Genomic DNA, 288,358 nt, shown 5'->3' with positions numbered 1-288,358 from the left:
GTGAAGATGTGGTAGCCAGTACTCATGTTGTAAAAGGATACAACTCCAGCCTCAGAGTCCAGAAACACTCCCACAACCAAGGGCTGCTCACACATATGAAGGGAAGTTAAGGGAGATGTAAGGGCTACATAGCCTTTCTTTTGGCATAGTCCGAGGTTCCAGAATCCAGACTGAGGCTCTTGCTTCATGTCAGTGCACCTCTGCATATTGCCATACAAACTCCTAAATCCCACCTGGTTCGTTTTCCAGCATCCATTTTGAAGGAGCATCTTCCTGAGAGGTGAAGCCCTCACAACCCAGGACACAGGGGAAGGCACTAAATCTCCTGGAAGAAGTGCTGTGATGGTCCTGGGGATATCCACAAGTCACTTTTCTCCAATCCTCATACAGAATTAGTTCACTATGAGCTGTATCTGGATCCAGAGTCATGTTGACTGTAATCCCGGTACTGTAGGAGGCTAAGGCAGGTGGATCACTTGAGTGCGAGAGTTTGAAACCAGCCTGGGCAACATGACAAAACCCCATCTCTTGATGGCTCCTTAACATTTTCTTCACATTACAGGAAATAAAGCTCAAAAATGTTGCACATAGTATGAAGCTCTAAGGAGAAGGCCTCTGATGTTTCCAGCTTCACAGTCCAACTCCTGCCCACAGTATCATTCACATTCTGCAGCAATTTTTGGGCTGAGCCCCGACATTTTTCCTCCAGTTCCAGCATGTGGCTCTTGAATTCAGCCCCAGACTGGTCCCATGGTCCCTCAGTCTATTCAGAGTCTATCGTTCTTCCTTCTCCTGTCTCCAGGGATAAGACTTCTTCTCCTCATGTAGGAAACTCTGGAGATTCTTAAAGTCAAACGATTTTTTTGTCTCTGAATTTGTGTCTTCTCATGAGGAGATATAAAATTGCAATTTCCATTATTGCTGTCTAAATTCATGCAGTGAGAGTGTATAATCTGGGCAACTTAAATCTTTGCTTTTGAGTTGCAGTCCTCAAACTTGGCCGAAATAAACTCTGTACTTATTGTCCATTTAGTTATGTGCATTGCTGTGAACACCTTCTGCTCTGTGCACTCCTCTTCAAGTTGCCTCAATTTTGTCACAGCTTTCTGGAGCTTTTCCTTGTAGCCCTGGCATACGTCTTCAACAAGAGCTGTGGTGTGCCCTTTGTGCTGCGGTGCCCGCTCACAGTGCCAGCAGATGAGCTGCCCCTTGTCTTCACAGAACAGGTGGAGCTGTGCCTGGTATCCCAAGGTATCACTGAAGCAAGCTGCTGTGTTTAGTTCATTACTGAGTTGAATCAGATTTTGTCCTTGGGTTAGACTAGAATCATCCACTCCACTTGGTCTTCCAACTGCACTATTACTGCAACACATTCATACAATGGCATACTATGCTGCAATAGAAATGCACAAAACAAAACAACATGATATGGCACATGTGATAAATCCAACAAAAAATGTTAAACAAAATGGCAAGTTGTAAAATACATTCAGTATATTACATATATGTAGTTTAAAATATGCAGAATAAAGTCTTATGTTTTATATAGAAATACACATGTAGAGTAAAAGTAAAAATATATAAATAGGAATGATCAAGAGCGAATTCAGCAAGGTTACATCTCTGGAAAGGGAGACAGATAAATGACATTAGGGAAGAGACACAGAAGGTTTTAACCAAATCTAAAATAGTTTATTTCTTTAACATGAACAACTGATATGATTATGACAGAATGCTAAGAATTGTTCAAGCTATGTGTGGATGATCATAGACATATATTGTTTTAATTGTTATACTTTATGTTTGAATATTTCATAATTTTAATGCCAAAAAAAAAAAACAAATAGATGTGTGCCTGATAGGTGGAAAAAAGACAAAGAAGAGACCATGCAATATAAGGCTTTTCTCTTGGAAACTGTTCATGTACTACACACCACTCTGATCTTTTGGCAATCTCTCTAGCAGCAAAACAATGCCAAAATTATCTGAAGACTAAAAAAAAATTGTATAACACTGAACACTCAATATGACTCACAGTCTATGCTCTAATGCTCTCTTTTAATCATTTCTAAAATATTGTGTAAAATTACTGCTATTTTGCAGGTAAGGAAATCCAGATGCAAAGTAATCTGCACATGATCATGCAGCTGTGACAGAGCTGAGACTTAAATCCATACAGGTGTGGACCCAAAGCCCATTCTCTTTTGTCAATACTGTATTGGGAAACCATAAAAACCAGACAGAAGAGGAAGGAAGCCACGCGAAGTTCTGTCAGAGAAGCAGTTAGGGACATAGCTGAGGTAGAGTCTGCTAGAAGCCATTATAGGTAGAGAAATTCTTTTAAAATATGAGATCTGAGCCACGCTTCAAATAATATCTTATTACTGACTTAAAAGCAGAAAGTGGAACATGGGTGAGGAAAGTTTAAAAAGGAGTGCGAAATCATGGCAGAAAAGGTCCATTTTCTTGGAGCATGAATGGAGAGTGAGAATTATAAAAAAGAGAAAACAGACAAAAGAGAGAATAGTCCTCATGGAAAATTAAAGGAAAGAGATCCAAATCAGAAATTAAGTGATAGAAAACAGATGAAGACTATTACAATATAAAAATAAGGAGAGCAGAAGAATCAAGCATTAGCTTCTGAAATTCGAATTATTCCAAACTGTTAAGGCAGAAAGAGGAGCTGAATCATCTGATTTCAAAGGTAGGAAAACTGGAACAAATGATTAAATTGAGGGAGAAATGGGGAGCAGAATTGTGGTTTGTTTATTTTTGGAGGTTAAATGGAAGCCTCTTTTGAAATGTTTTAAAAGCATCTGATTCCACATAATGAACTTTGAAAAGTGGAACAGGGAAAAGAATTCTGCTTCTGTTTTCCCTGAGCCTTCTGCAAGTACTTAGGTGGGTGTGTTTGGGTGGAAACATGAGCTTTTTGTTGAACACCCTCTGATTCTCCCCCTCCCACCTGAAATCCTAAAGCTGTGTTTATGACAACACAATCATTTCTACAGTAACTAAAAAGCTGTCAGCAAAAGAGGATTATTGCTTAAGTTGAGAAATAAGCAACTAAAAAACTCTCAAACCACAAAGCACAGGCTCCCATGCCAATATTCAAGTGACAAAGCCAAAGTAATGCAAATACGGAAAATGTTATGTGCTGGACAACCCCAACTGACCTTCTGGAAACTGGTCTTTAAACTTCATGGAACGATTTCAACAGAGTAACCCAATAGTGTCAGACTTTGATATATTTTGCTGACTCCTCGAACACTAATTTTTCAGTGGGTATCTAAACTCAATATATGGCCTCTGGTTTGTAAACCATTCCCACCCCTGTGCCATATTCAGAATTCAAACTGAGCCATTTGGATTCTGTGATAAGAATTATGAATAACTGGTTGGGCGTGGTGGCTCACGCCTGTAATCCCAGCACTTTGGGAGGCCGAGGTGGGTGGATCACCTGATGTCGGGGGTTCAAGACCAGCCTGGCCAATGTGATGAAACCCTGTGTCTACTAAAAATATAAAAATTAGCTGGGTGTGGTGGCACGTGAGTGTAATCCTAGCTATTTGGGAGGCTAAGGCACCTTCCGGGTTCATTCGCTTGAACCCGGGAGGTGGAGGGTGCAGTGATCTGAGATCATGCCACTGCACTCCAGCCTGGGCACAACAGAGTGAGACTCCATCTCAAAAAAAAAGAAAAGAAAACAAAAAAATTACAAATTCCTTGTGAAGGTTTGAAATGGCCCAAACTCCATCAAAAAATACATCTTTATTTTTTGAAAATTGAACTATCCGTTCAATGAATGTTGCCTAAGAGCTCCAGGAAAAAACCATCATGTATTGCCATTGTAGGAAAGATATGAGACCATCTACCAGTGCAGCAGTAGAAAGGCTACCACATGGTCTTCTGCAGTGAGCTCACTTTCCTTCTCTTTGCTAATTTGATTTCAGAGTGCTTCACCCTTCTCTTTTTCCCATGTGTTGCTACCAACAGAGAAGAGTTTTAATATTGTTGACAACAAATTATTTATATGCTTAACAGGTTATAGTATAAGAAAAATATCTTTTCAGTAAGTATGCTAGTACATGTTAAGGAAAAATGTAATTGGAAAAGAAATGTTATCTACCTTAAGCAAATATTCATTCTAAATAAAAGGAAACTATACATTTCCTCCTTTACATTTTTTGCTGCTAAAGCATGTCTTAGACCCTGTATTTCAATCAGCCAGAGAGCAAGTCATAAGTTGATATGGAACAGGACTGGTATCATGAAAGGAACTTACTTTCAACAACTATGTTTCTGGAGAATTAAAATTATCAAGGAACTTTTAAAAGAATTCTTGTGTCATTATTTACATAATTATAAAATAAATATGAAATTTAGGATTTTTCTAATGCTGAATAGATGCAATCATAGTAAAACCTGCAAAATGTTGGCATTTCCCGTTCTTCAAGTTTTGGTAACTTAGAGAACTTTAAGTCTGTTGAGACACTAGTGTGCATTTCATGATGGAGAAGGCTCCTTACTCGTATTAATGAGTTAAGGGGCTTCTTTTGATGCTTCCTTTGAAAGTAGCTACAGAAAGAGGTAGTGTGATTGTTTTAAGAAAAGCTAGAATCTGTTCTAACCCTAGCTATTTTTACAAGCCAGGTGACCTTGGCTAAATGAATCAGTCCTCAGAGTCTTCATCAGCAAAGCAGGAACAACTGTGGAAATCCAATGAAATCCTCAGGCATACCTATCTGCATATGTGTGTATACCTCGCCTCCAAAGCATTGGTGTGTATATGTGTGTGTGGAAAATAAATCTAGAAATTGTGACAATGTGACAGTGCCAAGACAGAAAAAGTCAGAAGGTCGGCACGTGGAAATTTATGCTAAAATGTATGCAAAGCAATGGCTAGAAGGGACAAACAGTAAGATGGTAAGATTCCAAGAAACCAAAGCCAAGACAGAAACAGGAAAAATTGTAGGATTTGTGGTATCTGTAAAAACAAATCACTTACTAAATGGAGACCCAATATTTTCTGATTCTGAAATTTCAGAGAAATTTCTCTAATGGGAGCTCAAAAAAGTGTACTCTGTATAAGTAAAAATTACAATGTCCTTCCAACTATTTCTTTACATCCGTAACACAATGAATTACACATGGCTGTTTATTGTCATGAATCTGACTATCATCTTACATAAGGATTACAAGTCATAGGTTGACAGAAGCAACTTTTTGGTGTATCAGAAAAAAAGTGGCTGGGCACGGTGGCTCACGCCTGTAATCCCAGCACTTTGGGAGGCTGAGGTGGGTGGATCACAAGGTCAGGAGTTTGAGACCAGCCTGGCCAATATGGTGAAACCTGGTCTGTACTAAAAATACAAAAATTATCTGGGCTTGGTGGTGCATGCCTGTAATCCAGCTGCTCAGGAGGCTGAGGCAGAAGAATCGCTTGAATCCAGGAGGCAAGGTTGCAGTGAACCGAGATCATGCCACTGCACTCCAGCCTGGGCAACAGAGTGAGACTCAAAAAAAAGAAAAAGAAAAAAAAGAAAGAAAAAGACACAAGACACTGGCGCGGTGGCTTACGCCTGTAATCCCAGCACTTTGGGAGGCTGAGGCGGGTGTATCACAAGGTCAAGAGATGGAGACCAGCCTGGTGAACTTGGTGAAACCCCGTCTCTACTAAAAATACAAAAATTAGCTGGGCGTGGTGGCAGGCGCCTGTAGTCCCAGCTACTCGGGAGGCTGCGGCAGGAGAATCACTTGAACCTGGGAGGCAGAAGTTGCAGTGCGCCGAGATCGCACCACTGCACTCCAGCCTGGCGACAGAGTGACACTCTGTCTCAAAAAAAAAATAAATAAATAAGGATCAGATATACAGCTCGCTACTGGCTGCAGTGGGCTTATTATAAAGGTGTTTATCTAGAGCAGCAATTCCCACATGTTTTAGTCTCTGGATCCCTTCGCAATCTTAAGACTTATTGTAGACCCAACGGGCCTTTCTCTAGCTGGAATCTGGGTCCCCTTGACCACACTGTCCCAATTTATGCTACTGGGACCAGTCAGCTGTACCAGTGTACCAGTGTACCAGTTAGCTGTACCAGTGTACCAGTATGCAACTGTACACCAGGCAGCTTTAAGGTTCAATGCAAGTCTTCTGTTTTTTTTTTTTGTTTGTTTGTTTGTTTGTTTTTTGAGACAAAGTGTCGTTCTGTCACCCAGGCTGGAGGGCAGTAGTGCGATTTTGGCTCACTACAACCTCTGCTTCCCAGGTTCAAGTGATTATCCTGTCTCAGCCTCCTGAGTAGCTGGGATTTCAGGTGTGTGCCACCACGCCTGGCTAATTTTTTGTATTTTTAGTAGAGACGGGGTTTCACCATGTTGGCCAGGCTGGTCTTGAACTCCTGATCTCAAGTGATCCACCCCCCTCAGCCTCCCAAAGTGCTAGGATTACAGGCATGTGCCAGCACGCCAGCCCAGGTCTTCTTATTCAAAGTTATTATTCATAATTTTTCCAGGGTAATAAGAATTTTGTAATAAGTCTGAATTTGATTGAAACCTGAGTGGCTGCTTTCAAATTTGTATTTCCTAAGACAAAACCAGCAGCCGTCATGTTATCAATCGTTAGGAAAATGAGCTCTACACTTGCCAAATCCAAAGTTGATAATACTATATTGGTTTAAATCTGAGAGCAAGTCTTTGATAAAAAGTCAAGAGAGACTGTTTTTGCCAAACATTGGAGAGAGAGTTCTGAGCTATCCTCACATAGCAATAGATTGCCATTGGGATTCAACTCACCTTTCTTAAGATTCATTCTTTTCAACCCGTCGTATTAGCAAATGTACAGAAGTTATTATAGTTAAGTTATAAATAATTTTTTAACAAAATAAATGTTCATTAGTTATATTAATAGATAATAAAAAACTTAGAAAGAGTATACAAAAATAAAAATTCTGCTGTTTACCTTCAACATTTGGTGTACAGTTGAACCTTGAACAACACAGGTTAGAACTGCTTGGGTCCACTTATACATGGAGTGGTTTAAATAAAAGTTACACTGAGTGTGCCTGCCTCTCCTGCCTCCCCTTCCACCTCCTCCACCTCTTCCTCCTCTGCCACCCCTGAGACAGCAAGAGCAGCACCTCCTCTCCCTCGTCTTAATCTGCTCAACTTGAAGACCACAAGGATGAAGACCTTTATGATGATCCACTTCCACTTAATGAATAGTAAATATATTTTCTTTTCCTTATAATCTTCTTAAGCTTTTCTCTAGCTTAAGTTATTGAAAGAATACAGTATCTAGTATATACCACATACAGAATATATGTTAATTGACTGTTTAAGTCATTGCTAAGGCTTCTGGTCAACAGGAGGCTATTAGTAGTTAAGTTTCTGGGAAGTCAAAAGTTATGTGTGGATTTTTTATCGTACTGGGGCCAGTGATCCTGACCCCTGTGTTATACAAGGGTCAACTGTATAACTTTCTAGACTATATAGATGTATTTGATGTATTTATAGGTAGAGAAATAGATATATATATAAAAACTAAAACAAGATAGTAATAGATATATATACATATATATAATTAGCATCATGCTGCATTTAGAGTTCTGTACTTGTTTTTAATCATAATTTTATGAAAAGCATTTTTTGATCAATTAACATTATTTGAAAATATTTAACCTCATGCATCATAATTTTAAAACTTTTCCCTTGTTGTTAGCTATTTGTGTTATTTGATAATGCTTTGAAAACCATATATTAGGTACAAGCATAGAAATAGAAATTATCACAATAACCACTGTAACAGTAACAGGCAGATTATAATGCAACTTGGGTATCATCCTTTGCTCTAAAAAGATGGCCATATTTTACATTGACATATGAGTAAGTTTCACTGAGTGGAGAGAATAATTTATTTAAAAATAAATGCTTTGACACTTAACAAGTCAGTTGTTTTCTTAAAAGCCTGCTATAGAATAACAGAACGATTGTAGAATAATTACTCGTTTCTTTTCTTACTCAGTGTTATTTCCTAATGAATTTTTCTAAGTGATTTGTCCTGTCTAATTTTATCAGTCTAATAAGAATCCATGCTTCAACTTTCTTACTGCTCTAGGCAGAAATTCCTGTGAACATGTCAAATCCATGGGTGAATGGACAAATTGGCATAGTGGGAGAGCACACACACAAAAGTGAGATGATGGCTGACCGATTTCCCTAATTACTGGAGTTTTAATAAGACAATAAAGCCCTTGCTGAGGATTTCCTAAGTTTTATTGGAAGTCAAGACTCTCCATTTGCAAAATAAGAGGAGCCCAAAGTGATTCACAAAAGGGCAGTGTTACATTCCGTTTACAGTTGAGGGTCACTGTTAGTGCCAAATGAAGCTATAATGCCCAGCATTGCTGAACATGCAAACAAAGCAAAGCTAAACAAACAAAAAAAAATTTTTAAAGAGGAAGTGATCTCAGATGGTAAGCATGGCAAAATAGTGAGGCCCAAATGATTGAATCTCACCCGTCCTTTAAAACTGTAGCCCCAAGTCTCCACTCCTCTGGGCATCTGAACCCATAAAAACAATTGAATCATGTCAATTCTCTTCTTACTCTGCACAGCCCATCTTTCCAACGGTGCATCAGATGCACAGCCCATCTTAAGCAAAGATCTTAAGACTATGTTCTTTTCTCACCTAAACTACTAGGGCTTTACTTAAATTAATCCTGCAGCATGCACTGTTCATCATGCCCATCCTCCACCCTTCTTATTAGTTACTTGAATGTCTACATGTTATCTCTAAACCCTAATTCCTATTATTTCTTTTTTGAAGGTTGCTCTTAGAGAGTTTCACAACCGTGAATAGGTTTCAACTTTTTCTGACATTCTCTATTTTTTTTTTCCAGATCAATGAAACAAGAACAAAGAGGAGAATCAGGAAGTCAGCAGTATGTCTCCTTTATTCCCCCATGCTTTAGAGTAAGTCTTTCTTTGGTAACCCAGGGTATTTACTAGCTTCTTATTAGGTTCAAAAGCCATACAGCAAGGGATTGCAGTCTGCCCTGCACACAAAGTGTAGACAAATGTACCAGCTTAAGAAAAGTCCATAGCTCCAGCCTTGTGTGACTAGAATTTATGATCCTTAGTTTCTGTTGCTTTTATCTACATTTGACAATCAGACCCTAGAAGGAAGGGTCATTTGACATGAAGATGTAGTAAGTGGTTTATATAGTCATTATGCCCAAGGAAAGGAAGCATTATCTTTATCTTCCTAATAAAAAAAAATACACAAAGATTGATTATTCATTTTATTGGATAAATTATTTTTTTAACTTTTACAAGGACATGGTAATTTCCTGTACTTTATAAAAGGTTTAAAGCTTGCCAATACAGATAATATGGTATTTACTGTATCTAATTTTAAAAAGGTATGAAATGCATATTTTACTTTCTAGAACTAACTACCAAAGTATATTGATGTCCATATGCTGACTTGTAGGGTAGGCTCACTCAATGAGTGTTCTTTCTTTCAGAAAAAAAAATCTTTGGAAGTGTCATTGGTGGTCATGTTTGTTCAGATAGCACTAATTAGTCCCCAGAGCTGTAGAAAATTAAGACAGGTGTAAATACCTGACCTCGGTTTGATCACTTAGATTCTTTTCCATAGGAGTTTGGAATTGAAATTAAGGGAAAATAATTTCCTTAGCTTATACTGCAACTGAATCTTTAAACTTGGATGATATGGGACAACCATGTTTTCAGAGAAAATCATGCTACAGGGAGAGAGAGAGTTTGAAGCACATATATAGATGAAAACAGAGACGCAAAGCCCTGTGGTCAGAGTTAGAGGGGCTGAGAGAATAGCTACCTTAACTTCTGTTTTCTTGCTCTTGATTCCAAGGACTTAGTGTTATGAATAACCTCTAAATTTTCATATTTACTTTTCACTTCTATGCTTACTTAGAAGGGATTATGTAATTGTTTATTTATAACCAAAGGGACACCAAGGTTTACAGCTGCAGAAGTGATAGTATTTTTCATTTTGTATTTTGTATTTTTCAATTCAAGGATTTCCGTTTGGTTCTTTTATATGGTTTCCTTTTCTCTGCTGAGATTACCTTTTTGTTCCCTTATTATATTCGTGTTGCCTTTAATTCTTTGAACATATTTACAATAGCTATTCTCTAGTCCTTGTGTGCTAAATCCATCATTTCCATAATGCTGAATCTCTGTTTTTTTACTACTTTTTCTCCTGGCTATGGACCACTTTTTTTTTTCTTTTTCTTCCTCCTCTTCTTTACATATCTAGTAATTTCTATTGTGTGCTGGACATTATGAGTACTGCCTTTTTGCATGTCTGAATTTTGTTGTCTTCCTTAAAACTTTTGTTTTGTTCTGGTAGGCAGTTCATTCATGTGTAGCTCTGCTCAATCCTTTCAAGGCTTGTTTTCAAACATTGTTAGCATGGTCTAGAGTTGCCTTTACTCTAGGGATACGTTAGCCCTATTCCTAAGTGATGGCTGCCTGAAACTTCTACTGAAATCCCAAGTGTCTCCTGATATTCCTCCATCCAGTTAGTTGAAATTAAAGCTTGCAATAGCTTCCAGCCCTTTGCAAGCTATTGAAGTTGCTGTGTTCTTAGCTCTCTGGTAGGTTTTCTATTTATTTATTTATTTATTTATTGCCTATTCCTGTGGAGTCTTGCCCTGAGAATGTGTAATTTAGATTTCAGGAATTCCTTCTTTTTGCAGTGTTCTCCTCTCTGGTAACTTTCTTCATACATCCCAGCTGTTTCACTAGCCCAAACTCTGATCTCTGCACTTCAACTCAGCAAACACTCTGCGCTTTATTTGAGTTCTGCATGCTTGCACAGTAGATTAGAAAGGATCTCCAAACAGAAAGTCAGGGACACCATACAGCTTGCCTCGTATACTGCCCACCACTGGGAATCACTCTCTTACACCTTTAATCACAAGGCTGAAAGCAATAATTTTATATATTTTGTCCTATTTTATAGTCATTTAAGCTGGGTGGCTAGTTTAGGACCAGCTGGCCTATTGCAGAGAGCATCTAAATATACATATTATAAACTTGCTTCTTAAAATTAATTTTATCTACAATGAGTTTATGTGCTTACTACATAATTTGTTTACTATCTTGCTTATTAGTTAAGTTTCTTCATGAATTTTAGAATTCTGTTTATGGGCTTAGTTTGGATCAGAGAATTTCTATAACTTTGATCTTATATGTGTTTCATCTATGCTTCTTCCACCCAACCCAAGGGATGTCTCTCTAGTAGCAGGTCTTGTAGTGGTATTTTGGGTCACCTATCCTACAGCCATTTGTGAGATCTGGACACAGAGCATGTGGGCATCTTTGTTTATTCATGATCACAGGGTCTCTGTGGGTCCTCTAAGTCTATGGCTTACTAAAATCTGTAGCCATAGAAGCTATGAGAAACCGTGATCATTTTCAAAGGCTTCTTTCATACAAGTAGAGCCCTCCTATTTGCAGAATTCTAGCATATAAAGTCCTCATCCCTGTTCACTTTACCCTGTGGGAACAGAGTTCAAAACTACTCCTACAGGTTTGTGTATCCAAAGCCCAATAGGTCAGCCCTCCTATCATTGGTCAATAATAAGATTTATCTGTTTAGTTTTGGGTTAACTCTTTTTAAATTTATCTATCATTGCTATGTGTTTAGAGCAATGCATGAAATTACTGAGCTGTCTTGACCAGAATACATCTCTAACTACAAATCAGATTTCTTTCCCTGAAGTTTCCACAATTTGAATATAAGACAGACCAAATAGTTCTGATTTTATGGAGTAAAAGCATTATATAAGTATGTCAGAAAAAATAATAAAGTGTCAGATGGCATACCCTCATCAGAAAGTAATACCCCGTATTATAGAAGGAACAGAATCATCATATGAATTATAACTAAAATGTTTTTAAAACTCCAACTTGTCTCCTTTTATTGTGTACAGATAATGAACTAATATCAGTTTTAAAATAAAGTGTTAGAACTACTGTTATATTACATATGCTTCAGACATGATTAGCCACAAATTTTTAAATCCCTCCTTGTTTATATATTCCTATGGTATAAAATACTAGAATTTAAGTAGGTACTCTGTAATGTTCCTTCCATCTCTCTTTTATTCTCTATGTAAACTTATTGTCTCAATAGAAAATTGACACAATATTATAGCCTCTTAGTTTATTACTATTAGACAAACTATTCGAGAAAGATTCACTGAACAAGTTAAGACACTCAAATCACAAAGCTTATTGAATCAACTTAAAGCACTTAGGACATCATGCAAGTGGAATATAATGGCCACACTACCTGAGTCCTTGGTCAGGCAATGTTTATGTATCCTGTCTTCTCTCTTTTTCTCTCTCTCTCTTCCTGATCTCTTGCCTCCCTGCAACCTCAGCACACAGCCAGTGTGATTATAAAGGCCATAATTGAGATTGAACAAGTTGGCTTAGCAGATAAGAGGTGCCTGGAGTAAACACTCTTTTTCTATTCAAAAGACACAAGAGCAAGTATACTTGCCATAGCTCAAACTCACCAATAACTAGCTGAGCAGCCATAACTTTGATCCATTTGTTTTGGGAAAGTATATATGGGGCCAGAATGGATGCCACCAACAGGTGCACAAAGTGATAAAACCTGAAAATCATAAATATTCAGTGACTTTATTGGTTCTTCCCTTCTTTGTACCTATCTTCAACACGTATGCTCTCTTTACTAATTCCATTCATTTAATCTATGTCTAGCATGCCTCAGAGTCTATTTTTACTTACAATCAATCCTGAGTATTTTAGTCCATTTGAGCTGCTATAACAGAATACCATAGATTAGGTGGCCTATGAAAAACAGAAATTTATTTTCCACAGTTCTGTATGATGGGAAGTCTAAGATCAAGTCACCAGCAGATTTGGCTCCTGGTGAGGGACTTCTTCCTAGTACATAGAAGGCCATGTCCTCACTATAACCTCACATGGCACACGGGGTGATTGAGCTCCCGCATGCCTCCTTTATAAGGTCCCTGTTCCCATTCATGAGGACTCTGTCCTAATCATCCATGACCTAATCGCCTCCAAAGACCTGACCTTCTAATAGCATCACTTTACTGTCAGGACTTCAACACATGAATTTGGAGGAGGATGAAAATATTCAAATCAAATCACTAAATTTTATTTATCTGTTTATCTTATTGTTTACAGCAAATTTGAATTTTTTTAAATATTCATTAAACATATGTTTTCTAAAGTTGTAACGATATCTAGTAATTTTCTCATACTGATTATGTCAGGCACTTGACTACTTTATCACATACCAATAGAAACCCTTTGTTGCCTGTCTGAGAAGCCAACTTCTTCCATAGAAACAGAAGGTGTTTGAGTATTGGCCCACCATGTACCTTCTGGTGCTGGACTCTGCTCCAGTTATGGGGACAGTATCATGACTAGTTCCAGCTCATTGAGATAATCTCATTCCCCTTGCCAGGGATTGGCATTTGAAACAGTCCTGGACAATGAGACCAGTGGGGACATCTGTTGTGGGGATTCTGGGGAAGGTTTTCCTCACTGATAATAGGAGCTTAGTAAGAAACACTTCTTTTTCAGGACATTTTTCACCTTCATATGCATCTCAGATCTGCAGTAACCTCTTGGTGACAGTCAGTTTTTGAAGAAAAAAAAAAGCCAAAACAATGAGAATGGCAGAGGAGAAAGAGGGAAAGAAGCAGAGGATTTGGTGACGCAGCGAAGCCGCTGAATTAACTCTGGAATGACCCTATGTCCAATATTCTTGTTATGTAAGAGTTTCCTTGATGTTTCAGGCACTCATGGCTGAATTTTCATAATATATTGGTTAAAAAAACTTGACTGATACAGAAAAAGACTGAATTTTAATCAGCTCAATACCCCTAGCATATGAAATTGTAAGTTGTAGAGCTGTGATTCAAATATAGCTTTGTCTGACTCCAACGCCCATTAAAATATCATACGAAATGAGTGGTTAATGATACATTCATACATACAGTTAAAATGTTTTCATCTTCCTTGATTTCTATAAACGGGTTCCTTGACAAGCCCTGGGAGGCCATGCTCTCACCTTTATTTGTATTTCCCAACATCCCAACGTCTTGACCCGGCTCAGGATCTTGTCACCCTTTTTTCCTTTATCTGCCTTTTGTGCCTTCAAATTTTTTTATATTAATGACAGTAGGTAAAATCAGTTGAACTGATAAGTTATACAATATGCAACCATTCTCTATTTTTCCTTATTCACTAATATTTTTCATTTCTTTTTGTCTTAGACAAACCACATCACTGATCCTTAATGACCTCATTAACTAGTAGTTACTGGAACAGCTGCAGCTTTTTATTCAACTAGAACTTTCTTATATGCTAAACATAGCCCAGAAAAAAAAATGTCTCCATAGGAAGGCACTCCCTTAGGAGAAACCGTCTGTGACATTCTTTGCATTGGCACTAGAATCTTTTCTAAGTGACCTTGAGTTTCACTATTTTCTTTTTCTGGGTAAAGCTATCTCATGATAGCTATTATTTTTTTTTTTTTTTGAGACTTACATAAAATTTCTTCAACTTTAAATGTGAGACTCATGATTTTTATCCAGAAGATGAACAATGTTTTTTGTAAACAGTTAGTTGAGCCATGTTGAGACGTCATGTGAACTTCTGGAAGCCCCAGCATGTTTCATGGGGCTCAGAACCCTTGCTCCCTGAGAAACACTAATCTTCAAGATTTCACCAAGACTGTCAGAATGAATTAGCATTAAATGCTATATTCATTATCTCTTCAACTTTAGAGAGGTGAGAGGGAAGGTTCAGTTTCTACGCCAAAGATTCCTCTTTTTATGCGGTGAAATCAACAGAGTAGTCATGTATAGGCCTAAGAGGATATATTTGGAAAATATTACAGCAACACTACATTTATCTGGATATCCCAATCACCTAAGACATAACAAACAATAGGTAAATAACCAAAAAGTTCCCTGAACAAAAGCACCAAGTATCACAATATCAATTTGCTAAAAGTGACATACACCCTTTTTAGAGCAGGCCTTCAAGTTCTTCTCAGAATTATTTTAGGCATTATTGTAATAAATTTGACTACCTTGTTCCTAGAAAAGTCTGTTCAGAAATGTCTGTGAATAATATATTATTCATATTGACTGAACATGAACAAGTTTATTATTCATCTGGCTGCATAACAGAAAGACATTCTTAGGTTTCACAAAGCTTTGAAAAATGTATCAAACAAGTAACTTGTACAAAAATTTTGAATATGCACTCAAGAGAATTAACAATTGAATTTAAGAAAAAAAACACATGTGAAGATAGTACTATTGAAAAGATGTATAATGATCGTTGAATTGATATCAAGTCTTTGCAGAGATGAGAAAACAGACATCAAGAGGAAAATATCATTGTTAATAAATACAATTATCGAAGTTTTTTGCTAAAATGAAGTCATAAAAGAACAGCTGCAGAATATTAAATTACATTTATATATAAAAGAAGAAAAGTCAGGGATAAAATAAATAAATAAAAGAGGAAAAGCCAAATAAAGTACATAATTTCTTATTTTCTATACAGGGTGGGTATTCCTTATCCAAAATGCTTAGGATCAGAAGTGTTTCAGATTTTTAAATTTTTTCAGATTTTGAAATATTTACATATAGATAATGAGATATCTTGGGGAAGAGGCCCAAGTCTAAACACTAAATTCATTTGTTTCATACATACCTTATACATATAGCCTGAAAATAATTTTATACAATACTTTAAAATAATTGTATGCATGAAACATAGTTTATGTACATCAAACGATCAGAAAGCAAAAATGTCTCTATCAGCCACCCGTGTGGACAATCTGTGGTTGTTTGGCATCATCATCATTCCTGAGTCTGAATTTTTATATGCTATTTTTATGTATGTAAAAAAAGAAAGCATTTTTTTACACATATTCACACTTAAGCACTTAACAGTAAAAGAAATTGACATACTATTAATTCAGAGAAAAAATTATGTGTTCAGGTTAACTAAACAGCACAGTATTATCACCAGAATGCCTGTCAGCTATTAATCATAAGAATAATAAAATATATGATGCAAAAACAAACAAGGGCAGGCTTCCAGTCTCTATCTACAATGCTGTATTTTGATTAAAAAGTTACCGTACACTGTATTTTATTTTTTTTTTAGGTGAGAAGAAATACCAGAATCTGGAACCAGGAAGTGAGTCCTCTAGGGATGAGGAGGTATTCAGCTGGATGGCCTTTTAAAACATTTCCTCCAGAGTCTTCTGCCTGATTAAAAACAGTTTTCGTCCTAGAAGCCTCTCTTTGATTTTATAAACTGACATGATCTCTGTTATACATGCATGCTGCTCTAGTCCTTCAATAAGCCCATCTCACATTTTCACCATGTCATATGTAGGTACTTTTTCTGCCATGTTAACAACATCTTCTTTTTCTTCATTAATATGATTACCTTGATTCAGAGCCATTTTGGCTACTTTACTATCCATCAATGAATGAGTAACTAGAACCTCATTTCTTCCAGTTTACTGACAGACTCTCAAGGGATATTTTTTGCACTTGTAAGGAGGTCAAACATCTTTTTTCTCACTTGACTTAAGGAATTCTTCAAAGTCATTACCTTGTGCCTCCTCATCTCTGAACACAGTTACAATCACTCTGTGCCAAGCATTGGCAAAAGCATGTGTGGCATCCTTCATGCTAAACTTCTCTTGAAAACCTTACACACCCAGGCCTCTGTTCACTGCTGCTACCATGCTGGTCAAGAAAGTGTTTTATATTTACCCTTTCTTATTCTAAGAATATTCTGGTCACATGGCTGAGTTAATGAAGTCACATTTGGGGGAAAGTACATGGCACAAACATTATCTTTTATGATGTTTCAGCTGGAAGATGAGCAGAATATTTGTCAAGGATTAACAGAATCTTGCAGTTGGCATCCGGTCCAGCTTCCCTGCAGTGAGCATGTACCACTGGTACAAAATGTTTATGAAACCAATCAGAAAAGAGATCTCTGGTGATCTATACCTTTTTGTTAGCATAATAATGAACTGGTAAAAAAAATTCACTCCCTGAAAAGAGCAAAGACGCAAACTTTTGCCTATCACAGCAAGTTCACACTTACGCATGCCTGCTGCATTAGCACATCCCAGCATAGTTATTCTGTCCTTGGAATCCTTCATTCCTGTAGGAGCTGTCTCATCAGCTGTAGTTAGTGTCTTTCTGGAGTGATAACACCAAAATAGTAATGTTTTATCAGCATTATAGACTTGTTCTGGTGCCAGATTTTCATCAGTGATGATCTTAGTGAACTCATCAATGAATTTCTCCGTTGCTTCATGATCAACAGATGCTTTATCACCACAAATTTTTAAAAATTTAATGCTGTGTTTTTTCTCAAATTTTTGTAACCAGCCTGTTAACATATTCACAGTTCCTTTCAATTTTCAGTTTATCATGATAGATCTTCATTTGTTTCATGATCAACACACCATTAAGTGATGTATGTTCACTGAGACACTATCAGATGCACTCTGCCCCAGCCTACAGCATATAGAATCTGTATATATTTTGATAAATTTATACCTAAGTATTTTTGGTGTTATTGTAAGTTTTAATTACTCATTGTCATTATATTGAAACATAATTTATTTTTGTATAGTGACCATGCAATCCTGCAACCTTCCTAAACTCACTTATTACTTACAGGAGGTTTTTTTTTTATTTTTGTAGATTTCTTAGAATTACATAGATAATTACATAGTATATGTACATAGAGATAATGCTACTTCTCTCTTTTCAATTTGTATGCTGCCTATTTCTTTTTCTTATATTGTTTCACTGCCTAGGACTTTCACTACAATACTAAATAGGAATAGTGAGAGTCTTTACCTTGTTCCCAATCTTAGTAAGAAAGAAATCCATCTCTCACCTTTAAGTATACTATTAGTTTTAGGTTTTTTGTAAATGCCCTTTATCAGATAAAGTAAGTTTCTATTTCTAGTTTGCTGAGAGGTTTCTCATGAATAGTTGTTAAATTTTGTCAAATATTTTCCTGCATTTAAGAAATGATCTTATAATTTTTTCTTTTTTCTTTTCTTGATATACATTTTATTGATGGATTTTTTGAATGTTTAAACAATCCTGTATCTCAACATAAACCTATTGGCCATACTGTATTATCATTATTTTATACTGTTAAATTTGATTTGCTAATATTTTGCTGAAGATTTTTGTTTCTGTGATTATGAAAGATACTGGTCTGTAGTTGTATTTTTCTTATAATGTCTTTGTAAGGTTTTATAACCAGGATAATACTGGCCTCATAAAATGAGTTCGTTCTCTTATGTTTTCTAGAAATGGTTATGTATATGATTGATATTATTTCTTTTTAAATTGTTTGGTAAATTTGCTGTTGAAGCTATCTAGGTCTGAAGCTTTCTTTGTTGGAGATGGTTAACTATGAATTCAATTTCTTCGGTAGATATATAATTCTTCTGATATAACAATGTTTTTTAACTATCATTTTCTACAGAGAGAAGAGAAAGATTATTCAGTTTTTCCTCCAGCATGGTTCACACAAAAAAATTGTTATTTTATTAGAGATAGTTGTGATGCATAAAACATGAACCGAACCTTCACATACTGACATATTCACTGTTTGTAGTATATCTACAGGATTTTATCCTACAACCCAGGAATTCTGATACACTTTGCACAATTTTTGAATAATTCCATCAAAGAAGAAAATGTGTGGTTTTTCAATGAATACTACTTTTTTATGCTTTATTAAAAGTATACCATACATACTTATAAAATATACCTTATTACAACTTACATTTAATTTTTCTTAGACATCAGTGAGACCCTATTTTTCCATTGGCAATTCATGTCATGTTCAGAAGACTCCACAGGCTAGCTTCTGCCTCATAAATTGCACTTTTTCTTTCATACACTTGGAGCTCACCTATTGCAAAATGTCACACATTAGGGAACACATAATGGTTATAACTATAAATTTATAAATTCTAACACTAAAAGTCCCAGGATTTCACGGAGGCTAAAAAACCAAATCCAACAATATTCTGATAAGGCAAAAGCTACAAACAAGAGTTGATGTGAAGCCAAATTGGTCTTGAATAAGAGGAAAGCAGAACTGGCAACAACAATAATAATAGGACCAAAAGTCTTATGGAAGATAGAATCAGGGTATAATTGTAGAAGTATGATAAATAGAAGGCAAATACATGAAAATAATTTATGAAAATAGTGCAGAAAATATATTAATTAAAATCTTTTAGCAATACAAGGGGAAATATACAGAAATGTAATTATAGTTTCGCCCATAACTGACAACCTTACAAATGAAAAAAAGAAAAATTAAAACTATAATTAATAAAATAAAAAATTGCCGTGTATTACATGTCAACTCCAAACAAGAAATATATGTAATTTTCAGTGGTAATATTAATGAAATGACCATTTACTAAGACACACAAAATATCATATATGGACATATTAATTTCTACTTTTAATGTTCTGATAACAATATATTCATTTATACTTATTTATAAATTAAAAGTAAAACACTTGTAAATGTTTTGAAATATTTCCTAATATCATTTTGTGTGATCATAAAAAGGCTGTGATTCTAGGTTATCTTTGGTTAACCTTAAGAAAAATTGACAGTACAGCTAATGTGATAACTTTTGCAAAAAATACACTGCTAATTTGCAGACTATTGTCTAAAGAAGGGATAACCGAAGTACATAAATTTTATAGTACCAGTTGCTATTAAATGAATTATAAAATTTTTGTATTTTTATTTTTTAGAAAAAAGAAACATTTCCTAATAAAGTAACTGAATTGAAAAACTATTTAGAAAAATATTTCTAAAAAATATTTAGAAAAAGTTGAAAATACTGAATATAATTATAATAGGGTACAGCTAAAGCATTTTTACTAAAAATTTTTAAAATGTACATTCTTTTATTATTTAATCGACCAACACAAATAAAATTGGCTACAGTCATAAGAAAATTTTCTGATTTAAAATTTAAACAATACCACACATAAATTTAATAAATTTGAAAATCAAAATAAATATAATGCTTCTGATAAATTTTAATATGAAATGACAAAAGTAAACTAGAAAACCAGAGAACTATCTACATGACAACATGAAAGTCATCCAACAACTGCTGTCAAACACAGTTGGGGAGAAGAGGTCAATTAAACATGACAAGCCCTTTAAAGAAATCTTTCAAGCATTCAAATTGATGATTTCCTGGTAATACATATTTCTAAGACTAGCAAAAAATTATGAAATTATTTCATGAGCCAAATGTGCTTTTTTCCACCCAAATCTGGTTATGTCATGCAAAAACACTCCATCTCACTTATGAATATATGAATATAGGTGTGAAAAATCTTTTTTTTAAAATATAGAATATAGTTATACTTGACAAAATAACCACTGCAACTAAGTTTGGGTCATCTAAGAAATGCAAAAATTTTCCAATATAAAGAGGTCATTTTAAATAACATTTTAGTTAAGTAACGAAAAATGTAATAATCATAGCAGATGCTGAAAAGATTTAGGAACAGATTGTGAGACTTGACTATGCCCCATCCAGAAGCCCTGGAGACCAATAAACTGACGGGAGGGTTCCTAGGGCCATTATAAAGAGGATGCTGAGCTCTGTTTAGTTCTGAACGCATGGAACCAAAGAGAGGCACTTGCCAGAGTCATCAAAAAAGGCAGCTGGTCAGAGCGGGGAGGATGGCCAACCATAGATTGTGCTAAAGGCACTGGGTACCAAAAGGAACCAGAAAATAGGGATTGCTATTTATGAGATGGACAAAACAGAAGCAAGGGAGGGCAAATTGAAAGTTATGAACTTGATCTGTAAACACAGGGCTGGGTCTATAACATGTTCCTTCCTTCTGGTCATGGTAAGGAGTGGATTCCTAAAATGACTGAATTAGGCCGGAAGAGTTACCTAATAAACCCCGATACATTCTTTGCAATATTATTTAATGTGATAAGATAAAGAATACCTATTCTAAATACAGAATCAACATTTTAAAGATATTTCCTTTAAATAAATGCATAAACTCAAAAGTATTCATTTGTTTTGAAAATTCTGCATCTACAATAAATGACAAAAGTATTGGGTTTTTTTTATATACTTTAAGTTCTAGGGTACATTGCACGACATGCAGGTTTGTTACATATGTATACATGTGCCATGTTGGTGTGCTGCACCCATTAACTCGTCATTTAGCATTAGGTGTATCTCCTAATGCTATCCTTCCCCCCTCCCCCTACCCCACAACAGGCCCCAGTATGTGATGTTCCCCTTCCTGTGTCTACATGTTCTCATTGTTCAATTCCCACCTATGTGTGAGAATATGCGGTGTTTGGTTTTTGTCCTTGTGATAGTTTGCTGAGAATGATGGTTTCCAGCTTCATCCATGTCCCTACAAAGGACATGAACTCATCCTTTTTATGGCTGCATAGTATTCCATGGTGTATATGTGCCACATTTTCTTAATCCAGTCTATCATTGTTGGACATTTGGGTTGGTTCCAAGTCTTTGCTATTGTAAATAGTGCCACAATAAACATACGTGTGCATGTGTCTTTATAGCAGCATGATTTATAATCCTTTGGGTATATATCCAGTAATGGGATGACTGGGTCAAATGGTATTTCTAGTTCTAGATCCCTGAGGAATTGCCACACTGACTTCTACAATGGTTGAACTAGTTTACAGTCCCACTAACAGTGTAAATAAAAGTGTTCCTATTTCTCCACATCCTCTCCAGCACCTGTTGTTTCCTGACTTTTTAATGATCGCCATTCTAACTGGTGTGAGATGATATCTTATTGCGGTTTTGATTTGCATTTCTCTGATGGCCAGTGATGATGAGCATTTTTTCATGCGTCTTTTGGCTCCACACATGTCTTCTTTTCAGAAGTGTCTGTTCATATCCTTCACCCACTTGTTGATGGGGCTGTTTGTTTTTTTTTTGTTTTGTTTTTTTTTTATTATACTCTAAGTTTTAGGGCACAAAATTTGTTTGTGTTCATTGTAGATTCTGGATATTAGCCCTTTGTCAGATTTTAGTAGCGACGGGGTTTCACGGTGTTAATCCAGGATGGTCTCGATCTCCTGTCCTTGTGATCCGCCTGCCTCAGCCTCCCAAAGTGTTAGGATTACAGACGTGAGCCACCGCGCCCGGCCTGTTAGTTTTAATAAAAGAAAACAAATATTTTTAATAGATCAAATAATAGGAAAGTTTTTATAAAGGAGGTGGTATGAAGATCAGTCTTCAGGGACTAATGAGTGTGAAAATGGAAAATGCAGAGAATTCCAGGTACACCCGGTTTCTCAGAGAAGCCCGGCATTTATCAGGGTGTTAGTAGAGGAAAAGTGGCCTTGAGTTTCTTAATCAAGTTTATGCACAAGCATTTAAGTTAGCAAATGTTTTCAAAGAGAATAATAACTTGATCTGATGTTAATCTGACGTAAGTCAGAGAAAGATGTCTTTAATTTTGCCTATATAGAGTGTACCTGGGAATTAGAAGTAGAGAGAGAATCACTTTTGAGAAAAACTAAGTTATTGTGAAAATATAGTGAGTGCAACCTCTGTGAGTGAGAAAAAAAATTCAGTCTTGAGGAAAAAATCAGCATTTAAGGAAAAGTTAAAAAAATGATTTGGAGAAGGAAACACAAAAGCATCTCTTGTAAGTGCAAGGAATATATTGCATTCCAGAAAATAAAGGAAAATTTAATATGTTGCTGAGAGGTCAAGGCAGATGAATAGTGAGAAAAAGTATATTGGATTTGGTGTTTAGGATTTATCCACCATTTTAGTAAGTTGGTAGCAAAAGCCGGTTGTAAACTGTTAATACTGTGTAGATGTGAATCAAGGTTAAGAGAGGACTACCTTTTAAGACATTTCATCATCAAGAAGTGTCATTTTTAAGGTAAAGGAACCAAGAGCATTAGGTATAAGGAAATAAATCAGTATCAAGGAACATATTGAAGTTGTAAAGAAGAGAAAGGGAAAAAGCTGGGAAAAAAAAAATCCCAAAGGGGTGTTAGTAGAGAATGCGATTAAAAATGAGTGGAGTGGATTAATTTTGGCAAAGAAAAAAGTCTTTTCCCCCTCAGCATAGAAAAGTATCCAGTAAAACTTTATAGACATAGTAAGGGATAGCAAAGTTGAGGGAGTTTACTACATATGATCCAAATTTGCTTGGTCAGATGGGAAATGGGACATCTGCTTAGAATAAAGATATTGAGTGGGATTGGGTACGTAAGGAAAGTGAAAAGGATTTGTAACAACCATTGTGGAAAAATGATGTAGAGCATTCACAATGATGGATGAAATTGTTTCCAAGTAGCAGTGTTGCCCATCTGATCTTGCAGAACATGGTTTTGCAGTTCCGGATTGGCAGTTTCTCCAGTGGCACTTGGGATTCTGGGACCATGATCAAGAAATAAAATGAATAGGTAGCATGTATGTGGTAATCTATAGTTTATAATATACAGTTACATATTGGAATAAACTGGCAGTTGGAATTAACTAGAATTAGAAATGAACAGGGTGGTAATTATGCTGTACCTTTAGTGGACACCATCTTAAAATTATTGCCTCCAAATGCACAGAGAGGCCAATGAAACCATGCCAAGGGTGTGGGATGAGGAGCTTCAGGGTCAAAATGAAGTTCAAGGGCACATTCTGTAGCAAGTGTGAAGCGTGTGGGAAGTTAGGATTTTGTGGTCAAAGAGAAAAATTGCATTTTGTTTTACAACATATGCTGTGGAAAACAAAAATCCCCAAAACTTTTATCGGGTTATCTCAATTCTTGAAAAAAATTAGCTTTGTTTTCACCATTTATTTCTGCAAATATTTTATCATATATTAAATTATTATATTTAGTTAGGTCTATTGTTAGTCTTTGAAATGTTAAATACTTTACATTAATCATCTGATATTTTTGGCTTCTCTTTGATCAAATAATTATATCTATAGCTATATCTTTGTCCATGTCCATAGTTATCCTGGCAACTATATCTATCTATATATCTATTTTTGATTGGTCTTGCACTAAATCTGTACCATTAGCTTGTGATAATTGATATTTTATTACATATAAAATTTATATTGGAAATATAGTATGCATTCTTTGTTTCTCTAAATAAAAATGCAAAATCCCTTAACATTTTAGGCCATATTAATCATGCTTGATACGTGTATGTTTATTTTATCTTGGACTTTATTAAATTAAAAAATAATTCTAATGGTTTGTCTTAATTGATTTTTTTATTTTATAGATAGAAGTTATAATAAAAATGATTGTTTTTCTCCCATTTCCAATATTATTTATTTTACTTCTTTTACAACCAATACTTTTATCATTTTTTATTGCGTCTATTTGATTCTTCTCTCTTTTCTTCTTTATTAGTCTTGCTAGCCGTCTATCAATTTTGTTGATCATTTCAAAAAACCAGCTCCTGGATTCATTGATTTTTTTGAAGGGTTTTTTATGTCTCTATCTCCTTCAGTTCTGCTCTGATCTTAGTTATTTCTTGCCTTCTGCTAGCTTTTGAATGTGTTTGCTCTTGCTTCTCCAGTTCTTTTAATTGTGATGTTAGGGTGTCAATTTTAGATCTTTCCTGCTTTACTCTTGTGGGCATTTAGTGCTATAAATTTCCCTCTACACGCTGCTTTAAATGTGTCCCAGAGATTCTGGTATATTGCCGATCCCACAGAAATACAAACTACCATTAGAGAATACTATAAACACCTCTATGCAAATAAACTAGAAAATCTAGAAGAAATGGATAAATTCCTCGACACATACACTCTCCCAAGACTAAACCAGGAAGAAGTTGAATCTCTGAATAGACCAATAACAGGCTCTGAAATTGAGGCAATAATTAATAGCTTACCAACCAAAAAAAGTCCAGGACCAGACAGATTCACAACCGAATTCTACATGTGGCTTGCGAATTATCCCAGAACCATTTGCGGAATAGGGTGTCCTTTACCTACTTTGTGTTTTTGTTTGCTTTGTCAAAAATCAGTTGGCTGTAAGTATTTGGCTTTATTTCTGGGATCTCTATTCTGTTTCATTGGGCTATGTGCCTATTTCTATACCAGTATCATGCTGTTTTGGTGACTACAGCCTTACAGTATATATAGTTTGAAGTTGGGTAATGTGATGCCTCCAGAATTTTTTTTTTTACTTAGTCTTGCTTTTGCTATGCAGGCTATTTTCTCGTTCCATATGAATTTTAGGATTGTTTTTTCTAGCTCTGTGAAGAATGATGGTATTTTGATGGGAACTGCATTGAATTTATAGATTGCTTTTGGCAGTATGGTCATTTTCGCAATACTGATTCTACCCATCCATAGGATGTGTTTCCATTTGTTTGTGTCATCTATGATTTCTTTCAACAGTGTTTTGTGGAGGACTTTTACTCCTTGGTTATATATATTCTTAAATTTTTTTTTTCTGTTGCAGCTATTGTAAAAGGGGTTGTGTTTTGATTTGATTCTCAGCTTAGTCGCTGTTGGTGTATAGCAGAGCTACTGATTTGTGAACATTGATTTTGTATCCTGAAACTTCACTGAATTCATTTATTAATTCTAGGAGTTTTCTGAATGAGTCTTTACGAATTTCTAGGTATACAATCACATCATTGGTGAACAGCAACTATTTGGCTTCCTATTTACTGATTTGGATGCTCTTTCTTTCTCTTGTCTGATTGCTCTGGCTAGGACTTCCAGTACTTTGTTGAATAGAAGTGGTGAAAGTGAGCATCCTTGTCTTGTTCCAGTCCTCAGAGGGAATGCTTTCAGCTTTTCTCTGTTCAGTATTATGTTGGCTGTGGGTTTGTCATAGATGGCTTTTATTATCTTTAGGTATGTCCCTTCTATGTCGATTTTGCTGAGGGCTTTAATCGTAAAGTGATGCTGGATTTTGTCAAATGCTTTTTCTGTGTGTATTAAGATGATAATGTGATTTTTTGTTTTTAATTCTGTTTATGTGGTGTGTCACATTTATTGACTTGCATATGTTAAACCGTCCCTGCATCCCTGGTATGAAACCCACTTGATCATGGTACATTATCTTTTTGATATTCTGTTGGATCGGGTTATCTAGTATTTTCTGGAGGACTTTTGCATCTATGTTCATAAGAGATATTGGTCTGTAGTTTTCTTTTTTGACTATATCCTTTCTGGTTTTGGTATTTCCTGGGTTCATAGAATGACTTAGGGAGGATTCCCTCTTTCTATATCTTGTGGAATAGTGTCAGTAGGATTGGTGTCAATTCTTCTTTGAATGTCTGATAGAATTCAGCTGTGAATCTTTCTGGTCCTGGACTTTTTTTGGGGGGGCATTTTTTTTATTACCACTTCAATCTCACTGCTTGTTATTGGTCTGTTGAGAGTGTCTATTTCTTCCTGGTTTAATCTAGGAGGGTAATATATTTCCAGGAATTTGTCCATCACCTCTAGGTTTTCTAGTTTGTGCATGTAAAGGTGTTCATAGTAGCCTTGAATACTCTTTTGCATTTCTGTGGTGTCAGTTGTAATATCTCCCATTTCATTTCTAATTGAACTTATTTGGATCCTCCCTCTTCTTTTCTTGGTTAATCTCACTAATAGTCTGACAATATTGTTTATCTTTTCAAAGAACCAGCTTTTTGTTTCATTTATATTCTGTATCTTTTTGCCATTGTTTCAATTTCATTTAGTTTTGTTCTGATCTTGGTTATTTCTTTTCTTCTGCTGGGTTTGGGTTTGGTTTATTTTTGTTTCTCTAGTTCCTTGAGGTGTGACCTTAGATGTCTATTTGTGCTCTTTCAGATTGTTTGATGTAGGCATTTGATGCTATGAACCTTCTTCTTAGCACTGCTTTTGCTGTATCCCAGAGGTTTTGATAGGTTGTATCACTATTATCATTCAGTTCAAAGAATTTTTTAGTTTTTATCTTGATTTCATTGTTGATGCAACAATCATTCAGAAGCAGGTTATTTAGACCAGGCACAGTGGCTCTTGCCTGTAATCCCAGCTCTTTGGGAGGCTGGGTGGGCAGATCACCTGAGGTCAGGAGTTTGGGACAAGCCTGGCCAACATGGCGAAACCCTGTCTCTACTAAAGGAAATACAAAAATTAGCCAGGCATTCTGCTGCACACCTGTAACCTCAGCTATTCGGAGTACTGAGACAGGAGAATCACTTGAACCCAGGAGGCGGAACTTCCAGTGAGCTGAGATCACACCACTGCACTCTAGCCTGGGAGAGAGAGCGAGACTCCATCTCAAAAAAAAAAAAAAAAAAAAAAAGCAGATTATTTAATTTTCATGTATTGCATGGTTTTGAGGATTCCTTTTGGAATTGATTCCTAATTTTACTCTACTGTGGTTTGAGAGAGTACTTGTTATAATTTCGATTTTCATAAATTTATTGAGACTTGTTTCATGGCCTATGACATGGTCTTCTTGGGGAATGTTCCATGTGCTAATGAATAGAATGTATATTCTGCAGTTGTTGGATAGGATGTTCTGTAAATATCTGTTAAGTCCATTTGTTCAAGGGTATTGTTTAAAGCTCATTTTTTCTTTGTTGACTTTCTGTCTTGATAACCTCTTTAGTGCTGCTAGTGGAATATTTAAGTCCCCCACTATTATTTTGTTGCTATCTATCTCATTTCTTAGGTTTGGTAGCAATTGTTTTATAAATTTGAAAGTTCCAGTGTTAGGTGCATATATATTTAGAATTGTGATATTTTCCTGTTGAACTAGTCCTTTTATCATTATGTAATATCCCTGTTTGTCTTTTTTAACTTCGATGCTCTAAAGTCTGTTTTGTCTAAGAATAGCTATTCCTGCTTGCTTTTGGTGTCCCTTTGCATAGAATAATTTTTTCTACCCCTTTACCTTAAGTTTATATGAGTCCTCATGTGTCAGGTGAGTCTCCTGAAGACAGCAGATATGTGGTTGGTAAATTCGTATTCATTCTGCAGTTCTGTATCTTTTAAGTGGATCATTTAGGCCATTTACATTCAAAGTTAGTATTGAGATGTGAGGTACTACTCTACTCATCACGCTGTTTGTTGCCTGAATACTTTGTGGGGGTTTTTTAAATTATGTTATTGTTTTATAGGTCCTGTGAGATTTACGCTTTAAGGAGGTTCTATTTTGGTGTATTTTGAGGATTTGTTTCAAGATTTAGAGCTACCTTTCACAGTTCTTGCAGTGTTGGCTTGGTAGTGGCAAATTCTGTCAGCATTTGTTTGTCTGAAAAAAACTGTATCTTTCCTTCATTTATGAAGGTTAGTTTGGCTTGATACAAAACTATTGGCTGATAATTGTTTGGTTTAAGGAGGCTAAAGATAGGACCCCAATCCCTTCTAGCTTGTAGGGTTTCTGCTGAGAAATCTACTATTAGTCTGATAAGCTTTCCTTTATAGGTTACCTGATGCCTTTCCCTCATAGCTCTTAACAGTCTTTCCTTCATCTGGACTTTAGATAACCTGATGACTATGGGCCTATGTGGTGGCTTTTTGTGATGAATTTCCCAGATGTTCTTTGAGCTTCTTGTATTTGGATGTCTAGATCTCTAGCGAAGCCAGGGAAGTTTTCTTCAAATATGTTTTCCAAACTTTTAGATTTCTCTTCTTCCTTGGGAACACCAGTTATTCTTAGGTTTGGTCGTTTAACATATTCCCAAACATCTTAGAGGCTTTGTTCATTTTTTAATTCTTTTTTCTTTGTCTTTGTTGGACTGAGTTATTTAGAAAGCCTTGCCTTTGAGCTCTGAAGTTCTTTCTTCTACGTGTTTGATTCTTTTGCTGAGACTTTCCAGTGTATTTTGCATTTCTCTAATTGTGTCCTTCACTTCCAGAAGTTGTGATTATTTTTATTTATGCTATCTATTTTTCTGGAGATTTTCCCAATCATATTCTGTATCTTTTTTTTATTTCTTTAAGTTGGTATTCACCTTTCTCTGGTGCCTCCTTGAGTAGCTTAATAATTGACTTTCTGAATTCTTTTTCTGGCAGTTCAGAGATTTTGTCTTGGTTTGGATCCATCAGTGGTGAGCTAGTGTGATCTTTCGGGGGACATTAAAGAACCTTGTTTTGTCATATTACCAGAATTGTTTTTTTGGTTCCTTCTCTTTTGGGTAGACTATGTCAGAGGGAAGATCCTGGACTCAAGGACTGCTGCTCAGATTCTTTTGTTCCACATGATGCTCCTTTGATGTGGTGTTCTCCCCCTTCCCCTAGCGATGGGGCCTCCTGAGAGCCGAGCTGCAGTGATTGTTATCACTCTTCTGGATCTAGCCATACAGAAGAGCTATGGGGCTCCAGGCTGGTACTGGGGAATGTCTGCAAAGAGTCCTGTGATATCATCAGGTCTCTCAGCCACATATACCAGCACCTGCTCCATTGGAGGTAGCAGGGGAGTGAAGTGGACTCTGTGAGAGTCCTTGGTTGTAGCTTTATTTAGTGTGCTTGTTTTTTGTTGGTTGGCCTCCAGCCAGGAGGTGGGGCTTTCAAGACAGCATCAGCTGCCATAGTGTAGGGTGGATATAAGCTTGCCCTAGGGTTGCCTGGATAAGTGTTAGGGTTTCTCAGATGGTGGGCAGTGCCATGGAACTCTCAACAGATTATGTCCTTTGTCTTTGGCTGCCAGGGTGGGTAGAAAAAAACATAAGGTGGGGGCAGGGTTAGGCATGTCTGAGCTCAGACTCTCCTTGTGCAGGGCTTGCTGCAGCTGCTGTGGGGGATGAGGGTGTGGCTCTCAGGCCAATGGAGTTATGTTCCCAGGGGGATTATGGCTGCCTTTGTTATGTTGTACATGGCTCCAGGGAAGTTGGGGAAAGCCAGCAGTGACAGGCCTCACCCAGCTTCCACACAGCCAGAAAGGCCAGTCTCAATCCCGCCATGCCTCCACAACAGCACCAAGTTTATTTCCAGGCAGCCAGTGAACAGGGCTGAGAACATGCCCCAGGCTATGAGCCTCCCCACTGAGAAAGCAAGCAGGGCTTTCAGGTTTCATACCTCCCCATCTGCCACAGCTTCTGTGCTTGTATCTGCACTCTCTGTTCGCTGCCTCTCCTGGATTGTGTCAAGGAAAGTTCATGTTTGGTAAAAACTGTTACAAAGTTCAGCTGGAAGTTTCCATCTACCAGTGGTATTTCCAACAAATTGACCCATTTTAAGATAGAACAAGATAATATTGAAAATGAAGCCTGAAACACCAGACCATCCACATTAAATTTGGGAGGAAAAAATTAGTCTTATTTGTCCCCTAATTGAAGAAGACCAACAATTAACAGCACAAACAATACCCAACACTATAGGCATCTCAATTGTTCAGCTTACCCAATTCTGACCAAAAAATTAAATTTGAGCAAACTTTCCAATCAGCAGTTGCCAAAACCATTGCACCCAGAATCAGCTGCCAACAATAGCTGCCATTTCAATGGAAATTTTAAATAAGTGGGATCAACATACTAAAGCATTTCCTCAAATAATTGTAACAGGAGATGACTAATTGCCACATGACTTTACCAGTATGATCCTGAAGACAAAGCACAATCAAAGCAATGGCTACCAAGAGGTGAAAATGGTCCTGTCCAGCCAAAAACAGATCAATCAGGAGCAAAGATAATGGCAACAGCTTTTCAGATACTCAAGGTATTTTGCTTATTGACTTTCCAGAGAGCCAAAAGACAATAACATTTGCTTATTATGAAAGTGTTTTGAGAAAGTTAGTCAAAGCTTTAGCAAAAAAATACCCAGGAAACTTCACCAGGAGTCTTTCTCCACCATGACACTGTTCCTGCTCATTCCCTCATCACACCAAGACAATGTGATGAGAGTTCTGATGACAAATCTTTAAGCATCCACCTTACAATCCTAATTTGGCTTGGCTCCTTCTACCTTTGTTTTCTTAAAACATCTGTAAAAGGTGCCCATTTTTTTTAGTTAATAATATGTGTGTGTGTATATATACACACATATATAAAATATACGTACATGTATATATATGATATACGTGTGTGTGTGTGTATATATATATATATATAAAAAATTTGGTTTATTTAGAAAGCCTTGTCTTTGAGCTCTGAAGTTCTTTCTTCTATCTGTTTATTCTTTTGCTAAGACTTCCCAGTGTATTTTGCATTTCTCTAAGTGTGTCCTTCATTTCCAGAAGTTGTGATTATTTTTCATTTATGCTATCTATTTCTATGAGAGTTCTGACAAGAAATCATTAAGCATCCACCTTACAATCCTGATTTGGTTCTTTCTACCTTTGTTTTCTTTCTTAATTTTAAAATATCTGTAAAAGGTGCCCATTTTTTTCAGTTAATAATAATAATATATTGGGTTATTTAGAAAGCCTGGTCTTTGAGTTCTGAATCTAAATATTGGGTTATTTAGAAAACCTTGTCTTTGAGCTCTGAAATCAGAGCTGTAGACTTTTATATATACATACAAACAAAGGTAGAAGTCATTCATATATGTATATGTATATATATATATATATGACTACATTGACATGGTTAAATTCCCAGGACTCAGTTATTTAGGGATGGAGAAAATGGCTCTTTAACTTGATGAAGCTTATGTTGAGAAACAAAGTTCATATTTTAATTTAATTTAATTTTATTTTATTTTTTAATTCAATTTTCCTTGAATATTTTGAAGCCTCCTCATATAAAATTCAATTTCCTATCATCTCAAGGTTATAGACAAAGGAATTCAAGGTAAAATAATCAAAAGTGTTATGAAAAACTTTCTTAGGTGGGCAGATAAAGGAAAACCTTACTGAGCAGAATATTACAATTTTACAGGAGTTGGCAGATCATATGCTATTTTATAGTTGTTCTTCCTACTTGTCAATATATTCTAATCAGTTTCTTTGGATTTGACCAATAAGTTTAGCCACTTTTTTTCTTTTAAGAGAGAAGAACTAAGAAGGAGTTATAAAGAGATATAACACTGACATAGGCAGAATTATTGCTTCTTCCTGATACATTTATTTTAATTCAAATTCTTTCAACTGTTATTGAAGTTAAATATGTTTCCATATATTTATTGGCCATTATTATTTATGTGTGTGTGTGTTTATATGTGTGTGTGTGAGTGTGTGTGAATTGTCTATCATGAAGTCTTTTTTGATCCCCCACCAAAAGTGATTTAATTTACTTGGAAGTTAAATAGAATTTTTTTTTGTACCTCTTTTGACACTTACTACACTTGACTTACTATTTAAAATATTTTCGTGTTTGTCTTATCTTCAGTGTGTGAATTCTTTGTGGTGTGAAATTATTTCTTTAATCTGCATTCCCTTTTTACCTAAGATAACATAATGTAGCATAAAGTGGAAGCTCATTAAGTATTTCTTGAATTATGCTGAATCATGAGTGGGTAGGGACCTGGTCTCAGATAGCCTCATCTAGTCTTTTCTAAGTCTTTAGGTATTTTTTATTTACTCTGTTTTATGAGTTTAGCAATAGTCCTTGTCCTAAGACAGTATATCGATTAAAGAAAAAATTGTCATATCATTTTTAATTTTTTGATGTTAAGCACAAGTTTATTTCAATATAATACATTATTTTCATTTCTGTCTCTTCATAAATATCTGTGCCCTTGCTATCATCATTTCTCTCTCTCTCTAGATTTGTATTTGTCCTTTATCTACATGTTGATGCTGTCTCTTGTGGCAATGACGGTTGTGTTCACCAACCTGCTTCAAGGGAGGGTCACTGCCAAGCCTTGTCTTCAGCAATTCCAACTTCCTCCAACTGCATACAAAGCCCAAAGGAACCATTAACGAACACAACTAGTTAAATAAAATTATTATATTAGTTTTAATAACATAACAGATAACAGTATTAACCTCAAGCACACAAACTTAAAGTGGAATCAGGTTGCTGACCCTGCCATTATTCTAAGTATATATGAATAAATGTTGTAATCAAGGGAACATGTGACTAAATAAAGCTAAAAATACTATGCTATTAGAAATGGTGAGGTTAGAATCTGTTTGTTTCTCCATGGCTTAACATCATGATGTCTAGAGAATTCAGTTTTGTCATTGCTACTTATAATCCTTTAATACACTGATAATAAAACAGAATGAAATACTGTGCTCGAATGGATATAAACTAGTCCCGTACATCCATGGGTCTGCAACAGCTGAACTTCAGCAGGTAGCAAGCAGACGATATTAACCGGGTTGTGTGAAGTCCTACAAACCCACACAGAGCTGGTTGCCATGGTGGTGGCTAGAACAAAACTAGCAGCCAAAAGCTCCATAGACAGAGAAGGTCAAAGGATGCCAAGTGGTGCAAAAAAAGGCAGCTGAAACAGATCCTTTTCAAGTGGTGAATTGTCTCTGATGATTAGGATCTGGAGTCTGCTATCAGAGATCAGGCAAGCAAATCTCTTGCCAAGAGAATGTAATTTGAACAAGGCCTGTTTCTATTTTTATTACACAAGAGAGCCTGTCATTAAGAAATAATTAGCATTTCTTGCCAGGTGGGCAAATCCATCTCTTTTGATGCAACATAGGTGCTTTAATATTCTAAATGTAGAATATCAGACATGCAGAACCCATCTCTTAAGCCTAGAAGAAACCCAGGGCAGAAATACTTGACTTTCAGAGCAGAAACCTGAAACCCAGAATGTTTATGCATAACTTGTCAGAAATCACAGCTACTAAATAGAAGGATCAGGGCAGTAGCTGCCATAGGTCTTCTAATTGCCTGCCCAGGGCTTTTAGGAGTGTACCTTACCTTGTAAATATACCTTCCTAGAGCCTCTCTGGTAATGGCTATGGGACAAGTTGCCTGGCCCCTGGCTCCCATCATGCCACACCCACACTCACACCTCTACCTCCAAACAATACCCTGACAAGCAAAGCCCCAACCTTTAAAAGACAAAGATTTTGCCATTTGCAAGAAACATAGCTAGCATCTAAGAGTCATCGTGACTCCCCAGTATGTGTAAAAAGTTCTGGCTGCAGCCAGGGAACAACATGATCTGCTACCCTCTAGAAATACCAAGGACTGTGTGTCATGTTCGAGTTTTTGGTGAGTACAAGAGGGCTGTCCTGACAAGCCTCAGTAGCACGAGTGAGCTGCATGTCCCTCAAGTGATCTTTCCCCCAAGAGAGAATGTCAAGAGAAAGTTCATCTGTGGCCAGAAATCACCCAACCCAGATTTTTAGGTGCTCTTTTTGAAAGTCCAAAATATTGTCCTCAAGCTAGACCTAGATTCTAATAACCATACCCCTAAAACAGGGCTCTGAGCAGGCAATTGGCTTTTTCCTTGCTGCTTCAATTTAGGAAACTGACTGAGAGGCTTCCTTTCTCAGAGATTTGAAAATTGTCACTACCCTTTGATGCCTGAGATATATTAGAGGCAGCTGATACACATCCCCTTCAAGTGGTGGATGTTCCCTGATGATAGGAATCTGGATGCTGCTATCAGAGATCTTGAACTGTCTGTCTAAAATACTGTGTCTAATCAGTAGTCCTGAAATTATTCATTCATCAAGTACTAAAAGAAGGCACACTTGGCATAACTTTCTGCTGATGCTAAGCACTGTGCAGACACCAGAATCCAGGCAGGACAGAGAGCTTACCATCTCCTTCTAGTCATAGATATAAGGATAGTTAGCAAAGCACTTTGAAGGTTTTATACAAATTTGTTTTAGGTAGAGGCCTGAGGAAGTCAACATTTAGGAATAATTAATATATTGTATTCTGATCTAAGAGAAATATTCTGACAATCTAAGAAACACAATATAATGATCCATCCTTATGTACATTCTTGCCAAACACAAAAAAACTGTCAATATTCATCAAAATAGAATTTTTAATTTTTTTTGCTTTTTTTTAAATTGAGCAATTATCAATTTTTTAAAGACCATACGGGTCAGTACTAGTTCAATGGAAACAAGCGTGAGCAACAGGTAAGTGAAGAGATAAAAATTATAAATGAATGAAAAAGCAAACCCTCAGATCAGGCATCCTTTACCTAATAAAGGTTCAAATGGCAGGGACAGACTGGCACTGACAAATGACAATGCTGAAATTACCAACAGTCCTCTTTGAAAACCAAACCTATGGCTTTGAACACTGTACATTACATTAGCAATAAAGATTTCTAAATATTTTTTCAAATATCAACATAAGAAAATGTTGACATGATATCAAACTGTAGTAATGAATAAAACATAGTATACATGAACTGTACAAATAGTCTTGTCTACTTTGATAATTGTGTTGAAAACATTCAGGTAGTCCAACATAGATATAAGAAGCAGCTAAAATTCCCACTGGGTAACTCTTTTTATTGTATTTATTTTAATACAGGAAAAGGCTACAAATGCCTGCTTCTAATTCTCCCTAAAATTAAAAATTTATGTGAAGATTCAGCAAAAAAATAGATAGAAAGGAAAATATGTGTACGTGATTTCTTTAGAAACAAATTCTGATCTAATTTTAGAGATCTGGGGTGTGTATTACTTTAGGAAATGTTTGTTTTTAATATTTACACTTTGTAATTTTTTTCCCCAATCACTAGGATCCTTTAAGTATGTTAGGATAAATGTTTATTTAGCAGATACCTAGAGTACTAAAAGTCTAGAGCACTCCAAAAGATTCTCAGTTATCTTTTGATTGATTTAATTTGTAATTACTGTAGTGGGTTGAATAATGTCTCCCCAAAACTTCTGTCTATTGAGAACTTCAGAAAGTAAGCTTATTTGGAAATAGGGTCTTTGCAGATGTAATTAGTTAAGGATTAACATGAGATAATACTAAATTAGAGTGGGCCCCAAGTCCGATGAAGTGTCTTTATAAGAAACAGAAAAAGGACACACAGACAGATCAAGAAGGCCATATGAGGAGGGAGGAAGAGATTGGAGTTATGCTGCCACAAGCCAAAGAACACTAGTAGCCACCAAGAGCTGCAAGAAACAAAGAAGGACTCTTCCCTACAGCTTTCAAAGGGAAAGTGGCTTTCTGGCTTCCAGAACTGAGAGAGAATAAGTTCCTATTGTTTTAAGCCATGGTTATTGCAATTTCTTATGGCAGCCATAGGAAATAAATGCAATGGGCATAATCCATTCCAGTGTCAAAGTCTTTCTTTGATGTAAGTTTAGCCTGTAAGCCGACAAATCTGTTCCCTTTACTATTAGATCTCAATTTAACACATTACTGAATTGGTTGTAAATAATGTGTAACAGTGGTGCTCAAGAATTAATTCTTTTTCCAAAGGTCCTTAAGTTGAGGAAAAGTTAGTTCACTAATAAGATGTATCCTAGATCTTGTTACTTACTGCTATTCTTCATGTTTCCTCCTCTTTAAATACTTTTAAAGTTAATTTTAAAGTTATTTTAAAACTAAAGCTCAAAATTAATTTGCCCAAAATGGCAGGCTTAATGAATTAATATTTTTCAAAATACTATGTTTGTTAATCTCAACTTAGCCTTTACATTTTACAAGATGCAATAATCAAATTTTTTTATGTAAATGATATTTCATCTCTTGAAAACTATCAAAGAATAAAGAGCAAGCTCTACACTTGCCATAGGCAAGGTGATCTCAACTGTCACTTTACAGGTTGTACTTGAGGGGGACTTTATTTAATCCCTCCTAATATTTCCTGTGGTGTGTAAAATGACTCATTCAGGCTTTGCCATTCCAGCGTTCTTTTCTTGCCCAAGAACCCGTAAAGGCTGGCTTTCCAACTGGGCTTCCTCCAGGCCTCTTGCCCCGTCAGAGTGTCAAGGCCAGCAGGAGTTCAGTATCACTTACCCTATATTGGATCTTGTTCCTACCAACTGTATTATTCTTTTATTATTATTTTAGGTTGTCACCTAAAGGGCATGTCACTCTTATAGGTAATTCAATGGTTCTAAGCCGCAGTTGCAGGAGCCTTTACGAGAATATCTCTTTAAAAATCACAGGGCTGGTTGGCCGGGCGCAGTGGCTCACGCCTGTAATCCCAGCACTTTAGGAGGCCAAGGCGGGCAGATCACGAGGTCAGGAGTTCGAGACCAGCCTGACCACCATGGTGAAACCCCGTCTCTACTAAAAATACAAAAATTAGCCGGGCGTGGTGGTGTGTGCCTGTAATCCCAGCTACTCAGGAGGCTGAGGCAGGAGAATCGCTTGAAGCTGGGAGACGGAGGTTGCAGTGAGCCGAAATTGTGCCACTGCACTCCAGCCTAGGTGACAGAGTGAGGCTCCATCTCAAAAAAAAAAAAAAAAAAACATAGGGCTGGTTATAATTTCCTGCCTACAAAAGTCACCAGGCCAGATTACAGGTCCTATGAAAATAAAATCAAAGCAATACTCCTTACCAATCATGTATTAGAATACTTGAAGTCAGACAAATGCTTTGTTCTTTAAAACGGAGATATGTCTAAGTTTTGAGAAGGCACTCATATCATTAGTCTCACATGATGATCTAAAACAGGGAGCTTCTCAGTCATGATTTCTTCAATCTTCTGAGGACATAAAGTGTGATACTCCTTCCAGAGGGGTAGGGTTTCTTCTCAGTTAGCCTCTAAATTCAGGTGGATGAGATCAAATGAATGTGTTGACATGGGCAAGGCCAAGGAAATCCTTAAAAAAAAATAGCAGCCCCTGCCTTGGGCTCCTGAAACATGCAGTGCAGAACAAAAACGAAAGCACAGGACGCCATGCAGAACGAGTGCTCTCTTCCGTACTACAATCATATCTCCCAGAATCTAAGGATCCATTTTATAAGTAAGAACAACAGTTGGTTCCTGTCCCATAATATGTCAAAGTATGTGGCTGGAAAGATGAAATATCAGCAGAATTAAATGGTACCCCGTGGGTTCCTGATAACTAGCATAAAATATATTTGAATCACTTGATTTTCCTTCTTCTGTGACTGGTTAGCAATGTAAATTATAACTACATTTTAGGATGTTTATGAGCTCTACTTTATACTGAGTAGAAGTTTGAACTATAACCAAACTCCTTAACGTGGTGTTTAAGATCTTTCATAATTTGACGACTTCTTACAGCTTTAATTCTTTCCCAGCTCCTCCCCTTGACTCTTGGCTCCAGCAAATCTGAAGCTCTTTCATATTAGGAAGAGCTGTGCTAAGTGTAAGGTTACAGCAGCTGGCCAAACACCATTCTTGCCTTCAAGAAATTAACAAGACTTATAAGTACAGTAACAGTCCCTATACAGGAGCACAGGACACCTAATCTAGTCTTGGAGTAGTAGAAGGCTTTCTAGGGAAAATATCTGTAGCAACATCTGAACAATAACCAAGGGTTAGGCGATTGAGGTTGTGTGGACAAGTATTCTTTACAGAGAAAACAGCCTGTACAAATTCTTGGCCGTCAGAAGTTCCTTATAAACATCACAAACATTCTTTAGTTTATCCACAGTTTAATTTGTCCATGGTTTCTAAGTGCCAGTTATCGTGGGTGAATTTAAAGTGAGCTGTCAATATGAGTGTTCTCCCCTGTATGTTCTCTTAAGTTTGATCAGTTTCCTATGCTCAAACCAGTTCTACAAAAATGAGAAACACACCTACAGATGTAAGACCGGAATGTTGTAGGTACTATTTTGTGAATTGCTATGCCCCAAGTACAGTATTCTTCCCTAAACAATAATGCCTGGCCCCATGTGGCTCTGTTAATTGTTTTATTTCACTCACTTTTCAAATTGTTCTCACTCTTCATTAGATTGAAAGCCTGCGATCTCCATAAATGACAAGTCCTGAAAGCAAACTTAGCTTTGAGCAGCTGTTTCTCTTCTGTAACTTTTTATATTTCATACAGTTCAGCTTCATTGGTCTCCCTGACAATATCCCCATTCAAAATACAGAAGTAAAGCAGAAACAATGTTATCAACCACACGTGCTAAAACCATGATGTTTCTCCACCTCCATATTGGCCTGACCCTTCTCATTTGTCATACCTTGGCCTCGTCTCAACTTCCTCTAGACATCCCCTATGCTATTGGAAAAATATGTTGGAGGAGAACATGGCAAAATACGGCCCTTCTTTGGCTAAATATACATGTGTAATACACATATATGTTCAGAAACTAAGTAGGCAGAACTAATTTCACATATACCACAGTGGCACCATATCTGGTCTCCATAAATGTCAGTTATGCAGAAGAATGAGCTTGGAGTTGGTCCAGAGACTAGAAACTCTTGTATGTTCAATTCTTGGCATTTTCTTTTGACTTGCAACATTATGTTTCACAAACATTTTATCCTTTGTGGCATTCAATTGTCCTCCTCTCTTAAGTGGCAATAATGGCTTCCTGGTGTCCATTCTCACGTTGTGTCTACTTCCCAATTTCTGTGTACAGTTTACACTGATTTTGATACGTGTTCAATTTAGAGAGAGGAAGGAAATATACGTACATGAGGAAAAAGCACAGCTCTTTCTGGTTTGTAAAACTACTTGATTAAAATCAGGATATGAGGTACATATTATATTGTCCATGTAAGCCCATTTTGATTGCCAAAATCTGATGCTGAAATATGCCCACATATTTACCCATCACTCGTGGCATTTACCATATACTCCAAAAGATAAAATACCGTGTTATAATGCTAGAAGTTTTGCTAGGAAGTATCTACATTCTTCAGTTTAAATTTTAAAATAAATTTCCTCTGCTAAGAATAAAGATACAAAAACATAAATCAGTAGACTTTTTTTAGTTCCAACAGTAAATAAATTCTGATTTTAATTACCTTCATTTGATGCCTGTTTTTTTAAAAAGAAAAAAACAATAAAATTAAAACAAAAATCTGTGGCAATGCTTTTCTTCAGAAGAGCTCAAAGAAATCTATAAATACTCCTTCAACCATTTCTGGTATTCTAATTTAAAATGTTCCATCATGCAAGACTTACAAACAATTGTTTCTTACAAAATTACTTCCCGTACAAAGTTTAGTATCAGCTCTTATAAGTCATTTCCTATGATTTCTGAATCATTTGGTGAATAGTTATGCATCTGTGCATAACTGAATGACCTAAATCACTTTAACTTCTGATTCAACATGCCCCTATTTCATTTTTATATTTAGTTCTATTTTCTTCCCAAGTTTCAATGTCAACATAGAGCAAGGATATTCATAAAAAGTCTTTAAACTACGGCTTTATTGTTTACTTCCTCAAATAAATTTTGCATCTTTTCTTCTGCTAAATTTCTGGTTTTTTGTCTTCTAAGCCATCTTAAACCTGCAGAGGAATCTCAAGATAGGTTGACTAGTTTGACCTCCTAACAAATGTAGGGATACCTTTTAAAATTCCTTGGCAGGTAATCCAGACTATGAACAGTTCCAGAACAGAGAACTCACTAAATCACAATCAAGCCAATTTCTTATATTCCAAAATCAAGACATATGTGCAATTCCCTATGCCTAATGAGAACAACCTACTCCAGGTCTCTGCATGGCTTGGTCTCTAGATACATTCAATTATTGGCTTACATGTCACATTGTCAGAGAGACTTGCCAATTATTCTCTATTCTCTTACCCGTCTTTATTTTTCTTTATAATACTATTACCTGACATTATACTCTAGGTCCACTAATCATTATCATATTAATTATATCATGTCATAGTGTATCATATTATTGGCCAATTACTAAAGGCCACAGAGAATATAAGCTGAAGCTCTAAGAGAGCAGGAACTGAGTTCTGTCATCATTGTATCCCCAGCCCCCAGAAATGCCTGGTATATAGGGAATACCAGGAATATTTGCTGACTGATGGAATGTTGAGCTGAAAGGGGCAACCCTATAACTTTCATCCACTGATCCAAGTTCTGCTTTTTTAGAATCACATAAGAGTGAACATTCTTCCACATAACAGCCAACACCCAAATATTTGTAAACAGTTTTCAAACCCTTTTCTTTCAGAACTATCAATCATACATCAGGCAGTAGAGAGCATTTTCAAGAGTATGATATTAAAATACGTTTTTTTCACATCAAAGCAAACAACCAGAGAAGTGAATTTAGGGATTATGAGTAGGGGTTTACGGATATTAGAGAAAGTACTGTGATTTGGGGTTAGAAGATGGAACTGGGCAACAGGGAAGGAATCCAGACTGTTGCTGTTTCTCTTATTTAAAGAATGTTATAAAGTGAAAATGAATTGCTAACCCGATACTACAGTTCTTTGACAGAGTAATATAAATTTCAACATGTTGAAAGAAGAGCCTCAATGTTAATTTTTTCTTGACAAAAGTTTTCCATTTTACATAGGGAATTAACATCTAACCCTAGTTTCTTTATCTGTAAATTGAGGAGATAGACAAGATTATCTTCAAATTTTCTGACAGCTTTGAAATTATCTTTATAACTAAATTCCACCTAGTGAATAAGTAATCCCATAGGGGACACAGTATTCTGCTGAGATTGGAGATGAGGAGCTGGCTGATGATCTGAGGGACATAAAAGCTCTGGAACTGAATGAGGAACTTGAAAGATAATAATAATAATAAAGAAGATATTAAGCATCCGTGGAGAACCTATTTAGAAGTACAGAATTAGAGTAGACCAACATTTCACAGGTTGGGGTGTTTGCTGATGCTATCTGGACCAGGAGGAGAGGGCACAGAGCGTGTCATGCAAGTGACTCGAGCCTGAGGCTGGGCAAAGCAGAGGCCATGAGATTCTAAGGTAACCATGAGAGTGGTATTCTGGTCATGGGTACATCTTGAGAGAGAAAGTACAGCCAGAAAGAGATAAATGAATTGGTCAGATTGAGAGAAATGAGACAGGGAGAGTAAATGAACATTTTCTTTCAACAAGAACATACATGGCAGGAAGCTAGAATATGCCCTCTAACTATTTACTCTGACAGATGACTATGATGTATGTCTGTTCTTTACTCCTTAACTCTTTATAATCAGTGCTGACTCTCAAAGTATCTTAAATACTTGTGTATTATAATTATTTCTAAAATCTCGTTCTTCTTTGAGGCATCTTAACTCTTATTCTGCTTTAAAATAATTCTGTATTTGGAAAATTTTCTCTATTTGTATTCAGGTTTCAATGAATGTCATGAAAATGACTAAAATTGGGTAGTTGCATATTATCCTGTATGCTTAGCATGTATAACTCAGCTTTTTAAACATTTTCATATAGCTTTTTTACTGAAGGAAGTATAGCATATTCTCCATAATCAATGATAATGGAAGAGGAGACTAGTATGGATAAATTAGATACACAAACCTCATTATAGTCAATAGTTTGAAGGTTCTCTTTGACAGATATTTACCAGACTTCCTAGCAGGAGCAAAATTATTTGGTTTTCAGTCTCTTTTGATTCCCAGAAAAGCAGGCAATCAGGGCTAGGTAAGGGCTAAGTGTGGATATTCTGCCACAGAGTCTATCGTATGTTCAGTGACGACATCCACCGGGCTCACCTGTGTGCTGCTCTCTTCCCTCCTGAAAAATCTTAATCCACTTTCTTTTCCTTCGGAATGTTAGCTGGCACTATTAATCAAGCAGCCTTCAGCACACTCATCAAGTTATTTTTATTTACATTCTTAATTTTCTCTTTAAATTATCTCCATCTTCTCTGGTTTTTGTTTAGTTTTGTTTGTTTGTTTTTTGAGATGGGGTTTTGCTCTTTTTGCCCAGGCTGGAGTGTAGTGGCGTGATCTTGGCTCACAGCAACCTCCACCTCCCCTGTTCAAGCGACTCTCCTGCCTCAGCCTCCCGAGTAGCTGGGATTACAGGCATGCGCCACCACGCCAGGCTAATTTTGCATTTTTAGTAGAGACGGGGTTTCACCATGTTGGCCAGGCTGGTCTTGAAATTTTGACCGCAGGTAATCCACCTGCTTCAGCCCCCATAAGTGTTAGGATTACAGGCATGAGCCACCTCGCCCAGCCTCCATCTTCTCTTTGGAAAACTGGTCCAGCACTGGGGTCTCAAATTTAACATAGCACCTTTTTTTTTCCCTCTCGCCTGTTTCTAAACCTCAAATCCTCTTTGCAGATCTCTACTTTTCATTACTATTTTTCTTTTTTCTAAAACAGTGAGCGTTTCTCTAATGACGAGGCTGTGGCCCAGGCTTTGTTACCGTTCCTTACTCACAAACACCCGCATGAGAGCCCTGTCATCCAAATATTTACTGATGGCAGCCACAATTCCTTCCTCTTCAAGTTCCCAGTGAGACTTCTTTTCCCCTGCCAACACTATCTTCCACCAGATAAAGTCATTGTTACCTGGAGGAAACTGGTTTCCTGTCTGCAGTTTGCTGAGTCACATCTAGCCATTACTCTGCTATGATCATCCAACTCTTTTTTTTCCTTTTTGCACCACGTACTACATACAGTGCGTCTCCTCATCCAGTTCTGTAAGGCTTCCTTAGCCAAAAATGAATCTCACCTTTTACATCATGGGTCCTTCTTTCAAATTCCCACTGGCCATTTATCTCATCCACATTCTTTCTCCACCTACTCACTCACTCCTTTCCTATTTTCTCCAATTATCTGGGAGCCACATAAGGAAGCATGACTGTCCCAAACTTGCCAGTTTAAAAAATAGATGCCCTGGGCCTGGCGCGGTGGCTCACTCCTGTAATCCCAGCACTTTGGGAGGCCGAGGCAGGAGGATTACCTGAGGTCAGGAGTTCAAGGCCAGCCTGTCCAACCTGGTGAAACCCTATCTCTACTAAAAATACAAAAATTAGCTGGGCGTGGTGGTGGGTGCCTGTAATCCCAGCTTCTTGGGAGGCTGAGGCAGGAGAGTTGCTCGAACCTGGGAGGCAGAGGTTGCGGAGAGCCAAGATCATGCCACTGCACTCCAGCACTCCATCTTCTGCAACAGAGGGAGACTCCACCAAAAAAAAAAAAAAAAGCCCTGACAAGGTAGTTAAATTATCTAAAATTATAGACCAGTCAAGTGTTCATATACTCTAGGTAGTGGTGACTCCCTGCAGTCATGAAAGTAACATTGATGTTTTGGAAACAAAAACTGTTGGACAACCTCTTGTGAACATGTTTCATTAAGACTTTAGGTGAACAGTGAACACTTGGCTGATTATTTACTATGCCTGCCCCACCTGAGTCCGAAAGTGTAGACAGCATTAGCCCCATTCCAAAGGGTGCAGACCAGAACATAATAAAACTCAATGGCACAATTGCTTGGCTCCTTCAGGCCTTCTCCCCTAGAGCTCAAATATCCAGCCCGCCCCAAGGTCTTGGTGAGTGAGAAGAATCATATTTCTTAGAGCTGCGTGACAGATGCATCTTCCTCATTATTTCATCCTCAACAGGTTTCCTCAGCTTAATGTCCAATTCTCTCTTTTCCAATAAAACATTTTGCAGCAAAGTCAGGAATGAAGCCCAGTATTTCATTTAGAGATATCTCAAATTCTGGCATACCTCAGAGACACTGTGTGTTTGGTTCCAGACCTCTGCAATAAAGTATCACAATAAAAAGAGTCATACAAATATTTTTGTTTCCCAGTGCGTATTAAAGCTATAATTACACTATATTGTATGTATTAAGTGTGCAACAGCATTAGGTCTAAAAAAAGCAATGTATATGCCTTAATTAAAAATTACATCATTGCTAAAAAAAATGCTAAGGATCATGTGAGCCTTCAGAGGTCATAATCTTTTAGTTAGTGGAGGGTCTTGCCTGCCACTGCTGACTGATCAGGGTGGTGGTTGCTGAGGGTTGAGGTGGCTGTGGCAATTTCTTAAAATAAGGCAATAATAAAGTTTGCCACATTGACGGACTTTCCCTTTCTTGAAAGACTTATCTTGTAGCATGTAATGCTGTTTGATAGCATTTTACCCACAGTAGAAGTTTTTTCATTTTTTAATTTAAAGTTCCAGGATACATGTGTAGGATTTGCAGGTTTGTTACATAGGTAAACATGTGCCATGATGGTTTGCTGCACCTATTAACCCATCACCTAGGTTTTAAGCCCCACATGCACTAGTTATTTATCCTCATGCTCTCCTCCTTCCCCTTCCCCACAACAGGCCCTAGTGTGCGTTGTTTCCCTCCCTGTGTCCATGTGTTCTCATTGTTCAGCTCCCACTTATAAGTGAGAACATATGGTGTTTAGTTTCCTGTTCCTGCATTAGATTGCTGAGGATAATGACTTCTAGCTCCATCACATTCATGCAAAGGGCATGATCTTGTTCTTTTTTATGGCTGCATAGTATTCCATGGTATATACATACCACATTTTCTTTATCCAGTCTATCATTGATGGACATTTGGGTTGATTCCATGTCTTTGCTATTGTAAATAGTGCTGTAATAACAATACGTGTGCATGTATCTCTATTAATAGAATGGTTTATATTCCTTTGGGTATATACTCTGTAATGGGAATGTTGGGTCAAATAGTATTTCTGTCACTAGGTCTTTGAAGAATCACCACCTTGTCTTCTGCAATGGTTGAACTAATTTACACTCCCACAAAAGTGTAAAAGTGTTCCTTTTTCTCCACAGCCTCACCAGTATCAGCTGTTTCTTGACTTTTTAATAATCGTCATTTTGACTGGTGTGAGATGGCATCTCACTGTTTTGATTCACATTTCTCTAATGATCAGTGATGTTGAGCCTTTTTTCATATGTTTCTTGGCTGCATGAATGTCTTCTTTTGAGAAGTGTTGTTCATGTCCTTTGCCCACTTTTTAATGTTTCTTTTTCTTGTAAATTTGTTTAAGTTCCTTGTAGATTCTGGATATTAGACCTTCATCAAATGGATAGATTGCAAAATTTTTTTCCCATTCTATAGGTTGTCTGTTCACTCTGATGATAGTTGCTTTTGTTGTACAGAAGCTCTTTAGTTTAATTAGATCCCATTTGTCAATTTTTGCTTTTGTTGCAGTTGTTTTTTTTCAAGAAATCTTTGCCTGTACCTATGTCCTGAATGGTATTGCCTAGATTTTCTTCTAGGGTATTTATAGTTTTGGGTTTTACATTTAAGTCTTTAATCCATCTTAATTCTTGTATAAGGTATAAGGAAGGGGTCTGGTTTCAATTTTCTGCATATGGCTAGCCAGTTTTCCCAGCACTATTTATTAAACAGAGAATCCTTTCCTCATTGCTTGTTTTTGTCAGGTTTGTTGAAGATCAGATGGCTGTAGATGTGTAGTCTTATTTCTGAGATCTCGATTCTGTTCCATTGGTCTATGTGTCTGTTTTTGTACCAGTACTGTATTGTTTTGTTATTGTGCCTTGTAGTATAGTTTGAAGTCAGGTAGCATGATGCTTCCAGCTTTGTTCTTTTTGCTTAGGATTGTCTTGGATATATGGTCTCTTTTTTGGTTCAATTTGAATTTTAAAGTAGTTTTTTCTAATTCTGTGAAGAATGTCCATGGTAGTTTAATGGGAATAGCATTGAATAGTGATATTGATTCTTCCTATCCACAAGCATGGAATGTTTTTCCATTTGTTTGTGTCCTCCCTTATTTCCTTAAGAAGTGGTTTGTAGTTCTCCTTGAAGAGGTCCTTCACTGCCCTTGTTAGCTGTATTCCTAGATATTTTATTCTCTTGGTAGCAATTGTGAATGAGAGCACAATAGAACTTCTTTCAAACTTGAAGTCAATCTTCTCATATCCTGTCATTGCTTTATCAACTAGTTTATGTAATATTCTAAACTCTTTGTTGTCATTTCAACAATGTTGGCAGCATCTTCACAGAGAGTAGTTTCCATCTCAAAAAAAAAAACACTTTCTTTGCTCACCCATAAGAAGCAACTCTTCATTCATTCACTCCACTTCTAATTCTAGCTCTTTTGCTATTAAAACCACATCCACAGTTACTTCATCCACTAGTCTTGAACCCCTTAAAGTCATCGATGGATGATGGGATCAATTTCTCCCAAATTCTAACAGGAATGTTCATATTTTGATCTCCTCCCATGAATATCAATTGTTCTTAAGGACATCTGGAATGGTGAGTTTTTTCCAGAAGGTCGTCAATTTACTTTGCCCAGATTCAACAAAGGAATCACTATCTATGGCAGCTATAGACTTACAAAATGTATTTCTTAACTTATAAGACATGAAATTTGAAATTACTCCTTGATCTGTGGGCTGCAGAATAGATGTTGTGTTAACAAATGTGAAAACAACATTAATCTTTCTGTATATATCCATAAGAGCTCTTGGGTGACCAGGTGCATTGTCAATGAGCAGTAATATTTTGAAAAGAATCTTTGTTTCTAAGCAGTAGGTCTCAAGAGTGGGCTTAAAATATTCAGTGACTATGCTATAAACAGACTTGCTTTCATCCAGGCTTCATTATTTCATTTATAGAGCATAAAGTACTTCGGCATAATTCATTCAACTTGAAGTCACCAGCTGCATTAGCACCTAACAATAGAGTCAACCGGTCCTTTGAAGCTCTGAAGCCAGGTGTTGATTTCTTCTCTCTAGCCATGAAAATCCTAGATGATGTCTTCTTCCAATAGAAGGCCATTTTATCTACATTGAAAATCTGTTGTTTAGTGTAGCCACCTTCATCAATGAGCTTCACTAGATCTTCTAGATAGCTTGCTGCAGCTTCTCCATTAGCACTTGCTGCTTCACTTTGTACTTTTATGTTATGGAGACAGCTTGTTTCCTTAAATCACATGAACCAACTTCTGCTAGCTTCCAACTTTACTTCTGCAACTTCCTCACTTCTCTCAGCCTTCATAGACTTGAAGAGTTAGGGACTTGCTCTGGATTAGGCTTTGGCTTAAGAGAATGTTGTGCTGGCTTGATCTCTCATGCAGAGCCCTGAACTTTTTCCATATCAACAAGAAGCCTTTCTTATTATTTGTGTGTTCTCTAGAGGTGCACTCTTAATTTCCTTCAAGAACGTTTTCTATGCAATCACAGCTTGGCTAACTGTTGGCACAAGAGGCCCAGCTTTCAGCCTATTTCAGCTTTTGACCTTCCTTCCCCATTTAATCATTTCTAGCTTTTGATTTAAAGTGGGAGACATGCAACTCTTCCTTTCACTTGAACACATAGAGGCCATTGCAGGATAATTATTTGGTGTAATTTCAATAATGCTGTGTCTCGGGCAATAGGGAGGCCTGAGTACATGGAAAAAGTTGGCAGAAGGGCTACTTGGTGGAGCAGTCAGAACACACACATACATCAGTTAGGTCTGCCATCTTATATGGGTGTGGTTCATGGCATCCCAGAACAATTAAATAGTAACATCAAAGATCACAGATAGCAGATCACTGTAACATAAAAAATAATAATGAAGAAGTTTGAAGTATTGTGATAATTACCAAGACATGATACAGAGACATGAAGTGAGCACTGCCGTTGGAAAAATTGTGCAGATAGACTTGCTCGACACAGGGTTGACACAAACCTTCAATTTGTAAAAAACACAGTATCTGTGAAGCACAATAAAGTGAGATGTCCCTGTAGGTGGAGAGAGTTTCAGTGTCTTGCCTTGCAAAGCACTGAGCCATGCCTTTTATGGCTCTGCTTTAGATATTCAACTTCACACTCCCTCAGATAAAATGATGAGCGGCAGTCAATGGCATGTTTCTTAAACAAGTCTCAGATATTCTATCTGACAATGCCCCACAATGTCCAGACATAACTTGGGCAAGTTTTAGGACCTGTGATAGAACACAAATTCCTAGGTGAGAACACTTTGATTAGTTTTCTATTGCTGCCCAACAAATTATCACAAACCTAGTAGCTTAAAACAAGACAAATGTATTATATTATCACAGATTCTGTGGGTCAGGATTCCAGCACATTTCTGTTGCATCCTGTACTCACAGTCTCATAAAGCTGCAATCAAAATGTCAGCCAGGACTGCACTTTAAGTTTGGCTTAAAGTTCTAAGGCTTAAGTTCTTCTTCCAGGCTCTTTGGTTGTTGGCAGAATTTGGTTCCTTTGGCTAAAGGACCAAGGTACTCTCTTTCTTGCTGGCATCACCTGGAACCTGCTTTTGGTTTCCTGGAGGCCACTCATGGTTTCCTGCATGGCCTCTACAGCATGGCTCGTTGCTTCTTCAAGGCCAGAAGGGCAGCAACTCTCTTGCTGTCTCTCCATCTATCCTGCTATGATGAGGTCTTCTATACCATAATGTAATCACAGGACTGACAAGTTCATCAGGGGCACAGGTGCCACCAATAATCAAGCAGAGGGGCCTGTACAGGACAGGTACACTTGGTGGGAAGACGTAATGCCTCAGAGATCATCTCAGAATTCTACCTACCTCAATGGAACCATTGAGGGAAGTTTCTTCCAGAAGAGACACAAGTCATCCATTTTTCTAAGGTTATCACAGTGGACAATTAATTAGATTAATCAAATCACAAATGCAGCAATTGCTTTTGTCAGTGCACAATTTTTCAACACTGTGAGCCTCGTGGGATGTTCAAGTTGGGTGTGAGAGGCCTATAGGAACTGTTGTTCATAAATTGAATGCTATTTTGAAAGTCTTCAAGAGAAAGAAAATTCAATAATTTATGCATGGGCACTAAGTATTTTCATTTTTGGCCTAAACCTGATAAGAATTGAAAAAGCAATTGCCTTAAAGTTTTTGGGCAAGGGAGATTCGTTGTGCTGGTAGTTCTAGCTAAGCTTTGAGGAGAAAATTCAAAAGATAATCCTCCAAATAGTCTAGCACTTTTAAGGCTCTTTGAGTTTTGAATTATCAACAGCCTATCATAAAATTTACTAAAATTTTAGGCTAAGCCTGAAAAATTGTGGTGTTTGAAAGAGAGCAAAATCCTAATAGTCCTCCTCACTGGTATTTAAAAGTTTAGGCTAGCAAAGCTTACAACTACTCTATGTATGTGTTGCATACATGGAGAAAAAATGATTAAAATATTCCAGAGAGGCTAGGTGCAGCGGCTCACACCTGTAATCCCAGCACTTTGGGAGGCCAAGATGGGTGGATCACCTGAGGTCAGGAGTTCAAGACCAGCCTGGGCAACATGGTGAAACCCTATCTCTACTAAAACTACAAAAATTAGCCAGGCGTGGTGGTATGTGCCTGTAATCCCAGCTACTCAGGAAGCTGAGGCATGAGAATCCCTTGAACCTGGGAGGCGGAGGTTGCAGTGAGCTGAGATCGCACCACTGCACTCCAGCCTGGGCCACAAAGTGAGACTCTGTCTAAAAAATAAATAAATAAATAAAAGCCAGGGAAACATATCCAATTTGCAGTGCTAGGGTCACATTAAGTAAAATGTAGCATTTTTTTGTTTAATTTTTTTTATGTTATTGGATAAAACTTTCCACAAACTGTACTAGATTAAAAGACATTTTCTTCCCACAATATGTGTGTTTTGAGGTTTCAATATGTGTGATTTAAACAGTGCCAGCTTAATCAATTAAAGCAGCAAGCTAATACCTCCCTAGGTTGTGAGATTGTGTACTGTTAAATGGTCATCAGTCTTCCCCAGAGTACTGATGCAAATTCTCTTTCTACCACTGCCAATCCATTCTTACCATTATTTGCTCAGGGAACTCAGTAGGAGTATGATGATTCAACAAAAACCCACCAAGTACTACCAAGAAATGACTCAATGCATCTAATCAATAGATACTGGAGCAGTAGCTTTATCTTTGAAAATAAAGGCATCACCTTCATATTTCAACCTTAAGTAAAATGCTGCAGGTTTTTATTAGTATTTTCTAGTTTGTGCAGTTTGTACCAATTCAGTTACAGCTGAGAATTCTGGCAGTTTTTCTCCTTGTCTGCTTAGGTTTGGGAGGCTTTTTTGTACCATGGAATCTTTCACCATCAAGCATCTCATTCCATGCAAAGTCTGTAGGGACTCGAGAGCCAGAGATGTTGCTGGCCACAGCTCCATGAAGGACTTGGCTTGCTGGCATTGTTGTTGGCTCTTCAGGAACTTCTCAACAGTGTCCAGGCTTCTCCAGCAGTATCCAGCCTTATCCAGACCTCCTGAGGGTGTATGCAGCCAGTTTGACTGCTCTCGCTTTGTTCTCAGCATTCTTTTATATCTGTAGCTCTTTGGATGGTGGCAGATCCCAAAGTTGAGTTTAGATTGCTCCTGTTGTTTGGTTCTGTGCTAATCCTAAGTACATGTCTTTTATTCTATACCTATACAAATCACAGATTCTGAATCTCTGTCTTGGGATGTGTAATCCATATCCAATGTCAGAGGACATAAAAAATAACATAAGCATATTTTTCTATGCATAAAACTATTCTGGGAAAGCATATTAAAAAACTGCAAATAATTGTTGCCTTTCGAGAGGAACGCCAGAGAATTAAAGATGGAAAAATTATTCTTTTTTATATACTCATTCTATTTGAATGTGTTCTATTCATTTATTTAATGAATATTTGTACATTTAATTTTTTCCATTAAAAAGAAAATGAAATTTAAAAATATTGAATAATCCAAAGGAGTCCAGTGTTGTTTGATTTAAGAGGAAACTAGACAGGTTCACTGATGTACATTTATGACAATTAGGGCCAAAGTGACAAACTACCTCTTCTTCAGCAAGGAGCATTTCTTCATTCAAATAAACTCTTATCAAATACTCTTCTGAGTGCTATGAAGATTCTAATGAAACACTATGTTTCCATTTTGGGCCTCCAGGAAGCAGAGATGTGACAGGCACATGAACAAATGAGTAGAACATAAAGCAGTTAATGGTTAAATACCAGAGTCTCACTTTGGCACTCAGCGCAGAATTGTTAGCATCACATTCTTATGGGTTGAATTGTGTCTACTCCCTCAAAAAAAAAGTTACATTGGAGTCATAACCCCCGGGACCTCAGAATGTGACCTTAATTGGAGATTGTGGCTCTTTACAGAGTAATCAAGCTAAAATGAGGTGATTGGAGGGGGTCCTTATCCAAAATAATTCATGTCTTTATAAAAGGGGGAATGTGGACATAAGACAGACACACATAGAGGGAAGATAATATGAAGACACAGGGAGAACATAATTTACAAGCCAAGGATGCCTGAAGCCACCAGAAGCTGGGGGAGAAACCTGGAGCAGATTCTTTCTCTCAGCTTTCAAAGGAACTAATGCTACAAACACCTTGATTTTGGACTTCTTTCCCCTAGAACTGTGAGTCAATAAATTTCTGTTCTTTAAGTCACCCAAATTGTGGTATTAATACTTCATTCCAGCAGCCTTTGGAAACTAATACACATACATTTATTTACTATAGTTAAAATGAAAGTGAACCTTCTCATTCATCCCTAAACTAGACTAGAAAACAGAAAGCTATGTAGGCAAAACTCAGTTATGCTAATTGTAGTTTCCTTTCTCATCAGTGGTTCTCAGCCAGAGGAGATAGGCCACCCAGGGGATATTTGGCAACGTCTGGAGACATTATTGGTTGTCACAGCAGGGGGAGTTGCTACTAGCAACTGGTGGGTCTACAGGCCAGGGTTGCTGTTACACAACCTACAAGGCACAACTCAGCCCCTCACAGCAAAGTACTCATTGATAAACTCAGTTTCTGATGATATCAGACCAATTTTTTCTTTATACATAATGAACTGCTATTTTCATTCAACAAATAGTTGAGTGCCTACTGTATTTCATGTGTGTGCACATAAAAGGACCTTTGTTAAAATATATATTCACTTAAATGTCATGAACAACAAGTGCAATGTGAGACGCCACATGCTACAAAAAGTGATTCCTCTGCCAGTGTCATGCTCGTTTGCTTACCGCACCATGCTTATTTAACTAATGTGACGTTCATTATTCTGTTACAGTTTTGCAATTTAAAGTAACATATCACTCCTTCCATGAAATACCTTCTAAATCCTCTGTAATAAATTAGCATGTGTCTGAAGAAAGTAACTGTTCAGAAGCTGGTTTGGGATTTCCTGTTATTGTAAACCTTGTGGGAGGTGACCCAGGCTCAGAGAAAAGAAATTAACAGACAAGCTGCCCGCTACATTCTAACGGACTGGATTGAGACCACATATTTGGTGGTCTCTCTCCTGGTCTCCTGTGCAGTCTTCCTCGTATAGTGTATCTGTCTTCCTAGTTCACAAAGGGATTAAAGCTTTTGTTCGTCCTTTTGAAATACTCCACATCCATCTGACATATATTTAAATGTTTTTGCTCTACTGTCAGAAAAAGTTAAATACTGAATCTTTCTTTAGATAACGTGCAAAGTGTTAATAGGGTTTTTTTTTCTTTGATGAGTTTAAATTCAAATTTCAAATTGAGATGACTGGTGAAAAGATGTCATGTGGTTTCATATAAATGCCTGATGGTCTTTTATCCACATTAGCCATTGTGTATTTGAATCTGATGGACAGTTTTTCTTAAAAAGAAAAAAGATTGGGTCCTAAATAACCCACAGATCAGAATAAAATGCATTGGCAAGTTTGCTTCATGCTGTTAGCGTTTACTCATTTATTTACCATCCAAGTTTATAATATATTTGACTAAGAGGAATCTGTCAACAGCTCCTGCTACCTATGAAAGGGGACCATTTTCTTCCACATAAATGTTTTAGAGCCATTGACCTAATTAATAATAACTCTAAGTTGAAGAGTTTAAATATTAAACTCTTCAAGTTTACAGGGTAATGATTTATTGCAGACAAAAGAAGTTGGGTACTTTTCAAAATTGAAGAACAAACACCTATATTATATACAACAAAAGTGTTGCATTAACTCAAGATATTATGACCTCATGTCACATTTTCAGTTGAATATTATGTCTTTGGAAGAATGTTATAAGCCATGTGACAAGCGTAAATGGAATGAAGAAATCTTTCAACTCCCAGAGGTAGGAGGTCCAAGTCTTTTTGTTTTATATGTTTTTTATAGTGCTTTCGCTGCAGCTTTGAAATGCTGTAAATAAAAGAATAAATTTTAAATGCCACCTAGAAAAACGTTTGTATGTGTCTGCTGTTTACTTATTTGTTTGCTTGTCTCTTGGGAGCATGAGCTCCTCAGGACTCCTGTCAAATACCAGTCTTATTCCCAAAAAAAACAGTGTTTCCTCAGGGAAAATAAGTAAATCCTTTCACCATCACAGAATGAGAAATAAACTAAAGGATGACAGAGATGCATGGAGTGTGTAAGCTTTCATATAAATGCTGTCAGCATAAATTAGGTGTGGTGAGGAATAGAGAAATAGCAGTAGCACCAGAAAGAGTTATGTGCAGGCTTAAGCTGAAAAGAGAATGAGAGAATAAAAAGACAACAGTACATAGTGTAAAGCTTGGAAAGGGCAGCCTGCAGGGAAAAGAAATGTGAAAGATTTTATTGTCGTGCAGGACACAGAGCATGAACAGGCTGCAAGAAAAGGAGAGCGCCAAAGAAGAAAGTCAACCAGAAATAAAAAGTACAGGACAAAGGGCTCGTGAATGTCTAAGGATTCACAGCAAAAGCAGCAAAGCCTCGTTAGAGGAACTGGAATTGAATAGAGATTGAATGAACCTGAAAAGGGGTCTGAGCACACTCTCTAACACAGAAAAGACAACAACAATAGGTGAAGATACACAGGTCACAAAAGCAGCTTTGAAATGCTGGCATCACCAACAGGGTTATTCCCTTAATAATAGTAGACACAGAACTACTATAAACTCCCTGATGTGAAGAGCTCAATGATGTAAAATGAAACTGAAACCTCTATAATATACATCTAATGTATTCTTCTATTTAAGTGATGTTCTTATCAGTTTCATTATTGCAGTCAATTTGATTATTGTCAAAGTATCCGTTTTCATTAAAGTTGCCATGTAAATCTCTAATTCGTTTAGCATCTAAGGTAGAAGTACTTGAGTGGACTTCTTTGAATAAGTGATAGCAGTGATGACAGATAATGGTGCTACTTTGATTGCTTTTGTTTACACTCTTAACTACTATTAAAAAGGACAGATTAAATATATAGCACCCCAAAATGGCTACATGAAATTGTTTTTAACTTGATAACCTCCCTTCTATGGAAGGTGATAGGTCCTCAAGCAGTCAGAGAAATTGAACTGATTTACTTATCCTCACATTACCCTGCTCCAGATTTTCCTTATCTTGTTGATTAGAGTCAGAAATTGCTTAGCGGTGGCTGACAATGCGTATATTATTTCTGGCACAACACAGAACAACATGGAAAAGTTCCATTGAGTTCTTTATGGCCAGTGAAAGTATTCTTGGGCAAATATTTTATATTCATGCAGGGCTTGTTTTACAACAGGTATTTATTCAGTCACTCATCTCATATTCATTGAGTTAAAACCTATGATCTGGCAGATACTGAGCAATATTTTCTGCCCACCCAGATCTGGGCTCATATTCTAAATGCAGCTCCTCTAAGGTTCCTAAAACTACAGATTAGCATAATCTATATGCTATTGACATTTAGAGGGAGATGTAATCACTTCTAAATGTGAAGTCCAGTAAGGCATCACGGACGAAACAGAGGTGGAATTGGTTGGAAGTGCCTCAAAAGGCATGTGAAGGAAACTAATGTTTGTGTATTACATGCTGAAATAATGTAATAAACAGAAGTGCAGAATTTAGAAAGAAACTGTTTAGGTAGGAGCCATTCAAGGTTGGCTAGAAAGCAGGATACTGTGGGGAAAGCAGAAGAGATAATGCATGGGGATGGGGGGTGGGGAGTGGTTAACAAAAGAGGCCAAGCCCTCCTCAACAGTTTGAATTGTATTTAGCAGGCGACGAAGAGCCAGTGAAAGCTCCTGAGCAAATGAATGACTTTAGTAGGATACTTTTTAAACAGTATTTTGAATGGACTGGCAAGAATATCTGCAGGTACAAAATCCTACAGACTATTCTAGCAATTCAGATATCAAATTTTATTGGAAACGAGAAGCACACAACTAGTTTAAAAGTTGCTGATGGCAAGAGCATTACTTTTTGTATCCATGGTGCCTAGCATGTTCTGTGAAGACACAATGTTTTGCTAAGTGGTAATCAGAGGATTAGGAGATGGATCAGGAGCATCCACGGAAAAAATGAAAGCCAAAGGATAATCAGCGCCAGGTGCTGTGGCATGGCTAAGAAGAACCAAGCTGGTAGATGGCCAGTGGATTTTATAAGAAGATCACTAGAGACAATGAAGAAAAAAGCAAGGAGTTAGCCAGTGGGTTGAAGGAAGAGGAGAGGCAGAGAGTCTTGACTGCTATTTTAAGAAACTTGAAGGAGAAAGGCAAAGAAAAAAGACACTCTTTGGTATAAGGTAAATAATACATTATTATAAAGAGCTTTGTATTTCAAAAGAGACGTGTACCTGAGAAAGATTTAGATGATGGGAGAAAACCTAGTGTTCAGGGACAATGAAGGCTCCAGCAAGAGAGCAATTAACTAGATAAAATTGAAGAGAAAAAATCCAGTAATGAATGTTTGTTAAGCACTATTATAAACTGGGAAGTATGCTAAGCAATGGAAATAAGAAGATGAAAATAAATAGTTTCTGCCCTCACAGAATTTATAATCACAGGGAGAATCAGATAAGATGAACACACAAATATAACACAATACTGGCTTTATTTAAGGCATGTACCAACTGTAGTAAGAGCAAAGGAAAAACCAAAGAGAGTCTGGGGAAGTTATAGAGGTACCAAGAATTACTTTTTTCCTGCTAATTGAATTATTATATTGTTTTTGCAGAATCATCCCCACTCTACCAAATCTGCATGGTTTGGTACAATTGACCATGATCTCCAGCATCATGATAGGCACCTGGCCCTGGGCCAGCCAATCAGAGTAACACATCCTTCAGGGACGTCCAAGGATGGACATGAGACCCAGGCTAGGCCAAATGAAATCCTCCCCAAAACTTTTAACTCTCAACTATCAGGAAAGAGCCACTCTCTCTTTTAAAGATGATATACCAGAGCCAAGCAAGCCTTGGCTGCTGGAGTCCCTTTGCCAACATAAGGACAGAGCCTGCCTGATAATGAAGTCAACCAAGAGGAATAAAGAGTAGACCAAAGAAGAGGAAGAAATATAATAAAAAGGACAGACTTCCAACAACATTTTTAATATTTCTAAGACCTCCTAAGACTTTGTTCAGTATAATCAGAGGCAACAAGCCCATGCCATTATACTCATTAGTTTGATAAAAATGTGCCAAACACGTGGTCCCTCAGAACCTTGCCTCTTATAAGTATTTGATTAGCAGTACCCAATGGTATTATTTATGTGGTACTATTGCCACATTATGCCATGGAAATCAATGCTCTCTTTCCTACTGGAAATAGAGTCATTGGCACCTTTAGATCTAGTAAAATTAAAGAACCAATTCCAGAAACCCCAGAACCAATCAGGAAAACTTATCCTTAAGATTCTGTTCTGAATAGAGAACCCAAAAATAACACTACACACCTGCAGCCATCTGATCTTAGACAATCTGACAAAAACAAGAAATGGAGAAAGTATTCCCTATTTAACAAATGGTGCAAGAGAACTGGCTAGCCATAAGCAGAAAAACTGAAACTGGACCCCTTCCTTATACCATATACAAAAATTAACTCAAGATAGATTAAAGACTTAAATGTAAAAAACAAAACTATAAAACCCTAGAAGAAAATTCAGGCAATACCATTCAGGACACAGGTGTAGGCAACGGTTTCATTACAAAAACACCAAAAGCAATTGCAACAAAAACAAAAATTGACCAATGGAATCTAATTAAACTAAAGAGCTTCTACACAGCAAAAAAACAAACAAACAAAAAAAAAAACTATCATCAGAGTGAACAGACAACCTACAAAATCGGAGAAAATTTTTGCAATCTATCCATCTGACAAAGGTTTAATATACAGAGTCTACAAGGAACTTGAACAACTTTACAAGAGAAAAACAAACAACCCCATTGAAAAGTGGGCAAAGGACTTGAACAGACACTTCTCAAAAGAAGATATTCATGCAGCCAACAAACATATGAGAAAAAGCTCAACATCACTGATCATTAGAGAAATGCAAATCAAAACCACAACGAGATACCATCTCACGCCAATCAAAATGGCTATTATTATAAAGTCAAAAAACAGCAGATGCTAGCAAGGTTGTGGAGAAAAAGGAACACTTTTACTCTGTTGGTGGGAGTGTAAATTAGTCTAATCATTGTGGAAAACAGTGTGGAAATTCCTCAAAGATCTAGAACCAGAAATACCATTTGACCCAGCAATCCCATCACTAGGTATATACCCAAAGGACTATAAATCATTCTATTACAAAGATACATGAACACGTATGTTCATTGCAGCACTGTTCACAATAGAAAAGACATGGAATTAACCCAAATGCCCATCAATGATAGACCAGATAAAGAAACTATGGAATACTATGCAGCCATAAAAAGGAATGAGATCATGTTCTTTGCAAGGACATGGATGGAGTTGGAGCCATTATTCTCAGGAAACTAACACAGGAACGGAAAAACAAACATTGCATGTTCTCACTTACAAGTGGGAGCTGATTGATGAGCACACATGGGCACATGGCAGGAAACAACACACCCTGGGCACCTGTTGTGGGGGGAGGGTGAAGGGAGGGAGAGCATCAGGAAGAATAGCTCATGAATGCTGGGCTTAACAGCTGGATGATGGGATGATCTGTGCAGTAAACCACCATGGCACATGTTTACCTATTTAACAAAACTGCATGTCCTGCATATGTACCCCTGAACTTAAAAGTTAAAAGAAAAAAAAAGATTCCATTCCTCTAGAACCACTCTCAGTGCCAAAATCTGTATCAGTCAAGGCTCTCCAGAGAAACAGAACAAACAGAAAAGGAGAGAGAGATGTATTTTAAGAAATTGTCTACATAACTGTAGAAGCTGGCAGATCTGCAATCTGCATGGCAGTCTGGCAGGCTGGAAATGCAGGCAAGAGTTGACATTGCAGTCTTTAGTCTGAATTGGGGCAATCTGCTTACTCAAAGTCTACTGATTTAAATGGTAATTACATCTAAAAAACACCTTCACAGCAACATTTAGGCTGCTGTTCGAACATAAACTAGCCAAGTTGGAACAGAAAACTTACCATCACCTCCACACAAAGACTTGAACACAAATGTTTATATCAGCCTTATTCATAATAACCTTACACTGGAAATATCTCAAATGTCCATCTGCAGGTAAATGGATAAACAAATTATGATAGATCCTTACAGTGAAACATGTCTCAGTAATAACAAGGGCAAGCTATTGATACAAGCAACATAGATGGATCTCCAAATTGTTATGCTCAGTGAAAAGCCAAACAAAAAATACGTATTTTTCCATTTAAATGAAATTTGAAAATATTCAAACACATCTATGGTGACAGAAGTAAGCAGAGCAGTGCTTACCAGAAAGAGGAGGTGGAAGGAGGAATGAATTCTAAAGGAACATGAGACAATTTGGGAAGATGATGGTAATGTCAGTTACTTTGATTGTGGTGATGGTGTCATGTACACACGTGTCATAATTCATTGTGGTAGGCAGCCTGTAAAATGACCCCCAGTGATCCCCACTTCCTAGTATTCATGCCCTTGTAGAGTCCCTTTTTTTAAGTACTGGCAGCATTTAGTGACTTCCTTATAGTGAAAAGAATGTAGTAGAAGTAATGATGTCACTTCCAGGATTAGGTAACAGAAATGATGTATGCTTTGATCTTGAATTCATTCTTCTTCTCTCTCTCTTTCTGTCTTCTTCTCTCCTTGACTCCCTTCCTCCTTCTCTGTATTCTGTCTCCTTTTCATGACAATCTTGGTCTTGGGGAAGCAAGCTGTCCTGGAGAGGTTCATATGACAAGGAGGGCCCTAATGAGTGAGCTTGGAAGTGGATCTCTGAGGCCTGCCAACAGCCATGTGAGTGAGTTTTAACGTGGATCCACCCTCAGTTGCACACGGAAGTACTGTGACTCTGGCCAGCACTTTGGCTTCAGCCTTGTGAGAGACCATGAGCCAGAGTACTCAGCTAAGCCCAGATTCCCAATTCACAGACATGGTGAGAGAGAAAAATGTTTGTTGCTTTAAGCCACCAAGTTTCAGACTATTTTTTAAATGAAGCAATAGATAATATACTTACAAAATTTTATCTTTCACATCACTTAAGCATCAATAAAGCTGTAAAGAAAGAAAGAAAATAAAGAAAAGAAGGGAGAGGAGAAGGAGGAAAAGAAAGAGGGAAGGAGATCTGAGGAAAGATAGAGAAAGAGATGAATAGAGGGAAGGAGGGAGACAGACAGAAAAGGAGGATGGACGAAAGAAGAAACTTTAAGGCTAGTTGTAAGAACAATTATTTATGATGATGAAGTCCCCAAGACCATGGAAAGAATAAGGATGGAAAGGAAGAATATGATATGCTTGCTAATGTTCTTGATAAATATGTCATTGTCCAGTTTTTGGAAGGGAAGCTAGAAGGTTATCTAGTTGGAATACTTAAGTCTTAAAGAGGAATAGTTTAGAACAAGAGTCAAGTATAATGGCTTAGAAACAACACTAAGAAGATGCCAACTCCCACTCCTGACCCATGAGGTACTTGAAATAGAGCAGGAGCGTCTTCTATGAAAGATGGCTTCATACAGAAGCCAGGGGTAGGCATCAGTTAAGGCACAGACCTAGACAGAGTGTTTGAAAAGCATATGAACAGGTCAAGGAGCATGAATTCCCACAGGCACAGAGGAAATTGTTAGGTGGAAGAATACCAGTGGAAGATGTATTTAGGGAGAGAATTGCATGGCAATGTTTGAGTTCCATTACAGGAAGAACTGTTAACTAGAAAGGCGTACATTTGGAATACATCCAAGGAATGACAGGATAAAATATCCAAATCAAACACAGGCAAAAGCTGTTATGATTAAGGGTAGCATAGAGGATTTAGTGCTAGGAACATGGGAGAGCCATCTTTTCCTTTAAGACAGGAATGGATTGTATATACAACAAGGTTTATACAAAAAGACATTTTGAATCACTGAGAAGAAACTGAAGACAAGTGGGAATTCAAAAGCTGGAACCTGAGTAACTTAATCTGCTACATGATTTTACCCCTTGTATTCCATGGTCTGGTAGACTCTCTTAATTACCCTCTCAACACCTGTTCTCCCCTTCTTCCTTACAACCAGAACACCAATTTTATTCAGGTTTCTAGCCTTCAGGGAAAGAAATCCTATCCACAAACCACAGGTTAATCCTGGTTAGTCTCCACCAATTGTGGTTATCCTATTATCTTGACAATGGGTGGCTTAGTAACAGGCATGTAACCCAGTTTGGGACAACGAGACAGACATAAGCGAAATCTCAGGAGTAGAAGAAAGCCTGAGAGACATTTTCTCATTCTTAAACTAGCATACAAGAATATAGCATTTCCTCTTTCTGTTCAGTCTTGCTGTGTCAGGGTGCAATGCCTAGAACGAGGACATCTTACGACTTTGAGAGAGGCTAGTCTAAGGACCCAGTTAACTGGGGATGGCAGAATGGAAAAGTAGAAATAGCACAGAATTAACCAAACCTGTAAATGCTTACCTCATAATATTTTGTTATTTTGTTTGTCTTTTAATTTGCAGTTAATGACATACTCATTGACTTTTTAAAAATACCAACTACATAGTAGGTTAAAAAGTGTGACAAGAAAAATAGCTCATGGTCAAAAAGTGTGGAATATCATGTGTAATATACATTTAGACCATTTGGAAATTTGTTATTGGCAAGTAACAGAAATTTAAAAAGGACATTTATTTCCTTCATATTAAATCAAAGAGATAGTTCTGGCTTCAGACATGGCTTAATCCAAGGCTAAAATGATACATAGCCTTTATGTCTCAGCTCTTCTCCATGTTAGCCTCCTCCTCAGGCTCCACATGGTGTCAAGATGGCTGCCAGCAGTTCCAAGGCTACATTTTAGGGGTTGTTTTTCTTAGTAGCTCTGACATAAATCCCTGAATTCACTTTAAGGTCACATACTTGTGCTTGCTCATTCCTGAACTGTGGCTAGAGGAATGGAATTATAGTGCAGCTTGCTTATATTAGGGGTCCTCAGCCCCCAGGCCAGGGACCTGTACCAGTCCATGGCCTGTTAGGAACCTGGCCATACAGCAGGAGGTGAGTGGCGGGTGAGTGAGCAACACCACCTGAGTTCCGCCTCCTGTCAGATCAGCTGCTGCATTAGATTCTCATAGGAGCGTGAACCCTATTGTCAACTGTGCTTGTGAGGGATGTAGGTTGCATGCTCCGTATGAGATTCTAATGTCTGATGATCTGAGGTGGAACAGTTTCATGCCAAAACCATCCTCCCACACCCCCACCCCCCTGTGCATGGAAAAATTGTCTTCCACGAAACCAGTCCCTAGTGCCAAAAGGTTGGGGACCACTGTTTTATGTGACCACCCCTGGAGTCAGGAGTGGAACCACAACTGAATGTAAGGACCAAGATGGAACAGATGGAGGGGCTGCAGGAGTAATTACCTAGAAGAAATGCATGGAACTGTTTACTGAAGAAGGAGGAATGGGTGTCGGGCAGGCAAAAACATGAAATTTTCATTTTGGCTACCCAAAAGCCCACATGTGCTTTCCAGAAGAAGACAATCCAAAGGTCATCAAGTAATTACATTACATTACATTCATGCTCACTCCAGGATCTCTGGGTGGCAAGCATCTTTCCCAGTTTAGTCTGGACATGGATGCTTGTGGTCTAGCCACCTATACCACAAACACAACCACACCCTTTGTTGGATAGTAAGTAAGAACAGGAAGTGCCGAGGAGGACCGGCGAGATAAAGCTATGTTGTCTTTTATTGTATTTCCTATGTTCTCACCAATACTTGCACTAATCTTTCATTGAGAAGAGAATTCAACTTTTCCAACCCTATGACTCCATGTTGTTGGGCTTTCAGCTTATTGGATTAGGAAAAGTAGAAAGAAATTTGTCTTTTAGTAAAAATACATTATTTTGCTATTTTTATTTTGGCCACAGATTCAGACTATCTTGTCTTTTATAGGGGCTTACTGAGGTATATGTGAAATATTTATATAGTTATATAATGTATGTTTTACTTTGCATGAGGTATAACAAAGATATGTAATGTCAACCTTGAGTAGAGCAGTCCTCAGGGAGATTTCACTCAACCCTGGAACTCCATCAATCTCACTATTACTCACTTGTCATCCCTATTCTCGTATCAATTTCTAGATCAATTGGGAATCTTTCTGTTGTGTCAGAAAACCCTACCTAAACTGACCTAGCAAAAACAGAACAGATTGACTCAATAACAGAAAAGTCAAAGGATGTATGGATTTAGAGGAGTTGACCCAGGAGTTCAAGCAATGTTACCAGTATTCAGACCCTCCTCTGCTCTGATTCCCTCCATAATAACTTCCTTGCTCAGGTTCCACAAGACTTCAGGATAGCAACTAGATACCTAAGCCTAGATTAAATGTGGAGGAAAAGAGTGGATTCACTCTCCAACCTGGAATTATATGCCCATGCTTGAACAAAATATTGTCCAGGAAAATGAAATTACAGTACCTGGTCACACTTAAATCATGCAACCACCTTGAATCCACCCCTGTGGCTAGGAATATTCACTAAAATTATGTCAAACAGACAAGACGGGGAGAGGTTTACTCAAAGGAAATTTGAGTACCAGTACCAGAGTGAAGAGTCATGAATATGGACAAAAAAATTAAAGATGTCCACTATGATCTCCTTCCTGGATATTCTGAATGTGCATCAGTATACTGATGTCAAAGACATTTGTTTACCTTTGTTTAGCTCAGCATTTCCCAGTCATATTTGACACCATATTCTGTTTACTCTGGGCAACTCATGGGACTAGTATTTAGTAAACACTCTATCAAATTAAGTAGGAGGCAAAGTTATCTCTTGGAAAAAAATAGGAGAAGGAATATGACAGAGACTTTAGGAGTATGTATAAAGTGTTAATTCATTGTTATAGAAAGTGCAGCATGGAGTTCATGAGACTGAAGAGGGTAGTTCGGGAAGAGTGACAGGCCCATTGAAATTAGGTCATCTGACTCCATTATGAGGTTTGTATGACTCAGCTTAAATGTTTCACAGCTAGGAGTGACAGAATTGAAGATTGGCATAAAAAGCTGAGAGAAAATTCAAGGGGTTAAATGATTCGGGAGGCTAGAAAGAGAAACATCAAGATAACTTGTCAGGAAGCCTGGATGAATAAAGAGGCAAGTGAAGAAAACAGGATAAAGTGATCTGGTTGAATGCAGACGGTAAAAGCTCTGGACTGTCAACTTGAGAAAATATGGGAGAATCAAAGCCATAGACACATAAGGCAAACCACAAGCAGAGGAACTGGAGCCGTGATGGTGCAGATGTTCAAAGAGATAATGGACTAAATTGTGGCTATTCCATGCAGTAGATTAAATTTAGAGAAGAAACTCCAAGATTGAGGTATGATATTATTCATCAATGTAGACATGCAACTCATTGGCTCAGTGAAGGAAAAAAATCAATGTGTTAAGAGAATCTCTTGAAGGTCAGAAGAAAAGAGGGGAATGACTCACATGGTATAGACTGTGCAAAAGAGACTTAGTCAAGAAAATATTTGTTGAGTTCTTATTTAGTGTATCCTTTGCTAGGACTGCCATAATGAAATACCACAGAATGGGTGGCTTAAAAAGCAAATTTATTTTCTCGCAGTTCTGGAAGCTGGAAGTTCAACATCAAGGTGTTGGCAAGGTTGGTTTATATTGAGGACTCTCCTTAACTTGCAGATGGCCATCTTCTTCTGGTGTCTGCACAGGGCCTTCCCTCTTTGTGCACACATGTTGTCCTTCTTACAAGGACAATCGCTATGTTGGATTGTGCCCATCTGTATGACGGCATTCTACTCAATTACCTTTTTAAAGCCACTTGTCCAGATAGTCACATTCTGAGGTACTAGAGTTTAGGATTGCAATGCATGGATTTCAGGGGGACACAATTCAGTCCGAAATGCTTAGTACCTAGCGCTGTGTGAGGCACCAGGGATGGAACAGTACATGAGACAGTCATGGTCCCCACTTCCATGGCACTTACATTCTAGCAGGCAAACAGCAATCACACCTGAATACTTACAAGCACAACTTGAAGAATAAAGGGTAGGAAGAGCATTTAAGAGGGGCACTTAACTCAGTCCAGCGGTTCTCAAGACTGGAGGTAATGTTGCTACAGGAGACACATGGCAATATCTGAAGACATTTTTTATTGTCACGAATTAGAAGTACTGCCAGCATCCGCTAAACATCCTGCAATGCACAGGACAGCTCTCCACAACAGACAACTCTCTGGTCCAAAATGCCGTAGTGCCGCTGTTGAGAAACCCTGACCTGTAAAAACGCTGGTCTGTAGGGTCATGGAAAGATCCCTTGAACCAACTTCTGAGGCATTTGTACTAATTTACTGGGCGAGGCAGAGTAGAAATGGAATTCTACGCAGAGATAACAGCCAGTGTGGAAACCTTGAGTTAGTAAGGAACGTGGCTCACGTGAATGGAAAGAAGGCAGAATGTGAAGCACCAAAAGGGAGGGGGAAGCTGAAATACAAGGAGGTACATGAGCCCAGCTCATGCACACCATAGAGGCCATATCTAGGATGCCAGTCTTTATTCAGATGGTAAAACAAGGGGTATGAAGGAATAAAGAGAAGATGAAACCTCCTCCTTTTGTGATTTAGTGATATGTTTATAGTAAATCTCCAGGAACTGGTGAGAAAAGAGATGTTATTTGTGATGTGCCAAGTTAGTTACAGAAAGGAGAAAAAGAACAAGCAGGGAAATTTTTGAAGTATAGAAGATCAAGAAAGTATGAAATACTGTTTTGCATTTGGAGAATCCAACAATTCTATGGGCATAGAGCAGACATTGCAAAGAAGGAGCGGTGAGGGATGAGGAAGTCTCATGAAAGGATACGTGTTTAGAATTCATACTATAGGCCAACGTTGCTCAGACTCTAGTTTGGGTAAAATCAACTAAAGTATAAATTCCTGGGCCTAGTGTGAATGTGAATTCTCTTGTGAGAATTCTAATTCTCAAATCTGAGTTTAGCTCCAGAAATTTTCACTTAAAAAAAAATTCCAGGTGAGTTTAGTGAAAATATCAATGCTATACTTATAGAAACTCTGCAGAAAAGAAACATGATCTAATTTTCACTATAGAAAGTGTCTGGTGGCAATGTAAAGGTTGATCTTAAGGGAGGGATGCTGAAATTGGAAGCAGATAGACCAGATAAGAGACTGCTACTATAGGTCAGGTGACTGAGAAGAAAACCTGAATTCAATAGCAGCAGTGAAAGTAGAGAAGGGGTGGGAGGAGTCAAGAGAAATGTAAGAGGTGTAACTGACAGAGCTGATTACCTGGTGGACTGTGGTCATAGGTGACTTCCAGGTTTCCAACGCAGATTATGGTATAACAGTGGCACCTTCAATTACAATGGAAATTCAAGGCAGGAATCAGGTTGGAGTGTAGGCAAACAGTGATAAGAAACACTGTAAACAAGTTGCTTTTAGAGTTCCTTAGTCCACCGGATATTTTTCTTAGTCCCATTGATAGAAATGGGGACTAGTGCTTAGAGCAGACATCTATACATTAGATGTAGAATTGCAGTCATTTGTGTGCAGATGATTACATAAGCACCAGGAGTGGCAAGATTGCTCAGAAAGAGTATGTAGACTGAGAAAAAGGGAAAGCCAAAATGGAGTACACCAACAGTTAGACACTGAGCACAGGAGACATTGGTTGAGGAGACACAGACCAATGGGAAGGGACAATCAGGCAGAGAACAAATGAAGGAAGATGGGGAAATTGAGGAAGGAAGGATTTTCATGACTGTTGCCATTTCCAATATGCTGATAAATGAGAAGAGGGTAGAAAGAAATCTAGGAAACACTACAATTATAATTGTGTACATTTTCATATTTACACAATTATAAACAATAGTTGTACCTATATAATGCCTACTATACGCCAGGTACAGTTCTAATATATACCTTATTTAAACTTTACTAAACTCTTATGAAATAAATACTACTTATTACTTTTTACCAATAAGTAAACTGAGACACACAGAGGTTAAGTAACTTGTTCAACATCATACACTAGTGCCATACAGCCTGACTCCGAAGCCCATGCTCTTAACCTTTATGCTATAATCCCTTTCTTTCTCTGTTACAGAACTTACCATACTAAGAAGGATTTGCATTTCTGTGTGTTCCCTTCTGTAACAGCACATACACAATACTTAACATATATAGTAAGTGCAAAGCAGTTATTTGTTGAATTGAATTCTCTGTATAGCTAAAACCATGAAATAAAAGGGAACCTCTTGTAAAAGAACAGAGGGGATAACTTCTATTGAATCCGTAAGTAGATGATGTTTCTGGGCAAGTAAGGTTTGGCGCAAAAAAAGGGGGGAGAAGGAAGGGAGGGAGAGAGAAAGGGAGGGGGAGGCAGGAAGAAAAAAGGGAAGGAAGGAAGGGAGGAAGAGAGGGAGAGAGGGAGGGAAGAAGGAAGGAAGGAAGGAAGGAAGGAAGGAAGGAAGGAAGGAAGGAAGGAAGGAAGAATATCTCAAAGCAAATAGCTACAGTAAATGTACATTTTTTTCTATTCCCACTTTTTTAGAAACTATCATTTTTCACTATCTTTAGCTATAATTTGGTGTCCTGCACTGCTTAGTCTCTGTGATTCAGGAGCCCTGAGGTTTTTTTTCTTTGTTGTTCTGCATTTAATTTATTTTGGAATATTGCAAAATCCATCTGTCTTCTCAGTATCTCTCTGTTTTGCACCAAATAGGGCATTAAATACTGACTGATTGCTAAAATACTTAAGAGATCCTTGGGGTAAAAATATTATCTAACCACAAAAGGATATTTGATTGCTATACTTACAGGCTATTGCTAAAGGAAGATTAAAAAAATATTTTAAACTATAAACTTGCTGTGTGGAAAATAAGCAACACATTTAAATAAAAAATTTTTAGGTCAAGAGAAAATTTTAGACAAGCTAAAGTCTTCCTTAATGAAGATATTCTTCAATCATAAATAAAAATTCAAAATTGCTTTCTTATCCTACAGCACTACTTATACATTATTTATATATTATTTACCTCTTTTGATAATCTAACACTTTGACATTTGTCTTCATGGTTTGACATAGTTGCCCTAAATATTAAACATACCAATATGAGAACAAATGTCAACAGACTAATCAAATGTTGGAATATGTTGGGAGCATTCACTGACCGTTCTATTTGTAAAACTATGGGGAAAAAAACAGGTTCCTGAGTGACTTTGATCATGGCTTGAGCTGGCTAAGGAGGGTATTGCATAGAGGGCTCAAGAAGTGTGCGGAAGTAGAAAGGTAGTTTTTTTGTTCCAGCAGCCCCACATCCAGGAAGGCAGATTTGTTTTCTCTTCCTGTGGCAATTAAAGGAGAAATCAGCTGTCTTCTTTGAGAGTCCACTTCAGTGCTCGTTAACTTTGCTTTTTATGTGTTCAAAGGTATTCATTCTTCTTGCTTACTTTCATCCCTATACTCACTAATGAACATGTAGCACGTTTTCCCTCTTTCTAATCTCACTCCTCAAGTGAGCCCATGCAGACCCACTAACTTAAACACCATCCTTTCACTGAGCCTCGGATGACAGCTCTTCCCTTTCTCTTATGCTCTATCCTTGAATACACAGTATTTGGTATTTCCTTCTGGGTATCTAATACGCATCTCAAACTTAGTGTCCTCAAAAGAGGTCTCTTGTTTTTCTCCTAAAGGAAATCACAGTTCCAGTTGTCACCCAGTGGTTTGACCAGAAAAAAAAAATAGCAATAATAGATTCTCCATTTTTGCCTTCCGCCATACCCAATTCTTTAGCCAGTTCTGTCAGCTTTGTTCTAAAATGTACCCCAAATCTCTCCAGTTTTCAGTACCTCCCACTGTTCCTCTTGTTCCCCAACTCCACTGTAACTCATTCTCCACAGGGCAGGTAGAATACATTTTTTAAAAAAATCAGATCTTGCCATTTCCCTCTTTAAACTTTCCAAAAGCCTTGCATCCAATTAAGTATAAAATCTAAACTCCTTATTCTGACCTTCACGGCAGGCATTAAAATCACTTTCACCACTCTATTTCTAACCAAGTTTCTCTACTTTCCAGCTGGCAATTTTTTGACCCACTATGGTCTACAATCCATAGATCCTACCATCTCTCACTGTCCTTCACCTCCATCACCTCCTCATTCACATCCTTGGAGAGTTTGAAATCCATGTCAATAAGTATAATCAGTCCTATGCATGTATCTTTAAATCCCTTGCTCCTCCCTTACTATTTCATACTTGCTTGGCAAACTTCAAATCTTGGTTAAACCCAATTCAGCTGTGTACCATGCCTGCATCCACATACATGAAAATGGCCAGAGAAAAGCACACACTGATACTGAGGGTTCCTCTAGTATGAAGGGTGCCTTAGTGCTATCTGGGAACCCTTCTGTGTTTCTCTGGCCCATTGCCTTTCCCACTATTCTAATCTCTACAAAGAACCAGCCTTCATATTTCTCTGACAGCATAGAAGCAATTAGAAGAGAATCTTCATAAACTTCCATTATATATACCAAGCAACCTACCTCTGTGCCCATATATCCTGCCTACTCTTGAAACTGTGAATAAGCTGTCCATTATCCTAGCAAAACCCAAACCATTGTATGCATTAGTTCCTACTTTCCCTCTTCTACTTGAAAGCATTTCTTCATCATTCTTCTATTTCATCCCTGTATCATTAAATTTTTCTTCTGCACTAGCCCTTTTCCTATTGCACATAAATATATTATCACTTTCTCATTTTAAACGAAAAATTTTACTTGATCTCACTACTCTACTACTGCTCCATTTCTCTCCTTTTTACAACATGTCTAAAAAGCATTTATTGTCTTCAATATTACTTTTTATTTTCTGGAGCCCACTTTATCAACCTTTTTAACTACCCTTAATGCAAAACTACCCTTACCTATGTCACAAATTACCTCCAAATTATTAAAACCAATGCTCCATTCTCAGTTGTCATTTACTTGACATCAAGTAGTAGTTGAGACAATTTCTTACTCTTTCCTTATTAACATTTTATTTACTTTATGTCCAGCAAACTACTCTCTCCTGCTTTTCCTCTTATCTCAGTAGCCACTCACTTTCAGTCTCCATTACTTGGTCTCCTAATCAACTTGCTAATATTAATGTACTCTGGGGCTGAGTCTTCAGACAATTTCTCTTCTCTTTCTACACTTGCTCCCTCAATGACCTCATTCAGCATCACAGTTTTACGCATCATCGATATGCTGATAACTCCCAAATTAATTATCCTAGCCTGGACATCTCCCCTGAACCACAAGTTCATACACCCAAACACCTACTCTATAACTTCACTTGGATATCTAGTAGGCATTTAAAACTTAACGTGTCCAAACCTGAGCTCTTGATTTTCCCTCTCAATCCTTCTTCTCCTAGTCTTCCCTATTTCAGTACATACCAACTGCATCTTTCCAGAGACCTGGACTGAAATCTCTCTTATCATATCACACATCCAGTCTGTCAGCACACCACACTGCTACTACCCTAGTAAAAACTAGGCTTCCTGTTTCTCTACAAATCACCATCACCTCCCATATTGATTATTGTAATAGCCTGCTAACAGGTCTCCTTGTCTTTATATTTGTCCCTTTATAGTCTTTTCTCAATGCAGCGTCAAAGTAACCCTGTTAAAACGTAAATTATCCTGTTAAAACCCTCTAATAGCATCACCTTTTAGTAATAGAAATAAAAAGCAAACTCCTTAGAATGATCTGCAAGGTCTTACATGATCTGGCCTCCTCTACTGACCTCATATTCTACTACATCCAATCTCCACCTTGTCCACTCCATTCCAATACATGGATCTTACTGCTCCTGGAACACGTCAAGCATATGCCCATCGTAGGACTTCTATACTTGCAATTCCCCTTCCTACATCACACTTTCCCTAACTATTCATATGACTCAATCCTTTGTCTCTTTTAGGAATGTTCTTAAGTGCCACTATTAAAAATTATAAACTCCTTCCCCCCACCAATACTTCCTATACCTTTTTCTGCACTGTTTTTCTTCATAGCACTTATCAACTTCAGTCATTTCAAAATTTACTTCTCTTGAGTTTCTTCAGCCCGTGTGTGTGTGTGTGCATGTGTGTGTTTTAAGGGAGCGGACCATATGAGACCTGGGTATCTAAATCCAGACAGACTAGAGTAGATCTTCTATGGTTTCCTAGGCAATTACATAAATTACAATCTTAGATTATAAGCAATGCCTTAGTAATAATAATTGCTATCACAATTTTTGCAGATGAAAATGTCTCACAGATACTTGCCTAAGGTTATGCAACCAGTAAAAGAGCCTGAGCCAGAATTTAAATCCAGGACCTAATAGCCCCAAAGCTCCTACACGTAGTCACTTTTCTAGACGACTCTGCCCTAAAGCCACGTTAAGTATGTGATATGGCAGTCCACAGAAAGGCACTTTCTTTTGTAATATACTAATTGCTCAAAAGTAACTTTACCTAACACTTCTTAAATACACGTTATAATCTCTTTGTCCTTTTCTCATAATGTGTAATTCTTTGTGATCATAACCTGGAAATTTCATCCATTCTAGAGAGAAAAGATGTTTATATATTCAGTACTACAAATATGTATTTGTCTTAACATCCCACATTACTGTTTTTACTCTGTTTATTATACTGAGGACTAAGCTCTGATTTTTTTTTATCTTGCCCAAATTCCTATCTAAGGGGTCTGGGGAGTCATGCCCTACAAAGCATAAATTCTCATCAGATGGGTTTTATTTAACCCTGTATATCATCACTTCCTTTCCAACCTGTCTCTCGCATAACATTACGAGACAAGGAAGAAAATCAAAACATTGTACCCCCAAACGTGTTTATTTGCCATATCTTGAAATGGCCCTGCAAAGCTGTCCTTTGTGGGGGAAAATTTGTGTCTGTAAAGAATCTCTGTTAACATGACTGGATCTTTTTCTTCCAGGCTCTCCCAATCCTAAAGAAATTAACTAAAAGTCTAGCACATTTTAAAGATCTGAATATGAAACATTTGTCATCTATTGTCTCTAAGGGCGCCACTATAAGACTTCAAAAGAATCTTGGTCTCCACAATCTTTTACCTTAACCTGAACATTTCCTTTCTTTCTATCTATCCCAGGTCTTTAGACAAACTCAACCAATTTTCAACCAGAAAAAGTTTAAATTTACCAACAGTCTGGAAGCCCCATCCCGCACCCCACTTTGAGTTGTCTTGCCTTTCTGGACCAAGCCAATGTATTTCTTAAATGTATTTTATTGGTGCCTCATGTCTCCATAAAATATATAAGACCAAGCTGCACCCCAACCACCTTGGACACATGTTCTCAGGACCTCCTGAGGGCTGTGTCATGGGCCATGGCCACTCATATTTGGCTCAGAATAAATCTCTTTGAATATTTTACAGAGTTTGACTCTTTTCATTGAAAATACTCATAATTTCATTATATTAATTTAGGCTCAAATTTATCTTAGACACAGATTTACACACTATGAGAATGAACTGTGATTCATACCCTCATAAATTTCTCCAGACTTTATTTGGGCAATAGCTAAAGACATCTAAAGATGTGTCCCCAAAATATTTCAATCCCCTCACCTCCCTTTACTCACTGCCAGATTGATGACATTGATGTTTGCTTCTCAGCAGGGGGGCAGCAATAGACAATCTTGCTGACATTCCATCTGGGATGCACTGCAAACCACCATGGTGAAGATCAGGGCCAGTTCTGTCCCTTCTGATCAGATCCTTTCCTTCCCTGCTTCACATTTGGCACCTGTTCCTACAGTTGGCTAACACTGATATACTCCCGAATGCAATTGCCTAGACAAATACTTTCCATTTTCTGGAAAGAGAAAACTTTTCAAATAATGGGGATTCCTGTGGTCTGGCATAGATAACAGTAATTTTGTATTCCCCATTCCAGCATATGCGTTATGTGCTGAACTTTGAGAGAAAAACCACTTCCTAAAATCTTTGTTCTATTGACTGGAAAAGGCTGAAAGTCCACTATTGCCTCCCTTTCTTTGATTTTAGCATTGAGAACTTCCTGGGCTTATGCTAAATGTAAATATTTCTGAGGAAAGTAAAATGTTGTGAATAACACATTATTGCTAGTTTATCAGACATTTTCATGGGCAGAAGGTATAGAGGCTGCATTAGAGTGCCTTATGGGAGAGTACTTTATGATTGAAAGGGACAGTAGAAGTGCTGGCCCAGAAAGGGGAAAAAGGAACTGCAAAAAATAAACCCAGTCTTCCTCCAAAGCCCCCACCACTGGTTAATTCAAGGGAGAGAGGGAGGAGAGAAGGAATGGAGGGATGGAGGGAATGAACAAAGAGAAAGAGGGAGGAAAGAAGGGGAAAAGATCCAATATAATTTCAACTAAATTCAACCTAATAATTGTATTAGACCTTTTGGTAGTTTTCACTGTCTCTTGGGAACACACACACACACACACACACACACACACACACACTCTTTCTCTCTCTCTTAAGTAACCAGTGTCCTTCAGTGTCTTTGGACACTAGCATCCTCTGGCTTCGCTGGTCTCCACAGCAATATTCCCTGGCACCAGCTGGCCTTCAGTCACTGCCATCATGAGAGTCACTCTTTTTGATCATGAACTGCTCTGGAAGAGCTCCTGCACTAACATGCATCTTGGCTTTCGCTCATTTAGGAGAGTCTTCCATTCAGACCAGGCAAGTACAGTCTGCTTTGCAGCCCTAATTTGGAACGACTTCACCCAAGTAGAACAACCTCCCCCCGAAAAGCTCTGCGTCCACACCTTCAGCTACTTCTAAGGGCCATGTATGTCACTCAGGAATCACGATGTAGGTGGATGGATATCCCACAGGAAGCAGTCTCTTCTTCAGAGTCCTCATGAAAGATGACCACAGACACTTCTTTTCCTTTGAATTTCTCATAACATGTGTGATATGGTTTGGCTCAGTGTCCCCACCCAAATCTCATCTTGAATTGTACTCCCATAATTCCCATGTGGTGTGGGAGGGACCTGATGGGAGATAATTTGAATCATGGGGCAATTTCCCCCATACTGTTCTCATGGTAGTGAATAAGTCTCACGAGATCTAGTGGTTTTACCAGGGCTTTCCATGTTTGCCTCTTCCTCATTCTCTCTTTGCCTGCTGCCATCCATGTAAGACAGGACTTGCTCCTCCTTGCCTTCCACCATGATTGTGAGACTTCCCAGCCACGTGGAACTGTAAGTCCAATTAAACCTCTTTCTTTGTAAGTTGCCCAGTCTCAAGTATGTCTTTGTCAGCAACGTGAAAACAGACTAACACAATGCTGTAAACCAAAAATAAAATCCTAAGCCCCACAACCAACTGAATGAACCCCTTCTTGGCCAAGAGGATTCCAAAGCAACCTGAAAAACTGAATTCCCAGCCATCATGGGAAGGGAGGTTAGACATACCTCATTATACCCCTGCCTTTTGGAGTTTAGATACAACTGGCCAGCATTGATGTTAAAATAGAGATCCTAAGACTGACAAAACAGGCTCTTTGTGGCAATAAAATACCAGATTATAAACAAGACTTAAAGCTATGCAAGGCAAGGGTTAAGTCATACCCTATGAACCATAAAATCTGATTAAACAAGTTGTTTTAACCCAGTATAATGTGGCTTACTTTCTAACCTGACTGTGGTTTAGCATCACATGATAGATAGCAGACCCTAAAGGAAATCAAAATATTTTCCTTAAAATGTATTTCCTTGACATATTTTGAAATAATTGCTGCAGGCCCATGGATTGAAATGGCTCTACAAAGTCATCTTTTGTGGGGGAAATTTGCATCTGTAGAAAATCTCTATGAAAGTCACCAAAACTTCTCTTTCTAGGCCTTGGATATGGGAGAGGTTAATTGAGAACCTGACATCTTTAAGGTCTGAAAGAGACATTTACCATTTTACCATCGATTCTCTCAAAGGACTGCTACCTATAAGGCTTCATCTTATGTAACAAAAACTTTAGCTTCCACGACTTCCTTATCTTAACTGAAGCATTCCTTTCTGCTGTTTTCTAGTCTTAAGACAGTAGATAGTAGCTTAACTCTCTCAACCAGTTATCCACTAAATAATCCCTAAAACCTACCTATGACCTGTAAGCCCCCACTTAGATATGTCGCACCTTTTTTGGTCCAATCCAATGTATACCTTCCATGTATTGGTTTATGTCTTTGCCTGTAATTCCTGTCTCCCTAAAATGTATAAAACCAAACTATAACCTCACCCCCTGCAGCACCCTTTCTCAGGACCTCTTGAGACTGTTCCCTGAGCCATTGTCACTCATACTGGCTCGGAATAAACCTTTTAAAAATATTTTCCAGAGTTTGACTTTTCTGTTAACATTGCTAAGCATGGGTAGGAAAATCAAGACACACAAACCTTAAAACTATATATTATTCCTTCCCTCCTACCCTCCTATTTTTATCATGCCCATGGCCTGGAAGAGATGAACTTTCTACTTGTTACATTCTCCTCTTCTTGAATCTAACCTCTTAGCCCAAAGAGGTATTTTCTCTACACAGCTGGAGAACTCTATAAAGTAATTCTTCAAGGACTGGATGTTGATTCTTGAAAAGGAGAAGACAAGGAAGTTCAGAAAATTTTCTCAAGAAAATGATCTAATTGGAAAGAAAATTACCTTACTATAGAATGCTATTTTGCATGTCAAAAGCTTAATGATTTCACATTCTTTCTGTTTACATTCGTTCCATAACAAATCCTAATTTCCACTTAGGAAAATAGCTATTTATGGCAAAAATCATGTCCTCAGACCAGAAAAAAGATAAGCACATTAATAATTTTCAAAATTATTTCCCATATAAATAAACTTTCAGAGATAAGGCAAAAAAACTAATAAATATACCTTATAAATATATCCTCTCAACTCATATAAAAGTTTTAGAAACTGGAAGAAAATTATATAACTTTTTTGAGGAAATACAATGAACCCAAAGACTTTTTTTCTTGAGTCTTCCAAGAGTTAAGTTTCAACAACACTCGACATCACTTTTGTGTCCCATGTTCAACATTTCTTATTTTCTAATTATGGTTTGAATTCAAAATTTCATTTTAAACTTTTCCTGGCCCTTTCTTACCCATCATGCCAACTTAAAAATTCTTGTTCCATCTCTAAGAACTACCCCACCCACCCCATTTCGGATACCTATGATCTGTAAAGTATCAGTTGTCAGTTTCATCCCCATCTCAATGTTTCCAGGACTAAGCTCTACAGAACTACTGGCTCCTTGCCCGAAGACCTAGGGGTAGTCTGCATGCTTTGTGTTTCTCCACTGTGCAAAGGGCACAGCAATGCCTTGAATTCTAGAAACTTAATCTGATTCCCTGACATCGAGGGAATTAACTCAAACAGCTTTGTGGAGGTCACACAAGCCTGATCACTCCCCATGGAATATTGGAAAAGACTTCAACCCATTTTAACCTCTGTTTGCCCAGCTCCTATCAACTCTTTTACTCTCCTTGAAATGGTCTAAGAATTCACAAGCAGTTGGCTGTAAAAAGAAAAGATCCTATATAAATACTCACGTTGTTTTTTCTATTTCCTTCTTCCAAGTACATTGAAAAGGACAGGATTTTACACAGGAAACACTTAGTGATAATATTTGGAGGAAACCTGCTGACTTGGTAAGACACAGTTGGCCAAAATTCAGGTCAGAAATACCCAGGGAAGTCGAAGGCTCCTAGAATTACCGAGATGAGGTTTCTGCAAGCAATGAAGCCCTCTTTAAGGACAAGGGATACTATTGCTTACAAAGGGAAAAATGGAAACATTAGCAAGGCTGCAAGCAACCCAAGGGTGCTGTGCACAGGTGTGCCAAGAAGTAACCGAAGTGTGACTCTGCAATGAATGGAGGGAATACGGGCTCTCATATTTAATGATAATAAGAGACAGGAGGGAAAAATAGAGAGGAAAAAGGGAAAGGAGAAAAAGGTGAAGATAATGCCAAGAAGGGACACCTATCTAGGAAGGAATTCAGCAAAATAAGGTCGACACTCCATCGTTATGTGGATAATTCTCTGAGACATCAATTGAGAGATTTCTAGATGAAAATCCTTTACTAAAGGACTTTTGAGAGCTTTCTTGTAGTAGTCATTAGTATCCTTAATAATTGTAAGCTGCTAATCCCACAGAGTAAAACCATCACTTCTTTTGTTTCCTAAGGGCATAAGTACTAGAGAGAATGTTCATTTATGTCTTCCTAAAGGATTATGAAGAGCGGTGTATTTTTTGCCTATTAAACCTACTGTAGAATAGTTCCGTTTGGCTAATAGCACAGCATATGAAAGGATGTATTAGAAGCTTAGACTATTAGGCTTTTAAAGCCAGAAGGTATCTTAAATATTATTGTAGGTTAATAAACAAAGGATAGATGGCAATGCAAGGTCATAGCTAGTTAGGGAGAGAGGTGACATTTTAATATCCAATTATTGTGAGTTGTGACAGTAGGCCATTTCCAAGTGTGTTAGGGAGGGTAAACAGAGGAAAGCCTGTTATCTTCTCAGCCCCATCTGCAAATGGTGCCAAACACTAGGCTAAGGACTGGGGAGCTTGAGCTGGGAGAGAAGACAAACATGAAACAAGTACTTAAAAGTAACCAAAATCTGTGAAGACATATACATGATGCTATGAGAGCACATAGCTGGGGTCTGTATTCTAGGGGTTTTGGAGAAACATTATGAAGGAATGAGATTCTCAAAGGCAAAGAGGGACATGAGGAATAGAAATGCAATATTAAAAGATCAAAATTTGCCTTCAACTAAACAGAAATAGCTTTTGTCTCCTCAGCTCTTCAAGGAAGGCTGAATAGGAGAACAAGGGGGTGGCCTTTGGATCTGGAATGCCCCTGTCTGGGCCCCGCAGATCTGTGATCCAGCATTTTAAACTGGCACAGAGCCCAGGCTTACAGCTGACAGGTGTGTGTTCAGAAGAACAAGGGGAAGACATGTTCTGCTTGAGATTCACACTTCACTCCTGAAATTCCTTTCCTAATGCAGCTTTCAGGTATCAGTCTCCATTAACTCCTCTTGATCACATAGCCAGCATATGATCTCAAAAGTTTCTGAAAATCAAAGAGAGTCTCTAAAGTCTTCCTTGAACCATTAAAGAGTTTAATGTGTAATAATTTTACTAGTGGGCTTTTGGGCTTTGCCAAGTGGTCAGGTCTTGGGCCTATTCTATTTAGTCCCAAAAGGCACTGAAGGAGGTAAGCCTAAATGAAGAATATTCCTTTATCTTTCTGAAGATGTGTCAAGAGTCTTACATAATATGATTGAGATAGAGCAACTAGAACAGAAATTACCAGTAGACATGAGGCTACTGGGCTTCCCTTAGTTTTGCACAGTAGTCCCCACTTATCTTTGGTTTTGCTTACTGTGGCGTCAGTTACCCACAGTTAACCACAGTCAACTGCAGTAGAAAGCTATTGTAGTATTTTGGGAGGGAGAGAGAGCAAGGGACCACATTCACATAACTTTTATTACAATATGTTGTTATAATTATTTTTATTTTATTATTAATTATTGTTGCTAATTTTTAACTCTTCTTAATTTATAGATTAAGCTTTATCATAGGTATGTATGTATAGGAAAAAACATAGTATTAATATATAGTGGGGTTCAGTACTATCTGTGTTTTCAGGCATCCACTGGGGGTCTTGGGATGTATCATCTGCAGATGTATCCCCTTGTCCTACTGTGGACAAGGAAATCTATTCTTCCTGCAGCTCCATAGTTCTATATATATGTATTACCAAGCACTATGCACTGCATGCTTTGTGGGAACTAGAGTAGGGGTCAGAGCTTGGAGAAAGCAGCGATGCAATGATGTGATCCAGGAAGTAAGAGTCAATGTTTTCTATATAGGGGATGGGAAGAAGGAGATATTGTTTTTCACATGGTTCTATCAGCCATACACTGTGAAATATCACCTGATGATTTCATACCTGGTAATTCTTGCTAATACCTAGTCTCTCAATAGGGCTGGGTCATCCATCCTTTAAGAGGAGGACAGAACCCAGAACCAAAAGAGAAATGTTCATCTTTAAAGTTACAAAACAAGCTCTAAAAGCCCAACTCAGAAACAGACTTTCACTTGGGAGATTCCATCTTTGTTCTGTCTGAAATGAAAGAATTGATGTAGCCTAAGGAGCCAAGGTGAAGAACTAGAACATAGAGACTATAAAAGATAATGAGAGCACACGGTAGAGTGCCAGATAGGACAAAATAGAATTTCACCACCCAGCTGGGAGGAGAAAAAGCCCTTCTTGGATAGGGAAAGATGCTGGGGAGGAGCTAGAAAGGATTGAGACATTAGTACAGAGCCTGTTCCCTTCCTCCAATTCAGGATTAAAATTTCAAAGAATAGATAGAGACTCTTAAATGGGTTTGTGAATCTCATATCAGAAGATTTGAGAGGAAATTGCCCTACATCAATTACCAAGATAGGGTTGGGCCCACAAAGGGGAGGATGGAGACACTAAGAAAAAGTCCTGGTTGCTCCTCCATTTGGACAGAGTTACCTACAGAACATATCATCATTATCATCACCATCATCATCATCATCATCATCATCTTGCTCTGTCTTGTCTTCCTCTGCCTTGCTCTGAAATGTTGGTTATTTCAGGGAAATCACTTGTTCTGGTCTCATTTTTCTATGAAAATGTACTTCACCTAGAGCAATTGTTCCAGTTTCTCTCCAGCTCCTCCTTATTCTCCTCCATGGTAAGAAGTGTGGCTTATTTGACTGAAGAGCTTGAGAGATGGACAAAGCTCTGTACTTCTGGCTTTTCTCTCCAGAAACTCTGCCTATGGACCAACTTATGTGATCTGTGGAAGTGGTGGAGGAGAGAGATGTATGTGCATATGAATATTCTCCCAGGCTTAAGAGCCAGAATCAAGCTCATCATTATCATAATGATAATTAGCATTTTGCTTACAGTGAATCATTTAAGATTTGACGTTGCTATCTCTTAGGGTGTCTTCATATTCAGAAACAATGTAGTTTTGTAAATGTACATATGGTCAAACACTATTGCTTGTTCATGAGGACTATTGCATTTTGGATTGTATTGGATTGTATTGTCTAGTGAGTGAATGCTTAATGATACCATACAATTAATGGCAAATCAAATGTATCTAATAAAAGCTGAGTGCTCTGTTGTGTTTACTTGGCAGCACACAGTGGCAGAAACCACATAAAACAAGTGAACAAGCAGTTTGTAACTTTGGTTTTGTTGCCAGATTTTACTACCATCAGCACTTTTTCAAATACATTTTTGAAAACATAGATTGTATACTATTGCTAGTTTTCTATACAGTCAGAAGCACCTACTGTTTCTGAATTAAAATCTGGCAGGTAAGAAATTTCAAAATTTACAGTTATTTGTACCAAAGATCTTCAGAGACATAGGATGCTGTAAATTACAAATGCTTACAAAACCATTTTTGCTTGTTCTGGGAGACAACAGCCTGCTGTGGTATTCTTAATTTGTTTGTCAAGACACAATTAAGGAGATATATACCATCTTGATATTTCCAACTGAGAATAGCCGAGGAAACTGCAGACAGATGGCCCAGGTGCAGCACCCCAAAGAGCTGTATATGGTGCTTTGCAATTAAGGAAAATATTACCTCATGGAGTACCATTTGGAGCTGTGTTTTTCAATAAGTCAAAAGGTTTAAATATGTTTGCTCTAGCACACATTTCAATGTGAAGATTCTCTGTCTTGCACTGAAGTCATGTAATTTAAGCTGCAGGGTTCCTCGAAACAGATATTTCACAAAAGCAATAGGGATGTCTGACTGATTTCCCATTTTTCACAGCAGAAAGATCCAAGAAACCTAGTTTCTGTGATGGTGTTTTTCCTGGCATCTGTAGTTGACAATGATAGTAAAAATGAAACTCAGAGAGCCTCCAATCCAAGTTCAAAGATTCATGATTGATAGTGTTTTCTAACTATCACTGTAGGATACTATGTGTAGAATATATATGTTTTAGCCCCATTTTGGAAGGAGTGGAGTTAGAAAGTTTAATTTAATTCTTTTTTTTTTCTATTATACTTTAAGTTCTACGGTACATGTGCACAACGTGCAGGTTTGTTACATATGTATACATGTGCCATGTTGGTGTGCTGCACCCATTAACTCGTCATTTACATTAGGTATATCTCCTAATGCTATCCCTCCCCCTTCCCCCACCCCACGACAGGCCCCAGTATGTGATGTTCCCCTTCCTGTGTCCAAGTGTTCTCATTGTTCAATTCCCACCTATGAGTGAGAACATGCGGTGTTTGGTTTTTGGTCCTTGCAATAGTTTGCTGAGAATGATGGTTTCCAGCTTCTTTAAGGCAAGGGCAATACCCAAATCCCAAACTCTTGATATCTAAGGCTCAACTCACATTGGTTGTGCAAAGTGCAATGGAAATATTAAGGTTACATAATTAATTTGGTCTTTGTAGGCAACTAATAATTTTGTTTTTTGCTCATTCAGTCTATTTAACACACCTTATGTTAAATTAATTGAGTGTTAAAGGCTATATCTACACAATAAAAAGCCACTGTACTTAAACCTTAATAATAAAAAACTAAAACATAGAGAAATTTGATTGATTCATGATCTTAAGATGTTTACCTTAATTTTCTATGAATTAATTCAATTAATTATTAATTAAAATAATTTCCATTAATTTGGTCTCCGTGTTAAAATGTTGGGGTAAACAACTGCTTTTCTTTTTCCTTTATACTTTGTGACTCATAGTGTCAACAATATATTAAGTCACAGCACGGAGCTAGAGATCTGTAGTTATATCCTTATTTGTGCTTTGTGTTGACCGGGTGACTCCCTCCTTTCTCAGTCTCATGTCACCTTGCTCTTCTTTGTTATTCTTCTCCTGCTTCTCTGAATATTATTTCTCAAGAGACCAGTTTCTGAACCACACCACTTGTATTCAAATCCTGCTTCTGCCACTTCATGTGCTTCCATTTCCCTACCTATAGTTCATGCTTGCTGTGAGGATTAAAGAGGCCCATGACTGTAAAGGACTGGCAAACATACCTGGCACATGGTAAGTGTTCAGTATGTTAGCAACTTTCATCACAGTCTATATCATCATCATCAAGTTGCTGCTCTGCGTTCTTTTCCTTTGCCCTCCTTTCAAATGTAGGCTATTGGAAGACTATTGATTCTGGCCTCATGTTTCCATGTGAAGGCACTTCACTTAGAGCAACGCTTCTAGTTTCTCTCCCCAGGGAGGGAAGAGTGGTTTATTTCATTGGCAAGCTTGGAAGAGAGAACCTCTTTTTTTCTAAATGGCATGTATGCCAACAGCTTATGCTCTGATTCACTCTCCCTCTAAGCCAGGGGCAAATAAATATGTCTAATTACTGGGTAAAAGGCTAATATTATCTTTTAGCCTCAGAAATAGAGCCATTTTCAAGTCATTTTAGAAGTTCAAAAAGGAAAAAAAAAGAAATACAGCCATGTTTTCCATTTAGCTTTACCAGTAGAAAAAGTAATGTTTCCAACTTTGTCTGACTCTTGTGTCTAGTTCCACACTGGTTACAAACTTTGCAGGGAAAGAGGAGTGTTTTACACTGACTTTCTAGGGCCTCAGCATTCACGTGTACCGCAATACTATCCTTGCTTCTGCATACGCAATCTGCCTCCTCAAATTCCCTCTCTCATTCAATGACACACTTGCATATCCACTTCTAGGGCAGACCTGTCCTGGTATCTCAAACACTGTCCAAAACTGAACGGATATCTTTGTTCCAACTATGATCCTCTTTATTTCCAGCCTCAGTGACTTTGCTGTTCATCTTGTCTCCGAAGCCAAAACCCAAGAGTTTTCCTTGATATATTTCTTTTGCTCAACTCACATGTTCAGTTCTAGCTCCCTTTTATGCCCTGTATTCTTCCTGTTCTTCTCCATTTACCTTTCTGTGTCCTTATTTGTGGTCTCTCCTCAGAGCTCAGGCCTAACAACCTCCTGTACTTTTGCCCTACCACCAGCTTTTCCCCGTCTTCTCATTCTCCAACTGCTATTGGGGTTATCTTTCTAAAACAACAACAACAAAAACCAGTGTCACATCCCTTGTGGGTAAAGTCTGATCTCCTCAGAGTAGCAGCTTCCATTATTTGTGCCCTGTCTAACTCTCCATCCTGATCCTCATGACCAGTCTCCTCCACTACTAGCATGCCCTATGTCTTGGCCACACTACACTCTTACGAGAGTGCTGAGATTCATTCAAGGGGCTTATCTGGAGGTTGAAGCAGAAAAAATAATTTATGTGATCAAGAAAAAATTAATTTTACCATGACTAAAAATTCCATCTTACCTAATGTGAATAAAAACCTTTGAGTACTTCAAATACACATTCAAATAATCTGAATAATTTAAAAGTAACCGTGGCTAAATCAAATGAGCCTGTTGAGCAATACTTTCCTTTGTAGCACATCAATATTAACTTCTCTATTGTCTGTGAAAAGAAGTCCAACGGATCACCTCTCCAGTCTCATGTCACACAATCTTCAATGTGGGGCTCGCTTGGCTCAAAACAATGGCTTGGGCCTCGGATGTTGTATGGCTGTTCCTGTCCCATGAAAGCTTCACCCTCATTGTCCTCTTAACCTGCTGGTCTCAAGTCAGACATCACTTCCTTCAAAGAGCCTTTTCTGACTCTTCCATCCCCCAACACGTCTCCCCACACACTCTACTGGGCTCTATGAGGACATTTCCTGAACCTTCTTTCCCTTGCCTCTTTACCTCACCTGGATGCTCCTTCCAGGCTCATTTAGTCAGGCACTATGTTGTGTTGAGCAGTAAATATCTATTACTTATCATCAGGCTGACCTGTAGTAGGTGTTTAGTAACTGCTTATTAAATAATGGATAAAGTGCTTATGTTATACCACACTTCATTATACAAAAGATAGAAGAATAAGATTGGATAAAGTAAAATGGTACTTTTACAAAGTAAATGGCATTGACTTTTAGAAGCTTATGACATACAGCGAGGAACAAAATTAAGTGGGAAAGATCAGTTATTTTAATGGTTTTTTTCTTAGAAAAATAAATGTCCTTTGGGTATATACCCAGCAATGGGATGGCTGGGTCATGTACCCTATCACTTAAAGTATAATAAAAAAAAAAAGGCAACAATCATTTTTCAAAATACATTTTAATGCAGCAAAAAATTGAACAGTTACATGTATTAATTATAGAGAATTCAAAGGAAAGTCAATTCTTGTGTTTTCGACAGTTCTAAAATTGTTTATTGCCTTTAAGACTCCCAAGCAAGAAAAACTGACCATCCCCTTCCACACTTGTATTTCTCATTTCCTTAATTAAATGTGAGCTGCACAAGCTTGTTAAAGCTAGTTTATGTGCAGTGGGTTTGCATTACATTAACTTGGACAATAGCCGTTAATAATTTTTCCTGTGCTCTTAAAATTTCACTGTTACAAATACCCATAAATAATGTCACCCTGTTTTGGAACAAGAGTTTGTGAAACACGTCATCTTGAAGCTAATCATAGCTCAGGCTGCTGTCACTAATTCCAGGCTTCACTTCTTAACAGCTTGATAAAGCCCTGGCTGTGAGTCTACCTCTGGTTCAGCACATGATTAGGGCAATGTCATTGATTTTATCCACACGAAAAAGTCAGCTTTGAGTCATTTCACTTTTTGAACAGAACATCGTGAGCACTTTCCACCAAAACTTAATTAGTCATATTTTTAATCATTGCCTTGTTTCAACATGCACAGCAGACTGTTCTAGGAAAAACAGTAGGTTAGTCAGATGGCTAATAAAACTCCAGGGGTAAATTGCTGCATTTACTTCTTGCTGCTTGGGCATTACAGTCAGACGTTCCTGGGTCTTCAGACATGACTCAGAGGCTGCAAATGTCCAGGCACATTCATAGACAACTCACCAAGGACCATTGAGACACACACACACACACACACACACACACACACACAAACTTATGGGCTCTAAATGAGCTTTAAGAATTGGGGGAAATCAGTTGCAAAGCCGTTATAACTGATGTCAGCATGATTGCCTTGTGCTGGTTGTGAGTCAGGGAAAAGAAGACCTGCCATATCTACCAAATGTGTGGCCCCTTGAGGTTTGTGCCTGGACTCGCAACCATCACTTTACGGTAATTCATCATGTCTATTTAAGAGTACTAAACATAACCAACTCAGAAAGTGGAAGTCCAAACAACACCTAAATGTTGCTGACCAATAATTTTTTCTTTATAAGCATGTCTCCAATTTGTCAGGGTTGACAGTTGATTTTTTGTCTTCTCACAGCTTCAGTAAAGGCAGCATATCTTTTACAAGATATGTGATGAGATAGTAAAGAAAGAAGAAAATGGGAAGATTCTGAATATTTATTAAACTAACACAATCTGTAAGTTGAAAATGCATATATAGAGCTTATGACAATAATCTCCTTCAAGAAAACTATCGTAGAGCCTAGTAGGCAAACTATTGTATGACAAACAGGTCCTTTGTTATTTAGTAATAACAGTGTTTCTCAAATGTCTCCAAATGTCTGACTTAAATGGTACTGACTTAAATGAGTCTGGAGAGAGCACACTAGCAAGGTAAAAAAGAAACTAAAAGAGAGTGTATCAAGTGTCCTAACAGAGGTAAGTAAAAGGTGCTATGGGAGTTATGGTTAAGAGACAGATAAGTTAGTAAAGGCTATTTAAAGGAAATGGTGTCTAACTCGACTACAAGATAAAGAGGACTGTAAGGGTGAAAATGTCAGGAAAAAGGCCCATGCCATGCCTAGAGCCTAAAAGACTGTGTTTTGAGCCTGATATGCCCAAGTTTCTCAAATAGGGTTGAAAAATGTCCACTAATTATAATGGTCAATTATATAGCAGAGGGAACAGTATGTATAACTGTTATAATTTGGATTTAGTCTGAATGTTCATGGCTAAAATTAACTGCCGGCCAGCCACGGTGGCTCACGCCTATAATCCCAGCATTTTGGGAGGCCGAGGCGGACGGATCACTTGAGGTCAAGAGTTTGAGAGCAGCCTAGCCAACATGGTAAAACCCCACTTCTACTAAAAAAATACAAAAAATTAGCCAGAAGTGGTGGTAGGCACCTGTAATCCCAGCCACTCGGGAGGCTGAGGCAGGAGAATCGCTTGAAACCCGGGAGGTGGAGGTTGCAGTGAGCCAAGATCACATCACTCCAGCCTGGGCGACAGAGTGAAACTGTGTCTTAAAAAAATAAATAAAATAAAGTCAACTGCCATCTACACCCACTCTGGAGCCTTGTTTTGGCATTATCCTGATGCACATCCCCCCGGGCTCCATTGGAGAAATGCGTCTTTTTAATTCTTTGGTGTGTTACATCCCACTGGACAGCAAATAAGGAAACCTTGGTTAAACTGAAATTCAGTTTCTAAAGCAATGCATTATTGGCAGGCTCCAGGATATTGCCTTCCTCTGCCCACCCCCAACCCCCACCCACATGCACAAGATTTTCCAATTTTCCAAAATCCAGTCATTCTAAAGTTTTGCAAAATACTAAACATTTTTTAAATCCTCCATCTTAAGATAAGATCTTGTATAAGTGCTTTTTTCTTTGACATAACTATAAATTGGCATTAGAGAACTAGACGTCTATCTCATTTCTGTCTAACTTTTCAACTAACATTGAAGCACAGTCCCTTTACGGCAGATCTATAATTGCTTATAATTTGATGTATTTGTCTCTCTTCTGTTAGACCATCAGCTCAGTCTTTATATTTCTCATGCACAATAAAATTGCTTACAAACAACAAGCAATAAATGAATTATTGTTGATTGAAAAGACATATGAGATAACCATAATAGGTTTTATTCAGAGCCTAAAGTTGGAAACCGGCTTTCTAGCCAGAAAGGACAGAAAAGCACTGAGAAAAACAGATATCTTTACACCTTCGTTTTGAATCTTGGCATAAAAAGAAAATGGTTCTTAAAGCAAAAGGATGCCAGACTATTTCAAATATTTTAACATTAGACCCCAAAGCAAAACTAAGAAGATTTGTAATGGGGCATAAAGAATCCTGCCAGTGATGCAAACACTATTAAAATTACATCGTAAAAGCGAAAAGTTTGGACATCTGTATTACCTAAGCAAAGATTATTTATGCCAAGAAAATTACAGTATGTTTCTAATAAATACATTTCAGAGTTGCGTGTATGTTTGTGTGAGTATGTGTGATTAGCATTGCTACTTTAAATATATACCTATGTTTCATGAAGACAGAAATCACTATTAAGCTTGAATTAAAAAGTAGCCTGCTAATAACAATCAAAACTTGCATTTATGAGAGAGCTTACAACATACCTGGTAGTATTCTAAAGCTTTACATTTATTAACTCAATGTGCTATAAAAACTGTATGAATTAAGTACCTTTCAAATCTTTACCAATGAAGAAACAAAAGTATAGGAGATGAGGTAGCTTGCTCAAGTCGCACAGCGAATGTGTAACTCAGTGAGAATCTCACCTAGCCGATCTGAGTCCAGTGTTCTCACCCAACCTCTATGTTATAATGCCCTAAAAGAAAAAGAAGTGATTTTTGAGAAAAAGAGTGATTTTTGAAATCAATAGTTTTTAAGTTATCTGTATTATTATGTAATAATTTTGCAGCATTTTAATAGATGGTTGGATGGATGGTGTAATGTTTGATTAATAAGGAGATATATGGGAGAAAATATTGTAAATATGTCCATTTATTTCATTTAAAATAGTTTAAATTGAAATTTAATTTTAAAATTAAACTTAGTAAGATATTTTTTAAAAGAAACCAATTTGGAAAGAAATTTTTCTTTTTTTATATTTTGATATTTAGCAAAACAATAAATAACTATAATTTGAATAATGTTGTAAGAAAACAAGACAATTCTGAGCTGCCTTCTCCTTTCCTACCTCTGAGACCACTCAGGTGACCACCTGAAAATCATTTAATTGTTCTGTTTTTGCACTATTTCTATGTTTCTGATGCTATTTTATTATCTTTTCTATTCCTGACATCATCTACTGATTTTCTACCATGTAAAACACATCTCATGATTTGTGAGCTTTCAATATTGCTATTGAGAAGTTCAATAACATTCTGACTTCTGAGGTTTCATATTTTTCTTTTCTGTATCTCTCTCTCTCTCTCTCTCTCTCTCTCAATCTCTCTCTCTCTCTCTCCCTTGTTCTATGAAAGCTTTTTACAACATTCTTTTTTCCCCAGGATTTTAAAACTTTACGAAGATGTCACCCTGTGTGGGTCTTTTTGAAACGGCACTCCACAGACCATTTCAAAATGAAAAACATGTTCTTCAGTTCTAGGAAGTTTTCTTATAGTATTTCTTTGATAATTTCCTCCTTTCCATTGTGTTCATTCTTTCATTTGAAAGTGCTCCCATTTAAACATTCAGCCTTATAGGCTCATTCTCTAATACTCTTATCTTCCTCCTCCTGTTTTTCAACTCCTTGCCTTTATAGTCTACATTATAGAAGATTTTCTCAATTTTTGCTTTCAGACTTTCTATTCATTGCATTGATGAATGCAATATCTTCTTTTATCGCTTTAAAAATCACTTTTTTTTTTGCTTTCACTTTTAGTTTCATTCTGCTACTTGCATTATCTTTCTTTTTCTTAAGGCTCATCTTTCTGATTGTTCTGATTCCCAGCTTTCCAATAAGAGCCTCTCCTCAGATTCCTGGTGTCATTGACTATTCACAATTTACATTTCATAGTGAGATGCTAAAACTCAATTGGAAGCTCTTTGGCTTGTCAATAAGTAGGTTTCACTAAAGTGTTATCAGATTAAAATCTCACTCTTGGTAGGGACTCCGAAATATCAGTATCATCAAGTCCTTTTCCTTACGTTAATCTAACTCTCCAGAGAAATATTACCCCATCTCCTGCCTAAGGGATGGGATTGGAGTGGGTAAAGGGCTGGTAGGTGGCTCTACCTATTGTTTCTCTAATTCTTTTCTTTTTTTTTCCTGCTGGTCCGGTCCACACTCAGAATTGTCCTCAGCTGTGTCTAGCGTCTCCTCATTCTAGACCCTGTCTTACTCATTATTTTTCTGGAAAATAAATCTCCATTCTCCCGCCAGATAAATATATGTGTATGTGGAAAGGTCAGGGGGCAAGTGGAGGTTAGTTGGGAGTGATCATTGCTGGTTGTGCCAGATACTGGGGAAATTTTTCAGGTTTAGATCTCGTGTACCCCATAGATGTATGCACCTACTATGTACCCACAAAAATTAAAAAGTATTTTTAAAAACCCAGATTTACATGTTCTTTATACAGACTCTTAATCTTCTCATTTTCCTTCTTACCGGTCAAACTCATGCTTTCAGAGGAATCTGGTCCCTGAAATTCCAGAGCTTTTTCTGGGGTCCTGATAGGTAAATCATTCTGTTTCTTGTTGGCTTCCCCAAGCCATTTACCACACAACTTTCTTGGAGGAGGCAGGGCGAATACAGCACACACACAGAAAATTATGGATATAGGAACTATTATTTTTTAAAAAAATAAACATGTACCTGCCTCTCAGCCTAATAAACAGAGCATTACTGATGCTTTTTGAAGCTTTCCTTGGAGAGTCCCTTCCCAGTCACTTCCCCTTCTTCTGTTCTGAGTATAATTATCATGTCAATGGCTTGTGCTCATCATGACCTTGCTTCTTCATATAGTGTCTCTGCATACACTATACATGTTACTGCTAAATAACATACTTTTTAATTCTACTTAATTTTTAACAGTATATATTATATATATTAATATATATTACATATAAACATTATATAGAGTTTATATATAATATTATATATATTGTGTTTATATATATATAATATTATATGTATAGTGTTGGCTGGGCACAGTGGCTCATGCCTGTAATCTCTTGGCACATTGGGAGGCCAAGGCAGTCACCTGAGGTCAAGAGTTCGAGACCAGCCTGGCCAACATGGTGAAACTCCGTCTCTACTAAAATTACAAATATTAGCCAGGCATGGTGGCACATGCCTGTAATCCCAGGTACTAGGTGGGGCTGAGGCAGGAGAATCTCTTGAGCCTAGGAGGCAGAGGTTGCAGTGAGCTGAGATGACACCATTGCACTCCAGCCTGGGTGACAAGAGCGAAACTTTGTCTCAAAAAAAAAAAAGAAGTATGTTATTCATATATATATATATGGAATTATGCCATTTATATTTGGGAGTTCATTTATTTGTTCTTTTGACTGTTGATGCAAAATTGAGTTGATCCAGTATTTGCTGGCATGTCTTCTGGCGCACACTTGCAAGAATTTTTCCGAAGAATTAGACATAATATTATAGGACTGTGTGAATTTGTACCTTCAGCTTTATTAGGCAATTCCAAATTGTTGTCCAGGGGTTGTACCAATTTACATTCCCCCAAAATACATTCACTTCCCAGTGTTCTTCATCCTCTCCAATGGTAATGTTGCCACACTTGCTTTGCAACTTCCTAAATTTGGTTGACATCTCTCATATGTTGTGTGTGGTTCTTTTTTGTCTTTGGTGAATTTCTTTTTTTTTTTTTTTTTTTTTTTTTTTTTTTTTTTGAGACGGAGTCTCGCTGTGTCGCCCAGGCTGGAGTGCAGTGGCGCGATCTCAGCTAACTGCAAGCTCCGCCTCCTGGGTTCATGCCATTCTCCTGCCTCAGCCTCCAGAGTAGCTGGGACTACAGGTGCCCGCCACCACACCCGGCTATTTTTTTTTTGTTTGTTTTAGTATTTTTTGTAGAGACGGGGTTTCACCGTGTTAACCAGGACGGTCTCAATCTCCTAACCTCGTGATCCGCCTGCCTCGGCCTCCCAAAGTGATGAGATTACAAGTGTGAGCCACCGTGCCCAGCCTGGCGAATTTCTACTTTACTTATTTTGCTCTGCTGTCATTTTAATGGGCTTTCAGAAGGAAACAGAGGTAAATGAATGCAAACAACCCATCATATTTAACTGGAAGATCCACATAGGAGTCTTTATTCCTTATTTCAGAAAAGTAAAATAACTTACAAGAAAGGGAAAATAACTTTTTATTTACCTTGTTGCTCTCGAACAAAGATAATTTACAACATTAAGCCTTCGTGGGAGCTATTCAAATCAATAGTTTTAAAGTTATAAACTGATAAAGCCTATTAGGAGTGTTGGTTAGGGGTGGTAATTCAAAGAAGGTAAGAATTACAAAGAATTCTCAGCAGCCCCTTTGAATTGCTGCTGTGCCCAAAATATTGGAAGGAAAACATGTGGGGTTTTTTTTTAAGTTAATAGATAAATAACAGTTTGCTTTCCTCATGTTTGTGCCGTATTGCCTTCTCCTGTTCCGAGGAAAATGTCTCCACAGCTTTTTGCATATTCCTTCCAAATGTTTGAATAGCAGTTTTGTGTCTTCTCTTTTATTACTAACCAAGCTTTTCCTCATTAATATCTATCTCTCTTTTACATCTAGGCTACTCATTTTTACTGCCATATAATTTTCTTTGTATAAATATCTCACAATTTTATTTGTTCTTTCTACTGTTGATAAATAATTGAGATGATCCATTTTTTGCTGGCAAACAACAACTTAAATACTAAAATAGACCCTAGATTTAGGGCCATGATATTCAAATAATAAGAAAAATGTATTAGCTCAAGTAACTAAATACTCCAGATGCAGCTTTGTGTTCTAAGGCTATTCATTTTTATATAGCTTTGAGTCCTAATTCAGTAGTTCAAATCATGTCAGTGGGAACCCAAATTTTCTCCTCTCCATTCTTTTTCTGCCATGTTGGTGTCAACCTCAGGTTTTATCAAATGCTTTTTCTTGCACTCACACCTGGACTGGCTCTTGGGGTAGCACAATAGCTTCCAGTTCCAGAGCTCACATCCTGAAATCAGACCATCCAGGAGAATATTGGTCTTTTCAGCAAACATCTCCTAGTATCTCTTTAGATCTGAATGCATTACAGGTTTATCCCTGAACCAATAAAATTCTATGGTCAGGGGCTACGGGAAATGCTGATTGACTAAAGCTGGTAAGAATCCATTTGAGCTGGGAATGAGTGTCACCCAAACCACAGGAATGAGAATGAGAAAGGTAATTTTCCCAAAGGATATTCAAAATTCTATTAGGAAGAGGAATTCTGGACACGCAAAAAGCAACAAATGTCTATTGACTTTAAATCTTCTCATGTGGATACTTGATATATCAAAATGATGAGCCTTTACTGGATCTTTCCTAAATATTATCTTCCATAAATCTGAATATCAGTGGAACCCTAGAAAGCAAGGACAATGGAAAATTTGAACACACATAGCTAATTTTGAATGCCATCTGACCACTTGTTCTTTAAGTATCTAGAGCCAACTTTATAGCCTTATACTCTCTCTCATCTTTCCAAATAGCATTCATAAACTTCCTTCACACATTTCTAAGATATATGCCAGTGGTGACATCTTTATTAAATAGTTACTTCAATTTGGGGTATCTTTTCATATCATTTAAGTCAATTTTCTCTTCTAGGTTAGTTCACTCCATAAAGAGTTTCATTTAAAAAGAGATTATTTATTATTTGTTCTTAAAAAGGGCATTATGCTCAGTGAAATAAGCCAGTCATAAAAGACAAAAACTGTATGATTCCCTTTATATGAAGTATCTAGAGCAGTCAACTCATAGAAACAGAAAGTTGAATGGTGGTTGCCAGGAATTTGGGGGAGGAAAACTGCTGAGGAATTGTTTAATGGATGGAGTTTTACTTTTACAAAATGGAAAAGTTCTGGTGATTTATTTCACAACAATATGAATATACTTAACACTACTCAACTGTACACTCAAGAATGCTTTTGTTGGTAAACTTTGTTATGTTTATTTTGCTATAATTTTTTTAAAAAGAGATTGTTTCACTAAAAAGAATTAAGCATTGAGAAATTGTGTCCAAAATTAGACAATAAATATATTCTTAAGAAAGTAAAACAATGATTATTCCTTTCTTTGAGCTACTAGAGCAGTGCAACAGACCAAAAAAAAATGGACAAGACAGAAGAATCTTTTTCTTTTTTTACATATGCAGAACATGCAGGTTTGTTACATAGGTATACATGTGCCATGGTGATTTGCTGCACCTATTGACACACCCTCTAAGTTCCCTCCCCTCACCCCCACCCACCACCACCCAACAGGCCCTGGTGTGTGTTGTTCCACTCTCCGGGTCCATGTATTCCAATGTTCAACTCCCACTTATGAGTGAGATCCTGTGGTGTTTGGTTTTCTGTTCTGGTGTTAGTTTGCTGAGGATGATGACTTCCAGATTCATTCATGTCCCTGCAAAGGACGTGAATTCATTTCTTTTTACGGCTGCATAGTATTCCATGGTGTATATGTACCACATTTTCTTTATCCAGTCTGTCACTGATGGTCATTTGGGTTGGTTCCAGGTCTTTGCTATTGTAAATAGTGCTGCAATTAACATACACATGCATGTGTCTTTATAGTAGAATGATTTATATTCCTTTGGGTATATACCCCGTAATGGGATTGCTGGGTCAAATGGTATTTCTGGTTCTAGATCCTTGAGGAATCACCATTCTGTCTTCCACAATGGTTGAACTAATTTGCATTCCCACCAACACTGTAAAAGCATTCTTATTTCTTCACAGCCTTGCCAGCATTTATCATTTCCTGACTTTTTCATAATCACCATTCTGACTGGTGTGAGATGGTATCTCATTGTGGTTTTGATTTGAATTTCTCTGATGATCAGTGATGCTGAGCTTTTTTTCATAAGTTTGTTGGCCACATAAATGTCTTCTTTTGAGAAGTGTCTGTTCATATCCTTTGCTCACTTTTTGATGGGGTTTTTTTTTTTTCTTGTAAATATGTTTAAGTTCCTTGTAAATTCTGGATATTAGACCTTTGTCAGATGGTAGATTGCAAACCTTTTCTTCCATTCTTTAGGTTGCCTGTTCACTCTGATGATAGTTTCTTTTGCTGCGAAGAAGCTCTTTAGTTTAATTAGATCCCATTTGTCAATTTTGGCTTTTGTTGCAATTGTTTTGCAGTTTTTTGTCATGAAGTCTTTGCCCATGCCTATATCCTGAATGGTATTGCCTAAGTTTTCTTCCAGAGTTTTTATGGTTTGGGGTTTTACATTTAAGTCTTTAATCCATCTTGAGTTAATTTTTGTAAAAGTTGTAAGGAAGGGATCCAGTTTCAGTTTTCTGAATATGGCTAGCCGGTTTTCCCAACACCATTTACTGAATAAGAGATCCTTTCTCCATTGTTTGTTTTTGTCAGATTTGCTGAAGACAAGATGGTTATAGATGTGTGGTGGTATTTCTGAGGACTCTGTTCTGCTCCATTGGTCTATATATCTGTTTTGGTACCAGTACCATGCTGTTTTGGTTACTGTACACTTGTAGAATAGTTTGAAGTCAGGTAGCATGATGCCTCCAGCTTTGTTCTTTTTGCTTAGGATTGTCTTGGCTATATAGGGTCTTCTTTGATACGAAATTTAAAATAGTTTTTTCTAATTCTTGAAGAATGTCAAAGGTAGTTTGATGGGAATAGAATTGAATATATAAATTATTTTGGGCAATATGGCCATTTTCATGATATTGATTCTTCCTATCCATGAGCCTGGAAGGCTTTTCTATTTATTTGTGCCCTCTGTTATTTCCTTGAGCAGTGGTTTGTAGCTCTCCTTGAAGAGATCCTTCACATCCCTTGTTAGCTGTATTCCTAGGTATTTTATTCTCTTTGTAGCAATTGTGAATGGGAGTTCATTGATGATTTGGCTCTCTGCTTGACTATTGTTGGTGTAATTTTAAGCAACTTCAGCAAAGTCTCAGGATACAAAATCAATATGAGAAGAATCTTGATTTAAAAGATCTTTTAAAATTGCAAATATTGATTTTCAGGCTCTAAATCTTAGGTGACGTTGGATTCAGACCAGAATCATATACAACTTCATTTGTCATTTGTTCATAGCGTAGACATGTTCAGAGAGAATCATGAAGGCCAGTGTGGAGATTTAGCAGCTGATCGCACCCAGCCGAGTGCTGTGCTCCTATTAAGAACAAAGTAACACCATTTGAAGAGGTGGGGGAAAAGGTGAAGCCAGAATCCAACCACTTCTCACTACCTTCACTGGTACCATCATGATCCAAGCCCCCATCGCATCTCATCTGGATTATTGTAACAATGTGATTGGTCTCCCTGCTTCAGCCTTTGATGCCCTAAAGTGTATTCTGTACAAGGAACCCATGAAAATCCTGGTAAATGTGAATCAGCTCATGTCACTCCTCCCCTCAAAATCCTTCATGGCCTCGCATCTTAGAGTAAAAGCCAGTATCTTATCAGGACCTGCAGATTCCTATAGCATTTAACCCTCACTACCTCCTCAACATCACCTCCTCCTACTACTCTCCCCCTTGTTCATCCCATCCAACCACCCTGGCTTTTTCACTATTTCTTGAATATAACATATGAGCTCATTATATAACTTTGTCATATAAATTAGGGTGCCTTGGTTTATAGTTGATTCCAAGACTGCAGTATAATCAGGTAAGGATAACATTAATGTGTGAGATAAGGCATCTATACAGATAACAATTGATTTGTGAAAATGTAACGCTTTATTTTAGAATAATAATAATTTTTAAGGTTTTTACCTTTGTTTTACAAACTAAATAAACAACATAGAATTAGATTTAAAGATATAAAAATATACCCAGATTTTCCTTAGCAGTTTTGTTTAAGTTTTAAACTTCATGTCTTGAAAAGTAGTGGAGGTAGGGATTGGGAAGGAGGCCTTAACATTTTAGATGTACACTTCTGTATTGTATGAATAAGGGAAAATATTAAAGAAAAATTATAACACTATTGCATTGAATTTGATGGGCTGACCTACACACACACCTGCGTATGCATGCACCCACACATAAACTAAAGTCACTTACTGAATAAACACCGCAGATTAGGACAACTAAGGGGAAAGTCCATTTGAAGTTATGAGAAAAAAACAGACATTTTCAAGCGCTTTTCGTGGTTAGAGACTGCACGGAAATTATTTTGATAAAGGTAAAATTTGAGAAATGGTAATTATTTCCATTTTGGAGATTTACCATGACTCACTCTACACCACAGCTATTCTCAATCATTGCTTAATTTTCCTCTGATTAGTTCACCAATCTAAGAAGTATTGTGTCTTTCTTCTCAAGGTCAGAAAGGACTATAATTTCTGGCTCGAGGAAACCGCATTTTAGCTTGCGATGAAAATGTACTGTATCAGCAGGCTTTTCTGCTTCAGCTTGTTAGAGACCCAAGCAGTATCAAAAGCATTTATATTTATTTGATCTAACTAAAAATAGACATTTACTCTTGGCTCTAATTTTTAATTTGCTTTTACCAGGAGGATTAGGGCTCCTGTTCTGTTGCTCCCCACTGCATGGTTTGAATCATCGACATGGAGTCTACCTGCTCTTCTTTCCAGAAAATTCCACCAATCAAAGTCAGTGCTATATTTCTTTTCTATATGATCTCTTGTCCCAAATTATGGGCATTAGTTTCAGGAATTGTGGTTGCCCATCTCTCCTTCCCTTTTACAGGAAATTGATGTTAAGTTATTTTCACAAAGATAGAAATGGTATTTGTGTTAGCCATAGAGATCCTCTGCTCTGATCTCCTTACCTGTTATGATAGAGGCACTTGGGCAGGCAACTTCCAGGTGCCAGCGATCGAGTACTGGGGCACTACTCAATTCAAGACTCCTCTGACAATTTTTGCTCCCCAACAGCCTAGTCAAGACTTTCTCAGAGCCTCACTGCAGTCTGAAACTCAGCCTACCCAAGCTTCTTTCCTTCCTTCTCTTCTGTCACAGGTGTCACAGCAGCATAATGGTCTGAAGGCTTCCTCTCCTCCTCCTCCTACTCCTCTTCCCTTCATCCTATAGCACTGATCAGCTCATAAGCACTTTGTAAATTGGGCAATGAGGTTGGTTACCTTGACATCGCTTATATGCAGTGATTTATACACTATTTTTTCTAGTAGACTGGATAATCTTCAGTTGGATCCCTCAGCTCTGCTAGTACTCAAAGCCTTTTTCAGCTCTACTTTAAGAAAACTAAAAATGAAATAACTATATGCAAAGTTCCTCCCCAAAGAGGCTCACCCTATCTTTGCCCTCCACATTTGAGGCAGATTTATTCTTCCTCCTGGGTCCACCTATACAGCAAATCCCTTGAACTCCACTTCTATCTCTAATATGTTGGCACCCACAGTTCACATTTACACTCCACTGGTTTTTGCACTTTGAATATCCCTAAAGCAGTTTCCAGCCACACTGAATTGACTTGCTCTGTTCAGGTTGTTTGAGATACCATTTTTTTTTGTTCTATGGTTACAAATTGAATAGGTATGCAGGTTTATTAAGCTATTGTCTTTCAGCTCCAAACTGGCCTGCATTTGTCTCCTAATGCTATGTAACAAATGACCACAAATTCTGTGGCATAAAATGTCATCCTTTGATTATTTCATATTTTCCATGGGTCAGGAGTTTGGACAGGGCTTAGGTGAATCCTTTGCTCAGGGTCTTGCAAGGCTGCAATCTTGGTGTAAGAACACTATGTTTCTTATTTGGAGCTCAAGAGTTCATTCGTGTTGTTGGCAGGTTGCAGCTGTAGAACTGAGGTCTCTAATTTTTTGCTAGCTGTAGGAAGGGACGACTCAGCTCCTGCAGGCTGCCTGCAGTTCCCTGCTATGCGGTCCCTTTAGGCAGTTTGCAACATGGATGCTTGCTTTCTTCCAGGCCAACAGGACAGTGCCTCACTGACTTCCAGTCCCTCTCCTGTTGGCTGTGACTGAGTCTTAGAGAATTGTGATATAACCGCTAGAGTGACTATCCCAGCACTATTTGCTGTATCATGTAACCTAATCAAGGAAGTGGCTGTCCCATCATATTCACAGGTTCCGCCCACACTCAAGGGTAGCAGTTGTCTACAAGGCAGGTACCCCAGGAAGTGAAAATCTCTAAGGTTGTAGAATTCTACCTAACACACTGCCCTCTGGACTCTGCTTTATGATGTTGGGGCTGAAACTCGGCTGACCATGTTTCTTCTTGACCAGCTGGCTTCCTTGGAGGTTCTGCCAATGTTGGGCATAAAGGGTGATGGAAAGACTGGAGAAGAGAAGGGTCATTCCTTCCTGGTTATGCTGTTCCTATCAACACTGCTTCAGCAACAGCCCTTCCCTCTGGTAACAGTGGTTGGTTTCAATCTGTAGTTTTTTGGCAATCCCAGAAACAACCTCATTATGTCCCCTCAAAGGTCTAAAACCGTGTTCTATGAGACATCTCCAAGCACTTCATTCGGTCCCTTCCAGTTTCTAATAACCCCATTTTTGTTCCTTTTTCCCCAAAACCTAGGTTGGGAACAATGTTCTTCTGTTACTCCATGTGGATTATCTCAGTGTTTCTTTTTTACTTTTACAGTAAAATGTACAAGTACTCCAATACTTGTTTAATCAATTGCTTATATTAGTTTCCTTCTGAAAAATAACTGATGTAGTTTCCATATTCATGACTTGACTCTGGTCACTGCAACATATTTTAAATAGTCTGCCCTACTGCCATTTTTTTCCTAAGGTCTCTTATTTTAGTGAAAGATACTGTTGAACACAGATTCTTCAGAAATGCACATATTGCGTTATAACAAAAATGTTCATAATCATCTAAATTTTTAATGACTAAAGCTTCTTCTATCATATGTATGCACCATAATTTATTTATTCAGTCTGCCATTTTGGTTATTTTGAACATTTTGCTATTACATATAATCCCATGATAAACACCCATAGATGTAAATGTTTGCCCACACCACAGCTTCTTCCTTAGAATGAATTCTTAGAAGTGAAATTATGAGGCTAAAAGATAAAAGATTTTTTTTAAGTTTTGGATATCAAATTTTCTTTCTGAGAAGTCATAACAATTTAAACTCCACCAGCCATGAATGAGGATGTCTATTCCTCTATCCTCTATGCTCTCATCAACACATTACTATCTTTATCTGTTAAAAAAGTTGACATTTTGATAGATGAAAAGTAGGATCTCATTTTAACTCATTTTTAATGTTCAGAAATCTTTGTATATGTGTGTTTGACATGTTCATTTCTTCTTTTGTGAATTGACTGTCATTGTGTCTTTTCTAATCACTGCTACCGGAAGTGATATTATGTTCCTTTCAGCGTCAATAATACTTTATTTGCACTTGGCATTTACTATGCTCTGCTACTACTCCACCACAGGTATGGGGACACTTTAGTGTTTCTTTTTTTTCTTTCTTTCTTTTTTTCTTTTTTCTTTTTTTCTTTTTTTGAGACAGAGTCTCGCTCTGTTACCCAGGCTGGAGTGCTGGAGTACAGTAGTGTGATCTTGGCTCACTGCAACCTTTGCCTTCGGGGTTAAAGCAATTCTCACGAGTAGCTGGGACTACAAGCCCATGCCACCACGCCTGGCTAAATTTTTGTATTTTTAGTAGAGATGGGGTTTCAACATGTTGGCCACACTGGTCTCGAACTCCTGACCTCAAGTGATCCACCTGCCTCCATTTTTCTGTTTCTTTTAATCATTATCACAATCTATTACTTTTCTCAAAAGCTTACTCTTCATATTGTTTACTCCATTTTACATCCTGCATAGAAATTCAACATCCTAGCAGAATATGTGCTATACCAGCAAACCCTCCCTATGTCAGGACAAACTTAAAAACTTGCAATGGGAATTAGACTGGAAGATCCCTTAGACTTTCTCCAGCTCTTATATTTTGTGTTTCTCTGGTCATATTTCAGGTCCTTCTCTGGCAAGCTGTATTCTTCAACCCATTTGATAGTTTCTGAATATAAACTATGCATAACTTTTAGAGATCTTCCCATTCCAATGAACTTGAGTGAGTACCTGTAAAACGGAAACACTCAGCCTTATAAATTAACCATTATAGAAGTTTATTTCCATGAGATGACAATATGTCAAATATTTAGTAATAACTCTCTGATGTTAAGATATATTCAAATATAGTATTCTACGAGTTTATTGACTTTAGATAAATTATTTAATATCTCCAAACCTCACATTTTCTGTATGAGAGAGGGGTATAACAATAAATAATTAATTTTAATTGAATAAACAAATAAAGCACTTTTAAGAATATTAAGTGATAAAATATATGTCAAGTCTTTAGCACAGTGTCTGACAGAATTCAACAAATATTTAGGGAGTTCCTATTATGTTTCAGGTACTCTTCTAGGTTATGGGAACATAAAAATCAATAAAGCATAGACTTTCTGCTTGATTACTGCCCTCATTGAGCTTAAATTCTAATCAAAGAGATGAGCAATTAACAAATAAATAATAAAATATGGAATGTATTTAATGGGGGTAAATAAAATGGAGAAAAATAAAGAGGAGGAGTGGGAAGTGCAGCCCAATGCAGTAGGGGAGGAGGAGCGATAATTTTACAAAGGGCCATCTGGAAACACCTAATCTAAAGGGCACATATGAATAGAAATCTGCAGATATTAGCTAGAAAAGCAGAGAGAAATTGGCAAGTACAGTGTTCGGGTAGGGGAGGGCAGAGAAGGGCATACTAACCTTCTGATACAAATGACAGAGACCACAACAAATAAGCAAATAAACAAGCAAACAGAAAAAGACAAGACAAATAGAGACTATGCAAGGAGAATAAAATTTCAAAGACAGAAACCTACCATTAATATTCTCTGAATGCTAACAAAAGAGATATGATAAAAGGGGTCATTCAGAGATTAAAAAGAGAGCTCTTAGATAATGTAACATGATAGACATTTTTAAAAATTAGTAGAAGGTTTGGAAGCTAAAACTGAAGCAATCTTCCAGAAACTGGATGAGAATGAGAGGTAGAGGAGATTGCCAGGGTAAAAACTATGCACCACTCCAGAGGTGATCTGTCCTCATTGACTTCAAAAGACAGAAATGTTGAGGGCTGCCATCCACAAGACGGCCTCTTGTTGAACCTTCTTTAAGTGGACAATAATTAGGTGAGCCTGCCCATTTTTTATCTGCCTATGACTTGCCTGGACCATGTCCTGATGGAAGTTTATGCTCCTCTTTATAAGGTGAGATGTTGATTCAGCTGACCACACTTATTTTATCCAATAGAAATATTCTACTTTGAGCTACTTCTGAGAGCTGAAGGTTGACCAATGTGAACTTAAAAGAGAAACTTCAGAGCAGCCCAGTTCTTTAACTATATTCTTGCTGGATGAACAACACCTGACTCATACCACATCCCTACCAAATGCCCCAGTTTTGGTAAGCCCTATTCCCAAAGCCTTGTTCACTAACTTCCCCAGGAGATATTTTTGCAAGCTCTCCAGGAAACTAAAGTCAATAAATAGTGCAGGAATTTTGTTCCACTAAATCTCTTTGGGGAGTTTTCAATTCACACTAACAATATTGCCTTTTTCCATAACTTGGTTTATGCTTGCTACTTAATTTTTTATTAATCATTCTTCATATGTGATTATATTTAGAGAGTTGTTGATAAATTATAAAATATTTTCAACAACTTTTTTGAAAAAAGTAAAATTGAAACAAAAAATACTATCAAGGAAAAAGCAGATTCAAAAAATGAACCAACTAGAATTTCTAGAAATGAAGAAAAGAAGAGAGTAATTAAAATTAAAATTGGCAACTACATTGATTAACCAGCAGGAAAAAAAAAAGGACTTTTGAGAGTTCTACTTCTAGTATAACTGAATAAACTGTTAATAAATGACCTTCTGCAGATAGCACTTATATATCCTGAACAAAATATAATACCCAATGACCTGGCTGGGTGTGGTGGCTCACTTCTGTAATCCCAGCACTTTGGGAGACTGAGGCGGGCAGATCATGTGAGGCCAGCAATTGAGACCAGCCTGGTCAACATGGTGAAACCCCGTCTCTACTAAAAATACAAAAATTAGCTGGGTGTAGTGGCACATACCTGTAGTCCCAGCTACTCAGGAGCCTGAGGCACTAGAATTGCTTGAACCTGACAGGTGGAGGCTTCAGTAAGCTGAGATTGCACCACTGCACTCCAGCTTGGGCCACAGAGCAAGACTCTGCCAAAAAAAAAAAAAAAAATCAAAACCGATGACCTGAAGTATTTGGAGAATAAACAGAAGCAAGAATATTCTGGAGGAGAGAAGGGATCAGAATAGAATGAGATTACTGATGTATTTTTCTTTCAGCCTGTGGAAAGCTGCCGTCACTGGGCAGCTAAAATGATGAAATCCTACATAATATACAACAGGAAGTTCCAGAAAAAAAGAGTGGAGGGAAACAAAGTCACTGAAAAATAAGTAGAAAGACAGAAAAGATGAAAGCCAAGGGTTAGGAATTCCAAATTCTGTGTATAAACTGTTTTGTTCAAGTATCTGGCTACCCCTTGTACCATGTATGTGTAAGGAAGACTGTGAACATTCCAGATAAGAGGGGAAAAATTAAAATTATATTTTAGCTGCTTCCAAAGAACACAGTATGCAATTTTAGTCTGAACAAATTAATTGCCTACCAAAAAAGTATATATCAACTCTCTTCTTTAAAGGAACATGACAAAAAAAATTAACAATCTTCTCAAATTTTCCAGGATATAATCCAAAATTATTCAAAATATTGTTTTAAAAACAGTAAAATGTGACTCAGTATCAAGGGAAAAGGCAATCAATGGAGACCAATTCTGAGACATAAGATCCAAATATAGGATTTAATAAACAAGTGTTTTAAGCAACTACCATAACTACCTCAATGAGGCAAAAGAAAATGTCCTCATAATGACCCAATTAAACTAAAAAGCTTCTGCCAGCAAAAAATAATAATAATAATAATCAGCAAACAGACAACCCAAGGATGGGACAAAATATTCACAAACTATGCAACCAGCAAAGAACTAATATCCAGAATCTATAAGAAACTCAAACAAATCAGCAAGAAAAAAGCAAACAATCCCATCAAAAAGTGGGCTAAGGACATGAACAGACAATTCTCAAAAGAAGATATACAAACAACCAACAAACATACCAAAAAATGCTCAGCATCACTAATGATCAGGGAAATGCAAATCAAAACCACAATGAGATACCACCTTACTCCTGCAAGGATAGCCATAATTAAATTAAAAAACAATAGATGTTGGCATGGGTATGGTGAAAAGGGAGCACTTTTACACTGCTGGTGGGAATGTAAACTGGTACAACCACTATGGAAAGCAGTGCGGAGACTCCTCAAAGAACTAAAAGAAGATCTACCATTCAATCCAGCAATCCTACTACTGGGTATCCACCCAGAAGAAGAGAAGTCATTATATGAAAAAAACACATGCACACACATGTTTATAGCAGCGCAATTCACAATTGCAAAAGTATGGAACCAACCTAAGTGCCCATCAACCAACAAGTGAATAAAGAAAATGTGGTATATATACACTATGGAATACTACTCAGCCATAAAAAGGAATGAAATAAAGTTTTTTGAAGCAGCTTGAATGGAGCTACAGGCCATTATTCTAAGTGAAGTAATTCAGGAATGGAAAACAAAATCCCATATGTTCGCATTTATAAGTGGAAACTAAGCTATGAGGATGCAAAGGCATAAGAGTGATATAAGGGACTTCAGGGACTTGAGGGGAAAGAGAGGTGAGGGATAAAAGACTACATATTTGGGTATAGTGTACACTGCTCAGGTGTTGAGTGCACCAAAATCCCAGAAATCACCACTAAAACACTTTTCCATGTAACCAAAACCAACTTTATCCCAAAAACTATGGAAATAAAAACTAAAAAAAAAGAAAATATACTCACAATGAAATAAAGGAAATCTCAGTAAAAAACTAGAAAATATAAAAAGGAAACAAATGGAAATAACAGACCTAAATTAAATTTAAAATATCTATATTAAAGCATTCACAAGGTGATCCGAACAGAATAATGAAGAGGATAAACAGCCAAAGAGAAACAGAGGCAAAAAACAAAGCAAACAAATAGGAATAAATAACAAAATGATAGAGCTAAATCAATAGATGAGGCTTCTTCAGTACATTTTTTCAATATAGTTCCTCTGGACCTAAAGACGTGCAAAGTAAAGGGACCAGTTATTCACCACTCCCATCAACCCTTCTCCTTCAGAATGTTTCCCTTGGCTCCGTCCTCTGAGCTAAGTGCTGGGTTCTGCTCTCTGAGTCATCCTTTCTTTTCCATAAGAAATGGCCTGAGGTTGCAACTTAGTAGCCTCTCAGTCTGCTTCGTGCACATAGAAAGTTGGGGAACCAAAGGCCTGTTTTTACTTTGCACTAGCTCTGTCTCTTCTAGTCTTCTTTGTCGGTTCCATCAATATAATCTCCATTAAAAACTTTGTGGATTTTCTATGAATTTCATTGGGATTCACCTATTAGATAAAAGAGCACTCATGATCTTTTTGAGACATGCTACTCTCTATCTTGGGTCAATGCTGTCAAGACAATTAAAAATCCTATTGTTTATCCGAGAGGGTCTATGAGATACACCCAAAAAACTTGAGAATATGAACAGTTCATTCTTTGGTTTACCTCCCTCTTCTCCTACTTCATCAGTGGCAAATAAAAACCCAAGTTGGCACTTTTTATATTTTTCATGCAAATCTCCCCAGAAAGATCTAGGAGATCATTGGGAACTCCTTCTACTTCCATCCTGTGGCAGGTAACAATGTTACCCAACTTTCCACCATTACAAAATAAGACCCCTAGCTTCTCATATTTTTCTCACTGTCCTTAAAGTCCTCACAATAATCTCTTTGAGGGCTTTCTGGTTTTACAGTTTCATGGAAGCTTTTTCCTGCTTTTACTTACTACCTAGATGCAAAGGCCATGCTTTAACTTCTTTTTATGGGGATACCCCCTTCCCATTACCAAATTCTCTGCCAGCTTTTTATTGCTGTATAAACTCCCCCAAAAATTAATGGCTTAATAAACAACCACTTTATTACATCTCACATTTTTATATGTCAGGAATTCAGACAAAACTCAGCTGTATGGCTCTTCTACTCCATGTAGTGTTGACTGGAGTCACTCAGTGGTTTTCAGCTGGTGATGCCAGTGAGCAGAGCCAGAGGACACAAGGCAGCTTCACTCACTTGGCAGAAATGACCTGGAGGATGGACTCAGCTGGAGCTCTCTTCTCTCCCATGTGGTCTTTCAAGCAGGATATTTGGATTTCTACATAGAAGGCCAAAACTCCAAGGGACCTGGGGGGGATGTTTCCAGCCTTCTTAAAGGCAAAGCTCAGAACCAGCTTTGGGTCACCTTTGTTGTGCTCTGTTGATCAGTCACAGACCAATCCAGATTCTAGGGTAGGAGAAACCGACCCCATCTCTTTGCAGGAGGACTATCAAAGAACTTTCAGCCCTTTTGAATCTGCTATACCAGGATAGAAGAAGATTTTCCTAATAAAAACAACTACAAAAATCCTAAAATCCATAGTGTAAAGCTGAAAACATTTCCTTTAAGGTCACGTAAAGACAAGGATGCCAGCTCTCACCATTCCTATTCATCATTTTACTGGAGTGTTAACCAGTACAGTAAGGCAAGAAAGAGTTCTTAAAAATCTGAACAAAATACTGCCTTTATTTGGAGACAGTATGGAAGAAGACAAAGTAATATTTAATAGATTATTAGAATTTTTTTTAAGTTTACCAGGATTTTAGGATAGAATAACTGGTTTTAATATACTAGCAAAAATTGGTTAGAAAATATAATTTTAATGATATAATTTACAACCACAAGAAAAAATATTAAGTACCGGAAAACAAACCTAACAAAGCACAGATATGCCCATTATAAAGAAAATTAGAAAATGTTGTTGAAAGATATTAAAGAAAACCTAAATATATAGGGAGCAATACAACATTTTTTAATAAGAAGATTCAATATTCGAATAAAGTAAATTTTACCTAAATTCATCTGTAGATTTCATGTGATTCTGATTAAAACCTCGAGAGAGTTTTCCAGGAAGTTAAGCAAGCTGATTCTAAAATTTATCTCAAATAGTAAAGGAACAGGAAAAGCCAAAACACTTGTTAAATAACAAGAAGGTAGGTGGACTTGCCCTGCTAGATATCAAGTTCTGTTATAAAACTGTAATAATTAAGATAGTTCAAGGATAGGCAAACAGCCCAGATTAAAGGAATATGGAAAGCAGAAACAGTCCCATAAAGAGAAATATACTTAATTTATGGAAGATCATGCACTTCCGATCAGTGTAGAGAGGATGGAACATTCAATAAAGGTTCTAGATTAATTGGTTATTACAGAGAAAAGAATAAAATTTAATCTATACTTCCCAACATGTACAGAAGTTAATTTATGGTAGATTAAAATCTTTTATTTGAAAGGTAAAACTATAAAACTTTTAGAAGGTAGTATAGAAAACTATCAGTAGGACCCTAGAGGAGTAAATGATTTCCTAAAGAAGACCAAACAAAGGCTAACTGTATTAGGATTCTCCAGAGAAACAGAAGCAATAGAATGTATGTATATATGGAAGATGATATAAGGAATTGCCTCACACAATTATGGAAACTGAAATATCCCAATATCTGCAATCTACATGCTGAAGTCTCAGAAGAGCTAATGGTGTAGTTTCAGTCCAAATTCCAGCAGGCTTAGAATTCAGAAAGAGCTCATGTTTCAGTTCAAGTCCAGGGAAGGAAAGAGCCAATGTCCCAGCTCAAGGCAGGCAGGCTGGAGGAGTTCTGTCTTATTCAAGGGAGGATCAGCGTTTTAGTTCAATTCAGGCTCTCAACTGACTGGATGAGGCCCATCCACATTAGGGAGGACAATTGTTTTGCTGAGCCTACCAATTCCAATGCTAACCTCATCCAGAAACACCCTCACAGACACACCCGGAATAATACTTGACCAAATGTCTGGGCACTTCATGACCCTCACGTTGACACATAAAATTAGCCATGAAACTTACCGTAAAGGAAACATTTGATAAGTTCAACCACATTGAAATTAAGAACTTCTGTTCATCCAAAGTTACCACTGACAATTTAAAAACAAGCCACAAAGGAGGAATGAACAACTGCAACATAAGTAACTGTCTTAGTCAGTGTGGGATGCTACAGTAGAATACCATACAGTGAGTGGCCTCACCCACAAACATTGATTTCCCACAGTTCCAGATGCTGAGATGCCCAAGAGCAAGGTGCCAGCAGATCCAGTCTCCAATGAGGGCCCCCATCTTGGTTTTCAGACAGGCACCTTATTCTTACTCTTGTATCTGCACATGATGAAGAGAATGTGTTCTAGCCTCTTTCTCTTCCTATAAAGACACTAATCCATGATGGAGGCTTGACTCTCATGGTCTTACCTACACCTAATCACCTCCCAACGGCCCCACTTCCTAACACCATCCCAGTGGCAGCTAGGGCTTCAGCACATAAATTTTCGGGAGACAAAAACATGCAGTTTGTAACAGTAAATCAGAAAGGATTAATATCTAGACTATGTAAACAGCTCCTATAAATCAACCTGACTTGTAATCAAAGAAATAAGATTAAAATAAAAAAGAGATCACATTTCACACCCAAAATGATATAGAAGTTAAGAAGAAATCACTTGGGCATATAGTAAGGGCATGGGAGTCCTTGGTAAGGCTTTTCTCTTTAATGAAAAGCAGCGTTAAATCATTTTCTAACAAAGAGCAGCCTGTAAAGTCGAGCTGCAGACATTGATAAGCAAGCTGGGAGCTTGCACAGGTAAATGCTGGCAGGAACTAGGGACTAGACATATTCAAGATGGCGGCTCCATCTTCCCTTCTCTTTGTAAGCCACCTGTACAGTAAAGAGCAGACAAAATGGCCTGATCCACTGGAAAGCCCATTTGCATAACAAGATTAGGATGAGGCAACCAGCCTTCCCCACGCTTCATGTAAACGTCATACCTGATGGAACCAATCTACATAAATCAGACACTGCCTTCAGCTTGCATATAAAATCTGCTGTGGTCTGCCACCTCCCCCATTTTTCCGACGTCTGTCTCTCTCTCTCTCTCCCTCTCTCTCTCTTTCTATTGCAAGGAGTTGCTCTCCTCTCTCCTTTCTTCTGTCTATTAAACTTTCCATTCCTTAACCCACCCACATGTGTCCATGTCCTAAATTCTTTCTCGGCACGAGACAGCAAACCCCAGGGTATATACACCAGACAAGGTAGCAGTTTCAAAAAGATTAGTAAGACAACATCAAGTGTTGGTGAGACTGTGAAGCAACTTTTCTACATACCAGTGGGGAGATAAATTGGTATAATTGCTTTAGAAAATTATTTGGCACTACCTAGTAAAGAGGAATGTGCATATGTGCCCTAGTAAAGAGGAATGTGCCCAGCAGGTCTACTCTTGGGCATATAACCTAAAATCTTAGAGTAACTCTCATCCTTGTGCAACAAGACCTGTACAAAAATATTCTTACCAGTAATATTTATAATAGCCAAATTCTGGAAACAGTCCAAATGCCCATCAGCATTAAAATGAATACATCAGTTATGGCATATACATATAGTGAAATACTATATGGCAGTGACAAACTATAGCCACATACATCACCATAATATGAGGCATGAGTCACTGAAGAATGTAATCATAATAGTAATAATAATGATAATAGTGAATATGTAAATTGCTTACTATTACCAAGCTCTTGGCTAAGTGCCATATATATAATTTAATCCCACAAGAATGATATGAGCTGTGTACAGTTACTGTTAGCGTTTTATGGATGAGGAAATTATGACTGAACAGAAGAAATAAATTTCCCAAGTTGATATAGCTTCCTACCAAGGTGATGAACTGGGATCTCAAGCCCAGAAAATTTGAATGCAGAGTCCACTGGGTGAAGTGAGGCATATTCAAAAATTGGCATAACCAAGCGCTGTATCTGGGAATACACAAATACATGTTCATTGTGATATGAAGAAAACTATGGGAATTATTTACAGAAAATTACTCCTCTGAGTGTAATTGAGGGGGAGGACAATTTGATAATTTTCAAATTACCAGAAGTATTTTATTTCTCAGACTGAGTGGTGGGCATATGGTTGTTCATTTTATTATAATTATTTAATCTTTACCTATGCACTGCATATATATATATATATATATGTGTGTGTGTGTGTGTATAGTGTGTGAACATACTTCATGCTGTTGTCGTATATGCTTTTCTCTTTATCACCTACTTTGCTCTCAGATTTAAGCAAGATTTGTCCTTAACATAAACGCGCAGTCTATAATAGTAACTAAGAAAGGATTAATAAAATATCTAGACTATGTAAACAATTCCTAAGAATCAACTTCACTTATAATCAAATAAATAAAATTACAATTAAAAATATCACATTTCACACCCACAAGATTGGTAAAACAACACCAAATGTTGGTAAGGGTATGCAGCAACTCTTCTACTCTTTGAAACTCAAAGCCAGGAGGAGACTTCTTTCTTATCACACCCCTTCCCTGTAGAAGTGATTTGGTGTGATCTTGTCCATAAATTAAGATAGGAAAAAACAAAACAAAATATGGAGGGAAGATTAATGAATACTTCTTTTTATTTTCTTTTATTTTTAATTGACAAATAATAATTGTATATACTTATAGGGTACAATGTGATGTTTTGGTACATGTATACATTGTTAAATGATTACACTCCATATGACCTCACATATTTATCATTTCTTTGTGATGAGAACGTTTAAAATCCTCTCTTTTCAAAACACATTATACAATGACAGAGGAAGGAAATATGAGTGAGGAGAAAAAAATTGATAAGGTAAGAGGAAAAGAGTAGAAGTGAAAGATAGAGCTGGAGATATAGTGACACAGGAGAGAGATCAAGGAAAAAAAGATTAGCCCGTGTTTTTCTGAGTACGCTGCATGGTTTATCTATGAAATGCTGAAAGGAATTCACTTTATGGCTCTGGACTCTTGGGTACGGTCCACCGTCATTGCCTGCTGGGAGAGGTCTAATATACATCCAACTATCCAGTGGGCCCAATAAACATTAAATGATTGATTTCTCCCTTAACTTTAGCCATCTCAGTCACTATTCATCAATAATTAAAGAATATATTCATTTGACATCAAATGCAAAAAGAAAATTCAAAGACATTAAGGGATGGGTTTAAACAGATGCATTTACATTGATATTAACTTAAGCAATATCAATCAATCTCACCCTGGAAGGGAGACAGGAATTAGTGTGCGACTAGAAAGCATTTATTTGAACATTTTACATCCTTAAAACTCTGTGCACTGAAAAAAGCTATTCCTTGGACATCAGCAAGTAAGCTTATAAATTATGACACTTCAGGCCCTGATTTATCACTGTATTGGGTATTTTTCAAGATAAAACAATAGAAACCAAAAATCTGCTAAAAATTCCAAACTTACAATAATCAAAGAAATACGGATATAATCAATGAGAGTTCAATACATCATATTCAAGCAGATTATTATAATATCTAATTTTGCAGAGGGTGAGAGGAAATGTGATTCTCACATCATAATGCTTCATAACTTGTATAAGAAGACTTAATGATGTGCCTATTTTTGACATAATAATTTCATATCCAAGAATTTGACCTAAGGAAATTATCATGAATATCTTGAAAGTTTTCACTACAGGAATGTTCATTTCAATGCTATTACAGAAGTGAATAGTGAAAAGTGATGTCCAACCACAAGGGATTACATGAGGGCACATTTATTGAATGAAATAAAACTATTTAAATGATAGTAAAACAAACAGAAAGTAACATCAAAAAAATTAAAATATGTTAAATGGAAAAGTAATTTTTAAAATTCATACATAAAACTCTACTGTTGGCTTGAAATAAAGGTTTCAAAGGAGCGACTGGGAAGGAAAAATGGACGTGAAACCTGCTGGCAAAGAAGAGTGAAAGCCTCCACAATTGCCTAAGTCCATCCTTGTCTAAATATCTCAAAATTAAAACCTAACTTCTTGTTCTGAATCATTTCTTCTGAAAGGTAAGCCATGTGGCTCTAAAAGGCATACTCTTCAGAGAGAAATGATTAAGAATATTAAAATGACCTTGGGTTATTGATAACAGAAAGAGAACAAATGTAATGAGAATGCATTTTGCATACTGTCCCATTAAGACTTTCTGTGCATGGCTGATGCAGGAAACTAAAATGATCAATGGTGTCAAATCCCACAGGAGAGCAAAATCTTGGGCCAGCCAGAGCTCTGTAATCACAGGTGATCGTTCATGAGAATGCCACTAGCCCATCTCCTCAAGTGATGTATTAGCCCTGGGTGATTGATTTAGAGCTTTGCAAGGGCAATTCTAAACACTTACACATTTTTATTTAAAGGAAAGTTTCTTTCACATACTTCCTAATGGAAGTTTACATATTCTTTTCCATGGAAAACAGGGTTAGGGTAAATCCTAATGGTATTCAGGATTGTCTACCCCCTCACATAAGTTTAAAGAGAAAATGATGATGAAGTAAGAAGGCAAAGATTTTTACATCTGAAAGACAGAATAGTTGAAGAGGTATGTGTTAAAGAAGACATAAAAGTGATGAAGATCATGCTTTTGTTGACCATAAACACAGCCACCAAATCCCAAAATACTAAACATGAGCCAGAAAGGAGGTAGTTCTGGAACAACTTTATTAAACATATGGAACTCATTTTCCCCAATAAATTATGTGAGACAAAATTGGAATAGTCCAAGAAGGGGTTGGTCAGGGCTTTCTTGTCTATGGATTTAAAACAGAAAGAGAATAGTAATGTCCATCCATGAAGACCAACCCAGCAAAAATAGCCAAGCGCCTCCAAATACATGTTCTTGTGTCATTGACAGTCAACAAATAGATTCTGTGAAATGGCCTTTCTTGCATTTTTATCTGCATTGGCACCATGCCTGGTACATGGTGGATACTCAAAGCACATTTCTTCAATGACATTGAATACAATGTGCATATCCCAGCTCCCTTCAGACCATCATTAATCTTCAATCTGCTATGTCACTGCTCTTAGGAGAAGGAAAACTGGAAGTCAAAGACGCTTATGAGAATTATAATCCCCCAAATACTTCTCAAACTCAGTAAAAACATAAAAGTCAGATATTCTCCCTTTATAGAAACATTAAAATGATTAAGATAGAGTCACTAATGTATTCTTGAGTTTCTTAAGGACAGAATTTTCTTAATGTCAAGTTATTATATTAAAAGGAAGCACATAGCAGGGATTCAATTAATAAAATCACCTAATATTTGTATCCATAATTTTAATATAAAAACTCCATTTAGCAAAGAATCTTATAGCACCACACCTTCTCCTCTTTCATTCAACAATTGTTTAATAAAATAGTTCCTTACCGATCAGTTTTTTCAAAAGGTATATAACTACAAAGTTATGATTTGAGTTTTTTCTTATCTTTGGAGAAATAAAATTTAAGAGAAGATGATCCTCCCCACCACTACCCCACCCCCCAATTTTTTTCTCTCTACCATCTTGAGATGGTAGAGATGCCCCATGCAGGTAGTTGAAAATGCATGACTACCATGCCGAGACTGCCAAAATCTGTCTTTGAAAGGAGGCGGACAAAATGCTATAAAATGCACTGACATGATGGCTGTAACAGACGTGCATGTAAAAAGTCTCAAGGTATTTCTTTCCTACTTGTTCCAGGGATCTTTCAGTCCTTCTGCTGAGCCACAAGGAATGTACCATGTATTTACCGCATTTCTTCCCTGGCCTTCTGGAACCCGCTCTTGCAGCTGCAGGGAATAACAAGAACCAAGACCTTCACAAGGTCCCTTGCAGTCACTTCACATATTAATCAAAGAAGAGTCCCAAAAGAAAATATGTCCTAGAAATCTAAACTCACTGTCTCTACAACATCCTGATCACCTGCAAAGTAATAGGGTGAGTCTAAGTCTTCAGAACTAAGCTCCATACATAGGACAAAGCTAACAAATCAAAGCAGGGCTTTCATGTCATGAAATAATTACTAAGTGTAGAGGACAACAGGCATAAAAAGTGAAGGGAAAAATATTTTCCCTTGATTCCCATAGATACTATTTTTCTTATTTTGAAAAATTTCAAATCCACACAAAAATTAAAGAAATGTATAGTGAACATTGGTATACCCTTGCCTATACACACCAACTATTAATAATCTTCTTGCTCCTGCTTCATCTCTCTATATAGGTATTGCCATGGTCAGAATGTTAGTGTCCCCCCAGAATTCATATGTTGTAATCCTAACCCCAAGGATGATGATATTAGTAGTTAGGACTTTGGGGAGGTAGAATTCACATGAATGGAATTATTGCCCTTATAAAAAAAAAGTCTGAAAAAGACCCCTCACCTCTTTTACCACATGGGGACACAGTAAAAAGGCGGCATCTATGAACCAGAAAGTAGGTTCTCACCAGACACCAGATCTGCTGATGCCTTGACCTTGGACTGCCCACACTCTTGAACTGTGAGAAATAGATTTCTGTTGTTTATAAGCACTCCAGTCTATGGTATTTTGTTGTAACATCCCGAAAGAACTAAAACTGGAACCTACACACACTTCTTTCTGTCAAGCCATCCTAAAGTACGTTGGCAACAACATGACAGTTTATCCCTAAATATTTTAGCATATAGCTCTCACAAACAAGGACATTCTCTCACACAACCTAACGCCATTACCAGGCCTTTTGTTTATTGTTGTTGTAGTTGTTGTTGTTGTTGTTGTTTTGAGACGGAGTTTCACTCTTATTGCTCATGCTGGAGTGCAGTGGCACGATATTGGCTCACTGCAACCTCCGCCTCCTAGGTTCAAGCAATTCTCCTGCCTCAGCCTCCTGAGTAGCTGGGATTACAGGTGCCCACCACCACGTCTGGCTAATTTTTGTATTTTTAGTAGAAACGGGGCTTCGCCATGTTGGCCAGGCTGCTCTCGAGCTCCTGACCTCAGGTGATCCACCCGCCTCAGCCTCCAAAAGTGCTGGGATTACAGGCGTGAGCCACCACGCCCGGCCTACCAGGCCTTTTAAAAAGTGAATTCAGGGGCTGCAGCAGTGCTGGCTTTAGGTGATGACATGGTGAGGAGTGGGTTTGGGGCATGAGAATCACAAGGCCGTTTCCAAGCCTCTCTCTTTACTTCTCTGGGTCTTCTCAGAGAAGGAAGGCTGAGAAAATTACTTTTCCCACTAAAACACACCACCAGCTTTCATGAAAGTGAAAGAGAAATGAAGCCCCTTTATGTGGATGGTCTTAGCCAGGAAATTTCTGAAACAGTCCTCCAAAATCAGTTCAGCAGATTTGCAGAAGTTTCAGATGTGGAGATCATCACACGGAAAGATGACCATGGAAACCCACAGAAAGTCTTTGCATATATCAGCATCAGTGTAGCAGAAGCAGACCTGAAAAAATGTATATCCGTTTTAAATAAAACAAAATGGAAAGGTAGAACATTACAAATTCAACTAGCAAAAGAAAGCTTTTTGCACAGATTGGCCCAAGAGAAAGAAGAAGCAAAAGCTAAGAAAGGAAAATCAACAACAGGTAACATCAACTTGTTAGAAAAGATAGGAGGAGTGGAATTCCATATGAAAGCTGCGCCAGGGACAGAAGCGCCAGGGTATAAGAATTGGGTTGTGAGCAAATTTGGAAGAGTGTTACTTGTTCTTCACCTTAAAATTTATCATAAATGTAAAATTATAAAATATGATCCCTCAAAATACTGCCACAACCTAAAGAAGATAGGGGAGGATTTCACAAACACCATTCCTATATCCAGCCTGACTTGGGAACTGGAAGGAGGGAATGACCCTATGAGTAAGAAATGGTGAGGAGACTTCTCTGACTTTCATGGCCCTCCCAAGAAGATGATAAAAGTGCAGAGGGATGAGAGTTCCACTGGGTCTCTGGCCATGAGTCCAAGGCCCAGGTGGGTAATAGAGAGACCACCCTTAACACAGCAACAAGCTGCACAGAAAAAGAACTTCTAATTCCACTACTCCTAAATCATCTCCTGTACCTGTTTCTGATACTCAGAAACTTTAAAATCTACCTTTTAGGACTTCTGGATTGGAAACTGCCAAGAAGAGAAGTGGCATTTCTGATGATTATATTGATTCTAAAGATGAATTAAGAATGATGGTTGCAAAAGAGGAAAACTTACAGAGAACTATACAATCCTCAATAAATGAACCTGAAACTGATCCCTTTGAAGTTGTAAGGGATAACTTCAAATCAGGAGTTCACAAATTGCATTCTTCAACAGGTTTAGGTATCAAAAATAGTGCCTCTTGCCATGACAGTGATGATGATATTACGAGAAATGATTGTGAGTATGACTCAGGAGATACAGAAGAAATCATTGCGATGAAAAAAAATGTTGCTAAGGTCAAAAACAGTACAGAATTTTCACAAATGGAAAAATCTACAGACAAGAAAACTTCCTTCAAAAATAGAGAAAACTGTGAGCTTCTGATCACTGTATTAAAGTACAAGAAAGAAAAAGCAATGTAGAGTCAGCCCTCGGTCATGGATTAAAGGCTCTTAATTGCAAATCTCCCTCTCACTCCAATAGCAATGAAGATGCTGATTCTGCATCAGAATTAGCTGACTCTGAAGGAGACAAGGAGTATAATGCCATGACGAAAAACCGCCTTCGTGTGAATCTCACTTTAGCTGATTTGGAACAATTGGCTGGCAGTGAACAGAAGGTTTCCAATGAAGATACTGAGAGTGACGGGCCAGAAACCACCACACAATGCAAGTTTGACAGAGGCTCCAACAGCCCCAAGACTCCCACTGGCCTCCACAGACGCAGACACTGTATTTGTCCTGACGACACTGTGGCTTTCCTGTTAGAAGGAGAGGAGAGCACCTGTGGCAAACAGAAACCAAAGGAAAACAACTGAAAGCCAGAATTCCAGGTTTTCAAGGGAGTAGGCTGTTTATATGAAAAAGGAGTCAATAAAAAAATCCTTGAAAGACAATGTTGCCTCTAACAATATTAATAAAGATCAGAATTCCATGAAACATGTGGATCCCAGGATCATATCCATGGAAGATGGGTCCCCATATGTTAATGGCTCATCGGGTGAACTGACTCTGTGCCAACATGCAAAGAAGGCGAATGGCCCAACTATATTCAGCCTCAAAAAAGATAGAACACTTCTGAGAGCCAGGATTGCAAGGCAATGTCCACTAGCAGTTCTGAAAAGAGAAGTAAGAATTCTATTTCTAGTTTATTGCCATTAAAAGGTAAGAAGTCCTTAAGTCTTAGTGCAAAGACTCACAACATAGGCTTTGACAAAGACAGCTGCCATAGTACCACAAGACAGAAGCTTCAGAGGAAGAGAGGTCTGACTCAAGCAGCCTCACATCTCTTGAGAAATCACCAAAGTTCTCATCCAAGGACACTCAGGAAATCAAAACTGATTTCTCACTTTCTATTAGTAATTCGTCAGATCTGAGTGCTAAGGATAAGCATGCTGAAGACGATGAGAAGCATTTGGTAGCCTTGGAAGTGAGGCAAAAAGCAAAAGAAGTGCAGAAGAAGCTGGTGGATAATGCTCTGGCAAGTTTGGATGGTCATCCAGAGGATAAACTAACGTACATCATCTTCGGTTCTGACAGTGAATGTGAAACAGAGGAGATATCGACTCAGGAGCAGAGACATCCAGGAGAGGAATGGGTGAAATAGTCTATGGGTAAAACATTGGGGAAGCTGCCTGATAGCAGTGATGATGAGGAATCTGATTCTGAAGATGACAGTAACAGGTTCAAAATTAAACCTCAGTTTGAGGGCAGAGCTGGACAGAAGCTCATGGATTTACAGTCGCACTTTGGCACTGATGACAGATTCTGCATGAATTCTCGATTTCTAGAAAGTGACAGTGAAGACGAACAGGAAGAGGTAAATGAAAAGAAACCCGCTAGGAAGAAGAGCTTGCTGAAGAAAAAAAGAAAGCCTGGATGTTGTACAAAGTGTTTTGAAAATCAACTTAAGCAATTCTACAAAGGATCAGTAGCTGCTAAGAAATTTAAGGGCATCGTACATTATGATCCAACAAAGCAAGACCATGCCACTTATGAAAGAAAAATAGATGATAAACCAAAAGAAAGTAAAGAAAAACGAAAAAAGAAAAGGGAGGAAGCTGAAAAGCTACGTGAGATGTCCAAAGAAACGTATTATAACATTGCTATGGATCTGAAAGAAATATTTCAAACTTCAAAATATGCCGGTGAAAAGGAAGAGGACACACCCTGGAATGAGGAGTGTGGTAAAGATAAACCTGAGGAAATCCAGGACCCTGCAGCTGACCAGTGGGGCTGAGCAGCCCAGCAGGTTCACATTCTCCTTTTTTGATTCAGACACTAAAGACGTAAAGGAAGAGACCCACAGAGTTGAAACAGTGAAACCTGGAAAGATTGTCTTTCCAGGTTTCTGGAGACGAGGAAGACCCTCGTTTCCAAGACAGCAGTTCAGAAGAGGAAGATGTTACTGAAGGAACAGATCACAGAAAGTCCAGTCCTGGAGAAGCATCATTACCTGAGAAAGAGACCACTAGATTTTTCTTTTTCTCTAAGAATGATGAAAGACTTCAAGTAGAAGTAGGCTCTGATTTATTCTGGAGAGGAGTGGGGAGTAATATTAGCAGGAACTCTTGGGATGCCAGAACAAACAACCTGCGTGTGGATTGTCAGAAGAAACATAAAGATGCAAAAAGGAAAATGAAACCAAAATAACAAATATCAGCACTGGGTTTGATATTGAATGTGAACAAGGCTCACCTTAAGGAAACTGACCCAGAAAATAGTTTTAGCTGACAAAAAAGAAATTTCAGAGTGGAGGAATTTTAAAAATCTGGCTGGTGGAATATCGTTCTGGTTGTCATCTTTTTCTATGGAACTCCTCTGCATTTCTTCCTAAGTAATTACTTCAAAAAATTAAATTCAACTTCTTAAAAAGGAAAAAAAAGTGAATTCAATAACATCATTAAACATCTTAGCCATACTGAAATTGCCCCACTTGTCCTCAAAATGTCTTTTATAGCTGTTTAAAATTCAGCATCCAGCCAAGCTCACACATTACATTTGGATGCTGTATTTCTTTTTTTTTTTTTTTTTTTTTTTTTTTTTTTTTTTTTTTTTGAGACGGAGTCTCGCTCTGTCGCCCAGGCTGGAGTGCAGTGGCGCGATCTCGGCTCACTGCAAGCTCCGCCTCCCGGGTTCACGCCATTCTCCTGCCTCAGCCTCCCAAGTAGCTGGGACTACAGGCGCCCGCCAGCACGCCCGGCTAATTTTTTGTATTTTTAGTAGAGACGGGGTTTCACCGTTTTAGCCGGGATGGTCTCGATCTCCTGACCTCGTGATCCGCCCGCCTCGGCCTCCCAAAGTGGAATGCTGTATTTCTTTAGTCTTCCACTGTGACCCTCTGCTCTTCCTGACACCGAATCCTTTGACAAGTCCAAGCCAATTGTTCTACAGAATGTTCCATCTCCTGAATTTGTTTGACAGTTTCCTCATGATTGCATTTAGACAAGACATTTCTGGCAAGAACTCCACTTAGGTTATGCTGTGTACCTCCCACTCCATAACATCCGGAGGCACCTAATAGCCTAACCCATAGTTGCAATGGAGAGTTTGACGATTTGGGACAATGGTAACTGCCAGGTCTCTCCATTGCAAAGGCATACTTCATCACATCGTAATTAATAAATAATACATAGTGTGATTTTTCAAAACTGTGTGAATACCCGATCCCTCAACGATCTTGCACCCAATGGTTTTTAGCATTCAGAGATGTTTCTCACCTAAATCAATTATTATACTGGGAAGTTTGCAAAACAGAGATTTTCTAATTCTATAATTCTTTCTGTACTTATTAGCTGGCATTCTGCTTTAAAGAAAAGATTTTCTTTTCTCCTTTTCTCTATCTTCCTGCCTCTCTTTCTTTATTCCTAGTATCACTTTGGAATCAAGAAATGTTTATATTTGGCCGGGTGCTGTGGCTCACGCCTGTAATCCCAGCACTTTGGGAGGCCGAGATGGGCAGATCACGAGGTCAGGAGATCAAGACCATCCTGGCTAACACGGTGAAACCCCGTCTCTACTAAAAAAATACAAAAAAATTAGCTGGGCGTGGTGGCGGGCGCCTGTAGTCCCAGCTACTCTGGAGGCTGAGGTAGGAGAATGGCCTGAACCCAGGAGGCGGAGCTTGCAGTGAGCCCGGATCGCGCCACTGCACTCCAGCCTGGGCAACAGAGTGAGACTCCGTCTCAAAAAAAAAAAAAGAAAAAAGAAAAAAAAGAAATGTTTATATTTGTTATATTTCAGTATAATTACTATTGTTTTTGAAGTTCAAATTATCCCTAATTAGGTTAATAGGAGTCCTTTTCAGTCAGCTCTTTGGCTTTTTGATAACTCTATCATTATTTGAGCATTTGTATAGTTTCCTAGTCAATAAAATATTTCAGGTTAAACCGAGACTTTTCTTCCTCAACACCTGGAATCAGCCATTTCTCCAAACAAGACTAATTCATCTGGGTGGTAATGGGCACTTGATATGCTCACACTTAGAAGGTGTCTAATTTGAACTTAAAACACAAAAGATAATTCTCTCCACCAGCAGATCAAAAAATGTCGAAATTCAAGTAGGTTCTGATTTTTTCTGATTTTTTCTGATTCATTTAAAAGGTGATGAGTGGTCCAGATTTCTGAAGCAATAAAATTAAAATGAATTCTCCCTTTATTTCCACTACTGATGTGTATAATGTGTCTACAACAATACTCAAGACATATGTGTCCAATAACTGAAAACTGTACATTATTCTTGTTAATAAAAAGAAGCATCAATATCAGTGTAAGTTTTATCAGACAAGGACATAGAGTATGTGCTTATATTTTGACACTAACTTTACACCCAGGTTATATTTTGCTTAAGCCCATTGTAAATTAGGCTCCTTCTTGGGGTTCACAAGTGGCAAAGTGTGCCAGGCCCTTATCACGATGTAAGAAAAACCACCTTAAGAGAATATCTTCTGAAAGTAGCTGACAAACGAGTAATCCACACTTCTCTTGCTTCACCCCCTTCTTTGAATTGCTGCAGCCCTAGCTGAGGCACTCATTACCTCTCACTTGATGTTAGCATAACGTTCTAAACTGTTCTTATGTTTAAGATACACATACTGAAGTATTTGGCAGTGACAAGTCATGAAGCCTGAAATTTACTCTCAACTGGCTCAGGAGGTAAAAAAGTATATAAAACAAATATGGCAAAATGTTAACAATTGAATCTAGGTACTGAGTATACAGGTATTCATTGTATTGTTCTTTCAGCTCTTCTGTGAGTTTGAAATTTTTCACAATAAAACAAGGAAAAAGAATTGCCTAATGGAGTCAACCGATTCATCCTCTAAGTTTTTGCAAAGCCATCAACATTGTCTTTCTCAAGCCTAATGATGATCACATTACTCTTCTGTTCAGAAACAGCATTTAGGGAGCTGTGTGTTATATAGATTAAAAAACAGACCTTGCAGTCAGATGACTTGGGTTCAAACCCCAGAGTTCTCACTTATTAGCTTGTGACCCTGGACTCAGGGAGGTTTCTTAGTCCCCCTGCACCTCAGCTTCCACATATGTGAATGAGGATAATAATGGTACCTACTTCACAAAGTGTGGTAAGGATTAAATGAGCAAATAGGCTAGGCGCCGTGGCTCACGCCTATAATCCCAGCACTTTGGGAGGCTGATGCCGGCAGATCACGAAGTCAGGAGATCGAGACCATCCTGGCTAACGTGGTGAAACCCTGTCTCTACTAAAAATACAAAAAATTAGCCAGGCGTGGTGGCAGGCGCCTGTAGTCCCAGCTACTCAGGAGGCTGAGGCAGGAGAATCCCTTGAACACAGGAGGTGGAGGTTGCAGTGAGCTGCGATCATGACACTGCACTCCAGCCTGGGCGACAGAGCAAGACTCCTTCTCAAAAAATAAATAAATAAATAAATAAATAAATAAATAAGCAAATACACGTAACACACATAAAACAGTGTCTAACACATAGTTATGCTACGTAAGTGTTAGCTCTGTGTAGACTCAAAGTACTTCCTTCCATAGTATTATATTTTAAAGAATTCTGTAGTCAGAAGCCTTTAGGAAACGTTGGGTTAAATAAAGAAAGGCAAGAACCGTTTTGTTTGTTTGTTTGTTTGTTTTTGAGATGGAGTCTTGCTCTTTCGCCAGGCTGGAGTACAGTGGCGCCATCTCAGCTCACTGCAACCCCTGCTTCCTGGGTTCAAATGATTCCCCTCTTTCCTCAGCCTCCCAAGTAGCTGGGACTCCAGGCGCGTGCCACCACACCCAGCTAATTTTTGTATTTTTAGTAGACAGGGTTTCACCATGTTGGCCAGGATGGTCTGGATCTCTTGACCTCGTGATCTCCCCTCCTCGGCCTCCCAAAGTGCTGGGATTACAGGCGTGAGCCAGCGCTCCTGGCCAGCAAAAATCTCTACTGCAGGACTGATCAGAGCTTTTAATATTCTAATGTCTATGATGAATCTTCAAGTATGTAGATCTCACATTCAGTGCCTCTCATGGGGCCAGTACTTTGAAGATCAGTCTTAGAGAAATGCTGAGCTAGGGAATGAAAAATCTAAATCTAGACTCCTTCACTTGGTTTTGAAGGGCTTCTACTGCCCACCCATCAGTCTCACAGTCTCCTGCTTTCATTCACTGAAATTTCTTCAGGCAAACTTCAAACGCCGCTACCTCCCAGTTTAACCCTAATATTTCCATGAGCTCTGTGCGATACCCCTGCAGGGATTTTCCTCCCCTCCCCACCCATCAAAACCAGCTCACATGGCACTGCCTCTACAAAGGCCACCCAGGTAGAATTAATTTTCCCATCCCTGCTCCCCTGAGTGTTTTGTTTAAAATTCTATGAAAACACATGACATTCTGTCTTGTGTTATGAGCTTTTATTTCCAGGTTTCAAAAATAACTTACTTGGATTATTTGTAACTACCTAAGATGAAAAGCACATTCAAGTTACAGAGAGTCTCTTGTCCACCACTGATCTTCGTCTCTTCCCTAAAAGCACTGTTTAATTCCTTGTGACACAGAACGTTTTTAACCTATCTGTTTTTCTACAAGACCCTAAATTCCTAGAAGGCAGAATGAAATCTTGTCCATTTTTACATCTCTCATCATAGCTAACAAAGTTCGATAAACATAGTACATGCTAAATAAATGTGGGGGAAGTAATTAACTATACAAGATCTGTGCCCACAGTAGCTTTGATTCAAAATAGAAGAAAAAAAGGAGAAATTTAAAAATAATAGATGTTTTAAAGCTCCAACTGTTTTCTCTTTATTTAAAGATTCCTCCATTTTGAATGGTTTACATTAAAAGAACTTTTGCTGCTTCTCATTTTGAATTACATAAACTAAATGAAGACAGGAATTCAGTAAACAAATTGAACATTTTTATTTCATTTTCATAATTGGCAATAGGCAAGACGCAAGAATCAGAAGTAACTAAGGAGAAAGTAGATGTCATTTGGACAGAAGCTCAGCCCCTAGTTGGCAATAATCCCAATGGGAAATGGTAATTAGATATGTTCAGATTCTGACCATCTGGAACCATAGGAAGCTTCTAAATTTGATTTGTGTTGGAGGAATTGTGGTCAAGAAAGGAACATGCACACGGTGATTTGGATATATTCCAAAATATGGCCTTTTGGGACCCCCAAAACATGTAATTCTACATGAAAAATGTGAACAGAATAATGCCCTCCTTTGCCTAGAGCTGTTTCTTGGAAACCTGTCTGGAGAACACACAAAGCTAACTAAATATCCACCGAGAATTTCTAATCTCACAGTCAATAAACAGTTTGATACTTTGCCTTTACAGTAGAACACCAACATATTCTACCAAAAACTCGGGCCTCTCTAAGCTTTGTAAGCTTCAAGCATTGGGTGCACATCTAAAGCAAAGAGAAACCGCTAAAGAGTATACAGACCACACTTCGCTTCCACGTGGTGGTGACATCAGCAGAGCCTAGCTTATGGCAGTTTCCAGCAATGCCTGGAAGATGTGGCTTTAGGTGACTTTCAGATGGGAGCTAATGACATTTGTGGAAAATGGTAACATAAAAGTCCAATGGAGCTCTATAGATTGGATCCTAAGCCGATTTTTCTGGAAGATAAGGGCATTAAAGGGGTCTTATTGCCGTTATGCAGTGCCTTGTAGCCTAAGGATGACTGAACTGATCGGATACGTGAAGCAGAATAGCAACAACTTGGCTTAGCTTCTCCAGCAATCAGTGGGATAATCAATGGCTACAGCCAAGTTGTGCGTTGTCAGGTAAGCTCACATGTCTTAGAGGTTTGGCCATGTTGAGAAGCCCAGGTGGATATTGCCCAAGCTTCAAAATTTTTATGGGATCCAATACCTGTATGAAAATACAATTACCTTGTTTTCTGCCATATATATATATAATAATTATATTATAACATATTATATATTATAATTATATTACAACATATTATATATTATAATTATATTACAACATATTATATATTATAATTATATTACAACATATTATATATTATAATTATATTACAACATATTATATATTATAATTATATTACAACATATTATATATTATAATTATATTACAACATATTATATATTATAATTATATTACAACATATTATATATTATAATTATATTACAACATATTATATATTATAATTATATTATAACATATATTATAATTATATTATAACATATTATATATTATAATTATATTATAATATAATTATATTATATATTATAATATAATTATAATATAATTATATATTATAATATAATTATAATATAATTACATTATATTATATTCTATATATTATATAGAATATATATATTCTATATATTCTATATATTATATAATATATATTATATAGAATATATATATTCTATATATTCTATATATTATATAAAATATATTATATTATATATTATATATTATATATATTAATAAAATATATTAATATATTTATAATATATATAATATATATATTAGCATTTGAAATAGCAGGGATATTCTCCTGGTTTTCTTCTCCATACTCCTCAAAAGTACATTGCTATATTAAAGGCTTCCATTATAAGCAGTACATTTCAGACGTGACCTGCTAAAATAAATAGGTTCTGTATTAGGAGAAAGTTGGAACATTGGTTTGCAGAACTTGAAAGAGGACAACTTCTTTCAAATCCTGGATCTGCCACTGACTAGCTTTGTACCCTCAGTGAAGACTCCAAGGCTCAGATTCCTGATCTGTGAAACAGGGGAAATTCTACTGGCCATACAGAGTGGTAAAGATACAGTAAGAGAATACATGTACACTGCTTTGCTAGTACTAAGAGGTCCATAAATATCTGTTATTATTTTTCAGTTTTGCTGTTTGAGAGTCTAGATGAAATGATGATAAATGGAAAATCGGTATTTTATTGTCTAATCTGGTCTTTTTTTCTCAACCAGAAATACATCTGACTTCTTTCGTATTCTCAATCTTAAAAACAAAGTCCATGGTGATTCACAGCAATAAAAAGAGTCATGCCTGCTCTTGACTGAAGCCTTCCTATGTTATAAGCAATTTTAGTAAAATCATATCCTTGTTTGTTCCTCGTGGCAAAACTAGTTTTATGCTTATTTTGCTAAGAAAGAAATGGACACACAGAAAGTTTAAACAACCTGCCCAAAGTTACATAGGTGATAAGTGGCAGCCACGGGGCTCAACGCCCTGCCTGACAGCTCTCAGACTCGATTGCGTCCCTGGTCAGCTACCGTGAGGAGCACACACCAAGTTCCCAAAATGCTTCTGCTTCTGCTGAGGGGCACAAGACAGGTATATGCTGTCACCACTTGGTGACAACTGCCCTAAGGCCTCTACTGCTTCAACATACAGGTATCACAAAGTCATTTTCAAAGATAAAAATGACACCTCATATGTATATGAAATTCCTTAGGAACTATCGGGACATACTCCAGGCTGCCACCTACATTGATACTGTATTTGAAAGTTTGTAGAACTTTCAAACTTTCTTATTCTAGGAAAGCTACTTTGTTACTCCAGGAAACTTTCCCAGTACCTAATAAAGAGTCTCTGTGGTTAGACTGCTCCTCTATGCTTCACTGCGTCAGTGGAAAATGGAGCATCTCTTCCTGGTGCCATTGAGAGGAGAGAGATCTTCTTTCACTCTCCACCCAGTGAACTTACTCATCCTTCAGATCCTGCTGGGAGGTCACTTCTGAGAAGACTTCCTGCTCCCCCTCACATACCCCAAAGTCACTCACTTGTCCAGCTTTGTAGTTTTCAATACCATCTAAATGATGCCAATTCCCAAATGGATACTTTCAACCCAGACGTCTCTCCTGCACTTGAAATGAGATCGTTCTGTTTGGACAGATAACACATAATTTTTTTTTTTTTTTGACAGAGTCTCACTCTATCACCCAGGCTGGAGTGCAGTGGCACGATCTCGGCTCACTGCAACCTCTGCCGCCCAGGTTCAAGCAATTCTCCTGCCTCAGCCTCCCTAGTAGCTGGGACTACAGGCGCCTGCCACCGCACTCGGCTATTTTTTTTTTTCTTTTTTTTCTTTTTTTTTTTTTTTTTTTTTAGTAGAGACGGGGTTTCACCATCTTGGTCAGTTTGGTCTCAAACTCCTGACCTTGTGATCCACCCGCCTCAGCCTCCCAAAGTGCTGGGATTACAGGTATGAGCCTGTGCGCCCGGCCTGATAACACATAATTTAAACTTATCATGCCCAACACTGAACTCCTGATTTTTGTCCCAAAAACCTGCTCTACCCTCAGTCTTCTCCATTTCAATTAATGGTTGTTTCACCGTTCCGTTGGTCAGGACAAATGTCTGGCAGTCACTTATGCCTCCTCTCTCTGTCTCCTAAGCCCCATCCAACCCATCAGGAGATCCTTCAGGATGGCTTCAAAAGACATCCTGAATTCTACCACTTCTCAATGCCTCGATAGCTGCCACAAGGTCCAAGCTACTAATCTCTTTCTCCGGGAATCTTGGTCTCCTGGTTTCCCTCTTTGACCCCTAAAATATTTTAAATCACAAGAGTCAGAGTGATTCTGCCATAAATAAAACGGTGTCACATCTCTGCTCTAAACCTTCCATGACTCTGGCTTAGTCCAAGCAGACGTTTCAATGGCCGTAAGGTCCTACATGATCTGCCTCCCATTACCTTGGGGGACACAGACAACCCACAAAATAAGTGCTACGGAAAAATATGAAGAAGGGACATGAGAGAAGTGGCATTGAGAGGAGCCTGTGACTTTGACTAAAATTCTAGGCTCTAAGGGACTTTGGCCAAGTCCCCTAGACCTGTATTCATTCCCTTCCAGTTATGTTAACCTCCTTGAGGTTCCTTGAACTCACCAGATATGTTCCTGCTCTAGGGTCTTTGCATTTGCTATTCTCTAACCAGAGTAGCTCTTCCTCCGATGTCCACATGGCTCTTTCCCTCCTTTATTTAAAGCTTTAAGCCATATGACATCCTCTCAGTGAGACCCTCTGTGACTACACTAGTCAAAGTCACAGGTTCCTCCTCAGTGCCACTTCTCTCACATCCCGTCTTCATATTTTTTCCATAGCACTTATTTTGCGGGTTTTCTGTGTTCCCCAGCTCAAATATATTTCCACATGGACAGGGATCATTATCTGCTTAGCTCACTGATGAATCCCCAGCACCTAGAATAGTACCAAGCACAGAGTAGACAGTTAATAAGTATTTGTTGAGTGAATCAAATCAGACCACCCATTATAAAATCACTTAACATATCTCTTTGTAGCCTTTCTCGTCATTGTAATTGGTCAATTTTGTTAATTATGAGATTACTTAATGTCTCTCTTCTGCTAGATTATAAGTAACAAAGAACTGAGACTGAGTCTTCATACCACTAATCCCCTAGCAACTTGCATAGTGCCTGTATTAGTCTGTTTTCACACCGCTATAAAGACATACCCAAAGCTGGGTAATTTATAAAGAAAATAGGTTTCATTGACTTACAGTTCCACATGGCTTGGGAGGCCTCAGGAAACTTACAATCATGGCATAAGGGGAAGGGGTACGTCTTACATGGCAGCAGGCTGGAAAGACTGTGCGTAGCAAGAGAAGAGGGAAGAGCCCTTTATAAAACCATCAGATCTTGTGAGAACTCACTCACTCTCACAAGAACAGCGTGGGGGAAACTGCCCCCATAATTCAATCACCTCCCACCAGATCTCTCCCACAATACCTGGGGATCACAATTCAAGATGAGATTTGGGTGGAGACACAAAGCCTAACCATGTCAGTGCCATTACTTAGAAGATGCTTACCAATATGTGTTGAATGAATAAACTGCACCAAGAAGCAGTTAGCATTGGATTCTAGTGCAGGCTCCATATTTGTGACAGCATTACAAAGAGATCATCTTCTGGAAAAAGTGCCCTGATGAAGCAATAAAGGGTTGCTAGATACATTAGAAATAGACAGAAAACCTAAATAAGAACCACATAGGTGACAAAGTACTTAAGGCAAATATATAGATGGTTATGCCTGAGTACAATTGAGAAGGGTTGTTTATGCGTAGGCGCGATTTGTGTGGGTTTTGAGGTGTGTTTTTTCTTATCTTTTTTCTTTCGTGTGACTACAATAGTATCATCTTTCTTCACTCACTTGTTTGCATCTGGGAGGTATCAAAACTTCCTCAAGGAATAAGAAAAAAGAATGTTACAAGATTATTTCAGAATATTCCAGATACATAAACAAAGTTACAAATCTGAATTGTCTGAAGGCTAAAAGGGAAGTCAGACAATTTTTCACTCTTAAGAATAATTTGGTTTGATACTTTTAAAAAATAGGTTTATATATTTTTACTCCTAGCATACTCTGGAGAGTCTTTTTAAAACTGCCTTAGCATAAAAATACATTAAACTTGCTTTGAAGTTGGGAAAAATTGGTTTTCCTAGATTTTTCATTGGTGTTATACTGCCATCTAGTGACCACAAAATGTATGACTTACCTACACAGCTGAAAGACGAACACAGGCTGTCCAAGGCAAAATCCCCAAGTAGCTTATCTAGCCTGTCAAGGTCCCTTTCCATCAGTTGAGAGGGGCACCCTAATAGACGAATGTTTGTTCTTGACATGTCCCAGCATGAAAAACTGAATTTTTATGTTTGTCTATCAAACACGCAACTTTTATAAGTAAGTTTTTGTTGATAAATCACTTTAATCAGACTTATGAAGGAAATGCTTTATTGGGAGTTATAAACCGTTAATCTCTCCACTACTTCTGACTTCATAGTAATCAGGGGATTTCTCATGTCAGATGGACCTCAAAAACTTTCCCATTTACTTCAATCCAGAGGAGCTGTGAGAACACTGTAGTAAAAGGGAGGCATAGAGCAACTTCTTTCCATCTAGATGTATGTGAAGAAAAATACTTCTGCTTATTTCCTGACATTGACTATAATCATAAAATGGCTGCATTTTATAAAATTATTTATGTTCTAATAAATATATATGATTACACTCAACTGACCCTCAAGTCCCTGGAAAAGGCTATTTACCTTTTGTGGAAAATGAAAAAAAAATGTCTTCAGGATTACAGTACACTCTAGCACACTCAACAAGCCAGTAAAATCTGAAATGAACTATACCCTTTCTGCCAAACGTTTGTCTAGCTTATTTGCCTTCATTTCTCATCACACTTCATTTGTGATTTTAAAAAAGTAACTTGTCTGGTTGGTTGGTTTTATCTTTTCCTCAATAATTTCCACATTTATTTCTAAGGATAACATAGAAAGAAAAACACCATATGATACAGAAATTGGAATACATTCCCTTACTTGCCTCTTATATAAACACGGAGGAATTGGTGGTGTGCACTTGTAAGATCACCTTGTCTGGCTAACATCTGAAATGGACAGTTCTGAAATACAAGAAGTTCTCTAACTTCCACAGGAAACCTCTTCAGAATGGATGCACATTTACGAGAGCAAAGAGAGAATGGCAGTGCAGGCCTTATCATCTAGAAATCTGTTCCCATCAAAGAAGCAATAACTTCTCTTCTTCTTTTATTCAAGGGCATAAAATGAGTGCTTCTCATGAGTAGGATAACTAGAATTATGAGTAGCGCATGTTCACAGTATAGATTTCTAAGAAGGAACAGTAGGCAAGGTAGGCATAGAAATTCCAAAATCAGAGACTGAACCTTCTCTACTTAGGTAATTCTTTAGTAAGTAACAAGTAATTAACTAATTTTATTTTACTTTGTCTTTGTTGCAAAATTGTAAAATAAAGTTGATCTTAAATGTTTGTTAAGGAGATTATCATTACATGTGTCATTACATACTAATATGTCTTTTTTTTTACAGTGTTTGAGGAAAAGATTGTTTTAAAATGGTTCCCTTTGTGTTTCACCCTGTTCTATGCATAAAGCAATAAGGAGATTTCTAAATACCTACAGCCTTTGTGTGCATTTCAGAGCATCTTTTCTCCATCCGTTTTGTGTCCTTTAACCATAGATTACCTCCTCCGAAAAGACATCCTAATCAGATGGAAGTAACATGAGAGTTTTTTTTTTCCATTTCTATGTATAACTTTAAATATTTTACAATAAAGGAGTAGAAGTTCAAAAGCACAAAATACCAAAAATATATCCACAAAATAATGAAAAACCAGTGTACTAGAATGGAAGGCTTGTATTAAGAAGGAAGGACTGATGGAGATTGTGGTGGACTTTGCAAACCAGGCTAAACAGCAGGGACTTCATGCTCAAAGTGAGTGAAATTCAATTTAACAGCTTAATTGGAGCAAAATATCGTTGTTTTTATTTCTTTTTCTCATGATATTTATTTTGAAATTTCAATTTATAGTAAAGGAAAAGATGCAATTTTTATATTTGTCAAAGAGTACATGATTTTTTAAGTTGAAAAACAGTGCGTACTCAGAAAGAAGCAGCCACTTAAGGTTGAAAAGGGCAGGTCTTAGGAAAATTACTTTGGCAGCAATAAGAAAGACAAGGCTGAAGTCAGGGAGTCTAATTAGGGGGCCACTGACAAAGTTCAGATACAAAAGGCAAAAGGGCCAGGCCTGAGTGGTAGTGGTTAAATGGAAGAAATAGGAGATGTTTTTTAAGAATTGATTTTTTTTTTTTTTTTTTGAGACCGAGTCTTGCTCTGTCGCCAGGCTGGAGTCCAGTGGCACCATCTTAGCTCACTGCAACCTCTGCCTCCCTGGTTCAAGCAATTCTTCTGCTTCAGACTCCGGAGTAGCTGGGATTACAGGCACGCGCCACCACACCTAGCTAATTTTTATATTTGTAGTAGAGACGGGATTTCACCATGTTGGCCAGGATGGTCTTGATCTTCTGACCTCATGATCCATCCACCTTAGCCTCCCAAAGTGGTGGGATTACAGGCATGAGCCACCACACCAGGCCAGAAATGACGTTTTTTAAAGGTGCATTTTCTTGATGAACACTATGTTATATGAGGCGTTTACAGAAGCCAGCATATAGTATCTGTAGTATTAGGTAGATTCCAAAATGACCTCCAATGACTCCCACCTCCTGGTCATCATGCCTTATGTAATCCCGTGTGTGTGTGTGTGTGTGTGTGTGTGTGTGTGTGTTAGGATTGGACCTAGTAACTTGCTTCTCATGAACAGAATGCAGAAAGAGTGATGGGGTCTCACCAATAGCCTGTGAGGAACTGAGACTCTCAACCCACCTCCTGAGCTGAGAAACTAAATCCTGCTAAGAATTACCTGCTCAAGCTCAGAAGCAGATCCTTCCAACTGTGTATTCAGATAAGACCACAGACCTGCTGACGCCTTGACTGCAGCCTTGTAAGAATTCCTGAAGCAGAAGACTCAGGTAAGCTATGGCCAAATTCCTGACCCATAAAAACTATGAGATAGTAAACGTGTGTTGTTTTAAGCCACTAAGCTCAGGTATAATTTATTATCCCACAGTAGATAACTACTATAGTATCCAATAATATCTGTTGCTGAATTAAATACATAATACGCAAAAATGAACCATACTTAGTGTGGAAAACAGCATAAATACCCCTTAAAAGAAATAACTTTAGGAACTGGTAAATCTTCAGAGATAAATTTTGTAACCCTAAAGTTACCAATAACTTATTAGCTATTTCCAAGAACCTTGAATTGAACTGTTTCTCGAAAAGAAGTTTTCCATTTCGTAGGAAAATGGAGTCTTCAAGTTCATTTATCAAAGTGCATATTTAGCTCCTATCACATATTGGTTCTGGAATCTTTGGTAAACATGCTGTGATAGTTGCAAAGATGGCCACATGTACACGCCACATGCACCTGTGCATACACACAATCAGCAGTGTGAATGAGCACATCTGTCTTGACATGTTTGCACACCTAAGTATATGGCCTCTAGTGGTAAAAGATTGATGCTTGGACCCACATGCACACATCCACTAAAGCAACGAAGCACACACCGAATCATCACTACTCAGTATGTGCACCTGGATACACACAGATAGAGACAAACAAAAGGAAGTGTCCCGATCCCAAACGGAAAAGTCAGTTTATTACTCCAGATCAGCACTCCTCAAATGGTGCTGTGGATGTTAATCAGTTAAGCAAAAAAATAGGTACAAGATCAAGTAAGTTTGGGAAACATTGTCTTAAAGTGTTAAATGTCTGTTTTCAATATGCATCTCCCAAAACACTGCTCTACAACTGTTTCCACAGAAACAAAAGAGGATTGTAAAAAGCAAAGATACATTCAAAGATTAAGCATTTCACTTTGTTTCTTCAGGTCCAAATACAAACAAGGATTAATCCCATTATTGCACTGAGCACAATATAGTATAGAGCTTTTTTCTAACCATATCTTCACAGCAATGTTAAAGTTCCCATGGGTATAAAAAGCTAGGATAGATGAGAAGCAAGCAGATGACTAGCTTCCCTACCCATAGAAACATAATCACTTCACCTCCGACAGTGGAGAACATAATAGCTCTGTCTCCACTTTGAAGAATGCAGTGACTGTCCTGCAGCCTGCGCATAATTACTTCCTTTAAGGCTTCTGCTAGTCCCCAGCCTGCTTAACAACCCACTCCTCTGGGCTCCCATAGCACTTTGCACAAATCTCACTTACAGAAACTACTATCTTGTATTATTTGGGACTAGAATTTGGGGCCCGTGTGCCCCACGATCTCCTAGAGAGTCTGTTGCCTAGCACTGTACCTAGCACTGGGTGAATAGCTAATAATTGTTTCTTGTATAAACTACACAGAAGCAGAAAATCAAATATTCATGTCCTCACTTATAAGTGGGAGCTAAATAAATTGTACACATGGACAAAAAGATGGGGAATATAGACTCTGGGAACTCCACACGGAGGAGGGTGGGAGGGGAGTGAGGGTTGAAAACTTACCTACTGGGTACAATGTCCAATATTTGGAGGATGGATACACTAGAATCCCAACCCCCACCATTACTCATGTAATACCCATGTAAAAAACAAGCCCATGTACCGCCGAATCTAAAATCTGAAACCATAAAAAGAGAGAGATTAAAATCAACTGAAGTGACTTAGTTTTTACCTAAAGAGGATCACTCCAAGAAAGAAGACTGTTAAAACAGATATAATGCCAGCCTAGTGAGACAGTGAGTTTGTGATGCGGGAACCCTGAATCGTATAACTGGAAAAGAAACTGATGAAAGACTCCACAGAATGAACCTGAGCCTTCAAATCAATGAGCTTTCGAAGTAAAATGCGTCCGGTCAGGCGCGATGGTTCACGCCTGTAATCCCAGCACTTTGGGAGGCCAAGGCGCGCAGATCACCTGAGGTCGGGAGTTCGAGACCAGCCTGGCCAAAATGGTGAAACCCCATCTCTACTAAAAATACAAAAATTAGCCAGGTGTGGTGGTGCACACCTGTAATCCTAGCTACTCAGAAGGCTGAGATGGGAGAATCGCTTGAACCCAGGAGGCGGAGGTTGCAGTGAGCAGACATCACACCACTGCACTCTAGCCTGGGTGACAGAGCAAGACTCCATCTCAAAAAAAGAAAGAAAAAGAAAAAAGAAAAGAAAAGAAAAGAAATAGAATGCATCAGAAAGTGTGTATGTAATGTTTCATTTCTTCAGAAGTTCCTTCTCTATGTGTATCAAAAATAATGACATAAAAACACCTGAGATGCTGTTATTGTAAGACCTTAGAAATAAGGCTTATAGAAGCATGATTTAACTTGTAGTTGAAGAATGGGTTACTGTTGGGTCCTTTACTGGCTGCTAAATGGTAAGATGTGGTAAGGATTCAGGATAGTAAGACAGACACTTGAAAATATATATTAAGGATGGAATATTAGATACAATCAGAGCCATCATTTCCACCTACAGCTTAGATCACACCCCTCCCTAGCTCCAAACTCTCCCCTCATCTCCTTCTATATCTTTACTCCGCATTATTTTCTTCATATCACCTACACTACCTGCAAAGGTGTATTATATGTTCATTTTTAAATTTTCATTTTTCCCCCTCCAGTATGTGGCCTCAAGAGCTTAGAACGGTGTCTGACAAACCACAAGCTTGTAATAAATAATAATTGAGCCACTAAATGAGGTTGAGGTACAGCTTTGAGCTGGTAAACATTGAGTTACAGCTAGCAGCTACTGTTGCTGATACAGAATAGACGTATATGTGTGTACAGTATAAAGAACCAGCAGTCATTTCAGCCCACGCTATCACCATTGCTACTACTGCCGCAACTACTACTACCTATACTATTACTACTACTCTTACTAATGAGTGCCCATAATAATAGCAAACCTTTAAGCACTTAATATGTGCCAGGTATTGTACTAAGTACTTGATCTGCATTAAATCAGTCAATCCTCACAAGAATTCCACTAGGTAGTGAGCTGACACAAAAGGTCCTGCTATTGAATCAGAATCATGTGACTCAAAGAACTTACCCAATGTCAAACTTAATTAATAATTTCAAGGATACAAGCAATCAAGGGGCACAAGCAAAGCAATGACAGGTACGAGACATCCCACATGTTCTGGCTCTTTCTTTTTCATAGTCGTCTAGACTTTCAGGCCCAGAGTGATAAGTGAGTTCTCTAATGAAGTTTGCAGGTCACCTCACATAGCGGGGAGAATTTAAGCCATGAAACATCTTCATTTTAACCCAGAGTGTTTTTGCAACTTGTGCAACATTATTGAGATAGCTATGCCTCATACATGTATAGATAATATATAAGATTGTTTACCCTAAGCAACCCTAAACCAGAGACATTCTGCTCAATGTGTATCATAGACAAAAGATCTCCCTCTTAGCAAGTATCACTCGTCTATTTGCCTGCTGGTCTGGAGATAGGGAATAAATGTGTGTTCCCCAGATGTATACATTGAAAATCTAAACTTCAATTTGATAGTATCAGGAAATGGAGTCTTTGGGACAAGGTGTCTGGATGTTTCAGTCAGTCTGGGCTGCTATTAATTGAGAAGTAATTAAGTCCTTAAGGTGGAACCCATATGAATAGGATTAGTGCTCTTGTAAAAGACACCTCAGAGAGCTCTCTAGCCCTCTTTCTGCATATAAAGACACAGCAAAAAGATAGCCATCTATGAGACAGAAAGTGGGCCCTCACAGACACTGAATCTTCCTATGCCTAGATTTTGGACTTCCTAGCTTCCAAAACTGATAGATAAAGTTTGTTGCTTAAGCCACCCAGTCTGTGGTAATCTATGACAGCAGCCCAAACTGACTAAAACATCCAAATACCTTGTTTCTTTTCTATTCCTTTTTTTTGAGACAGAGTCTTGCTCGGTCACCCAGGCTGGAGTGCAGTGGCACGATCTTGGCTCACTGCAACCTCTGCCTCTTGGATTCAACTAATTCTCCTGCCTCAGCCTCCCTAGTAGCTGGGATTACACGTGCCCACCGCCATGCCTGGCTAATTTTTGTATTTTTAGTAGAGACAGGGTTTCACTGTGTTGGCCAGGCTGGTCTTGAACTCCTGACCTAAGGTGATCTGCCCGCCTCAGCCTCCCAAAGTGCAGGGATTACAGGCGTGAGCTACCGTGCCAGGCCTCAAATACCTTGTTTCTGAGGAGATGGGACTGGGTGGCCCGCCTTCTCTTGTTTCTCTGGGTGTGTTTCTCTCATAATCAGTAGTAGAAATGGGTTATATGCCAACTGCTCTAACTCTTTGCTCTGCAGGTAACAAATTAGTATTTATGTATCAGGTTTAGAAAAGTAAACACAGTGAATGAAAGATCTGGAACTGATAATAGAGTATCCAAGAAATCTGTGATTTCTTCACCCCTACACTACTCCCTCCAATAGATAATGCCCTCTATAAGCGCTTAAGTAAATCAAACATTTCTTGAGAAACAGCTATGCTAGGCTTTGTCAGTAAAAAAGAATAGGGCATGGTCTCTGCCATCGAGCTTAGACTGGAAATATAAAAATATAAAGAAAAATGTAATGAAGTGTGGTATGTTCAATGAGACAGTTACAAGGTTGTGAGAATACAAAAATTTGGAGTAATTCAGGAAGTAAAGAGGAGGAGAGCAGGGATGGCTTGGAGGAATGGCCTAGCTGTTGGCTATTCATGTGTGTGTGCCTACCCTTGGAAAATACACATCCTTATAAAGACAAATGATGGAGAGCAAGAAAGAATAACAGAATGCAAGTACACCGTCGGACTCAGTTTGCCTTTCAGAAGGAAATCAAAACCTCTTGACACCAACTGAAAGGCCAAGTTGGACAGCAGTTCCTCTGAAAGCTAGGGGAATTCCACAGTGAAGCTCAAGGCAGTGGAAATCTAATGACCATCACTGCATTTATATTAACTTTGAAAGTTTTCAGAGCATATTCGTCTTACTTTTTTACTAAAAAAGCATGCTGCCTTTCATTTTTATCATTTCTAGGTCATGTTTTATTAAGTGAAGTATGAAAAAGGTAAATGAAAGCAGTTTTAAATATGATAATCATTTTAAAAATTTTTACCATGGATTTACACTGTGTGCAGGACAGTGCATTTCCAAAAACATAGACTTGTGTCTTAGTTTGCTCAGGAAGCAATACCATAGACTAGGTGGCTTATAACCAACAGAAATTTACTTCTCAGAGTTCTGAAGGAGGGGAAGTTCAAGGTCAAGGTGCCAAAAGATTCAGTGTCTGGAGAGGGCCCACTTCCTGGTTCATATATGGCCATCTTTTCGCTGTATTCTTACATGGCAGAAAAGGAAAATGAGTTCTCTGTAGTCTCTTTTCAAGACACTAATCACACATATGGGGGCTCTGCCCCCATGACCTAACCACTTACCCATAACTTCATCTCCAAGGGCCGTCACATTGGCGGTTAGGAATTCAACGTATGAATTTGGTGGGGAGGGAGGACACAAACATTCAGTTTATAGCAGCATGGAACTTACAGAAGCCAGACCATGAGTTATGAAGAGATCTCTATTTTAGAAACAGGTTTAACTGGTAAGGAACTCATCATTTATTATCTCTTCAAATTGATAAATCCTTATTTCTCACAAAAAGAAGAGTGCTATGTTTTTTATTTAAAAACTTATACACACAGGGATGTTATTGAAGAGACACATGACACCATTTCATTAAATCTGAGATTGTGCATCAGCCTTTCATGGCCACAAACCTGGGACCTAGAAGTATGATCCAAGTTGCAGAAGTAGGTACCTAAAAGGAAAGGTAAGAACTATATCTGAAGATCATTAGCAGGAAAAAAAGTAATATCTCACAGGAGATAAAGCACAGACCAGAAGCCAATCTTCCAAGAAATCAGTTAAAAATAGTAGACTGGATAAAGAAAATTTGGTACATATACACCATGGAGTACTACGCAGCCATAAAAAAGAACAAGATTGTGTCCTTTGCAGCAACATGGATGGAGCTGGAGGCCATTATCCTAAGCAAACTCACACAGGAACAGAAAACCAAGTATCACATGTTCTCACTTATAAGTAGGAGCAAAACACTGAGTACATATGGACACAAAGAAGGGAACAACAGACACCAATGCCTACCTGAGAGTGGATAGTGGGAGGAGGGTGAGGATCAAAAAACTACCTATTAGGTACTATGCTTACTACCTGGGTGATGAAATAATCTGTACAACAAACCCCTGTGACATGCAATTTGCCTATATAACAAGCCTGTACATGTAGTCCTGAACCTAAAATAAAAGTTTAAAAAGTAAAAATAAAAAAAGAAATTAGTTAAAATCTTAATCTTAAAAATCTTAACCTTGGTTGCCCCAGAAATATGCAAATGTGAATTTGTCTGCATTACGTGGAGTTGAGCCTGTGGTAAAGCAATTTTTCATTTGTCTTCCTTCATGACAGAACTGCCTTGCCCTTCTAAGAAGCACGGAAGACTTTTTTATCCTCATCTACCTAACTTCCCCAGAACAACCAAGCACTACACTTCGAAAAATCTCCCATGTTCCCTACTTCTTCCTAGTCCACAAATCTAATTTTAAAACTACAAAAACATTAAATCAATTATTTTTTGTATTAACTTAAATGTACCCAATATATAATCCAACTTTCAGATGTCCATAAATGAAGAATAATGCCATCCATTCATATGTCTTTGAGTAATTTTCACCCCTTTTAAGTGAAAAGTTGGTTAAGACTCTGCACCCAGCAGCATAGGGCAAGATTAAGATAAACAGAACCATGAGAACTAGAGATGAAATAAACTATAACTATTCTACAAAGACAATCTAGTTGTTAAGAGCTGTGGGGAAGATCTGGATGAATGGTTTGCTTTTCCAAAAGTTTGAAGTCAGCCCACAAATCTTAGTATTTACTTTGAGGAATTCTTGGGAGAGTATGCACAAATTTATGAAAAAACAACAATAATTTGTCACTACAAATTACCCTTATTATCACAAATAAAATCCATCTGCCAATGAAGGAAGGGCACAAAACCCACCTGTCCTACGTACTTCACTGACAGCTGGCAGAAGCCATCTGCTGCTGTTACGGGAGGAATATAGGCAAGAAATCCACTTATCCAAGACTCTGCACTGATACAAGACAGTGTTTCTTTGCCCCTGAGAAGACACAGGAAGCCCAGTTGTATTCCAGACCCTATACCAAGAAGGAAGCAGAGGATGTTTGCTATTGGAGAGAATCAAGAATTTTGAAAAAAGTCCTATCCCTAAGATTTAGGTACATAGGGCCTCCCTAAGACTGAAACCGGGACAGGAAAACCAAGAAATTTTTTCTCTTCACTATAAGTCTTACCCCAAATACCAAAGAACAGACATCTGCTATTAACAGAAGGGCAAGAAGAGAGATCCCCTCCATAGCAGAGTCATACGGGTGCTACTGAAATCTGAGGTAGGACAAAAATACTGAGAGAAATTCTGTTGCTCCATGTCTCATACTAAGCACAGGGCAGTAGCTGTACCCTACTAAAGGAATTTAAAGACTTCATTGCACTAAAGCAACAACAAAGCCCAAACCCAGCTCACCTGCAGTCTAGACAGAATCAACCTCTTCCTCTTCCCCCCAAACACACACACAAACACACACATACATGCACGCACACACGGCTTTATAGGCGAAAAGGCATACTCATTTCTGGACATAAAAATTATTTACCTCCATCTCTGCTGTTCTGTTATACACATGTCCAGCATTTAATCAGAAATTATACAACCTCCAAAAGAGCGAGAAAAAAAATGGACCCATTGTTAAGATATAAAATAATAATAGATAGTCAAAATGTAAAAGAGCCAACAGAATCACACCCAAAAATGGCCTAAGTTGTTGGCATTATCAGACTGAGACTTTAAAATAACTGTGATTAATATGTTAAATGATCTAGTAGAAAAGTTGTACAATATGTGTAAGCAGATGAAGAATTTCAGTAAAGAGATAGAAACTCTTAAGAACCAAAGGAAAATGCAACAAGTGAAAAACACCATACCAAAGATGAAAAATTCCTTTGATGGGCCAGACATAGCAGAGAAAAAAAGAAATGAACTTGAAGATAGGTCATTAAAATTGCATGTACTAAAACACTAAGAGGAGGGAAAAATTAAAATGAAAAGAGTATCTAAGGTCTGCGAAACAATATTAAATATTTTGAAAAAAAAAAACACAGGTAATTGGAGCCCCTGAATAGGAAGAGAGAAAATCAAGGTAGAAGAATTGTTTGAAAAGATAATGATTAATAATTTTTCAATATTAATAAAAACAAACGGGCCACAGAGGAAGCTCAGAGAACTCCATGCAAGATAATACAAAGAAAATATCCATTAAAAAATATAGAAAAGACTTTCTGTCTCTCTCTCTCTCTGTCTCTGTGTGTGTCTGTGTGTATGTGTGTGTGTGTGTGTGTGTGTGTGGTTTGTATTAAAACATAATAATATTTTTAAACATATTCAAAACCTTTTAAATGGCTGTGCATATCATTGGGATTACAACCAAAGCTGACTTTTCATGTGTGGTTACAGACCATTTCAGAATCACTCTGAACATTAGAGTAAGAAAACTAATAATTCAGGAGCCCTATTGTTTACCAGACATTCTGCCACATTCTTCATATACTCACCTCTTTCAACCACCACAAATCATTTATTCATCCTGTCAATATTTATCAAATGCCTACTTTTTGTGCCAGGCATGGCATCTCTGAGAAAGTAACATAAAACTGAAAGCTAGAGGACAAGGAAAAACCACCATGTGAAGACAAAAGTGGCTAATGGGGAAAAGGACAGCCTAGTTTCCAGTCAAAGGAATGAATCCCAAATGTCTTCCAACGAACAGGAGAAAGAATGGCTTCAGTGCAGTAAGCCAGGAGAAGAATGACTGACTAGGAGGCCTGGCCCTGCAGAGGATCACCAGTGCCTTGTAGAACAAAGCACGTTATTAAGCAGCAACTTGAGGACAGATTCTCCTGACTCCCTAGCTTCTGCCCATGTCTCTGGGGTAACTACTGACACTTTTAGAGCTTTACATTCTTCACAGCACTTCCGTATTCCTTACGCATATGAGAGCTCCTAAAAAGAACGGCTGCTTAGCAGAGCTCTAGGCTCTTTCCTCCACTGTGAAATATCATGCGATGCTGCTGAAATATAAGTTCTGACAACAGGAATATGCTGAGAAGCCTCCAAATCTGAGTGAATAAAATGCCCAACTTATTAAGTCATGGGTGGTGGAGACTTTACAGACGCACTCAGCTCCCTGAGCATGATGTCAAGACCTCTACCCCCAACACACCCCTGACCAAAAGTTATGTAACCAGAGGACTCTGCTTCCAATATTGACCACAAATGATGTAATAAAGGTCATCTTTATCTCTCTTTTTCCTGTATTTATCAGTAAAGTGATAATGAAGCCTACAGGGCAAAGACAAGAAGGAGGCTAATGATTGGAGGCAGAAACACATCTACTGAGGGCGTTTATTACCACAAACTCATACTCTTGAGGGAGGAATGCAAGCTGTCATTTAAACATCCTCTGAAGGGCCTTAACTTTAACTCCCTTAACCTATAACCTACTTAGGTAGAGAAAGGGGCAGAAAATACTGTTAAGTACTTTAAGCATTAATGAATACTCCCAAGTATTTGACGCCAAGTAAATGAGATGTCTTTGCAGCCCTGGGTGTTCTGATATACGCGCCTTCACTCTGATACTTTTCTTACCCTTCCTGCCTCCTTGGGCCTTCACTTTAGCCTCCCAGCTAAATTAACTCAACTGAATGTCTATTTGTACTTTTAGTGGGCTACCCATGCTACAGCCTACATTATGAAATCTCATGAATTGACTTCCCATGAGAACCTAGAAATTTGACTCTAGTTCTGACTTTACTGAATTTTGCACTCTATTCAGGAGATATTCCTGTGTGCGGACAGTAGTAGGCATGTGTTTGAGTGGGGACTGGACCTGACTCTCATTTATCCTGCTGTAGCAGCTTGGCAGGTGGGACCTAGGGCCCTGTCCTAATGTCACCTGTCACAGAGATTCTCTCTTCACATTGGCTCTTTTTAATTTTTTTTTTAAGACAGTGTCTTACTCTGTTGCCCAGGCTGGAGTGCAGTGGCACAATGATCTCGGTGCACTGCAAGCTACACCTCCTGTGTTCAAGCGATCCTCCCGCCTCAGCCTCCCAAGTAGGTGGGATTACAGGTGCCTGTCACCATGTCCTTCTAATTTTTTCATTTTTTTATTTTTTATTTTTTGTATTTTTAGTAGAGATGGGGTTTCTCCATGTTGGCCAGACTGGTCTGGGACTCCTGACCTCAAGTGATCTGCCCACCTCGGCCTCCCAAAGTGCTGGGATTACAGACATGAGCCACCACGCTGGGTGCACAATGGCTCTTGATTTTTATTCTCACTGCTACTACCCCAGTACAAATGGTAATCACATTATACATAACTTCCAGCAGACTCCTAACAAGTCTGCCTATTTGTGATATTTCCCTCTTCTTACTTCTTGCTTCCATAAAACCTTTTATTGACTGGGCACAGGGGCTCACACCTGTAATCCTAGCACTTTAGGAGGCCAAGGCAGGTGGATGGCTTAAGCCTGGGAGTTCAAAACCAGCCTGGGCAACATGGAGAAACTTTGTCTCTACAAAAAATACAAAAATTAGCCAGGCTTGATGGCATATACCTGTAGTTCCAGCTACTCGGGAGGCTGAGGCAGGGGAATCACCCAGCATGGACAGCAGAGTGAGGCTCTGTCTCAAAAAAGAAAGTCCTTTTATAAGTCTTTCTTAAACACTGCTTTTCTCATGCCACCTCTTGTGCAAGAATATTTGATAGCCCCCGAAGTCCTACATTCTGATATTGAAGGCACAAATGAAGACAGGCTGATCTGTGAAATAGTACCATAAGACCTAGCAAGATAACTAGCAAGATGGGAAGTCAATGCGCAAGGCCTCCTCAAGTTTCAAGAAACAGGAAAGAATTGCAAGATTGAGGCCCATGGAGTGACATTTGGAAAGTATTGTATGAGAGAACTCCATCAGCCAGGGGCCAGTCAGAAGGCAGGCAGAAACTACACTGCAAGTTGGAGCAGAGATAATTTAACATAAAAAATAGATAGCTAGATATAAAGTTGTTAAATAGATAACAAAAAGAGTAAAAAGGGACATCGTGGAAGAAGCAACCACAGGAAACTGTTACTCTCCCTAAGACTGAGGGAACAAAGGGAAAAGCTGAAATTATTCAAACTTAAAGGAGGGGGCCTAGGTTGATCGTCACAATTTCCTTCTTCCATTTCTCATTCACGATTTTTTTTGTCTTAACCAAGACCTCAGTTGGTTTGTATCTTCATCCGTTTGGGAAGCTATAACAAAATACCATAGTCAGAGTAGCTTATAAACAACAGAAATTTGTTTCCCACAGTTCTGGAGGCTGGGGAGCCCAAGATCAAGGTCCTGGCAGATTCAGTGTCTGCAGGGGGTCTGTGTATTAGTATGTCCCCAACTACTATAAATACCTGAGACTGGCCAGGCATGGTGGCTCACGCCTGTAATCCCAACACTTTGGGAGGCCAAGGCGGGCACATCACCTGAGGTCAGGAGTTCCAGACCAGCCTGACCAACATGGCGAAACCCCATCTCTACTAAAAATACAAAAAAATTAGCCAGACGTGGTGGTGCATGCCTGTAATTCCAGCTACTTAGGAGGCTGAGACAGGAGAATCGCTTGAACCCTGGAGGTGGATGTTGCAGTGAGCCAAGATCACACCATTGCACTCCAGCCTGGGCAGCAGGGTGAGACTATGTCTCAAAAACCAAAATAAAAAACAAACAAATAAATAAATACATACCCAAGACTGCTGAGACTGGATAATTTATAAAGAAAAGAGGTTGAATTGGCTCACAGTTCCAGTAACTGTACAGGAAGCATAGCCACTTCTGCTTCTGGGAAGGTCTCAGGAAACTTCCAATCATGGTGGAAGGTGAATGGGGAAGTGGAACATCACATGGCCAGAGCAGGAGTAAGACAGAGAAGGGGGAGGTGCTACACACTTTCAAACAACCGGATCACTGGAGAACTCACTCACTATCAGGAGAACAGCACCAAGGGGGAAATCTGCCCCCATGATCCAATCACCAGGCCCCACCTCCAACATTGGGGATTACAATTTGTGATGGTTAATACTGAGTGTCAACTTGATTGGACTGAAGGATACAAAATATTGATCCTGGGTGTGTCTGTGAGGGTGTTGCCAAAGGAGATTAACATGTGAGTCAGTGGGCTGGGAAAGGCAGACCCACCCTTAATCTGGGTGGGCACCATCTAATCAGCTGTCAGCACTGCTGGAATATAACCAGGCAGAAAAACGCAAAAAGAGAGACTGGCCTAGCCTCCCAGCCTACATCTTTCTCTGGTGCTGGATGCTTCCTGCCTTCGAACATCAGACTCCAAGTTCTTCAGTTTTGGAACTCAGACTGGCTCTCCTTGCTCCTCAGCCTGCAGATGGCCTATCGTGGAACTTTAATACTTAATAAACTCCCCTTTATATATATACATATATATATGTATATATATGTGTGTGTATATATGTATATATATATTCCATTAGTTCTGTCCTTCTAGAGAATCCTAATACACAATTCAACATGACATTTGGACGGGGACACAAATCCAAACCATATCAACCTGTTTCCTCATTCACAGATGGCACTGCCTTCTTATTATGTCCTTAGGTGGTGGAAGGAGCAAGGCAGCTCTGTGGGGCCTCTTTATAAAGTCACAGGTCCCATTTATAAGGGTTCCACCCCGGCCAGGCACGGTGGCTCATGCCTGTAATCCCAGCACTTTGGGAGGCCAAGGGAGGCAGATCATGAGTCAGGAGTTTGAGACAAGCCTGGCCAATATGGCAAAACCCTGTCTCTACTAAAAATACAAAAATTAGCTGGGCATGGTGGTAGGCACCTGTAATCCTAGCTACTTGGGAGGCTGAGGCAGGAGAATCATTTTAACCTGGGAGGCAGAGATTGCAGGGAGCCGAGATTGTGCCATTGCACTCCAGCCTGGGTGACAAGAGCAACACTCCATCTCAAAAAAATTTTAAAAAAGGGTTCCACTCTCATGATCTAATCACCTCCTAAAGGTCCCACCTCCTAATACCCTTACCTTAGAAGTTCAAATATCAACATATGAATTTGGGGGTGACATAAACATTCAACCTTAGAAGTTTGAGGTAACCGACAGAGTGACCAAACCACCATGCCTGGAGGATTGCAATCCTCAGTATTCTGCTCTAGGTGCTGTAGTGATCCATTCACTTTTACAAACGGATATGGAAATACTAAGAGGCACCACAGAAAGTCCTTACTGACCCCATCACATAGCATCAACCAATTTCTTCTGCCTTTCCATGTGTAAAATTCAGAACGTCTTTCTTCTCATATATATGTCAGCTATGTGTTTTGAGGGTAATGAAAATTATGATTAAGGATCATAATGATGCAAAATATTACCAAACAGACCAAATAGAAACTATGACAGTAATTGTAAATACAGTGAATCTTAAAAAATGAGTAAAAAGAGTGGAAATGGATTTGGTCTCAGTAAGTAAATTATATCATTTCTAAAAATTGGTAACTAGTAATAATTATTACACAGCTTAATTATAAATCATAAACATAATATTTTAATCATAGGTTTCATTTGATGTTCACATTAAACGATACAACTATGTTCAGACCTCATAGCAGTGGTTGTGTTTATTATTTTCCAATAAAACCATTAATTTATGGTGCTAACAAAAAGTAGAGAAGCATGTTGTCAACCCACATGTTACTCAGTGGAAAAAGCAGTAATGTAAGTTGCAAATCCTAGGCTGCAGTTGAAATTCTGGCTTGTTTCACCCACGGCCATTTGATAACTGCGCCAAATTCTCTTTATGTGAACGCCTGTATGAGTAATTCCTGCCTAAGAAATATAGGATATGTTGCCACGCTTCTTTTTTCAATTTATAATTGTTTAGGCAAGTTGAGACAGAGTGATCCTCTAATTAAAACATTTAGAAATAGATCATATGATTGACTATGATCTGCTAAAAACATCTGAACTCAGTAAAGGAACAATGAGAGAGTTTAATACCACTTCAACAAGAGGAAATATACCTATGCTCACTTAATATGTTCCATCAATTGTGCAAATTTGCCAACAGTAATTTTACAGAGTCTGTTTCACATCTTAATAAGATTAGAGATCAGATACTTACAGAGACAAATTGATAGAAATTTGTTGTTGTCCCAAAGGCTTTAAGTTTTCTTTGAAATCTTATAGCTTTGCAAAGATGTGTATCTGGAATCATAAGATCTGCATGCCAAGCAATCTCTGATTATCCAATTCAGTAAAAAGTTAAAGTAGCAGACATGGTTTTTATGCCAAATGCTGACATAACCAGAAAAGAGTTGTTTTCAAAGGGAACCCTCCCTCTGTTCTAAGCAACAGCATCAGGCCTGTCTGACTTGCTCTTTGATTTGAGAACTGTTGATACCTAACTGGCAATGAGTTTAGAAGATCTTAATGTAAACCACAGGGATATATTTTAAATGTATGTAAATCCCATCAGGTTGTCTCTATTTTAGGCTGACAGTGATATTGAAATCTGTCTTTTGTATTCTCCTCTCTTGCCATGTCAAGTTTCAGGAAAGATAGCCCTACATTTCAGGTTTGTATATCAATAGTAATTGCTGTGTTAAAACTATGCACAGTTGTGTGGAGAGGCAGCGAGAGTTTAGAGAACTGAACACCAGTTTAAGAATTAAATTAGGTTGGATTTGAGTTTCTATTCTCTCACTTGTTGGCTATGAGAACTCGAGCAATTATCTTTATCCCAGTGGTATCCACATGAAACATACACAAATTTTAAAAAGGAAAATGAAAAACATTCTTGAAAATGATCTTTAATTTTAGAATGTACAATATGATCATTTAGCTTTCGATATTCCTTTAAAAACTTTTCCCAGAATTCATTATTTGTAAGTTAAATGAATACATCTCACAAGAGGAGATGTGAGATGGATCCTCAGATCTCACACCTCAATCAGAAGGATATATAAATTAATGTTTGTTTAAAAAAAAAAACAAAGACTCCTTATAAATCAATTACACCATGCCCTGGCATACTGTAACATGATAATCAAATTGCCTCATACCCGGCTAAGATGCTCAAGGGTTGGAATTTTGATAAGGAAGCTTCTTGCTAGAACAGAAACTCTCCAAAGACAGGATTTGGGACTGTTTGTTCACTGTTGTATCTTCAGCACCTGGAGCCATTCCTGGGACATGCAGTAGTTGGGTGGCTGAAGTCTCAATCACTTGAGGGAAGGGCAAAGGATAGTATGAAGGTATTAGGCATTAGGTGCCAATTAGGCAAGAGAAAGGGTTAGGTGAGGTTCAGAAACAGAGATTAAAAGGTAAAATCTAACTTGAGGTCTAAGTAGTAGAATTAATTGGTGCCAAATCTAGCATGCCATTCTAGTTGACTAATACACAACCAAACATCATATAGCAGAGACCATTTCAAAGTAAAATATTGAGCATATTATAATATAATGTGTATATATTTAAGAGATAGTATAACACAATTCTGGGTGTAACTGTATAAGAGATAAAGGAAATATGAGTAAACTAATTGATGACTTTCATTGCATTTTATAAATTGGAATCTTTCCTAGAAAAGGAAAAACATATTGATTACAAAAACATTGGTTACAAAATCAGTCTTTCCAGGCCAGGTTCAGTGGCTAATACCTGTAATACCAGTGCTTTGAGAGGCCAAGGTGAGAGAATGGCTTGAAGCCAGGAGTTTGAGACCAGCCTGGGCACCAAAATGAGACTCCATCTCCACACACACACACAAAATAATAATAATTAGCTGGGCATGGTGCTGTGTGCCTGTAGTTGTAGCTACTCGAGAGGCTGTGGTGAAAGGAGCCCTTAAGCCCAAGGGTGCAGTGAGCTGTGATCAGACCATTGTACTCCATCCTGGGCAACAGGGTAAGACCTTGTCACACACACACACACACACACACACACACAAATCAATCTTTTCCCATGAAAAGGAGAATGGTTAGACAAACTATGTTTCATGAACATTTGTTAAACTTATTTGAGTCCTAGCCATTTCAACAAGATCAGGGAAAAATTAACCAATCCATTAGAAAAAATATACACACGCTCCTCACCATAAATCAGAGCTAAAGTGTAGGTCATACCTCAGAATTTCATACTTAGATTCTTAAGTTAACATTCTCCTAGGATAATGTGGTGGTGTAATATATTTCTGAATTATATTTCTTTTTTTTTTTTTTTGAGACAGACTCTTTCTCTGCCACCCAGGCTGGAGTGCAGTGGAGCTATCTCAGCTCACTGCAATCTCTGTCTCCTGGGTTCAAGCAATTCTCCTACCTCAGCCTCCCACGTAGCTAGGATTGCAGGTGCCCGCCACCATGCCCAGCTAATTTTTGCATTTTTAGTAGAGATGGGGTTTCACCATGTTGGCCAAGCTGGTCTTGAACTCCTGACCTTAGGTGATCCACCCATCTCGGCTTCCCGAAGTGCTGGGATTACAGGCATAATCCACCACATCTGGCCTCTGAATTATATTTCTAACAGGTAGATAATGTGGAATACTGGGGAGATCAAGGCTTGGTAGCAGACAAAGCAAAATAAGATGCCATGAGGCTGTCAGTCTGCCTCCTACTACTCATTCTGGCCTTTTGCTGCTAGGAGGCCAATGCAGTGCTCTGTCCAGCCCTTGCTACTAAAATCACAGGCTTCTTATTCACTCAGGATCCTCTGTTCAAGTTACAACTTGCCAATCTTAATGCACTTCTGGAAGCTATTGCTGCCAAGATGGCAGTGAAGAAACGCACAGACAAGATGTCCCTTGGGAACAGACTCTTAATTTTAAAAATATTGGTGAAAATATTGGTGAAATTTAATCTCTGAGGTGTAAAAACTCTTTTATCCTGGTTTCCACTGTCTTTCAGTGATACCCTGATCCTCACTGCAGAATGCAAAGGTTTCAGCTTCTTGCTTTAATAAATTATTGCCCTGCAAAAATAGATACATAGAGAGAGAGACTTGGTAGCAGAAAGGTCTGGGTTTTACTGCTGTCTCTGCCATTTTTACAACCTTGAGAGAATTACTTAATCTCCCTGAGCCTCAGTTTTGTCATCTATAAAATGGGGATTATGCAGTATGTTGTGCAGATTAAATGAAGTAGAAAAAATACCTGGTATATAGTGGGTGCCTAATTATCTACTTTCCTCCATGCTTTCCCCAAGCCCCCTAACCATATACACAGCCAACTTGACAGTTTCAAGATGCCCTTGACCTGATAATGTACCCAAATAACTAATTTCAATTGCTTTTCATAGAGCCAGTCTGCTGGACTAAATTGACTCTTCAAGTGAGTTGAAACAGTTAAACTGACAGTTATGAAAAAGCCTTAAAGTCAAACAGAACATTATAGCAGATTTTACGGGGGATTAAGATTGCTTCTGTTGTTCTCTTTGAAGAGAACGGATGGCGTGACTGAACACAAATCCTCACGGTGCTCCTGGGCACTTTGCAATATGAAACGTGTTGGATGATTGCTTCACTGTGTTATAATACATCTGCCATCAGCTTCAAGGTGAGCACTCTATTATTTTTACAGCTGTACTCCTTTTCCTGGAATTTTGAAATTTCAAGAGGAAAACAACAATTTCAGATCTGTGGAGCAAAGGTAGGTGTGATCTTGTAATCTCTTAGCTCATCCTACTGGGTTGGCATAGGCCAGAAACCTACGGAAATGGGACTGAATCCAAGCTGAAGTCTTGGACTGCCATACATCAGCCTAAGAGCTCTTGGATGAAATGCTAGAGAGAGCCTCATCACCTGTGCTTTTGATGGATGGAAGCACTACTTCAGTAGAGCTGAGGGCTTCCCTGCAGATGTATAAAGGTTACAGATCTTGCTCCCGCCATGTGCCAACTGATCCAATCCCAAGACCTCCCAATTACTCCCACCTGGTCCTGCTGCTTCATCCCACTGGTGGCTCCCTCCGTATTTCCTCCCACTGCGGACATCCCACTTTCCAGATGCTCTGTTTGCCATTGTTTCCACTGAGAGATGCTCCAGCAGGTTGGAGCACTGGTTGGGACATGGCTAGTGAGAGCATTTTGTGTTATAAATGTACTTACATGTATTTGTGTTACAATCATATGAGTTCTATTCTTGGCTCAGGCTCTGGTGATTGTGAACAGGTGACTTACTTACAGTTAGCCAAACTGCAAAGTTGGAGGACATGGTCCTTCAGACTGCCAAGTCCACTCAAGACTTTCTGACACCAACGGCAAGGAGTTACAGCCCAACTACAAAGCTAAAAGGGAAAGTCAACACAAAATCTCCCACACTTCTGACACCAACCGCAAGGTCAAGAGGTTCCCCAAATCACCCTCACATTTGATAATTCACTAAAAGGATGCTCACTGAAGGCTGTTTGTTATACTCATGGGGTTATGGTTTATTATAAGGAAAGCATACAAAGGGCTACACCTGTGAAGCTTCTACTGTCCCCAGAACATGTTACCTTCTCAGCATTGGTGTATGACAACATACATGGAGTACTGCCAACCAGAGAAGCTGACCCAAGTCTCCATGGGCAGAGCTTTTACTAAGGCTTCATTAGGTAGGCGTGACTGATTGCCTCATGGATTGAGCATAGTTGACACTCAGCCTCCAAGTTAACTGCTCCGAAGGCTCAACCCTAAAATCACATGGTTGGTCCTTCTGGTATGACCAGCTCAGACTGTCAGGCACAGTCAGACCCCTCCACAAATACTCTCCTTCCTATTAGGTATGATGTAGATTACCTTCCAGAAGCTGAGGGCCAAGTCCAGCCCTCTCTTTGGACAATGCCAAATTTATCACTACACATTACTTAATTTGTCTGAGCCTCAGGTTTTTCATTGATAAAATAAGGATAATCATACGTGCCCTATGACTCTCAAGCTCATAAAGAGATGCAACAATTCTCTGGATTCAGAAAATTTCAGCTAACAAGAGAAACTTTGAGATTTCTGCTAAAATAGGGTAGTTTCTGTAGTTTCTGTGTCAGACTCAAATATTGTCCAATGGCTCCTGCCTCCAAACCCCACTTTTCAGAGACAATTCTGATTGCACAATGTCCTTAGAAACAGACACATTCTCCCATTTTCAGGGGAAATAGTACACAATGGGGGGAAGTGCACAGGACCAAACACTGGCAGAGGAGCCGGCTTCTAGCACTTATTAGCTGTATGATTCAGAGCAAGACATTAACTTCTTGAAGCACCAATTTCCTCATGGAGATAACATACTTGCCATATACGTTATCATAAGGTTGTTGTAAATTCAAATGAATTTTACTGAATCTTAAAATCAAACTGAATGTATATATTTATATGTATATGAAAATGCTCATTAATCAAACATTATTGAAGATAATGAAATGGTTAAGCTACCAATGCTGTAACTTCTTTTTTTTTTTTTTGGAGACAGAGTCCCTCTCTGTCATGCAGGCTGGAGTACAGTGGCACCATCTTGGCTCACTGCAACCTCTGCCTCCTGGGTTCAAGCTATTCTCATGCCTCAGCCTCCTGAGTAGCTGGGATTATAGGTGTGTGCTACCACACCCGGCTAATTTTTGTTGCTGTTGTTTGTTTTTTTGTTTTTGTTTTTTTTGTAGAGAACGGGTTTCACCATGTTGGCCAGGCTGGTCTTGAACTCCCGACCTCAAGTGATCCGCCTGCCTCGGCCTCTCAAAGTGCTGGGATTGCAGGCATGAGCCACGGCACCCTGCCAGGTGCTGGAACTTCCGTACCCCAGGAGAGTGGACTTCTGTAAAGTGCTAAAGAAAATGGCTGATGTGCCAATAGAAAGTATCCTATAGGTCACATTTAAGTAAATGAAACAGTTTCTAAATGAATCCTATGGTCTGAATGTTTTTGTCCCCCTAAAATTCAGATTTTGAAATCCTAACGCCCAACGTGATCCCATTAAGACATGGGGCCTTTGGGGTGGTGATTAGATCATAAGGGCAGAGCCCTCATGATTGGGATTAGTGACCTCATAAAAGAGGCCCCAGAGAGGCCCTCACCTTTCCACTGAGTGAGGACATGGCAAAGAGGCACTGTGTTTGGGAACACAGGCACTCACCAGACACTGAGTCTACTGGTGCTTTGATCTTGGACTTCTCAGTGCCTAGAATTGTCAGAAATAAATTTCTGTTGTTTATAAGCCACCCAGTCCATGGCATTTTGTTTTAGCAGCCCAAAAGGACTAAGCCAATGGATTATTAAATTCTCTCCTTCATCTCCCCACATACTTTAAAGTGTTTTCCATTTTTTGGTTAAGTAGCACTTAAGGTATTTTCGTCCTGTAGTCTTTCTTTAGCATTTATTCAGTCATCAATACACCCAGTTGGGAGGTGGGGATATCAAGGATTTTTTTAGAATATGCAATACCTTGCTAAGGTTGAGGTTCTAACCTCCCATGTGCCTTTCGTACTCTCAATAACTCAGACGCTTCTTGTTTATGAAGCCTGATGTGGGCCTCCTCTGTCTTTCCTCACTCCCTGAGAGGAACAGCCCAGCTCCAGCCAGTGGGCAGCGCCCTTGGGTGCAGCTTCCCTCCCTGCACTCAGGATCTGTCTTAGCAGAAAGGAAGAAATGATTTCCCTTGAGCTTCACAGCAGCTTCTGCTTCTTTTCCACCAGGCACTAACCACCACCTCACTACCTCCACACAGCCAAACAGACTTGAGAAGGGGGAGATAGGGGAAGGGTGCACTCAAAGGCACCCAGAACCCAAACACTGCCAAAAAGTCTGCAGCCAAAGTTCCAAAAGCCAAAGGAGCCACAGAGACTCCACAAACCCCACCACTTCACCTCCAGTCTCCCAGATCTATAATGTTTCTCTCTTCCTTTGAGAGTTCCTTTCCCCTAGCCCTGTTCTTTACCTTTCAAATTAGGGAAGATAGAGAGGGAAGGAAGGAAGACGAAAGTGAATATTTATTATGTGCTGCCTTTACCATCAATAGAGTTGGCCTTTTTTCATGCTCCCCAGTAGTTCTCCCTGAGATGCTCCAGTGAGTGAGGCCAGATGTAGCCTGGCCCTGGTACTCAAGGAGTCCTTTACATTCTCAGAGGGACAGAGGGAACCTCAGAGCCCTGGTACAAACCTCCAAGACAGCTGCTTAATGGCAACCTAATTTGCTTCAAACTGCTATGGGCCAATCAAGAAATGTAAATTATTTCCATCTTAATGAATGATTTATACTTTCTGAATGGTTTGGCTCCAAATTACAAAGAGGTCAATTTTCCTCACCTGTGCTCCACTGCAGAGGAAGGCAAATGAGATTTCATAAGCAAAAAAGAGCGGACAGATGCAAACGTGGATTTTTCCTGAACAGGAAGGCTGTTCTTCCCAAAGGCCAGTGCTGCTTTACCACGATCAATCCAGAAGACTAAACAGGAGGCTGCGTGTCTTCATCTGATGTGGCCCAGAGCCAACCTGTCAGAAACTTCATCTGCTCATTTAAGAGGCTGGAAAAATATGGCTTTGGAAGAGAGCTTGGGTCTGTAATTTAAAGAGGCAGGCACAGACATTATTTCTAAACAAACTATTGCTGTGTTTAGTATTGTAATCAGTCAGGGCTTGGCAGAGAGCAGAGGGCACCTTCCATCCGGCTAAAGAGGAGAGGGCCACAAAGGGATGGACAGGCCTGAGGGACACCAACAAAGAAAGTGTGGTGCTGAGGCTGGTAACAACAGAGCCTGAACCCAGGCAATACAATACAGCCCATACGACAAAAATTGATCAATTCCAAAATGTCAGTTGGGTCAAGGTTGAAAAACCCTAATCTAAAAGAATACTCCAGCAATGTGGGTTGGGAAAATAATTTGCAATGGTAGAAATAATTAGCAAATTCATATTAATTCTAAAAAAGGTTATTCGTAGAAGGCTCACACAGGCGCATCTCAGAGACACTAGGTGCCTGCTTCTCACAAGGGACTGCAAACTTAGGCCTCATGGTCTGCCTCTCACTAGTTAATTAACAATGTTTTTAAGCATGCTTTGGTCTCCCCAACTTTGGAACAGGGATTAAAAATAGTACGTAGATTTGTTAGGGAGAGTAAATGAAAAAATATAGGAAATGGGCCAGGTGCAGTGGCTCACACCTGTAATTCCAGCACCTTGGGAGGCTGAGGCGGGCAGATCATTTGAGGTCAGGAGTTCAAGACCAGCCTGGCCAACATGGCAAGGTCCCTGTCTCTACTAAAAATACAAAAATGAGCCGAATGTGGGTGGGTGCCTGTAGTCCCATCTACTCGGGAGGCTAAGGCAGGAGAATCACTTGAACCCGGGTGGCAGAGGATGCAGTGAGCCGAGATCGCGCCACTATGCTCCAGCCTGGGCAACAGAGCAAGACTCTTGTCTCAAGTATACCTATGTAACAAAACTGCAAGTTCTGCACATGTGCCCCAGAACTTAAAGTATAATAAAATAAATAAATAAAAGTATAGTTGTGGCAAAAAAGAAAGATAAAAGAAAATATAGGAAATGTACTTAACACATTCCTTCTTGCACAGTAACTTCTCCAGTAATGTTAACTGTTGTTATCCTCACTATTATCATCATAATTATTACTAGATTACTACCAGCTGAGTCTTGGGAGTGGATCGGGGTGGGGGGCAGGATTCATCCCACCACTACTTTGCCTCGAAATAATCTTCTCATCTTATTTCTGAGTTTCTCTGTTTTGACATTACTTGATTCCATGAAACCTCTGGAAAAATGAATTGCTGGTCTTGGACAACAATTCTAAAACTCCCCAAAATCTACTGCTACAAAAGTGTATCAAACTGGAACTAAATGCAAAATGGAAGTCTTATTTTCCTTGAATTACCAAACATTATTACCAGAATGGACAGGCTTCTGTTCTCCATTTCCTAATTTCGTGATGAAAAAGAAAAAAAAAAATAACCCTACCCTATATTTGGTTTCCTCTGGGTTTGGCCAGGACAGTTCTGAAGTTTTCAGTATCCAGCTATGTATCTGAGAAATGTTTCTATTTTATGTAAATTAAGCTGGTTACATGGCTCTGTAAACATATTTAAGTCTGTTTATCTTATTGTAGGTCTTTTTAAAAGGCAAAAGACTGCTTTCCCTAAATCATGAATTTGTCCAGGAAAACGGCACTGGTTGGTGCCTATCTGTAGAGGTTTTGTGTACCTTATCTCAAAGGATTCTCATAACAACCAGGCAAGGAAGGTGTTTTTATTTTTGGCTCGGGGCTATAAAACTGAGTTTCTGAGACATTAACTTGTCAAACTTCACACAGTGTATAAGTGGATTTGAAGCCAGGTATGTCCCACTCCAAAGCCCATGACCTTCCCATGACTCCTTGTGCCACCAGCCAGCAATCTGCCCTCTGGCACCTCACTCTCAGTGTGGAGGGGGGCATCAAGAAACTACTTTAGCGCTCTCTGAAAGGTAATTGTAGTGAACATTACCCATTGCATTGTGCTGTTCTTGCGGGAGTGACTCTGCCTACCACTTCCGTAGCTAAAATCCAACGAAGAGCAGTTGCTTCTCTCACACAAAATCTCTAAGAGCTTTACAAAGAAATTCTGAAATGCCCTAATCCTTGCCCTGGTACCAAATCTAAAATTCTTTTGCCATTTTCTTTCATATGTCATGTGCTTTAATCCCATTACTCTGTCTTAGGACTCAGAGCGCTTAAATGCTTGCTGGGGCCAATGGAAATTGCAAAGGAAACCAAGCCAAACCAAACCCAAGCAGGATGGGAAGAGTTGGGGAATGTCCTCTTCTTTCCCTTCTGCTCTCAGATGGCAGCAACCTGAGTTCCTTCTGTCCCGTCTTAATTCCTTCTAAGCCTTGGATATACAGCCAAAGTTTATTTTCCTACCATTCTGTAATGCTTTCACAGATACAGTACTTCACTGTTAAAAGGATGCCAATGCCTGTAATAAACAAGAGACAGACTTAACAGGTAGCTTTTGTTAAGCATTTACTATGACCCAGGCCCTGTGCTAAGTTCTTTCTGTCCATCAGTATATATACACAAGGAAAGAAAAAGAAGAGTGAAAGAAATTCCTTTTGGAGTCTGACTTTCAGTAAATGTGAAGAGCCAAAAGCTGCCTAACATCAGCAGAGGCCCGCTGTTGGTCGAGGTTTATGTTGGCATCCTGGAATATTTAGTCACTGGCTAACCAGCATCCCTAGGCTGAGTTCTTGTCCCCTAAATGACGGTCTTTTTAAAAAAGGGGGAGAAAAAATTTGCAAGGCCAGGACAAAATCTGACATTCAAAGATTATCAGAAGTTCACATAAATGGCAATATTTCAAAACTAAAAGTTTACATGATCTAAATTCTACAAAGGGTATTTACAATATGAGAAATATTTGTGGCTACATATTAGGACAAAACAGCCTGAGGCAGAGTGGCTTTTCCCTGCTGGGACACTGTTACATACTTGTTTTTGGCATTGGGCAAAACCACCCACTGCAAGAAAATAAAATTATCCTTTTAAAATTCAGGAAAACTTTTTTCCCAAGAAATTATGCACAAGTTTCCCCCAATAGCCTCTTAACTGTTTTGCTATTACTTGGCACACATAAATATACAGAAGTATGCACCGTCATACTCTCATAGATGTCAATGCTGCAGTAGCATTTGCACATACTCTCATTTGTTCTTTGACACTATTCTGATCAGTAAGCAGAAAAACTATTTCAAAATGCCTCCTAAATGGTGGGGAGAAGTTTTGAAGATAGCTTATTCCAGCTCACTCTAAGAACCAGACACTGTTAACATGAGGTTATTAAAAATGAAAAGCAAGTCTGTTCAACATAGATAATGTTAAAAGCAGAGCAGCACCATCTGCCTACCTATCCTCTTCTCTCACACCTCTGATTCCAGGTCCCCTCAGAGTTCTGGTATCCCCCAGCCCCCAGTCGATGTGGTTGCTAGCGAATAAGGTGCTAACAAGTCCTGGGTATAGCTGCATGGATAGATTAGATAGATAGATGATAGATAGATAGATAGATAGATAGATAGATAGATAGATAGATAGATAGATGATAGGTAGATAGAAGATAGATAGATGATAGATAGATAGATAGATAGATAGATAGATAGATAGATAATAGATAGATATGTAGATATAGATTTCAATTTAGGGCTAGACACAGACACAGATGCAGACAAAGACACAGAGATAGATAGATAGATAGATAGATAGATAGATAGATAGATAGATAGATAGATAGATAATAGATGATAGATAGATAGATAATAGATGTAGATATAGATAGCGATAGATATAGATTTAGGGCTAGACACAGACACAGATGCAGACATAGACATAGATAGATATAGACAGATACAGATATAGACATACCTCCTATATCTAAAGGACTCAGGGCGTCACCCCACAGTTTGGATTTGACACCAAGGGCAGCCTGTCACCTCCCTGCCCCCCACTACCTTGCTCCCACCCTCCAATATCAGTGCCAGTTTTCACTGATTCCTCTGCCCATAGCTGTTGCGTCAAACCCAGCGGCATCTTTGCATTTCTAGGATTCACTCTGCAGGAGTGTGGCGGTGGAGCGGACATGTCCAAGGACTTGATTGCTTGTCTTGCTCAAAGAGTCAACATCACTAATATTTAGGAGTCACAGCTCTTTTATGGCCAGGATTTGCTGAGCAGTACAAAGCTATTTCTGAGTCATGACACATTTTAAACAAAACATACTCAATATCACAACATAAAGATTTTAATTTGCCTCCCCTTTTGACTCTCTCTTACATTCCATAGGAAATTTCCTTTGTAGACTTATGAGGTTATCAGGAAAACAACTTTAATCAATATTTGAATAGAAGCTCAACTGTCTTCTAGTTAAATATGAGGAGACTGAGATTCCTATAGGTGCCAAGCTCCTTTATTAGACAAGCTGCAGATCTTCCGAGCCCAGTCCCAGGCTCTTCCGATCCTACCATACTCCTGATCTTCTGAGTTCGAATTAGTTGGTCGAAGTTTCACATATCTGTCAGTGGTGAGGGAAGCAACCTAACTCTTGACTGACTTTCTGTTTCATCCAGGACACCTGATTTCAGACAAGCCAGGGCAGAGCCCAGAGTTAGGACCTGGAATCTTGGGGTCAGGGCTGGGGTTGGGGAGTTATGAAGGCTAGGGCTGTGGAAAAGTTCAAGGGAATTGTCTGGAGAGCAAGCTGCCCAGCAAGAGGATGGAGCTAAAGAAGATCCTCTCCTCTGAAGCCCCCTTCCAGAGAAAGAACCTGTGAGGAGGAGGAAGAGAAAATCTATGCTGTTTGGCCTCAGATGCTTTCCTCGCTAAATGCCTTCCTGACCCAGAGAGGTCCAGAGAGGAAGAGAGAGAGCATGCAAAGACGTACAGACAGGGGAGACAGAAGAGAAGGAAAGAAGACAGGCAAAGGGAAGGTAAGGATGCTTGGGACAGATAAAATGTACCCAAGAGACAGGTGATTAGGAAAACAGAAAGTAAAAATGCAAGTGAAAGGGGCGCCATGCTTACGTTGCAAAAACTCATGAATAATGATACGGGGTTTGAAAGTGATTCCTGGATGGAAAAAAAAGAGACTTTCTCCTTTTCCATCTTTTTATTTAGGTACAACCCTAAAGAATCTGGGATGTCAATACCGGGCACGCGATCCATTCACTCAAGTAAGCCATATCCAGCTTATGCGGATGCCAGCTCCCTGCTGCCCCAGTTAAGAATTGAGAGCCTTGTGCTGAAATTACCAGGAGCTGTATCTTCACTCTGTGTCTGTGAATAAAAGGAAGGAGATGCATAACCAAGTTTGTGCGGGCATGAGCCTGCAGGGCTGTTCACTGCCAAAGGATTCAACTGGAACTCCAGCATCTAATGCTTCTTTTCACATCTTCCTGGCAGCTCAGTGTATTTGTTGGCCCTCCCAAGGCTTGACAAAGAGCACATGTGGCTGTCTGAAGCTTGAGGTGCACACAGAAAGCTGGCACTTTCTTACTTTAATTACACACATACTTGGCTTTGAAATACCTCTGTGTATTTAATGCAGAAGGAGTTGTATTTTAGGTTTTAAGCAAAGAATGCTGCACCACCCACCGCTTTAATCTTCCCTAACCAGACCCCAAATCCCACAGCAGTGGTTCATGTAGTGAGATAAGCCGTGGCAACACATTTATGAAGCCCTGGTTAGACTCAATGCTATTTTTCTCATCATCTTGCTCTTCAAATTTAAGGTTTAAAATAAACACAGGGGAAGCTGCAGCGAAGTTTCTGGAGCAAAGGGTAACTATAGGTGAATGACCATGGCCGGCTGCTTTTAGATAGCTCCACGACAAGGCAGAGAACAGAAGTCAGCCTGGTAGTGTCAGGACTGATTTTTCAGGAATTTCTAGAATAAATATTAGTGTAAATGTGGGTAAGAAGAAAGAGCAGTTTTAGCCAGAGGGTTCACTGGAAAATTGTAAGTCATGTAGTCAGGACTATGCAAACGCTGCATTGTGATGACAGTCAAACTCATGAAACTTGACAAACTCAACCACTGATTCAGCTATTCAAAAAAAAAAAAAAGGCATTGGATCATTTTCCAGTTTACATACTTTGTACATGTATTGAGTTTTGGTTTATGATAATCAACTAGTGATTTCTCAATCATTCATTGCATATCCTATTCCTTAGTCAGTTAGTTCCTAAGTTCATGAAAAGTATTTCAGCCACATCAGTTTCAAGACAAAGTGCTAGGCATTGTTTAATTCTGAAAAATTATATAAAAAAGAAACATGAGGAAAAAACCACATTTCTCCTAGTTTTGTAGCAATTGCAACACAGATATGTTAAGTGAGTATAAAGGAAAACGTTATGGCTATTTCATCAGCAAGTGTTTTTTGCCCAGTAAGTGTCCGATTGCATGCTGCTGATTTTATTTACTGGTGAAAGTTGGGCCATTTTCAAGTATGTGCCACTCACCTTCCACTGTGCCTCCCCTTCTCTTGGCATGCATTTATTCTTTCAACAAATACCTGTGGATATTCACATTCCAGTTACCCAGAACATCTGGACAAAGTTTCTTCATCTTCTATCACTGTCATCTCCACGTGGACCCTTAGGTGATAACATTTCAGAGACACCAACTGTTCCAAGCAGCTTCTAACAATGCAGGGTGGACATTAAGCTCACAATTCTTGAAATATAAATGCATTGTGGTTTTATCTCTCTTTTCTCATCTTATCATTCTGGCCTCAGTATTAAATAGTTGCCAATTAAATAGCAATGAGGAGATAAAATATAAATAATTATTTAATGATTTTAATTTATTCAAATACTGCTATAGTTGATATTAAAACTATTACTAAACGATAGCTTTGGCTGGGTGCAGTGGCCCACGCCTGTAATCCCAGCACTTTGGGAGGCCGAGGTGGGCAGATCACTTGAGGTCAGGAGTTCAAAACCAGCCTGGCCAACATGGTGAAACCCTGTCTCTACTAAAAGTACAAAAAAATTAGCCGGGCGTGATGGCAGGTGCCTGTAATCTCAGCTACTTGGGAGGCTGAGGCAGGAGAATTGCTTGAACCCGGGAGGCGGAGGTTGCAGTGAGCTGAAATAGTGCCACTGTACTCCAGACTGGGCCACAGATCGAGACTCTGTCTCAAAACAAAACAAAATAAAACAAAAAACAAAAGAAAAAATAACATTTTGTATAACGGCAAGCCAGTTACCTTACCTGTTTGCTCCGCACTGAATCCCACCAGCGGGCTCCAGCCAACTTTAGGTCCCTGGACCCATCTTGATCTAGCATAGGGATATTTAACAGCTCTAAGATTCTTATCTACGGCCGGGCGCCGTGGCTCACGCCTGTAATCCCAGCACTTTGGGAGGACGAGGCGGGTGGATCACGAGGTCAGGAGATCAAGAACATCCTGGCTAACACGGTGAAATCCCGTCTCTACTAAAAATACAAAAAATTAGCCTGGCGTGGTGGCGGGCGCCTGTAGTCCCAGCTACTCGCGAGGCTGAGGCAGGAGAATGACTTTAACCCGAGAGGCAGAGCTTGCAGTGAGCTGAGATTGCGCCACTGCACTCCAGCCTGGGCGACAGAGCGAGACTCCATCTCAAAAAAAAAAAAAAAAAAGATTCTTATCTATAACCCAGTATTACACTATCGCTCTTCTGATAACTAGGTTTTCACCTCATGTGGTGAGATGGCCTTACCGGTGGGTCTTTAACCTGGGTTTCTTCCATGATTCTAGTTTCCGAGTACCAAGTCTCACAACTTACCTTGTAATAAGAGCAGTAACAATAAAAATAAAACACATTTTGAGCAACAGTAGTAACCCATCTTTGAGTAATAATAACACATTATTAAGTAATAATAATAGTGATTGCATTTGTTGAGCACTTGCTACGCGCCAGGCAGCTTTCTAAGTGCCTTACATAAATTAATTCATTTAATATGTGCACCACGGGACCCTCCTTGCAGTCTTCCTTCCGGATGTATACTAACAGGGAACCTTTGCCCAGGAGAGGAAGCCTCACAATGCATGCTGAGGGTCTATGTTCGTTTATTTTCAAGTGTTGTCTACATTAATTTTTTTGCTGACTTCAGGGCTCTTGATATTCCATTTTGTACACTCCAACTCCACCCCTGCTGCTGCCTGCCCTGACTATAACTTCAAAACAGACAGAACGTCAGCAACCAAACCCTGCAGCTGCGTGGGCTTTCCAGGAAATCCTTTCCCTCTTAGGGGAGTGGGAGACTAGGAGGCAGTTGTGATGCCAGGAGTCCCTGTCCTCAGCTGCCCTGTTCTGCTGACCACCCTGGCAAATCCTGAAACATGTCTCTCTACTGCATAATGTCAGGATCAAACATAACATCTGTGCCAAACAACACCATGTCTACAGGGAACTTGATCAAACTAATTGGATTTACAGTAATTCCACATGGCAAGAAGCAATAAACAAGAGCTATTGCATTTACTTGAAAAATGTTTAAAATCATCTTTAAAGGGCCTTCTTTCAAAACAGGTAATAAATACTCCCCTGAAGCCCAAAGTATAGCAATCAGCATGTGTGAATAGTCAAAAGAATATAAAACAAAGATACATTTAATGAAGAAGTACACAATTCTTTCCAGGCCATGCTAAAGAAGTGAGGTAAGGTGGAAACAGGATGGACTAGAAGTAAGGCAGACGTAGGCTGTAATCTTGCTCTGCCACATTTCAGCCGTATGAAGTGGGAAATTTAACTTAAATTCTGAATCTCTTTCTTCATCTGTTAAATAGGACAGCTGCATCACTTCTCACCTTAAAATATTGTAGTTGGGTTTCAAAACACTGCATTTCAAGTGTCTAGCGCTGAGTGCAGCATACGACACACACTCAGTCATGGTGAGGATGGTAGTGATGGTGATGATGATTCCAGTGATGGTGGTGGTGACCATAGACCATAGCAAAGTGCTGCTGGAATCCCTGGTAGAGAAGACAGGGTGAGCACTTAGTAATTGCTGAATGAATCTTCAAAAGGAAAGAATGGAGAAAGGAAAAGGAAGGAGGTAGAATACTAAAAGAGCTAAGACAGGATAATGTGTAAGAGGTCTAAGAAACTATGACACCCTCCAAAAGCTTACAGCCTTGTGGCCCCTGACATCATGGAAATTTTCAGTAAGCTTCACGAGGGGGATTTTTCTTTTCTGAGTCATCATTACAGACCATAGTCAATATCAGCTTGGGTCACACTGATGACCCTTAACCCAGCTAAGCCAAATCTTTGAATTGTTTTTAAAAACACTGATCCTCAGGGAATTTTGCAATGATTTAAATTAAAACTAAAATTATGTACTACCCTAGAAATTCAAGTCATGATTGAGTTGATTCACAGGCTGATAGTCTAGGAGAAAAAAATGAAAGAGTAAAGAATCAGACCATTTGTAAGTGCCTAGAAAGATGTTTACTTAAGAACAGCAAAACCAGGATGAGCGTATTTACAAGGTGAGACATAAAAGCTTAGGTATATTCTATCTTGACATTTTTGAGGCAGAAACTCCAAATGCCATCCAGTCCTAACCACAGAAGACAATCGTCATGGGAATTTTGAAAAGACAAGTTGAGCAATATGTTGGAACAAATGATGGTTTTCGGCCTCCCACAACACCAAATCATGGAAAGATTTCAGAAGTTGTCTGTATAAATAAAATATGAATATCAAAGTTCATATTTCCCTTTCTGCAAGTAATGTTTACCTTTGTTTATGTGAAAAATTGGAAATCAAAATGAGTTAAGATTAGCTATTTTTCCATAGTAATGTGTCTGATTTTCATTGTCAATGACAGAGAAAGAAAGCGAAGTTCAAAATATGTTCATTATTTCATTAAAATCAACTACTCAGTCCCCTTCTCTTCTTATTTTTCTTACCTAAAGCAATTTGACCCTCTTGTTCATAATCCAGATCTGTTTAACCTTCAGCTCATGTATCTCCCATATCCTTGACTGCTCTAACCTTCACTTCCAAACCAGATCAAAAAATCTTAGTTCAGATTTTTCATTTATTTTAAGTTTATATGAAACAACAATGTGACTTAACTTCAAATAAATGTCAGTATCATCTTAGACTGAATTAAGAGAAGTATAGGCCGAGTGTGGTGGCTCATGCCTGTAATCCCAGCACTTTGGCAGGCCAAGGCAGATGGATTGTTTGAGCCAAGGAATTTGAGACCAGCCTGTGCAACATGGCAAAACCCTGTCTTTACAAAATATACAAAAATTAGCTGGGTGCAGTGGTGTGTGCCTGTAGTCCTAGCTACAGGAGGCTGAGGTGAAAGGATTGCCTGTGCCTGGGAGGTTAGGGCTACAGTGAGCCATGATGGGGCCACTGAAATTTAGCCTGGACAACAGAGGGAATCCCAAGAAAGAAGAAAAAGAAGACGACGAAGACAAAAATGAAGAGGAGGAGGAGGAGAGGAAGAAGGGAAAGAAGAAGAGGAAGAAGGAGAGTAGTCAAAAGAGAAAGGTGCTGCCTACTTCACTTTTTTTTTTTTTTTTTTTGAGACAGAGTCTCAACTGTCACCCAGGCTGGAGTGCAGGGGCGCAATCTTGGCTCACGGCAACCTCCACCTCCCAAGTTCAAGCAATTCTCCTGCCTCAGCCTCTCAAGTAGCTGGGACTGCAGGCGCCTGCCACCACACCCGGCTAATTTTTGTATTTTTTTAGTAGAGACCGAGTTTCACCATGTTGCCCAGGGTGATCTCAAACTCCTAAGCTCAGGCAATCCATCCTCCTTGGCCTCCCAAAGTGCTGGGATTACAGGCATGAGCCACCGCGCCTGGCCCCACTTTACTTTTACAAAAAAAAAGCCACAAATCTAAAATACTACATATTTATGCCTCTTAAAAATTTTAGGCATTCAGTATAAGTTGCCTATTTCTTCTACTCCTGAGTTCAGAAGCAGTTGAAAAATAAAACACAGATCAATAGACAGACAAGAGTTTAAACTGTCAGCTTTATTATTGATAAACCAATTGGAGAAAATGACATTAGATCTGTGAACCAAAGAGCCTATTAATACTCTGTGACTGCCAACTCTCTCCTGTATCCAAATACACATCCAAAGCCTCCCTCTGCACCCAAAGGAAAGTTTGGAGCTGTCTCTAGGGAGGAAAATGGGAAGTTTACAGTCCTTTGATAGAGTTGTTCTACCCCGTTAGCACCCCATCACCACCTAGCAATTAGGTAATTAATTTCTCTGCTGGAAGGAGTGTGTGAGGAGTGAGACTACAGGCCAAGAGTTGTATTTCAATGGAGGTCCTTCAACACAAAAACATGAGACCAGGGAAAGGACTTTCCCTCCCAACAGTGCTCAATTCTTTTTTTTTTTTTTTTTTTTTTTTTTTTGAGACGGAGTCTTGCTCTGTCACCCAGGTTGGAGTGCAGTGGCACGGTCCCTGCTCACTGCAACCTCCACCTCCTGGGTTCACGCCATTCTCCTGCCTCAGCCTCCCGAGTAGCTGGGACTACAAGCGCCCGCCACCATGCCCGGCTAATTTTTTGTATTTTTAGTAGAGACGGGTTTCACTGTATTAGTCAGGATGGTCTCAATCTCCTGATCTTGTGATCCGCCCGCCTCAGCCTCCCAAAGTGCTGGGATTACAGGCGTGAGCCACCGCACCCGGCCAACAGTGCTCAATTCTATGTCCCCTATGCCATCAGATAAAATTGGAGCATGTTAACAGCATGACCAGGACAGGGAGCTTTGAAGCCCTCTATCAAGAAAAATGGGTGCAAGGACAAGACTACGTGGACCTAACAACTTCCTTCCAACAATCGAATAGGTAGTCCATTTGGTCTATATGGCCCTGTAGTGGAGACATATAACCTGTGTCCTCCCCTACATTTCCTGCATTCTGTTCAGTTAGGCAAAGCCGCCTGACTAGTCCTGGACAACAAAATGTGAGCAGAAGTGACATGTGTCACCTCCAGGCTAAGCCAATGAAGGTCCACTCCTTAGTTCCAGTCTCTCCTCCCCTCCCTCTGCAGTAAGTGGGGAGGTCCCACATTCCAGATGGTACAGCTATGCAAGTCAGGACCTCCACCAACCTAGGTCCCGAGTGAACAGAGAGAAGTTTAAGAGAGCAAAGTTAAGGCCATGGAGAACAATAAGAAAAGAAAGCTATTGGCTGGGCGCGGTGGCTCACGCCTGTAATCCCAGCACTTTGGGAGGCCGAGGCGGGCAGCTCACAAGGTCAGGAGATCGAGACCATCCTGGCTAACACGGTGAAAACCCATCTCTACTAAAAATACAAAAAAATTAGCCGGGCGTGGTGGTGGGGACCTGTAATCCCAGCTACTCGGGAGGCTGAGGCAGGAGAATGGCATGAACCCAGGAGGCAGAGCTTGCAATGAGCTGAGATCACGCCACTGCACTCCAGCCTGGGCGACACAGTGAGACTCCGTCTCAAAAAAAAAAAGAAAAGAAAGAAAGCTCTTGCCAAAGTGTAGAATGAATTCTGAAACCAGAAACATTTTCCACCCCCAAAATAGGAGGCCCATAAAGTATTTGCTCGGCAAGATTTCTGAGTTGCTGCAGGCCTGAATGCTGGGCCCCTCTCATTCCTCACCACTGTGGAAGTGTTTCCTCACATTGTCTTGATCCTGTTCTACCACTGCACACTGCGGGTGAGGGATGCATTTTACCTGTCTTCTTAGTTTACTTGTCCCTGAAACAGGACTGGCCATGTACAGACCTGACATAGAGACTATTGTGAGATCACTCAGAGATCCTGAAATTGAAGCTCAAAGCCATGATTTGATGTGGCTGTAAATCGTCTCCCTTGCAAAGTGAGTCCTACTTTTGGAAACAGGAGAGCAAAGTTGTGTTGGCACCAGAGAGAGGACTACGGCAGTGACAATGCTTACCAAACATTGTGGTTAGGCAAGGCCATGTAACTAGCTCTGACCTGTGGGCTGTGGGCAGTAGTGGCCCCAGTTATCTTCTTCTGCGACCAACACAGGAGACTGAGGAAACCTTGTGCTGAGATGGCAGAACCGCACGTGGAAACATTCTACATAATTGTGTCACAGCATGCAGCGCAAAGTTCCTGGAGAGTTACGTAGACCTACAGACTTTGCATGAAAAATCAATTACTATTAAGTTAGAACGCTAAGATTTGGAGTTGCTTCTTACGGCAGCATACTCCAGTCTATCCTATCTTATCTAAACCTCAAGAAGCAAAATTTTGAAGCTCTTCAGAGCTCAGTTTCAATCTCATTTTTCTTCTCACTGTGGGCTTCTCTTAGGCAATTGTACATCTGTCCTTCTTCAATCTCCATCAAGCCATGTGTTTCCTACCCCAATGCCTTTGCATCTGCTATTCTGTCCCAAAGTCCACTTCTCCTCACCTACCTGGGTACACTTCTAGACTACCTTTCCCAGACTCCCTTGCAGTTACTGTGGCCAAAGAATGTACAATTCCAGGCAGTGTGATGTGAACAGAAGTAATGTACACCACTCCCAGGCCTGCCCATAAGAACACCCTCTACATTCTCCCCCTTGCTCTTTCCCCTTTCCTATTGGCTGCAATGGAGACGACCACCAATGCGGCAGTGTTGGACGTGTGCAGAAGATGGCAGATCTTCTGTCAGAATGGATCCCAGAACGTGGTCCCAGACTGTGTGAAGAAAAGTCACCCCATCTTTCTGTCTTTTTCCAGTATAGGTACCTGAGCAAAAAATACACTTCCATTGTGTTTAACCCAGGATATATGTGGGGGCCTACTATTATAACAGCACGATTTTAACCAAAACTTACACTTGCAGCATTGATCAACCATACCACCACCACCATGCACACACACACACACACACCCCTGCACTCTGCACTGCTCACACCCACTCAATATTCTAGGTCTGTGCATTAAGATGCATCCCTGACTCTTCTCATCCAGTCTAATTTAAGTTGCTCTGTCATTCTTTCTCTTTCCCTACTCTTTCTTGTCATTTTACTTATCACAATGCATAATTACATATTAACCAGTGTGTTACTGATTTAGAGTTTGTGTCCAAACATTAATTTTTGTGTTATTTATATAAAGGTTGTGCCCAAAATCAGAACCTTTTGCCTGCCACAATAACATACATAGAGGCTATGCAGTGCTTAGCACACAGTAGTTGCTTAACAAATTTTAAAATGTACAGGATGAATATATGAGAAGCCGCCATTAAGAGGATACATGTTTTCATCATAAGACCACAATGCCAGACCAAAAATCTTAGAGAACTGAAATACATGCACTGGGGATTTTTTTTTAACCTTTATTCATTCAGAATGCAATTCTGGGCCACTCTACAACCAAGAGAAAACCCTAAACTTTTAAGTAGTGTTAACGGACTACATAATATAATAGTATTGCTCCTATATGTACAAGCAAGAAGTCAATTTTTATTCTTTTCATAAAACCTCTTTGTAAACATGTACCTTTTCTTCCCATCAAAAATGCATTAACAAGATCATGCTTATAGTTAGTCAGCACAAGAAAAAAACGACAATTTATACTGAACTATTTAAGTCTTGCAGTAGAGTGCTCACAACTCCGAGCTGTATCTGTTAACCTTTTCAATAGCATTCATTATGTGACATTGTCACCAATTACAGTAAAAGAACTTCACTAATTTTTGAAAGCTAGAATTACTCAAAAAATTCTGCATTGTAAATAATACCAGGAATATTGCATTTAAGCCTAGGATGGCAAAATTACTTAAATCTTTTCTATACTTTTTTGTGTAATATAGGTAGGAAAATGAATACTATATAAGAGAATGAAATATATCAAGTTCTTATATTTTTACCTAAGAGGCTATTTATTTTAAGGAAAGTTGATTAATATTTAAATGATTAAAAAATAAATCAATGTTAAGTATTAACTGCACAAAATCTAAAAAAAAGACCACATTACATCATACTACATTATATAGATAGATTTAAAGCAGCTAACTAGAAGCCTTTTTAAAAATTTAAAGTTTCTGACATCATTTTCCACCATTCCATCAATTCTTCCTTCTCCTCTTCTTTCCTTTCAGAAAATGACTCCAGTTCAAAATCAACCTAAAAGAGAAAATCAAGAACATATTATTATCAAACTGCATGTGTTTTTTTAAATTGAAATAAAAAAATAAGAGCAGTTTCAGTATACACTCAATCCAGCCACCTGAATTAAAGTAAATCCTGAAATAAAATCTCTTGCAATAAACAAAAGATATTTTCAGGGGGAAAAAATTCAAAAGCAAAATTCAAAAGCCTTATGTTTGAAATGTCCTTTGATTTAATAGCTTTGAAGACAGATATAATTCAACAAAATTCTTGCCCCAGTCTCTTCTCCTCATAAAAAGATGTAACTGGCCAGGCGCGGTGGCTCACGTCTGTAATCCCAGCACTTTGGGAGGTCGAGGTGGGCAGATCACAAGGTCAAGAATTCGAGGCCCGCCTGACCAACATGGTGAAACCACATCTCTGCTAAAAATACAAAAATTAGCCGGGCACGGTGGCGCACGCTGTAATCCCAGCTACTCAGGAGGCTGAGGCAGGAGAATTTCTTGAACCCGGGAGGCAGAGCTTGCAGTGAGCCAAGATCGTGCCACTGCACTCCAGCCTGGGCGACAGAGCAAGACTCTGTCTCAAAAAAGAAAAGAAAAAAAGAGGATGTAACTTATAGTTAATTTTCTGCCTTTGGTTATTTAGTGAGCACCTCCTGTCAGCCTTGAATCTTTTCCTAATGTGGGAGGGAATGTGGAAGAATACAGTTCAGCATGCTGGTATCCCAAACCACAAGGTTCTGCTATCCAGAATCTTGAATTTGTTAAAGAAACTGACAAAAGCACGTATGTGTCCAAGCCACTCTCTTTGTGAATGGGAATCTTCATCAGGTCTAGGGAGAAGCCACACACTCCGCATAAAAGGCTATTCAAAGTAGGCAGCCCCCAACCCCAATCCCCTCAGGCCCCATCCCAGATGGAACTAAGAGTTTCTTGATTTGGCCACTTAAACGCCTGATTATTTTGGATCGTGATTACACTGACTATATCCTTGCACTAACACATGCCAGAAAGACAAAGGATCAAAATAGTTGAACCTTTACAACTTGTTCCCAGGGCCATTTTTTCCAGGTTTCAGTTACCCAAATATACCTCTTGATTTTAATACATATACAGCCCAATGTAGACATACATGCACACAATCAAAACCATATACCAGTTAAAAACTCAAGATATTTTGTTTGCATAAATCAAGCATTTATACTCCAAGTTTTGGGTACATAAACAAAAATAATAATAAATTCTTTTCAAGTAAGCTTTTTAGACTTTCAAGAAATCCTACAGGTATTCCCACGGTCCCAGGCATATAATACAAAGGTAGTAGTAAAATTCTGCTCTAAGAGAAGTTTTGGTCTTATCACCATCACCTTCCTAACAAACAAATGAGATCTACTTAAATAAGATATGGTTTTTGATACTACTTAGCACAGAGAGCCTTGCACATAAAATATGCTAAATAAGTGTTTGGTTACCACCTAAAATTTTCTTATATGCATCATTTTTTTTTCAAATACTTATTGAGAAAGGCACTGCGCTAGGTGCTAAAGATAAAAAGGCAAATGAAACATAATCCCATTGAGATGGAAATCAAGGTTAGCAAATAAAAATTTAATTTTTTAAAGTTTTATTTCATTTTCTTGTAAATCTCTTCAAAAACTGAGAAATGGTAATAGAGCTTCATATTAACTTTGCTAAGCCTCAGTTTTCTCATCTGTTAAGTTGAGATAACAATGTTGCCTACCTCATAGGGCTAGTACGAAGATTAAATATAAATCACTTCAGTATGCCTGACAATGATAAATGCTTAATTATTATTATAGCGTTTGGCTATTATTATGATTACTTACCCCAGCAGCAGGGCTGTAAGGAACTGCCACTTTCTTTGTTATTGCCAGATAGCCTGGAGCTGAGGCTGTAAGTTTATAGTTTCCAGGTATAAGCAATCTCCAGTAATCACCATCCTTTGCTGTAGGAAGGCAGAATATCAAATCACAAAGCACATGAAATATGCAGAATTACACAATGCATAATTATGCCATCTAAGGAATACCCAGTCTAGCTCAGTTCACCTTTTTTGATTCTCGATTTTTAAAGTAAATATATAGGGAATTTAATGAAATTTTATTGAATAGGGTGTGAAACTCTCTTTACAGGCTTCATTTCTTATAGCTACTTTATAGATATCAATGTTAAATTGTCTAATAAACCTCGTACGATCATAGATCTTCTAATCACATCAGGAGCAACACAGGTAAAAAGACAGATGAATTCCCCAAGCAGCAGGGTCAGAACATACAGCCATCATGTTTTGATTCTTGCCAGGTGAAGACCTGCTGGTCAGAGAATCTTCACAGAGTGTGGGCCAAAGGTAGCCCTTGTAGGATCTCTGAGGTCCTAGTTAGAAATTTAGATTTCTAAAGACTTAGAATACACTGGGCACCCTAGTCCATTCAATCTCCCATTTACCTAAGTCAGTGATTTTCAAACTTGGGTGCAAACCTGGGAACTTGGTAAAATGAAAAATCTGATTCCAGCTCCCAGGTTCTGCATTCCTGACCAGCCCCAGGGCAATGCTAAGGTTGCGAGCAGAGGCCACACTTTGAAGAGCAAGGTTTTCGTAGACACTTCACACCTTCTCCTTTTTCCTAACACCCCTACACATCCTGTTCAACCTCCCAGTTGTTACTTTACATCTTATTTCATTGCAAAAATAGGTACAGTCAAAAAAATTAAGCCCCCATCACCGTATCATCAAATCTACCTCTAAATCTACATCTCCTTGCAGCTAGTGCCTCAATTGTCTTTTTGCTTTATAGCAAAATTTCTGGAAAGGTTTGTTCATGTTCTCAATCTCAGAATGGTTCTTTTCTTATTCTGTCTTGGACCCAGTCCAATCAGGATCCCACCATTCACTCCATTGAACAGATTTTTTCAAGATCCTCTGAACTGCTAAATCCAAGGATTCATTCACAAGGTTCATCTTAATTAACGCTTTTTCACTCCCTTCTTCTTGAAGCACTTCAAAGCCTCCAGGACAACACACTTCATTTTCTACCTTCAGTACAACACACTTCATTTTCTACCGTCAGTTCTATTGCTGGTTCCTTCTTATTATCACCTTGTCCCTGAAAAGCTGGAGTATTCTAGAGCCCCTCCTCTGATTTAATTTCTTCCCACGTGTTTATTCCCTAGGTTAGATTTTCCTAAACATTTCACATCATGGAATGTAGAGAAAATAAAATATTTGTATGACATATTAGGGCTAACAGGTTTCTTGTGGCAGGGATACTAACGCTGGGTTTCACCCTCTCAGCTAAGGGCTAAGGGGCTACATGGGCTGACATCTTGGCACAGATTCTGGCATACTGGCTGGCACCTAGTGGGCTGTTGATACATGAAGAATGAATGGAGTTTTAGAGGACAAATGTTAAAGATTTTTTTTTAATCCAAGCTATAAATGTGAAGGTTAAGAAAGAGTTGATGGTACAGAGTGGTTTGGGACATAAGTTAAAGGTTAATTGTCACAAAGTCTAAAAAAAATTGTAAAGAGTTTACAGCTAAAAAGAAAAAGTTGTCATTATTGAAAAGATCCCAACAAATGACAAACTAAAATGACCTGGATCAATGTTTATTAATGCGAGTAGGTAGACTTGCCAGAAAAATGCATCATTTTCCTCAAACTGGGGAAATGGAAATGGAGCTCAAAACCTGGAAGTCACTAACATCGCACCTCAATCCTATAAACTCTTGTTTAACCTTGAATCCCTGCGGATTTATTATACGGATTAAATGAAAAACTGTGTGAGAATTTTTAGACACACAACCCGCAGCAGTTTTCTTCCTTCCTCCTCTTTCCGCTCCCTCCTTCGGTCTCCCCATTCGCAGCTCGTTAGCACTTCTTAACAGAGACTAGAAAGTCACTGGTATTTTAACTCCAGCAGCTCCTTTTCCTTTGCCTGAAGAACCGCGAAGAATCGGCAGCCTGTGGCACCACCTCCCAGCTCTGGGGCGAGATAGCTGAGGAAAGGGCGCCATCTGCTGCACCCGGATTTCTAACGCAGCAGCCGCCCTGGGCTCCACTCACTCCGCCTGACCTGAGCCCACAAAGGAAACTTCACCAGATCAAAGCTGAGAAACGCTGTAGAGATACGAGCTATTTGTTTTGCTTAGAAGAACATAAGACTTATAATTATGATAATTAGTAATTATGCTCTTGTACATAACGTAGAGCCTCCAATTGTGGCAAAGACCCACCGGATGTAACATCGTGGTCTATTCCTTCCACGGAGATGGTGGCATTCGCAATTGGGTTACCTTGAAGGTCTCGGACAAATCCTTTAACTCCTCGGTGTATCTGTGAAGGTCAAAAATAACCAAAAAATTAATATGACCTATAAATTTATAGAAATGGCCTTAAATATGTTTCATATCAAGCATCTCTTTATTTTCCAGCAAATACCGTAGACCCCCATTGTTTAAGAATCAAGACATGCACAAAAGGCCACTGAATTTTTTGTGCATTTTATTCTGCTTTTCCCTAAATAGATAAGTGAAAATTAATGTCTTGTTTGCTTCCCAAAAAAAAGATTTTAGTACCTTCCAAATCATTTTAAAAAGTGTCATATTAAGGGAGGAGACCACTCCTCATATTGTCTTATGCCCAATTTCTGCCTCCAAAGAAGGAAAAACTAAAAGGCAGAAATGAAATCCACAAGCAGGCAGCCCGGGGCCACACCCTGGGCCTGGTAGTTAAAGATGGACTCCTGACCTAATCGGTTATGTTATCTATAGATTACAGACAGTGTATGGAAAAGCACTGTGAAAATCCCTGTCCTGTTCTGTTCCGTTCTAATTACTGGTGCATGCAGCCCCCAGTCACGTACCCCCTGCTTGCTCAATTGATCACGACCCTCTCATGCGGTCCCCCTTAGAGTTGTAAGCCCTTAAGAAGGACAGGAATTGCTCACTCAGGGAGCTGGGTTTTTGCAACATGAGTCTTGACGATGCTCCCGGCTGAATAATAAAGCCCTTCCTTCTTTAACTCGGTGTCTGAGGGGTTTTGTCTGCAGCTCGTCCTGCTCCAATATGTGTAAAGTTCTAGTCTTAGTGCATTTCATAACTTACTCTCTTTCAATTTTGGTCACCTGTGTATTCATTATATGGCTACTGTCAATTAACAAGGATATCATAATAAAAGCCTGTTAATATTAGCTCATTCTGGATAAAAAGATATATACTGTGACTGCTTTTGCATTAAATCTATTAACATTATTTTGGCTGAAAATAGAGTAGTGAGCCTCATAACAGAAAATAGAATGTTGATTTAGAAAGAAGATGGGAGAGCTGCCATTGAAAATAATCCCCCTAAATTAAGTTGTAGTCATCAACTGGCTATTATTTAATACACTGCAAACTACAAAAACTGCTTTTCTCTTTATTTTGGAAAGACAATTCATCTAAGTCAATATGTGTTTGAAGTGACAGAGTCGCTTCAGGTCTTTAAGAAAGTACTGCATCTAGAATATCAAATCGTAATGCATTAAACTTGATTACTCAACAAAATATGCACCAACCTCCCAAATGCTCAGGTTGTGCCTCACTCAATCGGGCTATAGAAAATAAATTGTCTTTCGCTACTTATGATACTTGACTATTTCCCTACAGAAGACAGATAAGTCTCCTGTAATCCTTTGTCATCAAAGAATAAATTCGGCAGTGGTACACTGTTTTATCAAAAAGATGTGCCTTGTTACCAGCAATATTTTTTGTGTGTGCCATTTTTCTTAAAAAAAAAGAAAACTCTCACACCCTATAAAAATAACATGTAATTTTTTAATGTTGCAAATAGGAAACAGTAATAATGATCATTTTATTGGCAACCAGTATAGTAGAGTAAATATATTTTTAAAAATTTAAGATTTATTCAATTCTAACTTTTCTCCATAACTAATAAGCCAACCAAAATTGAAAAGAGTTTGAAATTCAGCCATTGGAAAACATGAAACATGAAAACTTAACTTTCTGAATTAAAAGATGAAAAATCAGAAAAAGTGTAGAGAAGAAGAAAAGGGCTATATATAGAGACCCAAACTCTAAATTTCTTAAAATGAGGCCCCATTCAATAAAACTTAGAAAGATGCTAGCTGATAAAAGAGGCTTTACCCAAGTACTTTATTCCTCTTGAGGCACTATAATCCTGAAATTATCAATAGCATAAGCCTTAAAGAAAGGTTCTAATTCCCACATCATTGTAAAGTAAGTAAATCAATCACTACAAGAACATATTATTTGCCTGTATTAGGCAGAAATATATTAGGTTAATATTCATGGCTTTACTTTTTTCTGCTTCTGCAATCCAAGACTTATATTGCAATATGTGCAATATGCAGTTTAACAAATAGTTAAAGAAGTAAATGTCTGTCTGTGATATGTCAACTTTTCTGTTTGAAAAATTCCAGTGTAGTAATAAATCTCAGTAGAAGTGTATGGGCTGTGTCAACTCCCCCATGAATTCAGACTGGAAAATTCAGATTGTATGGCTTTTGCAAAAGAAATCACGAAAGTCCAAATTTCACTCATGCCTGGAGAAGCTGTTTTACTACACTTGCGGTGCCTGCAATGATTGCTCCCCAGATTCCAGGACATCTCAGTTTCAGCGAAGGCTGAAAAAGCCTCCAGAAGATTCTCCATTTTTGCTAGGACTGTTTATAGCCCCTAAACCCTCATGTACTTAGTGTCACGCAGATAGCTTGCTGCAAATGAAGATACTTCGGTCCTGCCCTGCAGAGAGTGTGATTCAATGGTAGGAGAGGAAACTCATTTTTAATAAGAACTCTAGGTGATTCTAATGCAGGTGCCCATGAACCATTCTTTTTTTTTTTTTTTTTTTTTTTTTGAGACGGAGTCTCGCTCTGTCGCCCAGGCTGGAGTGTAGTGTGATCTCGGCTCACTGCAAGCTCCGCCTCCCGGGTTCATGCCATTCTCCTGCCTCAGCCTCCGGAGTAGCTGGGACTACAGGCACATGCCACCACGCCCGGCTAATTTTTTGTATTTTTAGTAGAGACAGGGTTTCACCGTGTTAGCCAGGATGGTCTTGATCTCCTGACCTCATGATCTGCCTGCCTCGGCCTCCCAAAGTGCTGGGATTACAGGCGTGAGCCACCACGCCTGGCCCATGAACCATTCTTTAAGAAATTTTTTGAGAATTTTGAGAACTAGACTCTTTCAAAGCTACTGAGTGGAAGGGAGGCTCTTCTCCTTAGCAGACTCTCTACTCTAATTAGCTTTACAATTCTAGTCCCTGCAAACATCTCTTTAAAACTCTGCAAGGGATTTCCTCTCAAACAATTACAGAAATAGATCTCCTAATCACCTATTTTCCATGAGTTGTAAACTAGTCCAAGCTTAGATTTTAGGCCCAGGTGTTCAATTACTAATCACCACCATTGTCAAGACAACAATTACAACACAGAACTTCTGGCAGCCCTCACTGATTTTTCATCAGCCTTTGTTTTCCTAAACTGGAGTGTTCTATGATGCAAGCTAGATGAGCTGGTTATAAATACCACTCACTGCTTAGACACAGTTTGCATCCTAATGACAATGCCATATCAAGGTAGATCACATGGATCTGTGGACAGAGCAAATTCTTATTTTGCGTGGCATAAAATAGGATTGTATAACTTTAACCTTCTTCTTTTTAGCTTATTTATATATAAATTGATATTACTGTCAGATGAATTGGATGCATGCCCACCTGCTACCATAAGTATGACAAATCTCCTTTTTCCTGATGGTAAGAAGACGTGTTTTATTTGTTTTGTATTATTTTTTTTCTCAAGAACTAAGAGATGATTTAAACAGCAGCTAAGCATGTTTTTAAATTGTTGATCACAGTGATGATCTTATTGGCATCAACTTTAGTAAATCTTATAGCCCGGCTCCAAGAAGCCTTTTCCAAACTCCCGTGACTCGGTTAGGTCCCCTTCTGTGTACTGTTATTGCTCCTTGTAGCTAAGCTTTTATTGTTTTTCAGCCAGCTCTCCTCCTCTCTTGTGATTAGGTATTCTTGTTTCTGACAGCACTCGTGTGAAGCCTTCCTGAGGACGGTCACTATCCCCAGTGCCTCACAGAATGCCTGGGATGTGAAACTAGTCAATACATTTTAGTTGAAAAACTATATACATAAAATTAAAAGCACTGTATTAAGGAGTATTAAGACAAATATTATTAAACATTTAAAGATTATTAAATATTTATTAAAATAAAAAGCACTGTATTTGATATGTAAGTGGAGAACACCCCAATCAGTCCCATCTTACTTCCTCTATCCAAAAACATACTTTTCAGTTAACTTTGCTCTCAGAAGATCCATCCAAATACGGCTCTCCTCAAAGGAGACATTCTGTAGGGGTTCCCACCAAAGTTGTTCTAGAGTCATCGTGGACTGCTTATCCTTAGTTTTTGTTGTTGGAAAATACCTTTTTAAGCTAACATGCAGCAGGAATCCATTGATTTAAAAAGAATCCAGTGGAATGAGTGCTCTTTAATCACCATCTGACATCAGTGGATCTATTCCACGACAGTCCCTGGTAAGGTATTACAGTATATGGATATTTGACATGTGTAAAAGAATTCCTATGCTGATTTTGCTTCTTCTTCTTCTTTTTTTTTTTAGAGCAGCCTTTATTCAAAGGAGGCCATAGCAAGCTATAGGGACCACTGCAACAGAGCCTTGCAATGGTGGAGAAAGAAACTGGATTCAACTCCTGGTTTTACTTTAAAAAAAGTGTTGATTTTATATGTATATGTTTATATGTACATATACACATATAAATACTTAAATGTTTATTTAACAGCTTTTTTATGTCAAATTAGTTTAACAGATTGGTCTGGACTATTTGTTGGCACATGAAACTAACATCACTCTACTTGACTTTAGGTGTAAATGGCCACATTCAGGATAAAATTTGAAGACTGGCAAAGAACTGCAGGAATGAACAGAGTCTTAGGTCTTTCCACTGCCACTGCCTCTGGGGCCAGTGTCTACATACTATGCAGGGGGTGGGGTTGGCAGAGGACTGGCCTGAGTAGGTAAAGGATTTTATTCTGGCAGATGGTGAGATCCCCCAAAATTCTATATGGATCACATTGGAATGGCTACATAAATGACTCTCTGGTAAAGATCCAGGCTTCTGTTCTGAAAGTCAGTACAGCATGGTGATTCTGGAAATAGACAGCCTTGATTCAGATTCTAGCTAAGCAACTTCAGGTGAGCTGTCTAGCCTCTCTGTGTCTCTGATTCCTCATCTTTAATTTAGTGATGATTATAATGATGATGATGATAATTTCCCTCATAAGGTTGTTGTGTGGATTAAATGAACTAACTATTACATAAAAGGCATTTAGTATAATGCCTGGGAAATAGTAAATGACAAACATAACTCATTATTATTATTATTACCTGTGATGCAGTTGAGTCTAGGGTGAGAAAGATGAGGCTTGTACAGCTCAAAACTTAAAGAGACACTCACTCTCAAGTGCTAATCCTGTACTTGCATGCCCCTAAGATTAAAATCCTCCTTAAATTTTCCATTCAGGTGCCTCGCTTGCCTTACTTTTGTTCTGGCTCTGCCTGGGATGCCTCACGGTGATCAGGGTGGGAGAGAGTCCTAGGATTGCCCTTGCTTAGAATAATACAAACAGAAACGAGAGTCTACGTCTTTTCTGTATACTCTCCAGTTTAGTCAGTTCTTGGTGAATAGTCCTGAGCCACAAAACCTATGACAAATAAAAGCCTAACTGAAACACTGCTGACACCTGCCTTCCAAATATGGCATCCTCATTCTGCACCAGACGGATTCTCCTGGACTCCTCTTACAAGACCATTGTAGGACAGGTTTGAATGCTTGTAAACCTTGCATTTTTATGCTGGGGACTGTGTTTACCTGCTCAAGGTAGCTAATGAGGGAGTTTTTGTTATCCTCCCAGTAGGTCTTCAGAGTCTCTTCAGGTGGGAACTTCTCACAGCTAAGCTCCACGGTGATCTCAAAACAGTTGCTGCTAAGGTAATTGAAGTCTTGCATCCCTGCCAAAACACCAAATGGAAAGTCAAAATATGCACAAGGAGCCTAAAACTCTACACAGGCTAGTCTTCTGAATCAAGAACCAAGTAAAAGGTACACAAACCAGGGCATTTGGGAAGCCTGTGGGAAAACTTAAGGGAAATCATCTGCTGTAAGGGATTGAACAACATAGGTCGGGGGTTGTTATACCTTAAAAGCACAAACTCTCAGGTTCCTAAGCAAAAGCATTTGCTGCTGCAGAGTGCTAATGCAGACATTACCCACCTTCCACATTGCTGGAGTGGGCTTCGGAGAAGACAACAGGGTAAAAGACTTCATCCCCACTGATCTATTAAAGAAATGCACATCCCTCTAAGTCTACCTTTCTACTGGAGAAGAACTTGGAGCTTCATGTGACATGATCTGACATACTATATTATTCCTTAAGCCCAATCAATATCATAGTGTATTCCTGAGGGATTGGGAGTCTTGGCAATATACTATTGTCAATCAAGGAAAATGATGAGACAAGTCTCAATTGTTTTAGGAGATTTCTTTGCCAAAGTTAAGGATGCGCCCCAGAGACAGGTCTATGCCTCTCTCCGAAGATGATTTTGAGGGCTCCAAATTGAAAGGGGAGAGGGTGGGATATTGATAAGCACAGAGTTTTCACATAAACCAAAGGGGACAGAGGAAAAATGTGGGGAATGTGCATTTTACATAAGATAACGCAGACAAAATGGGGTAGGGGGGCAATCGGATACGCATTTGTGTCTGGTGGGCTGGGGTGCCTGCACCTGTAAAGATAAGCTATCAATTTACATGGCCATGGTGAAGTTTTAACAGCTCACCCAGAATTTCCCTGTGGGCAAAATATGGGGGAGGCGTGTACCCTTTCATCTTGTAATCATCTTATTTAGGAACCAAAATGGGGAGGCAGGTTTGTGTGACCCAGTTCCCAGCTTGACTTTTCCCTTTAGCTAAATGAATTTGGGGTCCTAGAATTTAATTTCCTTTCACACTATATGCTAATTCAACAATCCCTGAGTTGAATTACATACAAGATATAATGATAACAATACTTCAAATAGCACCAAAGAGAATATTCTGCATTCAGAACAATTTTAATTTAAATCTGACTCAAATTAGCAGAGGATGCTGTTAGTGCCCACCAGATTGCTTTTATGGAGGCAGGGCATCCAGACCCAAACTGCTGCAGGTGTTGGCTGTTAGAGCTCACAGCTACCCCCCCACCCCTTTTCCAGAGAATTGCTGATGGGAGCCAGAATCTCCCACCTGGCTTGGGAGTTACATCATGCTATCTCTCACCCCCAATTCCTGCTGGCACCCCACAACCAATGGCTGACAGATATGGAGCCACCAAAGGCTGGTCCCTTTCTCTCAAGGGGAGACAAACCTGCCCCTAATTTATGCTCCAGGCTTCTTCCAATGGCTCAGGCCAAGGCTGGACTTTGCCTGAGACCACAACCCTGTTTAGCTCTATCCCCTTCCTTGCCCTGCTTCCCTCACTTCCCTACAGGGTTTGTCCTAAAAAGTAATCCCTTAATAAATTACAAGTACCCAAATCCCTATCTCAGGCTCTGCTTCTAGAAAACCTGACCTAAGACATGAATGTTATTCACTATATACAGAACTGAAGACTAACGGAGCTTCCTTTGACTGTTTAGTTAAGCGAGACGTAATCGTTAACTAACATTATTACTATTGTTAATAATGTTATTATCAGTATTTAACTGATATAGATTACTTTATATTTTGTTGACAATACACTATTTGTTCAAAAAGGAATTCCAAGAAGTCATTAAAGTTTTTATAAAAACTAAAGTATAAAATTACTTCCCATCTGATGTACTAGACATGCTCTAAATCCTAAATTTGACATAGATCATATTTCTGAAGCTATTGGGGAAAGAGTACTAAGTCTGATCTGGATAAAATGCAAAATATAAATAAAAACAGAATTAACATGTATCAGAAAGAAAAAAATCAGAAAGAATATTTTTCTCAGCACATAATTCAACAAAATTAAGCATATTAAACATACCAATACCCTTCAATTAGCTAATGTTGCTTATTACCCTAACAAATTTTCTTTTTCCAGGTGGGCCATAGAAAATTTTTCTCAGGCAAAGAGAAAAGTAAAAATATATATAAATATCTTCGCATTTCACTCTTCATCCTTGAGTGTTAGTGAAAATACGAGCTCTGTAAAGTCCGCCTTGGGACAAGGAAGGCAAGAGAGCTTCCTTGGCTACCTAGGAAGGGGCTTCCCCCAGCTGCTGTCCCACATGGCAACTGCTTCCTTTTCAGACTAAAAGGCAAAAAGCTACCTGATCTCATAGAGATTATTAGAATAGTGAACATAAACTAAATATTCCATGTCAAATACTCCCCATTATCCCATCATTTAATACAAAAGTACTGTGCACCAGGTTATGCTAAAAGCCAAAACAAGCCCTCTAAAATATATATTTACCTACAGTGAAAGAGCATGACTGGCATAAACTAAGGATGCCATCTTATTCCCTAAGGCTTGAATTTGGAAAGTAGGGTAGTTAACAATATTCAATTTATTATTTTCCAAATGAATGTCTTCAGTTCATTTCCTGTATCTCTTCAATTAGCATCACAATTTTTAAAATCCACAAAAACAAAATTATACATAGTAATCATTCACGCAAAAAGTTGACTTTAATGGAAGAACTATAGATTCAGTCTACTTTTTAATGATGGAGGACGATTGAAGATTCTCTAAATCTAAATCACTCTCTAAACCTAAATGGTCATTGTAAATAAGCTACAATCACATAATCAGAGAGCACAATGGAAACTCACCTCCAGGTACGCTGTACCAAGCACCACCGTTGGTGGTTCCATCTACAAAGCTGCTGTCATCATCATTCTTGCGACATGGTGGCCGATTGGGGTCAGACATGGCCGGGTTGAAAGAAGAGTATGCCCGGGCCAAGCTTTGGAAAATGGCGTCATCTGGGGAGGAGCTGTATTCGTGAGCACTACCTAGAAAACAAATCCACAAGATTAAAGAAACAGACACAGACCAAGCAGCACAGCATGTTTTCTAAAGAGTGATTCAGTATTGAGTAATTGTATTGTTGATGTATTTTTTTAGCTACATAACTATGGGAAAGAGGTAAAATTTAAATACTAAATAATTACACTTAGTTTTAAGTTACAAAATTTCCATTCCTAATACTACAAAGTAGAAATTGGGTAGAATGTACATTCTACTTATGAGTTGAAAGCTTTGCAGGGAAAGGTAATAAAGTCATAGTAAACTAGGCCTGGGAGAATAGGAGGAAGATTTTTATCATTAAATCTTTAATTTAAAAAATGTACCTATACTAACCTCATACCCACTATGAATCATTCTCATATATACCATTCAATATCTGGTTTTATATTTTTTAAATCTCCTGTATGTATTATAGAAATAAATAACATATTTTGATACACTGTGTTCTTATTCATGCATTATAAATTATGCAGGCCTACAAGTTTCCCAATTATCAACAAACCACAAAGTCTTCAAATTTATTTAACAATGTTATTTCCCCAAAGACGTTCTTCAACACTCAGTTTCCAATATCTAAAATTATCATCCCAACAACCCCATTAAAAAGTGGGCAAAGGACAAGAACAGACTTTTCTCAAAAGAAGACATACAAGCAGTCAAAATAATTGGAAAAATCCTCAACATCACTAATCATCTGAGAAAGGCAAATTAAAACCACAATATCATATTACATGACTTAGAATGGCTATGATTAAAAAGTCAAAAAACAACAGATGTTGTCGTGGATTCCCACCAGTGTTGGTGGAAATGTAAATTAATATAACTTCTATGAGGAACAGTACAGAGATTTCTCAAAGAACTAAAAATAGAACTACCATTCAACCTAGTAATCCCACTACTGAGTATGCATCCAAAGGAAAAGAAATTATTATATAAAGAAGACATGTGCACTCATATGTTTATGGCAGCACTATTCACAAAAGCAGAGTCATGGAATCAACCTAATTGTCCATCAATGGTTGATTAGATAAAGAAAATGTGGTACATATACACTATGCAATACTAAGCAGCCATTAAAAAGAATGAAATCATGTATTTTGCAACGACATGGATGGAGCTAGGAGCCATTATCTGGAGCGAAATAATTCAGAAATCAAATACCACATACTCTCATTTATAAGTGGAAGCTAAACAATGGGTGTACCTGGACATTAAGATGGAAATAATAGACCCTGGGGACTCCAAAAGCGGGGAGGATGGGAGGAGGTGAGGGGTGAAAAATTACCTATTGAGTTCACTCTTTTGGTGATGGGTACCCTAGAAACCCAAACCTCACCATTATGTAATATATCCGTGTAACAAACCTACACAGGTACCCCGAATCTAAAATTAAAAAAAAAAAAACAAACTAATCATCCTGTTTTTACAAAAAGCTAACTCTTCAAAGGCCCCAGAAAATAGATCCAAAGCAGGAAATTCCCTGGAGCAACAAAAAACAATTTGAAAATATCTGTCTGGCTAAAGCTTGCTTTGTCTGAAGCTTAACTAAAACTAGTTAGAGAAAGCCAAAGCACCACTTCCCCTCCCTGACACCACCAGAAACAGTTCCAAATGCAAAACTGTGTCAACACAATAAGACACATGTAGAGATCCACAGGGATCCTGATCAAGCACCAAGAGGCTGCCCCCATGTTTAAGCCATCTTCTACATGAACCTACACAACTTCTGTAATCTCTCCACTTTATCAGTGTCCAAGAGTGACCCAAGTTTATGACGTGTGTTTTCTCCCTTTCTGTTGGCTAGGTACTGTCAAGATCACGTTTCTCTTCACCTAACCTATTGAAAAAGTGAGTCCTTTTCTGCCAAATAGATATGCCAACACCATATGAAATGATTAGGAGAGCTTCCTGTTAAACATAGTTCTTTCTTCAGGCAAAAATCACTTAATGTTCAGTTCCTTAAAAAAAATTACAGAAATCATCTTATAAAACCTTGTACAGTGTTATAAACTTTGAACCAATAAGAGAAGCAGAAAGAATACCTACCACTCCGCGTCTCATCATATGGATAATTGGCCACAAGGTCTCCTCCATGGAGATTGGCAGAAAGCACAAAAGGAATATCCATAATCCAATGAATGACAGCCTTGGTCTCAGGAGCAAGCTGTTCAGATGAGAGATTAAAAGGATTATAAATTTAATAATCATTGGTATGATCACTTGACAGAAAAGACATAGGAAAGGTAAAGGAAAAAACTGAAAGCTGGTCATATTTCAACTATTTTGCTGTTGTCCTCACAGAAAAAATAAAGGTTCCTACAAAAGCAGTATTCCTCATGTCTAACTTTCTCAGATTTTTAATAAAAAATGTTTCAAAAGTGTTTAAATTTCTTTCAAAGTTTTATTTTTGTGGGCTGCCAGTTATCCTCTCTTTGTAACTTGAAAACCAGCATGCAACTCACAAATTTTGGGACATCGCTGTCTGATCTGTAGTGGTTCACACATTGTTATTATGAATAGTTAAGGATAATATGAGGAGAAAAGAAAATAATTGAACTGCAGAACAAGATTTGTCCTCTGTGGTGGTTCAAACATGTGGTAAAGTTTATTTCCAAATTTTGCTTACTATTTTCCCAACTTCCCTCAATTACTTCAAACATTGTTCCTATCAAAGAATATTAGGTTGAGTCTCTTTCAGAGTGGACTGTAAAATATGTTTACTTTGGAATGGTCATCTTAAATTTTAAAATAAAGGCAAGTTTCAAGAATTCATGTTAAGTCTTTAGAATGATTCACTGCCCCTCATATCTTGGAAGCAAAACAAAGGAAAAAAGAAATGTATACCAAAGAAATAATGTGGAGCCAAAAGCTTGATACTTTTATGCAATGAGTTTTTAATAGCAACTAGGAAGACTCTCAAACCCCAAGTGCTTCTCTGATGAAAAGAAAAGATTTTACTGGCAACGTGATCCATGCTGTTCTTTAGGACAGAAAATCTAATGGCATCAGTAGGGTTTGATGGTTATAAGATCTCATATTTGTATAGCTCTGCTCTGTTTATGAATAGTTCTGACATGAACTATTTTACTGCACTTCAACATTCGTATTGGATATGCAAAGATATTCATACCCATTTCACAAGGAGGAATCTGAAAGTTGGGTGTGTTAAATAGCATATCTAAGTTCACACAGCTAAGAGTTCACATCCAGTCAGTGAAACCCTAAGGCTCACGCTGTTTCTAGTGTATCAGCTTTAGTCTATTAAAATTATCCTATTTTCACATAAGCTACTGTTAACTGTGGAAAAGTGTGATTTAGAGTAGGAGGTTGTTTTTATTATTTTTCATTTGGTTGGTAGATCTTATTTTTGCTAAAAAAAAAAAAAAAAATATATATATATATATATATATCCATTGTAGAAAATGTAGAGACAGACAAGAACAAAGAAGAAAATTAAAATTACCCATAATTTTACCACCTAAAGATATCCACTACTAACATTTGTATATATCTCTTTTTCAGTCTTTTCCCAATGTATTTATATAATTTTTAAATGTGATCATTTATATGCCATTTTATATACTGCTTTTTTTGCTTGAAAACAGATAATGAACACCTTTTCATGTTATTAAATACCCTTCTAAAATGATATTTTAATGGCTGAGTGGCAGCCAATGTCTGGATATACCATTCTTAAATACTAATAAAATGATAGCTAATACTTATTAAACACTTTCTGTGTCAGACATTCAATTCTCCCATTTACTCTATGAAATAGGGACTACATTTTCCCCCACCCTACAGATGAGTAAACTGAGATGTAGAGAAGTTAGGGAACAGCATGAGGCCACTCAGCTGGTACTGGCAGAGGCTGGTCTCAAGCCCAGCCAGGCCGGCTACACAGCCACTACACTAGTACTAGTAATCTCCAAGAGGTGATACTGGGATGTTTATATTTTAAAAATTAAAAATACTATGAACACCTTTGTAGCTACCATTTGTCCAAATCTGTACTTTCCTTAGAGAAATCCCTAGAAATTGAATGACTTGACCAAAAGCTAAGCACGTTTTTAGCTAAAAATGTTTTAAGTTAAAATCTATATTAGCTAAAACTGTTTACATTTAAAAATGTATTCCAAACTGCATTCCTGTAAGGTACAGAAATATAACCAGCAACAGTATAATAAACCTTCCATCTCTAATCTTTTTAAGAACAATGGAATTATTATGTGTTTTAAAGTGTGTCACTTTGATTAATGACAATAGAATTTTTAAAGTTTGCATTATTTTAATTAACTAATAAAACTAGAAGTTTTTTATATTTAGAGATTATTTCTATTTATTCTTCTGTGACATATTTATATGGTTTAACTAATTTTTCTATTGAAATGCATAGCTTTTTTTTTTTTTTTTTGAGGCGGAGTCTCACTCTGTCACCCAGGCTAGAGTGCAGTGGAGCGATCTTGGTTCACTGCAAGCTCCGCCTCCCGGGTTCACGCCATTCTCCTGCCTCCGCCTCCCGCGTAGCTGGGACTACAGGTGCCTGCCACCACACCTGGCTAATTTTTTTGTATTTTTAGTAGAGACGAGTTTTCACTGTGTTAGCCAGGATGGTCTCGATCTCCTGACCTCGTGATCCGCCCGCCTCGGCCTCCCAAAGTGCTGGGAGAAATGCATAGCTTTTCTTTTTGACTTGCAAGAGTTGTTTAGTAAAAAAAATTAGCTCTGACCTACACACTATAAATATTTTCTAAGTGTGTCATGTGCCTTTCAAATTTTGTAATTAAAATACAGAGCATTAAGATATTTATGTTAAGTACATAACATCAAACCTATTGATCTTTTCTTTATGGTCTCTTTGCTTTTCCATTTCATTCATTCGTTCAATAAGTATTAAGTGACCACTATGTGCTAGTGTCTATACAAGAAATTTAGAAAGTTCTATCCCCCTCTAAGTATTACATCCTTACGAAAGTTTTCTAGTTTCATACTTTTTAAACTTAAATTGTAGTGTCTAGAATTTATTTTGATCTATGCTGTTATTTATGAGATGGATTTGTCTCAATTCCATGTATTCAATAATGCATTCTTTCCACAGGGATCTGAAATACACTCTTATTATATTTTGATTTAAATCAACCTAAAAATAACTAATATGGGAGATGAAATCAAAATACTCTATAATGCATATGCTTTTTTAAGTGAATTTATGTTTTTTATATCCAATTGCTAACATGACATGAATATTATATGAGATGAGTTTAACACACTCTTCTATAATATTCTATTCAAAAGTTTTTCTTTTACTATTGAATTTATTTTCAGTCCTCCTCTTCTTTGTACATCTCTCATTCCCTCTATTTTCTTTAACCCAATGGCAGATATTGACAAATATTCACATTTCAATAAGTTCAGAAGAGGCAAAATCACCATGGTTTGGAGAATCATTGAGGACTTCAGGAAGGAGGTGGAACTTCACCAAGTCCAGGGACGAATTGGGGTAGGAGAAGAAAAGAGAAAAGAGTAGTAAAAATAAAGAAGTTGGAAGTACCCATGGCCCATCTGTCGGGGGTAAGGAAAATACTCTCTGAGAGGGAGGGTTGGTTTTAGTGGGAGTTAGGAGGCAAAGCCATGCCAAGGCAGACTGTATTCCTGTGTTTGTTATCCACCTAAAAGTGTTCAGAATGGCTTGCACAGTATGCACCATATATTTACAGGTTGATACAGCCATAAAAAATAATTTTGAAAGGTACGTATCAAAATGTTAATGGTGTTCACTGAAGATTGTAGGGTAATGGATTCTTCTTTCTCCTTATTTGCATGTTTTAATTTTTGTAATAAAATATGAATTTTGCAATAAAAAACTTTTAAAAGAAACTGTTCTTGAAACAAATTGAAAGATACAGCCCTAAATACACAAAGTTGTGTGAAGCTATCAGGTTTAGCCTATTACTAGTTCTTACATCATACACAATTGCTTATATGCATGTTACCAGTATGTTCAAAAGCAAGCAAATTCTACAATTTGATAAATTAAACTAAATTTCCCTTTGACTATTAACAGAATCTTTTAGTCTGACTAAATCCTGAGACCCCTGTGTACTATAATTATATATTTAACTGATCCACAGAGAAGACTTTGGAGTACCTTTAAAATTGAGCCTTTAATAGAAACTAGAAACAATTGTGGCCTTTCTTTAAACTTTCCATTTAAAGATTATAAATACAGCTCAAATATGATGTTCTATAATTAGATGTCTTTGGTTCTTAAATTATGTTGAAGCTCTATTTATTCAGTTTTCTTCACAACTCTAGCTATTAAAGTCAGGGTAAACTTAATAAATGGCTGGGTATATTTTAATTGACTCTGCTTTCAGGCCAAGGCTCATGTACTGAGCCCAGATAACAGTGGAGGTGACCAGGCTGAAGAGCTCAAGAGCCGATGACAAACGACTTAGAGAAGGAAGTCTGGGAGAGCAAGAGAGAGCTTTTTATTCAGAGAAGTTCAGAAGAACAAGGAGAGCATGGATCTCGAGCGAGTGGATGTGTCTCAGCTACCTCCAGCATCTGGAGGGCTTTGCAAGAATGAACTTCCTTCCCACCACCCCCTCCTGAAGCACACACACCCCAGGCCTGGATCAGCTTATGTGGGAATATGAATTTCTTTTTTTTTTTTCTCACAGCTATACAAAGGAGGAGGAATCTGCATTTCTATTTTCTATTAATCTGATTTGATTCCCTGTTCCACCAAACAGAAGAATAAATCTTGACATTTAAGAACCTCTATAAGGGATACAAATACAGATATTAGGCTGAGAAGGGGAAGAGGGAAGAGGAATGTATAATAACATTAATGAACTGCCTACTATATATTTTGTACCAAGCTGGGTCAAAACACTGTCTCACACTTACAGACAAAAATGGAAAAAGGTGATGAACCAGACATAGGCAATATCACCCCATGATTATGAAGTAAGTTTACTAAAGATTTAGTGTAAAGTAAACAAATCTTGCTTATGTTCCAAAAAGGGACTAATCTTTCATTTTCATGTATTTTTCTTTAATTTACCTTTATGAAAAGAAGTCACACTGAGTTTGTTTTAAACAAAAGCTCTTATTAAAAAATAGTACCATGAACATGCCTCTTTTAAATAAGTATTGCCTAAGCTAGAAATACAAAAACATCTAATCTAGAGATTATGCAAATATTCAGGTTCAGCTGGAGAAGAAGGTAGTGCTGGCTAGAAATAATGGTGCTTGCACAAAGTTGACAATCAAATATCCTGTCAACCTGAGTTGATTTCACCATTCTTCTATGATAGGTGGAAGGAATTATTTTCTTCATTTCTCAGATTTAACAAAGACAGCACAAGCAAGTCAATGCAAGCAATGGGGAAAGCTTGTAGGCTAATATGGGGACTCCGCTTCCAGAAGTTTTCCATTTCTGTCTCAGCCCTCGTGGTTTACCACACAGGACTGCCCTCTTTCACCTGGGGTTACCCCAGCCTGCCGCCTTTCTGGCTCCCCCTCTCCCATGAAAGATAATTTTCAGGCTGAGACAGTGACGTGTATCCATGACTCAGAAGCAGGAAAGCTTAAGTCACTCACTTATCAGGTTCTGCCAGTGTCCTCAGCCTTTGGTAGCCTTTGTCTCAGACTGTTGCAGTAGGTAGCTAGTCAGACATGAGCAGGGCAGGAGAGGGCCTTCTCCCAACACCAGGAATGTCAGGCAAACATTAGGTGATGGGCGGGAGGTTGTTAAACTGCCTCTCTAAAATAATAATTGGTTGCAGCAGGCGCCAGCGAAAGGCAGTCTCCCAATAGATTAAAAAACCTGAAACTGGTGATCAGCAGCTTCCCAATAAGATCTCAGGAGCTGGGCAAATGGGTTCATACATGCGCACCGAGAGGCAAAATGGCAGAGTTTAACTGGTATATGACCTTCCTCTAGGAACACTGGACTGGTAAGGGACGAACGCCTCAAGTGAGCATGTGCGCAGCTTCAGTAAACACACTGTGCAAGCGCCCCTCCCAAGTGTTGCCAGGCCACTGCACATGCAGACAGCCCACCCCAAGGGAAGAATCAGGGGAAAAGGGACACAACCCCCCAGAAGCATAAGCATACCAACCTATAAAGCCCCAAGTCAAAAGGTCAAACAGGGCACTTGATCTCTCAAGTTGCCCGCTTGGCCTACTTCCAAGTGTACTTTACTTCCTTTTATTCCTGCTCTAAAGCTTTTTAATACACTTTCACTGCTACTCTAAAACCTGCCTCAGTCTCTCGCTCTGCCTTATGTTTCTCAATTTAATTCTTTCTTCTGAGGAAGCAAGAATTGAGGTTGCTGCAAACCCATATGGATTCATCACTGGTAACATACCTTTGTGCCACATGACTTGGATATGTTTCCCAGTGGTAAAGGACCTCTATGCCTCACCTTCTTTGGCTGGAGGTACTCAACCCCTGTATGCAGTTTCCTTCTCTCTTTTTGCTCTCCTGCTTACTGACCAACCACTAGAACAATTCTTCTCAGCCACAATGGCTCTGCTCCCGCTAGCTGATCTTTCAGTTCACTCTAATGGGTGGCTCGGAGGGGTGGAAGGAACTCGGAGTTCACACCGAGTAGAACTCAGACACTAATGGCCCTCCTGGACAGGAGGCTTACAAGAGTGGTAGAACTAAAGCCTAACACTGCAATGTCTGGGGTTTCCTCTGCTTTTTCAACTAAAGTTGGCTATTTCCCCAAAACCACTGCCTATTCTCCTTTTTACTCCACCTATTCACCTCCTATTCTCCTTCGTGTTCTCAAATGGCCTTGTACACCAGCTAGACCATCCGCCTCAGGGGCAAGCCTGCCTCTTGTTTGCTTTCACGTCACATGCCATGTAACTTCTTAAACACACACTCCTTGTTATTTGTGTGCCCATGGCTCTTGCTGCATTTGTGCAGCAGCAAAGACATAGGCTCCCTTGCAAATATCCCCTGAGGTTTATACTTGTTTTTACCCTACCAGCTCAGATGACCTCCAACTCATCCCCTGTCTGGTGGCGCATTGCCAGGATAGATACAAATTGGAATCCCAGCCCTTATGATTTATTGTATACTTTTTGTCCCTGTTACCCTCCAGGGCTGTTTTCCAGTGACTTTTTAAGTACTTTGTGTGTCTGCATAGGTCCTCACTGTGGCCCTTTAAGGATCTCACTTATTTGCTTTTTTTGAGTTAACACTCCTTTGAAAGGAGGGAAAATTCTTCCTTTGCCACTTGTGAGTTCTTACCTCAAGCCTCAAGTCCTCCGGAGGTTACTACTTTATGTTAAGAGGGCAAATAAATGTTGCCGTTTCACTCGCATATGAAAGCTTTCCATGAGTATTTATCTCACTTCCTCCCATAGCCTCCATTTCTCTAATCACTTCCATGCCCTTCTTAACATGCACCAAGACCTTCAAGGTCATATTCGAAGGGAGGGAAATCCAGCCATCTTGTGGCAGTTAGCTGAAAAACAGGCTTCTCATCTACTTAAAGAACATGGGAAGGAAATCTGAAAAAAGAGACAATCATTTTGTTGCTACAATGCTCTGAGTGAGAGTCACCATAATGTCATGGAGACAAGGACATAGGCCAGCCCAAGGTTGCAGTCACAAAAGACCCATATGACAGACATGAAGGTTGGTTCTAGGTTAACAGATTACCATTAAAACAGATGAAGGAAAGGTTAGGGGTATACAGTAAGAACGGTTATTCCAGAGTCCCAAGGATGAACAAGGGTCCCACTGTTTACTCTAGTATCTCTTCTGTTCTCAAGTGGGTAATTGTGATGAGATGGAACCAAGGTAATGGGTACACGGTAAGACTGGTTCATTCCAGAACCCTAAGGATGAATGGGAGATGCTTATCTAGGATAACAGGAAAGTAAGAGGGGATGCCTTTGTTTTCCTTTTTCCTTTTTTTTCTCCTCTGTTCCCTCTTTACAGATGGGTAACCATGTCTCTATACCACAGGATATACTCCTCAGATGCATCCCCAAAAACAGAAACATTTGACTCCCCCAAAGCTTAAAACAAAACAAAACTAGCTTTCCTTTGTAATATCGTTTGGCCTAAAAATGAACTGGGAGAAAATACAAAAGTCAGCCTTGGAACCCATTGCCCTTATGCAGGAAACCCTCAAATCAGCCTCCTCAGTCTTTTATAACTGAGAGCATAATAAGGAGGATAGAGATAAGGAGAAGGAAAAATGCAGAAACAAGAGGAATGCTCAATTATTGGCTGCTTTATAAGCTCTCCAGCCCCCATCCAGGTTTCCCTAAAAACACTCCTTCAGGTAACTGCCATTGGTGTGGGAAGCCAGGCCACTGGAAGGCAAACTGCCCCAATGGGACAAATGAGAGGAAGCCTAGCACAGCTTGCCCCCTCTGCCACAAGCTTAGCTACTGGAAATTGGATGCCCTGAGGGCCAAAGGGCTCTGGGACAGAGTCCCAATGCCTAATGGCCTTGAGCTGAAGGGGCTCTCTGCTCTGGCTGGCTTCCAAGTCATTGACAAGACAAAGCTAAGAGAAACTCCTGGAGGAGTAAAATTATAAATTTCCCTTTGGGATTTAAGAGCTGCCTACTCTGTGCTAATCTCCTTCTCTGAACTCTCCTCCAAATTCTGCCACATAATGGGGCAAATGGCACCTCCTCCTTCCAAAAGAAAAGATTCACACTCTTTTGGGCAAAAATATGCTTTCCAAGATGGGTGCCTGATTAATATTTACCCAGTCTCTAAATTCATCTTTCCCTCTAATAGCTCTATTTCTTCTGGAAAGTTACCTAAATGTTTAACTAATAACTTCAACCTAGTCAGTCCTACCTCAAGGATACAGAAATAGCCCACATTTATTCAGACAAGCCCCAGCAAAAATCTAACTGAGCAATCTCTTGAGGGGGGATAACTTCTGCAGTATGCAGATAACCTCATTCTTCTCTGCTCCCCCTTCACAATCCTCACACAGCAACATGCAGTACAAACCTTAACTTCCTAACAGAAAGAAAATGACTTTAATATAATTCAAAAGCTATAAAGAGAAAGAGGAGGTATTTTTGGTAAGGCAGATTATAAAGAACAGAAGTTTTATATGAGAAAGGATCTTGTATGGTAAATTCTTGTCCTAAATTAAATGACTGGTTGTTTAAAAAGAGGAATGTTTGGGACAAATCAGAAAGTCCAAGCATGTCATAGATGGTCTGTGTAAGTTGTGAAAAGATCTGTGAAAGAGAATTTATTTTTAAAAAGTTATACAGTTTTAAAAGTTATTAGGCTTACTAAATGCTTCATAAACTGCTACTTTGACTCCTAACTGTACAACTTGCTGCCTTTAAAGCTACGTGAGGCCCGGGGACATACAGAGTTACCCATGCCCCCTAGATGCTAGAAAGAGTCAAACCTTTTCTGCATTTCTGTCTAGTGTCCTAAGCTGCAAACCTAGTACATAGTCAGAATCACTTACTTAGCAGGTTTTTCACCAAAAGTAAAAGTTGCTAAGAGTTAACAGTGTAACATGTTCTTGAGACTACTGGAAAACTTTTATATGCAAGGCATGTAAGGAAAGTAGAATGTGGTTTTAGTAAAAGATTATATAAAAAGGCATAAAAATGTGGATTTTTTTGACCTAGTTTAGAGAGTTAAAGGATTTTTTAAAGTTAGATAGGATAAAGCTGAAGGTTTGAGCAAGTTGTGGAAGGTTTGTGAAAGATCAATCTGATAAAAAAAATTCTATGCCTAATCATATTGGCTAAAGTTAAAGAACTATTGTTCAGTTTTTCCACAAATTGAAAAGCACAACAGACTTTTAGTAAAGCATTGATCTACTCTTCATAAATGTGTTATTTGTATGTGTTCCAAAATTATACAAAGCTCCTATAATTCTGATATAACTTAGTATACATTGTCAGTAATAATTATAACTGTTATGCTACATAATTGTGTGCCACAGAAATAACAAATTTTCTTGGCAACTGTGTCTTTGACTGTGGCTGCCCTAAGACTTTTTCTCATTCACAATTGTTGTCTTGTTTTAATCCTCTTTAAAAGGTGGCCTTTATAATCAGCTATAGGACTCTGGCAGGCACTCTTGAATGCAGGTTGCTGATAACTTTAAAGATTGTAACATTAGAATAGAGAAAGAACTTTCAGGACTCTCATGGAGAGCTGAAATGTTCACAAATACCAGGCAGAACAGGAGTTAACTGCATGGACTGAACTAAAAGAAGACTAAAATAATCCTTTTATGACTTTTTGCTTAAAACATTGCTGATCCTTTGTTTTTCAAAGTCAAGAAAACTTTCTTTTGAGCTATTTACAGCTTTTAAAAATAAGTACTCCTGTAAACAAAATTTGGAGCATATTTCTCTCTACCTGATTTCTCCAGAATTTGGAAACTATTTGTGGGTATTCTTAACTAATGGCAATACAGTTATTTGCATAAGTGCAATAGTAATCTGTTTTCTTTTGCAACAAGGCACAATTGGAGAAACTGGTTATTTTACCAAGGGTTTGACTGGAATGGCATGCTCTCCTTTAAGGAATCAAATTTGACTTATAGAGCCAATAAAAACCCCTTGGGAAAACTGGTCTCATACCTTGTCTACACAGTCCCTGTACAGGGTTCCTGATCCATGGGGAGTAAAGAATGTCACTTTCTGACAGGCCTAGGAGCCCCAGGTTATTTAGGACCTCAAGAGGAGAGGAATTTACCCAATTCATACAGGTATTTGATGGCAGAAACCCATGGCTGGGCTCAAGGCATTTAAAACGTCTTATCTGAAATACCTTATGGAATGAAGTTTCATCAAAGCCAATTTAAAAAGGAGCCTATATGGCAAATAATTATTCTTGCTGTGCTTTATGCAAATAACCAGGCCAAGTATGATAGGACTAATGCTTATTTTGCAAACAAATCAGTCCTATCATGATTTGTTTTTAATAAAAATGAGGACTGGAGAGAGAAAAGTTATGTTTCAAGAACATAACAGACTATAATCTAATAACTTGGTATTAGATTCTATTCTCAGCAGTTGTTTTTGAGTTTTTGTCTGCAATTTAGACTAACCCTGTTTATTCCTGTGAACCAACCAGTGATCTCTGGCCACAGCTCAGAAGAAACAAGAGGAATGGGTAATGTAAAAATCTGGATCAATATTCTAATTCTGGGAACACATTGGAATTGGCTTGTAACCCCATCCACACAAGTCTTAGCAGGCACGAAAATAGCCACCAGTTACCTGAGTGTGTTGGCAGCGTCAGGATTTTTTGGAGTTGTCCTCACTCCCTTATTTCATTTTGACATTCTTCTAAATCTAATAAACTAATTCGTCTCCTCTTGCCTTCAGGCCATCAAGCTCCAGATGATCCTCAGTGAGAGACACCATCATGTCAGTATTCAAGAGTCACCCTTCTACAGAGGACCCCTAGACTTCCCATCAACAAGACATGACAGAGGCTTAATTCCACCCCTTTCTCCCTCCAGCCTGGCTGGATACTGTTTTTACCAACCCATGGAGCCATCCTACCCTGACAGCTAGCAAGAGGTGAAGACCCACAAAACAACCACCACCACCCCTCTATCAGTAGGAAGCAGTTACAGAAGACTGACCTTTATCCATTTTTCCCAAAGAATTGAGGTCTTGGATTCTTGAGGGGGGAAATGTTATGGTAGGTAGGTAGTCAGACATGAGCAGGACAAGAGAGGGCCCTCCAACCACCAGGAATGTCAGGCAACCATCAGGTGATGGTCAAGCGGTTGTTAAACTGCCTCTGTAACATAATAATTGGTTGCAGCAAGTGCCAGGGAAAGGCAGTCCCTCAACAGACAGAAAAGCCTAAAACTGGTGATCGGCTTCCTGATAAGACGGCAGGAGTTGGGCAAGTGGGCTTAAGCATACTAAGAGGCAAAATGGCACGGATTAACTGGTATGTGACTTAGTAGGAACACTCAACTGGTAAGGGAAGAACAACTCAAGAGAGCATGCATACAACTTCGATAAACACACTGTGAATACAGTGCCTACCAAGTGCTAGGAGGCTACTGTGCATGTGGACAGCCCACCCCAAGGGAAGAATCAGGGGAAAAGACACACAACCTCCTGCTCCCTTGTAAGCATGCCAACATAGAAAACCCCAAGTCAAAGGTCAAACAGTGCACTTGATCTCTCAAGTTGCCTGCTTGGCCCTCTTCCAAGTGTACTTTACCTCCTTTCATTCATGCTCTAAACTTTTTAATAAACTTTCACTCCTGCTCTAAAACTTGCTTTAGTCTCTCACTCTGCCTTATGCCTCTTGGTCGAATTCTTCTGAGGAGGCAAGAATTGAGGTTGCTGAAGACCTGTATGGATTTGCCACCACTAAGAAGACCAGCCCCCACCTGTAGGCTCAGCCCATGTTTCTGCAATGAATCCCATATATAGGCAGGAGAGTTTTTAAAAGTTTAAACCAATAATCTAAGGCTCCCTGTCTCCTGGATCCTTCATCCAGCATCCCAACCCCATGATGAACACTTGTCTGGATTCCTGTCTGCTTACTTGCAGTGGCCCTCTTTTTCAGATATTGTGATTTGTTTGCTGAGCTGGATTGTGTTTATTCATAACAGGCCCTCAGCCTACTGCCTGTCATAATCAAATATTAATCGTAATTCTTACAATCAAGTGATCAAATTCTAGAATCAAAGGGGAAAACAGGTGTATAAACAAATAACATACATAAAGCTGGATGTAACAGTAAGCCCATACTGGAAGTATAGATGAAGAACATGTGAAAAAAGAATCTGTCTTGAAGAGTAGAGGATGACTTCACAGAGGGAGTGGCATGGAAGGAAAGACAAGAGAATTCTAGACAGTTGGAGCAGCAACTCATCTGAAGACATAAAATTGTTAGAAAATGGTATGTTTAGGAGCACAAAAGAGTTGGTATGAGTTGAGTCTATAGGGTATCGAAGCCAGCTTAAGGAATAAACCAGCCGGCAGCTTCCAGGGGCCAAGAGCTGCTGGAATGACCCAGCAACTAGAATGAAATGGAGAAATGGTACTTTGCGAGCTCTCACTTAGGAAAGACACTACATGTAGGGGACATATGAAAGCAGAAATACCCAGAACAATAGAGAAGGAATAGAGGGCTGCTGACAGCAGTTCTTCACCTTTCCTCCAAGATGGGCTCAATTTGTCCTCCAAGTGACTGATGACAATATTGGTTCAAAGATGCACCAAATGTTTAGTGGATATGTAAATGTGTCCACCTAGCCCTGAGCTACATAACAGAGAGTACCAAAAAATTACACTGAAATGGTAATAAAAGTTCCAGGTCCTGGCTTCAAGTACTTTATATGTATTAACTCATTCAATCCTTATCCTATGAGGTAGATATTATCACTTCCATATTACAGATGAAGAACCTGAAGCACAGAGAGGTCAAATAACTTTACAAAGTTCACACAGCAAGTATGAAGCCATGATTTACACCAAGGTGGTTACCTCTAGAGTCTCCATACTTAACCATCACATTAAGTTTTCACTTTATCTTCTGGGCAGTGGAGAGCTGCTAAGGTTTTTTAAGCAAAAGAGCAATAATTTGTGTGTGAGGTCACTCTGGAAGATTGAGAATTTGAGAAGATAGAATAGAGTTGGGAGAGGCTGGACATGAAACACAAGTAGGAGGCCACTGTGCCAGTTACAGCAGGAGACCGTGGGGATCTCAGCTGAGGCAGGGGAATGAGTTTGCAGAAGAAGGGAAATGGAAGAGGTGTCAGAGAGATCAAATCGCTGAGAGGTGGTAACTGGTGAGCGGTGACAGAGATGGAAAAATCAAAAGCTTTGATGATTGGGATAAATGAAAGAATAGTGGTTCTAAGGGAAAATATTTGTTTCTGGACAACCTGAGCTTGAGATATCAAGTTCCACCAGTTAAAGGAACCCAAGTTAGCTAGTAAAACAGAGACATAAATCTCTGTGGAAGGTCTGGAGTTAGAGGCACGGATCTGGGAGACCTTGTGTAACAGACAACACTGAAAGTACAGGTAAGGAGGGAAGCCCAGGGAAGCAAATAACGGTATCAGATGAGACCCTGAAAATGGCCAGCATTTATGCCCAGGTAGAAGAAACAGGGAAAAAAACTGAGTAGTGATTTGAAAGACAGTAGAAGAGGTAGGAGAAAGTAGAGTTTTGTAAAGCAAGGGAGGAGAAAGTTCTGGAAAAGAGAAAAGGAGCAACAGGGTAATATGGCAGGAGGAGCTGATCAAATGAGCTAATAAAGGGTCTCTGAGAAGGCCATGGTGATTTTCTAAGAAACCTACAACTGGGTTCCTCCCTATATCTGCACCTCCAACTCCTCTCCACCTACGGCCCAATTCTAGGGGCCAGGACAAATTTCATGGCACCAGCCCTTCCAGCCTTGACTTAAAGCCACAGTTAACCACCCCATACAAGCTGTGATGTTACTCCTCTGTCCTTCATGATGATGAAGATATTGGAACATATTTCCTTAGGCTAGAGACGAACCCAAGAAGACTATCCCGTGGTCACTACCTTTGTGTTTTGATCCACAATTTTCTTCATATTTTTCAACAGATGATTATTTGGACCACCTTCTTTCTCATTCACGTACACTATCCTATCCAGGTCTGGAAAGTTCCGGTTCAGATCTATTCCCTGGGCATTGCTTCGACCCACAAACCAGTCCTTGAGTTCACCAGGCTAAAAAAAAAAAAGTCAAAGAGAAAAATCATTAGTTGCTTATTATTATGTCACTTTCTATTTAAGGTCCCTATCAATGCTCTTTAAAATAACTATTAAGATTATTTACTTCAACAATGCCCTCCCATGTCAGCATTTTCACTACTTTACTTATATAAACATGAAGGTATCAGATTTAAAGTACTGTGATGGGCCGCATAATGACATTTCTTACCACGACTGACAGACTATACAGCAGTGATCCCATAAGACTATAATGGAGGTGAAAAATTCCTATTGCCTAGTGACATTTTGATGATCCTGACCCTGTGTAGGCCTAGGCCGATATGTGTGTTTGTGTCTTAGTTTCTTTTTCTTTTTTCTAAGAGACAGGGTCTCACTCTGTTGCCCAGGCTTGGGTGCAGTGGCATAATCACAGCTAACTGTAACCTCAAACTCCTGGGTTCAAGTGATCCTCCCTCCTTGGCCTCCCAAAGCACTGGGACTACACATGTGCACAATCATGCTAGGCTAAGTTTTTTATTTTTGGTAAAGACAGGGTCTCGCTATGTTGCTCAGGCTGGTCTCAAACTCCTGGCCTTAAGCAATCTTCTCCTCTGGGCCTCCCAAAGCACTGGGATTATAGATATAAGCTGCTGCACACAGCCTGTGTCTTATATTTAACAAAACATTTGAAAAACTAAGAAACCATTAAAATGCTTTAAAAAAGTTTTAAAAATAGAAAAAAGCTTGTAGAATAAAGATATAAAGACAGAAAAGATTTTTGGACAGCTGTACAATGTGTTGTGTGTTTCAATCTAAGTGTTATTACAAAGAGTCCAAAAGGTTTTTAAAGTTTAAAAGTTTATAAAGTAAAAAAGTTACAGTAAGGTGGCCAGGTGCAGTGGCTCACGCCTGTAATCCCAGCACTTTGAGAGGCCAAGGTGGGTGGATCATGAGGTCAGGAGATCAAGACCATCCTGGCCAACATGATGAAACCCCGTCTCTAATAAAAATATAAAAAATTAGCTGGGCATGATGGCACGTGCCTGTAATCCCAGCTACTTGGGAGGCTGAGGCAGGAAAATAGCTTGAACCAGGGAGTCGGAGTGTGCAGTGAGCCGAGATCATGCCATTGCACTCCATCCTGGTGACAGAGTGAGACTCCATCTCAAAAAAAAAAGAAAGTTACAGTAAGGTAAGTTTAATTTATTACTGCAGGAAGAAAAATAGTTTTTATAAATTTAGTGTAACCTGAGTGTACAGTGTTTATAAATTCTATAGTAGTGTACAGTAATGTCCTAGGCCTTCACATTCACTCACCACTCACTCATTGACTCACCCAGAGCAACTTCTGGCTCCATTCATGGTAAAAGCCCTGTCCAAAGGTACTGTTTTTATCTTTTATGCTGTATTTTCACTGTACCTTTTCTATGTTTAGATACACAAATAGTTACTAGTGTGTTGCAGTTGCCTACAGTATTCAGTACAGTAACATGCTGTACAGACTTGTAGCCTAGGAACCATGGGCTATATCACATAGCCTAGGTGTGTAGTAGGCTACACCATGCAGGTTTATGTAGGTGCACTCTAGAATGTTCACAAAATGACAAAATCACCCAACATTGCATTTCTCAGAATGCTTCCCCATTATTAAGAGATGCATCACTGTACTTGTCATAAGTATTTTGAAAATATGTTCGATGAATAATATTTTAAATGTTAATAATATAAAGAGATATTTATCAAATTTCACAATATATATTCACTAGTTATAAATGACCTATTTCAAAGCATATCATTCTATAATTAGATTTAAGTAAAATATTCATTGCCTCTGTAAATCACAGCAACCTATTTTTTAAATATTTAGAAGAATAACTAAAGATTAGAAGCTTAAAATGAATTTAACATGCGTTATAGACTAATAACATGTCTCCCTCTTATAGTCTTCATGAAAAAATATGAACCTAGAACAAAAGTTCTAGGGCTTTATGATTTGAGGAATTTCTCTCCCGTTTAAACTCTTCATTTAACTAATGGTACAATCTGGAAAACTAATAAATTTTCGGTATATTTGTTTCATTTTATAATGTGAATTTTCTTGTTTTACTGTTAAATTATATCACATGATATAGATATATTTCCCACATATTTTAAGTCATGGAAGTTTAGATACCTTAGACTGTGAGGGATAAAAATCTATAAGACAGAAAACAGCAATGATAATCTGTTGCCCATGTGTCTAAAAATTCTGAATATTACCTTAAAATATTAAATAATTTAATTTTATATATTACTAGAATTTTTCTCTCATAACTTTAGAAATCGTATCAATTTTATATTTATTTACAGAAATTGGCTGGGTTTCTTACAATGTCAAACTATGTCATTGGATTTTTTAGCTGTAGATAAACATGCTAAATATTAACTTGAATGTGTTCCCATGTTCCCATAGACTAAGAAAATTATTTTAAACTGTAGAAAACAGCAAATATAATGTCCCCCGCCCCGTCCAATAAAATAGGAACACACACCATATATCTTCTCTTAAAAAGGCATTACTTTCCAGTTCATCTAACAGCGAAGATATATTAAATTATTTTTAGTTAAGAGGTAGGGTTTTCGCTTGTTTTTTAACTTTACTCAGCGTATGTAAAAACCAAGTAAACATCAGTAAAACATTATTCCGGCCAAAAGTATTTCTTCCTTAAATTCAGTAGAGGGCGCTGTGACACTGGCTCATCCACATACACCCATGGCGTTACTCTTCAACAAAAGGCAGTAGATATTTTTTATATTTGTAGATTTTTAAAACAAAACTTACCTAGTCACAAAAATGGATGAATAATTTATTGAAAAACATAAAACAGAACACTATTAGAACATTAACTTCTTAACACAATTTCTGATTTGCAGTCTTCACTGGAAAAACTCACCCATAATCCCTTTCATTCTAAACTATTTTCTTACTGGTGAGTTGAATAATGAATGCATCACTTATGCCCTCCACTGCACCATCTGTAAGCTTTGTGCGAGGGCATAATTTTTAGATAAACATGTATGTACAAACATACAGAAAATGAAGAAAGCACGCCTGATCTGAGCTGCCTGGCACTCACCTGAGACGCTGCCTTCTCAAAGCCATCTGGGTTCAGGGAAGGCATGATGTGAATGCGGGTACTGTGGATCAGGTTGACAATTGTCTCGTTCCCCTTCTGGTATTCGTTGCATAGGTACTGGGCCAAGAAAATGAGCAGTTCTCGTCCAACAGCCTCATTCCCATGCATATTCCCAATGTATTTAAATTCAGGCTCACCTAAAAGATTAATAGATAGCATGGAGATGTTTTCTATGACATACAGAGCCAAATATATTGTATACCTACAAATGTATTATGAATATCTGATGGGTTTTTTCCTCCAGCAGCGATGCCTTAAAAAAAAATCTACCGTAGACATTAAAATACCCCTTCTATCCTTCTATTCCTCGCCTCCCAGCTACCCACCTGTTATGGACTGAACTGTATTCACCCAAAATTAGTATGTTGAAGGTCTAACATCCAATGTGACTGTATTAAGGAGGTAATTAGGGTTAAATTAAGTTATAAGTGTGGAGCTCTGATCCAATAGGACTGTCATCTTTATAAAAAGAGGAAGAGACACCAGAGCCCTCTTTCTCTCCTCTGCACAGAGGAAAGACCATGTGAGAGCACAGTGAGAAGGCGGCAGCCAGGAGGAGAGGCCTCACCAGAAACCACCCCTGCTGCCACCTTGATCTTGAACTTCTAGCCTCCAGGCCTGTGAGAAAATTAATTTCTGTTGTTTAAGCCAGCCAGTCTGTGGATATTTTGCTATGGCAGTCTGACAAGACTAATATACCATCTCACCCACAATAACTAATAATAATAACACACTACGTGCCTCCTATTAAACACTGTGCTTTGCATGTTTTCTTATTTAATCCTGACCAAACATCTAAAAATAAGTATTATTATCCAACTTCATTTTGCAGATAAACAAACTGAAATTCAGACTGCTTAAGAAGACTGTCTCCATAGTTACATGGCCTGGGAAGCCAGGATTCAAATGCTAGTCTTCTGGTTTACTTAAACGTCTATGTTTTTGTTTTTTTGTTTTTATTCCTAAATCATAGTGATTGAGAGGGGCCAGACTGCATGGATTCAAATCCTAGCACCAATTCTTACTGTCTAGGCTTGGGCAAGTTACTTCAGTTCTCTGTGGCTCTGTTTTTCCATCTAAAAATTAGAGATAACAATAGATTCTAGCCCATACGGAAGGTTATTATAAGAACTAAATAAAATAATGAATGTAAATGCTTAGAACAGTGCCTGACAAATAGCAAGTGCTATATGTTTCCTATAATTTTCTTTAATATTATTATTACATGACATTATCTTGTCATTGTGAAGTTCCTTGCCATACATAATCTAATTTTCTCTTCACAACAGCCCACTAAAATGTGTAAGGCATGTATTTTTATTATCCTTATGGTATAAATCAGCCCAAAGAGGATATACTTTGCTGAAGGGCTCAGAATACTAACAAAAGTCACTGTTGCCTGTTTGTGAGACTCTCCATTGCGTTTTAGGAGTAGTAATGAAATTGCAGAACGTAGCAGCAAAGTGATCTCAATTAATCCTGTTGTTCTGCTCGTTTCTGCTTCATCCATCCCACGGGCCCAATTTCTGCATTTACAAAATCACTAAGACTGCTGGTTCTTGGTATAAGAAAGCAAATTAGAATTATTTTTCTCCTGGAAATATGTTAACTAAGCATTCTTTGCATGAGATTCCTGAGTTTCTGAATTAAGTGACTATTCACCCCAGAAAACTATGACCTTGTGGTGACCTCTCAGCCTGAGCTTATGCTAATCTTAATCTAAGGATCAGGTGGGAGCAGGATCGGGGCTATTTATACCCCCCTCAGTTTTTACTTTGAGGGAGAGTCTCTAATAAAATTACCCCTAGGGACTTGCCCAGAAAGTAAGAGAAGAGATGAGGAGGTGTGAGAAGAGATGTTTTCTTGGCTTCTGATTTCAAAGGTAATAATAACCTTCTTCCTTTCTGTAAACTCATGCAGTTTATACCCTCATTTATGTGATGTATTCATTTGATTGAGGCACAGGAGAAACTGCTGCAGCCCATTAGAGAGAGAGAGCAAGTAGCCAGGGGAATATTAGAAGCTGGCTTCACAAGTTTTTTTGAAAAAGTTGCACTAAGAAGGCATTTTGGTCCTGCTCCCTTCCCCAAAACAACTTTGAAGCTTCATGTCACTCAATAAAGCTTGGCCCACAACCCCTAATTACACTGAAAATTTTTATAACTTCTCTGTGTTTAAATCTTTTTTTAATCAATTAAAGAAGAAACAACAAACCCATAGTCACTAAGCCACACTTGCCCCCAGATGTCTGGTTTAGCTAGCACAGTATATTTTGTGTTCGAATGTGAATGCTTTGGGATAGAGCATGCTCCCCCTAGTTCTGCCACAGGCTGCGCCATTCCCTACTGCTGCTTTACTCATTTATGTTTGCAACTCCTGATTTTCAGACTCAGAAAATGTATGACATGGTTTCTCTTCAAATCTGCAGATTTCTCTCAGGAAAAATCTCCCCCAATATATCTATGTATTTGTGAGGCGGTAGTAACACTAATGACAATAACAATGCTTTAGGTTGACATGAAGACAGGACAACAAAGGTCATTATATTGAAGATACTAATGTACGGAAATAAAATGCAAGGCACATATGATAGCAAAAGAAAAGGCAAGTGTATCTCTAACTCCTTCTGTCCTCAGGAATAACTTAGATCACTATATAATGTTATCACTAGAATACAGAAGAGCTATGCTCCTTTAAGCCAACTAACATGACTTGTGAGATGCGGAACAGCCACATTGTTTAAATACAGCATTTGTTGGACATACATGCAAATCCCAGGGTCAGACACTACATGGGATCCAAAAGCAAATATGTCAGCATTCCTAAACTGAAGGAATGTAGAGTCTGGAAGAAGACTCAGACATGCAATGGACAATGTTCAGGAGTGAGGCAACGGTGAAGGAATGTTGGATATGTAACTAAACTGCTTCAAGGTTCCAAACTGGGATATTCCTCCCACCCCTCTGGCCTCTCTCCAGCTCTTTTCCCTCCCAAGGCCAAAGCTTTCTTTTTAAAACGCAACCCTCCTCAGGTCACCTCCACCAAAGAACCCATCAGTAACTTCCCCTTTGCTTTCATGATAAAGACCAAAATTCTCTACGAGATCTTGAACCTCCATGTGGTTTGGCGTGGTGCCTCTCAAGGCACCAGCCTTTCCCTCCTGTGTTTCAGCCATCCTTCTTTCAGCCACGAGGCTCGTCCCTATAATGCTCTCTGCTTCACATATTCACATATTTTATCCGCACAGCCTTCTAAGTATGGCTAAATACAGCTTCCTTGGAGTAGCTTTAGTCTAAGTCCACAGTTCCTTTGTTATTTTTCTTTTCTTTTCTTTCTTTCTTTTTTTTTTTTTTTTTTTTTGAGGCAGAGGCTCACTCTGTCACCCAGGCTAGAGTGCAGTGGCACAATCATGGCTCACTGCAGCCTCGACCTCCCGGGCTCAGGTGATCCTCCCACATCAGCCTTCTGAGTAGCTAGGACTATGGGTGTGCACCACCATGCCCAACTAATTTTTTTGTAGAGATGAGGTTTTGTCATGTTGCCCAGGCTGGGTTTGTTATTTTTAACACCTCAGTTTGAAAATATACATTCATCAATGTAGTTATTTGATTAACTCCTCTGTCACCCAGACTGTAAGGTCTATTAGTCCTGGGATGGGATCTATTTTAGCTCACCAGTGTGTCACCTGTGCCCCCACATAGAGTCTGGAACATAGTAGGGATTTGCATTCTTGTAAGAATACGATAAGAATAAATTCTAAGCTTAAATATCAGTTCAATAAATTTGTGAATGAAAGAGTAAATGAATGGTCTTGCTTTTCAATCCCATCCTTGCAGCAGCGTGGCTGACAGTAGAGCTTGCCCTTGAGACAGAGGTGCAGCTGCAGATGCTTGAAAACCCTTCTGGAGCAGTGAAGGGAATAAAGGAGTAACTGAAGGGGGCTTGAGGCAGCTTCAAGGAGGCTGCACCCGGGTGGAATATCAGGAGGCCTCAATGGCTCATTGCTCTAGCCAACAGGCTCTAGCCATTCCAGGTAGGAATGGAAACTCTTCTTTGGGAATGAAGGCAGCAGTATGGTGAACAGCTGATTTCCCATCAAGAAGATTAATTTCCATAGTCACCACAAAACCTCTCCAGGCAAGCAGCTCCCCAAAGCTATTTTTGTTGTAAAGTCTAAACAACAGATTCTGAAGAAATTTTGCCTTCAGAATCCTTAATACAGAAATAGCAATAAAATTGAAGACTTTAGATTTTGAATGGCCCTCTCTGAGTCAATACGTTCTTTACCTTAGACTTTTTTAAGCAAAGCAGTGACAGTTTTTCATCATCAATTTTCTCTTCTGCGTAAATGGATGACGTTTGCCTTCCTGTTTATAGTGTTTACACAGAAGAAAAAAACACAGGTTTAACAGGTTGCAGCTGCCAGGTATGTGGATCCGGCTGGTATAATGTACACGTCCCTGTGTGTTAACTCATCTCTCTCCTAGCAACGGGGTGGGGGAGCGGGGAAAGCGGCTAGAAGCACTACCCTCAGGACACTGGGGATGGTTGTTTTTACATCATCTTACTTTCTTCACTAATTCATTTTCCTTTTTTTTTTTTTTTTTTTTTTGAGACAGAGTCTCACTCTGTTGCCCAGGCTGGAGTGCAGTGGCACAATCTCGGCTCACTGCAGTCCCGCCTCCTAGGTTCAAGCAATTCTTCTGCCTCAGCCTCCTGAGTAGCTGGGAGTACAGGCGCACGCCACCACACCCAGCTAATTTTTGTATTTTTAGTACAGACAGGGTTTCACCATATTGGCCAAGCTGGTCTCGAACTCCTCCTGACCTCATGATCTGCCCCGCCCCCCCCCACCCAGCCCTCCCAAAGTGCTGGGATTACAGACGTGAGCCACCACGCCCGGCCTTCATTTTCTTTTTTACACAGTAATCCTGAGTTCCTGATCTTGCAATTGAGGAATCATCATATTTGCACAGGTTGCACTTCATAGGCTCAGCAAGCATCTTTTCCCCATTGTGTCAATTTTCCCACAATTTCATGTAACCATCCAGCATTCCAGTTACTTCACATGGCACACAATCATCAATCAAGCCATTATTAAAAGACGATCTTCTCACAAACCAAATCCAGCCTGGCTGGGCCCAGTTTCTATCTTTTTCCATCCGTATCACAGAACATTTAATGTGCCTGGTTGGATTTGCATTCTCGTCAGAATAAGATAAGAATAAATTCTAAGCTTTAAAAATATCCACAGTTTTAATTAAGGCAGAAATAGCTGCATAAATTCCAAACCAGAGCAGGCAAATGATTTTAAGTCCAGACTTGTAACTCTTAATTTGCCCCAATTTGTATTAATATGATTTGAAATAACTAAATCAGTAAAAAAGCAGCTTTAAAGAAAGAAGTCTCTTGCCTCAAAAATAAAATGTTACTCTTTTACACCCCAGAAACTCACATCCATGTGGGTGAAATTTGAAGCTGGAGGCAAGTTAGCAATGTTCCCAAATGGTAAAAGGAATTTATGCCTTAAAGTGACCAGAGAGCCACTGAAACAGAAGTCCACATGTCAGTAGGGTGAGCATGACATAAATGATCAAATAAAAAGACAAAAGTAAAAAATAATATTGTCTTCCACTCCTATGAAAAGAAAATTTACTTTCACTCTGTTATTTGGCCCCATGATCAGTCTGTCTACCTATCTAATATTTTCTTCTCCTTTTGGAAATAAGAGACAGGCTGATCACTAGGCACAGTAATTGAACAGATAATCTGAAGACTCCTTTCAAATCTTAGAGCCAATTATTCAATGGCCTTTCTATAGGAAGAAAACAGCAGAGGGAAAATATCCAACAGGAAATGAAATAACAAATGTGAATGTGGGTTGTAAATTGTGAAATTCTATGTAAGAAGTGGAGCATTCATTATTTAGAGGGAAAAAAAGTAGGTTAAGGGTATTTTAAGAAAGAACTTGATTATAGTAACAGAATTCTCCCATCTTTTATCCTGAAAATAGACAAGAAACTTACTCTGGGATGAATCTATTCTTCCTCCAACAACAAATTTTTGCCAAAATATAGGTGCACTAATTCATTTGGAAGTTATATATTTAACTCACTGATTACATAATTCTTGGAGCTGGTGACAATTTCAAAACACGTGTTCCTGGTACATGTAATAAACTGAACATAATGCTGAAAAACAATAGTGTAATTTCCACAGGTAAAACCCCATTTTTCAAAGATATCATGATGAAATGTGCACAAAAGCAGTGATTTTTAAAAATTGACAAACAAGTGGCTATATAAGCCTCACAATCACCGCACTGATTTGATTTACAAACTGCTATACAAGCAAGTTGGAAACATCTTTGGAACAGATGGGCCTCTTCATCAATGATCCTCCCTCAGTGATAAACCTGGGGTTAAAACATTAGTGCTACTAATTGTTTCCCCTTGTTTGACATTCTAACCTATTATAGACTGTAAATCATTCTTGCAGAAACTGAACCCTACAAGTTTCCTAGACCTCGTCAATAAGAACATCATTAATTGGCTCATATTTTAGCAGCCTAAAAATGCTGGGCATATTCCTAAAGGAAATGCAAGTCACCAGGGGTCCAATAAACAACACGAGGGGGTAGGATGGTTACAAAAACAGATTACTCACTTACAGAAGAAATGAGGAAAAAGTAAAGAAAAAAGTGGAGAAAGGAAACCAAGAAAAGGCAAAGGAACAAAAAATGATTGCAAAAGAAATGACAGCATTATATTCTCTCTTCTTGCTTCTTCCTTCAGAGTGAAATTTAGAAAACAACCAAATCAACATGATATCTTAAAAGTGAAATCTCACTTCATCTGATTTTTAATGGGCAGTCAAGATGGAATATATTACAGAATTATTCTGCAGAGACATATTACAGAATCATTTTGTAATCTTAATTATGCATTTGCTTTTAATATAATTTCAAAGTTGTCTTACATATGACATCTAAAATATCTCTACTAAGATTCTAATTGAAGGAGAGGTGAGCAAAAGAACAGAAGGTATTTCCAGCTTCACAAGTTTATAAAATAATGTCAGAGTTCCAATATTAGCAGCAATGCCTTAACTTTCTGAAATGAAAGTATTTGATGCCTTCACAAAAGAAAGCTACAAACTTTTTACAAATACCCCATACACAGTGGTGTGCTGGTAAATGTTTCACACTCAGCTCTAATTTGTAGCATTGACTATTTCCATGGTGTAAATACTCCCACCCTGGCCAATTTGAAGCTACTAATGTGTGGTCACTTGGCTCACAAATTTCCTGAAAATGAAAATAGGCTCTCATATGCCAGTAAAAGCCTACTCCAACCCACCACTGCATGTGGAAAGCAATTATTTGGGATAGATGGCTTCTGGTTTCTCCAAAGATTCTCCAAAAGGGGAAACTGAGGTCTAAGAAATCTGCAGAATTTTGAAACACAATAAGACATATAATGAGGCTACAGCCTGGAACAGTGGCTCATACCTGTAATCCCAGCACTTTGGGAGGCAGTGGCGGGTGGATCACGAGGTCAGGAGTTCAAGAGCAGCCTGGTCAAGCTGGTGAAACTCCGTCTCTACTAAAAATACAAAGATTAGCCGGGCATGGTGGTGGGTGCCTGTAATCCCAGCTACTCAGGAGGCTGAGGCAGAGAACTGCTTAAACCTGGGAGGTGGAGGTTGCAGTGAGCCAAGATCGTGCCACTATACTCCAGCCTGGGCGACAGAGTGAGACTCCATCTCAAAAAAAAAAAAAAAAAAAATTAGCTGGGCATAGTGGTGCACGCCTGTAGTCCCAGCTACTCCTACTCGGGAGGCTGAGGCAGGAGAATCGCTTGAACCCAGGAGGCGGAGCTTGCAATGAGCCGAGATCGCGCCACTGCACTCCAGCCTGGGCGACAGAGCAAGACTCCGTCGAAACAAAGAAAGAGAGAGAGAGAGAGAGAAAGAGAGAGAGAAACAAAGAAAGAGAGAAACAAAGAGAAACAAAGAAAGAAAGATGAAATTAGCGTCTACCCTATTACTTTTCTTTTTGTTTCATTTCATGCTAGGATAATTAAAAGAAGCTTTTATTTTGTGGGGGCTTTTTTACCTTGTATTAATACAGAGCTGTTTTCCAAAGCACTGCATCATTATGAATTCAACTTAGGGGGAGTGGCGGTAAACGGGCCTAGGGAAAATTTTTTGACTGAATAAGTTATCCTAGCAGTTACTGACTCACGAGAGTATATCACCCTTTGCCCTAAATATTAGCCATAATAAATCAATGAAGAAAATTTACTTTAACCTATTATATAGTTTTTCTAAAATATTTGTCAGCAATAATATCAGATATTCAAAATTCCTTCTGCTCTCTCTATAGTCCTATCCTACAAGACGACCTTCACAATAAAAAGGCAATATAATTTCCATTCCCATTCATATAAATTCATCATTTAAAATTCACAGAAATCAATAATTTAAAATTAGTATCACAAAACACCTTATTATTACCATTCAAGAAGAAGCTACCTATGAAAGCCTTCAGATTCAGAAAAACCTTTGACTTGTGGCCAGGCATGGTGGCTCACGCCTGTAATCCCAGCACTTTGGGAGGCCAAAGCAGGCGGATTACCTGAGGTCAGGAGTTCCACACCAGCCTGGCCAACATGGTGAAACCCTGTCTCTACTAAAAATACAAAAATTAGCTAGATGTGGTGGCGGGCGCCTGTAATTCCAGCTACTCGAGAGGCTGAGGCAGGAGAATCACTTGAACCCAGGAGGCAGAGGTTGCAGTGAGCCGACATCATGCCACTGCACTCTATCCTGGGCAACAGTGCAAGACTCTGTCTCAAAAAAAAAAAAAAATACCTTTGACTTGTTTAAGAACATTGTTAAGTGAGCACAGAGAAGTTTTAATATACAAATCAGATAAGGCAGAGATTGTTTTAATGATTTAGTTTCATGATTTGAAATCTTTCTGTAGATATTAATCACCAAAAAGACCATAATTATTTTTTAAAGTGCTATAATAGTTATCGGCTACATCAAATGCTTATCAAAATGCCTTTGTGCATTTATTTACTGAAGAGGGTTTTTGGACCTTGAAGCATCTTTTAGAATTATTAGCTTCTAGTTATCTTAGATAACTCTCTTAGAAGATTCTGCTGTCTTTCACTAATATTCTTATCAAATAAGATAAATTGGAAAGATAAATTTGTCTAAGAAGTTAAGCACAAAACAGAGGTAAACGAAGTGACACTAGAGGTAATGGAAAGAAAATAGGAATGCACCTGACTTGTGGCAGCAACTATGATTCGAGTGAATCAATTTAGCTGATTCTCTCATTAACATATTTTATTGTGCTTTGTATATCTATTTTGGAAAATAATTTCCATGAGAAGCTCATTTCATAGGTTGAGAAGAAAAGTTTAGGAGGCAGCATCAAGTTTCCAAAGGTCGAAAGTTCTCCAGGTTTTCCAAGATAGTTATGTGGGGAAGGATTTGGTTTGTTCTGCAAAACTCCAGACAAATCTACAGTCAGTAGAAGTCATTAATTCCCACAGAAGCAGAAAGATATCTAAGAGACAAGCTGTGAGGCTGGACTAGATAACCTCTTAAACATCCCCTGATTCTAGAGAAGCAGGCGCTGTATCTTGCTTGACAAACTACTGGTATTCAAGTTTCTAAAACTGTCCTATACAAATCATGGTTGTAAATAAATGTCAGTGACAATTTTGATAGTTCTCTGGAACAAAGAGAAAACTGTACGTCATCATAGTGAACTAAGACATGATTATAAAAATTAATGGAAAAACACTAGTCCATTTCCTCAGTCATTGCTCTTTATGCCCATGAATGAACAGCTCATCCTTTCACAGGTAAATAGACAATGAGTAAAAGTAATGTCATCAGAACCTGTGTGGGTGGAGAATGTCAAACAGTTCTAGCAGACACAGATAAATGAAGGAGAAAAACGTCAATTTACTAACCCACAGATAAAGAGGTAGTAGCATTAACTACCTAAAACAAAATCAACAATATAAAACCTTATTTGAACAATCTCTTCCCAGGAGACCTTTGGAACATTTTATTCTCTCAAAAGGAAAATAATTCAAAAGTCAAATTAATTTGTCAAAACATCTTCAGGATGTTATTTTTTTTCAACATCATCATGAAAGACTTGCGGTGTCGAACATGCACTGGTTTCGGAAGGAGTAGGCCACGCAGTAGAATCTTCTGAAGGAGAATAAAGAAGCAAATGGAGCTCTCTGAATCATTCTGCATGCCTGAGCCTATGGAGAAATCCAGAAGCCATCTCTCCCAGATAATCACTCTCCATATGCAGTGGTGGGATGGAGTAGGCTTGTACTGGCATATGAGAGGCTTTTTTAATTTTCAGGAAATTTGTGAGCCAAGTTGGTAGCTTCAAATTGGCCAGGATGGGAGTATTTACACCATGGAAATAGGCAATGCTACAAATCAGAGCTGATTGTAAAACATTTACCAGCACACCACTGTGTATGGGGTATTTGTAAAAAAAAAAATTCTAGCTTTTGTGAAGGCATCAAATGCTTGCATTTCAAAAAGTGAGGGCATTTCTGTAAATATTGAAACTCTGACATTATTTTTTATAAACTAGTGAAGGTGGAAATACCTTCTTTTCCTTTGCTCACCTCTCTTTCTTTAGTTAGGATCTTACCAGGAAAGCCAGATCTAGATGATGATGAGTCTCTTGTGGGAGGACTGGGCTGCTTTGGGTCTCCCTCCAGGAGATCATTCCACAAGAGGACGTTCATGAAGTATCTCCTTTTGTTCAAAGTTTGTAAAGAAAATTGAAGCTGGGTGTGGTGGCTCATGCCTGTAATCTCAGCACTTTGGGAAACCAAGGCGGGAGGATCACTTGAGCCTAGGAGTTTGAGACCAACCTGGGCAACATGGCAAAACCCTGTCTCTACAAAAAATTTAAAAATTAGCTGGGCATGGTGGTGCAAGCCTGTGGTTCCAGCTACTCAGGAGCCTGAGGTGGGAGGATCACCTGAGCCTGGGAGGTTGAGACTGCAGTGAGCCATGATCATGCTACTGCACTCAGCCTGGGTGACAGAGTGAGACCCTGAAAAAGAAAGAAAGAAAGAGAGAGAGAAAGAAAGAAAGAGAGAGAGAGAGAGAAAGGAAGGAAGGAAGGAAGGAAAGAAGGAAGGAAGGAAGGAAGGAAAAAGAAAGAAAAAGAAGGAAAGAAAATGAGAAAGAAAGAAAATAAGAAAATTGGCCAGGCATGGTGGCTCATGCCTTCATCCTAGCACTTTGGGAGGCCGAGGTGGGCGGATCACGAGGTCAGGAGTTCGAGACCAGCCTGACCAACATGGTAAAACCCCGTCTCTACTAAAATACAAAAAATTAGCCAGGTGTGGTGGCACATGCCTATAGTCCCAGCTACTCAGGAGGCTGAGGCGGGAGAATCACTTGAACCTGTGAGCTGAGATTGCGCCACTGCACTCCAGCCTGGGCGACAGAGTGAGACTCCATCTCAAAAAAAAAAGAAAGAAAGAAAATTGTGCTGACTTATAGCGCTCTGGGTCAGAATCATTTGTGGAGCTTCTTAAACATACAGGTTTCTGAGCCCCATTCCCAAGGTCATCCTTCAGAAGGTTTGAGAAGGGGCCTGAGCAGCTGTATTCTGTACAGGGTCTAGAGGTGATTCTGATGCCAGGGCAGGATTGAGAAGGAATGATCTGGGAAGAAGGCACTGGGAAAATCTAGTAATTGGGAGGGATGCAATGATGCCAGCAGACTGGTGGGAATTTCAACAGCTGAGGGCCATGAAGGTACAGGCTGAGTTAGGGGATGGCTCTTAACAATTTGTGGGTTATGGCCTTTTTTGAAAATTCAATTTAAACAAAACTATGAATGATCTTCCCCCACATTTGCAAAAAAAACCCAAAAAACAAATCACAAAAATGTACAAAGATTTTACAAATTTAAAGAACCTTATTCTAGACATTTATAAGTCAGAATCAGAAAACAGAAATAAGAGTCACAATAAATATCAGCATATGCCTATACACAGGTTTATTTTCTTTTTTTAATGGTATATCATAGTTGTACATAAATATATAATTATACATACATGTGATATTTTGATACATGTATACAATATGCAATGATCGAATTTGGGTAACTAGGATATCCATCACCTCAAACATTTATCTTTTCTTTGTGCTGGAAACATTGCAATTCTTCTCTTCTAGCTATTTTGAAATGCACAATAAATTATTACATATAATTTACCGACGGTAGTGTTGAATATTAGAACTTATTTCTTCTAGCTAACTGTGTCCATTAACTAACTTCTCCTCATTCTCACCTTCCCTTCCCAACCTCTAGTATCTATCATTCTGCCCTCTCCTTCTGTGAGATCCACTTTAGCTCTTGCACACATGTGACAACAAGCCATATTTGTCTCTCTGGGCCTACACAGGCTTGTTTTCTGATCCCAGACAAACAGGGCACTTTTATATGCCCTTCCTTACTGCAAGAGGACCAAAGTGGCATGTAGCAATATAGTATTGTTTAAAAAAAACGAAAAAAAAAACGGGGGTTGGGGGGGCGGTACGTGGCTTAGGGGAGACAAACTTGGGTTTGATTTCAGAACTAACATTGTATATTTAACCTTGAACAATAACCCCTAGCCTCGGTTTTCTTTTCTGTAAATTGTCTTCTTAAAACCTCTTCTGGGCCGAGCACAGTGGCTCACGACTGTAATCCCAGCACTTTGGGAGGCCGAGGCGGGTGGATCACAAGGTCAGGAGTTTGAGACCAGCCTGACCAACATGGTGAAACCCCGTCTGTACTAAAAATTCAAAAATTAGCCAGCCGTGGTGGCATGTGCCTGTAATCCCAGCTACTCAGGAGGCTGAGGCAGGAGAATCACTTGAACCTGGGAGGTGGAGGTTGCAGTGAACAGAGATCGCACCACTGCACTCCAGCCTGGGCAACGGAGCGAGACTCTGTCTCAAGTAAATAAATAAATAAATAAATAAATAATAATAAAACCTCTTCTGCTGAGTTGTTGAGAGGATTACAGGTGAAATACACAGATGAGACATTTTGCATCATGCTCCACTAGTGGGTAGCTAATAAATGGAAATCATATCACCCATTGTTGTTACTCATACTGGTAATAATAATATAGATGATCTTCCCTGTTGGAGACTTAGAAACTTCCAACAGGAATATCAGGCGTCCCTGGGATCATTCAAAAAGCTACAGAACCCAAACAAGTTTGGAAAATTAAGCAATCCTTCCAGGAATATAGACAATAACATCGGCCTGATTCAGACCTATCCCATATGGCAGGGCTCCTCAAATTTGGATGTCACGTGAAGCAACGGAAGATCCTATTAAAATGCAGATTCCAATTCGGCAGATCTGGAGTGGGGCCTGAGAGCCTGTAGCTCTAATAAGCTCCCCTGGGATGCCATGCGGCTTGTCAGTGGACCATGCTATCCTGCAGGCCTAAGAACCACTCTTTGAGTGGAGAAAGGCCATTTGGAACCTCCAAAATCAAGAGTGGGGGAAAGAAAGAGAGATCAAATGAGACTGACTTTTAAAATAATTAAAGACAACAACAACAACAAAAACTTGAGTGCTTTTTCTTACTCCAACCTACTTGAGTGCCCACGCATTCAAAGGCATACAGCATAATTTTCAAGGCTGCTATATGGCTTCAGCTCCAAGATTCATTATAAATGCTAAACTGTATGATCAAAAAGTACCTGCTGTGTGTATTAAATCTGATGTTAGATACAGGAAGATGATGGAATATTATCAGACATGAAATAATCCTATGATACTCCAGAACTGTTCAGATGACAGGAAAGCGTATTGCTTGTCCCAGTTTCAAATTCAATATTTAAATTTTAATTATACATTAAATAATTATGCATGGTTTTACATTTTTAATGTACTTGTGAATAAATTATGAGTAATCATGGATCTTATAGGATATGCACTATCATATTTTGTTTATGGTTCTCTCACTAAAGTACTTTCAAGATTTTTACTGATTGCAACCATTCTAATTTTACCTCCCACTCAATCTCATCCATCTTCTGCTACTCTTTTTTATTTATTTCTTCAGGGACTGAGATAGGACCTTGAGAGGATTTTTTCTTCCCAATGAAGAAGAGTAATGAAATGAAAGACAAAATCGCATATAAGATCAAGTAGATAAACAGATACACAGTAGCCCCCCAAAATCTTGACATTTCTGATTTTGTAACAGTTTTTGTTTGTATTAGTATTTCACCTGTCCCTTCCCTTAGGAATTTTTTAATGTTTATTTAAATATTCTACAAACACTCCAAACTAAAAATAATATTAAGATGTTTTGCTAAATAAAATATAAAACAAAAAAATGAAGAAATAAAGACAGTTACTAAACACTAACGAATCACCTTTAATTTCATGTGTGTCCCAAGTAAACTTTATCTACTATCTCAAAATGTCAACTTAAATGTTATACTGAACTTCATTATTTTTGCTAATAAGTTCATGATTCTTTTAAAGCTATTTAAGATTCTCTATTCAGATGGTTTGAGATATCTTGTCAAAAGCATTATTAAAATATTTCTTTGTGACCAAAATAAACAGCCGTTTTCAAGTTTACTGATAAAAATCATCAAGTGTATCAAAAAAAATCTATTTAAAATAATTTTCTAACTGCTTAACAACTCAGAAAAAGATAAAGCAATGTGCCCCAAACCCAGAAAAAAAAAAGAATTTCTCTTCTGGGAAGATAATTAAATAACAAAAAATTACCAGAAAAATTTTACATGAAATTGCACGAAACCCAAACAAATAAACAAAAACCTAAACAGCTCTATCAACAGATAGATATATTCATCGCATATCTCAGCATCAAGGGTAGGAAATACTGTGGTTTTCTTTACGGGTCTGTTACTCTCTCTTCAACACTCAACCAACCACACTTCTGCCCTCACACTCACCTCTCCTATCTACATATCGCTCATCTCCCCAACATCCAAGACAGGAAAAGACACAGACAACAGAGCAACAAGGACAGTCATGAAAATTAACAGGAGTCACACAAAAAATTAGGCCCCTCCTAAAATAAACCGGGATTCAAGAAAGCAAATTATAATTCAACATTTTTGGTGTCACCCGTGAACATTATTGTGTCACAAACATGTCAGAATTCAAATGGTTATTAACCTCGACCTGATCTTATCCTTCTTTAAACTCATGGTATAAATGCAGGCATTAGCATTATGACATTGGTAATCATAGGCTAATCATGCCAAAAGTAAACTATCTTATTAGACCTAGAATCTGAGGATTGGTCTTGATAATCATAATAATGGCCTTCATGTACTTTTGGGCTTACCCTGTGGTGGGGACTTTTCCAAGGGCTGTGTATTAATTCATTTAATATACACTCAAATACACACAGGTGCATGTGCCTGTGTGCACACAAACACACGCTAAGAAGTAGGAACTCTTTTCATCTGCGTTTTACAGATGAGAAAACCTAGGGCATCAGGAGTTTAAATATCTTCCCCTATACCACAGAGCTTATTCACAGCAGTACTGGAACTCAGCAACCCACGATGTAGCACCACAACCAAAGAACATCACTACCCTCTGACTCTGTCTCCATAATCAAGTTTCAGGTGTTTACCTCTTCCATGCTGGCCTTCCCTGACTGTCCACATTCTAGCTTATGAATATGCAATAATTCACTGGATAGTGGACTGACGATCAAAAATGACACAGTAAGGCAGCCCATTGCTATGGGTGTGGTAGAGTGGAGTGGTCAGTTAGGACTGGTGACAATGCTCGCAATGATAAAAGAAGGGTTTTTTTTTTGCTTTATTCTTTATTAGTTCTCCCCAGGACCAAAACCAGCAGTGGTTGTACATGTTAGGGACCTCCTTCTTATGGCTCCCATGCCCAGAGAGAAGTGGGGCATTTCCTGCTCCCCGTTAGGGCCCACACAGAAGATGATGCAGCCATGGTAGGAACCAGAAGAAAGAGCAAAGACTTTCTCAGCAGATGGGCTAGGGGCTGAATCCTGGCTCCACCACTTGACTGCCAATCTGAGCCTCAGTTCCCCATAGGTAACTGAAGACATTGTTCTTGCATGTTCTTGTGAGAATTATAAATGATATATTTAAATTCCCGCTACACTTGGTCCATCGTAACGGTCAATAAGTGGTAACCATTATTATAATTAATATGAAAAGTAATGCATTCTCCTGTGACAAACAAAATTATCTGAAGTTTTATTTTTGAAAAGTTCATAATCTCCTTTCCTCTCTCTACCCCTCTATAGGTCAACACACTTAGATCTTATTCTTTATAATAGTGGGTAACAATTCCTTTTATAAATACACAATAATTTTTACCTCTCTCCTATTGATGAACCTTCTGAAAAGGCAATAAACATCCTTGTGGATATGTACATATGTATATATACATGCATATATTTAGTAAAATCAATGTACAGTCATAGGCCATATAATGACATTCTAGTCAATGATTAACCCCACATATGACTGCAATCCCATAAGATTATAATGGATCTGAAGATTTCCCATTGCCTAGGGCCTATGTTTTGATGTTCCTGACCCTGTGTAGGCCTAGGTTAATCTGTGTGTTTGTGTCCTTGTTTTTTTAAAAAAAGAATTTAAAAAGTAGAAAAATACAAAAATTTTTAAAATACAAAAAGGCTTATAGAATAGGATATAAGAGAAAGAAAAGATTTTTGTACAGCTATAGAATGCTTCTGTGTTTTAAGCTGTGTGATTACAAAAGAGTCAAAAAATTTTAAATTTATAATGTAAAAAAAGTTACTGTAAGCTAAGGTTAATTTGTTACTGAAAAAATAAAGATATTTCTTTTCTTTTCTTTTCTTTTCTTTTTTTTTTTTTAAAGACAGAGTCTCCCTCTGTCGCCCAGGCTGGAGTGCAGTGGCGTGATCTCAGCTCACCTCAACCTCTGCCTCCTGGATTCAAGTGATTCTCCTGCCTCAGCCTCCCAAGTAGCTGGGATTACAGGCATGCGCCACCACGCCTGGCTAATTTTTGTATTTTTAGTAGAGACGGGGTTTCGCCATGTTGGCCAGGCTGGTCTTGAAATCCTGACCTCAGGTAATCTGCCCGCCTCGGTCTCCCAAAGTGCTGGGATTACAGGTGTGAGCCACCACTCCTGGCCATAAAAATATTTCTTAATAAATTTTGTGTAACCAAAGTATCCAGTGTTAATAAGGTTTACAGTTTTAAATGGTCATGTCCTAGGCCGTCACATTCATTCAGCACTCACTAACTCACCCAGAGCAACTTTCAGTCCTACAGTCATGGTAAGTGCCCTATACAGGTGTACCATTTTTAATCTTTCATGCTGTATTTTTATTGTACCTTTTCTATATTTAGATATACAAATGCTTACCAATGTATGACAGTGTTCAGTACAGTAATATGCCAGACGGGTTTGTAGCCTAGGAGCAATAGGCTATACCACATAACCTACATGTGTAGTAGGCTCTACCATATAGTCTGATGTTCATTCAATGACAAAATCATCTAACAACTAATTTCTCAAAACATATCTCCATTGTTAAGTTTTGCATAATTTGTTTATCAATACATACTTGTGCTTTCATTTCAGTAGGTAAGATTTCTAACAGCAGTGTTGTTGATTTGAGGAGAATATGAATTTTATATTTCAATAGCTTTTCCCAAAACAATTGTAGCAATTCACACCCCCCTTCGTAATGTGTGAAAGGGTTTGTTTACTCATTCTAAGGCCAGCAATAAAAATTATTATTTTTTCCAAACTATTAGAAAATAACTCTAGGCCGGGCGCAGTGGCTCATGCCTGTAATCCCAGCACTTTGGGAGGCTGAGGCAGGTGGATCACTTGAGTTCAGGAGTCGTGATCACGCCACTGCACTCCAACCTGGGTGACAGAGCAAGACCCTGTCTCAAAACAAACAAAACAAAGCAAAACAAAAACTCTAATTTGTATTTCTTTTATTTAAAAAGTTAAACATTTTTCATACATTTATTGGCCATCTGCATTCCATCCAATGTATCTTGCCAAATCTTATGCTTTGCCTGTTGTTTCTATGTTTCTTAATGCTTTATTAAGTCTCATTGTATAAGTACATTACACTTTTGTTTATAATGCAGTATTGGAAATATTTTCTCAGTCTAAACTTGTATTTCTTACTTTATGTTGTGCATTTTTCAACACAGAAATTTATAATTTTGTTAGTGAAAACTATCCAACTCTTCTTAAATGGCTTATGGATTTTTCCTGTTTTTAAAGAAAAACTAAATATAATCAAAATTTTTCTTCTATTATTTTATATTCTGATTTTGACATTTCAGTATTTATTCCACCTCACATGTATATTTTATATATACATGGTGTGAATTTGTGGTTTCATTTTATCTTATTCTACCTAGAAGCCAATTACACCAACATCGTTTTCCCTCTGAATTTAAATTCTACCTTTATCATAAATTAGGTTTCCATCTATACTTTAATCTATTTCTGGACTTTATTCTATTATAATAGCTGCTTTTTTCCAGACTTCATATCAAGCTGTTTTGCTAAAAGAATCTTAGAACCATGTATTAATAGCCAGTAGGACTAGTGCTCCAATATAAGTCTCTTTTCTAACATATTTTCTGGAATTCTAAAACATTTATTATTTCAAATGAACCGAAAATAATATTTTTGCTTAAAAAAATAAAATTCTGGTTGGAATTTTATTAAGTCAAATATTAATTTTGGAAGAACTGTTATTTTCATGATTTTACATCTTCTTGTGAATTTAATTTGTATTTATTCAAGTCCTGTCAATAAGTACATCTTTCTTCATGTGGGAGTTGCACCTTTTTTGTTAAATCTATTCCTGGCTATACAATTGTGAAAAGAACATTTTTCTACTTCTGTATCTAACTTGTTATTGCCATTATTTTTAAAAGCTGTTAACTTTCTTTGTCATTTCTTTCATTTTTTCAAATTCAAAGAAAATACCAAAACCAGCCAAAAGAAGGTAGGAGTAGAAATTTTAAAAGCTAAAAGCGAAATTAGTATTTTAAAAAACAATTAAATATGCGGTATGAAGGATAAATAACACCAATAAAACAAAAAAATACCAATAAAGTAGAATAAATTCTGCTGTGCCTAAAAGAAAAAAAAAACAAAAAAAGGGAAAATAAATTTACATATTTTTAGAAGAAAGAGAATAGCTCACACATGTACACCCAGCACTTTGGGAGTTCGAGGCGGGCAGATCACATGAGGTCATGAGTTCGAGACCAGCCCAGCCAACAGGGCAAAACCTCGTGTCTATAAAAATACAAAAATTAGCCAAGTGTGGTGGTGCATGCCTGTAATCCTAGCTACCTGGGAGGCTGAGGCAGGAGAATGGCTTGAACCCAGGAGGCAGAGGTTGCAGTAAGCCAAGTTCGTGCCACTGCACTCCAGCTTAGGTGACAGAGCAAGACTCCATCTCAAAAAAAATTTAAAAAAATAAAATAAGAAGAAAGAGAATGGAATAATACATATGGAAGAAGTTAAAATAATTTTTATTCTTATTAGTATTACAAAACAAAGTAACTAGAGAGAAAGCTATCCGACTTGCAATGACTAGGGATCTGGCCCTTCAGTTGCTCCGGCCATCCTGTAATTCACACGGTTTGTGCAACTGAAGATTGCCACAGCCCAAGATGAATCTCTCTAACCACCACAAGTTTCACTCCCAGATAAAACTGGGGAAGACGCATTGAGGGCAGGGAGGAAGAATATGGCTGAGCTGGTAGGAACTTTGGAGACAGTGCAGTTGACAAGCATATGAAGAACGGCAGAAGCTGGGGCAGCAATAGCTGTACACAGTCTCCCCACCTGGGGAGGCAGATCACCTCCAATGCTGCAATGATCTACCTCTCATGGTGATATCTTTTTCTTTTCTTTTTTAATTTTTTTTTTTCAGTAGAGATGTGGTTTCATCATGTTGCCCAGGCTGGTCTCGAATGCCTGAGCTCAGGCAATTCGCCTGCCTTGGCCTCCCAAAGTGTTAGGATTACAGGCGTGAGCCACTGCGCCTGGTCAATGATATCTTTTTCTAATTAGTTTCAAACCCAAATGTGTTGCCAATTTAAGAAAATGCAGTACCCCTTCTAATGGTTAAAAATGCAAGCTTTGAAGTCAGACTGGTGAGATGTCTATCTGTGTTACATCATTTACCAGCTGTTAAACTTTGGGCAAGGTTACTCCATGCCTCAGTTTCCTCTACTATAATGTGGGACTAATAATAACACCGACTTTATAGGTGTTACGGGCTAAATCGTGCACCCTCAAAATTCATATGTTGACGCCTGGCTTGGTCCATTCAGGCTGTTACAACAAACACCATAAACTGCGTAACTGATAAATAAGAGAAATGAATTTCTCACAGTTCAGAATGCTAGGATGGCCAAGGTCAAGGCACTGGCAGAGCCGGCGTTTGCTAAAGGCCCCCTTTATGGTTCGTAGATGGTACCTTCTGGCTGTGTCCTCATGTGATGGAAAAGGCAACTCTCTGGGGTCTCATTGTAAGGGCACTAATCCCATTCATAAGGATTCAGCCATCATGTACAAATCACCTCCCAAAGGCCCTTCCCCTCATGCCATCACATTGGCAATTAGGTTTTCAACAAATTACTTTTGGGAGAACACAAACATTCAGACCATAGCAAAGCCTTATCCCCCAGTACCTCAGCATGTGACTGTATTTGAAGATAAGGCCTTTACATAGGCAGTTAAGTTAAAATGAGGCTATTGGGATGCACCTAATCCAACCTGACTGGTGTCCTTATAAGAAGAGAAAATTGGACACAGAAAGAGACACTAGTGATGCAGATACACAGAAAGGGCCATGTGAGGATACAGTGAGGAGGCGGCCATCTGCAAGCCAAGGAGAGAGGCCTCAGGAGAAAACAAACCTGCCTGCCTTTGATCTCAGACTTCCAGTCTCCAGAACTGTGAAAAAATAAATGTTTGTGGTTAAAGCTACCCAGTCTGTGGTATTTTGTTATGGTGGCCTTAGCAAAGCAATACAATAGAATCACTGGGAAGATGAAATAATCTATTAAAGGACCTTAGAATAGTGGCTGGCATTTAATAAATGCTCCACAGAATTAGCAATTTGATAGGATGTTGGAATAGGGAGATGAGAAGGAGAGGAGACAGAGAAGAAAGAGAAGAAAAAGGAGAAGCTACTCAGCAAATGCCATTTGCCCTATGCTGTGCTGTGGCTTCTACAAAGGAGAAATCTCCAATGGCTACTGCCTGCCCCTTCGCATGATTCCCAGGGAACCCTCAAAAATGATCCAAACCCCAAGAGATGCCCGTGTTTTTGTAGTTAGGCCCTTTTAATGGGTCCTTGCTGGGTTCCCTCAACTATTCATTACACAAGTGTTTATTGAAAGTCTACTATGTGCCAGACCCTGGGATTGCAGTGAAAAACAGGGTAAGCTTAGACCTTACTTTCATGAAATCTAAAGTCTCCTAGATCATGGGTTCTGAATTCTGGGACAGCTGCAGCACTGTAAATTTTCACTGTTCTTCCTCAAGGTAATATAGGGATTCTCATAGTGCTCTGACTTAATGGCACAGAATCAGAACTAGGAACGCATGAAAGGTTGGCTCAATTCCATTTTCACCAGAAAATAAAAGGATTGTTTTATATAAGGTCTGCCTGTTCCTACACCATTACTCTCCAGTAGAACTTTCTGCAGTGGTGGCAATTTTCTCTCTCTGTACTGTCCCGGGAAATAACATTTGAGCACTTGAAATGTGGCTAGTGCAACTGAGGAACTGGATTTTTATTTATTCTTAATTTTAATTAATTTAAATTTAAATAGCTATATGTGGGTAGCATATTGAACAGCACAGATCAACCTCTGATGTTTTGATGTTTATGGGGCCTTGTTATAATCTGGAAACTGAATTTAGCACTTTTGTATGAACTTCCTGTATGTTGAGTTTATTCCCATCTCAAGAAGATAAGTTTGAGGAATATCAGAAGGAAATATGGAAGTAGTACTGTGGATACACTAGCACGAGCTGCTGTATATTTTTGGTATAAAAACTCAATGTTTTGCTAGGCTGGGTACAGTGGTTCATGCCTGTAATCCCAACACTTTGAGAGGCTGAGGCAGGAGGATCACTTGAACCGAGGAGTTCAAGACTAGCCTGGGCAACATCGCAAGACTCTGTCTGTACAAAAGAATTACAAAATTAGCTGGGCATGGTAGCATCCACCTGTAGTCCCAGCTACTCAGGAGGCCAAGGTGGGAGGATTGCTTGAGCCCAGAAGTTCAAGGCTGCAGTCAGCCATGATCACACTCCTGCACTCCAGCCTGGGTGACAGAGCTAGACCCTGTCTCAAAAAAAAAAAAACAAAAAAAAAACAAAAAAAAAAAACAAACTCACCGTCTTGCTGTAGGAAGAAACTTTAACTGGAAAAATTTGAAAAGGTTTTGACAAACCCAAAAAGTTATTTAAATAGCAAGAATTTACAAAAAGAACGCTACCTTTCATACAAAATATGAATGCATTCCTACTTCCTCTACCAGCCAAAAAGATAATCAGTCATGATTAGAAGCATTTACCAAAGTCATTTTGACTATATCTGCATTCACAATCTAGAGTAGCAGCAATTGGGCTGGAGCAACAGTGGTCATTTTCATTTGGTCAAAATATGCATAAGTCCTCAACCATAATTCATGCCCTCTATCTTGCTTAGGATGAAAGTTGAACTCAACATTTTGACTCAACTCAGAGCCAAAGGAAAATTTCTTAAAGATCTGTAAAAAGAAAACCCAAATAGGACATAACAAATAATTAGGCGTAATTGGAACCAGGATCTCGTGGAAAATGCCCACCCTGAAAGTTATAATGACTGGTTCTAGAATGCTACTTGTAAAATAAGGTTAGCGAGTCTATGAAGCTGGCTTGAGAGAGCCCCCAAAACCCCAGTACCACAGTGGTCTGCTCCAGAGACAGGCCGTGATGGAAATTCAAATGATGGCTCCACTCTGTAGCAAATGGAGTCACTGGGACGTACTATGTCACAGGAAAGCCAAGGTCCACCAAGTGCTATTAATCTGGCCTGTTAAGGAGTTCAGGATCTATAGGAGCCACTTCCTCAAATTGCTTCATTCTCCAGATACTCTGGGTTTCTTTATGCTATTTGAGCCATTGAAAACACTTTCACTGTTCATCAGATTAACAATCAAATCAAGATTCTTGAGAGTGAACGGGGTCTCGACGATTAATTCTGCCAGGGAAACAGTCATAAATGGGGCCATCCTGAGCAAACCCAAACATGTGGTCACCCCCTGGGAATACTGCTGTAAAGGTCCAGGTGTGCAGTCAAGATCTAACTCAGCACCTGCACGTCTCCGACTTTGCCTCCCTTTGGATGTGCCTTTGTACTGATGCATTTGCCACCCAGTGACATCTGCATTTCCATTGATGCAATAGCGTTTTTATACTTTCATTATTGAGATTAGATTGTCAGAGCTGAATTTTTAAGATTCATACCACACCGGCATTTGCTAATGCTGCACATGAAAGAAGGAGCACACCAGCCTCTCTGGCAACCAACAAGTTCCAGGTCTCGGAGGCAGTTTTCAAGTGCTAATTAGTTAGTGTCTATCAAGGACTCAGAAGTCACTGAGGACAACCCCTCAAGGCAAATATTTCCAAATCGGTGACATAGGGGCAGAGGTGGTATTTTCTGACTCACTCCTTGGAATTCTCCCAGCAATGATGCTAATGTTTATATAGGGCTACAGGAACTCAGTTGGGAAGGTACGAGGAAAAAATCCCACAAAGTGGATAAGACTTAAAGTACCTAAATTATTATAGAAGTTTGCTCTTGTTTATTTCCATGGTGTGCATATGAATCATGAAATCAGTGGCATTTTTCCAAATCCTGCACACCAGACCACTGTTCCAGAAACCACAGCTTGTGTGTGTGGGGGGGGGTGGGGTTGTGAGAGCAGCAGCAGCAGCTAAGGGGATTCTGAAACTTATCTTTGATTAATTTCTCTGCAAATGAATACTTTGGTACACTTCCATATTGCCAACATCTATATTACAAGGGGCTCAGTTCAAACTGATCTAACTTCTAGATAAGTAAAGAGCCAAAGTTATTTTCTATAATAATGAAGATGAACTTTAAAACCACCATTCTTCCTGCCTCCCACTGATATATCCCTGGCAGAAGAACATTAGGAGTTTTTCTGGTTAAAGCCTTCACAGCAGGAGCGGCATGTTGGGAACCTAGAAAGGATACACAGAGAGTAAAAACAGAAAAACACACACACATGCACAATGTTTATAGTAGGAAAAACTGAAGAAGGCAAGAAAGGCTGATATGGATATCTAATGCAAAGCTATGTAACAATATAATTGCACTATGCAAATGATGATCTTTGAGCTAAGGTATTAAAAGCTAAACAAAAAATTATAGAAAACAGAGAAATAAACTTCATAAACAAGGGAATTGCATTTTGTTCATTTAATGGGCTCACGAGCTGATCTGGGGAGTGCTTTAGCCCTCTCATCATGCTATCGGTTCCTTGATTGCCTCAACATGATTTTATCCAGAATGTTGACATTTGCTCTATTTGTTGTAAACTGCTCCCCTCTTCCAATCAGTCTGCTGCCCCTATCTTTTATATATAGAAATGTCTAGCAGCAACCGTAAATATATATTTTCTCATTAGTATCAATATAATTCTTTGATTAGAAGTCTCTCTGGATTTTTTGTAAGAGGAAGAAATGTAACATGAACCTCCTGTCACACTGAGAACTGAGATATAAGTTTGAAAGTAAAGTAAATCTTCAAAGTGACATGAGTCACATTAAAAAAAAAAAAGCTTCAGCCGACTTCTGCCACAACACATTGTTCCTTTTATGTGGAGAAATTGGCAATAGAGAACACAGATGGCTCTTCCATGAATAATTTATTTCTAACAATTTAACTAGGAAATGAATTTCTGTTGACTTATAAATCAGAATGACCAACAATAAAGACACAGTCTACTCTCCTTTCACAGTTAATTCTATTCCCCCTCCCCACCATCTTCTTCTACCTTATCCATTTCTCTTTCACGTGATCTTTTTGCTGCCTTACTAAAATTTTAAAGTTGGCTCAACCCAAGGCCACCTTTTGGGAATTATTAGACAACTGCTTTTTACGTTGTTATTCTTGTTTTGCTATTGTTCTTGTTAACATTGGTTTGGTTGGTTGGTTGGTCGGTTTTTCAAACATGATGCTAGATTATTTATCCAAAAGCATCTTCAATGAACAAGGCAAATGAAGTGTTTCTCATTATTCCCTTTTTTCTAAGTCAGAATTATAAGAGACAGAATCTCTGAAGGTTTAAGCTTCTTCCTGACTGAAAATCAGACACCTTTGGAAACACTTACTCTTTTAAAACACCAGGACAGATATGAAGCTTTGCACCAAATCTGCATTTCTACTGGCCTGCCCAATATTAAAGGGGCCAGCCTTAGAACTAGAGGTGAACTATGCATCTCTACCTCTGATTTTTGCCATCCGTGCACATCCTTTGCGCAAGCACTCTTGAAACTCTACTACAAACTCTACAGTCCATGAGTGCCAAGAAATCCAAAATCAGTCCATATAAAGTATTGCCCCAGTCAAAGAAGCTGGCATTAGCCTTTACAATCCTTACTACCCACTAGCCTGGAAGTCACGATGAACTCTTCCACTGCATTAGATCTGTTTCATCTTTTTAAAACCATGTTAATTTTAGTGACTTTGTAACACTCATCGTGTTTGAAATGACCCATTCAAATTATCCATTTGTCTTTCCCACTAAACTGTAGGACCCAGGAGCAAGGGTTATGATCGCTTTGTTCATAGTTAGAATCTCAGCACAGTGACAATCATATAGGAGATTCTCAATGAATACATGTTGATAAAATACACCAATGGAGGGGGAAATTGTGCCTCAAATAAAGAAGGATAGATGACCAATTGTTTCCCCTACTCTTTCCTCAAAGGCTTTTTTGTACTACCAAATATACCTGTCACTTTCTCTAGACCAAAATGGCCTTCCTAACCTGAGGACTCATATCCAGGAAAGCCCCGTGCTGCAAAACAACTCCCTCACATAACTCCATTTATCAAACTTCGCCAATATTGCTCATACTCATTCCCTTCTGAACATTCTCCCATCCACTACCCTCATCATCTCCCACTGGGTCTGTTAAAATAGTCTCCTAAACTGTCTGTCCTCCCACCTCCAGAACTGATCTTGCCTCCTCCACACAATCGCCAGAGTGATTTTTCTAAAATATTCATCCACAGATATCCTTCCCCTAAGTAAGCGCCTTCAAGATCTCCTTAATTCTCACAGGATAAAGTCTAAATTCATTCATATCTGAACTTAATCTAAACACTAGGCAACTTATGTTGAGTGCCAACATCTAGTCTCTTCCACCCCTCCAGACACTTTCTGATTCACACCTCATCCTGAAGCAATGTTAAATTATCAGCAGCTCGTCACACACCATGCTCTGTCTCCTCTCCATATGTGCGTTCATTCTGTTCCTTCTGCCTAGATGCCTCCCCTTCTACATCCAGAAACTCTTACTCATACTTCAAGATTCAGCTCAGATGTTAGCTCCTCTAGAACACCTTCCCTGAATTCTCTCCACACCCCACACTCTGCTCCCAGATTGCTCCCAGATTGGCTGACTGTCTTTCCTCCCATCATACCCAATGCATGAGGATATCATAGCAAATATTATATTGTCCTGAATTTGCATATTTATATGTCCTCATTTCATTATATCTAATTGAGGTCATTAGATATAATGATCTCAAGAGCCACAACTGTGCCTTCCCTCTTCATCTTTATCTCTTCAGGATCTGGCAGACTGCCTGAGCTGCTGTTTAATAAGTGTTTGACCCAAAGGGTTTCACTTTAATCCCCTTTCAACTTCCATTCCCTTTGACAACAAGAAACTCAGTTGCAGATACAGGATCTGGGACAATGACAGAACAGAGCTGATTTAATACAGGATGCAGGCTCTGAAAAAATATGCTGAAAATATTACTTAAATGGTGTCCAGAGGGGACATGTGAAGCTTTTGCTGGACCAGAATTAATTTCTCCTGCGTTGAGGCACGGCATCATGATTTTCTTCTTCACTCTCAGTCCATCTGACCCAGGGCTTAGAATCACTATTCTTCATCTCTGACCTCAGCAACTGTTTCAGATATGAGCATGTGACCCCAGCCAGACCAATAACACTCAATTAAGGACTTTTGTGGGAATTTATTCTTCTGAGAGAAGGACCTGTCTGAGAAAGGAGACAACATAGAGAACAGCAGTCCTCATGACTAGTTCCCCAGGATCTCACTTTCACACTTCCCTATGAAGAAGGATATATAAGCACCTAGACTTCACTGGGTAATCCTCCAAGTCTCCTGTGCTTATGCACATTAAATAAATTTTGCATGCCTTTTTTTCTTAGTAATCTGCCTTTTGTTCAGTGGTTTTCGGTAAACCTTTAGAGGGCAAAGTAGAAGCTTTTCCTCTTCGACTCTACAAAAGCTTTTTCCTTAAAGAAAAGATTTATTTTAAAACTATTTTTCTTCAGTTAGGCACATTGGCACATGCCTGCAGTCTCAGCTACACAGGAGGCTGGGGCAGGAGGATCACTTGAGCCCAGGAGTTTAAGACAAACCTGGGCAATATAGCAAGAGCCCATCTCTAAATAATTAAAAAGATTTTTCTGTCTAAGATGATCCAGAAATGATTCTTCCAAAAAGTTTTTGGAATAGTCTAGATCATGGTTCAGCAAACTGCAGTGTATGGGCTGGCCACCTGTTTTTTGTAAATAAAGTTTTATTGGAACACAGCCATACAATAGTATGAGTTTTTAATATTTTTTCTAGTTGTAAAGATCAGGAAACAATCATAACTTTCCCCATTGATTACATAGATCATGCTGTATGGTTTCTATGCAATGCACATTTTTACTATCCCACACTGTCATGCCTATATATTTAGGTACCATCAGAATAAATGCAGCATCTAAAGCCATGAGATTATATGAGATCACCTAGAAAAATGTTTTTCCAACTGCAAGTCATGACTCACTAAGTGGGTAGTAAAATCAATTTAGTGGGTATAAAGAGGATTTTTTAATGATATAGAAAAGAGAACTTGGATTCTGTGCACACGTGTGTGTGTGTGTGTGTGTGTGTATGTGTGCTGGGAAATGCTGCAAAATATATTTTTTATATGTAGGGATCAAAATAAGTTTGAAAGTCATAAACCTAATAAATGTATGCAAAGAAGAGAGGAAGGTCAAGAACAGAGTGCTAGGGTTTCTAAATATTTGAGTTTGGGAAGTTGAGGAGAAACTATCAAAGATGGCAAAGAAGAATCAGCCCAGAGGTAGGAAGAGAACCAAGAAACCAAGCCCTGGCAACCAGGTTAAAAAGTGTTCTATGAAGGAAAGCATGGTCCGTAGGGTCAACTGTGTGTCCAATTACTACTGTATTTAGCCAGAAGGTGGCCACTGGTGATCTAAACAGTGATGAAGATTATAGTCTTTAATGGAGTGATAGGGTAAAGCCTTCTTGGAACTGATTCACAACAGGAAGTGAAGAATCAAAGATTTTGCTATAAAATGGCATGGATTGATATTTAAAATGTACAAGAAACATAAAGTAAATAAATGTCAGCACACGTATTATTATATACGATAAACAAAACATGTTCAAATTTATGTGTAATGTTATTTTTTACTTCCCTTCTACATCTTTTATGGAATCACAGAACTACAAAAGCACATAAGAGGTCATAGTCCTCATATCCTGGCTAAGAATTATACTAACTTATTACACAGAAAAAATTCTATTTTACTTTCCAAAACTTTCAGGAATTAATATTTTACATCATATTTATAATTATTTTCCTATGATATAATAACCCATAACATGTTCCACTAATAAATTGGTTACATATCTGCTCTTATAAACACAAACTCAAGCTTTCATCTCTTCTTCTTTTGCTTCTCTGAATTCTTTTCCAAAGTCAGTTTTTCTGTAGCCTGAAAGGCATTAGCATTTCAACTTTCTCAGAAAGCCATTATATGCAAAGTCATGGTCCTTTATCATTTCATTGAGGCTGTATAACTTATTTGAGACTCTTGCTTTTCCATCTTTTTTCCTATAACTTTGGCAAACTAGCTTCAAAGATGTTATCTTAGTCCATTTGTGTTGCTATAAAGGAATACTTGAGGCTGGGTAATTCATAAAGACAAGAGGTTTATTCAGCTCATGGTTTTGCAGGCTGCACAAGAAGCATGCCACCAGCATCTGCTTCTGGTGAGGGCTTCAGGCTGCTTCCACTCATGGCAGAAGGTGAGGGGAGCCAGCATGTGCAGAGATCATATGGTGAGAGAGAAAGCCAGAGCAAAAGAAGGGAGGTGCCAGGCTTTTTTTTAACAACAGGTTTTGAGGGGACTAAGAGCAAAACTCACTCATTACAGTAAGGATGGCACTAAGACATTCACCAGGGATCTGCCCCCATGACATAAACACCTCCCATTAGGCCCCATCTCCAACACTAAGGGTCAAATTTCAACATGAGATTTGGAGGGGTCAAACAAACCAAGCTATGGCAGATGTTGTGTTATCACGCACTCAACTACCAGGTATTGTGGTAGCTCCTCTTCCTGCATATACCCTTCACACTGGCAGCTTCCCTCTTTCTTACTTCCAGAACCTCATATCCATCAAAAGCTTATTAAATACAGTGCTCAATGTGCCAGGTGCCATATTAGTGCTCATCGTTCCACCGAGTTCTTTAGGTGCTGAAAGTAAGATGCCAAAAGAAAAAGAGTATATAATATTTAGTATTACATTAAGGCACATGAAATGACCTTTTCTGTAGGTCAAGAGTAGTCAGATATAGGTAGTTTCATGTGGTTCAACCTAAAAGCTTTTCTTGCAAAATCTGTGTGCTCTCTATAGCTGATAGGTGAACACTATAACATCGCTATTTCACCTTGGCTTGCCAACTTGCACCCATTTCTCCAATATCAATGTTCACATTATAGATGAAAATTATAGATTTAAATGTATTTTTTTTAGCAAATATTTGCTAAGTGCCCACTATACAAAGCACTAGACAAAATGTTGAGAATTCGGAGTTGAAAACTCCCACATGTTCCCTGACCCTGGGAGTTGACAGTTTAGCAAGGAGCTAAATGCTAGACAGTCACACAAAGATTTTTATTTAATTTTAAAAAGTTGAGATAAATGAAAAAAAAGTATGGATCTAGTAGAAAAAAACTAAATCAGTCTGGAAAGACAAGGAAGGTTTCCCTGAGAAGGTAACATTTAAGCTAAAGACAGAAGGTTGAGCAGGGGTTAGGAAAGTCAAGATTTCCAGGGAACCGTAAAACAGCTCGTGCAAAGGTCCTAGCTCAGAAAGGAGCTTTCAAGGATCTGAACGAAAGAAAGCCAAAGAACAGGTACAAAATGAGCAAGAAGGAAGGGGCTCAAAATAAGCAAGGTTAAGAAGCAAGACATTGTGAATGCATGTCCTTGAGCAGCAGCAAGTCAATTAAATAACATTAGGCAGGGGCCTGACAGGATATCCTCTGCATTTAAGAAGGATCCCTAGCTTCAGTGTAGACCAAGGACTCTCAGCAAACAGTGATGAGAACACCAAATCCTGCTGCGGTCTGTTGTGTAAATAAGGTTTTACTTGCATGCCGCCACGCCTGTTTCTTTATGCACTGGCTATGGCTGCTTTCTCCTATAAATGGCAGCATTGAGTAGTTGACACAGACAGAGACCGTATGGCCGGCAGGGCTGAAAATATTTATTTTCTGGCCCTTTGTAGAAAAAGTTTGCCCACACCTGGTGCGGAGAATGAATTGGAGGGGCTGAGAGGATAATAAGGAAAAGAAGTCAGAGGATATTGTGGTAGTCTGTTCAGTAATCACTATAGGAGGCCATTATTTTGGACTAAGTTCCTGCCTTGAGCTCCGAGAGACCAGGCTAAAAATCAAAATGGAGTCACTTGTTCTGAGTTCCATGTCACCAAACTAAAACTAAGTCATCTGACCTTCCGAGAAATCAGGAGAGAGATAAAAGCCAATTTTCCAAACAGGCCAGTAAGTATGAAAATTAAGTTCCTCACTTTTAGTCCTTAACCAATCCATTACCTTTCTATTCCTCTGTCTCCCTGTCTCTGCCTAACAAGGAAAGTAACTTTGAAATAACCAATCCACTTTTGTTCTTTCTTCAGCCCTTTTTCTGTCTCTAGAGCCAACCTCCTCTGCTAGAGTCATTGAAACACTTATTCTATTTTATGGGATGAAGTGTCACCTGATTCTAGAATTGCAATAAAGCCAATGGAGAGCTTTAAACTAAATTTGTTGTAATTTTGTCTTTGGACAAATCCAGGCAAAAGAGGCTGTTGGCTTGGACTAGGTTGGCGGTGGAGGTCGTGGAAAGCAGTGAACAGATTCAAGAACAACGAAGACGTGGAATTGACAGTGCTTGGTGAGGGCTGGAGGAAGGGATAAGGAGGCACCTGGAATAACTCCCAGGTCTCTGGTAGGAGCAGCTGGGGGCGGGTTGCGCTGTTTAGGCCACATGGAAACAAAGATGAACAGAGAGAGTGGGGGCAGATCAGGAATGGGCCCTGAACTTTGAGATGAATATGAATAATCCGTCTGAAACATATAAATTACTGAGGGAAAAGGAGGATACTCACATTCTTACGCTACTCTCTGAAATTGTTGTGACTATTGAAAAGTTTTATTAAAAATTATTTAATTCACCAGGCATGGTGGCTCATGTCTATAATCCCAGCACTTTGGGAGGCCAAGGCAGGAGAATTGCTTGAGCCCAGGAGTTCGAAACCAGCCTGGGCAATAGTGAAACGCCATCTCTACAAAAAAATTAAAAAACTTAGCCAGGCATGGTGGCACACACCTGTAGTCCCAGCTAATGGGGAGGCTGAGGTGGGAGGATTATTTGAGCCTGGGAGGTGGAGGCTACGGTGAGCTGAGATTGTGCCACTGCACTCCAGCCTGGGCAACAGAGCAAGACCCTGTCTCACACACACACACAAAAATGATTTTAAAATCCTGCAATTCTTTTCAGCTCTTTGTGCAGTGTCTTCTTGCCTAGCACATCCGTCATCAGTGCCCGGCACAATGGCAAGAATGTAGCTATGCTCACAAAACATGGTATGAAGAGAGACAAGGGCAAATAGGTCTTGCTTCACCCATCAGCTTTTCATTTTCTGAGTACTTGAAATATGTTTTGGGAGTGTCTTTGTCTTCCCCGACCTTCTTTTTCTCTGGCATCATACTGATAGTCTTAATATTGCTTGTCTTACATGGATTGTTTCATTTGGTGGTGGGTTTTTTTTTTAATTGGGGTGTAGGGTGGGGTAAGAGGAAAAGAAAGAGATGTTTTTGTTTTCCCATCTACTACACTCATCTCTCTTGTCTTGTTACCTATGTTCTCTATTAACACACATAGGAATGTCTGCTTTATTCTGTAAAGCCTTTAATATTCTTCCTTCCCTTCAGATCTTTTCTCATACATTTAGCTATTTTTATTACTCTGTGGCTCCTTATCACACTTTACCATATTTTACTGTCTTCATACTTCAACAAAAATCAAATCAGCTTTCAGATATCTCTGCCAAAAAGTTCCAAAAGTTCTTCAGTACTTAATTTCAATTACCATGATTATATAATATATACAGAAAAAACCAGAATCTGTCCACTGGGGATGTTCCAAACTCATCAGGAAGCAGCAAGTTGTGGTGGAAAATGCCTGGTCTTTTTCAGAAAATCTCCCCCTATTATTAACTATGTGTCCTTACTTAAGGGAGCTATTCACACCTGCTTCCTAGAGAGCTATATAAAGTGAGAGTCTATATGGAAACTACCTGGCCTAGTGCCCTAAACATAGTTTGTGCCCTAAACATAATTTCTGCCCTCTCTCCCTTTCTCCTTTCCTCTCATGTACAAAAGGACGTCAGTTCTGCCGGTCCTTTCGCCTTTTTCGCAAGATCAATTTTGTAGTACTAACACACCTAACCTATAGCTGGAGTGGGAGAAAGCAGATGTAAAAACAAATGCCAGGCTAACCCAGGTGGCATCACGTACGTGTGGACAGTGGAAAACGGAGGTATCACATTAAGACAGGAAGCCTTACCAGCACAGGCAGTGATAGGTGTGAAGGTAACTCAAACCACACAGCTCCTGAACCTTAGTAAAATGCAGCTTATAGGTCAGTATCAGGAGATCTATGATAAGAAAGGCAAAAGGCAGAGGACACATTGGAAAGTCTCTAGGAATGGGGCTCAGGCTGCTGAAGAACTGTCTTAGGTATGATCACAAAGTCTCCATCCAGGTGAGACGAGTTTATTGGAAAAGACAAGAGCAGAAATCTGGTCATGAGCAACCACCGAGGTCAGAGCTTCTCCTGGAAAGGTAAGGTCAGTAATACTGAGGTGGTGGCAGAGGCCTTGTCCAGAGTCCCATTCCATCATTCATTTCCTCTGGACTGTGCCAGCATTCTTCAACCTTGGTGTCTAAATTCAAACATTTAACTTAAATCATTGTCTCATTTTTTTTCTTTTCCTGAAGTACAGCTTTGTCACCCTAAATTTCACTCTCTTTTAGTAGGTCTGAAATGTATATCCTTAAATAATTTTCTTTTTGCATTTCTTTTATGAGGCATATATTAAGTATAATAAAAATTACTTTCATATTGATTTATATTTTTTCAAATTCCAACATGAAGTGCAAACTATATGTTACCACCACACAATTTTAACAATCAATTATATTATAAATTTTTGAAAGTCCTTATTATCTTCTTTTTGGGATTCATGTCAGATATGGTAAAACTCAAATTTTAATTAATAAAACTTTTCATCTATTACCAATAAAATGTCAGTGAAATGGGATCTTGCAGAATATATGTATAAACATCATTCTGAAATCCCACACAAGCACTTACATTTGGAAACTCAACTCAAAAAATTTTATGTTATTTTGTCATATGTTGTTTTGCACTACTTTGAAAATTTTTTGTGCAAATTTCCCAAAGTGACATTTTTCTCAGAGAACAAGAAGGTCCTGTAGTATGTATGACTAAGATTACTTCTTCCAAAAATTGAGTCAACATATGCAATCAATTTGGCTACGTATGGTTACTTACAAGCAATATTTTTTAAAAAATGAAAACTGCCTCTAGGCTATATGATTTCTGCAGCTACTAAAAACTGATTTTCAAAAAGACTACAATCAATTCGTTTTAAAGAGCACAATAATAATAAGGGCATTATTTTTATTTTTATTTTTTGATATTTCCATTCAGCTTTCAAATAATCAGAAATTCTCTAGGTACATGAAAATTACCTGCAGAATTTCTCCCAACATGATTAGGGCTGGCCTCATGCCAAATGAGGTTATGATTTCCTTAGGGATTAGGTATTAAGAATAAGATGTTTCTTACCTGTTAGTCATCTATACAGCATTTTTAAAAACCCAAAAAGCACAAGCACAGCATAAACAATGACATAATTTCTTATAATCAGTCTTGGTTGCTTATTATTGTTTTTACATTATGTGTATGTGTATTTCATCTTTCCTATAAACTTGAAGTGTTTGTAACATGACAGAAGCTTAGTAACTTTTTTTTTTTTTAAACAGGGTCTCACTCTGTCACCCAAGCTGGAGTGCAGAGGCACGATCTCGATTCATTGCATCCTCCACTTCCTGGGCTCAAGCAATTCTCCCACTTCAGCCTCTGGAGTCGCTGGGACTACAGGTGCCCACCACCATGCCTGCCCAATTCTTGTATTTTTGTAGAGACAGGGTTTCACCATGTTGCCCAGGCTGGTCTCAAACTCCTGGGCTCAAGCAATCTACTCGTGTTGGCCTCCCAAAGTGCTGGGATTACAGGTGTGAGCCACCGCACCCAGCAATAATTTTTAAAGTATGTTTAAAAAAGCAAAGAATTTTTCCAATAAGTGGGAATGTTTTTGTATAAACTTGGATTTCCAAAATTATTAAAAATAGGAGACACAGAAAATTGTTAACCTAATTGCCCCCAAAGAATCATAACTCCGAGTCCACATGGCCTGGCTGACAACTAGTACCAACAGTCAGACGTAAGTGAAGCTCCTGCTTGAACCAGGCAGCTTCTAAGTGAATTCAGAAAAGACTTGCTGAAGAACTTTCCAGCTGAGCCCAACCCAAATTGCTGACCAACAGAGTTATGAAAAAAATCAAATGATGATTGTTATTAAGCCACTGAGTTGCAGGGGTGGTTAAATATGTGGCAATAGATAAGTAACACAGGACAGGAGAGTGACACAATTGATTAACAGAAAGAGTAAAGATTAGTGTGGTAGGCTGAAAAAATGGCCTCTCAACAGATATCCATGCCCTAATCCCTGAAACCTGTGAATGTTACCTTATATGGCAGAAACAATAGAATCTTTGCAGATGTGATTAAATGAATGATCTTGCAATAGGGAAGTTATTCTGGATTACCTGGGTGAGCTCTAAATGCAATCACACCTATCCTTGTAAGAGGGAGATTACAAGCACAGAAAAAGAGAATACAATGTGTCCACAAAGGCAGAAATTGGAGTGATGTAGCCACAAGTCAAGGAATGCTGGCACCCACCAGGAGCTGGAAAAGGAAAGGAAGGAATTCTCCCTTAGAGACTCTGATGGAACAGCAGCCCTGACAACTCCTTTATTTCAGTCCAGTGATACTAATTTCAAACTTCCGGTCTCTAGAATTGCAAAGGATAAATTTCCGTTGTTTTAAACAACCAAATTTGTGGTAATTTGTTACAGAATCCACAGGAAACTAATACCATGGGTAATACATGTATATGGGAGACCAAGTTGTCTTTATGCTGTGATGTCAAAGGGAAAATTATCTCCCATTACAGTAAGTCTTTTTTCTTTGAGCAACAATTCAATTATTTGGTTGCTTCTATATTGGAGTACTTAAACCTTGACAAGGAGTTTAAGAAAATACAGGACAGCCAGGCACAATGGCTCATGCCTATAATCCCAACACTTTGGGATGCTGAGGATTGCTTGAGCCCAGGAGTTTGAGATGAGTCAACAAAGTGAGACCCCTACAAAAAATGAAAAAAGTTTAAAAATTAACATTTAAAAAATTAAAATTAGTCAGGCATAGCAGCATGTGTCTATATAGTCCCAGCTACTCAGGAGGCTAAGGCAGGAGGATGTCTTGAGCCTAGAAGTTTGAGGCTGCAGTGAGCTATGCTCTCACAACTCCACTGCAGACTGGGTGACAGAGCAAAAGCTTGTCTATAAAAAAGAAATAAAAGAGGAAAGAAAGAGAGAGAGAGAGAGATGAAAATACAGCATAAAAATGCATAATCTGAAATAGAACTTAAAGATAGTGTCCATTTCACTCATAAGTAATAAACAACATTATTTATACATTACAGAATGCAATACAAATTCACATTTTTTTCAAGAAGAAATTACATCTAAATTAAATATCAAATGTGCAACGTATGGGTGCTTTGGACTACAGCCTGAGATTCACAGAGATTCTAAATCACCCTTCCCTATTGCTAGAGGAGATCCAATGGAAAATATTGAGAAGTATTATATCCACTTTTGTTTTGTGTGAGTGATACAATGGAATACTTCCGTCAGAGCCTTGGGGGATAAACCATCATAGACAGGGAGTTCTGTACTTGCTATGGAAGACAATCTCCTTTAGAGGATCTAATATTCAGGAAAAAAATGCAAAATATGTGTAGGTTCTTACCCAATGCCCATATTAATTTTCTTTTTAATTCAGAAATTATACCCTATAAAGTGATTTAATAAATTATGCCATGTCCATAAAATGGAATATTATACAACCATTGATATTACCTACAAATACCTATAGAAAATGGTTGAGAAAATGTTTATAGAAAATGGTTCAGGAAATGTTTATGACAAAATGTTTAAAAAAAGGTTGGACAAAATTATAATTTATACAAAGACATATGCACAGGAAAAAAAAACAAAAAGGTAATTGCTAAAGTGAGAGAAGAGAAAGGAAGAAACTGATCAGGCAGCCAGTTAGGATGGGTTCTCAGTTGAATTCTTTCAATCAAAAGAACAGCCTGAGAAATCAAGCTGCAGGCACAGATAATTTTGCACAAGGGGCTTGCCTAAGACATGCCTGCAGCCACACATATAAGAAAGGTTACACAGCTGACTTCCCAGATATGCCCACAATGGAAAATTCCGTCCTCTAACACATGCACAGTAAAGGGAACAAAGCAATATGGAGTAACTCAAGCTAAGGGCCTGCATGTGCACTAGTATGATGGGGTGGAGCCACCAGAAATTTGCACCTTATGCAAATGAGACTCCCAGCCCTCACTGGTTTCCTGTAAAAGCCTTTGCATTCAACTATAAAAACAGCAACTCTCTTTCAGGCCCGCTCTCTGCCTCGAAGAGCTTTCTTCTTTCACTTACTAAACTTTTGCTCCAACCTCACCCTTTGTGTCCATGCTCCTTAATTTTCTTGGTTGTGAGACAAAAAACTCTGGCTGATACCTCACGAGAGACTGCTACATTGTAGTGTATTGGTGAGATTGTAACAAAGGGTTAACCGTGTCAAATTATTTGTACTTTTCTGAATTTTCTCAAACCGGTGAGTGTGCATGTGTATTTCTTTAATCCAGAAATAGCCTACTTCAAACAGACACAAAAGACATTTGCCTTTTCCTACTTCTAAAATAATTGGAGGCAGCCTACACAATTTTACATTACATAAAATAGGCCACTGAAAGTAAAGTCAATGCCAAAAGAGGTGCAAAATGAACTTTAATGTGCATATGAATCACCTGGGGACCTTGTTAACAGCAGAGTCTGATGTGATACTGCTCCTGGCAAACAAGTGGGGCACCACACTTTAAGTATTAAATAGCAAGGAAAGAAACAAGAAGTAGATGTCACACAGCAACTGAGATGATTTAATCACCATAGCTGGAGGCTGGACTTAACATTTTTCCTGTTTAAACAGAATAAATCATTATATATAACAAAGGCTAACCTTAAACTATAATTCAGTAAAAATAATTGTTCCAATAATCTAACGTTCAATTTTACTTTTTAGAAATACAGAAATAAAGCTTGCTTCATATCCTTCTTGAAGGAACAGTATTTATAGATATGAAACCACTAAGAATAGAGCTTAAAATTCTAGAGTTGAAAGACATTCCCCTAGAGAATATTTTTCAGTGTGGGAAAATGATCCATTATTTTAATTTGGCTGAAGACTCTTGATCATAGCTTGTGAGAGCCCTGAAATCCAAAACAGAGAGAGCAATACAGAAAACTGTATTGCTGAAGTCTTTAAGTAAGCAATTCATTCAGGCACAATAGGTAGCATGTAAGCTACACAGGTATAACCATGGCATAATTGATATTTGGGACCAGATCATTCTTTGTTGTGAGAGGCTGCCTGGTGCACTGTAGGATATTTAGCAGCATCTATGGCCTCCACCAGATGTCAGGAGCACCCACCTCCTCCCTGCCTTTCCATCCCTACTCTCCCCAGAGTTGTGACAACCAAAAATGTCTCCAGACAAGCCAAATGTCCCCTAGGTAGCAAGATCTCACCCATTTGAGAACTACTTCTAAAACTTCTTCTAGGACTCTATTGGAATTAAGTGTTTTTTTTTTTTTGAGGAAATATTTGCTTTTAAACATTTGATTTTCATCAATCTTTGGATGATTTGACTTTATTGTCAATATCTAGTAAATTTGCCAAAATATTTTTTTTATTCCTTGCTCCTTTTATCCAACTAAAAACTGGGCAGGTAGAATTTTCTGTTTTCCTAAACAGGAAGGAGGCAAAGCTGGTTTCACCTTGTCGTCTAACTGTAAGCACATAAAGGAAATATTGGTCCAAAATATTGCTTGAGCAAAGTTCTATAAATTCATTAGACTCAAGAAATTAATTCAAGAAACTAGAAGATGTAGTGAAGAAGAAATAGTAATTTTTTTTAACAAGATAAAAATATTCTAGCTTAAAAGTCAGAGTAAAAACTTCTAGATACAAAAAACCAACAAATATTAAAATAATATTTACACTTTCATAATAATAAAGAGGTTTTAAGTCTATATTATCTTTATAGTAAGCAACAGTGGAATTAAAAAGAAGTTTCCGCCTGGCACAGTAGCTCACACTGGTAATCTCAGCACTTTGGGAGGTCAAGGCAGGCAGATCACTTGAGGTCAGGAGTTCCAGACCACCCTGACCAACATGATGACACCCCATCTCTACTAAAAATACAAAAATTAGCTGGGCATGGTGGCACACATCTGTAATCCCTCTGGGATTACTCTCTCCTGAGGCGGGAGAATCATTTGAACCAGGGAGGTGTAGGTTGCAGTGAGCCAAGATCGCATCACTGCATGCTAGCCTGGGCGACAAAGCTAGACTCTGTCTCAAAAAAAAAAAAAGTTTCTACTTTTTAAATCATTACAGAAACTCAAAGTAAAAAACATGGGCCGGGCGCGGTGGCTCACGCCTGTAATCCCAGAACTTTGGGAGGCCGAGGCAGGTGGATCACGAGGTCAGGAGATCGAGACCATCCTGGCTAACACGGTGAAACCCCGTCTCTACTAAAAATACAAAAAAATTAGCCGGGCGTGGTGGCGGGCGCCTGTAATCCCAGGTACTCGGGAGGCTGAGGCAGGAGAATGGCGTGAACCCAGGAGGTGGAGCTTGCAGTGAGCCGAGATGGTGCCACTGCACTCCAGCCTGGGCTACAGAGCGAGACTCCATCTCAAAAAAATAAATAAATACAAATACAAATAAATAAAAATTTAAAAACTGGACTTTATTGCAAAATACAGAATAGAAAGCAAACAGTAATAAAAAATAAAGATAAAAATAATAAAATCAAACATGATAATTATGGTAATCAATATAAGTCATTTATATTTTCCTATCAAAAGAAAAAAGCCTAAGACATTATGAGAAAATAACTAATTCTACAACGTCTGATAGATATACATAAAATGACACGGAAAGACTTAAAAAAAAAAACAGAGTATGTACATGCATATCAAACAAACCCCAAAATAAAAAACAAGTAAGGTAAGCTAATTATGCAAAATTGACTTTAATATTTTTTAAGCAGTATTTAGGTGAAAGGACCACTTCATAATTTGAAAAGGCAAAATATCTAGTGAGTAAATAACTAAAAAAAAATGCAGCAAGAAGTTATATATGGCAAAAACCTTTAGAAGTCTAAGTAGGCAATAATCAAACACAATTACAGAAGAAAGCAACCCACCTCCACCTGCTTACAACAGGTCAAGTGGACATAATAAGGACAGTAGGGATTTTTTTAAAAAATGATGAGTTCATGTCCTTTGTAGGGACATGGATGAAATTGGAAATCATCATTCTCAGTAAACTATCGCAAGAACAAAAAACCAAACACCGCATATTCTCACTCATAGGTGGGAATTGAACAATGAGAACATATGGACACAGGAAGGGGAACATCACACTCTGAGGACTGTTGTGGGGTGGGGGGAGGGGGGAGGGATAGCATTGGGAGATATACCTAATGCTAAATGACGAGTTAGTGGGTGCAGCGCACCAGCATGGCACATGTATACATATGTAACTAACCTGCACATTGTGCACATGTACCCTAAAACTTAAAGTATAATAATAAAAAATAAAATAAAATAAAATAAAATGAATCAACATATATTTATCTTGGTAATCTAGCAACAGGGAATTCACCTTCTGGCATATACATGAAATACAATAGCTAATTACATAATTTGTCATAGGGAAATTTTGATAAATTTTAGAAACAAAATTTGTAAATTTTATAAATTTATAAATAAGAAAGACTATAGATCACATTCTCTAATAACCATATGATGAAACTGGAAATTAATAAAACTTTGAAAAGAGGCATAAAACTTTTTTAAAAAATAAATGAGATCAAAGAAGAAAATTAAAAATAGTTTATTTATGAAATAGTGTGAAAGGACCCCAAAATCACTAAGCTAAAAGGAAAAGTCAACCTGGAAACTGCTTAGGGCAAACCTGCCTCCCATTCTATTCCTAAAAACGATAGCTACTAAGATAAAAAAGCTACATACCTCCCTCACAATTTGTCCACAGGGACATTTCTTGAGGACAAAGGACAAACAGAACTCAAAGTCATCCCTCTGCTCACTGAGATAAATGCATATTTGATTGCTTCCTTTGGAAAGACTTACCAGAAACTCAAAAGAATGTTTGTTTGTCTCTTATCTGGAACACCCCTCCCTTCTTCGAGTTGTCCCTCCATTCTGGACCAACCCAGTGTATATCTTTTTTTTTTTTTTTTTTTTTGAGACAGAGTTTCGTTCTGTCGCCCAGGCTGGAGGGCAGTGGCACCATCTCGGCTCACTGCAAGCTCCGCCTCCCGAGTTCACGCCATTCTCCTGCCTCAGCCTCCCGAGTAGCTGGGACTACAGGTGCCCGCCACCACACCCGGCTAATTTTTTGTGTTTTTAATAGAGACGGGGTTTCACCATATTGGCCAGGATGGTCTCTATCTCCTGACCTTGTGATCCACCCGCCTCGGCCTCCCAAAGTGTTGGGATTACAGGCCTGAGCCACCGCACCTGGCCCCAGTGTACATCTTACACATATTGATTGACGTCTCATTTCTTCCTAAAATGTATAAAACCAAGCTGTGCCCTGACCACCTTGTGCAAATGTCATCAGGACCTCCTAAGGCTGTGTCACAGGTACATCCTTAACCTTGGCAAAATAAACTTCCTAAATTGACTGAGACTTATCTCAGATACTCTGGTTTGCAATAGCAATAATGAGATTGCTAAATATAAAAAGCTTTAGGATTGTTCAAAGGGTTACTCAGAGATAATGCCATAACTTTAATTCTTTTCCTGCTTTCCTGCTTAAATATAAAAATAAAGGAACCAAACAATTTTTTATTGTAAAGAGAAGATTCCTTAAATAGATAAAAAATAATTAAAATATATTTAAAAAATAATAAATGAGATGAAAGAACAACGATGAATTGAGTAAGTAATTTCCTAAGCTCTTTATTTAAAGTGATAATGATAATGATGAAATAGACTAGCACTTCTTAAATTGGTGTTAAGAAAAAAATTAAAATCTATTCCAGAGAATTTTAATAACTGTGCCAAGAAAAAGCCTTCCTCTACACAAATAAGTTCTTTATTTTTAAGTTCTTTTAATCATTGAATAAACTTCAAAAGTTTTCCCTGTTATTTTAAAACTTCTCAGATCTTTTCTTATGTTAATATGTACTTTGAATCCTCAAGGAGAGTATTTAGTACAATTTCCCAAGCTTATTTGCCCTTTTTTTAGTATTCTGAGAACAGCTTGCAGAATGCTGACCTAGACTAACTTCTTACAAAACTATTTTAAAAAACAGAAATAATTAATTAGGTTAAAAACAATACAATGGAAACAACAGAGAAAAAGGCATTAAAATGGAATGCTATGCACCATTAACATTAGTTAAAAATGGAAGAACATCATATAAGAGCACAAGCTATCCAGATATGCCTTTCTGTTTATGTAATTTGTGTTCTAAATCATGATATGATATTAAGTAGCATTATAAGATGGATGAAAATGTGAGCACAATGTTTAGCCTAAATCAAACTTTAAGAATTCTATAACTACAACTCCAATTGTCCCTTCCTGGGTGAAAAGGTATACTATGTGAAGGTGGCAAGGAAACTTCAAGGTCCTTACTGTAAGAACAAGAAGGATGCAGGGCTGTGAGGTAAATATGCGGGATTTTTTGGACAACTTGGAGGAGAGCAAGCAATTCACCAATCTAGGAATGAGCCCTATCTCTGTCAGCAAGACACAGAAGACAAAAGTTACAAATGTCAAGTCCAGCAGGTGGAATAGAGGCAGAGGTTATTTGCTGACCAAACATAGAAGAGATACCAACTAAGATTTGGCCCCTTCTCTGCCCACAGGAGGACCAGGAGCTATGGCCAGGCTATGGCCAGGCACGTAGGTCCTAAAAGTATACCTTTCAATACATGTGTTGTTTTTAACCTATAGAGCACAGCAACGAAGACTCCAAATCCTACTACAGAAAATGAGAAATTTACTACTGCACACTCAGTAGGTTTGTGTCTTGCTATTGGATCAGCCTTAGGCAGTTAAAAGGAAGTAACTAATAATCAGGCAGAGCTTTAAGAAGTATAATTTTCCACTACAATGCAGGCCCAAATTGAGCTATTTCTCACGACATTAACAAATATGTAGATCATAATGAAATTATTTCCTGAAAATAAATTACAACTCTAATTCTAAGTGTGATAAAATTTATATAAAATAGAGAAGTACGGGCCAATTTCCTTTATGAATATACATATGAAAACCTAAGTAAAATGTCAGAAAGTAGAAATGTGTGTTTTAAAAATCTGCTCCAAAGTTTACTTTTAGTATCCTATAAATAAAAAATTATCTTAAATCAAAATGACATTTAATAAAAACTAATTATTCCAAATGCTTAAAGTACCTAATCTGCAACTTCAGAAGAATGGTTATTTGAATGCTTGACTATGCATATGAGCACAGAAATGCCATTCCCATTAAAATCAGGGAAAAGACATACTATGTAACAGTATACTAGAAATTCTCTACTATTCAATTATGCATAGGAATAAATTACGATATATAAACTTAAAAATATAAAGTACCAACACTGTATACAATTTATATAGTACACTCAGAAAAAAAACAGAAAAAATAAACTAGACATCACCTGTAAAATGGAGATGATAAAATAAAGAAATAAATAAACAAACTGGACAGCCATTAGAATTCAGAGTTCAGCAAAAAGGCCAAAAACAAAATATTTATATGAAAAATAAATAGTTGTTTTACTCCAACAATAACAAGTTAAAAATATAATGAAATAATTTATCCACAGTAGCAATAAAAATATTGCTAGCATAGGAATGACTACAATGAGAAGTATATCACCAATATTAACATAACTGCTATAATTTTCTGAGAAACAAAAGTTATAAAACATTCACTTTTTCTCAGATTTATACTTTGGTGCATTTTCACTCAGAATAAAAAAGAGAATGTTTATTAAGTGATAACATGATATGAAGACCTTCTAGAAGACAAACTGGTGGGAATAACAAAGCAAAGAAAATAATTAAAGAGATAAAATCTAAGAATAAGGGTGAGGATAGCACTAGCCCTTTGAGATATTAAGACAGTCACACATATAAGGCTACAAAAGTGAAAAAAAAATTAGGTGGGAAGCAATTATGTATGCATATATCACAGAAATAAGCTATTATATCTTTTATTTTCATATTTGAAAAAAAGGCATTCTAAATCTATGTTTAAAAATATTATCCAGTGAAGAAGTTTGGTTCAATTGGCTAGCAACTTGCAGAAAATAGAGTTTAGATTTTTAAATACCACCATACAATAAAGGCTGGGTTGATTGGTTGGTTGATTGATTTTTGAAATGTTTGATGTATTAGTTCCCAACTGGAGATTTGAATCAGAATCTCTTCTGGAGCTTTCTTCACATGCATGTTTGTGCCTGGGGACCACTCTTGGACAAGTGCAAAGGACAAGGAGTCAATGGACAATGGCTTATGTAATCTAATGTGCAAAACCCCTTCTGCCATTGAAAGACACGGAATTGAGTTCAAATCCTGACTCTGCTATTAGGTGTGTGACTTTAGGAAACTGAAACTTGGTTTTGATGATCTTACATTTCCCCAATTATAAAATGAGAATGAAAATAATAACTATTTTAAAACATTATTTTGAGGATTAAATAAAATGACTTACATAAAGTACCTAGATTTCATGCTTCTAATTCATTAAAAAATACACCGATACATGAGTTTGTTTCTCTGTCTGGAAAATCACATCTTTAAAAGTAAAACAAATTTTTATAATAAATTTAATTTTTTGCCTTCAGTTCTCAAGGGAAAAGGAGGAAGCATCACCACACACTCAGCTCCCAGCCTTTTACTTTACACGTCTAAACTTAAAATACAAAACTTAGACTTGAGCAACTGTGGTTAAAAATCTAAGAGAGAAACAATAAAAATAGAGAAGAATCCAACATATTCAGTTAGTATTTCTTCTAAAGAAGGAGAATGAAGCATCTAATATTTCTTATGCATGAAATCAAAGACATATTCAGGCACATAGCAGAAATGCTTTAATGACCTAGAAAAGAGTTGTAAAAACCCTGGCTTATTTGATTCCTCAAGTTGCACACCACCAGAAGACCACGGAGTAAGTAGTACTGAATTAAAATGTAAGCACAGAAAACTAGGTCCCAAACTATCAAAAAATGATTCCCAATTCTAAATGTTCAACCACATCTATCTTAAAATATTTATAATATTTTTTTCAAATTATCTCATACTATTCCAAATGATTAGTTTTCCCTGCTATATTTTCTCAACTTTCAAATTAAAATTCTTTGCTTTAAAGTTAGCATTGTGATTTGTCATTTTCTATATCCCATTCCAAAAAAACTCTCTAATGGAAAAAAATGTTTAGTACATTCCTTCAGTTAGAAAATTATCATTGCTACCTTAGCAATCTATTAACATTCTTGGGAGAATTCTTACTTACATCAAAAATGTGGAAAGAACAGATTTAATACAAGTTCAACTGCTTTTATGCAAAACAAAACACGTTTTATAATTTTGGTCACAATCTCTAAGTAAACAAAACTTCTATTCTAATGGAATAACGCATCTCTCATTTCTATTATCCTGACACAAATACACACTTACTTAATATTCTGTTTGTGTGCTATCACCCTTCCCTGTAATGCTAGCAAAGAGTTTTAATTTTCCCCAAAAACCTCAAACTACAGATGGATAATTTTATAGACTTTGTGATTTTCAGCACAATCACTCCTCACTGAACACTTCCTGTCACCATCTGCCTCTTTTAAGGCCAAATAGGACTTTTCTTGGCTTGTTTATTTTTCTCCACAATCTGTTGTCTGACATTTTTCTCACCACCTTCTGGCCTTCTGTATTTTTGGATAGCTGCTCCAATCTGCACTCTTCCCACTCTTGTGTCTCCTGATTTTTCCAATGGGTCTTGAATGTCAATCAGTGGGCTGTACTCATTCACACAGAATGTGTTTGCTTTACCACTGGTTGGTGATATTTGCGTTTTAAACAACACCCTTATTAAATTCCTGAGTCTATTATTCTGAATAACTACCTACATTGGTGTCATCTGTCTTAGAATGAAGGCTTAGAGGACAAAAAACTCTCAGTCCACCTGTCAGAATTCAATTCCAAGAGTACGACATGAATTTGATCTTGAGGTCCTTCATAAGTTGCACTCAGTGAAATGTGCCCACACAGAACAAAAACAAAAAAGTAAGTCAGACTTTGTTAATACTGAATAGAAAATGACTAATGGTTCTCAATTTTCCCATTCACTACAAATTATTTATTAAGTACCCACCATGTTCCAAGCACGATACCAGGGGCTGGAGATTTAATGTCTTTTTTTTTTTTTTAAGACAGACAAAATATTAAAGTTGTAATAAAAGGAACTGAACTTAAGGCCCTAGACACTTTTGGATGAGTAAAATGGTGAGGCTTCACATTTATACTGATATGATCTAGTTAACTTAGTGCTTTTTTCTACATCACTTTCTCTGGGCTAAAATCATAGTTCTAAATGAAATGCATTTTCTACCATCAAAAAAGACAAAGCTAATGATAAAAAAAAAAAATACTGCCAATAAATATTTGTGGAATGAATGAATGGCTGCCAGTTCTACTGTTTGTAGTTTTACAATCCTAAAGTCAATTAAACTCTCTGAGTCTATTTCTTCATCTGTAAAATAGAAGTATAATTCCTACTTCATTACATTGTTGAATGAAAAGAGATAATCTCTGTGAAGCCCAGGCTCTTAGAAACTGCTCTATAATGAATAGCTCTGTCTCCAAGTCAAAGGCAATTCAATAATACCAAGGGAATTATATTTAACTTAGTCCAAATATTTTCATATGGCTACACTTGACTTCTAGGAAATTTACTCATTTTTTTTAAAGTCTAAACTAAGGAGAATTGGACAGTTTCCCAATTTTTATAACCATCAACATCTTATCTGTTGCCATTCCTCCACCCCACTCACCCATTCCTTCTTCTGCCCCCTAATCCATTCCATATTATTTTCTAGTCTAAGAAAATGGCTCTTTCTTTCTGTCCCCTAAGCCCAGTGGTTTATTTGCATCTTTTGTAAATAAACCTGCCAGCTTTCTAAATAAAACCTAACTCCAGTCCTGCAAGATTACAGTGAAGAAAGCATCTCATAAGATAAAGAGAAGCTGGAGGTCAGAATTCTCTTTTTTACCAAATTCCATTCATTCATGGACTCATTGACACATTCGAAAATATTTTCTGAGTCCCCACTGTGTGCCAGGCACTGTCCAAGCTGATGAGAATACAGTGCTGAGAGAGACAGAGAAGGTCCCTGGTGCCACTGAGCTTATGGCCTAACAGGATAAACAACTGTAAAACAGGTTGATGAGGAGGCATATGTGGGGCCACCGCACTATCTAGGACAAACCTATATAACCCAGGCCGGGGGAATCAAGAAGGCGGAACCCCTACTGTGAAATCTAGTAATTGAGAAGAAGATAGCCAGGCAATGATGGGGAAGACCAGTCCAAGCAGAGGAAACGGCATGTGCAAAGCCTGGCATGAGCAGAGTTTGGGGCCTCTGGAGATCAAGCAAGTTATGTTGAAGAGCCTAAATTGTCTACCGCATATTCTCCCTTTGATGATTTCTACTGTGTTACCCTAAAGCCTCCAGCACCCTTTTGTGTAAGTGCCTCAGCCTGCCATGAGCTACACTACTGGAAATTTAAAACAATATTTTGTGTCTCCCCTAGGGGCCAGAGCATTAAGGGGAGCAGTGCCCCCACCACTAGCTAGCCCAATAGTGGCAGTGGTCACCGCCCAGAGCCCCCAGAGGGGCAGGTGAATGAATGAAGGGTAGGCAGAGTCAGGGCCAGAGGATCGGTGAAGACCCTCCCATGTGCCTTCTCCCTCCATCGCCAAGCTTAGAAGATCGTGTGTAACTTTATTAAGGAAGCCAGAAAGCTTCCCTACACCTTACTTCAGAGCAATGCTTTCGTCTCAGCTACTGTTACGGTTGAGTTGGCGCAGGAGTAGGGAAGTAGCTGAGCTGGCAGGGGAGTGCAGGCGGGAAGATTCCTTGTGTAGTCTGGGCCTTAAGTTTTAAGAAAAACGTTAACGCCATGCCTAGAACTGCAGAACCCAAGGCCAGCTTCTAATTCCCGGTTTTATATTTAGTGTTTACCTCTGGGGGATCTAGATCCTAAAGAAAACTAACTAAACAAACAAAAAAATCTGTGTCATTCTTGGACCGAAAACAAAAACTTACATTCTCCCATGTTACCTAAAAGGAAGACACAGGACTTCTATATATGTGACAAATATATATATATATGCACTATACCTGTGTACTACACAAATATGTACTATATGTATGTATGTAATATATATGTACTGTATATACTATATATGTACTAGACAAACAAATATATGCTATATTTGTGACAAATATAACATGTAACACATCACTATATAAATGTATTTGTATTAATTTTGATCTCTATATTTCTACATCATTTAAATTATACACTTGAGCTACAAAATAATTAGGTGAATAGGTGAAATAATTAGAGAATAAAAGGAAGACATGGAATATATAATAAATGTTTACCAAAAAGCTTTTACTCATAGTGAAAATTTAAGTATTAGTCATTATTAATTGTCCCAAAGCATACTTTAAAGGAAATAATGCTAAGAAAATATTAAAGATTGTGGTGACAGCTCCTCTGAGCAGGAGGAGCTGGTTTCATTTTGCTGTATTTAATCCAAATGATAAAGGAATTTAATAAAATTACCCTCTAGGTAGCAGTAGTTTTAAAAAATAATCCAAATCCGTTCTGACACAATAGCTCTCCAGAGAATAACAGTAGATCCTACAAATGACAGAGGAAGAAACTCACCTCGTCTGCTGCCCCCATGTAGAGAAAAATAGATTAACTCACTGCCATGGAATCCTGTAAAGATCATTCTCCAAAGGTTTTTCCACCAATCAGAAGGTCAGTGATCTAGAGATATTCTGGAGACCGGCACTATTAACATTTTCATTAATTATATCTATTTATGATTTGTCAGCAGCAAGGCTAAGGAGGAGATAAATTAAAGATTCAAAACCAATGCCCTGTTCAAACATATTCATTTGGAATTAATTTGTAATAATGAGGTGATTATGAGACAACTCATTCATCTGGTGCTAATTATATTTTGTTTTTTTTTTTAAATAATGGCTGTTTTTCCAATCTGGCATTTTGTAATGTCACTAAAGTTCACTTCAAAATGCAAATATATCCTAAGACAATAACCAGCTGTCCCTGCGGTCATGTGAGGTGGTACTTTTCAAGCTCAATTTGGTTTCTGGATGCATTCTTCTAAATTATTTTTTATATACACTGTAAATAAGTACATATGTGTATATATGTAAATATGTGTGTGTGTGTATGTGTGTGTGTGTGTATATATATATATTACTTTATCTCTATATCTACGTTATCCAGGATACTTTGGCTCAACATTTCTTAAGTCAAATTTTGCAGACCAGTCAATATTCATCAAACTACTTTAAGATGGAGCCAAGTGGCCTACAAGAGAATACTGCTAAGGCTGTTAACACATATAATTTATGCAGGAGAATATTCCAAGCTTCCTGACTGCATCACACTTTTAACTTTTTCTTACATTCGAAACTACACTTAGAATCATAACAAACTTCATTTTTCAAACGTTTGACTTTGAGGTGTGTACAAGTATACTCTGACTCTATAAACTTACTCTTCTTTAAAGCAGATCATCCTATTTATCATAAGATTATTAAAAATGTATACCTTTGCTTTTATTTGCCATAAAAAAAGCTTTCTTTGGAATAAAATAGATTTTTATCCAAAGATGCAGAACTGTTTTCAAGATAAATCCAATCTGATCAATTTGACAGATTAAGACTCTCTTCAATAGTAATTCCTCAAATTATTTAAATAATTTATGAAACAGTAAAGGCTTAAAATATGAATTACATAGCCTTAAAAGTTCTAGATCCTTCATGGATTTTATTTTTGGTTTATTATTGCAGGAAAATACATACAAATCTTTTGAGAAAAATAACAAAACCAAGACTTTTTTTCCCAGTGTGCTATAAGCGAGCTCAATAAATGTTTCAAAGTGAACGATTTTTCTTGTCCATATCAAAATAGAATACTCGTCAAATGCTATTAATAATTTAACTTAGAATAGAATCATAAATATGCATGAATGGAAGATCACTTCCTGTATCTCCATGCTCAGAAGACCTTTGACTAAACATTTCCAGAAAGATAAACAGCTGCCCAATTTTCAGGTATCTCCAAGCACGTCAATGCCAGAGGCTCTGAGAAAAAGAAAAGGCTTACATGACATCTTCTGTGACCTCTTGAGCTGTGTTGGTTGTCCCCTCCTCTGTGTTCCTGTTCATGCCTGTAACACAACTCCTAGCATGTCCCTTAATTATCTATTTACACATCAATTTCTCACAGGAAAGTTTCCAAAGCATTTTAGTTATCCTTGCTTTTTATTTGAGAAAGTAAGCTCAGAAAAGTTAAGTAACTTGCTTAAAGCCTCAAAGGTAGTACTGATAAAGCCAGAATTCAGCTAAGAGCTATGAGTCCAAAGCCTCTTGAATTCTCCATCATACTATGTTTCTGCCTCAAATATGGCATCACTCCTAATGAAGCTGGTGTTCAAAACATGCCTGCTAATTAATTACATGTACAAATGCCTTACATGTACATGTTCTGGGTCACCATGCTGGGTACTGGAGAGAACTGTGTGAACAAGATTCCCGTTCTCTATCCCCCAATTCTTCACTTTGGACCCAGCATCACATGGTTTCCAGGCCCGTGGACTCAGGAAAAGTGGCGTTGGACATGCAATTACAACACACTATAGAGACATGGCATCAAGGTAGAGATGAAAAGAAGGGACAAGAATAGCCACTTAAGAAGGGTAGAGTAAGAGGGAAGAGGGGAAGAAAAGAATGTTGAGGCCAGGGAACTGGCATATACAACATGTGAGAGACAAGAAAGAGCAAGTTTTGTTAAAATGAGAAAAGCCCTGTAGAGCTAGGGCTCAGAGAGTGCAAGTGTGACACTGCAGAGGTGTGCAGGGACCCAGCCAGAAGAATCTCAAGCGCATGCGAAGAAGTCTGGGTTTGATTCTAGGTGTAACAGTGAGCACCTGCAGGGAATTAAGCAGAGGAACGTTACAGATTTTGGATTCGAGAAAATCACTGGTTATAACGGTGCAAAAAGAAATGGAATACATGGCTGCTTAGAGGCTGGGAAGCCAATGACTGAAGCATTGAAGAGGTGAAGATGATGACTCTAGAACTTCTTCCCAGCATACAGATGTAAATAGATCACTGTTTACTTTTTAAACATGTTCATATTTTTTAAATGTGAAGAAACATACCTTTCTCACCTCCCTCAGAGGGTTGTTTTTAGGATAAAGTGCACAGTGGCAATGCTGCCTGCCTGAGACAGGACTGAGTGGTGCCAAGAGCACAGGATCTGGAATTGGAGTCTGGATTTCAAACCTTACTCCCCAGTTCCTGACTATGAAAACTCTGAGCAAGTAACACAACTCCTCTGTGCCTCAGTTTCCTAATCTGTAAAATCGAGATAATAATAGTAACTGATTCATAGGCTTTATTGAGAGGACTTAATAAAATAATCCCTGTTTTCTTTATTGTCTTATTTCCAGCAACTAGAATTTTTCCTGGTATGTAGTACTTGCTTACTAATGTTAGTATTTATTTGAAAATTATAAAGGATTACGTAATTGTAAGGTGTCAGCATAACTTAAAAAAGATATTTAATGTCTACAATTTTCCCACCACCAAAAAAATCATATTTTTAAAAATCCACAATCTCTCAAGAACATATCTGTTCTTATAAACATAAAGGTAAGTTTGCAACTTTCTCTTTTGTTTCTTCCTCAACTTTTCCATGATGTGCTTTACCCTTTCAAACAAAATCTCTTCTGTTTAACACAGTTGTAAACCCCAACTTTCAGGCTGGCTGGGGCCCAAATGCCTTCTAAAAATCACTGAATCCTGCTCTGCCTGTAGACAGAGGCTGTTCCAGTGTACAAGTTGTTGACACATTTGAAAGACCAAAATAGTTACCAATGATTAGAAAAATTATGGTTCTTTCGTGGAAGGAAAGCACTGTCATTTTAAAGAGATGGTTTCCTCCTCCTGGAGGAACGTAGAGACTCTCTGGCCCCCACTACCCTTCTTCCCATTCCTTCCAGTAAAAGATTTTCGCCTCCATCACCAGCCACAGGTATAGTGCTTCAATGGGTAGAACCAGAATCCACTAAACTACTTACCACACACAGTAACAAGAGCACACTTTTCACTTTGAATTTTTATAATTTTTTATTGCATTAATCACTTGATCAGATAAACCAGATCTGTTTGCCATGTGCCCTACATTCCACAGGTATTGAGGTCTCCATGAGAAAACCCCCTCAAGCGCATCACAAGGTTTCCATGTGAGCTATGACAAATTAGAAATCAACAGGCCATACTCAAAAAGGAGGCAAAGCTGGTTTCCATCTTTATTCAATGGAGAGTGAAAAGGAGAAGAAGCATTCATTGATAAAGGCTATTCCTGGCCAATTATTTAGCAACTGGTATGACACTGATTTACCAACTGTGTAGAATGTCAAGGGTACCTACCAGGTGGTAACTGTGAGCTCTGTGGAATGACATAAACTAAATAAAACAAGGGATCAGGGAAGGAGGAAGGGCAAAAAGTAGGAGGAAGAAAGAAAGGAAGAGGGATGGAGGGAAGAAGGATTGAAAAAGAAAAAGTTGTATAGTTTAGTTTGACCAAAAGTCAATTTTTAAATAAACAAGTACTAATAGCACCTCTCTTAGGCGACTAAAAAACCTCCCTTTCCAACAATGTCTTTTTGTTTTAATTAATAATTTCTTTCCACGGAGGAGAAAAAAAGGAAAAAATATTTCATCTGGAGAGGAGAAAGAGGCCAACTCTCAGAAACAATGAGATTTTTATCTTAAGTCATACTATGCTCAAGATCCTCTAGGTAATTTTGAAATAATCACTTCCCTATTTCCTTTAGCATTGGAAAGACTATGTAAATGTCCTCCATTCAGCATGCTCTCTGGTCTTCGATTTATCTACTAATATAGTCATGAAATTACCTTTGACGTCCCCTGAAACCCAGCTTTCTGCTAGACTGTGATCCTTTATCCTCAGATCCTGAAACATCCATAGAAAGGGAACCCCAAAGTGCAAGTGCACACACACAAACACACACACACACACACACAGTCTTTCTGCCTTCCTAAATCTAAAAGGTATAGTAACACCATAAATTAAAAGAAAATAAAATTAATTTTCAGCAAAATTTTCTCATTCTCTAATATCAGGTTTCAGTTAGATATTAATATTTAAAATATCTTCTAATACATTATTCTACCTTCCATTTGAGGAAAGGAACAAATGTAAACACAGATATGGTCCCCTCCCCTTTGTAACCTTTCTTTTCTTTCCATTTTTTAATAGCTGCAAACTTACAGGACTTCTGCCTCTTAAATCAAGTATTACTAAATTTCTACTTCAGCACCTTCTGGGATGACAAGATTCCAAATATGTAATAAAAATAAATTGCCATTAATAGCTAGGTCTTTGGCAGAGTTACTGGCCTGTTTTGTTTACTTACCCAGTGCCGGTGTGATGTTCTACTTTGGGCACAGCTGTGAACAAGACTATTAATAATCAGGCTGCATCAAAAAGGAGTCAGTTCATAGTTCTGTAATTCAACGATTTTTTTACTCTTTTATAAATTGAAGTTGTTCACATAGTTCAAGATTGACCTGTTAAAATCTCTGATTTTTTTTTTTTTTTTTTTACAGAGTATCCCTCTGTCAGGTTACAGGGCAGTGGCCTAATCTTGGCTCACTGCAAACTCTGCCTCCCAGGTTCAATCGATTCTCCTGCCTCAGCCTCCCAAGTAGCTGGGACTACAGGCGCCCACCACCACACCCAGCTAATTTTTGTATTTTTAGTAAAGAAAGGGGTTTCACCATGTTGGCCAGGCTGGTCTCGAACTCCTGACCTCAGGTGATCCACCCACCTCGGCCTCCCAAAGTGCTGGGATTACAGGCATGAGCCACTGCACCTGGCCTCTGTTTTTTTTGTTTGTTTGTCTGTGTTTTTTGTGTTTTTGAAAAAAACCTGTGTGGTTTATGAATAAAACTACCTTAGAAAGAGGACAACTGGCACACAATCCTGAGAGCCTGTAAACCCCATTAACCTAGGCCTGCAAGGAAATTTTACCAAATTCAACAATATGAAGGGTCCTCCTGAATGATCACAAAGTAAGTATAAATATAGTACAAAATAATCTAATAAAGACTGGCTCATCCTAGTTTGTTCCAGGATAAGATCACCACAGTATTTCACAGTTTCTTAGGAAAGCATTGATATACTGCTATTATTGATATTTTCTTTATCAAGATTTCATTTGTACACTGAAAGATTCAGAGTCAAAAAAAAAGTCATCAAATTAAATCCATTATTTATTTTAGTCTCTCACACAAGTGGCATCGATTCACTGAACCTGACTGTGGGATATAAGCATGAGTGGAGAATGGGTGCAGCGGCTCAGCCTATAATCCCAGCACTTCGGGAGTCTGAGGCGGGCGGATCACTTGAGGCCAGGAGTTCGAGACCAGCTAGGCCAACATGGCGAAACCCTGTCTCTACTAAAAATACAAAGATTAGCCAGGCATGGTAGCACACACCTGTAATCCTAGCTATTGGGGAGGCTGAGACACAAGAATCACTTGAACCCTGGAGGCAGAGGTTGCAGTGAGCCGAGATCACACCATTGCACTCCAGCCTGGGCAACACAGGGAGACTGCGTGGGTGAAAAATTTTAACCAGCCTCACTCCCATCACTTTCCCGTATTCAGTGTCATAATCTGACACTTAAGTGCTCTCTCTGCATTTCCCACGTCAACCATTCCGGAACCACCACCCACTCCGCCATATACTTGCTTATGTGCTCAAGAGCTTAGCTGCTCTAAGCATACTTGTGGCCAAATAAATGTAAGAAGAGACAGTTGCTGTCTGATTTCACCAGGTGGAGGTAAATGCTTGAGATTATCCATAAACCAATCCATTCCATAATGTGTCCTGCAGAAACTTTTTTCAATATTCTAATCAGAATTACTGTTTTCTTCCTCCATGCACACTTAGCCCTTTGTCACTACTATTGTCTTTATATTATTCTCTCTGTGTCTCCCTCCACCCCAACTGAAGGCTCTTCGAGCATCAGGATACACAGGGGAACCATCGCAGTGCATTACAATGGCTCTCAAAGTGTGGCCTCTGAACCAGTGGCATCAGAATCCCTGGGAACTTGACAGAAAAGCAAAATTTCAGGCCCTACCTCAGACCTACTGAATCAAACTCTGGGGGTGGGACCCCAGCAACCAGTGTTTTAACAAGCCCTCCAGGTGATTCTGACGCAGGCTCAAAATTGAGAACCACTGGTATATTGGAATAAGTATGGGTTTTGGAAGCAGATAATCTAAGGCTTTTAAATTCCTACGGTGCCCTTTATTAGCCAATGATATTAATCAAGTTGTTTGCTATCTTTGAGTTGCCTCTACTCACTTATGAAATTCATGACTTGTGAAAATATGCTGAGGGATGGAATTTTTTTTAATAACAGTCTTTTCAATAAGTTGTGCTGGGACAATGGGATATCCATCTGCAAAAGAAGGAAAGTGGACCCTCTACTTATCCGATAAAAAAGTTAACTCAAAATGGATCAAGATTTAAATGCGAGAGTTAAAGCTATAACACTCTTAGAAGAAAACGTAGGTGTAAATCTTTGTGACCTTAGATTACGCAATGGTTTTTTAGATATGACGCAAAGAGGACAAGAAACACAAGAAAAAATACATAAATTGGACCACATCAAAATGTAAAACTTCTGTACTTGAAAGGACACTATCAAGAAAGTAAGGAGACAACACACAGAATGGGAGAAGATTTTTGCAAATTGTATATCTGATAAGGGGCTTGGTTCCAGGATACGTAGGGAGCTCTTACAACTCAACAATAATAAGATAAATTGCCCATTTTAAAATGAATAGACAGCCCCAGGTGCAGTGCCACATGCCTGTTGTCTCAGCTAATTGGGAGGCTGAGGTGAGAGGATCCCCAGAGCCCAGGAGTTTGAGACACAGCGGAACTCCGTCTCTTTAAAAAAAAAAAAAAAGTTGGGTCGGGCGCGGTGGCTCATGCCTATAATCCCAACATTTTGGGAGGCCGAGGCAGGCAGATCACCTGAGGTCAGGAGTTCAAGACCAGCCTGGCCAACATGGCAAAACCCCGTCTCTACTAAAAAATAAAAAAATAAAAAATTAGCCAGGTGTGGTGGTGGATGCCTGTAATCCCAGCTACTCTGGAGGCTGAGGCAGGAGAATTGCTTGAACCTCGGAGGTGGAGGTTGCAGTGAGCCAAGATCACACCACTGCACGCCAGCCTGGGCAACAGAGTGAGACTCCATCTCAAAAAAAAAAAAAGAAAAAATTGAAGCCCGGCATGATGCTTGTAATCCCAGCAATCCACTTGAGTTATTTGGGAGGCTGAAGTGGGAGAATCCCTTGAGCCCAGGAATTTGAAACCAGCCTGGGCAACATAGCCGGACCCCATCTCAAAAAAAAAAAAAGAATGGAAGTTTCTCCAAAGAAGATATACATATGGTCAATAAGCACATGAAAAGATGCTTAATGTCATTAGCCATCAAGGAAATGCAAATCAAAACAACATCAAAATATCACTTCACACCCAGTAGAATGGCTCTAATCAAAACTACAGCAAAAAACAAGTTGGCGAGGATATAGAGAAATTGGAACCTTTGTACACTGCCGATGGGAATGTAAATGGTGTAGTCATTTTGGAAAACAGTCTGGCAGTTCCTGAAAATGTTAAACAAAGAACTGCAATATGACCCAGCAATTCCACTGCTAGGTTCATACCTAAAAGAAATAAACACACATATCCACAAAAAAAACTTGCACATAAGTGCCATAGCAGCAGCCTTGTTCATGATAGACAAAAAATTGAAACAACCCAGATGTCTATCAACTGATGAATGGAAAAACAAAATATGGTAAATCCACATAATGGAGTACTAATACATGCTACAACATGGGTGAACCTTGAAAACATTATGCTAAGTTAAAGGAGTCGGCCACAAAAGACCACATATCACACAATTTGATTTATATGAAATGTCTAGAATAAGCAAATCTACAGAGACAAAAAGTCGATTAGTCTGGTGGCCTAGAGTTGTTGGAGCAGGATTGGGAGGAATTGGGAAAATGAGGAATAACTGCTAATGGGTATGGGGTTCTTTTTGAGGTGATGATATAAATGTTCTAAAATTGTGGTGATGGCTGCACAACACTGTGGATCTACTATAAACCATTGAATTTTACTTTTAATTGTGTGAACTATTTGGTATGTGAATTCTATCTCAATAAAGCTGCAACAAAGTAATAATGACCACAAAGATTTTCAGCCATTAAATATTAAAATATTTAATAAAAGAGACAAGTTTTAGGAGGGAGCTTAAGAACAGTACAATTCTGAAATCTGAGGGAAAAACTGTGAAGTCAGTTCATTTGTATTCTCCTTGGTTATAATACATTTAAAAAGCTAATACAAAAGATAAGAATGAAATTAAAGAGAAGCGCTCTCCACTGCTGTTCTCTTCAGCTCAACATGGTGGTCTACCGGGCGATTGGCAGCCTCAGCCACTTCTCTGCCTTCAGGATCCTCCGCTCCCAAGGTTATATACGCCGCAATTTTACAGGGTCCTTTGCTTTGCTGACCAGAACCCATATTAACTATGGAGTCAAAGGGGATGTGATAGTTATTTAAATTAACTCTCCCCATTCAAAGATAAATACGCTGAATAAACAAACAGCTGCATTCAGAGTTCACGGAAGTTATGAATGAAATCTGGGCTAGTGATCAAATCAGAAGTGCCATCCTTATCTCACCAAAGCCAGGCTGCTTTATTGTAGGTGCTGATATCAACATTTTAGCCACTTGCAAGACCCCTCAAGAAGTAACACAGATACCACAAGAAGCACAGAGAACATTTGAGAAACTTGAAAAGTCCATAAAGCCTGTTGTGACTGCCATCAGTGGATCCTGCCATTTTATGCCAATATAAAATAGCAACAAAAGACAGAAAAACAGTATTCGGTGCTCCTGAAGTCTTGCTGGGGATCTTACCAGGAGCAGGAGGCACACAAAGGCTGCCCAAAATGGTGGGTGTGCCTGCTGCTTTTGACATGATGCTGACTGGCAGAAACATCCGTGCAGACAGGGCAAAGAAAATGGGACTGGTTGACCAATTGGTGGAATCTCTGCGACCAGGACTAAAACTTCCAGAGGAATGGACAATCAAATACCTAGAAGAAGTTGCAATTACTTTCCCAAAGGACTAGCTGATAAGAAGATCTCTCCAAAGAGAGACAAGGGATTAGTGGAAAAATTAACAGCGTATGCCATGACTATTCCATTTGTCAGGCAACAGATTTACAAAAAAGTGGAAGAAAAAGTGTGAAAGCGGACTAAAGGGCTTTCCCTTTATCCCACACCTCTGAAAATAATTGATGTGGTAAAGACTGGAATTGAGCAAGGGAGCGATGCTGGTTATCTCTCTGAATCTCAGAAATTCGGAGAGCTTGCAATGACCAAAGAATCAAAGGCCTTGATGGGACTCTACCATGGTCAGGTCCTGTGCAAGAAGAATACATCTGGAGCTCCACAGAAGGATGTTAAGCATCTGGCTATTCCTGGTGCAGGGATGATGGGAGCAGGCATTGCCCAAGTCTCCGTGGATAAGGGGCGAAAGACTATACTTAAAGATGCCACACTCACTGGGTTAGGCTGAGGACAGCAACAAGTGTTCAAAGGATTGAATGACAAAGTAAAGAAGAAAGCTCTAACGTCATTTGAAAGGGATTCCATCTTCAGCAACTTGACTGGGAAGCTTGATTACCAAGGTTTTGAAAGACAGACATGGTGATGGATGCTGTCCATCCATCACAACTTCCTTAGTTTTAAGCACAGAGTGCTAAAGGAAGTAGAAGCAGTGATTCCAGATCACTACGTCTTTGCTAGTAACACATCTCCTCTCCCAGTCAGTGAAATCGCTGCTGTCAGCAAAAGACCTGAGAAGGTGATTGGCAGGCACTACTTCTCTCCCGCAGACAAGATGCAGCTGCTGGAGATGATCACAACCAAGAAGACTTCCAAAGACACCAGTGCTTCAACTGTAGCAATCGGTCTCAAGCAGGGGAAGGTCATCATTGTGGTTAAGGATGGACCTGGCTTCTATACTACCAGGTGTCTTGCACCCATGATGTCTGAAGTCATCTGAATCCTCCAGGAAGGAGTTGACCCAAAGAAGCTGGATTCCCTGACCACAAGCCTTGGCCTTCCTGTGGGTGCCGCCACACTGGTGGATGAAGTTGGCGTGGATGTAGCGAAACATGTGGCCAAAGATCTGGGCAAAGCCTTTGGGGAGCAGTTTGGAGGTGGAAACCCAGAACTACTGACATAGATGGTGTCCAAGGGCTTCCTAGGTCGCCAGTCTGGGAAGGGCTTTTCCATCTATCAGGAGAGTGTGAAGAATAAGAATTTGAATTCTGACATGAACGGTATTTTAGCAAGTCTGAAGATGCCTCCTAAGTCTGAAGTCTCCTCAGATGAAGACATCCAGTTCCGCCTGCTGACAAGATTTGTGAATGAGGCAGTCACGTGCCCGCAAGAGGGGATCTTGGCCACACCTGCAGAGGGAGACATTGGAGCCGTCTTCGGGCTCAGCTTCCCACCTTGTCTTGGAGGGCCTTTCTGCTTTGTGGATCTGTATGAAGCCCAGAAGATAGTGGACCGGCTCAAGAAGTATGAGGCTGCCTATGGAAAAGAGTTCACCCCAAGCCAGCTGCTAGCTGACCACACTAACAGCCCTAACAAGAAGTTTCATCAGTGAGCAGGCCTCATGCCTCACTCAGTCAGTGCACTAACCCCAGCTGCCGGCAGTGCTGGTTCTCCAACAGAGTGGCATCTAGATTTATCAGAGTAACGAGAAGGAAGACAAACTCCGGCATTGGGTTTGCTCCCTGATTAAAGTGCCTTCAGCCAAGATCATCTCCCCCTCCTGGTGAAATCTGACTGTGAATTAGAGTTTGCGCTATTGGAAGGTGGAACCCACTGTGCTCATTGTATAAGCCCTGAGGCCTAGAGTGGCAGCCAAGAGCCATCTGGAGCCATCTCTTTGCCTGTTCCTGTCAGGAGGCCAGGGTGGCCAGGGGTGGTGAGGGCAATTCTGCACCCAGACAAACACATAACAATAAAAACCAAACTCTGTAAAAAAAAAAAAAAAAAGAATGAAATTAAAAACATGAATTACAAGAGGCTTTCAACATCCTCTTTTCATGTTGTTAGCAAGCCAGAAAACACATTCCCCATGGCATATGTTACAATTTAAATTTCATTCAAAAATTAAATCATTGTCACATTAATAGTGGTAGTAGGATTTTAGAGCTGGGGCCCCAATGATTATTTATTCCAACTTCCAGATTTTACAAAAATAGACTGCTCTAACATTTTCCATACCACTCCACACTGCTTCCCCATCAGTGTGCAGACATTAATTTTTACTTAATGCAATTCTAATAAACTGTTTTCTGGAACATGTGTTTCATGGCCTCAAGAATATGATTTTTTTTTTAATTTCTTACACTGTTTTCTTTTCACATTTAGTTGACATGAGCCTTTCCTGGTTTCAATGACAGGTGGTGATGGTTTCCTTTATGATACACACATCATAAAACAGTCGCCTTCAGCTTTTGTTTTTTAATAGCTTGCTTACATAAGTTTTACAGAGCTATGAAAGAATCAAATAGCAATCAAAATATTCTTCATAATCACCGTTAATTTCTAGTTGATTCCCAGTGTTAACTTTTTCAATCTGAGTTCAAATTTGGTGTGCCTGCATTTTAGTTCAGGATCAGATATTTCCCAGTGTTCGATTGTTTCAAATCCAGAAAAACAGAAGAAGAGTCTGGCATTTTACATTCCAGATTTCAAAAGAACAATCTATTTCCAAAGAAAAAATATCTTAAAAATATTTTTTATAAACAAAGGTAGTTTTCTCATTTCTGTTTTTCCACTTGCCACATTCTTCAGGTTTTTGTATTGACTCCTCTTCGGGGGAGAGTAAGTCTTTTTGTGACATATTTGCAAGTGTATATTTTAATTTACATGGTGCATTAGGCCATTCTTGAATTACTATAAAGAAATACCGGAGACTGAGTAATTTATAAAGAAAAGAAGTTTAATTGGCTCACGGTTCTGCAGGCTGTACAAGCATGGTGCTTGCGTCTACACGGCTTCTGGGGAGGGCTCAGGGAGCTCTCACTCATGGTAGAAGCAGGAGCATGCACGTCACATGGAGAGAAAGGGAGTAAGGTGGGGGAGGTACCATACACTTAATCAGATCTCGCGAGAACTCACCAGGAGATAGTGTCAAGTCATTCAAGAAGAATCTGCCCCTGTGATCCAAACACCTCCCAACAGGCTCCGTCTCCAACACTGGGCATTACATTTCAGCATGAGATTTGGTCAGGGACAGATATCCAAACTGTATCACATGGTGTCATGTAACCGGCCAGAATCACTAGAAACACCAACATCCTTTAATACTGAAGTATGCATCTCAACAATTCTGTGTAACTATGAGAATAATAAAGGTTACAAATGGGACCAGTCATTTATGAAATTCTTTCAAAGATCTGAAGAGGTAAATGATCATCTAAGCAAACTCTGAGAGAATCAGGCTGAAAATGTTGGCCACTATTATTATTAGCACATTTTCCTTCTCTTTCACAAATAAATAGGTACAAAACAGTAGTGGCTTCTTGATCCATAAAGAAGCTTTATTACATTTTTATTAAATATATATTTTTGATGGAAATATCTCACAACCTTCTGAAGAAAGAACTGATATAAAAAATAAAATAATCTGTCCATTTATCACCTTTCCCTAATTATCCTTTCCTCTTCATTCCATTGTCACCACACCTTTCCAGGTCCTCATCAAATTATGCCAGTATTACTCTATCAGCCTTTTGCCCAGCCTCCCGACCCCTACTTTAAACACATCTGGCTTAATATTAAAATAACTAATTTTATTACAACACCACTTTCCACAGAATCATTCTATGCTCACAAGACTGCAGAAGCCCCTGTAACCCACCATTGTGTCTAAATTCCTCTGTCCAGCTTCCAGGGCCTCATATATTGTGGCATCACTCAATCTTTCCAAAAGTATTTCATGTTCCCCCACACATAAACCCTCCTCCACTCAGGAAGGCAGATGTTCCACAAGACAAGAAATAATGAGAGGAGAATACAGTTTGGGAAATAATAATAATTTCTATTATTCATTAAGTGTATGTTGTGTGCCATTAACTGTGCTCAGCACATTACATGTGCTATTTCATTTTACCCGCACATAAATCTTACGTGACAGGTTTCATGATTTTACAGAGTGGAAGCTGAGCCACATAAAGACTTTCTTCTTTAAGGCCATTAAGCTATTAAACGGCAGACCTGGCAGCCTTATGTCTCACTCCAATGCTCAAGTTCTTATCCACATGTTGACTATCACTTATAGTAAAAGTGTACTAGGCAGGTGGATGTGCAAATCCAAAGCTCACTGGGGAGAAACAAGGGTTATATTTTTCCTTCACCGGCTTCTAGTTAACTGCACCTGTTGTTATGAGTGAGCCTGTCTATGGAAAAGGCGTGTAACGAAGAGAAGAAACCAAGAACAGAACTCTAAGCAATGGCACCACTTACAGGGTGTACAGAAGAGAAGGCCGCAGAAAAGACTGAGAAGGTGTCAGGAGAACCAGAAGAGTTATCCAGTACAAATCAAAGAAGTGGGGTTTCAAGTCACACTAAAGGGGAGTAGTCAGCTGTGTAAAGAAAAAAAAAATCAAATAAGGTCAAGTAAGATAAAGATTGAAAACGGCTCATTAGAACTGGTGATGAAGAGCTGGGATAACTCATAATTTATCATCCAAACTAGGACAGTTTTGAGGGTGAAAGAGGGCTCTATTAACAAATACCCCAGGAACACTGAATATGTTGGAAACAAAGACATAAGGTCACCCTATTAAGAAGTCAGTAGTGGCCCTTTGTGAGAACCATATGAAGAGAGTAATGCAGTGACTGCCACAATGATATGAGTTCAGGAATGAATGTGTGTTGAAAATAGTATGTAATCTTTCAAAAAACTTAGTTTATTCCTTCTTTACTCCCACTGCTTCACTTGACTAGCCTTTAAAAAAGAAAGGCTTGGTTTGATGAATGGGTGAGAGAAAAGGTGAGTGTTAGAGGTGAAACTGCCCTTCACTTACTCCTTATCCATTTGTTTGACTTCTTCCTCTTGACTCTACTGAAACTACTTCCCCAAATGTCCCCAGCGACTTCCAACCAGTGCTGGGAGTGAGTGACCTTTACTGTATCCTCTGCTTCATTAACTTCCACAGCACTGGGCATCGTCATATGCCCCCAGTCCTATCTTGAGACTACAGCTCTGAATCATACCTACTGCCTCTTTCTTTGACTACATCTCTCTGCTCTCTTCTTGCTCATTTAATCTTAAAAATGTTGGTGTGTTCTAAGTTTCTGCCTGATACACTTTCTCTCCTTTGCCTATTCTCCCTCCCTCAGTCATCTCATCCATAATCACCATTTTCACCCTCACCAGTCATGCAAGTGATTCCTAAATCTTTTCCTCTGTCCTCAAATTCTGCTATGAAATGAATTTCATTTCAAACTGCTGGCCATATATCTCTCTCCAGGTGGTGGGTCCACAACACCTCCCTAAATATGTCAAAAGCATACAATATCTTTTTCTTAAATTAGCAATGCACAAGTGATCTATTTCTGTTAACTCCCAAACAAATGAAGTCTAAATCCTCAGTCTAGCATTTAAGGATATTCATGATATGGCCAAAGACCTACTTGTAAAGATTTTGCTTCCTCTACATGTACAGTAAGGTCTAAGCACAAAGTGCTCTGTTATTATCCTCTGAACATTATCTTGGAACCCACTCTTAGAGAGGCTGGGATTATAACACTGATGATTGCTTCTGTTTCTCCTAGAATTCTCTTCTCTCCTCTACACTGGTCAAGATTAAGCCAATCAGAAGTCTCGGTGAGTATCCTTATTAAATGTGTCCTCCATTCTTCAATCTCAAACTTCGCTTTGTATTACTCTTAAGGTACTTGTCATTTTCTATCTTATCATAACATATGCATGTGTCTTATCCTCCCTAGTATATAGGGAACTCCTTTAAAAGAGGATATGTGGCCAGGCACGGTGGCTCACACCTGTAATCCCAGCACTTTGGGAGGCCAAGGCATGTGGATCACCTGAGGTCAAGAGTTCAAAACCAGCCTGGCCAACATGGTGAAACCCCATCTCTACTAAAAATACAAAAATTAGCTGGGTGTGTTAGCGTGTGCCTGTAGTCCCAGCTACTCAGGAGGCAGGAGGCCAGGGCAGGAGAATCGCTTGAACTTGGGAGGTGGAGGTTGCAGTGAGCCGAGATCGTGCCACTGCACTCCAGCCTGGGTGACAGAGACTCTTTCTCAAAAAATAAAAAAGAGGGTATGTCTTTTCACAGATGTACAACAGGTATTTATTGTTTAGAATCAACAGTTATAATTAGTAGAATAGATGCATTTGACATCTTAATACATCTTACTTGAAAATCCATTATTTTTATCACCCTCAAAAGTAAAAGAAAAACTGACAGCTGTTTATGCTCTGATATATTAAACATCCTCAGTAAACATTATTTTAAAACTACATCTCTGGTTTATGAACATATAATGTGAGAGAACAGTTTATCAAGTAGATTAATTTTTAGGCACATCAAGATTAATATGATCATTTAGTATAGTACATTTAGGCAATTAAATTTTTATAATATAAGTAAGTACCACAATAAAACCCTTTAATGCCTACTGTCAAAGCCTAGAATAGTGAATTAATTGGTTATAATAGGTTGTGATTTGAAGTGGAACTTCTTAGTCATTGATTGATTAAACCAACTAATGCCTGCAAAACATATTTTTAACACCTCAGTGTATATCACCTGGTATTCTTTGTTTAACAGAACTGTACCTTTAAATACAGCTAATGCCAGATGGTCTCCTCAGAAAAAAAACAGCAGGAGGCAACATATTAATGCCACTCAACAAGCAAGTCTGCAGACAGCCAGCCAATGAAATCTGTCTTCAGTTGCTAAGCCGTTCTGTCACCATGGCAACACCTACTTCAGAAAAAATATTGGATTTTCAAGTCAAGTGAGCCACCCACCTTAAAATTCCAGATCTTCCAAACTATGATCACCAGATACTTTAGTTAAAATAACTGCTTAGATTTTTTCCATTGACCTAAAATCAGGGCTATCTTGAAAAGCCACTTGCCTCTCCATTTTTAAATGTTTATTTACTCTCAGTTTCTAACTTTCCTGATTTCTAGATAAACATACTCCATTTAAATGTGTGTGTATGCATATGTATACACATGCACATTTGTATATATGTACCTATATGTATATATGTACCTATATGTATTCATACACCTATATACATATATGTGTATATGTGTATGCATGTGTATATGTGTGTGTATATATGTGTATATATTAGCAGTTGTAGGCTAATAGTCCTAAACATAAAGAAAAATCTTAATGTCTCAGAAAATTGTCACTGGTACATGCTCTTATCAATCTTTTACTAATATTATATCTGATGTAAATAAGCAATTAATAAAATAAGTTTATGTATTAATTAGAATAATTAATTAATTGAGACCAGAACAATATTCTTTTTGTTACCAGCCTCTAAATTATTTAGTATGAATGTACAAGATAACATTAAAACCTTAGTGGGGTTTTGTTTTTTTTTTTTTTTTTTTTAGAAATGAGGACTTGCTCTGTCGCTCAAGCTGTGTACAGTGATGCAATCATAGCCCACTGCAGCCTCCAACTCCTGGGCTCAAGCAATCCTCCCACCTCAGCCTCTGGAGTAGCCAGGACTATAGGCATGTACCACAATGCCTGGCTAATTTTTCTTTCTTTTTTTTTTTTCTGGTAGAGACACGGTCTTGCTATGTCACCCAGACTGGTCTCAAACTTCTGGCCTCAAGCAATCCTCCCACGTTGGCCTCCCAAAGTGCTGAAATTTCAAGCATGAGCCACTATGCCTGGCCAAAAGCTTGTTTTTAATACAGCTCCATTTTTAAGTGGAAATGATTATTTGTCCTATAAAAGGGAGATAATCCTGTTTTATCTGATGAAAATGCAGAGAATCTAAAATAATATTTGGAAATACGTTGTATAATCAAGATAAGATGGTAGAAAGGATGCTTACTTTGAAAGCATGGAAAGAGAGTGTCTAAGAACATGGCAACATCTTCCACTCAAGTCACATGGTAAGAAGGAACATTTCCCCAAGAAGGGAAGAGAGGAGCTAATATCAGAAGGCAGGAAGACAAAATAAATAGGTGTCTAATATACCGAATTGCGTATTTAAGAATGTAGCTATATATACATGTATATTCTAATCTTGGTTTTGCCACTTACAAACCTGTGATGTTAAATAAATCATTTAATCTCTTTGGGCCTCAGTTTCCTAATTTATAGAATGGGGATAATTATAGTACCAAACCCATAAGGGATATGTGGGTAAGTCGTGCCTTTAAACATCACTTGGCATATACCAAGCATTATTTAAGGGTGAGCAATAATATATAGTACATTCATATTCTCTCCACAACATTTAAACATTTTTCCTTGGCCTTTCTATTTCATCTTTAAACTTTATTTTCTAACTTTCTCTGTGTTTTAATACTTTTTGTTTTCAGTTGGCTTCACTTTCTTATTTTTATTTTAATTTTTATTATTTGTTGAGACAAGGTCTCATTCTATCACCCAGGCTGGAGTTCAGTGCTGTGATCATGGCTCACTGCAGCCTCAACCTCCTGGGCTCAAGCCATCCTCCCGCCTCAGCCTCCTGAGTAGCTGGGACTACAGGAGCATACCACCACACCTGGCTAACATTTTGTAATTTTTTTTTTTTTTTGTGGCGACAGGGTTTCGCCATGTTGCTCAGGCTGGTCTCAAGTGAGTCTGAGTGGTCTCAAACTCCCCAGCTCAAGTGATTGTCCTGCCTCAGCCTCCCAAAGTGCTGGGATTACAGGAGTGAGCCACCACACTCAGCCTTCTTCTCTAACCTTAAATATTATATTTCCGTCTATCTTATTGTTTTTAATAATCTCCCTTATCTTTTTTTTTTTTTGAGACAGAATCTGGCTCTGTTGCCCAGGCTGGAGTGCAGTGGCACAATCTCATCTCACTGCAACCTCCACCTCCCAGGTTCAAGCAATTCTCCTGCCTCAGCCTCCAGAGTAGCTGGGATTACAGGCATATGCCACCACACCCTGCTAATTTTTGTATTTTAGTAGAGATGTGGTTTCACCATGTTGGCCAGGCTGGTCTCAAACTCCTGGTCTTGAACTCCTGGTCTCAAGTGACCTGCCTGCCTTGGCCTCCTAAAGTGCTGGGATTACAGGTGTGAGCCACCATGACCAGCCTATCTTAACTTCTTACCTGATATTTCCAACATTTGATAGCTCACTTCTTTAGATCTATCTCAAAGTCAAGTTGTAGGAGTTACAGAGAGAGACAGAGAGAGCATGGTGGGTCATACCAACAGTTCTTACAGCACCCAATAAGTTCCCTAGCCCCGTTAAAGATGACTCCAGGAACAAATTCAGGAATATGATATAAAATATCTCCCAGGGACCAAAGACCTCATTGTGCGAAGAGCAAATCTGGTTATCTAAAAAGTATTTTTAAATGGAAACTTTGCCATATTTTAGATTTCAACACACACATACCTTTTTTCCTTTAGAGGAGGGAGGAAAAAAAAGATCAAAGCAAATGAAACTTCTTTAGGGCAACTCCTTTTTGTGAGAGAAAAAAGTTGCAGTGGTCTTAGAATAACCGATTGGATGAAAGCCAATAGTTTTTGTTTACTTAAGAGAAGGGAGAACTCCTCTTACTATCAGAATTAGCCCAGTCTATACAGGCGAGATTAGGTTCACAAACCTTTCATGACAAGTGTTTTGGGGGTTTTTTGTAATTCTATTTCTGAAATGCTTTGGGCATCTACATGTTATGCATGTGCCTAGTGAGCATTCTCTGAGGGTTGAGAAACATTTCCCAACTATCCTGTACAATTCTCTACATGTGAATTATCATGTAATCCCTTTGAACTACATATCATGCACAGAATTTATGATTTCAAGTTCTATCCTGTGCTATTTAATTTCTAAGCTGAACACATATTTAACAGAAGGCAAGAAAGAAGATGAAATGTGGTTCACACATTTTTCATCATAATCCATTTATATAAGATAACTTGGAAAAGAATCTGTAAGTCATTTTTATTAGTCTGTCAAAGAAATGGCTGCTAATAAAACTGCCGAATCAAATCATTACCAGTACTGTGCATTGACCCTTGGCATAGGTAGAACTTTCTTTCCATCTCTGCTTCCTAATCTCTTACTTGACTAGGCTCTGGACTCCCACTCTCATTAATACCCAAAGGTTAGCTCTATGCACAGGTCAAATGTCAAATGGAGAATTAAAGCAATTGTCTGAATAATTCAGACTTAATACTTTCACCACAAATAATATTATAATAAAAATAAATTTTACCCCAAATTAACCGTGAAATTATCTCCAGTCTTTTCATTGCCTTATTAGCCCATTTCCTGCTCATATGAGAACACACCCTTTCACATAAACATCAGCCAGAAGACTTTGGAATACTTTGCTTGCTAATATCCTGACTATAAATTACCAACAGAATTCATCAACTAATCATTTCGGTAGAGTTTGTCACAGGACAAAAATCAAAACAAAAAAACATCATTCACACGTATATCATATATTCTTAAATTCCTACAGTAATTCATACCACTATTTTCTGTCCAATCATTTAAGGAGGCTCTTCATTCCAGATATAGTTCCTTTATATATTTCTTCTTTTTAATAAAGGCTGTTCATTAAACATGCAATATATTATCAATGATTCTTATAACATTTTAATATGTTTCATAAAACTTTCACAAACCTGGAAATAAAGTCCTTTGAGAAATTGTGTGATGATTGTTGGTTTGGAAAACATTCTCAACAAATATGTGATCCCCTTCAGCACAAGTAACATTTTTCACATAAAAAAAAAATTTTAATAGGGGCAGAATCTTGCTATTTTGCCCAAGCTGGTCTCGAACTACTGGGCCCAAGAAATCCTCCCTACTGAATCACATTGAAATGTAATGTAGACACATGAACAGATCAACACGAGTATGTTTTTTTAACAGGAAACCTCACCCATTTTTAGTTATTTATATTATTCACCCTTAACTTCCAGCGACACAACACATGATTCATTCTGCGTGGTGCACACAACTGAGGGTTGCCCTTGCACACCACAACACCCTTCCCAGAGGCCCACTCCCAATGGTCATGTTCTCTTAGGACCAGGATTCCTAAATGGTCAGTCATGTGGGAGATGCCGGGCTTAAATTCAAAAAATTACTTGAATCTATTCACAGAAGCACTGTGGTATAGTAGGTATCTGATCTTTGCTAATAAGTTTTCATAACTGTATTGTAACTTATATGGAACAGTCCTTCCTTGGGCAATCTTGGATTTTACCAGTCCCTAACTCAAAGCAAAATTAAAGCACTTCATCCCATCTCCCAAAGTAATTTACTCCACAAATCATTATGGAGCACTGTAGATCTGCTGATGTCCCCATCCATTATTTCTGTTTCCCCAAAGTTTCTCTTGAGCCACCAGCCCTTAAGTCTTTCTCTTCTCTCTCTCTGACTCTCTACATACCCTCTGACTCTCTACATACCCTCTCCTTTTTATCCACTTTAGGTCCTCAGCCTTCCTGAAGGCCCAGCCCTCCAAAAAGTTTATCAGAGCAGTCTTCCAACAAAAGCTTGTTTCTTCTTAGAGAGTGGATTCTACTGCCAAGAAAAATAACATTTTCTGTAGGTACTTACAGTGTGCTGGAGTGATTTATTTCAATGCTTTCCTGGTTTTTTGCCACCCTAGGCCCTGTCTATCCGCCTCCGGCACACCCATAGCCATTTACAGCACACAGGTCAAGAAGTTCTGCTCTAAGGATTTGAAAACATAACTGATAAGTTACATTCCAGTAATGCCCTCACAGACTTCAGTTCACATAAACAGCTCATGACCCTCCATGACCAGTAAGAAATAGTTATGTTCATTTCTCCAACTGTGTACATTGTTATGGGAAATACTTTAAGAAGAGTGTCCAACTGTGTATCAGAAAATGAGTTCCAAGCCTCCTGGGCTTCAAAACCTTGGGCAGGTTGTTTAATGTCTCTCTGAAGCTCAACTTAATCATCTATAAAATGAGAGTGCTCCTTCTAGCTAGGAAAAAACTATAATTCTAATGTTTCACAATTCTATGGAACACTAATGAAGATTGGGTTTAACATCAGGAGTAATTCAAAATAAATTTACCCTAATCAAAAACCTATAATTGGAAAAATTAGTTAAATACTAAATATTTCTGCATAGTGAATTTCTCTCCCAAAAGCATCTGACAAACTGCATGATCATTATTCAAGTGTTAGACAAATGCAGCTGGATGAATGCTCTAAAACAGCTGCCAAAGCATGGAGAAAATCTATGGGCTGAATTCTCCTTCAATAACTCAAATGACATTGCTTTTTTTGTTCTTGTTCTTATTTTTGTGAGTTTTTACAAAACATAGTTTTTGAATTACATAGTCAAAACAGAACACTAATTGAACTATACTTAACTGCTGGAAATTAGCCTAACAAAATCAAAATTACATAACATCTTTATATTCCATGGCTTACTAGAGAGTGCTCAATAATAGCTACCTAGGGAGGAAAAGCATTAGTAATCAATTGTTGCTAATTACAATATAATCTAGTATATGCTTAATATAATTCTACTTATAATTATATACTATATAACTGTATTATGTTTGATTTATATATATATTATTTATATATGTGATATATTATAACAGACTATATATGTGCCAGATAATTATGTTCCATTAACATGTAAAATTTTCATCTAGAGAAAATGTTCATTTTAGAGAATGCAGTTTTGGGGTGTTGTCCTTTGAGGCTGATTTCCCTCACCAAGACAATAAAACAATTTGGGATGGAGCTTATACTACGATAAGCTCCATTATGATATGATATATAAATATAATAAAATATGTATAACATTTCATTATATTTATAATATCATTATAATAGTATATTTATACTATAGTAATGGAATAATGTAATATAAATATAATATATAAGTATAAGCTCCATTATAATATATAAATATATATTTAATATAATATATACATATATTATATATTTAATATATCATATATTGTAAATATATGATATATGTATATTACATATTACATATATGCTAGGCTCTGGACTCCCACTCTCATTAATACCCAAAGATTAGCTCCGAATATGTATGCATAATATATACATATATTGTAAATATATGATATATGTATATTACATATTACATATACATATATCATATATTTACAATACATGATATATTATATATATTATAGATACATACTATTATATGTAAATATATAAATATATATTATATACCTATATATACACTATATATTAGTATATATACTAGTATACATATACTATATATATATAAGTATATTATATTTCTATTAGTATATGCTCCATCCCAAATAGTTTTACCGTCTTGATGAGGGAAATCAGCCCCAAAGCACAGCACCCCCAAAACTGCATTCTCTAAACAAAAATTTTCTGTAGATGAAAATTTCACATGTTAATGGAACATAATTATCTGGCACAATGTATCTTGAATGCTTATATGTCACACATTCAGAACAATGAAGAAAAAGACACAAGAAATGTGAATGATTTTTTACTAGCTTAGAATAAAGTCCTCTCTTTGACTTTCCATACCTTATGCATCTTTTAAGTCCTGCTCAAAGCTCCACCTCCTTCTGAAAGCCCTCCACTGTAGACCACTCTCTTATAACTCCCTGAAGAATTAGAGTCAATACCTTCATACAAAGTACTTGGTAAAATACTGTTGTTTCTTGTTCCCTTTTGAAATACCTCTTCAATCTGCAGAATGTCACTCATATAGGAGGCACTTAGTTATTATTGTTAAATAAGTACATTCGCGCTACAAATATAATAACCTATACAGAAATGAAAGATGCAGTATTTCGTTTACAGCCCTCTACTACTCAGAGTTTGATTTCCAAATGTGGCCTGGTTTGAAAGCATTTCTACCTGGAATTTCCAAATGCCTGGTGAATGAATGTCTTTGTTTTTTCTCAGTGATCTGTCCAATTAGGATGATTTACACTGCAAGTTGTTAGTAGGGCCTTTTTGATAATAAAGTATTCTTACTACCTTGGTCTGAGGGCTGAGAATATTATGGAAAATGAAATATGTTCCATGAATGAGAGCCTTCTTGGCCTTTTGGAAATGTTGGCAGAGGTATGAATGTTTTCCCTGTACTACTGTCTTTATGGAGCCCATGAATGCATTAGCTTTGTCCAATGAATTTTTGAAAAAATATTAACAAGTCTCACTCTTCTGTACATTCATTTAAGAAATGCATTCTCATTGATTCACTTTCCCTGTATGCAGAGGTCACAAAATTATAGTATCCAATGAGTTCAGCTTCAATGTTAAAATAATAACAGCAACAAGAATAACAGTTTTAAAACTATTCAGGAAAAATACCTCACACTGAATTGATGTCCCTGAAAATTAGGTGTAATTTTTTAAGATACAGTTTGTGCAAACTGAAATAGACTCAAAGGAGAAGGGAAAATGTTTGTTAAAATAGCATAAGGTGCCCTCACTCTCATCTATCCAGTAATCTGAATCTATATTAAAAAGCATACTCAGAAGTCTCGAAACAATAGAAAAGGATCTCAAAAATATTAAAAATATCACATAGTTCATGTTTCCCACTGCTGGAGAGAAACCTAGAGTTGTCCTCAACATACAACCTAACAATTTAGACACATGAGTAAAATGAATATACTCTTCTAATGAAGTTTCTCATGTTCACTCCATAGTTAACTAGTGGAGAGGAAATTAGAAATTGAAATGGGTTTGACAAGTAGAGTAAAAATGTGTGTTACTCATACATATGAAAATATAAAAATGCTACTAATCCCAATGCTACACTGACCAGTGGAATACTGAAACTAACCCATTATGGACAATGGGGAGACAATTCTAAGTATTTAATAACATTCAACCCAAAAGTTATTCTAATTTGAAGGAGGCTAATTTGAGGAAAGTTTATAGAATTCTTCCTATGCATTAACACATAGAAGCATTTTTATCAGGTATTTTGCACATGTTCAACACCTCTAAAGTTTTCTGCAGCTCATACATTTGGAATCAAGAAATGGCGGCAAAAATTCTTCCAGAGGAGGAAGTCTCCGTATTTTAAGTACTGAGTCTGACCCATTGTATGGAGAAATTAATGTTAAATGCAAGAACAGAATGAGGACCTGCATCTCACTGAGTAGACTGAAGGCAACACAGAACCAGGGCTCAATATAGAAAACACCAGAACAAGAAACACGACCAGCCTAGGGTGGAACATTAACATAAGACCCAGTTGGTGACAAAATATACATGCCAAGCACTGTGGATACAGTAATTAATCTGCCAAAGATAGCCACCTCTCCTCAAGGTCACCATTCTAGAAGGAAGGCAGAATTATGGATTGATATAACTATTTGCCTTGCAGCTGGAGAAGCAGGTGTGCTTGCATGCATGTCAATGGTTTGGCAAAGTGTGTATAACTAGATCTAATATGTGTGTCATTCATTCTGAAGTGTTCACTCACTCACCACTTTCAACAACACATCAAGAACCTACTATAGACCTGCACCAGATGGTTCACTCTGAAATGTGCAGTCACTATCTTGATTCCAGGAGAAGACAGACAAGTTTGAAAAAGACTCCTTAAGAAATGAGAAGACATTTCACTTTATAATTTGGCAACTGTGAAAATAAAGCACTGACAATATAAAATATGTCCTAAATCTAATTGAAATTCTAATTTTCACTAGATGTTTGGACTTGTTCATTTATTATGCTAGTGGCATTTAATAATATTTATTTGCCAAATAATTTTACAGAGCTTAATTTATAAATGGCCGTTAAGTCACCTCAACCTTCTAACAGTTTTAGCATGTTTGGCTATGAAATTAGTTCTCAAGGACTGTTCTCCAGGGAGGAAGACAACTCCAGCACAACCAATACTTGAAGCCATGAAGTTGTAACCTATCTCAGAAGGTATCCGGTTAACATTCTGTTGAAAGCAAAGGCAAAGTTAGCCCAACTGTTTAAAAACCCAGAGAACAATAATAGCCCAAGAAAACTTCCTGAAAAAAACATTCTTGAGAAATCATATTTTTTACAAGAACCAACCTCTCAGATTAAAGAAAAAACTCTCAATTCCTGACAATAGCTATAAGTAGAAGTAAAAACAAGAAAAACAAGGGCTATTTTATAGATAGGAGTGAAATCTATAAATATAAATAGTTAAACTAATTTGAAATTTAAAACAAAGACGACTTCTGCATTCACAATTATCTTGCCATCATCGAACCCTAAATAAAACCTATATGTCTAGATCGTATTTCAGTCTATTTAGCTACATAGTATCATTCATTATATATCTATGTAATAGTATTCACATGAGATTTATCTATCTCTATATTTTTATGGCTTTAGCATTTTCTCAAAACTGAATTTGACTCTTGAGAAAATACATGTAGCAGCTGATTTCTCTTTGTGTGAGCTCTATAAAGGTCTTGTTGATTTTGTGGAGTTAATGCAGTTTCCAAAAGTGCATTAAATTAATTCCCCTGATGCTGGTTATGTTGAAAATCTGGCTTAACATTTACTGAGTTCCCACAATGAATAAGACTGGTTTCCTCTAGTAAACTTAAAGAAAAAAAATCTGTGCTGAACAATGTCAAGATCTGAGACAAATGAAAATGTTTGAATAGGACTGTTGTACTTTAAAATCAGATGTCCAGCACTGCAACTAAAACACAAAAAGGACAAAAAGTATTTCATTTTGCAAATGTCTTTAACATTTTCAGTAGTTTCCCCTACAGATATTGTCTTTGTGTTTGCTACATTAAGAATAAGATAGAGAAGCCTTCAACCCCTGCATCATATGCAGCAGGCATTACGCAGAATCAAGTAATGTATCCACTGGTTATACAGTATGCAATATAAGCTCAACGTGTGTGAAAGAGTGAATCCAAAGCAAAAAAATGAAATAACACATTTCAAGGAACGCAATGGCATTGCCTCAAAGGGTGACCAACAGGTAAAGTAAAATGGCATGGACATAGTAGGTGTTCATTAAATAGTCCCTAAATTACATTGAAATTATTAGTTCTATTTAAAAAAGGCCTATATTTTCATCTTGGAAAGTTAATTTCAGTGTGGAATGCCACACAGTAATATTTTATAATAGCTATGAAGAAAGGTTGTTTTAGAAATTACCACTTGGCTAAAAAAAGAAAAGGAAAAAGGGTATTCAAGACCTGGGTCAGGAAGGTGACAATCTGATCTTTATATTGAAGTTTCACTACCCTGAACTCATGGCTAAAGGTTATGATTTGTGCAAATTTTGAGCAGAGTTCTAGAAATAAGCTATTTCTTGGAGAAAACATTACACAATGGCAGTGACTAGCAGCTGCATAGTGAAGGAAAGATTTTATGATTTTAAATACTTTCGCCTGTATAGGAAGAGAAATTGGATAGGTCCAATCAGTCAGCATCACTTTGGGATCTGAACATATGAGGAGTTGCCTACATTGAGCAAATAAATGCGATAATTATTGTTCCTTCTAATTACCTTGACATGCATAACCACAGCAAGAAATTTTGGGGGGCTGGGCACAGTGGCTCATGCCTGTAATCCCAGCACTTTGGGAGACCGAGGCGGGCAGATCCCCTGAGGTCAGAAGTTCAAGACAAGCCTGACCAACATGGAGGTCTTTTTGTTTTAACAGAGTCTCACTCTGCGCCCAGGCTGGAGTGCAGTGGTGCGATCTCGCTCACCACAACCTCCGCCTCCCAGGTTCAAGCGATTCTCCTGCCTCAGCCTCCTGAGTAGCTGGGATTACAGGCATGTGCCACCACGGCTGGCTAATTTTTGTATTTTTAGTAGAGACGGGGTTTCACCATGTTGGTCAGGCTGGTCTTGAACTCCCGACCTCGTGATCCACCCGCCTTGGCCTCCCAAAGTGCTAGGATTACAGGTGTGAGACACCACGCCCGGCCAGGAAGAGGTTTTTTAGCAACCTGAATTTAAGTTATATTTAGGCTTATTTAGAAAATAAACAATTTGCATCCATTTTAAAATAATGAGCCTTTGTTTGAAATGAAATGTCTTCAAATGAGGGGATTATTATAGAACTATGATGTTTAGCAATGATTTGATAGTAAAGAGATTTCTGTAGAAAACAAAATATTTACCAGTAGTGGAAAGTTGTTCCACGGTGTATTATCATAAGTAATTCATTTATCTTTGCTTAACAGCCATCTCTTTAATACTCCACATGTGCCACCCTACCCTTCAAAGATTACTCATCTAGGGACAGTTAAAGAAGTGGGTAAATCATTTGAAAATCATAAAAGACACTAGTAACACAAACAGGCTCTTCTCTTAGGCCATGTTTTATTAGAAAAAGCTGGCTGTTAGATCACTTACAAAACACCATATCCTGAATGTTCAAAGAAAGAGAAACGTTCACAGAGCAACGGACTCACGGCAATTCCAGTAATTAATGAGAAGGAAACAAAAGGGCAAATTTAAACATGTTTCAAATTTAAGTTCATTTGACCCATCACGTAGCTCGGATAAACCTCCTCCTCTGTGGCATTTCAAAGTGCACGATTTGAATACCATTTCATGAGAAAAAGGAAAATGAAAACCTGGAGATACATATCTTCTGTGTTAAAAACAAGCACACAGTTCTTAGTTTTCAACACTCAGGTCTCATGCAGAGTTTTTAAAGGTCAAAATTTTACTAAATAAATGCTTACCAATTATCTTTAAAATGTTTATTTAACACTTAAAAAGCAGCTTAACTTTCTAAGATGTCTGAAGACTCTTCTCTTCCAAAAGGAAGACAGCCCCTTACTAGTCCAGTTATATGAGACAACAAACACAGCAAGTTCAGCACTGAAACTTGAAAAGACATGTAATTCACATTGGTATATTTCTCCATTATGCAAAACTGGATTCAGTGCACACAAAAAATAAGCATATGCAAAAGAAAAGTACCATCTCTATCCTTTCTTGTTATCACACTACTGGCATGCTAATATGCATGATGTCAACATCGACCAACATGGCTTTGTTTTATGATATGCATTTTTGCCTATTTGAGAAATTTCATTTATTCAAACATATTCACTGAGTGGCCACTATGTCCCAAGCATAATACTAGACATTCAGGATTAAAAAATATATATAAACAAAATACAATCCTAGAGCACAAGAAGCTACAGGAGCTATAGGAGCTTCTTGTTGTCCGGGATTGTATTTTGTCTATAGATTTATCTGTAGACCAACAGTGGGAAATACCATAATGAGGTAATAATAATTGTTGCCACATATTGAATTAAGAACTTTATATTTACCACCTCATTTAATCATCACATTATTGTCATTTCATAGGTGATGAATTTGGGAGATAGAGAGAAGTTAATTGACTTGCCCAGGGACACTCAGCTAAAAATAAGAAGCCTCAGGATTTGAGCTCAAGTCCCCTGACATCAAAGTCCACACTGTAATTCTTTACAGCTCTCCAAAGAAATATGGAAGCATAAAGAAAGAGCCCCAGCAGGGGTAAGAAAGTTAGGGAGCGGGGAGAAAGGAGGTTTCAAAGAGCTTTTGCTTCTGCTGAGACTGTAAAAGACTAAGTTAGTCAGGACTGGAGCAGTTTCATCATAAATTCTTTAGGAAAATAAGTCAGATTGCCAATGAAAATGTTGATATTGCCGTAGATTTATTTGGCTACCTAAAGAAACAACCATAAAGACATTCTCAAATACTGATGCACACTTTGTTCCTATTGAGTGTCCTATTGAGTGACGCTTGCTTGATTCAAGCTTGCTTGATGATTATTGTTCATCATCATGTCAAACTGAAGAAAAGCAAGAATGTCCCACATTTTAAAATTGATAAAAGGCAAACAGGCAGGGTGTGGTGGCTCACATCTGTAGTCCAGCTATTCAAGAGGCTGAGGAGGGAGACACCTTGAGCCCTAGAGTTCAAGGCTGCAATGAGCCATGATCGTGCCACTTCACTCCAGCCTGGGTGACACAGCAAGACCCCATCTCAAAAAAAAAAAAAAAAAAGCAAACATTTGTGAACAAAAATAAAACAGTAAGAAGAGGGAAAAAGTCCTTCAGGGCTATCAACTAAGCCTGTGCAACAGCATCCTAAGAGGAAAGCATTTGGCAGGATTGGTGGAGGCAGATCTCACGTGACGATGCAGCCAAGAGTGCCTACTCTAAATGAGTGTAAAGGCCATGGAGCACAGTTTCCAGACCAACTGAAAGTAAAAAAAGAATATTTACAAATTAGCATTTCTTTTTAATAACCAGATGTAAGCAACTTCATTAAATGTGTTTCTATATACTACACTACTTTGGCCTCACAGCGATCCTGTGAGTTCTGTGTTCTTAACGTATTCCCTTGTCATACACAAGGAAAAGAGGTGAACAAAAGTAAAAAGCATGAAGCTATTTAACAATAAAAGAAGAATTGTGGTGCATTTGTCTAACTTTAATCATTTTCATCAAAATTATGTGTCCTTTTCAGCTCTGTAAGAGAGAGAAAAAAGCAAACAAACAAAATTATTTCTCCTCTGCCTCATTGCCTCAGAATCATGCTCTGATTCTAAGCAAAACTTAAAAGCCTACTCTACATAAACCACTACACTAGCTGTTTATGGAGGGAAAAAATGGAAAACATATGTTCCCTACCCCTGAAGAGCTCCCTGTATGAGGCCCTCTGCTGGAGAATTGCCAACTGAATCATTTTTTTCTTTGTTCTACATCCAGTCTCATGTGACAAATGAATCTTTAATACTATGATAAAGAATGATAATGGGCTAATGGAAGTGTAACACTACTTCCAAGATAAGCTCCCTTTTTTATTGTTGTTGTTGTTATTTTGTTTCTGAGATAGGGTCTCGCTCTGTCGCCCAGGCTGGAGTGCAGTGGTACAATCATGGCTCACTGTAGCCTCAAATTCCTGGGCTCAAGCGCCCTCCTAAGCCCCCCAAGTAGCTGGGACTACAGGCAAATGCTACCATGCCCAGCTAATTTTATTTTTTTGTAGAGACAGGATCTCATGATGTTGCCTAGGCAGATCTCAAACTCCTAGCCTTAAGCACTCCTCCTGCCTCAACCAGGTGTGAGCCACCAGCCAGCGGGAGAGGAGGAAATCCCATGGTAAAAGCCTGGGAAATCTTATACAGTACGAATCTAACTTGGAGATTTGAAACATACATTAGCCTATTAAGAGCTCTGTTAGGTCTTTCAATATACAAACCTGTTTATCTTTGTTTACATAATGCCTATCAAACCATGCTGAATATATGTTCTATGGAATATATTTTGAGAAAAGCTGGGTTAATGTGTCACCCGTTACAAGAGCTATTTTGTATTTCTTAATAATATTTAGAAATAGGATTTCGCCCCGTGGTAAGACGGTAAGGGAGTTACTAGCAAATGAGTCGTCTGCCACCTCTGAAATCAGTTGTCACAGAAAGCTGCCTCTTTTGTCTGAGCAAAGGCTATCATGTAGGGGCAAGCCCAACTTGCCTTCTCTTCCATTAACCAATTACAAGTCAATCAAGAACATCACTTCTGGCAAAAGCTGTGTTGACTCATTCAGGTCTAAAAATAACTCTTGACCATGTGTGGTAGGTCTAGATTCTTCTCTAGGATCTAACATCTATCTTCACGAATTTTAAGTTGTTACTTAGTTGTAACCATTTGCCACTAACACATACTAATCTGCTATAAAAAGACGCCATACAAATAATAAAAATCCCCACTTATTTTTTTCAAGTTGTGTGGAAACTTTGCCAGCATTAAATGTTCCATCACAATATTTGGCAAATTCATACTGGCATTTATACACTTTATATTTTAACAGATTCAGAGAGGAATACGTCCAAAATAATCATTCCAGCCTTTGAGAAAGAAAAATCCTGCTCTAAAGAATGTTTTTGAGATAGCGTTTTAGCTATAAATCAGATTTACTTCCCAAAAGCTATCTTGAACTACGTGTAAAAGAAATAGTGTTTTAAGCAAATTAATCTTAACTCATATTTAACTCCGGGTCGAGTGGTCTGGGAACACAGAATCCATTACTTAGACATAAGTTAATAAAGGTTTCTTTTATGAGTACTGTATTTCGATGATGGATATACATGCCTAGGAAGGCATATGTTTGGGTTTGAATACGTGAGTCCTTAAGCATGGAAATAAGAAAAAAGTATAAAATCTAAGTAAAAGGAAAGAAAAACGGGAAAAATGATCATGCCTAGCAGGTATGATATCTAATGGGGACATATTTGAGCACTTAGAATCAGCCCCTAGCCTAGTCTAAGCCCATTCTTCATCCCAGTTCCAAATGGGCCACAAACACTAACTCCCAGTGTAGAGGAAACCCATCTGGGGTCCAGACTTAACAATGTCTGAAAAGATGAGACCAATGACAGGACCATTTGTGATTCTGCTTATTGAAATTGGCTGCTACTCGCAACTCTCTTTCAATAGATTTTTGCAGACCTCAGAAGTGATACAAAATGATGACTGAGACCCAACATTCAGCTGGTCAACAATCAAGCTGATTCCTAAGATGTCATCACAGAATAGGTTTGGCTATTCCTCAATGACCAATTCAAAATGGAATTTGCTTTGCCTTTTGATGAATTCAAAAGTTGAACATCTTGCAAAGAAAGTCATTTTCAGGAGATAACCTCAACTACACCCCATGTCCTGTACCAAGCATGTATAAAGATCACTTCTTTCTGCTCAGGAAGAGAGCTAATTGTATCAACAAACATCTCTGTCCAAAAACTGCTAGTCTAACAAAGTAAACCTCTAGCTTGCTTATTCTACCACAAGAAAGGGCTTTTTGTGGGTATGTTGTTGTATTTTCTTGGAGTTCTTCTGTTACGACAACTAAATCCTTAGAAATCCACTGTTTTTTTAATGTTCAGGAAAAGAATCTAGATTAAGAAAACTAATCAACAAATCTGACACCTCTCTTGCTGGAAAATAAAACAAAAGTGAGCAATTTCACCTCAAAATTTCAGTCAAGTAAACACATTTCTTAAGTTCAATATTATTTCCTAAAGCTGAATCAGAAAGGTTATTTCAAACCAAAAAATAAGGTACTTAAAAGGTGAAAATAGTAAAGACAATTGGCCCTTTTTCAAAAGCAGGGGTCCTAGTGAAGACAGATATCTATACCAGCTATTTTGGAATTTGTAAATGTCAACAAACTGTACATTTCCTGTCTTTTGTCATCAATTCTTCAATAATCCAGTCTCCCTGACCTGCTGACCTACTGTCTTTTGTCATCAATTCTTCAATAATCCAGTCTCCCTGACCTGCTGACCTACTGTCTTTTGTCATCAATTCTTCAATAATCCAGTCTCCCTGACCTGCTGACCTTACTGTCTTTTTCTCCAGTCCTCCCAAAGCCGATCTTGCAGCCTCACATCCCTTTATGCTGTTCTTCAAGCTCCCAATTCTCTATTGCCCTCAGGGCAAGCGACTATCTTCTGTGTTATCTTCTATGGGTTGTGCAGAGGCACAACTCACAGACGCCTGGTCCACCTTGAGTATACAGGTGCTCAAAAAAAACACTGAATGAGCCCACTTGTACCTCAGAATAAGTATTCCTTTTTACTTCTTAAAATAGTTTAACCTAAAAGAAACTGAAAGGCCATTTAAGAATGGTGAACATTTTCCTTTTTCCAAACTTCCTTAAAGTTAATTCACACAAGCACCATCAAACTTGTATACTGATCAGATCTCTATATTTACTAGTTTCCTGAAGATCTCTAACCTCCTTGACGCTCATAAAAGGTGATGGAGGGGGATATCACCTTGTACTTTTGTTAGTGTTGGTTTATAATAGTTTATTTCTACTTTTAAAAATATAAGGGACACAGACATTTTGTATTCTATTAGTAATACCATAGACTTAGAGTCTCCTTCATTTAAAAAGGAATTGTAAAGTACATATTGTACAACACTTCCGAGTTTGTCTCTGTAAGAGGAATTCAATCAACGTATTTTGAATGTATGAAGAATAAAACATTTTATTTTAATACACTGTGTTATGCAGCTATTGATGGATTCATTTTTTCCACACTGCATATTCAGTATTTTTCCATAATGTAGATTATTTCATAATGTATATTCAAGCCCGCTGTGTGCCAAACATGAGCTGGGTGCTGGAATCAGGGTCCCCACTTCATACAGCTTGCAATCTAAAAGAAGGATTTGCAAACCTTGATGAACTATATATTCCAGATACTTAAGCAAAGAAATCATTGTTTTCATTTTCTAAAGCATATCACATTCTAACTGTAATATCACTTTAAAATTTTATTTCCAAATTTGAAACAACAAAAAGTTAAACATTAGCTTTCATATAATCTCTTGAAGTAACAACGCAAAAAACTCTGGGATCAATCTACAAAATAGAGTAACAAAGGGTTCTCATTAAGTAAGCAGCAGGAGACTCACAAATACTTACATTAGCTTTAACTGTGCCTAGGATATCTTGGCTTTGGTTATTGGATTTAGCTGAAAATCAGTTATCACATTTTAAATTTTTCCCTGTCTTCAGATAACAGTATGAAACTAAGTTTCAAAATGTCCAATCCTACATGCTGAATCCTGGTAGATAAGAGTAGTTAATATTAAATGTTTTCTAGGATCTGATCTTAGAATTTTGACAGCAAACTTACATGAACCTTTTTTTCTTATATTATTTGAAGGTAAGAAATATTTCCTGAAGATTTATTCTTGATCAACCCACCTACTATATATTTGAAGATCAAAATGTCTATTGATCACTTATTTTAATCTCTTCTCAGTTTGGTTCTTACGTATCATTATAAAACTATACTGGCCCTGCACTGAGAATTTTTAGCCTACTTTTCTTGCTTGCTTTGTCATTAAACAAAAATTAAGCATCCATCCCATGCTGATATTATTAGCACAGATTACTTTAGCTGTACCTTGATTATCAGAAGACCAGGCCCAAATTATTTCCTAAGCAGAAACATAACGAAAAAAGTCCCAAGAACATTTTTAAATACCTCTTTATTAATACTAAATGCATCACAATTAACATAAACCAAAAGGTGCTTTAATATACTCCTAGGAAAGACGAATACAGATGGTTATTTGGGAACATCAGTTGGAATAAAGACCCCATCACAAACTATTCATCTCAAATGGTTATAGCAGAGAAAATGGAATACTCCTTTTTCCTTGGAAAGGCCTTGTGCAGTTTCAAAATCTGGTTTCAAAAGTCAGAAACCACTTTTCACCCTGGTAGGAGGAGGGGCACCAACGTATCTTTATACACCACCACCCCAGATTGGCAATATCCCTAAGATTCCCCAAGCATCCACAGCAGCGAGTGTACCTAATACGTATACACACACAGGTAGAGATGGGTACACAGAGCCAATAAACTGGTCCTCTGGAAATTAGAGAAAACATGATAAATGACTCTTTCTCCCTCGTTCTCCTTTCCTCTCAATCACTGCCTTCTGCACCTTATCTTTCTACTCTTGTCAGCAAGGAAGACCAACCCCCCTTGCGGGGGACTCGCAATCATTCCTTTGGGTTTTTCACACAGCAAAGTGAGAGCGACCGCTGGGGTTGCGTGCGTCAGGATTTGTTTTTTCTGTATTGCTATCCCCCCCATCCCCCGCCACCCCAGCCTCCCAAGCCTATACTTACTAGAGGGTGGCCTAAGGTCTGGGGAGATGGGATTGGTGCTGGGGGGATGGGACGGGAAAGCAGAAATTGGGCCACTGGCGCTCTAAGTCGGGTTCTTCCCCATTTCCATCCCTCCCTCCACTTCCCACCTTCCACCTTAGATACCTTTTACCAAGAGGCACCCCTGGGCCCATCCCTCCCTCCTTCCCCCACCGCCACCAGTCCCACCCTCTGCCGCCCCCCTCCGGGATGCCCCCAGGGCTGTCAGGGGGCAGCGCCCTTACCAGGCTCATGGACGCCAGGGTTGTCGGACAGCTCGATGACCAGGAGCTCCCGGCCCTCGAAGCTGCGCCCCACCGTGTAAATCCTGCTGATGGCGGTGCACTGCAGCCACACGGACACGAGCGCCTCGCGCAGCTCGGGGTAGCGGTGGTACTCGAAGGAGATGCCGTCCTCTTGCTGCAGCCGCCGGCGCCGCCTCATGCCCGCCGCGGGCGCCCCGGGCTCCTGGGCTTCGGCGCCCAGGAGCCACCCGCAGGCAGCCAGTGCCCCGCACAGAGCCAGCAGCGCGCTGCCCCCTCGCCCGGCCATCGCTGCGCTCCGCCGCCGCCGGCCGTGCCTTCCTACGCGGGCGGCCTCTTTTGTCTGCCCGGCCCTGGGCTTAGCCCGCCGGCGCTGCTGGGGGCGGCAAGTTCCGCACCAGCCTCTACTCGCCTCACCTTCCCCGGCTGAATGAGTGTCAGCCCGCGCACTGGGGCCACCCAGAGGAGACGGGCAAAGCCGCGGCTCCACGGGCTGCACTACTGGCCGCGGAGCCCAGGGGAGCTGCAGGAGAAACCACTGCGAGGAGGGGGCCGGCGGAGAGACGGGCCGGCGTGGATCTGGGAGGGCTGCTGGCGTTATTTGCTGGCTCGGAACCACGTCAACAGCCAAATGGCGTCCGGGACGACGCAGGTGAAATGACAGCTAAGGTCCGGGGTTCGGGAACGTTACTGTCATTGAGACACCCATGACCCACCCACGTCACTGCGTATGGAAAAAATATTCTTGTATTGTTAGTGGAGCCTTTTAAAGGGACATCTATTCCAAGCCTACCAGTTTCCATCTTGATCCACCAAGAATTAGAGAATATTCCAGAAAAAAGGAAGTACTGGCAGCCACTTGCCATCTCCTGATGCGTCTTTCATAATTGTATCAAGAGTCAAAACACAAACCCAAGGGTTGGGTTTTCATTTATTAGAAGGTCTTGCTGGAAATCAGAACATTAAGTGCTTTGATTTAGAGGTTTAAGAGAATAGAAATGCTTTCTTCCAATTTGTAGATACTGTCCTTAATTGTATTTATGCACATTCCTAGATTCTTCCAGAAAACAAACAGACAAAATAAATAAGGCAATGTCATATGGCTGTGCCTGCACCAGCCCTCCTCTTTAATACTATGGGGAAAATAAGTACAACTCTGCTGATGCTTTAGACAAAGGATTTAGTTTGGCATTAAGATTAAATCCTGTTAAGAAAACTCTGATGATGACATGACACCTCCGTTCCTTTTGCAAAGCTATTGTAAAAATAAAAAATCATTTACAGCTTTAAATATCCACCCCTTAGTCGGGATTTATATTCCTGGAGCAATGTCTGGAGCAGATGTTACTCTAAAGAGGCTGCTGTTTGGATTCAGGGACAGCACAAATCTAAATTAATAAATAATCCATTGGGTATTGCAACCGAGCAGGAAAAGTGGACACCATGCGGGTAATTTTCCATGTTAAGCTTCTTTGTTTTTCTAAACTTGTTCATTCTTCACCTGTTTAACAATGCATTGCACATAATAAAAACTTTTACGTGGAAAAGGAGTTAGATATTTAAGTCATCTTATTGGATCAATAAATAAAAGCACAGACATGGTTGGTAAGGTGCTGCTGGAGGGGCTGGCTTTAAACACCCCTATGTACATATACTACAGCAGCATGGATCTTCTTTTTTTTTTTTTTTTTTTTTTTGCGTTTTCGGGGAGAAACTGTCACTGTAAACACATGGCACTCAAGTTGAATTGATGTGGATCCAGCCATTTTTTTTTTTGTCAATGTAGGCAGAGCTAAAAATTGTATATTTTCCACTATGACCAGTCTGTGCTTGATTACATGGTCCAGAAGTTTGAAATCAAACTTATAATTATATTTCTAAAACCATGCCCAAAACAGCAACCTTGGAAGCCTAGAAAAAAAAATTGAGTAGCTAAAACCAAATAACTTCAGAAGTAGGAGGTTAAGATTTTCATGTTAGCAATTTAGAGTAACCACACTAATTTGTGGCTAGGTGGGGCATACTGACTAGTAACTACACACATAAACAACATATTTTTCATTGAAGTCCTGTGTTGTTCCTTAGCTGTCTCTTTGAACAAAGGATATGCGTTCTATTTTCTCCAAAATAAAAAATTTTGGAATGAAAACTTGGTCTTTGAATTTCTGGGCTATTTTTAGGTGTAGGTCAGCTGTACCAACTTTACTGGCATATGTATTACTTGTTTGTGGCTTCATAGGCAATTATACAAAAGATTATATATCCACCCTGATTGCTGGATTTAAAAA

At 38.4% G+C, this 288,358-nt stretch overlaps 1 protein-coding gene, 2 long non-coding RNA genes, 1 other non-coding gene and 4 pseudogenes across 4 annotated transcripts, besides 4 other annotated features; 4 read left to right on the top strand and 4 right to left on the bottom strand.

Moving 5' to 3' along the window:
* The window catches only part of LOC646995 (tripartite motif-containing protein 38-like), a 1,390-nt pseudogene extending 155 nt beyond the window's left edge, over positions 1 to 1,235 (bottom strand).
* On the top strand, positions 3,112 to 4,821 carry LOC124900806 (uncharacterized). The gene is made up of 2 exons (XR_007058355.1): positions 3,112 to 3,281; positions 4,654 to 4,821. It is a non-coding gene; the product is annotated as an uncharacterized LOC124900806 (long non-coding RNA).
* Positions 43,250 to 43,544: an enhancer, noted in NCBI's record as "tiled region #6683; K562 Activating non-DNase unmatched - State 24:Quies, and HepG2 Activating non-DNase unmatched - State 24:Quies". NCBI's record gives its function as "activates a minimal TATA promoter and a strong SV40 promoter by Sharpr-MPRA in K562 cells, with weaker activity in HepG2 cells {active_cell/tissue: K562 | HepG2}" and the evidence as "EXISTENCE:reporter gene assay evidence [ECO:0000049][PMID:27701403]".
* Positions 114,349 to 118,285, top strand: NOL8P1 (nucleolar protein 8 pseudogene 1; annotated as a pseudogene).
* Positions 148,081 to 148,305, top strand: SCGB1D5P (secretoglobin family 1D member 5, pseudogene; annotated as a pseudogene).
* On the bottom strand, positions 158,179 to 160,381 carry LOC105377520 (uncharacterized). Its single transcript, XR_939419.2, has 3 exons — positions 160,202 to 160,381; positions 159,448 to 159,500; positions 158,179 to 158,262 (listed from the first exon to the last, which is right to left on the bottom strand). It is a non-coding gene; the product is annotated as an uncharacterized LOC105377520 (long non-coding RNA).
* Positions 160,382 to 167,033: 6,652 nt separating this feature from the next.
* Positions 167,034 to 286,573, bottom strand: CPE (carboxypeptidase E). The gene is made up of 9 exons (NM_001873.4): positions 286,053 to 286,573; positions 200,995 to 201,191; positions 197,726 to 197,893; positions 183,222 to 183,339; positions 180,977 to 181,159; positions 178,004 to 178,143; positions 172,311 to 172,410; positions 169,904 to 170,022; positions 167,034 to 168,069 (listed from the first exon to the last, which is right to left on the bottom strand). The coding sequence occupies exons 1-9, from the start codon at positions 286,357 to 286,359 to the stop codon at positions 167,971 to 167,973; spliced, it is 1,431 nt and encodes a 476-aa protein (NP_001864.1). The 5' UTR covers positions 286,360 to 286,573; the 3' UTR covers positions 167,034 to 167,970.
* Positions 172,010 to 172,179: a silencer, noted in NCBI's record as "silent region_15786". NCBI's record gives its function as "represses an Ori minimal core promoter by ATAC-STARR-seq in GM12878 lymphoblastoid cells {active_cell/tissue: GM12878}" and the evidence as "EXISTENCE:reporter gene assay evidence [ECO:0000049][PMID:35858748]".
* Positions 259,197 to 261,894, top strand: HADHAP1 (HADHA pseudogene 1; annotated as a pseudogene).
* Positions 279,244 to 279,339, bottom strand: MIR578 (microRNA 578). Its single transcript, NR_030304.1, has one exon. It is a non-coding gene; the product is annotated as a microRNA 578 (primary transcript).
* Positions 284,257 to 284,801: an enhancer, noted in NCBI's record as "NANOG hESC enhancer chr4:166301932-166302476 (GRCh37/hg19 assembly coordinates)". NCBI's record gives its function as "activates a minimal SCP1, AML or CMV promoter by ChIP-STARR-seq in primed H9 embryonic stem cells {active_cell/tissue: H9 hESC(primed)}" and the evidence as "EXISTENCE:reporter gene assay evidence [ECO:0000049][PMID:30033119]".
* Positions 286,281 to 286,540: a silencer, noted in NCBI's record as "silent region_15785". NCBI's record gives its function as "represses an Ori minimal core promoter by ATAC-STARR-seq in GM12878 lymphoblastoid cells {active_cell/tissue: GM12878}" and the evidence as "EXISTENCE:reporter gene assay evidence [ECO:0000049][PMID:35858748]".

The sequence above is a fragment of the Homo sapiens genome, chromosome 4, assembly GCF_000001405.40.
Source record: "Homo sapiens chromosome 4, GRCh38.p14 Primary Assembly".
In the NCBI taxonomy this organism is placed as follows: domain Eukaryota; kingdom Metazoa; phylum Chordata; class Mammalia; order Primates; family Hominidae; genus Homo; species Homo sapiens.
This window is presented reverse-complemented; position numbering and strand designations above follow the sequence as displayed.

What these genes read in the sequence shown, in the direction of transcription:
- CPE (NM_001873.4), bottom strand. Translation starts at nt 286,359, where the DNA reads ATGGCCGGGCGAGGGGGCAGCGCGCTGCTGGCTCTGTGCGGGGCACTG. An exon ending in ATATGATGAGACGCGGAGTG is followed by an intron (nt 181,160 to 183,221) that starts GTAGGTATTCTT and finishes TTTGTTTTCTAG; the next exon opens with GTAGTGCTCACGAATACAGC. An exon ending in AGACCACGATGTTACATCCG is followed by an intron (nt 170,023 to 172,310) that starts GTGGGTCTTTGC and finishes GCCTTCCTACAG; the next exon opens with CAAAGGATGGTGATTACTGG.